At 39.4% G+C, this 258,132-nt stretch overlaps 2 protein-coding genes across 2 annotated transcripts; both read right to left on the bottom strand.

Moving 5' to 3' along the window:
* Positions 1-17,960: 17,960 nt before the first annotated feature.
* Positions 17,961-139,556, bottom strand: LOC127649150 (collagen alpha-1(XI) chain-like). The gene is made up of 67 exons (XM_052134117.1): positions 139,176-139,556; positions 126,397-126,561; positions 124,981-125,194; positions 122,726-122,888; positions 93,582-93,707; positions 89,310-89,408; positions 88,869-88,949; positions 86,216-86,521; positions 83,313-83,372; positions 82,753-82,794; positions 82,529-82,591; positions 80,842-80,916; positions 80,351-80,434; positions 77,038-77,094; positions 76,445-76,498; positions 75,178-75,231; positions 74,404-74,457; positions 74,080-74,133; positions 73,052-73,105; positions 72,881-72,925; positions 70,705-70,758; positions 70,571-70,615; positions 67,686-67,739; positions 66,984-67,028; positions 66,511-66,564; positions 63,756-63,800; positions 63,391-63,444; positions 63,253-63,297; positions 61,107-61,160; positions 60,810-60,917; positions 59,508-59,561; positions 57,759-57,812; positions 57,555-57,599; positions 57,392-57,445; positions 57,221-57,265; positions 57,067-57,120; positions 56,733-56,786; positions 55,957-56,010; positions 55,738-55,845; positions 55,471-55,560; positions 52,076-52,129; positions 48,240-48,347; positions 47,915-48,022; positions 46,436-46,489; positions 46,083-46,136; positions 40,559-40,666; positions 38,896-38,949; positions 38,066-38,119; positions 37,920-37,973; positions 37,701-37,754; positions 35,252-35,359; positions 35,093-35,146; positions 34,271-34,324; positions 34,132-34,185; positions 31,346-31,399; positions 29,894-30,001; positions 29,622-29,675; positions 28,834-28,887; positions 26,551-26,658; positions 26,161-26,214; positions 26,029-26,064; positions 23,594-23,647; positions 23,195-23,444; positions 22,844-22,956; positions 22,677-22,745; positions 21,656-21,889; positions 17,961-19,733 (listed from the first exon to the last, which is right to left on the bottom strand). The coding sequence occupies exons 1-67, from the start codon at positions 139,288-139,290 to the stop codon at positions 19,587-19,589; spliced, it is 5,442 nt and encodes a 1,813-aa protein (XP_051990077.1). The 5' UTR covers positions 139,291-139,556; the 3' UTR covers positions 17,961-19,586.
* Positions 139,557-171,194: 31,638 nt separating this feature from the next.
* LOC127649153 (alpha-amylase-like) lies at positions 171,195-174,052 on the bottom strand. Its single transcript, XM_052134122.1, has 10 exons — positions 173,847-174,052; positions 173,591-173,737; positions 173,282-173,479; positions 172,966-173,196; positions 172,733-172,866; positions 172,499-172,621; positions 172,283-172,382; positions 172,072-172,193; positions 171,829-171,954; positions 171,195-171,444 (listed from the first exon to the last, which is right to left on the bottom strand). Exons 1-10 carry the CDS (start codon positions 174,048-174,050, stop codon positions 171,255-171,257), a joined length of 1,575 nt encoding a protein of 524 aa, XP_051990082.1. The 5' UTR covers positions 174,051-174,052; the 3' UTR covers positions 171,195-171,254.
* Positions 174,053-258,132: the final 84,080 nt, after the last annotated feature.

Genomic DNA, 258,132 nt, shown 5'->3' with positions numbered 1-258,132 from the left:
GCCCAATTCACCTTCTATCAGCAGCTTTAAAGCAGAGTGAGAGGTGGGATACCAGAATTTCCTCACATTTCTCCCTGGAAACAGTCATCTCTTGTCAAGGTGGTTGCCATAAGAGTCACAGAGGATGACGATGTTGTGTTGTCTCTTCTCTTCACTGTTGCAGCTGATAGATGTTGTTGTGGTCTGTGGATATTTCTGTCTGGTGCCAATGTCTTTACTCTTGACATACTGTACTGATGCTTCAGAGACCTGAGAAGGTTGCATGGGGATGGCATGGTGTGTGTTTGTGTGTTGACATACTGATGGTGTTGTGTTGTGTTTGTGATGTGTCCAGGAGTAGAGGTGTTGAGTGTTTCTGTACTGGAACACTGTTGCTGTTGGTCTGTGGTTGTGTTGGGTTCAGTGCTTGTGTGTAACTGTTGTCTCATCTTCTCCAGGAGATTCTCCAACATATTGCTGTGTTGATCTCTCTTGATCAGCTCCTCTTTCACCCTCTTCAGATCCTCTTGCAGCTCCTGTTTGTTCTCCTCCAGCTGTTTGACAGCAAAGCTGTTGAAGTTGTTGTATTCTGAGGTGACTTGTCTGGTTTTGGAGCTGGTAGGGGTTGTTGGCAGTTTCCTCTTTAAACAGGATATAGTCCTGCTCCAGCTCAGCAATATTGTTTCTCAAGGCCTTGACCTTTGGAGATGCAGGATACACAGTGTTGGACCCATTTTAATGGTGACTATTGGGAGCGCTGTGGGTAGCCATGTAACCTATTTATGTGTATGAATAATTGCTACAGGTGTGGTGCACAGCAAGGTCTATTGTGTTTTGAGGGTAAAGGTGGTGTGTTTATTTTGAGGAGATAGCCTACTTTGTTAGTTATAATTTGAGTGACAGTTTGAAAATAAATGGATTGGCATATCCAATTTTAAGTTTTGGCCTTTGAAAAAAATGTGGCACTTCATCTAGACCGGAGCACAGGCGTACATTGCTGGCCCAAAAACATTTAGTCAAAAGTTCTAGAGGATGGATTGATAAGAGTAGGTGGAAGGCTATCTAGGACTGCAATGCCAGAAGAGAGCAAGCACCCAATCATCCTGTCAAAAGATCAGCACATCTCCATGTTAATTCTTAAACACGTTCATGAACAGATAACGCACGACGGGAGAAATTACATGGTCTCCAGGTTGAGAGAAAAGTATTGGATCACTTGCACCAATGCAGCTGCAATAAAAATCTTGACAAGTTGTGTTTTTTGCAAGCATCACAAAGGAAAAATGTGTCATCAAAAGATGGCAGACCTCCTCTAAGAAAGAACAACTCCAGACTTACCTCCATACACCAACGTGGGGGTGGATTACTTTGGGCCCATTGAGGCAAAGCAAGGATGTTCCTAAGTGAAACGTTATGGAATCATCTTTATGTGTATGGCAAGCAGAGCAGTGTATTTAGAAGTGGCACATTCACTGGACACTGACTTTTTCATCAGTGCCATTCATAGATTTGTGTGCCAGAGAGGACCCATTTCTCACTTCCGCTCAGATAATGGCACAAACATCACGGTAGCAGAAAAGGAGCTGAAAAGAGCAATTGCAGAATTGAACAATGGAACAATTGAGAAAGCTTTACTGCATGATGACATCAAGTGGAGTTTCAACCCACCAACAGCTTCACATCATGTCGATGGTTGGGAAAGCATGATCAGGCTTGTTAGAAAGGTGCTGATATCTGTTTCAAGAAACCTTAACTGATGAAGCCTTGGTCACTGTCTTATGTGAAGCTGATGCAATCTTGAATGACCAATGCTTTACCAAGGTCTCAGAGGACCCTAACGACCTGGAACCTCTGACGCCAAACCATCTTCTCACTTTTTGATCGAAAGGACCAGTATACAAGAAGAAGATGGAAACAGTCACAGAACATTTCAGATGGTCCAAATAATACCTTGCTGCATTACAGGAAAGGCAAAAGTGGAATGAAACAAAACGATATCTTGCAACAGGGGATATCGTTTTGATCGCAGATGCCACTGCCCCACGAAATTCCTGGTTGATCGTAAAAGTAATCAACTTTCCCTGACAAAGCAGGCATGGTCAGATCTGTTCAAATAAATAAACAAACACAAATATTATTGAAAGACTGGTGGCAAAACTTTGTCTATTGGTATTCTGCCTTTACTAGTGTGAGTAAACTAGCTTTACAGATAGCTAACAGTCTCCAATAAAGAACCAGAAAGCATCTTGCTCTTTTAGTGTGTTTTACTGGAAGTACTGTAAAACTTTAACATACAGAAACAAAGAGAAGCATATTACAATCTCAATATGGTGAATATACAATGCAAATATAAAATAAGTAGCTTAGAATTAACCAAAACCCTCAAAAAACGATCGCATAGCGAGCGAATAGCACAATGTTAATATACAACTCAAAACACAAATAACTCTTCTCACAAGGGGGCAGCACAATTGGTAGAAAATGGTTAACTGTCAGCATAACATTTTTTCAAATTTGTCATGTCAAGGTGGTTTATTTTTGTTATATGTTAATTACTTTTAGAAAATAATGTAATTTAGTTTATTCTGAATTTTAATGTATATGGCTCCATGTGTGAACATAATTGTAATTCTTATACAGCCAGACAGTGTGTTTGTGTGCTACAGGGGTGCTTGATCTGAGGTCAGTGTTTGTGACTGTTATGTTGTAGGACACTACACTGCTCTTCATCTCAGGATCTTTCTGAAACTTCTGAAAATGTATTTTAAAGTTCATGAAATTCTTCTGGAATTTATCAATGTTGGGTTCTGTCCCCTGGACCATGACTGTACCAATGTTATACAAGTTTACAGACAGCATTTTCTCTTTTTCTCCTTCTAGTGTGAGTTGTCTTCCTTTACTGATGCCACCTTTTCTGACACCGTTCATGGCAGTTTTGAGAGTGCTATGCCAGGCTGATGGCTGATCAGTGAAGAAGTGCAGGTTACACCAGACTCTGGTAGCTTCTGGTCCACTGTAGTCAGACAGCAGCATATCTGGGTTCTCTCTCAGGATCATCTCTTTCATCTTCTTCTTATCTATGTTTGATTTAACTTCTGCTGGATATATTATCTGCTACGGTCTCTCTCTCTCTCTCTCTCTCTCTCTCTCTCTCTCTCTCTCTCCTCTCTCGGCACCTGCAAACCTCATATATTAACTTACTGCATTTACTGTTTACAAATATGTGTTACTCCCACACAGTCTATAGAGCCTACAAACAACTTATCAAATTACAATAGAAAATGCTATGCTTGCTGCTTACTACTGTGGTAGTACAGTGGGCTTTTATATATAACATGTTATAACTTACTGTGGCAACAGATCAGCACATAATAAAGAACATGTTAAAGAACAGGTGGTTGTTATCAAGCAGCTGTTGTTATCGTTGACAAATCACACCTCTCCAGCTGTAGTCATGCCAGAGGGTATACATTTGCCACTGAGCAACTTGCAGGTCCTCAAAATGGTCGAAAAAAGGCTTAAGGAGGAGGCCTGTTACAGTGAAATGGTACATTTGGTTTCCTCAAATACCATATTCTATGATCGCAAGTTTATAACATTTTCCATTACAATTTGTTGCTGTCTTGTGAATACACTAATATACTGTATTACTACCTAAATTTAGGCAAAGGATCTGGCAAGATTTGGTGGTCACAACCCATCTGCCAACACAAGTTCATTATATTTTCCATTTACAGTTTGTTGCTGTCTTGTGAATACACTAATATATTACTACCTACATTTCGGCAAAGGATCTGGCAACAGCTGGGGGTCCCAACCCATCTGTCAACACAAGACACATCCTTGTCCAAATACAAACCATCCCACTGGCCCAGCAATTATGGTGGAGGGACTCTGGCCAGAAGTTGGCCTTTGGGGATATGCTGGTCGATTTTAACTTCTGTTCCCAGGCTAGTTTAAAGGCTCCACCTGTGGCTCAACAATTTTAGACCTTTTTTTACAGCTGACATTTTAGCTTGTCATATAGCACTTTTCCACCAATAAGTTCCAGGAAATATGGAACCAGATTAACTAATCTCAGGACATAAACTAGAAATTAAAAGTCCATTTTGCACATTTCTGTTTCCGTTTCCACAGCTTCTGAAGAAGTAGATAAGGCAAATTACAAAAAAAAAAAAAGTTGTAAACCCGTTTATCGGTCCAATGGCGCCCTCCAATAATACGGGTGAAGGTCTCTGCGCGTTACTGTCTTTCTTGTTACGCAACACAACAAGATTAAATGAAATACGTTTTCTCTTATGTATTACCTCATTATTTCATCTGACTCCATAAATGAAAAAGGTTTTAATGATATCTGAGTATCATTAAAAGTGAGCGACTGTTTGATTATTCTTTTTAACTCTTTAATTATATTTTACCCATTCAGATTAGGAAACTATGTCGCTTTAAGGTCCTTGCATGTTTTTCTCTTTTATGCAGGTCTCACAATCACACAGAGGTAATTGCTATATACCTAAGATCGGTCACATTCACGTTTACACAATCAAAGATACTCAAGTATAGCCCCATGGAATTGCATACACTTGAGTTTAACTTAACGTTTTCTTCAGTAGAGGTCACGGCCACTATTACAGATGTAAGTTGACCAACATAACTTTTCCTGTAATAGCTTTGGATTGGCCATGCGTGGTTTCCCACGTACACATATCTGGAGAAACATCAAATTAAAACAGAGGTAAGACACACACGAATTTAGATTGGTCAAGCAGCATTTGTTGTTCTAAACGGAAATTCCCTTTTTGTCTTTGCAAACCAAGTACACTTGAATTGATGCCAAATATTAGTCGTCACTAATCTGATGCAGACATGCGGTAACATACAAATCGTTTAATCTGCTTGGGAAAAACAATTTCCGAGTCAGTCAGAATAAAATCAAATGTTTACAATTTATTGACCATGTAATAGAACAATATTTTCAAAATCCAATTCATAGAGTAAAATCATTGATCAATCAAATATAATAACAACAATTTGGAAATCGAGGAATTTATAGAAATATTTACCTGGCAACGAAAACTACATACAGCGATCGTGTGGGAAGTCTACCTACAGACTCCTCTAACTTTTTGCCCATTTTCATTATAAACCCAGATAATTCAATATGCTCACCAAATGGTGGTGTCTGTCATTATAATTAGATTTTGGTCCCCTATTGAGGGGTTCAAAACTGTGGAATCAGAATTTGTAATTTAATGGGTTCTTGATTCCTGTAGATTTACATACAGGAGGTAGTTTGTATGGAGGATCTGGGGGAGGGCACACCTTTAAGGGGCACACCACATTTCTCATATTTTATAACTTCTTGTAGCATTTCATTATGGCTGGGAGAACGAGACCAGTTTACCAGGTGCACTGAGACACTTTAAATGATACCAAACATGTATAGTTACTTTTTTGTACATAGGTTTTTAGTGAGCTTTAAGTGAGGAGGACCAGGGGGAGATGGTGAGACTGTAGAAATGAGGTGTGAGCTGCACTGTGTGCTGCATCTCGAACGTTGCTGTTACATATGCAAGAGAGAGTTCAAATGTTAATTCTCATGAGAGCCTTTTGTTTTCTCGAGGAGTAGCCCAGACTCGCTGGCACCCGCCTTACAGTGTCATTATGTTGTTAGAATATACATATGAAAATGTTATATAGAAATTAATTCACTCATTCCTCACTGCGTTCTCTCAATGCTGCTCCCTTAATCTCACTCTCTAGCTCAATCAACCACAGCTCTCTCATTGTCTTTCAATCATGCTCTCAATTCTCTCTCTCTCTCTCTCTCTCTCTCTCTCTCTCTCTCACACCAACAACAAAGTCTAACTTTGTTTTTAACATTAATAAACAACAATTTGAACTAATTCCTCGAAAGATTTGGTGCCATAGAAAACTTCCTGTGGTGGATATGCCCTAACAGTGATAGGGAAAATGCAAGTGTATACTTTGCACTTGGGCAACCCTTGTTTTGTTTTTTTACATTTACATTTCAATTGTTGTTTTCTTTCTCACTTAGATGCTGAGACAAAAAGCAACAGGGCCACAGCATCTGAAGTGGAAGCTTCGATTAAAACATGGCTCCGAATTGCTAGAAACCGGGATGGGGGAAGGAGCAGAAGGACCAAAAGATAAATGGCAGAGATCCACTGGTGCCCCTGAGAGGATTGATTTATAATATACTTATTGTGTGATAATGTGGTTTTATGTAGTCATTGTTCTGTTTTATTAAATATATATTCGGTATTCAATCCACATGTTCAGTTTTGTACTCAATTTAAAAATATATTTTCTTAATTTTTCGTTTTAACCTGGCTGTGAATAAATGCAAGTATTCAAAACATATGACTCTAAGTTTATTTCTGCTACTTTCAACAAGTGCAAATATTCGCAAGATGCATTAATAGTAATGTTGTGGTATTCTGCAGGTATAATGTAGGTCCAAACAAATTGTATTATTTGTTAAGGACCCACAGAGCATGCCCACGGTTGTGCCCACAGTATGCCCATGGCTCATGGGCCCCAAATCTTAGGTGGCTGCCCACATGTGCCCCACATTTCACACTGGTAACGGGGCCCATATTGAGCTGCCTACTGCGGGCTCAATTTTCTGCCCGCAGTGGCCCGACATGGGCCCCAAAGTGGCATGTTTGGGGTACACTAGCTGCTATTTCTTCAAAGTCACTTCATTGTTTGTTTTGCCAAACTTGTTGCACTACATTTGTTTTGTTTCTGCATTGTACAGTGCAAACAATTGAATTAAAGACAGTGGGAAAAATACCTTATGTTATTTCTAATATGTGTGTACTGTATGCTTTTCCAGAAATGAAAACCCGACAGATACAAATAGAAAAAATATTTTATAATGCTTGCCAATTAAAATCAATCTCTAATGAGTTGGGCTAAGGTGCAATCAGTAAGGCAGAAAATCATATCTAGATCTGGTTTTGTGATGATAACGTGGGAAATTGCACTATAAAAGTAACTTAACTTACACTTACATTTACACCAGCATGTATAATCCTCATTAACTAGAACTGAAATTGGAGATGGCAGGTCCAAAGATGCTAAACTAACACTGTATCTTTTACCTTATATCCAGAATTTTGTTGTAGGCACATAATTAGTTTGACATATAGTTTGACAATATTATTAGCACAATTAGGTTAAAGAACACATATCACTATATCATACAGGCATAAACATTGAACTCAAGCGGTCACCGCTTGCTGTAGCTGGAGAATTATGCCTAAAAATGCTCCTATGTGCTTTCATTAACAAGTGCTTTTAAGGGGCCGTCTGAAAAGTCCACCCATAGAGCTAAAACTTCGGAGGTGTCCAAGTATTCATTCATTAATTAAATTAAAGTGTAAGTTATGCATACAATTTACAATCTTTAGAAAGTGTAAATGTCTTTTTAATATGTGTTTATGACAGAACATGTAAGGCATTTGCCTTACACTCTTGGCCACCAGTGAAGTAAGACTAAGACACCTTAGTGAATACCTAATTAATTTTTATTCACCTTGCTGTTCAGGGCTTCCAAAATTAATCTAACTTGTGTCAATGGAAAATTGTGATCTGTGACATTCTACGTTGTATATATATATATATATATATATATATATATAAAATATTTCTATTTGTTAATAGGGATGTGGACACACAGCAATGTTTTTTTGTTTTTTTCAATCAAAATGTATTTGAAGTATAAAGCTAAAGTTAGACCCTTGGAGTAAGATGCCCACCCTGAGAATAAGGGCAGAAGCTCCCCTAGTGACATGTTGTTTCTGGTGTTATTACTATTTAATGTAATAATTATTATAATTCATGGGGTTAATGTTGAATAATTCCATGCATTAGATGTACACTTCAGTCATTATAATTATTCATTATAACCCAATAAAGTGAAATTCAGTCTGAATTCACACTATTGCTGTTATAACATCCCTTCAATTGACAATATGGATGCCTAAAATCTATATGTTCATAGGCCTGCACAGTATGTAATTTTCTTTCCCCAGGTAGAGGGTAATTTTAACCTAGTATTGGTGAAAGATGGCCCCTTTTCATAATTTTTAATTTTGTGCTTTGACTAATAAATTAGCAAATGTTTCTGTTTATCTCCCATGATAATATACTGGATGATGCATAATCATCCTGTAAACATAAAATCTAAATATGTATGTTACAATTTAATAGTCAATGCACACTGTTTTTAAAGGGGGCATTTTTCACCATCTTCTCCTATATTTTAAGCAACTCAGTTATTTCACCTTTATTGATATTCCTATGAAAACTCTCTAAATGTTTGCACATTTGTAAATTATACTAACCATTTAAAGTACCTTGCACATTTTTTTAATCTGTGTGTTGTGTGTTTATAGTACATTATGCGTATATTGCAGATATATATATTTAATTCTTCATATACATGACTGCAGTGTGTGTGTGGACCACACCCAACATTTTAAATCATTACTACACTGGAGTGTATTTAGTGGAGTGACCATAATATGATTGGATTTGATGTAGCAGCTGAGTTGAGCACATATGACTCTATAGATGGATCACACAAGCTCAAGGACAAAAACTTTTACAGAGTGACTTTTTTTAGACTGACATTACTTTTAGAGTGCTCAAACAGCTCAAGTGTATGACAGGGGCTATTGGTTCATCATATGTAGTGCCATAGGATTTATTCTCTGAGTAATACCAGTTGCCTACTGATCAGTCCCAGATTTCTTTATTATTAGGAGCCAAATATTGTATAAGTTTATGTTATTATTATCATTCCTCTCCTATAGGCACACTGTATAAGGGTGGGCATGAATAGTCCCCATAGCAAATTTGAGACCTCTAGAACAAACTCTATTGCAAACATTAGCTTTTCTTTTGTGAGTATCTTCTGAATAGGCCTATAATGATACTCAAATTTCACGATACAATATGAAACAATACAATACAGGAACCACAAATGTTTTGCTCAAACTTATTAGAGTATTTTCCCTCTTCCCTGTTTCACTTTGCATGCAAACTTTACCGGCATTATTTTCCGGCTTATAACATGTACGCAAGTGTTGTTCTCAAAGCTGTTTACATTTCAAAGTCAAAAGCAGATAATTATAAGTCTCATGTAATCACGGGTTTCTTACGTTGTCAGTTTTTTTAATAAGATGTTTTATGATAGTTATGACTCATAACTTATGAGTATCTTGCTGTGCATGTCATGCTCAGTGTCAGCTGGGAGATGCGGCTGTTAAACGTACTGCTGCTGTTCCTGCCTCACAAATCCACCGATTTACGCTGTGATGTCGGTGTTAATAAAACGACATGTTTGATGTACTGTAGCACAAGGACATGACACCGTTGTTTGGCAAATTTGAAAAGCTGTACCGCTACAGTACAATCAACTTAGCCATAGATCTTCTTGTCTAAGTACTGTAAGTGTGTTGCTCTGTTTTCCTATCTGCGCTCAGTGCCGCCTCTTGGGAGAGGAGACTGTTCCGCAGCTCTCAACATTGCGCTACTTAGTTTTAATTACACCATAATGTGTTTGTTTATGTATAGTACGCACTGGTCTAGAATTGGCGGAGACGGGGGTACACGTCCCCCCAATGCTGTGAAGGGGTGATTTGTCCCCCCAATCATGCATCTGTCCTTGTTTTAATATTTTTATCAATGCTGAAAATTATTTCGTATGAGATACCTTGCAATTTTGTGGCTGTGATTCTGACATATTGAGACAAAAAAGCACCCCCCTCCATTGTACGAATTGGTATCACCCAACTAGATGGCGGTTTCACGTTGTACCTGTTCCAATGCATAAACTCACAGCACAGTCAAGATGCATTCTGGGTGAGTATTTTAAAAATGCTTTTAGAGATAATGCTGAGGTGGTTTTTCATTCACAGGTATGAATCCTTACAATTATCAGTTTTTATTAAAAATAACTATCCAGTGTATAATGTCTCCAAACGTATATAAATCGTTCTTAGATTTAAATGCAAATTAAAGGAGGATTTGGTTTTGAAGGGTCAAGACCGCCCCCTGCAGGAATAAAACACCCAAAATTGTAATTTTCTGAAAGGGTACATTTTTTATGAAACAATAACCCTAATGCTTTTTCTAAATGTTTGATATGATACAGTGTATAAATATTTAAGAGTATGCATTGAATTAGGAATGATGGGATTATACAGTTTTACTATTAACCGCAATTAAATATGTCACGGTTAATTTAACCGGTAGAATTTTTAATCCAGAGATAAAAACCATGAAATGCTTTATTTACACGCAGGGTTGGGAGTAACGGAATACATGTAATGAGATAACATATTTAAAATACAAAATATAAGTAACTGTATTCCACTACAGTTACAATTTAAATAATTGGTAAAAATCAAAAAAGTATTTTGATTACTGAAGACATTATTTAGCATTTTATTGTCATTTGTTTCATATTTTGTCCTTTCAGATGGAAAACATTTATACATATATATAATGCGATCCAAAGTGCATTTGAACAGCAGTGAAACACTTTCTTGTCATTTGTTACATTCATACGAGCAGAGAATTTAGTTTGAAGTTTGACAGGGTGTGATGCTGAGATTGTATTGCAACCTTATTAGTAAAAAATGTGGTGAAGATATCTCCTGTCAGTGATGTATCAGGTGGTGGAGGGGGAGAGCAGAGAAGTGTGTTTCTAATTCAAATGTATCTTGTTCTAAGGATTTTTAGATATTTTTACAGGAAAACAATTCAAAAAGAATTATGAAGAATACGATTTGTGCCCTAATATCAAATGTCTTACTAGAAAAAAAAGAAATTATGATCTAACGTGAATTTTCTAGATAGAAAAGTATACGTCACAAGGCATACTTTTTAAATGTATTCCACTACAGATTACAGAATACATGCTGTAAAATGTCATTTGTAACGTATTCCATTTTATTCCATAAAATATTATACTTTTGATTACTTCTTAAATACTAGTAGACTTTTTCACTTGTTTTGACTATAATAAATATGCCAGTACAGTATAAATAAACACATGTTAAAAATACATTATCTGAAAAACTAAATATCTTATACAGTGTTGGTTCTACATTTACATTTATTCATTTGGCTGACACTTTTATCCATAGCGACTTACAAAATTGGAAATCATCTTAAGGAGACGGTGGTATGAAAAGTGCCATACTAAAAAGTTTCACTAGCATCAGAATAGTATACAAAACAGATTAAAGTGCAACATGAATTTTATTTATATATTTATTTTTTAGTGACTGTTTAAGTGCTCATGTAAAAGATGTGTTTTAAGTCGTTTTTTGAAGCTAGAGGGTGAGTCAGCTTCACATATGGAGTTGGGATGGTCATTCCACAAATGCGGTATGATCAACTGAAAGTCCGGGAAAGTGTTTTGGGGCCTCTTTGTGTTGATTCAACAAGGCGACGTTCCTTAGCCTACCGCAGGGTTCTGGTGGGTGTGTAGCTCTGCAGAAATTATTTTAGGTATGCTGGAGCAGACTCAGTGACTGTTTTGTATGCCAGCATCAGAGCTTTGAATTTGATACATTCATCAACTGGCAGCCAGTGGAGAGAGACAAAGAGTGGTGTAACATGTGCTCTCTTTGGTTGATTAAAGACCAGACGTGCGGCTGCATTCTGGATCATTTGCAGATGTCTAATTACACATGCAGGGAGGCCTGCAATGAGAGAGTTACAGTAGTCTAGTCTATTTATGACAAGTGACTAAACAAGCTGTTGTGTGGCATGTTCAGAGAGGAAGGGTCTTATCTTCCTGATATTGTAGAATGTAAATCTACATGATTGTGCTGTCTTTGAGATGTGGTCTGTGAAATTTAGTTTGTTATCGATGGTAACCCCTAGATTTCTGACCGTTTTGGAAGGCGTTACTGTAGTTGCATACAGCTGCATGTTGATATTGTGTTCAACAGCAGGGTTGGCTGGAAAGACAAGAAGTTTGGTCTTGGCTGGGTTGAGTTGCAGGTGGTGTTCCTTCATCCAGGCTGAGATGTTTGCCAGGCAGGCAGTGATTCAAGTAGTCACTAGTGTCATTGGGCTGGAAACAGAAGAATAGTTGTGTGTTATCAGCATGGTGGTCAATGCATCAGGCAGGTGCAGGTGATCAGTACTCAAGGGGGAGGGATGGTAGGATCCATAGATTCCATAATTGCAGAAAACGTGATTAAAGAGAGTTTCAGCAGTTTCTAGGGCGGTGGGTAGTCCCTTGAGGGTAATCGACTTGCAAGCTTTGGAAAAGCGATCCACTGCTACCAAAATGCATGTACAACCTACGAAGATGGCAGATCCATGATAAAATGGACACCTAGGTGTGACCATGGTTGACAAGGAACGGGCAGAGGAAGGAGCTTGTCAGCCAGAAGTTGTCGTGAAGTTCGGAGACAGCGCATTCGAACAGCCTTAGACAAACCTTTGGATATCTGTCCACACGTGGCCACCAGAATGGTCCTGGATGAGTGACAGGATCCTATTGGTCCCAGGGTGACCAGTACCCTAGGAGGAGTGTAGAGAGTAAATGAGAGTTAGCTTATTGGCAGGCCAGCCTGAAGGAGCTGGTTAAGTGGCAGTGGCTTCCGCAATGTTATCGTCCAGGGACCATTGGATTGGGTTTACAATTATGTGAGGTGGAAGAATTGTTTCCGGATCCTCAAGGGTTTCCTCTGGAGTGTAGAGACGGGAAAGGGCATCTGCCTTGGTATTCTTGTCTCAGGAGGATAGGAGGTGGTGAAGTTGAAGCGTGTGAAGAAGAGAGCACATCCTGCCTGGCGGAGATTGAGACGACGAGCTTCCAGAAGATCCTCAAGATTTGTATTGAACGTTAGTACCAGAAAGGGATGTTAGGCCCCCTCCAGCCAATGCTGCCACTCTTCTAGAGCCAGTTTGATTGCCAAGAGCTCTCTGTTTCAGATATAGTAATTTTGCTCTGCCGGGGAGAGCTTTTTGGAAAAAAAGGCCCGTTTGGATCAGGGTGGATGAGAAGTGGAGCTGCAGGTGAAGGCATCCTTTAGATGTTGAAAGGTGTTTGAATGGTGGTTGGAGTGGGCCAGGCTCACACAGCTTGTACCTTCCCTTCATCCATCTGGATACCTACTGGACTGATGTTATATCCTAGTGTAGTGTATTTGGTATGATAAATTTAGATGGGTACCATTAAAGTGCTCGTCTTCTCACACCAATATATGTAAGGGAATTTAGGGTCTCGAAATATGTGAGCTATGAACTAAATTAAACTGTCCTTATTCTACATTATTATGTAATTAAATATATAATGGAATTAGTCGTGTTCGACAACCATTATAAATTAGATAAATGACAAATAACTAGATTATTTTTCTGAATAAACTTCTCCACCATTAAAATCCTAATACAACGCCTCGTTGTATCCTCTCACAATTTCTACCGTAATGAATTAGCTTTAATAAGGGAATTATGAATAGTTCACTTATTAGAGTAATATTATTCTAATGGTTTATTGAAAATAATATCACACGTGTTTAGATACAGCTTTGAAGCGAAATCTTTTAGAAACAGATATGAGATTATTTATCAAAATATACCACAGTCAAAACGTCTTTGAATACAGACGAACTTTACTGCTATTCTAAACATAAATCTAATCTAACACATATATACATGAGATAGGTTGGAGAAAAGAGTGACATAATGTGAAATAAATTATCAATACAGTGAGAATTAACTTTATGGATTCTGCTGACCATGTCTTAAGAACCATTTACCCTTCATCGATTTGCAATCGGATTACTCAAAGTATTTAACTAATACACCAGCATTTTGAGCAAAGTGTAGAGATGTACTTGCGTGTCTTTGTGTTTCCTTTGTGTCGAACGTTTGTTCCATCGATGTTTTGGACCTCTGTAAGATCAGATGTCTGAATGAATGATGAGGTTGACTTTGAAGCTAGGCCTTCTCATGGAGGATCCATGACTCCCTTTGTGTGTGTGAAGAGTGAGAGGCTTCCTTGGGACTTCGAGTCCCGAGCTTCCTTGGACCTCACATGGCATGGATCTGGTTTCCGAAGAGATCCAGAGAAGACCACTAGGGAAGAGTCAGAGCAGAGAGTGCAGTGGTCAGAAGAACATCAGAAGAAGCGTGTTCCTCCTGTTTGGAAATATTTGAACTGAAATTGGCCTCATCCCAAAGGTGTCCAGTGTTCAGAAGTGAATTTTCACATGGTCAAATTTTTTCTTTCACAGAGTCACATGGTCAAATTTTATGGTCCTTTGTTTCTGAGTTTTTCAAATCTCCCAATCAAAAATAGTGCATATTTAATCATGAACTTTTATATCTTGAAAATGGTACAGGAGACATGATTTTCGTTGTCATCAGCTTCCTCTATGTAACCAAGCAAGCCGTTGCATACCAAATTTGAAATTCTTTCATGAATATTATATGTGTAGGTCACAAAACATGAAAATCCCTGGTTGCAAATCATACTGGTTAATTCCTTGGTTATCCTACATGGATAAAACATTACACACATTTTAAAGAGGTACATCAGGCTATAATCATTCATTTGTCAGTTACACAAGTTACCACTGTTCAGAATTACCTAGCAAGACTAGGTGTTCTATAAATTGTGGATTTAAATGTGTTTTGTACATTTTAGAAAGTTAAATAGGTAAAGTACTGTGACTGTGTTTAAAATATTCCTGGATTAAGATTAAATGTTTTAATATTAGAGTCGTGCAAATCTGGTAGTCTTCTGGAAACCTTTCAAAGAAAAGTCTGCTTTAACTCTGTGTTCAGAAGGTCATGCTGAGGGGCCTTTTTGGTTTGAATTATGGTGTTTAGAATGTATTGACCATTTTATTGTTCAAAGCAGTCCTTCAGTAGGATTGTTGATGCTTGGTCCTTTCATTTATGATGTTGACGAATTCCAGGGTTAAAAAGTTTGGGTTTCTTCCTAGATTCAAATCATGTTGCTGTAATTCGTCTGCATATATACTGGAGGGATTTCTATTGAAATTAATATTTCTCTGCCTTGAGGTACAGGTGGTATTCCTCAACTTCTCCAACACAAGCTTGACATTCTGACGATGGTCGGTCTCGTTCCGGGAGTACACCAGAATGTTGTTGATATAGACGATGACGAATCGATAGAGGTACTCATGGAACACCTCATTCATTAAGCCCTGGAACACAGAGGGAGTGTTGACCAGGCCATATGGCATCACCCTGTTCTTGTAGTGGCCAGTAGGTGTTACAAAGGCAGTCTTCGAATGAGGTTTTAAGCGCTATGTAGGTCAAGCTTGGTGAAAATAGTAGCTCCTCTCAACAGTTCCAAGGCAGCTGGGACGAGGGGGAGTGGATACCGGAACTTAATGGTTATCTTGTTGAGGGAGAGGTAATCGATGCCGGGCCATAGGCCTCCATCCTTCTTTGCTACAGAGAAAAAGTTTGAAGCAGCAGGTGAGTGGAAGGCCGGATGTAGCCCTGGGAAAGCGCCTCCTCGATGTATTCCTCCATGACCTTTTGCTCTGGAATGGAGAGAGGGTATATTTTGCAACGGGGCACTGGCTCACCAGGGAGGTCTATTGCGCAGTCCCTTGGTCGGTGAGGAGGTAATTGTGAGGCATGTATGGGGCAAAAGACATCCTGGAAGTGGGAGTAACAGGAAGGGATTGACATGATTGATTGATTTTTTAAAGTAAATGTACTTCCACTTGAGGACAGTTTTTGGCTACTCTACCCCCCTCTGCTCACAAGTTTACATACGCTTTGTTAGCATTTGGTAGCATTGCTTTAAAATTGTTTCATTTGGGTCAAACATTTTTGATAGACTTCCACAAGATTCTCACAATAAGTTGCTGGAATTTTGGCCCATTCCTCCAGACAGAACTGGTGCAACTGAGTCAGCTTTGTAGGCCTCCTTGATCGCACACACTTTTTCAGTTATGCCCACACATTTTCAGATTATGATTCAGAGCTTTGTGATGGCCACTCCGATACCTTGACTTTGTGGTCCTTAAGCCATTTTGCCACATCTTTGGAGGTATGCTTGGGGTCATTGTCCAACTGGAAGACCCATTTGTGACCAAGCTTTAATTTCCAGGCTAATGTCTTGAAATATTGCATCCTTCGAAGGTCATTATGGCCAAACAGTTACATTTTGTTTCATCAGACCAGAGGGCATTTCTCCAAAAAGTAAGATATTTGTCCCCATGTGCTCTTGCCAACTGTAGTCTGGCTTTTTTTTTATATGGCAGTTTTGGAGCTAGTGGCTTCTTCCTTACAGAGCAGCCTTTCAGGTTATGTAGATATAGGACACATTTTACTGTGGATATAGATACTTATCTACCTGTTTCCTCCAGCATCTTCACAAGGTCCTTTGCTGTTGTTCTGAGATTGATTTGCACTTTTTGCACCAAACTATGTTCATCTCTAGGAGACAGAATGTGTCTCCTTCCAGAGTGTTATAATTTTTTGTACTATTGTTTGAACAGATGAATGTGGTACCTTCAGAAGTTTGGAAATTGCTCCCAAGGATTAACCAGACATGTGAAATCCCAGACATGTGAAATTGAGGTCTTGGCTGATTTCTTTAGATTTTTCCATAATGTCAAGCAAAGAGGCACTGAATTTGAAGGCAGGCCTTAAAAACAGGTACACCTCCAATCCACAAATTAACCTATCAGAAGCTAATTGCTTAAAGGTTGACATAATTTTCCTGAATTTTCCAAGCTGCTTAAAGGCACAGTTAACTTACTGTATGTAAACTTCTGACCCACTGGAATTATGGTTTAGTCAATTAAAAGTGAAACAATCTGCCTGTAAACAATTGTTGGGAAAATTTATTGTGTTGTGCACAAAGTAGATGTCCTAAAAGACATGCCAAAACTATAGTTTGCTAATATTAAATCTGTGAAATGGTTAAAAAAATAGTTGTAATGACTTCAACATATGTGTATGTAAACTTCTGACTTCAACAATATGATCTCATCTCAAAACATGAATGTATTAAGTTGATTTCAAGTGTACTGGTTTAGCATTTTCGATGGAGCTGCTTTCCCTTTGTTTAGTGCAGGTAAAAATTTTTTACCATGTTGGGTTATTACTTGATGTCCAATGTAAAATCTGGGTCCTAAAACAACATCAGTTCAGAATCACTGCCTTAGACTGACCTATTGACCTGTACTCACAGATCTTTTATTTTGCTCTTGAAATTTAATTTTCATTCATAACATTTATTTAAGATTTTCCTCTTTATTCCATTGTAATTGTGCTCTCTGTCTGAAAACACCAAAAAGATCACTCTCCTGAATTAAATGGATGAGTGGATGAGTCCTCATTGTCAAGTGTTTCATATCGCTTTACAAAAATCATTCAGTACTCTTTATACATTCTCTATGTTAAATGTTCTTTATACGTTGTGTGCAGTTTTACACTAATAGTTTTATCTTTAAGTAATTCACTATAGTCCCTTCCTCAGGCTTTTCTTCCATTAGTCCAGGGTCACTAGTTGTTTGTCTGTTAGCATGCTTTGAGAAAATGAATGAATGCGTTAACATCCAAAGCACAACCAGTGCAGGTGCTCTTAGACTTCAGTTGCACATCAGGTGAATTACAAGAATTTCTGCTCCAGGGGCTAAACAACAATTTCTGCATGCACTTATAGCACCATGGCAACATCAGCTATTAAACAAATAGCACAATCTCAGCTCTAGATTTCAGCTTAACATCAGCATTCTGTTAGCTTGAAGTGTGTCCTAACCTCATCGTTTTCCAAAGTATGCAGTACTAGAGAGTGGACATGGCATCATAAAATGGAATGTGCTTCTAGTGGAAGATATAGCAAATGTTTTTGTCAATAAAACATTCCCCATGATGGTTGATGGTTTGAGCAAAGATGGTTTGAGCAAAAGTGAAATGGAGTAGAATATTTACTTGAAATGTACCAATCATTTATTCCACGTTTTACATAAATTATATGTTACACAAATGTGTAAGTCTGCTGTCATATATTTGAAGGGTTTTCAGGGACAAAGACAGAACCGCAAACACAATGAAGGCAAATAAAAGATAAAGCAAACAAAAGAACAGTATTACAGAACCACACAAATATGAACACATTTTACCACAGAAATATTTAAATATGAAGTTCTAGAATGCGATAAGCTTTTGGACATACAGCACATTAAAAAGCATGACTGATTGAATCACAAAGGGATTATTCACATGATTCAAGAGTCAACAATTATCACTTTGAATACAATACTGTCCAGAATCCATATTCAATATTGTTGAACAGCTGAAAAGCACTTAAAAAAAATGTGTTTTCATTTTCTGACTAAAAGGGTTAATCAAAGCAACCACAAAATAACAAAAGTTTAACAAATAGCCTATTTTATTTAAAATTCCCTGTCTCAAATACATAAACTTGATTATCTAACCAAGGATCTTGTATGTACAGGGTTGAACGTCTTTAAATTTGACTCTTATTTTAAGAGATTGAGGTATACTGTGAAGAAATTAAATCTGACACTGAGTTACTTTTCATCAAGATATTGATTATCACAGCATCATTGCTACCACTTGTGAACATAAAAGCTAGTGGAAATCTTCCGATCTCAAAGTGACAGTGAAATAACTCACTTTCAGTCAATCCTTCACTCAACGTTAGACATTGGACATAAATGCCCATATATTCCTGGATAGAATGGATACTCATTGTAAACATAGTGCTTAAATTGCTCAATATTTACATAAGGGATACTTTATAATTACAAATATGGGTTGTTTGAAATGCTTGTTTTATTTTATAGTAGACAGGGACACTTGATTGATTGACATCTGGTAAAGAATGCTGATTCACTGGTGGTTTTAACAAAATGAAAAATGAAACAAAAACACCTAGAGAAAAGTCTGTTTATAGATACCAATATTTTATCAAATCACTTTTGTTACACATGCAAGATTTTAAAGGCAATTGAGAAAGAACAATATTGTACAAAACAATAATTACAGTTTTACCAAAAATGCACTTTCAATAGCACCTTAAATGTTTGTTTGGGTGTTTAGAACAACAGCACACCACTGTGGTTGTCTTTCTTGAGCAGCACCTGGAGGAGGATCCGTAAAGGATACAGGGATTAGGAGTAGGAATGGGATTGGGAACATATTCAGGATTGGGATTTGGGGAAGGATTGTGATAGAATGAAGGATTCCATTAAGGAATTGGGACTAAAATAAGAAGTTTGGAAACAGGACAAGGATCCTACAGGTTCTATGCTGGGTAGGGTGTTGAGAAAGTAAAGGAATGGGTCCTTCTTCTTCTCCTGAAAGTGTGCCACTGTCCACCAGGCAGTTCGCGTCCTCTCTCACAATTTTACTCCAAAAGCAGGTTTAAATCAGGTGATCGGGACCCACCAGGGTGATGAATTGTCCATGGAAGATTACACAGTGTGGGTGCTGGTGTGTGTTTGTGGAAAAGGAGAGTAATTAGGGGCGGGGGCTCTTGGCTGGCAACATTTCTTGACCTTTGCCAAAAAGTTAGTTGCCCTTTAGCCGAGAAAGCAGACAGGGCCAACCTCAAACCCAAACCTTTGATTAGTTTCCCCAAAGTCATTCAACATGACATCAATTATGGGCAACTGGTCGATGCGAGGAGTGTTAATTTCCATCACAGATTTGGAATATCCCTGCTTCAGCTGAAATAAAGAGAGAGATGAAGAGTTATATAGTGTGTTATATAGCATTAAAGGATTAGTTCACCCCAAAATGAAAATTCAGTCATTGTTTACTCACCTCTGCATTGTTACAACCCTATATTACTTCCTTTATTTTTCTTGACACAAAGGGTGAAATTGTAAAAATAAAAATGTGCTCAATGATGTCATACAATGGCAATTTATGGTGACTACCTCTTCAAGCTTCAAAAGAAAACAAAGGCATAATTCAGATGTCTAATAAATTATTCCATTAGACATATGATTGTTTTGAAAGCATACAATGAGGTTTGGTGAGAAACAATATGAAATTGAATGTATTATTTAGTGAAACTGTAGACTGACATTTGATCTCCTGTGCCCGTTCATGATAGGGCATGAGAGCAACAGTTCAAGCAGTCCCCTCGCGGCATGGGGTGTTCAAGCGAAAATTTATTTTGTTTATCTAAAAACAGGCCCACTATAGCAATAGTGACAACAAAATAAACAGAGCTGTACAAAAACCAGAGAAGAGAACTTACGAAGCATGTCTGAAGAGTTTGTAGTCTAAGAATTTATGCATTACCATGCCCAGCCTTGTTTTTTTGAAACAGAGTCCTCAATCAAACAGAAACATAGATGAGGCTACAGGCAGCCTCAGTTGCACCGTTTCAGATTAACATAACAAAGATACATTATAATGCATGTCGTTTGACATCAGGTTAGGACACAGTGTGACTGAGGCTGCCTGTGGCCTCATCTATGTTTCTGTTTGATTGAGGACTCTGTTAAAAAAAAAAAAGGCTGGGCATAGAAATGCTACAAACTACAAACTCTTCAAACATGTTAAGTTAGTTCTGTTTTCTGTTTTTTGTGCAGCTGTGTTGTGTTCTGTTGTCACTATCACTGTGGCGGACCTGTTTTTAGATAAACAAAATGAGTTTTCACTCGAATGCCACATGTCACGAGGGGGCTGCATGAACTTTTGCTCTCATGCTCTATTATGACACAGGAGATCAATGGTCAGTCCACAGTTTCACTAAATAATACACACATTTTCAGTTTGTTACTCACCAAACCTTATTGTATGCTTTCATAACAATCATGAGTCTCATAGAATAATTTATTAGACTTCTAAATTATACTTTTGTATTCTTTTGAAGTTTGAAGTGGTAGTTACCATAAACTGTCATTGTATGACATCACAGAGCACACTTCTTTATTTTTTTTAATTTTTTTTTTACACATTTTTAGTGTTAAGAAAAAGAAAGAAAGTCATATAGGGTTATAACAACACAGGAGTGAGTAAACAATGACTAAATTGTATTTTTTGGGTGTACTATCCCTTTAACATACATGACAGGGCCAAAAGTATGTGGACACCAAAACAGCACACCCATATATCGTTTAATTTCAAAACCATTAGTATTTATAGGGAGTGGGTACTCTCATTGCTGCTATAACAGTTTCCATGATTTTAGAAAGCCTTTTCACTAGATGTCAGAACATTGGTGCAAAACTTTTCTCCTATTCAGAAACTAGAGCATCAGTGAGGTCAGGCACTGATGTTGGCTTGCAGTCTCCATTTCAATTCCCCCTAAGGTGTTAATTTAAGTTCAGGTCTGAACTTTGTGCAGGCCAGTCAAGTTCATCCACACCAGACTCAGTAAACCATTTCTTTATGGACCTCGCTTTGTAGACAGGGGCATTGTCATGCTGGGACATTAAAGGTATGCCCCATTCTACAAGAACAGTTTCTTTGAAGAGATTGAATAGCTCTATGCTTGATTTATGAACCTTTTAGTAATGAGTGTAACTAAAATACCCAAAGCTGTTTATTAAAAAGGGAAGTTCACACACTTATACTTTATGTAGTGTATATAGAGATGACCAGCATGTAGATCAACACTGGCTCATTTCCTTACCGAGCAGCCATCTGAAAGAGCCTTGATGAAGAGGTTGTTATCATTGGACATTTCCTCATCATTAGAGCCCAGGAAGCGCAGCGCCTTGTCATAGTTGTCCGCTTTGGCATCATACCAAGCCACAGACTGATGACATATGTAAGTGAAGTTCTGCCTGGCAGAAGAGCTGAGCAACTTGAGGAACGTCATCTGGACTGTGTTTATGGCGCTATCCTCAACATCTACATAGGACAGCTGAGGCACAGACAAAAACAGGGATCAAACATCAGCCCTGCACTGTAAAAAAGTTTTCATCATTTTTGTTTGCAGTCATTTAACTTGTCACAAAAATTTTTGTACGTTGTAAATATACTTAATTTTCAGAGTCAGTATTTACACTAAATGAGCACTTTGTTAGGAACACTATGGTCCTAAAAAAAGTGCACGACGTGGGCTTCTGCTGTTGTAGACCATCCGCCTCAAGTTTCAACGTTTTGCGCATTCTGAGATGCTATTGTGCTCACTACAGTTTTACAGAGTGGGTTATGATTATCTGAGTTACCGTAGCATTTCTGTCACCTTGAAACAGTATGGCCATTCTCTGTTCACCTTTCACATCAACAAGATGTTTCAGTCCACAGAACTGCCACTCACTGGATGTTTTTTGTTTTTGGCACCATTCTGAGTAAACTCTAGGGTTGTGTGTGAAAATCCCAGGAGATCAGCAGTTACAGAAATACTCAGAACAGCCAATCCAGCACCAACAATCTTACCACAGTCGAATTCACTAAGATCCAATTTTTTCCAAATTCTGATGGTTGATGTGAAAATTAACTGAAGCTCCTGACCCGTATATGCATGATTTTATGCATTGCACTGCTGCCAAATGATTGGCTGATTAGATAACTGCATAAATAAGTAGGTGCACAGGTGTTCCTAATAAAGTGCTCAGTGAGTGTATTTTACAGTGTGGCTGAAGATATGCTTTCAATATTGGATCAACTCTTAAGAGCATCAGTATAATAAAACAGTGGGCACTTACGATTTTTCCACGCTTGAATTCACTGAACCAAGATCCTGGGGACTCCTTCGGCCAGTTTGATATTCTAACCTATGAACAAAAGGAAATATGATTAAACAATTCACTAAGACAAGCAAGCTCAACATTTTGATTTTATATAATCACCGATAATGACATTTAGCTCTCACCCCTGAGGATTTCTTATCAGGGTAGATGCAAGTTTCTCCTCCTGCTGTGAAGTTACAGTACACTTTGAAGGCGTCTCCAGTGCATCCCATATTAGGATCGATCCAGAATTCTCCTATAGTCAAAAATATGTAGGTTAAGACAAATTTGGCTACTCTGCTGCTGCAATTAAAGATAGAAGTCATAATGTATACTATATAGATTTACTGTACTTCCAAATCTAACCATTTATTGAACCATTAGGTTTTCAGTTCAGACTTAATGGATTATTGTGTACTTCATAAGCTTAAATAAATAGCTAATTATGCTTTGATATACTAAAGTAAACTCATAAGTTCGGAACTTTCTCCCACCATCAGGGAAGTCTGGTTGGCTGAGTTGCAGGTCTTTGCAGGTTCTGGCTGGGTTGTCTTGTGTTCCCAGTGGGAACTTCATGCGTTCAATGTCCTGCTTGAGGTTGTTGAGGGAGCCAAACACATCCTCTATTCCCTCCACACCATAGTCCATCATTCCTGCTGCCTCATCGTCCTGCGTGTCAGGTGACCTCTTTGATCTTTTATTCATCTGGATGGGGAGGGGCTGGATGAAGTCACCGGGTGAGCCCTGAGTGATAAACAATAAAAGAGAAATTATCAATAACATTTCCATTTGGTCAGCTCCATAGGAGACATAAGCACATAAGCTAATTAGATTTCCAGCAGAGCTCTCAATGCCGTTCGATTTATTTCCAGACAATATAATGTGTCTCTTACAGGAGGGCCTGGTGGTCCCATTAAGCCGGGATCTCCCTTCTGTCCAGCTGGACCCTGTGGAAACAAAACAGTGAATGTTAACTGAAATATTTTAACTACTCATTAACCATGTATTATGGAGAGATTCTGTACTCTAAATACTTTTGGGAACCTGACATTTCCTGCAGTGAGACATTCTATAATCCTTAAACTAGCTTAAAATATTTTAAATAGCATTTTGGTCCTTCTTTTATTATGATGCATGCCTTGTGCAAACACTAATGACCTTGTATGATTAAAATACATTTGTTACAATGTAGGACCATTTAAAATGAACTAGTGAAGGCAAAAAGGTAGTGGAAAACATAAAAGGAAATGTTGACCAGTCACAGCAGCTGAAAATATACAGTTTTCATTATATGCATTCATACACAGTTTACCCTAAATAATGGATGTTTACATATACAGCTCTGGAAAAAATTAAGAGACCACTGCAATATTAGAAGTTTCTCTGGTTTCACTATTTATAGGTATGTATTTGAGTAAAATTAACATTTTTGTTTTATTCTATAAAGTACTGACAACATTTCTCCCAAATTCCAAATAAAAATATTGGCATTTAGAGCATTTATTTGCAGATAATGACAACTGGTCAAAATAACAAGATGCGGTGTTTTCAGACCTTGAATAATGCAAAGAAAACAAGTTCATGTTAATTTTGAAACAATACAATACTAATGTTTTAACTTAGGAAGAGTTCAGACGGAGAACAGTGGTCCCACTAAAACAATTTCAGAGGATCCTGGGGCATTTGGCGTACTCAGCGACGATCTCGCCGCTCGCGTTGATGCATATGAGACCGCTTCAGCACTGGCTTCAAACTCAAGCCCCGAGATGGGCATAGCGCCACGGGGCACATCATGAGGTCATCATGCTGATCTGCTGCCACTTGTTTAGACCTTGCATTTCTGCTGGCAGGGGTCCAGGCGCATCGTGGTTACGACAGACACCTCTGAACATGGCTGGGGTGCCGTGTGCAACGGGCACGCAGTCGCTGGCTCCTGGACAGGGCCACGACTGCGATCGTTTATCAACTGCCTCGAGTTGCTGGCAGTGCTGCTCACCCTGTGGAGGCTTCGGCCGTTGATCCAGGGCAAGCATGTGTTGGTCCGGACGGACAACACGGCGGCAAAAGTGTACATCAACAGCCAAGGTGGCCTGCTCTCACATCACATGTTGCAACTCACCCGACTCAAGTCATTGTGAGCCACTCTCATCCCGGGCGACCTCAACAGTGTGGCGGATGTGCTGTCGTGGCAGGTCACACTCAGAGGAGAGTGGAGACTCCACCCCCCAAGTGATCCAGCTGCTTTGGAGTCAATTTGGTCAAGCGCAGGTAGACCTGTTTGCTTCCCGGGAATCCTCCAACTTCCTGCTCTGTTATGGATGCACTGGCACACAGCTGGCCCCGGGGGCTTTCCCCCAGTGAGCCTACTTGAACAGACTCTGTGCCAGGTCAGGGAGGACGAGGAAAAGGTTGTCCTAGTAGCACCCTACTGGCCCACCCAGACTTGGTTCTAGGTTCTACCCTCCCGCCGTTTTCACAAGATCGTTACTTTCGTAACCTCCGTTCCCTGATGGAGGGAAGGAGATTGTGTCCCTCCTGCCACAACACTGAACACTCAGCTGAAATGGCTGGGACACTGTCTCTGCTCCTCAGCACAAAACCTGAATAAGTGGTTGTGAGCCAGCTCCTTTTGTACCCGTATGTCCAGGGGAGTGGCATGCAAATTCTACACGCCAATTCTCATTGGCCTTTTCTCAAAGATCAGACGTGTTTGGGGCTTCCAAGCGTGACCCCAAATGTCACTACATTGTTACAACGTATCGTTCCCTCCATCAGGGAACAGAGGTTATGAAAGTAACCAGGACGTTTTCTTCCAAGATAACCTTGTAAGTGGCTTGATTCATGCGTCCTTTACAAAGACGAATCTTCTTAAGGAAGGCTGGAATCGGGCAGATTTTGAATTTTTGAGCCAGGAGTGGCATAAATCACCCAACAGCAATGTGAAAGATTGGTAAAGAGCATGCCAATAGGCATGAAAGCTGTGATTGGAAATCAGGGTTATTCCACCAAATATTGATTTCTGAAATCTTACGTTAAAACATTAGTATTGCGTTGTTTAAAAATGTATATAAACTTGTTTTCTTAGCATTATTCAAGGTCTGAAAACATGGTCTATTTTGTTATTGTGACCACTTGTCATTTTATGCAATAAATGCTCTAAATTACAATATTTTTATTTGGAATTTGGGAGAAAAGTTGTCAGTACTTTATAGAATAATAATAAAAAAGAAATAATCATTTTACTCAAACACATTTTTCCAGAGCTGTATATATACTATATAAATGTATAAATGTCCATGGGCATGTTATGTATCAACTACCAACTTACACTTGATCCTTTGGATCCCTTCTGTCCTTGTGTGCCCTGAAGATAGAGAAGCCAAAGAAAACAATTAAGCAAATGTTATGGTGGTCAAATGTATTAAATAATCACAGTACTATAGTAAAAAAAGCAGCTTACAGGAATTCCAGGAGGGCCAGGGGGACCAAGTGGACCAGAAGCACCAACAATACCCTGCAGTCAGTAGACAAAATAATGATGCAGTAGGTCATAATACTGAACTCAATGGCAAATCTATCCAGTCTATCATCTAAAAAGACAATACGACAAGATAAGTGCAGAAACATCAGAGATATTTGAGAGCAGTTATGGCCAATTATGACATGTTAAATAAATAATACAGCTTATCTTTTCAGAGCAAAATCAAAAGATCAGACAGTTTCGTTTAGGAATATGTAATCAATTGTATTTATTATAAAGATACTAAGAAGGCTAATTCTCATGTGTTTATCCAACAAAAAAGAAGAGACAGACACTGCCCTGAAATAAATCATAGTCTATGTCACTCACAGCATCACCCTTGCCTCCACCAAGTCCCTGAGGTCCCTGCAGTCCTCTGTCGCCCTTCTCGCCCGGCTCACCAGGAGGGCCAATTAGACCAATCAGACCTGGATGACCCTGGAAGGGAAAAGCGATATCTTAATTCTAAATCACTGTTTTTTTAGAAGCACATTGATTTATATAACTTTCAGATAAAATATTTATGAATTAGACAAATGTAATGAAATTTAATTTGTAAAAGCAATTTTCTAAAAGGAATATTCATAAATAAATAAATAAAGAATAAAAAATAAATAAATACATGTTGACAGAAAAGCTTAAACATTTACATAAATTTGCTTAGAATGTAAGTGATACTGTACAACTGTTCCCAAATAGACCTCCATTGTAAAAGGATACTTGTCAACACTTTTTTGTAAATATTCACAAACCGAGGGATGAAATTCTATTCTGTGTTAATCTACAGCTTTCCACTGATGCCGATGATAGAGATTAAGTTATGGGGTCATGGCGTGCCTTTTAATAATTTTAATATGTTCCTTGTGGTTCACTTATGAGTTTTTTGCACACAAAAACAAAAACAAACAAATACTAATATATTTGTAAAATGGTTATTTTCCAGCCTTATTTTGGCTCTGTTTTGGTGCTGATTCTCCATTAAGACTTGACAGTAAATGCCCACTGTTATGATTGGCTCTTTGCTCTTGACTGACATCTCTCCTTGCAATCTCACTGCTCACAGTTGCTGGGCAGGCTACAGATTTTTAGGTAAAATAGGCATTGATGTTGTTGTGGAGGCAAATATATACCATAGTGTGACATCACAATGTAGAGGAATTAGAGAAAAAATAATGTTGGCAGCTTACAAACAAATACTCTTTTTTTTTCCCAGTGAGGAGGAGGTTTTGAGTTCTGAAACTTACAGTATGTTTTTATAGGACAGTGAACTCTTATATGTAAAACAAAAATAAAAATCTAGGAAAATCTGATTCCTCATGTCATGACTGCTTTAAGTAATATTCCTTTTAAAACTAAAAATATTCCAAAAACTAAAATTTGACAAAATGAAACACAATTTAGCCCAAAGCCTATATTTCACACTAAATCAATTCAATGCATACATTAAGTCAATGGCTGCAATGGCAAACAACAATTTCACTGTGTGCAAAATACAGCACAACATTCTGTGTCTAAATATAAATCATATTTAAAGCTCAGAGAAACTGAGATTTGCTTAATTGCTAAAGTTTTCTTTCAACACCTGATATTTACAGTCAAGGCTTCTCCACAATATTAATACATAATACACTTTGGCATGTCATCAGGTTTCTTCTCATAAAACAGATTTACAAAGGTATACTGTATTGATTATGCATTGCATGAAGTGTAACCGTTTAATCATCATATGACACCACACTTAATCTACAGAACTAAGAGCTTGTTTATAGCTTGCCATTATGCAAAATAGAGATGCCAGTTTGGCCAGTTGCTCTCCTAAACTTAGAACTGAGCTCAGCATTATTGCAAATAAAAGTTTTGCAGTACCGTATGCATAGGATAATATTAGCAAAGGAAAATATGTTTACTGTAGAAAGCTGGAACTGTGATGCAGAGGTTTATGACTAAACTATGTCAGATTGATATTCTTGGCATAAGCTTATAGTAAACCTTCCATGATGTATATAACTTTTTATAATTGTAACTGTTAACACTTTGTGTTCAGATGTTATTTTACAAAGAGTTTTTTTTTTTTGGCACTTATTTAGAGTTTGCAGAGCCATTGTCATCATCTGTATGATTATGCAGAAAAGGAAAGAAAGTAACAAATCGTGTTCATGGTAAATAAAAGGTTATTTTTGAAGGTTGAGCCCTTCAATATGTCTCACCCCTACCTAATAAATATGGCAACACAGGAAGGAAAACAGCACACACCAAGACATTTCATAGTGCTTTATGGACCAGTCAAGACCAGAGAGCCGTATCTTTTATTTTCAGTTAATCACTTCATTTTCACCTCTGCAGAAACAATCAATCTACACCTGTAAATATTTTTTATGTCTTTAAATTTCCATTTGTTGCTTCTATGCACTTTGTACTGCTTTCTTATTTTTTGATAAATAAACTCAAGCTCAATAATAATTGTCTTCTTCATTCTTGACTTCTTGAAATAAGAACCTGAAGACTGCAAAAATCAAAATCGTACAACTTCACCACTAATACTTCTCATGGATCTTATAAACCTTGTAAAATGAAAAGAGAGGTTGCTATGAATACTAGTTAAACATACAGTACCTTCTCACCCTTAGTACCAGGGTCACCTTTCAAGCCAGGGAGACCAGGAGGACCCTAACATTAACAAAACACATGAAGGTTGTCACAGTTAAATACTAAATTATAATTATACAAATGAAATACAGTAACTCTGCTGGAAAAAAGCGAGCTTAAAGGTGCTGCAAATTATTATTTCTTTCATGGAAAGGTATGCACAATGTTTTCCTGCTCTCTAAAAGATATTAAGGAAATAAGTGTTGTAAGATATTATAGAGGTTTCTGTGACAGCTCTAGACTCTGTAAACAGCAAACAAAAATGTGACAGCAGGCCACGGTCTCTGGCGCTTTCTGCCTGTCAATCCTATTGCGCCTTGTCATAGTATTGTAGTTGCAGCGAATTATTGAGGTTTAATGCCATTCTTATGCCATGTTGCTCATAACAGTTGTCAGTTGAGGGCGCAATTTTGCTGCTGTTGTTTTTGTCAATCGCTCTGCTCGATGTCAGTCTCAATAAAGCTCATTTGGAACCTTTGGAATGCAGGTTTTGGAAAGAGGGGGCGTGGCTATTCCAACGGCTCAGCTTGTGGAAATTATAGAATGGTTAAAATCGCTTACAGTACCTTTAAACCAGCCTAAAGTTGACTTAACTGCAGCCTGGCCAAGCTGGTGTTTAGCTGGTCTCTCAGCCTGACCAGTGAACAAGTTCCAAAGGCCCTCCAAATCCATCAAAACATACCATCAAAACCAGCTGTTTAAGCTGTTTTGCCAGCAGGTGATCAACATAGTACTGTTTGAGCGTATATTCTTACCAATGGTCCAGGAGGACCGTCTTGGCCAGCAGCCCCAGGAAGTCCCTGCTCACCCTGAATGAACAGACAGTAAGAATTAGCACATTACAGTTATAGACACCAACATATGCAAAGATTATTACAAGGTACAAATACTAAAACATATAAAGTAAAAAGCGATTTCTCTAGACAAGCCTTATCATTAAAATTAAGATTTACCTCTGTACCGTTTTGATCACACAAAAGAATTACACTGACAATTTGGACAAAATCAGAGTTTCCAAAAGTCATACCACAGGACCAGGGATTCCACGTAAACCATCAGTTCCAGACTTTCCAGGAGGCCCTTGGGGGCCCACAGGCCCAGTCTTGCCCACCGGTCCCTCAGCACCAGCCTCTCCCTGTATGACAACAATATATGTAAGGGACAATGTACAGTCAGCCGATCATTATATGTTTGGCGGAACCCTAAGAGAAGCATTAGAGTTGGGGGCCCCAATTTAACCCATGTAGATAGGGATTTGCAAAATTACCAGCTTTCATAATCGACTAGTAGGTCGGTTGTTTGAAAGAATTGTCAGTAGATTAGAACTATAGAAAAACTAGTCGGTGATAATGATAATAATGCATAATAAGGCTTCGTTATGTTCAACATGGTAACAAACGGATATTCAACAAATAAATAGACTAAATAACTATAAAATTATATTGCACAAAACCATCAAAGTAAGAAAAGTAAGAAATAAGAAAGCCTCCAATACAAAGCAGCACGCAACTGCTTATGCATATCCTGAACGCAGAATGATGTGATGCAATGTAACGGAGTGCTTCAGGCGATACTTGCTGTACATTCAAAAGTGTAGAACTGCAATATTACTAATATTGCGGGTAAATATCTAGTTCACAACATGAAGTAGTTTAAACTACCCTTCTTCTTTAAAAAAAAGCAAAAAATCTGGGTTACTGTGGGGCACTTACAATGGAAGTGAATGGGGCCAATCCGTAAATGTTAAAATACTCACTGTTTCAAAAGTATAGCCCTAAGACGTAAACATTTTGCATTTTAACATGATTTAAGTGCGATAAAATCGCTTACTAACCTTGTAAAATTAAAGCTAATTGTACAAGTTGTCATGATGATGTAATGTAAAAAAAATGTAAAATGACTGTAATAATTATGATTTAAACAACTTTACAGTTCAAATTTTACATGAGTTTTAACAGAAGAATTACTCTAAGCGCTTTAATAAAAATAAAAAAGTGCCTTACTGTAACTTAGATTTTTGCTTTTTATATAGAAAAGGAGAGACAATAAAAATTATTTTTTTGTGGTTATAAAAATTATTCCACAATTGCTGTTGTTTGAGCTAAACTTAAAATATTCCTTTAATGAGATGACTAACAACGTTGGATCAACTAGTCATTCTGAAGAGCTCTTAGAGAGAGAAAGAAAAAAAAAAGGTTTCTTGTCACTTCTTGTGATTGAATCTGTAGTACAGGCAGGCTTAAATTGTCTTGGTATCCAATTAGGCTTTCTGGTGCTAAAATCTTTAAATAAGGATTTTAAAATAGCTTTTTATGTCTGGAACACTCAGTGTTGAGAGAGATTGGATTCATCAGACAAAAGCACACTCAGATAACTCATCAAGAGCTCAATGGGATAAAGGTTTTACTCAGCAGTATAAATGCCAGTCATGTCGTTTGCTTGTTCAGGTGGTATTTTAAATAATAGAAAACTGTCTCACCTTTGCACCCTTCTCTCCTTGCCTGCCTTCTGTTCCAGCTGGGCCGGCAGGACCCTTGAGGAAAGAAAAACAAAACTCAAACTCGGAACCTCAAAATAAGGATGATATGATTTATTTCATATTACAGCTTAAGTGAGTTATTGTTTTGATGTTAAAATACTTCCTATACCAGCTTAACATGTAGAGTCAACTTATTGTAAACAATTTCTGGGCTGATTTCCCTGAAAAAAAAGGTGTAAATCCTGTGTCAAAACATTGCTCTGTTTGTTTGAGCATCCCATTCCAGACCAGTCCAAAATAGCAACATTGGCTCAACCAATGGCATGAGATTGGAGTGGTATTATCTGTTTGTCCAATTAATGGGAAACTTGCTTGAAAGCAATCATTATTTTTCCTTTTCCATTCCGGTGACATAGCAGCCACAGAAATTACAGTTCCAGAATAACCCTCTTCTACGTATTAGTAATAGTAATGGCTACCCTGTTGAAAAGACTAACATTGCTGGTCACAGGAAATTCATGCTGGTCTTGCCTGGTCTTTCAAGCAGGATAATGGTGTTGGCAGGCATACAGACTCTAAGCATTACCATCCCCACATTTGTGAATGCTATCAATATGATTATTTAGATAAATCTGTGCTCAAATAGTGAAACACTTAATGCAGATTTAGTTTTTTTATTGCAGCGTGGGCACAAACACAGATCAGCCAAAACATTTTATAAAGCATGTAATCAATATGGGTGTGCACATTTAAATTCAGGACACAGAGAAAGCTTAGGTCTGGTGAATGAATCAGCTTCAAGTGCAGACCCATTTAAAGTTGCAAGCAAGGCGGATAAAAATGGAAAGCCCTGTAATGCATTTTTATTGCTATTAGCTCATTGCGCCGCTGATATGGGAGAATTCAATATTCAGACTTAACATGTATATACATTGTCCATACATCCCCACTTGTCTCAGTATACAGTATGGCAATAAACCTCACAACAGAACACCATTTAAACCAAATGTTTTTCTTCTGGTGCCATTGAACGGGATATTCCAAAAACTGTAAATAGTTACTGCAGTGCTTAAATGCAGTTTGCATTACAGCTAAGAGATGAATCTATTCTGAGCCAAGCCTTGAGGATGGCACCAGAGTTGACAATGACAACATCATTTCCTTTTGGCTATCACAGTGCTGTCATACAAGCAACTTTGGTCAATATTCTATTATAGAACTGTCTAAATGTCAGCTACAGCTGAACTACTCTTGAGCAATGCAAACAGATATGAGGAGACCATTTTCACAGGAATTCTTGGCAGTTCTTTACTCACTTACTACAGAGGTAAACTAAGACCCAATAAAAGACTACCCTGACTGTGCTCTGCTTTTAAAGATGTATTATTTGTGCGGCTCAAATGTGTTCAAATAGATTTGTTCCCCATAAAATGTACTTTTAACAAGGGAGACTCATAAAAGTATTGAAATGTTTTTCCAACAACAGCAATACAAACTAACAGAATTTTACAGTAACACTTTATAAAAAGGTTTTGTTTGTTTACATGAATAAATGCATTAGGTATCATGAACTAACAATGAACAATATTTTAACAGCATCAATTAATGTTATTAAATGTTAATTTTATGAACATGTTAGTTCTGGATGCAGCTACTGTTAACTTTACTGTTAAATTTACATAACTTTTAATTAAAAAAAAAGTTTATATTGATATTAAAATTAACCAAGATAAATAACTGCTGTAAAAGTATTATTCATTGATAGTTCATGTTAAATTACCAAAGTTCAGTCATGCAACTCTATGTGATTTACTCTAAATGATTTGACTTGTTATCTATTAGCCAATCGTCGTGTGAATGGCATAAGCTGATTGGTCCTTTAACATTTAATTGGTTAGCCAATCAACGTGTGTCACTCTCTTTGTCTAAAATTTAAATGGCTCAGTTTTGCAATTAAGCTGATTTTACTGCAGCGCACTGCAAGACTTTTTTCTCAGAAACCCACCTCCACCCCAGTTCCAAAGGTCTAGATCTGCTATAAGAGGGATAATTTGTTATGTCTATTTGTGCAGCACCATGTAACACATACCTGATGCAGCATGTCTTGTGATTTGTCTAATTGTGCAGATGCAGCATCATGTCCACTTGCTAACTCAGTATGTGTTAGTATGTTCTAGCAGTAGCAAGTCTCCGTACTTGCTCTGCAGCAGCAGTGTAGCAGATCTAGTCTGCCAGAACCAATATTCTAAGAGAGTTGTCATGACTGAGCTAATTTACTGTAGTTAATCAATGTTAACAAATATAATCTTATTGTAAAGTTTAACCATTTTAAAATTTGGTCATGCAAAAATTCACAATGCTAGGGTGTTGTGGGTGGTTGCCAGGGCATTGCTGCTAGGTTGTTAAGGTGTTCTAAATATTTTTATGCACATTGTTCTGTGGTTACTGGAGTATTCTGAGTGGTTGCTTACTCAACAGGGCCCACTCCAAGTCTCTATGATATTCTGGCCCCTAGATATGGCTCGGGTCACCCCTTCAATTTAAGTCTATAGTAATTATAGTGAAAATGTATATCAGACCTCTCCTCAACAAGCTGCATTATTTAAAGTATAATTTATGTCCATAGAACAAATGGGTAGTATAAGTTAATACTTGGGGTTGTACTTGGAGTGTTTGTTCAAATCCCATGACACTAAATATATGCAATGCTAAAAATGATGCTTGCCTCAGTAAACACCACTAATAAAACCAACTGAACACGCTGGTTCACAAGTTAAAATACTCACTCGCTTTCCAGGGGGTCCTGGAGGACCGGCTTCACCAGATGGACCAGATGGACCCTGTGATGTAAAAATTAAATAGCATGTTGAGAAAGTTTAATTATGCCTTGAACATAGCATATGATCCACAGTGATTATCACTCACAGGCTGACCGGCCTCGCCATCATCTCCCTTGTCTCCGGGAAGGCCATCCAGTCCCTGTGCGAAAGAGGATATTACATCAAAACTTTACACCTCTTTGTTCTCAATTTCACATAAATTCCAAATCATTTGTATGCACATACAAATTATTCAATCTCTGTACATTTTATACAGCATTATTACAAATATGTATAGGCTGACACTGATTATTGTTTAAATAATAAATAACATAAACATTTGCTTTTTAATTATACTGGACTCAAATATAGCCTGAAAAGGAGGGTTGAAACTAGCAACTATTTTGATAATCTATTAATCTGTCAATTATTTATTTGATTGATTAATGAGAAATTCCACATCCTACCCAATGCTCTCCTTCAAACAATGTAATATAAAATTGCAATATAAAAATTATATATAATTTATGCCATTCAATGTGTACGAAAATTGGATTTAGAACATCAAAGCACTTGATGTGGCAACCTGGCTACATGAAACTATATACCCTATGATGTCCCTCTTTGAAGTGTTTAACATAAAGTGCTTTTATCCACTGCAGGTTGCTTTGTTTTAGTTTTTTGGGGTTTTTTTATATGGTAAAATGTTGTGACTGATGATGGTAATATGTGTGCAGCGTAAAGACATGTATAATCAATAATCAATAATGAAAAGTCAACCACTATTAATTATTTCCAATTTAATCAATTTTCTGTTGCAGCCCCTACTGAAAATATTTTTTATTTCACACTTTTATATCACAGTGTATTGTTAGTTTTGAGTTAAAGAATAAACTCTTGTGTCTGAATATCTCAATATTTAACTTACACCAACACCTGGCTCACCAGGGGGACCTGGATCACCAGGAAAGCCAATAGGACCCTAAATGAGAAAAAATTAAAGAAAATAAAAAATTGGATCAATGCAGTATTATTGCAACTTTACATGCAGTTCATGAGCCATATGGGTCATCATAGTCTGACTCACTGGGTTTCCTTTGGGGCCGTCATCTCCAGGAGGTCCTCTTGCACCAGCAGGTCCTGCAGTTCCAGGAGGGCCAGCTTCTCCTTTCTCTCCAACCTCACCTTTGGGTCCCTGAAAAAGAATACAGCAAGTATTAACATCCTCCTTTCCATCCTCTATTATTATTAAGCTAAAAAATAACAGTGGAAGTCAAAGCTGATGCTCTGCTTTTATCAAGCCAATGTGGTAAATTAAATATAATGTGTTTGACAGGCAAAAAGAGAAAAGTGAAGGTTGTATCCTCTCAAAAGACAAACAATAGCTCTGAAATAAGTGAGCATGAAGCCTCACTGGCACGGTTTACAAGACATTGTCCTCTTTTGAATGTTAAAGGGTTAGTTCACCCAAAAGTTTAAATTCTCTCATCATTTACTCACCCTCATGCCATCTCAGATGAGTATGACTTTCTTTCTTCTTGTTTAACTACATTTTTATACATGAAAATATATATCTGCCTTTATATTTTAGGAAGAGGGTCTCTTACAAGGGAATGATTATATTTGGAGGTCCTTAGCATTAAAAAGATTGAAAAACCTTTGTGTTGAAAAGTAATGGAAAACCTCTCCACAACAAGGCACATCATTTGATGTATCATTTATGTCACCGGCACAAATGGTGTAGCACAAGTTATGTGCCTATTTTTTTTTTTGTTTTTATTCTCCCCCTTTTCTCCCCAATTTGGCATGCCCAATTCCAACTACTTACTAGGTCCTCATGGTGGCGCAGTTACTCACCTCAATTCGTGAGGCGGAGGACAAGTCTCAGTCGCCTCCGCTTCTGAGACCATCAATCTGCGCATCTTATCACGTGGCTCACTGTGCATGACACCACGGAGACTCGCAGCTTATGGAGACGCATGCTATTCTCCGCGATGCATGCACAACTTACCACAAGCCTCATTGAGAGAGAGAACAACTAATTGTGACCACAAGGAGGGTACCACATGTGACTCTACCCTCCCTAGCAACCGGGCCAATTTGGTTGCTTAGGAGACCTGGCTGGAGTCACTCATCACACCCTGTATTCAAACTTGTGACTCCAGGGGTGGTAAAGTTAGCATCAGTACCCGTTAAGCTACCCAGGCCCCGTGCCTATATTTAATATTTATAATTATTGTTTTATTCCTAAGCATGAGCAATAGTGATAGGACACAGCTAGTAGCTAGTTCATTCAAAAGTAACAGGAGTTATTTATAAGGCAAGTACCACTAATAGTAATTGTTTAACAAACACAGAGTGCTTCTTTGTGAAAATCCATCATTTAAGAAACTTACTGAAGCTTAATGCAAAAAAAGACCTGCTGCCAATGTTAAAAGAAAAATAAATGTAAGGAGTAAGTGTAATCAGAAAGCTACAGCATGATAGACTGTCCTCTTTAGTGTGAAAATGCATCAGACAAACATCAGCATTTTAGATGTTGATTTCACATAAACAAGTCTGTACAGCAGGCGGTAGGCAGAATAATGTCCCTGAGTGAAAAAGTATGATGATAACAGCAACCATCTGGAATATAAGTGATTTTCCCATCAGCATATTCTATAAGCTAAAGAAAAATATAAACATGTCCATGCAAAGCAGACTAGAATAAAAATTATTCACTACCAAGGACTGTAGCAACCTTAACCTGTCTGTGCTAATAATATCACAAGGTTCATTATGTGTGCTGAGTGAAAAACAGAAGTGTTCATGTTGTTATGTTCCCTGAATATCATTAGATTAGGCTCAGTTATTTGCCAGTCATATCCACTTAATGACCCTGTGTTATGAAGGGGTGCGGAAGCAGGACAAGACGGACAAGAGGTACGGATCCAAATGCGGTTTTTATTGACTTTAACACAGTCAATAAAAGGTAAACACAAAGGAAAGTCCACGATGGGAAAACTGGAAACTTAAAACACAATGAAACAGATTAAACACGATGAACCAAAACACAAAGAAAACTAAGAACTCAGGTAGGGAACACGGACCAGGCTTGGCAACATACAAGAAACGAACGACAATCGACAGAGACTAAACAAAGAACCAGGGTTTAAATACACAGACAAAGTGGAGACAGAACGAGACACAGGTGGAAACAATGATGAGTGCAGGCAGTGAGGGAGGCCGGGAATTGTGGGAAATGTAGTTTTAGACAAGGACAGTGAAACACGGGGCGGACAACAAAGAAAACGTGACATGGAGTGTGAACGGTGACGGGTGAAAAGGAAAACACGGAGCAGACAAGGAAACATGACAAGAATGTGAATAGAGAAACATAGAACACAAGACAACAGTGAACATGACAGAATAAAAGAAACTACAAAAAGACTACAAAACCAAAACCAAAACAGGAATTAAACTAAACTTCACGATGACAGTACAAAAACAAAAGACAACAGGGAACATAACACCCTGACACACAAACACATACTTACTCCTTGACCAGGCTCTCCTGGTGGTCCCGGGTTACCGGCCTCACCAGTTTCACCCTAGGGAATACATCAGATTAATGCTGTTACCATGGAGATAAGAAAATATGATTGTTCAGTTCTACTTGATCATCAGCACAATACTATTTATCTATATTGAAAATTTGAACTGAATTAAATTTGTGTTGATTTGTTGAGTTAAAATTGCCAGAAAAGACTTCTCACCTTTTCGCCATTTCCACCCATTGGACCGATACCACCGGGAGGGCCTGGAGCCCCCTGTCAATCAGATAACAACATTGCAGCTTCATATCTCTCTGATTTACTTGGAAAAGTTTCTACTTGGAGAAGTGTGTTACAATTAAACTCACATCTGCCCCGCTAGGACCTTGAGGACCTCTGGGACCAGGAGGACCAGGTGGACCCTATAGAGAAAAAGCAGAAATCATATTTTACCCGAGTTTGCAGTCTGAATTGAAGATGACAGAGAATCTGGGTCTCGCAAAATAATACAAAAACAAACACAACACGTCAAACATACAGCATGAACATTAGTGTTGGGTGTAATCCAATAACAAATAAATTAATTACTGTAATCTAATAACTTTAAAGTCAAAAAAGTAATGCAATGCATTACATTTTACATTTTTGTAATCAAATTACAGTTACTCACTTCAATTAATTTAATTATTTTTAAGTATTAAAATACATGAATTATGGTCCCTTAACAAGTCATTGTGAAAATAACGTAAAAGTAATTAGTTTTTTTAACTAATTAGTACTTTTCCAATGAAGTAATTAGTAAATTAATCTGAATACTATTAGATAAATAATAGGTAATTTGTAGTGGATTAATGTAGTAATTTACCCAACATGGATGACCAGTAAAGTATGATTCATGAACAATAAGTTACTCTTATTAGCCTGTACTTTAAATTAATGTGTCAAAGTATAGGGTAGTTGACATAAAATACTTTTTTTGACATGCCCTGTGGTTCATTAAGGGACCCCATGGAAAATGTGTACTTTCAAAAAAGCAATTCATTTTAGCATAAAATCTTAATGTTAATAAAAAACAGACCATGACACATTATGCTCCAACTAGCCAAATATGTATATGAAAAATATAGTATTATTTTGTTTAGTATGAAGTCAAGAACAATTAAGGGAAAACAGAATAACAACGAAACTATAAACTCACCATTGGGCCAACATCTCCATTTTCTCCCTTCTCACCTGGTGGCCCTGGCAAACCCTACAAGAAAGAAACATTACATATTAATCTGGCATAATAGTGTCCTCCCATAGAAAAAAAAGTCATTTTTGATAGCCACAAGACCGAATAAGTTTTCAGTTATGTTTGAAAACTTTGTCACAGACAAATTCCTTAGGAGAAATAAAAATAGAAATAAATGAGGCAATTGTTGATATATGGTAAAAGTGTGGAGCTATACAATTAATGTGGATTGCAAAACTCAGATTATTTGATCATGAAATAATTTGATGGAAAAATGTATGACTTTTGATTGCATACTTGATATATTTATAAATGTAATGACAGTCTGTGATACTGGTAAGATCTGAAAACTCTAGAAGAGATAAATCTGAGAAGCAGGAGGACTTGCTCTACTTGTAATCTCATTGATGTTAGGAGAAACCATTGAGACATTAAAAACAATATGTAAACATAAACAAACAACCTGTCTCACTGTGCCCAAAATGAATATTAAACATTTGTAGCTCTGAGCAGATGAGCAAACTCAATTTATCATAGCACATTTTGTTAATCAGCACTGGAAAGAACCTCATGGTAATTATCCCATTTGCCAGTGAATGTGAGCGTGACCCCAATGCTGCTTTGAAAACATGTAACACAAAAAGAGATAACACTTTGCAAACAGTTAATTTTGCCATGTAATTGTGTATGGATTAAGAGGTTTGAGCGTTGTTTGGATCATTATCGTAACCCAACAATCCTGGCAGATGAATCTCCATTGCTTATTGTCAACATCTTTTATTAGAACATCTCTAACTAGAAGGCTATTGTGGATCATTGTTTTGGCAGGCATGCTCTTTGGTACCAGATTATGCATAGTTTACCACTTAATTGTTGGATTGTTAATTATACATTTTGTTATTATTAAAGGACAGAACTTATATTTCAGTTAGTTTGAGGGGAAAAGGTTTCCTACTCTCTCCAAAGGTCACAAAGACAGCTAATAAGATTTATTTACAACTTGCTTTGAAGCAAGAATGGAATGTCTCTGTTCTAAAAAAGCTAAATCTCAACCCCTTAGCATGTTATTCAAAACTTGAGAGAAAACTAATTAAGATGGCTAATGTCTTTGCATCAAAAATCATTATCAAAGAGGATTGGTGAGAGGCACTAAGCCACTTAATAAAGAGACGCTGAGCAAAAACAATTAGCAGTTTGATGAATCATTGTTCCTAATACATTTGATTACTAGTCAGTTGATCTTTGTATGACTTTGTGATATTGCTGTGTTGAGTAACAGCCTTGGTCCTCATTGGAAATTCATTCCCTCATTATCCCCTTAAAACTTCAAGTAAACTAAAAGTGACGGAATCAAACAGCCAAATTTATTGCGACATAACTGAACACAGACTTTTATATGTTATTTAATATTGAATTGTATGAATTAAATAAAATGCATGCAACTGATCCATTATGTGGTCATGTGTGTTTTCGTTTACCTGAAAACGTGGTTTACTTCACAAAAAATTTTGGACCATATTTACACCTGTATTTGCCACTTTTACTTGTGATTGGCCACCCAAAATCGATGTTGTTAATACCAGGTGTAATTGAGATTGCTGTGGCTTTGTAGAGGTGATTAATGTACCTGCAGTCCGATGGGACCTGGAAGACCTGGAAAACCACGAGGCCCTTCATCTCCCTTCTGCCCAAACATACCCTGCTGACCTCTGGGTCCAGGCTCTCCATCACTCCCCTATCCAAGACAAAACAATAAGACAAAAATAACATAACCTCACACACTGACAGTCAACATCTAACACAAGCAGAGTGAGACAAGTTTGGACAAGATGTGAAGTACCTTACTCTGTGTACTGTATATTTAAAATCAGCTCGGTACCCAGGGATGCTGACCCCAGAATATCTCTCATACATTACTATACAGTGTATACAAGCACGAGAATGAGATCTGCCCCAATGAGACATCAAAAGCTGAGCAGAGTGCACAAGGGGTTGAGAACTTGAAAAGATGCGCCATTCAGTGGAAAGCCCAGAGGATTTCTGATGCTTTCTACTCTACAGGGTCAGTGGAAGGGTGTGTGCTGCTGGCAAACAGACATTTTTACAGTTTAAACAGTCACTAAATGAAGATACATTAGAGAGATGTAATGTAATAGCACTGACCGCAGGGATTGTATATCTTTAGATCATGTGACATCTGAATGGTAGGTCAGTACAGAACTTATGATTGGGCTGTTTGTATTAGAGATTTTGGTTGGTTTACGTTCCATATTGGAACAGAGTTTTCAAAATGGTGACTTCTATGAGAGGGCGACCTGACCCATGTAGAATAAAACAACTTTTTCTACGGTGCTGATATGACTAGGATTTTAGGGTGCTTTCACACTTGGTTCGATTGCTTGGACAGAACCCGAGTTCGTTTCCTCCCTCCTCCCCCTGCCCCCACTTTTCTCTGTTCACGTCATATTTTTTGTGTCCGAACCACGTTCCGATTACGTCATCAACGTGAGTACAAGCGGCAGCTGTTTACCACTGTATCTAGGTAACAACTGGAGAAGATGTCACTGTGTTAAGTGAAGTATTAAGGTTTGTCTCATTAGATTTACCACGAAAACTTGCTATGCATAGACCAACACTTGTGTTTGTCTCCCACGGATGCATTAAATGTGAAATGATGTGATGAATATTAACGTTTGTCTGCCGTGAGCCCACGGATGCGTTGGAAGAGATGTGAAGAATGTGAGCTGCTCTCTAAAGGCAGTGTATTTGGACATAGGTATGAGAAATACATTATACCATAATAATTGCAGGGAGCCTGCAAAGTCGCAAATTATACGCCATCACAAGTGGTTCACCGTGATTTTGTATGATTGTGTTCATATCAGCAGTGAACCACATTTGAGTTCACATGAACCGAACCCAAACCACCTTTTCAAGTGGAAAACAGCAGTCATATTATCAAAATGAAACAAACTTTGACGTCATTCAAGTCCGAATGAAAGCACCCTTAATCTCATTTAAGGGTATATTTAAGCATATCTGTCAAAAGTAAGTGTACAGTATTTACTTAGTGGGGAACATCATTTGAGCATAATAATCTTGTTTAGTCAAATATTCCAAACTTTTAAGTGATTTATGTAAACAAAACTAAAACTAAACAAAACCAAAATAATACTAAACAAAACTTAACCAAACAAATCCAAATGAAACTAAATGAAATGTAAATTAAACTAAAAATTAACTGAAACTTGACAAAACTAAACAGAACTAAACAAACATATGCAAAATTACTAACAAACTTGAGTCATCTCAGAGATGAAAGGAATATTCCGGCATCAATACAAGTTTAACTCAATGAAAAGCATTTGTGGCATAATGTTTACATTATGTTACAGTGAGACACTTACAATGGAAGTGAATGGGGCTAATTTTTGGAGGGTTTAAAGGCAGAAATGTGAAACTTATAATTTTATAAAAGCTGATACATTCATTCTTCTCTTAAAACTCATGTTTTATTTGAGCTGTAAAATTGTTAATATCATAATTTTTACAGTCATTTTAGGATTTGTTAACATTATATCATCATGGCAACAAAGTTGTAAAATTGGCTATAACTTTACATAGAAAAGTTATAGTGTAAGTGATTTTTTTACACTAAAATCATGTTTACATACATATTGCTTACACTTTAGAAACTTTAGAAGTATTTAAATGTTTACTGATTGGCCCCATTCACTACCATTGTAAGTGCCTCACTGTACCGCAGATTTTAACTTTTTTTTAAGAAAAGGAGGTGCAAGTCACACACACACATATATATGTATATATATACACTCACCTAAAGGATTATTAGGAACACCTGTTCAGTTTCTCATTAATGCAATTATCTAATCAACCAATCACATGGCAGTTGCTTCAATGCATTTAGGGGTGTGGTCCTGGTCAAGACAATCTCCTGAACTCCAAACTGAATGTCAGAATGGGAAAGAAAGGTGATTTAAGCAATTTTGAGCGTGGCATGGTTGTTGGTGCCAGACGGGCCGGTCTGAGTATTTCACAATCTGCTCAGTTACTGGGATTTTCACGCACAACCATTTCTAGGGTTTACAAAGAATGGTGTGAAAAGGGAAAAACATCCAGTATGCGGCAGTCCTGTGGGCGAAAATACCTTGTTGATACTAGAGGTCAGAGGAGAATGGGCCGACTGATTCAAGCTGATAGAGGAGCAACTTTGCCTGAAATAACCACTCGTTACAACCGAGGTATGCAGCAAAGCATTTGTGAAGCCACAACATGCACAACCTTGAGGCGGATGGGCTACAACAGCAGAAGACCCCACCGGGTACCACTCATCTCCACTACAAATAGGAAAAAGAGGCTACAATTTGCAAGAGCTCACCAAAATTGGACAGTTGAAGACTGGAAAAATGTTGCCTGGTCTGAAGAGTCTCGATTTCTGTTGAGACATTCAGATGGTAGAGTCAGAATTTGGCGTAAACAGAATGAGAACATGGATCCATCATGCCTTGTTACCACTGTGCAGGCTGGTGGTGGTGGTGTAATGGTGTGGAGGATGTTTTCTTGGCACACTTTAGGCCCCTTAGTGCCAATTGGGCATTGTTTAAATGCCACGGCCTACCTGAGCATTGTTTCTGACCATGTCCATCCCTCTATGGCCACCATGTACCCATCCTCTGATGGCTACTTCCAGCAGGATAATGCACCATGTCACAAAGCTCGAATCATTTCAAATTGGTTTCTTGAAAATGACAATGAGTTCACTGTACTAAAATGGCCCCCACAGTCACCAGATCTCAACCCAATAGAGCATCTTTGGGATGTGGTGGAACGGGAGCTTCGTGCCCTGGATGTGCATCCCACAAATCTCCATCAACTGCAAGATGCTATCCTATCAATATGGGCCAACATTTCTAAAGAATGCTTTCAGCACCTTGTTGAATCAATGCCATGTAGAATTAAGGCAGTTCTGAAGGCGAAAGGGGTCAAACACAGTATTAGTATGGTGTTCCTAATAATCCTTTAGGTGAGTGTATATATATATATATATATATATATATATATATATATATATATATATTGTAGCATTGTAATAATCAATATTATGCCACAAATGCTCTAGTTTGAGCTTAACTTGTACTGAACCTCAAATGCTCCCAAGGTTTTTGAGATTCAGTCCCTAAGTACAAAAGCTGAATAGTCTCCAAGAATGTTCTTCACATAGCTGCAAAGAATAGGTGTAATTATCAGCCTTTAGAGAGCTAATGAGGAAGATGCATCAAGAAAACAGAGGGGGCCAGCTGGGAGTGTTCAGCTTAAGTCATACACTTTAAATATTCAACTGTGTGCCACCTGGCTCAGACTATTTGCTCACACTGCTACTTTTTCAACACAGAAGGTGGCTTGACACTGACAAAAGTAAGTAGTCTTTTAACATAGTAATATAGATTTCCCTAACTACAATGGTGGGTACAACCTCAATAATCAACGCAATCAAGTACAACCCCCCAATATTTATACAATGATCAATGGATAGATGTACATGCAAATCTACGCCCTTGGGCTAGACCTCTGAAGCCTCTGAACCCTGGTGTTAAGTGTCTCTCATGCGGTGATGGTTCATGACACTCCTTGCAGTAGTCAAACCTACAGTCAATCCTTTTGGTTGTCAGTCCAGCTCCTTAACCATAGGTTGTATGAACATTACATTATATATAAAAATAGCAAACCAAGAGGCATCTGCAAATAAATGAGCTTACACCTTTTCACAGAACTACACTTTAAACCAGGGGTCTCAAAGTCAAATTACCCGAGGGTCACTAGCCAGGAGGTATATATATAGATATATATATATATATACATATTTTTTTTTTTTCATAGATTTTTTTTTATATAATAACAAAAAAACACTGTTGTGAATATGTAAATCTAACCACATTTAAGTCTCATTTACCTGTGCACAAAATAAAATTTAGTTTGATAGCCTCCAAAACTTTTTAATCCTCCTATTGTGCCCAGGTGAACTTCCCTAAAGATAAATTATTTTTTAAATGGCTGACGTGTTTTGTGCTTGTCAGATTATAGAATGGATAGTATAAGAATAGAGAAGAAGGATTTGTTTCTCCTCTCAAATGTTCTGATGTGTTCTTTTTCTTTATGTTTTCAGACTTTGTCATCGACATGCAAGTGCCAGCTTTACAAATATCTGACAGACTGAGTTGTAACATTTCAATCATGGTCTATTTTTATCCATCATTTTAGTTCAAATTTCCGTGATATGCAGTATATTTGATGTTGTCTCGATACAGTCAACATTTTCAGTAAAATATATCAATACGTAGTATGCATGAGTCTGAGTAAGCAGGTGTTCTATTTAATCATTCACACATAGAGTGAGAGAGAGAGAGAGAGAGAGAGAGAGAGAGAGAGAGAGAGAATACCAATGCCAGAATAAAAACGTAAGGACTTATAAACACGTGAAAAATGATGCGCAGTCCGAAATACACAGAATGTATAATATTCCCGGCCGGATGCTTTATTCAGGTCTGAAAAAGAAGACATTTGGTTTCACAACAATTACTTGGCACTGGCACTGTAGACTGAGCAGAAATGGTGCATGCCAGTGAATAGTGGTCAGTTAACAGTTTTAGTTATTGCTGCAGTTATAGCCTACAGTAATGAATCATGCATGGACAGACGTTTTCGGCATTGAGTGACTCATCTCTCCCTCATACATAGCAGACTGCTCTGTATGGTTAATGTCAGAGTAATGGCGCTTGATATTGTATTTTGTGAGAATGGAAGACCTATTGTATGTAGCAGTCCCGTTAAGAGATGAGAAACATAAAAATTTACTTTGAACTGGGGAAGTTATTTAAACATATAAGGACATAAATTGCATAGCAATCATTTAACAGTTATTTATCAATGAAATCATTTTAGTTCAGTTAGACAGGCAAAATAAGTGACTTGAGTAGCTGTAGTGTGGCCTAATTATACAAACACTTTTTGGGTCACTGTATCTGTATGACAGTGATGCCTCATAGGAAACTACAGAGGAACTGAGAAAAAAGAGGAACGTTTGGGTTTTCTTGTGTGATGCAGAAATAGAAGGTTAAAAATCCAGTACTCACAGCAGGACCTGGAGCTCCAACAACACCCTGTGGACCTCCTGGACCTGGGGGACCCTATAGCAACAGACAAAGAGGGCGACGTTAAGGATTGACTCTAAAGTAGATTAACTCCACACACAAAAGGTCACATGATAGTTTTTGGTGCCTAAGTTAGCATTTGGTAATGTACAACGTGTATGCTTTATAGGGTTACTTATTGCATCAAAGTATCTTACACAAGTCAAGTGCATTTTCCAACTTGGTTTAAATGGTGTAAATGCAACATATTTGTACAAATTTAAGGTGTATTGTTCAAGGTTTTGGTTTTAAGTCAATTTAATGTTTTGCATAAATTGTGCATAGAAGTAACTTACCTGTTCGCCCTTACCACCTTTGCCTCCCTTTTGACCGGGCTCACCAACCTCTCCCTTTAACAAATGAAAGATAATTGAAAGAACTGATTTTCAAAATCATGCTTGATCATCAAAAATATCTCACGTTCATTTTAGCCTCAACGGCACAGAAAACATCACTCCTGAGATATTTATTTAACAGTAAAACAAAGACCTTGGGGTGTGTTTGCAATTAATTGATCACTTGGCCCCTCCGACACCATTGGCACAACAACTAAAAAAAATAATGTGCCTTGGGACGTGATAAGGATCTAAAAGAGTACTGTTCTACATTACACAGGGAGCTAATACATTCTGGAATACATTAGTACATGTAGTTTTTTTGAACATATAGTTTATTTTGTCTCAAGCTTCCAAAGCATGTTTGTTTACTTGTATGTGCATGTGTGTGTGTATATATTCGCCTTGATTGTCAACATCTTGCTGTGGTAATGAATTTATGTGTTAAGTTTGGTGTTAGTTATGGATAAGGCAAAATTCTGTCCTCAGAATCACTATTGGTGTACAGAAATGTGATGGGAAGGAATGTTTAGACCTGACACATCATTTTCTTAATTAGCACTTCTGCTTTCCAGTACAAATATCTTAAATATTCTGAAAACAAGATATATTTACTTGACAAACAAAATGCCATAATATATTAAGTTCCCTTTGAATTAAGTTTACTTTTCTTACCCCATTGGTAAATACTTTTTTCTTCTTTTAAGCATAAACCTCACTACATTTAGTTAGATTTCTCTGAAAACAAGACAAACTATCTCATCTCATTTTGCTTGTCAAGTAAATTTATTTTGTTTTAAGAATATATATAAAAAAAAAATACTAATTAAGAACATAATTTTTTGAGTCCAATTCATAATGCTACACTAGTATACACTGCATTCTCAGCATTGCCACAAGGGGCACTTTACTGCCCTGCAATGGTAAAATGCAGTAACTACACATTAGAGTCATGACCAAATCGGATCTCTCCTGTTACAGTTGGATTGGGCTCAACTTTGCTCAGATTCAGATAAAACAGAGTGAGATCATTTTAGTTTTAGTGTTTAGCATAGTTACTGTATTTTTGGCATTGTATGGCATAATAACAGACATTAATGTAAACTTATTCTACGGGCAGGTTTCTCTTTCAAGTCAACTACTGTCAGGTGGGAGCAACAGTTTGAAGAGAATCTTGCTGAGCAAGTTAGACCTTGTAAACATGTTTATAGCTAGCTTCCTGAATAATAACACATCCAGTTTAATGGCACAGATATTTAAAGGTAACTCTATCTAGTTTGTTACCGCCACAGCCATGCAAGCACGCACTAAATTATGTACAAAGGGACAGAATGCTTGCAATTCATTGGCCAAGCATTCGCATCTGCATACTACTAAAAGTATGTTTCTGGCCTATGGGTCAAAAGGTGATTCTTTGAAGTTTGGAATTAATTGATATACCTTGTCACCATCCTCTCCAGGTGGACCCTGAGGTCCGGCTGGGCCCGGAAGACCAACTGGACCTTGGATGCCATCACGACCAGCAGGACCAGCAGGTCCTTTCTCACCCTGGACAAATTAATGGGAAAATATTGTACATTAATGGCATATAAAAGAAATTGCTGTTAATGAAACATCTCTGAATGTATATTGTATGGAAAATGCTTTAAAGGAATAGTTCATATTTTGGCAATCATCTCAGTCACAAAAACTTCTTTTTCATTTTTAGTCAATGGGATAACATTGCAAAAACCAGCATATTTGTCTTCAAACATTGCTCACTCACCGGACCACCCTTTTCTCCAGCAGGTCCTGGGGGTCCCTGAGGGCCATTGCGTCCCGTTACACCAATGGGTCCTCCTGGTCCAGCTCCTCCTCTCTCTCCTGGTGACCCCTGTGATCCACAAACCTCAAATCAAATCTAACTGAAACCCAATTAATTTATTATACTAATTAAGATTCAAAATAATTATTTGTAAAATTATATATATATATATATATATATATATATATATATATATATATATATATATATATATATTATGTGGCCTCAGACTACCTGGGGCCCCAAGATTGCCAAAGAAACCTAAACACCATGGCCCTTGGTGCATCTAGTGTGAGATGTCCACTAGGGTCACTGGGGCACTTGGCTCATAAGTTGAGTTAATCACTAAAGCCCCGAGCTTCTATTTTTAGTCATCTAAAGTTACCATAATAAAAACAAGCCAAACAGTCCTCAATGCTTATGGATATGTGCTCTGCCACAAGGAGTGGTGTTGGCGGGGAGGCCTCCAGACACGTGTGCCTTGGGGCCTCAGGGGACCATGATCCATCACTGTGTTGACATTTTTATTCGGTTTGTTTCGTGCTGAGAGACGTGCACCTGTACACATCTTTATGCCGCACTGAACAACATGAAAGCACATTAGCACAGTAAATATGTTTCTTTCTGGCAGGAAAGTATCAGCAGGTCATGATGACAAACAAAAGTTTCTCTTGATAATGTTTCTCTTGATAAATCGAGGATCAGCTCTCTGGTTCAGAACCATCATGGAGCATGTCTTTTTCAGAAACAGTCCATTAGTGCATCTATAAGCTCTCAGATAGAAACCTTTATTTACTGTTTACTTGAGGACACCCAGTTGGTTTCACATACATGCACACAAACACACAACCTCCTGGTGCATTAGCCATCAGTGATAATGCTTTCAAACATAGAGAACCAGACACTTTTTTCAGGTGGGTACCATCACTGAGTAAGTGAATTCATATTATAAAGCAATAAGTATCACTGTATCTACATGCACAAAATTAAAGAAGCCTAACATTTAAAACGTAAAGGTAATTTTTCTGCTTAAATACTTTCTCCTATCCCATCATAATATGCAGAGTCTACTATAAGTATGTACTACTAAATAAATAATTATGACAAAAATCATAATGGATGATTATTGAATGTTCATATTGTATTCTTAATTATACATTTTGAGTACATACAATTTCTAATAGTGTATTAAATATTGTGTAAATTATTTTTAAAACATGACCGTTTTCCACCCTCATTCTGACCCTCTGTCAAAAATGCATGGTTTTGGTGCTGCTTGTCCTTTAAGATTTGACAGTACACACTAGAGGTCTGCAACCCAACCCAGGCCTAACTGAACAAGAGTCGGGTCAGTTTTTCATGTAAGACTTCGGGTTCAGGTTTATAATTATGAAAAATAAACAGGGCTACCAAAATCATTTCACGCATGTGCTCTGTTTCTTCAGCATCTCACGTAGGACTGGCACATTTTAAACATCATGTTAAGTAAAAAAAAACAAAACATAGAATTGACAAAAACGCATGTTGAGACACCTGCGTACAGTTTCATATGTTGCGCTGCGTCAAGATTGTTTTGTTACAAAGATTAATTGTTCTAATCAAGGCTGCATAGAGGGGACTGTTGCATTGTTTCAAATTATTCCACATTGTTCTTCACCAAGCAAAGTTTCAGTGCTAGATAAACGGTAAGGCAGTACTGCTGTACCTAGGGGCTGCCATGCCTTGTTAAAACTGTATACGTTTTAATACTTTTACGGATGTTGGCTACAACGCTAACATAAAATACAGCCTATTGCAACAGTATTTGCTAAGAGAAGAGTAGAGAGAAGAATTATAGTGAGCGATCTGGGGTTCGGGTCGGGTTTGGGCTTAAAATTTGACGGTATCTTTCTGGCCGGGTAGAGTTTCATTTTAAGGCCCATGCAGGCCTCTAGTACACACCCACTGTTGATGATTGTCCCTCTGCTCTTGATTGACCTGCTCTCTCTCTACTTGCCATCTCACTGCTCACTGCTACTAGGCGGGCTATAGAAGTGATAGGGTAAAGTAGGCGTTGATGTGTTGTTGTGAATATGGTCAGATGCAAATGTCTACCACAGTGTGACATCACACTGTGGAGGAAGTAGAGAACAAGTCTTTTTGGCAGCTTGGTTTCAACAAATGTACCGTACAAATGTGAGTTGAATGCTTTATCATACCCCCACACAGTGTGGATATGTACACTATTTAAGAGAGAAGTATTGGACTGAGGTTAGCTAACATGCTAAACTAGTGGCAACACACTGCATGCATTTGAAATGTCACATTTAATGGCTGAAATATGGCGAATGCTTACTTGCAGTAAAAAAACAAAAAAACATTAGTTTTTCCAAAGTTCCACTTTGAAAATTCATACACTAGACAGTTCTTCATTTGGGACACAACAAATCATTATTTTTGCAATACTTTGATGCTAGCACAGATATAAGCACAGGCAATCTTGCTCCATCCATACTGACTATGCCAAAGAATGCATTCTAATATCAAACTGACACAACATACAGCTCTGACTCACTCCTCATCTGATCCACCACCCTATAAACAAATAGTAGACAAGTTTGAGTTTGTTAGAAACTTCTTAGTCACAATCTGCTTCCAGTGAGTCAATTTAGGCACATGGCAGGAGGTCTATTTATGCAGAGATAAGATCGCTGATTGGTGAGGGTGGGCCACTGACTCCAAATCCTTCTGATTTAAGAGATTTTTCTTGCCAGGCTATACAGATGCCTTTTATTCAAGAGAGACAATGAATCCCTGAACCAATCTTCCTCCAATTGAAAGGGGATTCACATAGCGCACAGCTGAAGCTTTGATGGTCTTAAGATGTACTGCTGTGCCTTCACTGCACTATAAGAACCGAGAGCATTTACTTTGAAGAAAGCATGTTATGAAGAATGTTGATGCTGCTCTTTCATCCAATTGAAGTGAAAGTTGACAGAGGCTGTCAGTCCCTAAAATTCTTCCTAACTTCGCTTTTTGTGCTCCACTGAAGGAACTCATACAGGTTTGAAACAACATGGGGGTAATTATGACAGAATTTTCAGTTTGGGGTAAACCATCCCTTTAAAACAAAGGGATATTATGGTGTTAAATAAAAACGAAATATTTAAGATTCTGGACTATTTTAGGTAACTAATCAAATAAGCAAATCGATGACAGTGAGCATGTTAACTCCTTTGTAAATATGCTTCTAATTGTATCACACAAGATGCTCTTTGGAACATTCTTGAATCATTGGTGGGATAACATGGTTCATAAGGTTTTGCAAAAACTTTCCATGTCAGCTCGAGTGCATGCTGTCATTAAAGCAAAAAAGGACCAACCAAATACAAAGAAAGGTTGATTTTTCAATTCAACTAATCACTTAAATTGTTATGCTGACAATATCATTTGTAATTATAATTTTTTTTAATTATTAAATTAGAAAAATGCAAAAATGAAGCATTTTACTAGAGGTCTAAGACCTTAGACTCTATATCTGAGTTTCAAAGCACATTACATGTATGATTAAAATGTAATAACTGACATGGTGATGGACACATTGATAAGGCCTGACTCATTCAGCATGATCAGATGGCATTGGATAAGATCACACACACTAAACTGGGCTCTCAGTGCCAATATTATGGTCATTAAATTCACCACCTGCTGACTGCGTCCAGTCGAGAATTAGCCTGATGTCACTTCAGTAATAGAGGCAAAGTCTGCCGATAGCCCATTTGCAGTAACAGAGTTTCCATGGTAACACAGGTACTTACACTGGGGCCTGGTGGACCCTGCGGACCCTCGCCTCCCTTCAGACCACCTGGACCCTGTGAGTGAGAGAGAGAGAGAGAGAGAGAGAGAGAGGGAGAGAGAAAGAGAGGTTTAAATGAGTAAGAATAAATCAATCCCATATTCCCTCATGAGAGCTGTGCTTCAAAATCTGTCAAAGTGGCATCTAAAACTGTGTGTGCCTGCAAGTGTTTGTGCCAGGATATGGCAGCTGTTTGTACTATAAGTCTACTGGAAATACAGCCCAGAGTGTTTATAAAACTGGCAATCTATCAGTTTCCTACATCAGAAAGCAAGCGCTGCCAGTACATTATCATATGATGCCAGGAACACCTCATTCTGCGTCATCAAATACATATGAACCATCTGAATGTAACCATCAAAACAATGAGTGACAGCATAGTCAACTGTTGTTTATTTAAATCAACATTCACAGACTGATTCACGACGGACTGTGTGGAGACTGAAATTCATTAAGAAGACAGACACAATTTTGTAAACCAGAAATTCCTGAACGAAATAGCAGTGTTAGCAAGACAGCATAAGAATAGTGTTTAGGCGAGTTTATGTTTTAGGCTTTGATTATTTTTAAATGAAATTCTGCATCGGCCGAATTGTCATGACACTCAGTGCACATCTTTTTTCTATTGGCTGTGCAAAAGAATCAACACAGTCACTGTGCATTTGAAAGGTGGCTATAATATGGAAGGAAAATCACTATTCATTATGCAAACAGATTAAAGAAAGAAGACAAATCAGAATTCAGTATGCAAATATGATGACATATACACTGCTTGTTACACTTTGAATGTTGAACTTTCTATAATTTCTAGAATATAATCAAAATATAAAAATCAATGGGAAATTTCAATATAATTAGGAATATTAATAGGAATTTAATGTTAAATTCCTTGAAAAAGAATCAAATTAACAACAATCAAAATAGATAGCACACCTCAGGCTGAAATAATGATAAAAAATAATAATAATAAACCTTTAAAGTTTACTTCAGTTTTGGTTGTGTTGATTATTATACAGTGTCTCTTAAATAAATATCAATTGAATTGCATAATGTGGGTCATGCTGTTATTTTTTTTTTATTAATATTTTCATAATGTACCAAGTTAGAATGTTCCCTGTATAATTTAAAGCATGAGATTTTCATAAGTACGCTAAATGGACATTCTAACTGAAATATACCCAAATGAATCAGAATCAAATAAAATCATATCAAAATCAGAATCAAATCAAGAGCTTGTGGATCAGAATCAATTTCGGATATCTTTACATATACACAGCCCTAAAATGTGCTTGAATGGAGTCTGCTTGTTAAGTGGTTTAAGCTGTATTAATACATGTTTAATAATTAAGGTTAGAGACTTAAAGGGATAGTTCACCCAAAAATGTAAATATTCTCATCATTTAATACCATCCCAGATGTGTATGACTTTCTTCTGCATAAGACTAAGTTTTTAAAAGAATATTTCAGCTCTGTAGGCCATTACAATGCAAGTGAATAGTGACCAGAACTCAAAAAGCTCCAAAAAGAAGATAAAGGCAGCATAAAAGTAATCCATAAGACTCCAGTGGCTTAATACATGTCTTCTGAAGTGATTCAGTCGGTTTTGGGAGAGAAAAGACCAAAAAATAAGTCATTAAAAGTAAAAAAGGAGTTACATTTGTGTCTGTTCTCACCTTAAACCGATTTGATCGCTTCAGAAGACATTGATAAACTGAGGTTGTCTGGACTACTTTTAGGCTCCTTTTTGGAGCTTTTGGAGTTCTGGTCACCATCATACACATCTGGGATGGCATGAGGATGAGTAAATGATTAGATAATTTACATTTTTGGGTGAACTATCCCTTTAAACAAACTGCTAAGCAGTATGTTTGAATAATTGTAATACATTACTGCCTTGCTAGAACTGAAACTAAAAACAACACAATATTTGACTTCAATCTGCACCACAGTATACATATTTTTAATAAAGAAAACCGAACAGAGACATTTACAAGTCTCTATGACTTATATATCCTTTGAGTTGCACAACTGTAGCTGTTTGTGATGCAGTACATAATTTACAGGCCCAGAGAGCACCAAATCAGAGCTGCAAGGGACAATAAATATGTCATAGTGAATCTCTGATCCAAAAGCAGGCTAGACGTATACTGCATTCCTCTGCAAAGCTCATACTCTGAGTTTACACTCTAGGTTATTTATCATCTCAGATATTTGAAACTCCTGAATTGTGTGTGCAGGTCAGTTCTGCCACACAGGCTGCTCTTGCAAACCTTACACAACTTATTTCAGGCACTGCTTTTGTGTTCATTAAAAAAAAAGAAACAAACAATCACCAAGGGAGGGCCAGTTTATGGGATATACTGTAGGTTACCATCATTCTATAGGACAGCACAATATATCACGTGAGCTCCATGTGCACTTATAGTGCTCTGAAATGAGGATGAGAAAAAAGGAGAAACAGCAAAATCTCACTAGATATGTTGAAACATAACGCTAATACCTTTCATTTTTACCCAAAAGGTTTGTGCAATAGGTTATGTAGCTTAAGAGTATTTATGTCCAAATAAGTTGGGGCTTTGTGCGTTTAAGTCAACATGAAATCAAAATTGACCCGTTGTCAACAAACACTCTTATTTTATAGTCCTTCCCCTCCAACCACCTGCCATATATAGATCACTTTCATGATCTAGTCAATTTCCAAAGTCTAAAGGATTATGGCCCCGACATACATTTTTTCACCATAAAAAAATATATATTCTTAATTATTATTTTTCTTCTTGTTTTCTTGGTAATGTTAAAATATTTTGACTTGTTTTAAGCATAAACAAGAAAAGAAATCTGCCAGACGCAAAACAAAAAATGCACTTATTTTCAAGACACATTCTCTGAAAACAAGCCATAATAATATCAGTTGTACTTATCATGTAAATGTATCTTGTTTAATGGATGTTAAAATATTTTTACTGGAAAACAATACTAAGATACTCTTTGGAGTGTTTCTCTTAGAAATATGTCAGATAATGGAAGTAAAATGGGTTTTTCTACAGTGAAAACCATATGATGTTGAATTTTAAATACAGGTCCTAATAGCTTTAAATGTTCAATGGATGAGATGAAAAATGGAATTGAAAATACATTGCAGCAGATTTTCTCTGAAGTGTTGAAGACTTCTGCTAAATGAATGTCTCTATGCATGTTTAACATTTCAGTTAATCTCTATGAGCCTTCAGTCTTAGAGTTACAATGGTGTCCTCTACTGAGGCATTCATACTGCATAAGCATTTACAGGAACAGCAGGCTGTTAGGCAGCTAATGGCCCTTTGGCTGGGCACATAACATTAAAATGCTTGCTCTTACCGCTGCGCCAGGAAGACCCCTTTGTCCTGGGAACCCTTTCAACCCAGAAGGACCAGGCTTGCCAGAACCCCCCTGAGGACCTGGATCACCCTTGAAGGAGAGAGAGACAATGAGATAAGATTTAGTCTTTTAACTTCAAACGACCAACCTCCACAGTTGTTTGTAGGCTTTACAAACATCCACATATTGTTATATTGTACCGTACATTATGCATTATGTAAATGCTACCTGAATATTACTCTTAGGTATCTGAAATGAACACTGTACCTTTCCACCTTCTTTGCCAGCAGCTCCAGGAAGACCTTGCTCTCCAGGGGGCCCTGGAGATCCAGGATGTCCTCTCTCTCCAACAGGCCCAGTTTCTCCTGTTGAGCCCTTTTAAATTCAAAATCAGCTGATAAGTAAACAACAACAACAACTTATGCTCTGTTTTCATTATAAGTTATTATTAAAGCAATGTGTTGGTCTGTTATTTTCTAAGCTTACCTGTGGGCCAACAACACCTCCAGGTCCAGGAGGTCCAGTCTTTCCTTGGAAACCCTGTGGAAAGGCATCAATTGCAATTTATTGTAGTTATCACATATTTGGAAGCAATCTGGGAGAAAAGGAACATCTGCCACATTGAAATTTTATGCAAATATTGAACAGTGTCATCGGTGGTTAGTTCACCCAATAATACAATTTCTGTCATAATTAAATAAAATTAACTAAAATTCTGCCAAACACATATGACTTTCTTTCATGTGTAGAACATGGAAAGAGATGTTAAGCAGAATGTTCTCTTCAGTCACCATTCACATCATATAGAAAAATTCAATGAAAGCAGATGATGACTGAGACTAGTCCCTAAGATTCTCCCTAACACCTCCTTTTGCGTTCCAAAAGTCAAAGTTATACAGATTTAGAGCAATATGAGAGTGAGTAAATGATGAGAGAATGTTCATTTTTCGGTGAAATATCGCTTTAGGAACCTTCATTCAGCCTTAAAAATATCTGCACATACTGTATAGCTTGTGACCTAAAAAAAAATGTTGCTGTATTTTTATCTTGAGAACCACAAAGGACAGATGTTTGACTTTTCACAATTTTTAGCACTTCTATTAGCATCTATTGAACAGTTTTGACTAGAAACAGACAAACAGACCGTGTGAGGCCTTGACACTGTCAGCAACTAAAAGGTACTATAATATAAACATATAAATGTTGCGGACATTGTTTATATGATTATTAGAAAATACTTGTAAGGACAAAAAGAAACTCACAGTCTCTCCTCTCTGTCCAGGGTGACCGGGCAATCCATCCTTTCCAGGAGGTCCCTGAGAGAGTTGCAAGACAGCTTATCAATTTCTCACCTGACACATAGTTTTTATAATAATTAAAAATACAGCATATTTTACTCTACGTCATCATTTTCTGCTAATGTGAAATCAGTTTTGTTGTTAAATGACTACAGTTAGGCCTCTATTTTGAGCAAAAGACAGTCTAATGTGAGTCAAAGAGTGAAATAACTTCAATTCACACTGTTAAAATTGTCACACACACACAAAAATAAGATAAATAAAAGTAAACCTTGAAGAAATTGAATAATTCACTTACATTTGGTCCTTTAGGGCCTGGTAATCCAACAGGGCCCTGAGGTCCTTGGGGTCCCTAAGCACACAAAAACATGATATTTTAGAGAGATATAATAGAACATTTCTGAGATCGATGAATGTAACTAAACTCAAGAAATGATTCAACCATCACTCACTCTTTCTCCTGGGCCACCAGGTGGTCCATCATTTCCTGATGTTCCCTAAAAACACAGAAACATCGTCAGTTACCGGTTAACTGCAGGAAAGCATTTCAAGATAGAGCTTACTCTAGTAAAGTAGCCTTCCATAAAATGAGATTGAGTTAGTCATGACTGATGAGGTCAGACCTTTGCTCCAGGTTTTCCTGTTGGACCTCTGGCACCTCTTCCACCACGAGGACCCTGAATGGCATGACATATTATGTGTTAAACCTTGTGTATTACCAGTGAATGTGGATTAAAAGCATTGTTTATCTCTACTTTAAAGAATTAAACATTCTTATTGTCATACCGTTGGACCTCGTTGTCCTCTTGGACCTGCTTTGCCAGCAATACCCTGAAAAAACACAACCAAACAGATGTCAGTATGCATATCTATGCAATTACAACCTCCCTAAATGTGGTTTGTAATCAAAACCACAGACCAATGATAGAAATGGCTCCTGCCAGGTTGTGATTTGTTAAAAATAAAATGTATAACATTTATCATACGTACCCTTCCTCCCTTCTCTCCATTGGATCCAGGGAAGCCAGCGAAACCATTAGAGCCCTGAGGATTGAAATGAATGATTAGACAGATTGAGGGGAACCGATTACATCTAAAAGGTACATATTTTGAAAGGGTACATATTTTGAAAGACATAACTGTCGATTACCACACACGATAATAATTTAGAAAATAATAATAAAAAAATATGCATTATTGACATAATACCTGTGGGTGGATTTTTCTTTATGTAGACAAAGAAGCTATTTTTCTTCAAGTTATTTTTCTGTGCATCATGCGAAAGTTATAGGATTTACATGACTGTAATCAAAAAATTAGATATAACTTTGTACAGACAAGCCCTTACAAAAATCTAAAGTTTATAGGTAACTTGCCGCAAATATGCCACTGATTATTTTAACCTGCAAAGGACTTTGCTGAAAAGGACTAAAAAAAAAATAATGAGTGGTAAGTTTGCAGCTAGTTTGACAGAACTCTAGATTTTTTGTAAGGTGGTTAGTAACCGAAAGTTGTATTGAACTCTGAAGATTCCTTCAATGTCAAGCAGAGTATCCAATATGTGTTCCCACATTTTAAATAAGGTAATATTTAAAAAAAGAAAGAAAAACTTTAGTCTTTGAGCAAAAGTAAAGTTATGCTGACAGACAGAGGGTGTCCTTGAAGAAGAATTCAACAGAATTACTGCTAATGCTAATGCTAATGCATGTGATACTCAGAGGGCATGCTTGTGGAGTAAGTAAACAGGATGGTTGGGTGCTTGTTAGCACAAGGACATGAGATGAAACTGAAGGTCAAATTAATTTGGCAGAGCAAAGAGGGGCAAGCAGCCCATGTACCCATGAGTCTTAACGATTGATACGCATCAGTAATTTACTCCATGGCCAGTCGCCTGCACATGGTAATGGCACAATTCAAACACACAACGGCAAATACACAACACAAAACTTTTACTCTGAGGGGTTGACAGACCCTGAACAAGCCTGAGAGGATGTAAAAACACCCACAATGATTAACTAAAAAAGAGGAAGAGAACCGGAACCTAGAGTCAAAGTAGCTGACAAAGTAGCTTTATTGTCCACGAAAAGATAATGTGACTTTGCACCACTTTCAATATGAAATAAAATGAACGTCCATTTTACCAAAAAATTATAAGAAACAAATCATCTGCAAAAAAATACAAGGAAATTCAAGATATTTGGGTGGACCACCCAAATTATTATTTTATTGCTGTCAGCAGGTTGGACAAACATCACAACAGAAAATGTGTCTGCATAGTCTAATGGATGTTCACAGTTGTTATTAGTTATGTAGTAATTGCATGCTGAGTGGTTGAGAGATACAGTGGCAGTTTGACACGCAGTGTAGAGATAAAGCAGTCAAGTGTCACAGACAATACGTTTATCCCATTAACGTATCAGTGAACACCAGGCCTTGCGTGTAAAATGCAGCACTTGACAAAGTATATGTATATTCTTTGACAGTTGTACTGTTTAAAAAAGAGATAACAATTGAACAGTTTCTCTTGAATGTTAACATATTTTTATTTTATTTTATTGTTTTTGTTTGTAATTAATACCCTCTTAAAGTAATGTTGGGAGATATATATCAGGTATTAGAGGCAGAAGGAAACTTGCTCCACTTAAAACATAAACATTAACTCATGAAATGGTGTTGTAAAACCACAACAGGAAAAAGGGAAAATAAATATAGACAGTAACAAATGTACTGCACTGTTACCTTAGGACCTTGTCTTCCTGGGTAGCCAGGTAATCCTGGAACACCAAGTTTTCCCTAAAAAAAGACACAAGTACAAACTCTATAAAGGTCTGCACAGTGTGATTTTGACTTCTTAAGTGCACAGTAAGCTCTATTAAACAGCAATACACCACTCTGATGATGAGTTATGATGAGTGGTTTATTAATTGTAATAATTCATAATAATTCATAATAATTATATATATATATATATATATATATATATATATATATATATATATATATATATATATATATATAGTGCTGCACAAAAGTTTTAGGCACTTGTGAAAAACTTTCAAAGTGAGGATTTCTTAAAACAATTATGACATAAATAGTTTTCATTAATCAATTAACATCAGACAAAGTCCAATAAACAGAAAAAGAGTTAATTAACACTTTTGCCTTTAAAACAGCACCAATTCTCCTAGGGACACCTGGACAAAGTTTTTCTTGGTTGTTGGCAGAGAGGATGTTCCAAGATTCTTGGAGAATTCACCACAGTTCTTTTATTTATTTAGGCTGTCTCAATTGCTTCTGTCTCTTCATGTAATCCCAGACTGACCTGATGTTCAGCGGGGGGGCTCTGTGAGGGCCATGACATCTGTTGCAGTGCTCCCTGTTCTTCTATTCTATTCTATTCAATTTTCAAAAGTAATGTTTGGGGGTATAAAATGTATATTTCCTATTGACAGACTAAAGTAGCAGATTAATCATTTATGACAGACAATATATGTACCTTATTCTTTGTTCTTTCCAGGGCTGATAATTTTAAAGGTGCCTTCAGTAATTGTTTTCTTTTTAAAAGAAAGTTTTACAAAAGAATTGTATAGTACTTAAAAAACTACGGAACTTAAATAAAATATGTTTAAAATGTGTCTTCATTCACATGAGATGACTACTACAGTCATATCAGTGGTCTAAAAAGCTGTTTTATTATGTTTATTTTATGTCTCATTGGGGCAGACATGTTGAGATCACATGACCAGCCAAATAATTGCTTTATCTTGGTAACCCTATTTGTTAACTATTTTATTGAACACTTTCACTTACAGAATAAATGAATCATGGCTGGCTGTGAATATGGAATTTCTACAATGCATCAGTAATTTAAACTTTTGCTTTCATGTGATTGCATTCATCCCAATAGGTCCAAGATGAATTAACAGAAACAAAAAATGCACTCTTGAGTACAATGCCATAATATTTAATTTGCATTTCCAAGAAATCACAAATGAACAATATAAAATGTATTGTGTTTAGTCAAGTTTTATGTGAACCTACCTTCTCTCCTGCCAAACCCATGGGACCAAGCTCTCCACTGGGTCCCGATTTACCTTTCGGCCCCTCCGGTCCGTCCTCTCCTCTGGGGCCCAAAACACCACCCTCTCCCTGAACACCAATGTACAAACATTAAATAATTTGCATACAATGTACAGACAGTATAATAGTCTTGTAGCCAAAATAGGTAAACCTCACCTTAAACAAATGATTAATAATCTTATTATGAAAATATAATGTGTTGAACAATACTTTGATTGAATTGAAAAGAATTAAGCAAGGCAAAATCTTGTTACTCACCTTGTCACCTTTAATGCCCATGTCACCCTTGAACCCAGGAAAACCATCCTCTCCCTAAAATCAATTGAATCAGATGATTTACTTTGGGAAAATGGAAAATCATGTAAGTTAATACAAGAGACAATGAATAACTGGTCAAGCATTTTATGGATCCAAAGGGAAACTTTTTTTCTCCTAGTACTCCCTAAGAGAATTTTAGGGCTACAGCAGTTGAATTATGTCATCTAGTGGTCATAGTGTAAACTGCTTATTCACATCACGTTAGTAAGGCTAAGAAATCAAATGTACAACTCTGATAATCAGAATGCTGATTTAAGAATTAATATAGTTGTTCTTGAATTTAAGATGATAGATTTGAAAGATAATGTTTTACATTAATGAGAGATCTCATTGATGAGATGAATCAAGAGACCTGGCCAAAAAAGAAAAAAGAAAAGAAAAAAAATCAAGTCTGTTCTTTGATTCTATTTGTGAATGAAACACTGACACTTGGTGAACACTGTGAAGAATGCAGCCTGAAGCATATCAAACACTCACAACATTTGAAGAAGTGTTCAATTTCTGGGCCACTAGCGCCACCAAAAGGAATTGCAAAAATGAACATTGTTTTCAAAAAGCTTTCTGAATACAATGTTGCCATGTCGGGCTGGATGAGATACAGATATAAACAGATCCATATTTTTTAGCACCACAGAGACTGAGTTTACTGTTTTCACAGCTGTTTTGAAATCAACCTGCGAATAGTGGTGGTGGTGTAGTGGTCTAAGCACATAACTGGTAATCAGAAGGACTCTGGTTCGATCCCCACAGCCACCACCATTGTGTCCTTGAGCAAGGCACTTAACTCCAGGTTGCTCCGGGGGGATTGTCCCTGTAATAAGGGCTCTGTCGCTTTGGATAAAAGCGTCTGCCAAATGCATAAACGTAAATGAATAGCTTCCCTATAATTGTCTCTGCATATTCAACTGGTATGGGTGAATCTTTGAAAGCTACACACCACCTTTTAAAGGGTAGTTCACCCAAAAATTCTCTCATAATTTTCTAACCCTAATGCCATCACAGATGAATATAACTTTTTTCTGCAGAACACAAAGATTTTTAGAAGAACATTTCAGCTCTGTAGGTCCATACAATGCAAGTGCATGGTTAACCAGCATTTTGAAGGTCCAGAAATCACATAAAGGCAGCATAAAATGAATCCATATGACTACAGTGGTTTAATATTTGTCTTCAGAAGTGATATGATAAGCATGGGCGAGAAACAAATCAATATTTAAATCCTTTTTTACTATAAATCTCCACTTTCACTTTCACATTCTGAAACCAATTTTTTTGTAAAAATATTGATCTGTTTCTCACCCAAAGCGATTGCATCACTTCAGAAGAGATGTTAAACAACTGCAGTTGTATGGATTAGTTTTATGCTGCTTTTATGTGATTTTGGAACTTTTACTTGAATTGTATGGACCTACAGAGCTGAAATAATCTTCTAAAATATTTGTTTGTGTTCTGCAGAAGAAAGAAAGTCATACATATCTTGAATGGCATGAGGGTGAGTAAATGATGAAAGAATTAACATTTTGGGGTGAACTATTCCTTTAATATAATGGTTAATACAAAACAAAATATATCAAGTGAAATTAGTCAAAGAGCTTCCAGCATGGGCATGAGATGTGATTGTGCACCAGACTGACATATGAACTAGATTAACCAGAAAACAAGCATTTATTTGGTCAACTACCATCACCAAAAAGAACATGCAGGTCTGCCAGCTAGACCAGCACCAAAACAGCACTGACCAATATTAAACAATATGGACCAGCATGGAAATTCATGCTAGTCTAAGCTGGTCTCTTCAGATAAGTACTGGAAAAAATTAGCCATGAAGGAGAGGTCATAACTGACTCCTGCAGCAATGGCATTGGGCCACCTTTCTGTTTAAAATTTCTTCAAATGACTCCACAGATTATTTAATGCCAGTAGATTGAAGTCATTTCAGTGCAACTTTTATTAAAATTACTTTCCTTTCTCAGAGCCGTTGGCATGTCACCTGTGTGCCTCATTCTTGGGACAGACCCAACAGCTTAGTAATGGAGATAGGGGCAAGAATTGAGGACTAAGACAGCAGACAGGGTTGTTCACTCACCTTCTCGCCTTTGTGTCCCTTCAAACCACGAACACCCTCGGCACCCTAAATGGAAATAAGAATGAATAGAGCCTCTTATGGACAGAATAAGAGCACAGAAGTAGAATAAGTGTGATGAAGGGAATACAGGATGTTTACCTTCACACCTCGAGGGCCGGGATAGCCAATGGACCCAATGGGACCTGATTGGCCCTATAGGCAGGGAATAAACATAATAACACTAAATCAATTAGGTTTATAACAAAACAAAATTGTAATTAAAACTACTAAAGAGTTTCTCTAAGTGTTGATTACAGCTCAATAGTTCTAATATTTCTACTGAAATGCTTTATTGTGGATCGGTCAGCCAACTGTTCTACTCTGTCAGCACATTTTCTCCTGAGCTTTCAGACAGCTGCAAAATAACACCTTACAGGAGTTTGGTGGCTTTGCGTTTGAAATGTGGTCAATAATTGGAACTCAAATTGACAATTCATTTAGAGGCAAACTAAAAACACACTCACAGCTGCTCCTTTCTCCCCAGGAGGACCCTCTTTCCCAGGATGACCCTGTGAAGGATTACAGACAAAAGCATTGTTTGTGTTCCATGCAAGAGAGAAAGTCATATGGTTCGGAACCACAACAGAGTGAGAAAAATGTTTACATTACACTTTTATTTAAATTTTCCTTTCTTGGTTAACTATCCCTTTAAGAATGCAAGTATATTTCTATTCCAACAGTAGGCAATCAGGACTCAGAATTGTTGTTTATATTGACATTTTTGGAAGTAGAATTTAAAGAAATATTCCGGGTTTAATACAAGTTAAGGTCAGTTGACAGTATTATTGGCATAACAGTGATTACTACAAAATTAATTTCGACTTGCCCCTCCTTTTCTTTAAAACAAGCATAAATCTGGGTTACAGTGAGGCACTTACAATAGAACTGAATGGTGCCAATTCGTAAACTGTTTCAAAAGTACGTCCACAAGACCAACAATATGTGTGTTAACATGATTTTAGTGTGATAAAATGCTTACTAACCTTTCTGTGTAAAATTGTAGTCAATTGTTAACCCTAAAACCCTAAAATGACTTTAAAAATTAGGATTCAAACAACTTTAAAGCTCAAATAATACACAAGTTTTAACAGAGGAATTAATGTAAACGCTTTTAGAAAATTATAATCTTCACGTTTCTGCCTTTAAACCGTCCAAAAACTGGCCCCATTTACTTCCATTGTAAGTGCATCACCATAACCTCAATTTCAGCTTTTTTTTTTTTAAGAAAAGGAGGGACAAGGGGGCCTGGGCAGCTCAGTGGTAAAAGGTGCTGGCTACCACCCTGGGGTTCACTAGTTCGAATCCCAGGGCATGCTGAGTGATTCCAGCCAGGTCTACTAAGCAACCAAATTGGCCTGGTTGCTAGGGAGGGTAGAGTCATGCTCAACAAGCCACGTGATAAGATGCACGGGTTGACGGTCTCAGACGCGGAGGCAACTGGGACTCGTCCTCCACCACCGGATTGAGGCGAGTCACTACATGACCATGAAAAAAAAGGCATATTGGGAATTGGGCATTCCAAATTGGGAGAAAAAAAAAAAGGAGGGACAAATTTTTATATTTTTTTGTGGTAATCAACATTATGTCACAAATGGCATCGATTTAGCTTAACTTGCATTCAAATCTGAATATTCCTTTAAGGTGAAAACAATTCAAAGAAATTCATCTAACTTTATATAATTGATATTATAGATATATCAAGGTCAGAATTTAACCAGGACTCAGGGTAAAAATGCCACTGAAAGTGACTAATGCTCCAGATATTAAAAATGTAGGGGCATTAAATATATGCAAAGTCCTAATCCACGACTACAGTGGATTGTATCCCGCACACTAGCAAAAGCAGCCTGCATTATTCCTGTCACGAATGCCTGCAGTGAGAAGCACCTCACTTCGCATTAATCCAGAATCACATTAAAACAGCCTCGTGTTGCCAACTTCTGGAGGAGAAGGACACCAGGCTGATGCGCATCTCAAGCTGTAGAGAAACACTGGAAACATTTGACTTCATGTTTGCAGCAAAATGCTTCTGTGCTATGAGGAAAATAGTTATAATTCAAGAAGAAATTCTCACTTCAGGTGACAAATTATATGACTTAATAACCCAACGATTTTTGTTATATTAATATTTCTTTGTGAACAAAAAGATGTGGCAAATTGAAGTTTAGCTTTTTCCTTTGCCCTCTGTTTTTGTTTTGAATTTTTTTAAATAATTCTGTTGCTGTTTTTTCATGGAAAACAGCAATAATGAATGTTTATTGTTCATTTGACTTTTATGTGTCATAATTATAATGCATATTACATACATAATTTAACTTTATAATAACTTTATAATTGCCACACATATTGGCCGCCACAAACATTTATTAGTGGAACCTCTGATAGAGAGGTATATTAGCCAGGTAAGGAATTGGCCAATATCTGGCAAGCATCAGCCAATAACAATGTCTGCTTTGGCACTCCTTGTGTCAGTTCCAAAGTAGGTAGACAGCCTTTTCAATAAATAATATACCATTTTTATTTTGAAATAAATATTGTGTAAAATTGTCATTTAATTTCAGTAATTAAGTGTAAAATTAATTTGCGAACTATATACATTGTATTGTACATTGGCCACCTGGCTCTTTTGATATTGGTATAAATATCAAAAGGTATTGAAGGTATTAAAAGCCATATGGGTGAACTGTTTCTTTCTAGTGATGGATTTAGTGCCTCTGCAGACACCATAGTGACTTGTATCATTCAGATACCTGTATTAGAAACAATATGCCCTCATTTATATATTAGTTTTTTATGGACCATGGAAAAACACATGATTTCCAAGAATGCTCTAAATAACTGAAAAGAGTAAAGCAGGCTTATAAGATAGGAAAAATTAAGCAGAACTCCAAAGAAGTTTTCCCATTTTGTTGTTGTGTTAGACTAATGAAAGACCTCTGTTGTGTGACTGTGTTGAATATCTTTGAATTTCAGTTCAGTAAATTCCCCTTTTTGTCATTCCAATTTAAATTCCAACTCATGAATTGAAAATAAGTCAATTTTTAAATTAAATGTCTTTTTCCTCTCTAACAAATGATATATTCCCCTCAAGCCAAAATCATCTTCAAGCTGACTCATGGCTTTTGATGTATGATGATACAACGCAAATTGTTTATAGTGTCACATAAAAATGGTGGTTAAGATAAAGGGGGAACATAAAAGTAGGTAAAATCCACTTACAGGAGGCCCATCAGCCCCAGCCAGCCCATGCAGCCCCTGTTTCCCACCGGGACCCTATGAGAGGGAGTGAGAAACAGTATTATTAAGAAAGAAAATGAGCAAGGAAAAACCCTCACAATTAAGGTGGCAATCTTTTTCCTCTCAGTACGGAAGAGATCTAATCATACGGTATGTCTGGAAACACTCCACAACTACTGGAGTCACATTTCATCCTCTCTCTGGCCTCCTTCCAGCAGCCCTGACAAAATTCTTGTCTGAGAGACTAACCAATGACAGTTATGTGTGTAAGCATATCTCCTGCTTGTTGAAGCATTAGCGAGTCTTTATGTGTGTATGTGTGGTTTCCCTCTAGTCAGCAGTGATCTGTTAGCAAGACAAGAAGTCTGTTGAATCATTTATAGGGTAAGAGCAGGAAAACGCTGTCTGTAATAACATAAAAGATGGCTGGTGGGACGGCCAGCTCACAAACTCACTTTTTCTCCAGGTGGACCAATCGGGCCTTGAGGACCAGGCAGACCCTACAAGACAAGATTTCAAAAGTCAGATACACTAACTAGAGCCCAACATGAAGTGCTCAGGGTTGAGGAAATCTAATAGTAAAGTTTATATTGAAAAAAGCTGTGTGAGAACCTTTCGGTCAAACTTGAGAATTAATGTCATTGCAGATACATTCTGCATGTGAGTGTGGGTGTGTGTGTGTGTGTGTGTGTGTGTGTGTGTGTGTGTGTGCGTACATACTTTGTTATGGTTTGGGGACAAATGTGTCCCAGATTTTAGCTTAATCTGACAAAAAAAAAAAAAAAACCCTTTGGGCACATTTTGGGATGTCCTCATTTAGAAAGGTAATCCATACAATCTAAAATGTTTTCTTTTAGGGGTTATTCTATAGTAATTATAATTAGCTTTATATAAAAACAATAGAAGTCTATGGTATGTCCTCATTTAGATAGCTAAGAAAATGTGTGTTCCTCTTTCTTTCACTCTCAGTCAAATCGCTGACATTTAAAATTAATCTAAGTAAAAATAAAGAAATAAGAAAAAGTGAATTCAGGAGAATAGAAGTGGGAAGGGAGATATTCTTGATTAGAAAAACACACATCAGGCAGTCTGAGAGAAAGAAAGAGAGAGAAGAAAAAGAGCAGGAAATATATAGATATAGATTGACCGATACATACATGTGGACCGGTGTTACCCTGTTGCCCAGGGGGTCCAGGTTCTCCTTGAGGACCCTGTTAGAACATTTAAAGGACATAGTTTACTATATAACACTATTATCATTAATGGACTTCACTGCTCAGTGAGCCTATGAAAATGTATATAGATGTAAAAAACAACCCCATCACAAAAATCTAATACATCAAACTCCTAAAATATTCAACATACTGAACAACAGACATGTGTGAATTGCATATCCATATTTTTTCCATTGGCCTACCTTGCTGAACAGTGGAGCCTAATGTAATAAAATCTATTATAGCAGCTCTAAACCACAGGAGAAGAGAAATACTTGACTTGGATATGGGTAGACTAAATCAACATTATCACATGAAAACCCATCTGGAATATGGTAAAGTCTCATTTGTTGATCTGAAGTGTTGGGGTGACAATCGGTACACTGGAAAAAGAATAATAACCTGCAATGGTTATCTTAAAGGGATAGTTAACCTACAAAGAAAATTCTCTCATCATTTACTCACCCTCATGCCATCCCAGATGTGTATGAGTTTCTGTCTTCAGCTGAACAAAAACAAAGAATTTTAGAAGAATATCTCAGCTCTGTAGATCCAAACATTGCAAGTGAATGGGTACAAACATTTTGAAGCTCCATAAAGCACATAAAGGCAGCATAAAAGTAATCCATAAGACTCCAATGGTTAAATTTATATCTTCAGAAGTGATATGATAGGTGTGTGTATATATATATATTTATACTACAGGGCTGTTGAATGCTTGATTCTGATTGGTTGAGAACGTTCTAAGGTGTGCAATTATTTTCAGGGAAACGCACGGCTAAAGTAGTTCCAGGCAGGTCTTGACCGTATTACAGTTCCATATCACTTCGCGTAGTCAACTGTAATAACGGAAAATAGGATACAATTCATAACAAGAAGTGACAGCGACAAATCCACTTCAACTTCAAGAGGAAAAAAAATGACAGACTATTTTGATTTTCCGGAAGTAAATTTTAATATTTATGGTGAACATAAACATTTTAACAACTGGGCGACCGCAGTATTGGATAGCAGATGAAAAAACAAATAAACGGAAGAGGACATCAAAGGCAGCCGGCAACAACAAAAGACATAAAACAATCAGCGAAGAACAGCTAGACCGACTCGAGGGCGAAAAACATGAAGAAAACACCAAAAAAACAACAGCTTGGGCTGTCAATGTGTTTAATGTGCAGTTTAATTTTAATAAATAAATTCGTTCGAATTAACGAATGAATTATAACGTATGAATTAATAAATAAATTAAATAATATGACGCACATGATTTTCTGTCTCATTATTGCAACCTCTGTCTCTCTAATAACTACACTAATAACTGCATTAGTCTGCTGTCAGTGGCTCAAACCTCCGTTACTAACTCTAAAATGACGTTTTGGAATTAGCAACAGAGGCATGGGATTAGATGCGTAAGAAATTAGTCCTACATACAAGAGCGTTTTAATGACAAAAACTTGACAAACGTCTAGAATCACATCATCTGAACAATGTTTCGAGGTGTGGTAACTGTAGTATAAGCGGAATAATTGACTCGGGCGTTGAATTATTAGAAAAATAATGCACACCGAGGTGTAACGGCCATTCAGCTCGCGTCGTGACCGCATTACCACCCGGTGTGCATTATTTTTCTAATAATTCAACGGCCCGTCGTCAATTATTCCTTACATATATATATATATATATATATATATATATATATAGAGAGAGAGAGAGAGAGAGAGAGAGAGAGAGAGAGAGAGAGAGAGAGAGAGAGAGAGAGAGAGAGAGAGAGAGTTCTCCTCCCAGCCCAGAAGGTGGCGATATGCACGAAGAATGCAAATCGCCAAAAACAAAAGAAGAAGAATGTAAAAGTGAAAAAAGAGATTGATAGTAAAATGGACCAAAATATTGGTCTGTATATCGCTTCTGAAGATATAGATTTACCCACTGGAGTCATATGGGTTATTTTTTGCTGCCTTTATGTGCTTTTCTGTTCTTCAAAGTTCTGATCACCATTTACTTGCATTGTATGGACTAACAGAGCTGAAATATTCTTCTAAAAATCTTCATTTGTGTTTAGCAGAAGAAATAAATGTATACACATCTGGGAAGGCATGAGTAAATGAAGAGACAATTTTCAGTTTTGAGAGAATTATTCATGTAAGAGTTATTTCTACCAGATCTAACCCTTAAAAATGTTTTTTCAGGTTGTAAACTAATGTAGTCAGGTTAATTCAGACATGTTAAATAATATTTTTACTTGAATCAAACCAGTTCATTTATAATTAACCACTGGAAGCACATTTAGGTTAACATTTTGAAAATTGAAAGTTCAAAACATGTGCTAGATTACCCCAATTCAAGCTAACAGGTCTAATAACAAACTAAGCAGAGTATGACAAACAGCTGTATTTGGAGGGTGACATTGTGTTAAAGTGTTATAGTCATTAAATGACTTCAATTAGCAGGTAAAAACACAGTTGTACACAATGAATCTGAGTCAGATTCACAAAGTAAATCTACGAGAAACGAAGAGAACCCTAGTAAAGCCTTTGTATCCCTAGATGAAATCTCTTCCTTCCTGTAATGTTTTAGAGGCAGATTTTATGTACCTTCTAAATTTTAGCACTTCCAGGTCAAAGATCACCCCCTGCTGCCCTAGCAACTCTTAAAATTTGATTCTCTTATTGAGACCTTTGCTCTGAACAACTCTTACATTTTAAAGAGGTCAGAAATTGTCAGCAAAAGAGTGTTAAATAGGAGACTAGTTTCATTGGGCCTCTGATAGAGGCTCTTTTCTGTCAAACAGTAATAGTACTCTTTATTAATAAAGGGGGGAGTGGAAATCTTACCATGTTTCCTTTAGGGCCAGATGGTCCATCCAATCCAGGAAGACCCTGCATGAGAGTAAAAAAGGTGTTTAGATTTGTCTTTCAAGTCATTTGGATGGAGATCATTAAGAAGGTTTTTTGTTTAGTGTACGTACACGCTGACCAGCAGTACCAGGAGCTCCTCTGGGGCCGAGCAGTCCTCTTGGACCCTGAATTTTAACACAAAAGGCATGTCATGATAATTCATTTCACTATTACATTTGATTAAATGAATGTGACCTACTATTAATCTATTATTGATATTACAGTATAAGACATACTCTAAAAGTAAAACGTTTGGACATACTTGACTGTTTCTTATGTTTCAAAAAAATCTTGATTTTGACCTTTAGAAGCGTATGTGTAAATGTTTGAATTATTTTTGTAGTCAAATACTGTCAAAATTCTGTCAATGTATGAATTTATATACAAAACTAACATTTAATTAAAAAAACATTTTGGAATGGATTAGCTGGATTGGATAGAGAAGGAAAAGCAGCCAACATACAGCCAAGTTTCCAGCATACATGGGAACTACTTTAAAACAGCTTAAAAAGCATCCCAGGTGGATACCTCATGAGGTTGTTTGAGAGAATGTCCAACCAAAGAACTTCATGAGGTGTGAAGAGTAATCTATGCAAAGAGAGGCTATTTTAAAGAATCTAAAACATAAGAGTTTTTGGTTTTGTGCTTTGGTTTAATACAAGGTTTGGATTTGATATACTTTTTTATGGTCACCACTAATTCACACATTTTTATTTGCCTTATTTAATATTTTGATGACTGTACTATTATTCTAAAATGTAATAATAATAAAGAATGAGTAGGTGTGTCCAAAATTGACTGGTATTGTAGTTTAGCTATATTTATGTCTCTTTAAGCATCCTTTCAGAGCTATTTTACTTTTTTAACCCAAATAAAACCATAATTTCCACTTCAGCTCCACTTCAAATGTCTATAAACAGTATTTGTAAAAAAAAAAAAATAAAAAAAAAAAAAAAAAAATATATATATATATATATATATATATATATATATATATATATATATATATATATGTGCAACAGAAACAACAGCTGAGGACCTTGAGGTGTACTACATCAGCTGTGGGACTTGTTGCTCCAGTAAGGCCGGATTTACACCTCGCATTAAAATATATTTCATAACCGGATAGTATCTGGGTATTCTTTAGCTGGACTGCATTTGAACCTTGCAGTCAAATGCATCTCCACTGTGATCAGATAGAGATTTGATCCGAGTTGCCAGTGCAAAATGGAAAACACTACTTACATATTACATCAGAGGCAGCAGTATCTGAAAATGCTCCATCTTTTAGTGAATTTTAAAAACATTGATGGTTAATTCAAATGCTTTACATCACTTTAACAGTCAGGGGTTTTCCTTCAATTATCTTTTTGACAGCTACCAAAGCTAAATTCTGTGTCGCCAAAGAAAATGTAATGATATTCATCTCTTGTTTTTAGCTTTGTAAGTGATAAAAATGATTCTCATTTGAAACCCTCTATTGAAGCCCGGTTTGAAATAAGTGTCACTCGAGCGACATACTGATTAGAAAACAGGAGAGAGATGCAACCGAGTGGGGATTTGAGGAGAGAGACAATATATTCCAAGTGTATACCAATGTAATCATTTATAGGATATTTTTATTTGTCTGAGTGACAAGATTGCAAGACAGAGAGTCTGTTGTGTCTTTCTCAATGCAATGGCAGAATAAACAGAAAAGGGCAAGAATACGCAACACAGTATTTTAACAACGGATGACTGTAGCATAACCTCATAAAATAATTAATAATTTACGTAGTTGTATCCATATAATGAAAATGCATTTGCATTTACATCTTCCTTGAATGTAGTCAGAATCAATCCTTGACCACCTTGAATGTGGTTTCAGTGATCCAATCACCGAAAATGTTAATGCAAGGTGTAAATGGGGCCTCAGATTCCATCTTCAGTAATAATGCAGCTAATAGATTTTTCCTACTGATGGAATATTTTGTAAAACTGCAAGTGTAGTGATAAAATTAGTGTGCCATGTGAAACAGAGAAACAAAGAGAAAATAGAATATTGCAGAGCTCTGTTCCTGAGCGTACAAGGCCATTAACTCTAAATGAGCAATAAGCAACAAATCCTGAGATTTGAAGTGTACGCTTGCAGAAAAGTGCAGGGTGGGGCACTCACTTGGAAGAGTGATAATAATAGGCAGTCATGTTATTTTAGACAGGCAGTGAGGTTATTAAAGTTCTACTCTAAATGAAGATGGAGAAGCTTACACCCTCTCCTGGCATTCCCCTCTGTCCAATCTCTCCATCCTCACCCTGCAGACAAGAGCACAAACACAATTGCCATGTAACTGCAGACCAATGTGTCTGTACAAACCCATACAAGTACGCCAAAGCAAAACAAGACAAATTTGTGTGTCAGTTGGACAAGGAATCACCCACCCTTGGTCCATCCTCGCCCGGAGGACCTGGCAGACCGATGGGACCATGCTCACCCTGGAGAATGAAAGAAAAACAAATGATAGAGGGAGAAAAAGAGAAAATGTATTATTATCCTCCCTGCCCTCTTTTGGCTCTGTGCATTGTTAGGGCCCGTGACCACTATTTATAAGACTGCATCCTTATAAGAAGAGGCTATAACATTCCAGGGCCTGTAATTATGCTGGGCAGGATTAGGAGGACAGCTCTTTGGCTAGAAATACACACAGCTCCCTATGATCTGTGGCCCTCATTTAGTGGGCTAGCCCAGGGCAGACAAGCCACACTATGCTATGCCTAGTGAGGGCAGCCTTCCTTTGCCAGTGGAGCACTAGAACGCTCCACTAGAATGAGGTCAACTTTTGCTGCCAATATGACTGTCAACACACAATGTACAGCAGCAGACATGTAATATTATAAAAAGGTACAAGCCCTTTCGGTCTTGGCAAGAGCTGAGAAGAGCTGAAGAAGTTGTTCAAATGGAATTTATGAAATACAGTATGGTTCGGTATGAAGGCCTCCTTTGAGGGATTAAATAAAAACAGACAAAAATTGTTCCCATAACCATAAAAACGCTACTTGGTTCAAGCTGAAATTTGATAATTGAGCATTAAAAAAAAAAATCTCATGGGTGGTTGTCAGGCCACTGTTCTGCTGTCTAGAACAATTCAATTCGATTTCATGTATTAAAACAACAATAATAAAACAAAAAATCAAATAAAAGGGGTTTCCACATGACTTTATGCCAAATATTAAAGTGTCAACTTTTAAGCCCCATGCCACATTGTGCTTCCGTCAAGCATTGTAATGTGGCAGTCAAAGTTCAAACTATTTCAACGTTTGACCCCTTTTAGGGAATCAGGTGCTAAAACAAAGCAGACATTATGTGCAAATAAACAAAAATGTCCTATTTATTCTTAGTGAATTTCACATAAGTTGTAACCCCAACACACACACACTGAAGGTTTTATTTAGAACATCTTACAACCTACCCTGTGTCCCTTCTCACCAGGTAGACCAGGAAGGCCATCAAATCCTCTGTCCCCCTATTAGACAGCACACACAACATTAAGAGAAAAAATAAACATTGTTTGGGGTCTTATTTATTGTAATAACAATGCAATAACTATGTAACTATTTAATTAAAGTTTCACAGAAAACCACAGATGTGCTTTTATTATAGAAATGTACTTAAACAGCTATTCTATTATGCCACAGACATAAAACCCAATTTTGAATATAGATACAAAATTACAGTTACAAAATCACAATCAGTGTTAATTGTGTGAAAGTGTTTAAATCTAAAATGATTTTACCTTAGCTCCAGATTCACCAGGAATTCCTCTGGCTCCATCAGCTCCATTTCGGCCCTGTAAAACCAAGTCGCATCATCAGCCTGATGCTATGAGCAGGTTAATGTGCTTAACATATGTTTTAAACAACTGCAGAATCTCTGAGAGAAAGGAGATGACATTAAGGAATTGAGTACACATAAAAACCCTCCAAATAAGGTTTGTTGAGGCTACAGCACGTTTGAGTTTTTAGTTATTGTGGCAAATTGAATCATTTATAAAGCAGCAGTGAATAAACTGTGTCAAAGGAGAATATGTGAAACATTTGGCACTTTTGTGTCCGAAGCTGGCAGATGTAGATGGGAATACAACATACATTTGACATTCTGTTTTGCTGAAACAGGTAAATTAAGGTGAAAGCTAAAAGACATACTGTTGAATGTACTGATGCATGGAAAATTTGGTGCAAGGTTGGAAAGTGAACTGCACTTGCTTAGTGCCTTTGAGTTTCCCTATGCCAGAGTGTGTCACCATCAGTACAACAGATGTATCATGTATATTTCACCTTTATATACATTTACATTTATGCATTTAGCAGACTTGAACTGCATTTGCAGTATACATTTCATTTGATTGTGTGCTCCTTGGGAATCTAACCCATCTTAGCCTTCAATTAGTTGAACTACAAGAACTCTAATGTCATGTCATAATCAAACTCTATAAGCCCCAATACATGGAGTTAGTTTGTGGCAGACAAGAGACTAAATTACACCATGAGTAGATTTTGCCCATTCTTACCCTCTTGCCTGCTTTGCCAGGTGATCCAGTAGGGCCTTGAAGTCCTCTTGGTCCCTTTAAAAGCATACATCATTCAGTAATCAAATCAGCTGCTGCTAAATGACAATTTACAAGTATTTACAACAGTACATACTATATAACACACTATGAAAATGTACCAAAATAGTAGGTAATACAAATGAGGATTTCATAGGAATTATCAGATAATCATCATTTGATAAACAGGGATGACAAGATTTAAATAAATTAAAACGTGTCTTCAAAGTCTAAGTAAGGCATTATGAACAGTCATTATCACAAATTATAAAATGATTCGTTTCTACTTCACTTTTACATTCAAAGCTATTTAAAATTACGATTAATCCACACCTGTGAGCACACATTCTAAATTAAATGAGTAGTTCACACAAAAAATGAAAATTATCTCATCATTTACTCACCGTCATGCCATCCCATATGTGTATGACTTTCTTCTGAAGAACATGAACAAAGATTTTTAGAAAAATATCTCAGCTCTGTTGGTCCATATAATGTAAGCAAATGGTGACCAGAACTTTAAAGCTCCAAAAATCAAATAAAGGCCACATAGGCCACATTAAATCAATTTCTTCAAAAGTAATATAATAGGTGTCTATCTACACCTATCATATCCCTTCTGAAGACACTGATTTAACCACTGGAGTCTTTATGCTGCCTTTATGTGACTTTTAGAGCTTCAAATGTCCAGTCACCATTCACTTGCATTATATGGACCAACAGAGATTATATATTTTTATAAAAATCATTGTTTGCATTATGCAGAAGAAAGAAAGTCATACACATTTGGAATGATATGAGGCTGAGTAAATGATGAGAGAATTTTAATTTTTGGGTGAAATATCTCTTTAATGCATCAAGTTGCTGTGTTGCTTGGCAACAGTAAATTCATACAGTTAGGATAATGTTTATTCCTTTATTTTTAATGTTACATTGAACTGATTATTTAACATTGAATGAGGGTTGTCCTGAAGTGAGTTATTTTGAGATAATGACCGACTAACTGTACATTATGCTGCATATTTCACGGCTACTTACCAAATAATTAATATGCAATATTAATTTGACATATAACAATTTTACTATTTTAGAAACAGAAATAAAAATAAAAAAGACTACACAGTTATACGAGAGACACAGAATAGTGTAGTGTGGTTTACCACAGATTGCTGTGATTTATCTAACAGAATCAAGTATTTCAGAGAGCTGTATAATAAAGAGAAATAGTCACCTGTGGGCCAGAATCTCCACTATCTCCCTTAGCACCAGGTGCACCAGGACTACCCTGAAACATGTACATACAGATGAGTTTTACTTATCACACCATTGACACCTTTCAAAACACCAATGTCATATCCGTAGAGCTGTGTTTGGGTAACAAACACTGGTTACTCAAACTCATTTCTCTGCCATTACTTTAAAATGCCATTTGATGTGGAGACAGCTGTGGAAAAAAATAGGAGAAATTCTAGGGACATTCTTAATATAATTTAACTTGTGTGGATGAAAGACAAAATAAATGAACGTGAAATCAAAGAGTATATTGTCTGAAAGCACATCAGCACAGAAGAACTGTTCATTCTCAGGTCATAAATCATTGATTGATAAGTGTAACACATGTTCCTATCAGTGTTTGCATGATGATGTAAATGCCCTGAAGGAAGCTGGGTTTAAAATCTGTTCAAATGCAGGATGTGGGAAAAGAAAAGAGGCATTCAAGGCGGTAAATCTTGGCATGCATGTGGCTTTTAGATTATATGTGTATGTAAGTAACAGGCGGCTCATCTGTGTTTCTCATCTATGGCAGTTAGAGAGAGGACTCACCATAGGGCCGGAGCGTCCTGTCAGTCCCATTGGACCAGGTGCCCCCCTCATGGTCAGCTACAGGGGCAAAACAAGCTGTGTTACAACACAGACCCTGACAGAAAACCAACAATTGCTCTGAAGAAAGACCTTGGTGGTACTACAGGGGTCTGCCAATTATGAATTGATCTTAAAAATGTTTTTAGCATTTTTACATTGTGTTAGTTCAGGCAGGTCCAACGTTGCAATCAGCTGACGCTCAGCTGATCATGATGTCTATCAATAAAATTCAGACACATATCAGAAGGGTCCTTTAGTCCTCCATTCATTCTTTCAGCTAACTTTCTATAACATGGATGTAATCTGCATTTAACACCCTCCTCCATCACAGAGCTCAACCTCTTGTTTTACAGCTCTTTGCCTTTAGTAGACTTAAAATCTGATAATATGTGCTCTTAGACTTATTGTCACTCTGGAATTCCTATTTTCAATGTTTTATTGCTCCTTGTTCTTGCAAAATATTTGAAGTTCTATAAAGTGTCAATTTAATCTATATTATGCTAGTGAACAAATGTACCATGTTGAAAAACTGCAATCATGCTGTATTGTAATTCTGCTGGATCTAGGCTGGGTTTCCCAAAGCAGTAAGTAGGACGTTAGTAGCACTTAAGTAGCACTTAATCTCTAAGGCACATTTCTTAAAAGCATCATTATCTAAGTAGTTTGTAAAACAATTAATAAATTAACAAGCAATTTGAACTGCTCTTAAATCCATTAAGTGCAATTTAAATGTATCTTTCTGGCATCTTTCACAGTTTATCAAAGACAATGGGACATTTAATACACTGTATTAATATATTTTGATCATTGGAAAGCCAATGTATACTATTTCAGAGGATAATAAAAAGTGTTTAAAAAATCACATTGAAATCAATAGGCAGTCTCCGCAGTCTGCGCATGCGACGTGATAGGTCTAAACTATAAGACATTATACAGTATAACTTATATTAGCCTGCTTTGACAAGCATAATTGTAAAGGCAATAGAAAGATGATATGTTCTTATTAAACAGCTTATTTAAGAAGACATGAGTAACATAATGTGACCATGCAGTTTAAAACTTAAATAAATATGCCTAATAAATTATAAAAATTTGATTAGAGGAGATTAGAGTAAGAGTGTGCAATGAGAGATTCCCTCCTTCTGTTCGTCCTCCTCTTCTTTCTTCCACCAATATCTGGTTCAAATTGGCTTGCCTATAATCTTTTTACAAGGCAGTGACAAATTACATGTATAATGGCAGTAAGGCCAGATTATATATTAAAATTTAGACAAGTCTCTGAGTAGTACAATACTGATGCCAATCATTTTAATCCTGTTCTCTTTAATCCTGTTCCCATTCACGTTACATGCATTTATTGTGTTACTTTCATTAATCTCTATGATTGAGCATCAGTATATCTGAAACTCTGTCTTCCTAACGCCATCTATTCTATAGCATTCTATAATTAAAATCTGTAATAGTTAATACATTTCGGCACCTCAACAAGGTTACAAACAATTTTCATTTTTGTCAGTATTTCCACATTATTTTCATGTTGAGAAGACAAACTCTTGACATATTTACCAAAGTGATCAGCACCTTTGGACTGGACAGCTCCAGTAACTAAGCACTTAAGTTCTACTTTATAATGAGCGATCCACGTGCTGGTCTGGGAAACAGGCATTACTCCATCGTAAAATAACAAGCGATGTTCGTTAAGATGATCGTAAATGCTTAAGTTGCAACATTATCTGGAAACCCAGACCTGTTCTGTTATCCCTGGGGGGTTTGATTTGCTGCACTTCCGGCTCTGTCTGTGCATGGCTGCATAGACGGGAGGTGAGTTTGTCCCGAACAGTACAATACCACCAAACAGATTGCATCATATTGTTAATTAAAGTCAATAAATTAGTCATTTGATGTAAATTGTCCTGACTGAAATGTGCATTAAACAAAATATACAATATTAAGTACAACCAAAGCAAAAGTTAAGAAGCAGAAGTTAAACTAAATGTCTCATTGATCCTCCCATGTATGGGATTGCTCACCCAAAATAACAATTCTGTCATTATTAACTCTCATGTTGTTTCAAGCTCAAACGACTTCCTTTCGTACTTGGAGCACAAAAATAAATGTTATTTTAGAATTTTAGCCTCCGTCACATTTCACTTTCATTGCATCTTTTTCCATTTAATTAATTAAAGTGAATGGTATCAGTAACATTGTTGCCTAACATCTCCTTTTTTCTTTACAGTTTTGGAACAACATGAGAATGAGTAAACATTGTCATGTCAAGTCATTTTTATTTAGCTTTTTACACATCTGGCAGACTTAGCTAATGCAGCATAACTGTGAGTTGAAGGATACATTAGGTGTATTCCTGGCTGAATATATGAGGCTTTAGTCTAAACTTAAACTGAGAGAGTGTGTCTGAGTTCCAAACAATGCTGGGAAGACTCTTTCATAGATCTCCCTCCTTTTATGTATTTTGATATTCTAGGATTTATTAACAGGCCAGAATTTTGCGACCGTAATAAATGTGATGGAATATAGCATGATAGAAGGTCACTTAAGTACTGTGGAGCTAGACCATTCAAAGCTTTATAAGTAATTAACAGAGTTGTAAAATTTATACGAAATAGGTAGCCATGGTATGATCCTATTTCTTGGTTCTAGTCAGCAATCTTGCTGCATTTTGAACCAATTGAAATTGGTTTATTGAATTTAGAGAAACTGCAAGCCATCATCCCAGTAATGCATTACAATAATCTTGAGGTTATGAATGCATGTATAAGGCAGACTTATTATTTTTGGGTGAACTATCCCTTTAAGATTAAAATTTAGTGTACAAGTATTACTGTATACATCAACAATGATTATTTTAATGGCTTTGTAATGTTTTCATAATTACAAAGTATGTACATTTATCTTGCACTATAAGTGTTTTATTATAGGCCAGGCCTACAATGAAACACTCAATTTTAGATAATATATAGCAGGGAATCAGTGCTCCCTCTCTCTATTTACCAAGAGGTTCTCTGCCTGTAAAAGTCTGAAAATCCTAGCTCTAAATTAAATCATCACATCATTAGAAGAGAAAAGTTTTTGCCTACTAGAGTAGAGTGCATAAGTTGCGTTACTGGCAACTCCATGTACCATACAGAGTTATGAGAGCTATAAACCTGTGTAGTGGATTTAACAGTCTCTTTAAAATTGTTCAAAAACACTCTATGCACCAAGAACCTTAATTTCAGCCAAAAAACACTAGAGTAAGCTGATCAAGTGTTCTCACCCGGGCCTGGGCGAGGATGGCTTGGGCCTGAGCTTCTTGTGCTGTCACCACTGGACCTTTTGAAGCATCTCCACCAGCCCGGAACTGTCAGAGTAACATCCACAAACACAGAAAATAGAGGTTTATTTCTGTACTTTTACTTCACTCATGAATTTAAAAGAGCCGTTAGAGTCACTACAACATGTAGCGGCCTCACCAGGCTTGTCATTATGGCTTTTCTTCTAGGCAGCAAAGTGACAGTTTATATAGAGTTGCTCTAGATAGTGTGTAGTGTGAGTACTGTGGAGTTATGGGGTGGGGTTAGGGTTCCATGCTGCTATAACACTTCATAACCCACTTAGACATTTAAAATGGCAGTAATTTGTAAGATGTTAGAGGAAGTCAATTTTGCAACTGATTGGAGATAAGTTTGGTGGTTTCTCCAACAGCGGTTTAGATTAGGAGCTGAAAAATCTCTAAGTATTGGAAATACAGGAGTTGGACAGGCTTACCGGTAACATGAGGATGGTGCCAGAGGGCCCCGGAGCTCCGTCTGCTCCTGGTAAACCAGGACGACCAGAAGGGCCCTATGAAAGAGAGAGGGAAAGGGAGGGAGAGTATAAATAAATGAGGCATAAAGTGGACTGGAAATGATGTGTTAATGGGTGGATAAAAAAGGAAACCCCAGGCATGGAATGGCACCAGAGATTGTTTATTTATCTCTTTGAAGTTTAAAAAAACTAATCCCCTCATAAGCACGTGAAAAAAAATTAAGATAATTATAAACTGTTGGCTAGAAAATTAAACCAAAATATACCAAAAATCCATAAACCTTTTAATCAAACAAAAGCTTGACTAAACAGTTTTGGAATATGTGAATATCCTGCAACCTTTTGCAAATTGCATCTAAACTGGAGAAGATTCACCCCAAATCAAAAAGAGCTAATCTGCTAAAGCCCTGTCAATATCCCATAATGAAACTTTCAGTTTTATTCACTTTATATTTTGAGATTCATGTATGTTTTGTGTTGTTTATAGTTCATTTCACTGCACTGTTTATTTGTGTGTGTGCTTGAATGAAACTGACACCCCACAAGAAAGGCAGTGAGGACTATAATGCATATACAATTTTCATGGAATGCTGCTAAAGTAGTTTAGTCAAGGGATCTCTTTAGCAGGCAGGTCATGCTCCTTTTTTAGACGGCTCACTTTAAATTGTTCCCATATGACTGTGTAATTGCGTGAGTGTGTGTGTGCATGCATGCAGCTACAGTTATTGAAGGCTAGGCATACATCCTTTTGACATAACTCTTACAAAGACACCTAGGGCACATGTGCTCCCTGATATTTAGTAGGGAGAATGTCTTGTGTATACAAGGTAAAGACTGTCAGGCAAAGGGAAGTGGCTATCATTATTAATTATTCATTTTCTGGGCACAGAGTCTGGAGTTTTGCTTCAAACTAATGGAGATCAAAAGGAGAGTAGGAAGTCATTTCCCTCTCTGACAAAAAGCCATTGTGCTGGGAGATGCAGGACAGTGGTGGTGGGAGTGCTGTCCCTTTCCCAGAATGTACTGAAAGGGTTAACACTGTGGGAGATGGAGAGAATGAGGCCAAACTCCATCACGGCGAAGTGAAAAAACAAGCCCAGCTTTTTGTTTATTTGGGGGTTAGCTATTTTCTTTCCAGCTATCAAGAGAGCACATATGCAATCCTGAAAAATCTCAGTAATAGATGCGCATTGGCAGAATGAGTATGTTTTAATGTGTAAGAGGGGTTATAAGGTTTCTTGCTCCTCTGGTAGTGTTAATAGAGAGAGGATTTATACAGTAGGCAGATATGGTTTTACTGTGGCCTCCCCGGTCTTTTGAATACGCTCATTCACATAGTTACGACATGCTACTAGTTATATAAGCTTTTTCTTCCAATGTTTTGGCTCAGTTTACTATGCTTTAAACAATGTACAATTTAATATTGAATTCAAATGGTCTGCTAAGTCATCTTAATAAAGTGATAAGGGTTGTGAAAAGTTCTGCCATGGCTACTGTTAGCTGTAATTGGACCCATTTCACTGCCTACATGAATGAGGTATCTCAACGGCACATTTGAGCATAGATACAGAGAGTGGATTTGCAAATAGCATTTAAAGATATGAGATAGTACATATAAGGGATGATTAATGGGGGAACGTCAACTTACTCTTTCACCTGGATCTCCATGGAGGCCTGGGGAGCCTTGTATACCTGGAGTGCCGGGAAGGCCCTGACAAAAAGACATGCAAACATCAAAGACAAAAGTAACAGAAAAACTCAGTCACACCAACTCAGATTTACTGGCTGTGGTAGGCATTTTCCATAAAGGTATTTTTTTTCCCATAGAGTTTCTCCATGTGTGAAAAGAATGTGGGAAAAGATGATACTCACGGTGGGCCCCGGTGGTCCTGGGGATCCCTCTATAAGCATCCCCTGAAAAGAGGGGAAGGAGAGAGAGGAAGAAAAACATGAGTATGGTAGCATGCTGGGCAGATTGTAAATCTTTGAGTAAGAGCAGTTCGGAAATAAAAAGAAAATGAGTGAAGAACGAAGGGGAATGTAAATCTGTGGCTTGAATAGTTCAACTGACCCAATTGCAAATTTCCCACTATTCATGAAAAGTGAACAAAATAATTGCTGTTCAAAATCAGATAATAAATTGACATTTGAAAGTTTTAATGTAAGTATCTTCTTTCTTGGACTTCTACCATTTTCCTATTCCTATTTGTTCAAATCACATCAATGTTACAGTGCGGATACAAAGATAATTGGCCGGGACGCACAACTACTTTCACATATTTCAAAAGCAGCTCCAAACTATTCACAACGTAATGGTAAGTAGCCTGCCATGTTCTGAGCTCACACTATACAGGTGATAAAAAACAAATGAATTATTAGTAGTTGCATTTAAATTGCTACTTTTAAAAGCTGCATACAGAGAGTTTACCTACTGGCTCAATGACTGCAGGTTCACCTTTTTGCCCCTTCTCACCACCATAGTCACCACCAACCTATAACAGAAGCAAAACAAACTGAGACTTTATGACAGAGGAAATACTACTCCTGCAGACCAAACAACTGTAAAACAGTACATTAAGCACTACAGCTAATAACCAAATGGACTGCATCACTCTATAAAGCTAGTGGTGAATAAGCGGTTTGCTCAGTGACTGCTCTAAAGCAGTGTTAGTCAAAATTTAGAATTGTCTCTAGGGATGTCGCAGTTATACGGTTTCACTTCAACCGCGATTAAGATTGTAACAGTTAATTTAACCGTAAGAATTTAGAATTTACGATTAAAAATTTTGAAATGTTTTACTCACATGTGGCAAAAATGTCATTATTTGTGCCTTTCCAAATAAGGTATTCGGCTTCGGGCAAATCCATAGTAGGAAAGTAGGTTGTGTTAATTTTGAAACAGTATTCACCTTAAAAATGTGTGTTTCCTAAAAGCATTGTTAGCCAACTATAGTTGCAAATTCTGCTGATACCAAAATAGTTCAACGATTAGTTTTTTTGCCCAAACGCCATAGTTCCAACAAACACTCGCAAACAACATCACATTAGAAGTTGTGTGGTTGGAACTACAGTTTTCTACCTGTGATTAGAAGCATAGTTTCTTGTTAGTTTGTGGTGTGGGTGTTATTTGACTCTCATTCCATTTCTATTTTTCACTATGTAAGACTTTAGACCATCTTTGCATGCACTTAAGGAAACTGCTTACACTGGGCTTTTTGCTGAAAGCAGCATTCCGTAACATCATTTAAGAGATTAAGAGAATGTGATTTAACACCTCTAGGATTCTGTCGGAGAACTCAGCTTATGCAGCCATGTTAAACGGAAAATTATTTTCATTTATTCAAGAATGCGCATGTGTGTATGTGCTTTAGTGTCCCGGGGGAACCCCAGAGTGACGTAAGAGTAGGGAAACACCACTATTGCAGCAACTATGGAAACAAACACAGCAGAAACTGTGGGACATCTAGAAAAAAAGCAAATAACAAGCTTGTCCTCAAGAAATACCATGATAAATTAAACTGCAGAGTAAGTAAGCGGCTTACTGACTGAATCGCATTTACAGTATAAGGGAGTAAAGATTACACCACTTTCACAGTGCATATACTCTTCTTATGTATCTTAAGCAGCTTTTTCACATTAAACTGCTTTCAGTTGTCCATGTTAATGTGCTATTTATTGTGCAAAGATTTAATAGAGATATTACTCAACCCTCAGTGTAGCTTCATTAACGACACCTCTTTATTGTTGAACCCACGTGGTTGAACGACGAATGAGCAACATAGTTACTACAGTTTCGGGAAACAGGCATGACTGTCTTGTTAATTTCTCTAACAATGCTTTGTACTAAGGTAGTTAAGCACTGAGTTATAACATTGTACAGGAAACACACCCATATTTGAGAGAACATTTAACTCGCTTTTAGCACCACTCAGTGGACATTTCACAGAGCCACTCAATATAATTTCACACAGTCAGTTTTTATTTATTTTTATGAGATCAGGCTGGAATTAGCAGTGCCTTGCAGTATGTTGAATTGGAATGACAGGATGACAAATTTACTGAATTGCAATTCACAGAAATTAAAGAGACACAAGAGAGGAATTTCAATATACTAATTTTGAATATGTATCCCTAATGAGTAGAATAAATGTTTTCTCAACTGATATACATAAGTTCAAAACCATCAAAACAATTATTACAGTAATCACATCAGAATTGAATTCTGCAATCTAAATGTATATAGGTGGCAGTTCAAATATTGATTGATAATAAAATTAATGTCCCTGGGAATACCCAAAATGTTTTGTGTATGATAGCATGCTTATGGGTAATTCATACTGAAAATGTTTATTTATAATTACAAATAAATACACAAGCAGATATACGAATTTCTTTAAATTCTATTCCATTTCAATTCAACTTCCTTAAATTCAAATTTGTTTTACAATTCTGTTTGCCAACTCAGACTTAATTCAGGAATTGAATTGGGCTTTAATTGGCATACTCATTTCAATTCAGAATGGTAGACAACCCTGCTCTGAATATGATTAGAAAGGATTAAGTATGCCCATAGAAAGATCAGCAGGGAAAGTGCTGTGTCATTTGAGAATATTTATACAGTTATTTTACATAAGCATCATCAAGAAATTTGGTCCTTTAGTGTTAGTAGACCATGATGATATATTTCTCCAAGAATTAATAACAGAGCACAAAGCCGGTCAGTTTGTGTGTGTGTGGGTGAGCGCGTATTTATCACTTTGTGGGGACAAAATTATTTTTGGCGTTGTGGGGGGACAATTTGTTGGTCCCATGAGGAAAACAGCTTATAAATCATAATAAATTATGTTTTTTGAAACTGTAAAAATGCAGAACGTTTTCTGTGAGGGTTAGGTTTAGGGGTAGTGGATCGAATATAAAGTTTGTACAGTATAAAAACCATTATGTCTATGGAAACCCAACATTTGTGTGTGTGTGTGTGTGTGTGTGTGTGTGTGTGTGTGTGTGTGTGTGTGTGTGTGTGTGTGTGTGTGTTGATGAGATTTTTTGTTGAGCTGTGTAAACACGGACTCAAGTTATAACAGATCAACACTGCAATCACACAGCTAACATTTAATTTCCTGTATCCCACACACCACAAGCAAAATGACTAAAAATGGAAGACATTGATATGCTGCTGTAAGTGGAAATACTGAAAATTATATCCAGTAATTAGGAGCATTAGTATTGCAATTTTATGGTAGCAATGAAAAAAAATGCTAGATCATTTACTACCACACAGTTTCAGAGAAACATTGACGTCATTGCAGCATTATGTGTGATTGTGAAGTCAACTTACATTACTCTCTGTGACCTGTGTTTCAGCAGGCCGGCCTGGTCCAAACTCATCCTCATAGACCGAATCGGTGGGTTTGGCTTCATTAGTGTTGTAGTCATAGAATGAATCATCATAATTGGTGGGGTCTATCTCTTTTGCATCATATTCATTAATGTCGTATTCCTTAAAGTCCTGATTGTCGGCGACATTAGTGCCTTTGGACTCAACAATATCCACATTCTCATTGGTGGCAACAGTGGGATCCACTCCAACTTCTTCCACTCCTGTAATGTAGTCATCTACTACTTCCTCCTTGTTCAATGCATTCTGCAGACCAGAGAGGTTAATAATAGCAGACATCAAATGAAACTGAACAGATGAATGATCTCCTTCCATTAAGCTCTATAGGGGTGTAATTAAGATTGCAATGGCAAAAAACAAACAAACATTAAACGATGTAATTTGGGTCTTGACATTGTGTAACTGATCAGTCAAAACAATTATATTCTAGTTTCTGTTAAATTCATAATGGCTCCACAAAGCATCTTGGTTATGTAACTCTGATTATAGTAACTATACAACTGATTCAATATTAAAGACTAAGCATGTGTTCTCTTTTGAACTTAAACCCACTGAATCCATTAACATAACTCAAAATGTATGTATTTTGAACATATACTGTACACTACCAGTCAAAGGTTTTGAAAGAGCTGACTTTGTTTCTCATGATTTTAAAAACTACCTACTAGCAAATATAACTATACAAAACTAGAGTCTTATTTAATTTTTAGATTGTCTGTCTGCTTTTAAGAATCGAAAACAAAAGAAGCGGCAAACAACTAACATTTGATTTATTTGTCTCTGCAGTAAATAGAAACTAAAGCTTCCAAGGCCTTCAAAGTCCTTGCTAAACATGATAAGGGAACTATCTTTTTACATGACGAATACATATGATTATACCATAATGTAATAATATGAATTAATCCTGAAATTTTAATATTTTAAAAAAATGACAAACTCTTGAATGTGATATCACTGCACTGAAGTCTATTCTCTCTTTTTACCTTCAGTGTATTGGAGTATGAATATGGAACTTTGATAGCTTTTTTAAGCTAACGTCTCTCTCTCTCTCTCTCTCTCTCTCTCTCTCTCTCTCTCTCTCTTTCTTTCTTTCTTATTTATTTATTAATTTTTTGAAGTTTGATAGGCTTTTTCCCCCCTGGGCCTTAATGCTGTGAAAAAAAGCACATAAAGTTTCTCTAGTTAATCCCAGACTATCTGTTGTAAACCAGAAGTGGTTTACAAAATCGCGTCGGCCCCTGCAGGTATTTCATTTGAAGCAGACATTTGGCCTTGCCTAAATACAAGACATAATGTTCCAGTTAAAGCTGGATGTTCTTCATTAAGACTTCATTTGTGTGATGCCTTAGAACAGATTGTGACGGAATCGTAGAAACTTTGAAAATAACATAAATAAATAAGGAAAGATGCATCGATTTCACTTTCATTTGGTCATAATCCGTTATATGGTACAGTGAATTTTATTTGATTATGTGCCTCCAAGTCAATTTGAGGTACAGCCATTCAGTAAAACAAAACAAATCAAAATCACAATTCAAATTCAGAGTTACACTATGATAGCAATACCTTTTCTCCTTTTCATTCATATCTTAAAATCCCATTAACCCCTGGGGTCCTTAATAGTAATATTTGTCCAAAAATAAAAGTTTTTCTAATTATTAATAATAATAAAAATAAAAAAAACTTTTATAAACTTAAGTGCCATGGCCTAGAAGTGCACATCACAATTAGCAAGTACATAAAAGCTGAAAACACAATGGAAATTAGCCACACAACTTAATAAAGCCACAATACAATGCAATAAAGACACAATACAATGATAACGTCACAGCACAATGGAAATGAGCCACAACACAATGAAATTAAGATAACTTCATTAACTGAAATGAATGACTCAAAGCATGAGAGTTCATGAGGCTGCTCGGAAGATGCAGAGAGCTGTTCATCCCACTGCAAGTCACTACAAGAGAGCTCAGGGAAACACTCAGTTACCCGGTCAACGTTCTCTTGTAACGCATTGACCGGGTAACTGAGCATTTCCTCTTAGTGCTTTGCCATCCAAGACGGGGCTATAGCATGTAACAGCCCTATTTCGCAGGAGCAGGACACCTTATAAGAGCTGCCGGTTCGCAACTGCAGGTATTGTGATGTCATTTTCACATCTTTACCAGGAATCGAGCAAATGTTGATTAAGTTATTTGCCTTAAGATTTTTGTTAGAAACCCAAACAGGTATTGGCCAGAGCCCTTAAGGACAAATAGGTACAGTGTTTTTATAAAAAGTATATAAAATTAAAAAGATAATTTTGTTGTATTGCATCATATCAATTTAGTTGTGTTGTAGCTTATTTCCGTAGTGCAGTGGTTTTTCCGTTGTGTTGTGTCTTAATTTCCTTGTGTTGTGGCTTATTTCTGTTGTCTTTTCAGATTTCATTTACTTTGATAATTTGGTTGTGTTGTGCACCCCTTGGCCACCGTATTTAAGAACTGTGCTTTTTTTTACCATCTTTGCCAAAAGAAGCATTTTTGAAAGGAATTCCATTTAAAAAAATCAATGGAAAATAAGATTTGATTGGCAGCAAGCAGATCTTTACCTCATTGGCTGGAAGAGAAACGGGAGGGGCCTCGGTGCCGTAGTCCTGCTCAACATAGTAGTCACCTTCAGCAGTGCTGGGCTATTTGAAAAACATGAAATAATAGGTTCATGTCAAACAGAAGTGAGACAAAATGTATCTTATCTTGAGACTGGATGTTAATTTATTGATCATTTTAAAACAACAGATAGTCATAACTGTTTCTATCTGTCTAATTTTGATTTAAGAGTAAAAGTGTAGTCATGAAAGTAAAGGCATGTGTATACAGAGAGAGGAAAAGTGATTGGAGGGTAGCAGAACAAAGGAAGAGCTTCTTGTTGGCAGAGTGAGATTCACAGGGTAATAAATCAGAGACCACACAGTGAGAAAGTGGGTGGGCTGAAGAAAATCCCACAATGATTGACATGCCCCTCGGCCATACAGATGAGCAAGAGTGTTTACCTTGTTATCAGTATGGACCTCCGTAGTGGGAATTTCAGTGGCAATCTGTTCTTCTGTGTAGTCATAGAACTCATTATAATCTGTGTATTCAGTAGTGTACTGAGAGAGAGAAACAGGATGTATGTTAGAGGGAAAGACATGAATGCATATCATTATACACACTAAAGAGAAGATGCATTGTAAAATGCATAAGAATAATTTAAAGGGACTTTTCACCTAAAAAAATTCACTTTCACTGTATGGAAAAAAGATGCAATGAAAGTGAATGGTGACCGAGACTAACAAGCATGTACTACATAATATATCCTTTTGTGTTACATGGAAGAAAATGAAGGTGAGTAAATGACAAAAAAATGTTTTTTTGGGTGAACTATCCCTTTTAATCATGTTACATTTTCTTGTGTGCTTTTCACATGATCCGTTATGGAAAAGTTGAACTGGCATTTCCTTAATCCACCTCTTTAAATAATGAAACCATCAAATCAATGCCTAATGAGATCCTAAAACAAATGCTAATTCAATAATGCCAAATGGCTTAAACTGATTTGATGTCATATGTAATCATTTCAATGAGCAAGTTGTTTAACTATTTAGCAGATGGTTTTCATCCAAAGCATTTGATAGTACACTAAATGCAGAGATTAAATGCTTTGAGCACAATGATTCAATGCTTAAAGTGTACAATGGTGTGACTCTGCAGTGTCATTCCTATTTGAGACTGACCATCTGGCCTTTGTGGGTTAACACTGTGCCCAAAGTAAACAAGTAGTAACTGCATTGTGTAATTAGAAAAAGAGACAAAAAATAAGTGAACAGTGCAGATTATGCTTGCCAACAGTAAAAAATCTCTCAAAATTGAAAGATTCAACAATTTAAAATGCTCTTCAAGGTCAGATTAACATGATTAACAATTATCATGCTACAAGAGTGAGAATATGATAATATTATGCAATTTGGTCACTAACATTTATTGTATCTTCCCAATTATCAGAACACATATAAACCAACTGATATTTTGCACACTCCCTTGATATTGAAGTGACTTAATGTGAAATAACGGACCTGCTTTTTTATGTTTTAAAGGTTAACAGAGTGTAAACTAAAACAACTATATTACATAGCATTACATTACATTATATGATTTTATATTACATTACATTATATGATATTATATTACATTACATTATATGATATTATATTATATTACATTATATTTAGGGCTGTCAATTTAACGCGTTAATTCAGTGCGATTAATTTTATTAAAAATAACGAGTTAAAAAATTAACGCAATTAATCGCAATGCCACCAGACTGTAATAAGGAAGATTCCTGAGAAATGCAAGCTTGTAGTACCACCTGTTTACTCCAGAGGGCAGTAATTGAAATTTCAGCTGTATTAGCAACGCGCAGTTTATACAGTTAAGAAAAACAATCATCCAGCAGACAGCACGATACAAACATACATTACGTTCTTGCGTTCAAAACACTTGATGGAGTGCAAATCCGAATTAAGGGATCTCAAGATGTGTTCTAAGTATTAAACTATATTTAACTTGACACAGTGACCTAAAAATGTATGTTTATGACGCAACACACCCGAGATGCTACTCAAGTATCTGTCTGACGCAGCTGTACATTGACGGGTCCTTAAACAAGCCCTCATAATAAATCTCAAAACGATTGACAAATTCTCTTGTGAAATAGATTGCTGTAAACTGTGTGCCAATGATTGTCTTATGATCAATAATATGGTAGTAAACAATACATTGTATTCTAGAGCCCTTTTTTGTATTGTCTTATCAATGATTAACTCTTCTGCCACAAGAACGTAATGCATTTTAATTATCTGAATATTTTTTATTTATATATATACATTTTTAAATATTTAATGATAACTGTATAATTATATCATCATTATATATTGAATTATTTTTATATGAGGGGCTTTCTCAGCAAATATTTGTATATGCGATAAAATGCGATTAATCGCGATTAATCGGGACACCATGTAATTTATTAGATTAAAAATATTTATCGATTGACAGCCCTAATTATATTATATTATATTATATTATATTATATTATATTATATTATATTATATTATATATTATATTATATTATATTAATATAAGAGCTATCATTATGTCCATCCAAATAATTAAACAGCATTCAGAAACAAGCAATAATAAACACAAGTTTTGAATTCTCCCCTTGTTTTCCACTCTGATTATAATAAGGAGCACGAGCCCAAGATGAGACACAGCAGATTGAGTTAACAGGCATTTTGTGATATTCCATTGTCTTTCAGAGAGGAATGAATTCAAGTCCTAGTGCAGCAGCTGAGCTAATAAAAATAATGGAAAAAAAGAGAACTGAGGCCTGGTGGACTGGGCCACGTTCCACTGGCTGCAGAAGAGAACCGAGAAGGAAGAAATATCCAGCTGTGAGTCAGTTTATGGTGTTAAAGGGTCTTGCCAAACTTGGAGGCTGCCATGGCCATGGCTTAAAGCATTTGGTACGGCACAGGGGAGCTCTTTGCAGGGGAAAAGAACAGGCTTTCTTCCAAAAGTCTCTGCTCTTCCTAATAAATATTAATATTAGATGAGTTAAATCTCATTAAAAAGCTATATTTCATCTGTTTTTAATAGGTAACTGCATAGTAGGGGTGTAACAGTTCAAGAAAACGAAAAATCACCATGGTTTTGATTCAGTAAGCATAGCTTCACCATGGTATATTTTTTTGTAAAACCACAGTAACCACAAAATCAACCATGGTTCATACAGTCATGATTATTATAATACTACTACAGTATTACTGTAGTAAAACCATGCTTAATTTTAGCAAAAAAAAATTTATAAAAATTATATAATTACTTAATATTTTAACTTAATACAGTACATGGATTATTATGCTACATGCATCAACATAAAGTGAATTTCAAAGTCAACTCAACTTATTTTTTAACACTAGAAAGCTGTATATCACTATAGAAGGATAAAACCTTGCTATTAAAATGGATAAGAGAAGGGATGTCATAATGTGGCTAAAATCTTCATCAACGAAGTAGACTAACATACCTTTGGCAATGAACAACCCAAATGCTTTAGTTATTGTTTTATGTCTGTCTGAATTAATACTGAGTGCCTGCCTGCTTAAAAATGGAAGGGAGTTTGTGCATTTTGGGTAGAGTGAAGTCCTCATAAATGGCAATCATATTCAGTGTTTTACCATGAGTTATCGACACTCACGTTGAGCAATATCTGTAAACAGTGACTGTTTTGTCAAAATGTTTTTGCTCCTTGACAGGAGATTAGAGTGACGCTGCAGGCTTCTCTATAAGCAGCTTTTCTTCTCTGCTTGCCATTTTCAAATACACACCAACGCATGCAGAACTGTGATGTCATCGATTGATATAATATACAACAGTTCATTGGATATCAAAGTTGACCCACGTGAGACACAGGCAGAGCGCATTCATCTTCAGAGCAATACGGGTGCAGAGGTTGCAACTGTGCCTCCCTAATTGATGCTGTGTTCTTCACCAAACCGTATGCATAGTTAAACCGCAGATGAACCGCAGTGCAAATGCTTACCGAACCATGGGTGGAGAACCATACGATTCGTTTTTTTACTGAGAACTATAACACCAACTGCATATTTATGCAATTGATTTTTTACCATTCTGTATTAATTAACTGATCTGTCAGTTGGTTTCGCATTGGCGGCTTCCATGATATGTGATGTAGCTACATATTCCATTCCCTGTTGTGAAATAGTTCTCAATACCCCAAGCAGTAGTTACTGTGATTTATCGCATGTTACAATCGGGAGTTCTTTAGCAGCTGAGAAACATAACTTCACTTTTCCAGGTATTCCAGAGCTAGCCAAGAAGGGAGGGGTCATTAAAGAAAAATATATTTCCACGCCACTCAAAAGTGGGCTAAGACAGTTTCCACCATGAGCTCACCAGTTATTCCATGATATAGTACATTATTGGAAAAAACTGACACACTGAAAAAGATGAAATATCGAAATTCAGACAAACAGCATTGTATTTCAATTTGAGATTAACAGAGAGTTTAATCCCTGCAGATTACATTTACAAATTTAATACAGACACAATATAACACTTACTACAAAATACTGATTAATAATTCAGATATTTGACAACATTGTTGGAACCTGAACTAGGAAGGTCCCAGAAAGAAGATGGGAGTGTAAAGCAGTGTATAATCCATCAATATATCATCACAACACACACACATACTGACCTCCTCCTCGGGTTCCTGGGCCTGTGGTATGTCCTGGTGGGGGGTTTCGCAGTCAGGGCTGTAGTGTTCACAGTAGTCGAAGGCTGCCCGAGGGTCCGCCACCAGAAGAAGCTGCTGGATATCACCCTGAATGAAATCCACAACATAACACAGGCATTTATCACAAATATTCCTGATACACATATTACTGTTTGTGCATCACTAGCAGCACGCAATGGAATTGCAACTGTTAAAGTGGCCTGACATAGCAACATTTGCTCAACCAGTGGCATAAGTTTTACCAAATACACCATTATATTTATACTTATACCACTGGTTGAGCTATAACAAGGGTGGGGAGTGAAGGGGATTGGAAGCTATCATTATTTTTGCAATTCTGCTTGATGTCCCTAGTCACCCTTTTAACATAGTCAAATATTAAATATAATTGATTTAAAGGTCAAACATTTCTTCTAAATAATGTTTCATCTATATGGGAGTCAATTTAGCACCTATTGTGCAAGTTAGAATTCTAATTTTGATATGTAAAAAGAACATTTATTATTTTGACAAACTGACTGTTATGTTTAATCCAAAAATATGATTTCTCAAGTAAAAAATTATGCTATAATGTCTGTGATGTGAAGTCCCCATTGAGCAGTTTAAATGGAAACCATGATTGAAAATCATGCTTTAAAAATTATTTGTCTTTTGGTCCCCAGTGAGCAAGCCAAAGGCGACTGTGGCAAAGAACCAAAAACTCCATAAAATATTGAATGGAGAAAAATGAAAAAATGCTTATTTGTAATACACAGAAAAAGGGTGAAGTCAGATAACTAAGGTACATTTTACATTTAATAATTTAGCTGGCACTTTTATCCAGAATGACTTACAAATGTGGAACATCGCAAGCAATTACAGTAGTCATAAAAGGTCAAATAATATTTGCAGTATCATAATTCCACGTTTTAAGACTAAGCTAGTGTAGTACTAGCTAGTGTTTTTTTTTTAGGTTTATGGTAACTGTTCTTGTTTATGGTTGTGTTAATTGGTAAAAGAAGGTAAAAACTTAAACGTAAACCTAAACTTAGCAGTGAAATAAATTAAACAAGCAATAGAAGAGACCACAGAGAAACCAACTCTTGATATTACACAAAATAAAATAACCTTGTGAACGTGTGCCATAGAGACCAGTGCATGAATGACATCAAAAGTAGCTGCAGGGAATTGAGTATGAACCCCTGTGCTGTTGTGATCTGCTTTCTCAGCCTCTAAAAACCTGCTCACAGACAGGAAGAAGGTAGACACGCTGCTCAGCTGAATAAACAAGGAAAGGCAATAGCTTTCAGTTCAGTGCTGCGAGTGCATATGTCTGAACGGGCGAAAATCTGTATTGCTTTCAAAAAGTGCTATTGTGCTCCACTGTGTGAGACACATTTTATAGAGCAGCCCTGCTCTAACAACTGAAGTATGGCAAGAAAAATAACCAGCACCCATGCTTTTGCAAAATTGCTGAGGTTGTCTGTTTTTCATAAAAATTTTGGGAAAGAAAATAAGATCCCTGCTCCCACCAGGACACAAAGTCCAAACAGCTCTAGAACCTAAGGAATTTATAAAGTGGTAACCTTATTACTCTGCAGAGAATGTAAACTACTGCTGAAAAAAAATGCAGAATACCTCAGCTGGCCTGCGTTTATGCATACCTGCATTGCCAAACTCAGACATGATGCATCACAAATAAATATGTTAGAGAAGAGCAGGGGTAAATAAACACAGATATATATATATATATATATATATATATATATATTTATATATATATATATATATATATATCTATTTTTATATTTATATATATATATATATATATATATATATATATATATATATATATATATATATATATATATATATATATATATATATTTTTTTTTTTTTTTTACTTTAAATTTGATCTGGGTGTTAAGGTCTTGTCAAGCAGGGTGGCCAGGGAAGAGAGCACTAGCATGCAGACTACATAATATTACATGGTCTGTCCTGTCAACTAGACAAAAACTGCAATGCTGTAATCTGCATATTTCATTATTCACCAGCCAGAAATATCTGGGTTATGTTTGATGATCAGTTGAACTTCACAGACCACACTGCAAGAACAGCCCATCATGCAGATTCGCACAGCATAACATTAGGAAGATCAGACCCTTTCCATCTGAGCATGCTACACAACTCCATGTCCAGGCTCTTGTCAAATCTAGACTGGACTACTGTAATGCTCTTCTGGCACGATTTCCTGCATGTACAGTCAAACCTATCAAACTGATCCAGAATGCAGCAGCTTGATTGGTCTATAACAAGCCAGAGAGAGTGCACTTCACACCTCTTTCATGAAACCTAACTTGTTGCCAATGGTTGCTCGCATCATATTTAAAGCAGAGATGCTTGCCTACAGAACAACCACTGGTTCCACATCCCCCTATATATACTAGCTACTTCAAGTCTACATGCCCTCCAGAAGCTGAAGATCAGGAATGAATTTCCAATCCCCACCAGAGCAGCTGATTCTCTAGCCACCTTCAAAAAACATCTAAGGACGCATCTCTTGACCCAGTCCTACTAATGCACAAACTGTCTTCTTTCTACTCTACTAAATAAAATCAAAACAATTCTAAATTCATTCTTGTTCACCACTGTTCACTCTTGAATGAGTCTGTGCACCAGATGTGCCACCCCAATCAAAAGAGCCTTGACACGCCACTGCTTACATATATGGTGAACTGAAAGTGAGGTTTGGCCAAAATAATGACATTTAACCCTGCTGAAAACACCATCTTAACCAGCATGAAATTCCCATGATAGTTTAGGCTGGTTTATGCTTGTCCTATTTGGGGTGCTCAAAACAGTTATGTCCATACGCAGTTTGGTTATGAAAGAGAGTAGTCCTAAATTACACACTATACAATGTTCAATTGCACTACACACTATGCGCTCAGCAATCTAGTGTATGAATTTTCAAAGTGTAGTATCATCTCAAATGGAACACTAAACTTTTTTTTTTTTTTACTAAATGGAAGCATTTGCCATTTAACAGCTGATTGACATTATGTTTCAAATGCATGCAATTTGTTGCCGCTAGGTATACATATTCACACAGTATAGGGTGATGGCAAAGCATTAAAAAAACTAATCACTCCACTTCGTTTTGTGCCCCCTTACCTGAGGTAAACTGTAACGCACAGCCACTACTGTTTATTGCTTTATAAATTGTTTGGGCGCAGGAGGGAAGGGTAAACAAGTGTATTGGATGGAACCAATGGAATTTTTGACCTGAGATGTAAGAGAATGAAAGCAGCAGGAATGTCCAAAAATGCTGAACAGTTTAAAAAATAATGCAAAATATATTGTCACTGCATGAAAAGAGTCAAATCTTAAAACATTTGGTAATAGTAAACTCCAACTTCAAGTTTGTCAGATGTATGCATGTAACCATTAACATCTAGAAAAAGCCACATACCTCAATTCAGCGGACATGTAAAGGGAACTGTGAAGTTTGATGGAAATTTACAGAGGAAATTTGGATGGTTGTGAAGACTGATGGCAGTCCTGCTGTGAGGGACTTTTATTTGTTAACGACTGGCAATTGTGAGTGAGAGGTGTTGGTGTTTCAAGCTTGCTGTGTTTTCAGAGACCAGGGGAAGGCAAATAACTGAAAGTTTGGCTTATTGCAGGCTACAGAGATTTAAATTACTGTACAGACAAACATGCTAAAATAAACACCCTGAAATAAAAATTGTTAACCAAACAGTTGTGATATTTAATTCAATAATAACTACATTTTATTTTAATTGACATTTTTGACAGACATTCCAGAAAAAAATTTGATTTTTAATTCAAATTGAATGTAATGAATAAAATAATAATAAAAAAAAATAAAAAAAGTAATAAAAGAAGAAGAAGAAAGTTAAACAAAAACAAATTCTGTTATTAAAAAAATATTCTGACGTGTCCATAAAAAACAACACTACGAAAACTTCTGGAATCATATAGGCCTAAATGTCAACCATTGTGCACAGTGGTATTACTACTAATACCTTCTCTTTTGTCTGGCTTAACTGCACAGATGAATTACAAAGTACACATCTGTATGTAATATGTTCCACAGGTAGAAACATTGCTGCAGATTCATTCTGTGGGCCTGCAAACTCCATACCTCCACATGGCTCCCACAAAATGTCTGCCTGGATGAGTGTGCAACCATGTTACCTTCACAATAACATGCTGTTAGGTCAATGTGTTCTGCAACGTGTATCTTTTTCCTGAGCAATAACATGGAGGTGTTCAACATCTTTTTTTGCAACCAACCCTGCTAAATAGTCCAGCTTAACCAGCATGCAATTCCCATGCTGGTCTAGTCTGGTTATGCTGGTCTAGCTGGTGGAACAGCAAAGACATGCTTTTCACCATCAAAAACTAGCTGGTAAAGCTGCCTGACCAGCATGGTCATTCTGATGAAGCTGATTAAGATAGTTTAAAAGACTGGAGCAGATAACAGCACACTAACATCCCATGCTGGCTGACCAGCACCCAAAACACAACATAAGCTGGTGACCAGCAATGCTGGTTATTTCAGCTGGGAAGGTTTTAAGATTCTTTACAGAAACTACATTAAAAAATAAACCTACTTTGAGAAATATTTACTGGAGAGTAAATATTCTAGCTGGGTCTCCCATTGTTGACTATTCATGATTGAGCCCCCACCCTCACATACAAATCTCCACCTCGCACCACACACCATCCTGCACAGACTATTGTTGTTGTGATCTCTGGTCAGACTTTAGACATTTCAAACACACAAGATGCTAGAGACAGAACTGCAACATTCTGAAGAAAAATCTTCATTAAAACAATCCACTAATCAGGTAAAACAGACGATTTGTCAATTGAAATTGTATTAAATACTAATACTGTATTTAACTTCATCTGATTTTAACTGCATCACAATCTCTCACATAATGGTTCTTTTTTTCCACAGAATAGTTTTCCCACACGACCAGACTCAACTCATCTTCTGAGATTATAAAAGGTAACATTCAAACTTTTGTTGCAGTCTTTTAATATCCATTTGTATGTTGATTTACCTATTCAGTCTTCTGTTACTAACAATATTTTATGTCTTTTAAGCATTCTACAAGACTTATAATTAGACTATGGATAATATTTTTTCCTGGCAGAGCTGAGAGACTCAATCAAGATTGTGGGAAAGAGAGAGAAATGTAAGTTTAAAATCTGTTATACATTTGATGTATCGTTTTTAATGCATATGTTGTTAGTAATTCTTTAAGTGGTTGTTTTAAGTGAATGGTTAAATGACTGTTGTGTTTTGCAGTTACTGGAGACCAGGTCAACAGAGACAGACAGCGGAGTGTTGTGTATTCCGTGGACATGATGTCTGACGATGAAGATGGTGTTGTCTATGGGAGTCCTGTGTGGGTTGTAAAACCATCAGCTTTGAGAGAATAGGTTCCAGGAGCTACAGAAGAGACATGATGCAGACCCACACTACTCGGAACTAATCACTGTCATGTGATGACAAGTTTTGGGCAGTGGTGGCTCAGTGGTTGAGGCTCTGTGTTACTGACCAGAAGGTCGGGGGTTCAAGCCCTAGCACCACCAAGATGCCACTGTTGGGCCCTTGAGCAAGACCCTTGAGCCTATCTGCTCCAGGAGTGCCATATTACGCATGACCCTGCACTCTGACCCCAGTTTAGCTGGGATATGTGAAAAAACAAACACATTTCACTGTATATATGCAAAAATGTATGTATAATGTGTGACCAAAATAAAGGCTTCTATAAGTGACAGATTTTTCCTTTTTAAATAAAGATCTTTTGACCCAATTATTATCTCAGCATCTATGTTGTGTCAATAAGCTAATTCATGCCAATGCATGAAGTGGCCAAATAGCTGTCAAGATTTTGTGAAGTGCTAAATAAATTGTAACTAATAAAATGAAAGCCAGTGTATGCAGTGACCCAATGGTTGTCAAGATTTAAGAGTAGGTAAAATTTAAAGGCAGCCAATACAGTTTGAGAAAAATGACCAATAGGGGAGACCATTTTATCAAGACAATTTAAGGGGATTACTTACCTTGGCATCAAATGGCCTTAACACCGAAGGAATCGTCAGTCACTATACATCCGATGTGGAATTTGAGGCTCCGGGCCAGTAGATTTCTGAATACGTCTGAAATTCAGCGGTTTATACAGGAGTCTACTGGTCCGGATACAGCTCTTTTCTTGCAGTGTGTCTTAATAAAGTTACATAAAGTTTGTCTGTCCATGCAAGCAATATTATACTCACTCCTCTCTCCTGTTGTGTGTACAGGACAAATTGAGAGTCACACCTACTGTAAATATGGTTGTCAATTCCTAACACTGACTGTGTGAACAACTCTAGTAACCCCATTCAAACAATGTTCAGACAAACCCATGTTAAAAAATGTGCTGGCCCGCTACTGGCATCCATCCCTGGTCAAACTTACCTGCCTTTTTTAAAGTTCTCATTCCTACCGAGTCCCATCCATTGACTTTCTATCAATGGATGGCAGTTATTGTTCTAAGCATTTAGAACATCTTCCTCTCCACTGAGAACCCAGATAATATACCATTGAACATCAGTGGAAACAGAGGGAGATACATCTACTTTGAACACTCTGGTATCCATTGGGATGCCCTATCTTACAAGGAATGCTCAGTACTAAAAGACATATTCATTTCAAGGAGGAAAACTACTTTTACAGCAGAGTGACCAAATTTCAGATTCTGGATAATTAATATTGAACAAGATTTTAAACCTTCTAGCAACAGATCAGTATCAAAACCCTAACCAGCTACTTGTTTTAATTTTATTTTCCATATCACTATTTGCCACAACACCTCTAAATGCATTATGTTCATGGTCTATAGGGTTTTTTAGGCTTAGTATATAAAGAACAATAAGAACTGGCAGGGATTGAAGAAAATCCAGGCTAAAACTGCCAAGCGTGTTTATAATACCCTTAAAAACTATGCACATTTTAGGAAGCTTTACCTATATATTGTTCATGTAATAATGATTGCAACCAATTGCATTTTTGTATCCTGCTGTGTTAATGATAACAATGAACTAACATGCCAAATGTGCTGCAGGCCTTTAAAGGGATAGTTCACCCAAAAATGAAAATTCTCTCATCTTTTACTCACCCTCATGCCATCCCAGATGCGTATGACTTTATTTTTCAACAAAGCATACCAACAAAGATTTTTAGAAGAATATTTCAGCTCTGAATGGTGGACAGAAATGTGAAGGTCCACAAAGCATATAAAAGCAGCATAAAAGTAATTTATAAAAATCCAGTGGTTAAGTCTATATCTTCTGAAGTGAAAGGATAGGTGTAAATGATGAGAGAATTTTTATTTTGGGGTGAATTTTCCCTTTAAGCATTTTTATCTAAAAACAATTCCAACTTAGGACAGATCACTTCAACATAATGACCAACACAAGACTTTATTTTTGAGTGTGACCTGACTGGACTAAAAACCGAGCTTATACAAAATGAAGGTCTTGAAAATTTAAACTGGAGCTAGATATGTTCTTTGAATTTCATCTGTTGTAATGCTTTCATCTCTGAGGTAAGATACTGATGTTTTCTGTACAGCGATATCAAAGATGTGAAAGGTGCTGCAGTATCAGAAAATGAGGACACAGTGGATGAAGAAAAGGAAAAGTCTTGCAAAACCAAGACTGAAGATCTTGTAATGTCAAGTACAGAACAGAGGGTAGAAACTGACCCTGGATCTGTTGATTCAGTAGCAGAGAAACAAAACAAACTACAAAAGGCTAATCTCATTAACTAGTTTAATTAAGAAATTAGCAGCAGGCTTAATACTGTATCAGGATGATGGAATTTCAGTGCGTTAACAAACATTTGATCATGACTGTATTCCAGCGGTTCTGAACTGCAACCCATATTTTATGCAGTCTGGTTTGTATTTTATTTTACTTTTGTAGTATTATTCATGGTTTTCCAGGACGAATTTGCTGCAAAATACCATAGTTTGAATAAACACATCCTTTGACATCAGCAAAAAGATATGGGAAGTGTTTTCCCCTAAGTTTTTACTTATTTATTTTACTATCCTTTTTTTTGGAAATTATGGATGGATCTACTAAAGATGGCAGGGTGTCTAATTTTTTGAAGGCAAAGTTATCAAGTTTTTAAAGTTTTTCCTTTTTAAAGAAAGGAAATATTGTGCACTAATAAAGCAAAACTTGAATGGAAAATTAAAAGAGTTACTACTGAATAAAATAAAAATCCACCCAAGTACTGTTCCATTAGTGTGTTCACAGAACAAGTCGTAAAAGTGAATTTTACTGCACAACAAAAACAGTATAGAGAAACATAGTTATACAGCCAGTATCATCGACTTTAGTGTTAATGCCCCATTCTGCTGTTTAGGGTGAGGCACTCTGTGCTGCAATAGTCAGAGGTCAACCCCAGAGAAGACATTTCAGATCATTATGTGTTCACTGAGACTGAACCAGACCAAAGGTCACCTCAGTGCATATGATTACATCTGTCAGCACTCTTTAATTATAACCTGAAGAACGGCAGGTATTCTTGGCAGCCGCCTAGACCTGCCATGTGACCTTTCTGCCAGAACAGGCAGTAGGTTAGATGAGGGAACTTTAGGGTTAATTGGGTTTTTTGACACTGAAAAGTGGATAATTCTATTAGTTTTAATAAAACTAGCAAGGTTTCCAACAAAATATTTTAATGCAAAATTTGGGTTTTCACATAAAAAAAGGCTGTATGGGAAACACCAGGATGCAAATAAAATCTTCAAAATGTGTATAAAACATATACGCTCACTTGAGGTGGATACGTCTTTTATTCGATAAGAAGTGATGCGCATAAACTAAGATGGAAATACATGTATGATTAAATATTCCTATAGAATTTATATAAGAATACACACATGGAACTCATTGGACCTCTATGGTCCAAATAAATTGCCTGATGTGGTCTTCTGCTGATGTAGACCATCAGCCCTCAATGTTCGACGTGTTGTGCATTCTGAGATGCTATTCTGCTCACTACAATTGTACAGTGCATTTATCTGAGTTACCATAGACTTTGTCAGCTCGAACAAGTCTGGCCATTCTCCGTTGACCTCGCTCATCAACAAGGTGTTTCTGTCGACAGAACTGCCACTCACTGGATCTTATTTGTTTTTGGCACTGTAAAGCAGTCAATGGAGAGGAGGCGAGAAGCAGCTTGACAATATAAATCATATTTTAATGATTAACTTAAACAAAAACAAAACACACACATGACGGACATGTCCGTAAATGATCTCTCTCTCTCCCGCACTATCCTGCTCAGTCGGCCTATATCCCTCTCGGAGGCTTAATTAGCCTGATAAGGGACCGGGTGTGTAGAATCACGACCCGGCCCCGCCCTCCACCCTGCCACAGGCACCATTCTAGACACTGTTGTGTGTGAAAATCCCAAGAGATCAGCAGTTACAGAAATACTCAAACCAGCCCGTCTGACACCAACAATCATGCCATGGTCGAAATAACTGTGATCACATTTTTCCCCATTTTGATGGTTGATGTGAAGATTAACTGAAGCTCCTGACCCATATCTGCATGATTTTATGCAATGCACTGCTGCTACACGATTGGCTGATTAGACAATTGCATGAATAAGTAGGTATACAAGTGTTCCTAATAAAGTGCTCTGTGGCACTGTGGATGTGCATCAAAAAAGTACATTTGTGACTTTGCCTCAACAAGCCTTGTGAATACAGTACATAATTTGCTCAGAGAATATCATCAATTTAATTACATAGCATCTGAAATGTTGCTTTGGCTATCCTGAAATGACAGGCACAAAGCATGTCATCAAAATGATTGGCAACTATTGCCTTCCAGAACTGTCTGACATGCTTTTGCCCAGACAAAAGGTAACTGCCACTTAACGCTAGCACACATGAGGTTCGTCAGTGTTTTGTCTTCACGCTCTAAACCCCAAACCCCTATATTCTGATGTTGCACAAAAAATACATTTGTAACTTGAACGTAAACATGACTACTGTCAAAATAAATGTGTACATTACCAGTCAAACCTTTTAAAGTGCTCTTATGGTTTTTAAACATGCCTAATTTTGTTTAAAGGTCTCATACAATAGACTTACATGCATCCAAGGTAAAAAAAACTTTAATTTGCTAATAATAATTTTTTTTCCCAGTGTCAAAAACGACTCGTTCAATGATCCGTTCTAAAGCATTCATTCTAAACTCCTCCTTTCAGAGAGCCTACACTGCTCTGATTGGTCAGATGTCCCAATCTGTTGTGATTGGTCTGCCGCTTACAGCGTGTGTCGGAAAGGAAATGCCCACTACCATATCTGAGTTTCAGCTCCGTCTAAAACATCATTTTGAGCCCGAGTCTGATAGTGAAGATCAACCCAAACCACCATCACAAGCACAACGAGAAAAGGACGTTTCTCAATGGTATGTTTATATGTAGTTTGACAATAACACGAGTTAGCCGGTTAGCAGAGGCTAACAGCTAACAGGCTAACAGAGTGCACTGGCTGTACACGTATACAGAACAGAGGTGGGTTTTTTGTTGCCAAATTACATAGGTTAGTACAGGAAGTAAGTCTGGAATTACTAACAACTCGTTTCAGGTCTCGGTTCTTCGGTTCTTTCTTTTGGGAGTCAATAACAATAACCACTGTTGTGCACTTTAATTTTTGAAACTTTGCAGACTTTTTACATCCACAAACAGCTATAACACACTCCATGAAAGGTAATATTTGAAAAAAACACAATAGGAGCTCTTTAACATAACTAGAAATATGTTTCTCATGATCTAAAGGCTTGAAATTAGTTTTGTAGACAAATATAAAATGTGCCTACATAGAATTACCTTATAAAACATCAAGAGCAAATTTATGTTTATTTTTTATTAAATGAATGAGTTGGAACAGAGAGTGAAGGAAAAAGCAGCACCTTATGAAGAAAAAGGGTGACTACTTTGAAGAAGACAAAATATAAGATAAGTTTTTATTTGTTTATCTTTTTGGGTGACTACTCAATACCCATCCTTACATTTGTTTAGTTTAAACAGTTTTGAGTTTATTCCAAAATGTGATATATAGGAATAAAGAATGAGTAGGTGTATCCAAATTTGTGTGTACAGGGGCTGAAATACACAGAATGATCTTGCAGTATGACTTGCTATACTCCATCTAAAGCTAATTAGAACAGCAAGTCAAGTTTTTCTTGACATTTTTATTTGTAAAGCGCTTTTCACAATACACATCGTTTCAAAGCAGCTTTTCAAAAATGTACGATGTAATGTCTTATGTGTCTTACAGTCCTCACTGAGCATTTTCATTGGAAAACCAAATTGACAAAAATGCCTTAAAGATTATTATATTTAGGGCCCCAGTGAGCAAGCCAAAGGCAACTATGGCAGGGAACCAAAATGAGAAGAAAAAAAAAGAAAAAAAAGAAAAAAAAAACATTGGAGAAACAAGGCTCAGCGAGGGAAACCAGTTCCCTCTCTCCCTTATCTGGCTATACGTCACAAATGGAATTAATATAATTTAGCTATGTGTAATACAAGTCATATAGGCTACTAATTGAGTAAACTAAGTTGATGTTTGTGGGCAATGTTTAAATCTAAAGGATTCTGATTGAACTGTCAGATTAATGATTAAGTGTCTTTTAAGTCCATCCCAAATTGACTGCGGAAGTGCATGAAGATAGAGTGTCCTTTGTTATTTTACTGAAAAAGGCTTTAGTTAGCAGTAATTTATTGTCTTCCATTTTACAAAAAGTTATGTAAGCAGTGGTCAGAGAAGTGTTACTCGCTGTTCAATTAGATTGCGGTTGATAGCAGTTTATTCGCTGTGTAGTCCATCCTAAGAGCAAGATGATGTAGGCAGTGATCAGTGCATAATTGAGAGAATATATTAAATATTTGTAAGGCTGTCAATCAATTACAATTTTTAATCAAATGATTACAATGTATGCTGATAAATTAATCAGATTAATCGGATGTATAAATATTTGCTCATATTTGCTAAATATTTGAAAAAGCCCCTCAAATAACAATAATTCAATATATAATGATAAAATAATAAAAAAAATGGTTACATTGAAATAATGAAAAATATGAATAATAATTTTTATTATATATATATATACAAAATAATAATTCAGATCATTAAATTGCATTACATTATTGTTGCAGACAGGTAAAGCATTGATAAGATGCTTTACATCAAAGTTTAGAAACCAATATATTGTTTATTTCCATATTACTGAACTTAATTTGAAACTTCTTTGCGCTCCATCAAGCTGTGTTTGAAAGCAAGAACGTAGTGTTCTCATCTTGTGCTGTCTGCTGTTGGTAGTTTGGTTTGTTCTTTGTATAAGCTGAGAGTTGCCTTTTACAGCTCGAGTTTCACTTATGGTCCCCTGGAGAAAACAGTTGGTACTTCATGCTTGAATTGCTCTGATGGAATATTTCTTATTATGGTCCAGGGACATGGTTAATTGTGTACATTTTATAGAATTAATTGCACTGAATTAACACATTAAATCAACACTCCTAAATATTTATATTTTAAAAGTTAGTTTACAAATGGTGTAAATATTACAAGAAATGGTGATTTATACATTCTTACTTACTCGACTCATCTGACTTATACATTCATATAAATGTTAACCTAAAATCTTGATATTGAAAAAGTTGCCTATGGATTTAATTTGTCAATTAAGAGGTTTTTTTGCATTCTTTTAAAAGTCACAAACACACGCACGCGCGCACGCACGCAAGCACACATACACACAATACCGTCCATCATATTTTCTAGGCCTTGAGTCAGTCGATATTCCCCTGACACTATAACCTAGATAAACATCAGGGGGTTTAGAAAGAGTTTCAGAGAGGAATAATAAAATGGAAAGTGCACATTCTTTGAAAATTACACAAACAGCAACTGTCTGTTAAAAGCAGAAAACATACAGTGTGTAATGCACTCCAGACCTTAATTCACATTTTCATCAAATGCAGGCTGTCTGTGGTCAGATCTGAGAAAAAGCTTATTTTTCAGCAAGGGTACACAGATTCCATGCACATTTTAAACCATGAAACGGAAGTTGAGACTGACTTTACTTCCGTGTTGTGACGTATTTCTGAGTGAAACAGCTTATCAAACAAGAAAATGTTTTGGGTTGTTGATTGGATTGTGAAAATATGGGCGTCGCATAGTGGAAGGAAGGCAGATGTGAATGCGAGTTTACAGCAGACACACACTTCCCTACCACTGCGCTTCTCATTTATGATCAAAATGACAACATAAACGCACATCGCGGTCTTTGCTTATGAAGAGTCAGTAGCCGTTGAAAAACGAGTGAGTAAAAGATAACCATATTTTAACGTTTTGAATCACAATACACTAAATATAAAGAAAAAAAAAACACTTACTGGTGCTGTGCATCCCAAGATAACTGCATTCAAAAATATACATAAACTCCAATGGCATCCAAAGTGTTGTATACATTAGTGATCACCTCAGCAATTCAGGCGTGACACATCTCGATCACAACCATGAAGTCATAATTATTCCTTTTCATAACCAAGGAAATTTGGGTTAAGGATCAACAGTTTTGAAGGAAAACTTCGTCATTTGTTCAGCTCTACACGTGGTTGTGGTATTTATAATAAAGGGGCAGGGTTTAAGCTGACTAAATAGTTGGCGAAGTCCTGCAGACTTTACCAGAGAGAAGTCTGTTGTTTCACTGGACGATCGAATTATGAAATTTTGATTAAAGATTACGAGGTCAAAAAATAGATAAAAATAAAATATACATGGATGAATCATTCACAGTATGATCAATAACATGCATTTAGAAAACAGATAGGGTGAATTTTTATTTTATGCCGACTTTAAATAATAATTCTTCTCCCCCTCTCACTTTCATTCACTGCACTAAGAAAACTTCAAATGATGGTTTAAGGTTTAGTATACCCCACCCCCCAACGTACTTGCCCCATTCCACAGCAATCTTCCAAACAGCAGTCGCTACAGAGGCCTGAAGCAGGCATCTAATGTTACCATATCACTCTACTAGGAGCTGTTAAACAGTCAAATATTTTTTCTCAGCAGTGAGACAGAAGTGGAGGCCAGCCAAGGGAAGAGGAGGATCCAGAGAGAGATAAAAGAAAACAAAGACATTAATGGCCAAGTGTGTTACAGTGTAACATTATATGAGAAACGATAGTCTATTGGATAAACAGTTGGTCTAGTGGGTCTACAAGATGTCTGCAATCAGCAAAACGAGGGGGATCTATCACCATTTTTGTCAGCTGAACCAATATGACCTAAAATGTTCCCTTGAAGTTTCAGTAATTTGAACCTTTAAAAATATAATCAATTTTTCAACATTTTTGCAGTTGAAAAGACTTGCTTGATCAACCAGCCTAATCAGAAATAAGTTTTTGCTGGTGAACACTATGGCTATGCTGATCCACCAGCTAGATTAGCACCAAACCAATATAAACCAGCTTAGACCGGCATGGAAATTCATACAGGTCTAATGTGGACTTTTCAGCAGGGTTAGAATCGGGAATAAAGAAAGCCAATAAAGTGAACTCCGACATAAAAACCAGAACATCTCTTCAGAAGACCTTACTAGCAAACTGCCACTGCATACGCACGCAACCAGACAGTGCTACTATGAATCAAACCATATGATCTTTCCAAGGCTAGACCTTCCTTATTTAAAGATAACTGAACATTTATTGAACAATGACAGGTAACACGTTCATGTTAAGTTCTTATAGCAAATGAGAGAGAAAGAGAGAGAAAGAAGTGTGAAAAAGATTATTTAAAGTTGCACTTTGTTAAAAAATATCTGCATCTGCAGAACTTCTGCCAAGATATAGCACACACTGATCATATTTTCCCCTCAGTCGCAAGTTCTATGTTCACACCTGCTAATGCTATCTGCAAAGGCAAGGAACACAGATGCTGAAACATTAGGTATGCAGCTCGGCACAGCAACACTGGCTCAACCAATGGTGTTAGTTTGGGGCAGGGCTATTTATTTAACTGACTAATTGCAGATGGTGTGAGTGTTTGGGAAACCAGTTTGAAAATATTAAAAAAAATTTCAAATTCGTTTGGTGTCACTAGTGACATCCAAATTGCACACTTCAGCTTGAAGCTATTCTCCCAATGTGATTTGCATTTACCAAATGAAAAAAAAAGTAAAAAAAAAAAAGAGCTCTAATGGTGTTGATGTTGTGTTGAAGCTGTTAAACAAACTAAAACAACAAGATAAACCACACCGACGCAGGATGTTTTCTTTCACCATTAAACAGCAGCTTTTTAAGCCAGCTCATTTCAACGGCTGTGCAAAAGTAGAACTTTAGTGTTTCAGGCTGTTTCTGACTTCTGATTTGATATTATGTAGGATGCCAAGGACTAATCATTGAATAAAAACTTCACCAACTGTTATACTGTGACATAAAAGACATTGATAATCAAATAGATGATCGCAATTTCAACAAATCTCAAAACAGAGTGAAAAACCCCATTCAGATCTGAACATCGTGTTCTGCACTTAATCTAACGAAAACGAAAATGCTATTCGATTTTTCAATCCACACAATGTCTAGAACATGTCCTCGAAGGAGCACTAATTTGGAATCATTATAACATGGTGGACTTCTCGCCAGTGATACCTTGATCTTGATCTGTTCCAGATCACTGTATCTCACAGTACAAATCAGATGAGCTGGCTAAACCTGACTACTTTCTTGGACAAGAGTGGAAGACATGCCTCCCACTTAAAGCTGAACTGTGTAATTTCTGCAACACTAGCATTGCCAAACAGCTTTGCCAAAATAATCACGGTTTTCAAACCATTTCCAGAAAACTACCCTCGCCTTCCATTTGTTGTAAAGACAGATAGTCCCCTCCCAAATTCAAACCATTGGTTGAGCCAGTGCTGCTGTGTCGGTCTGGATGGGCCGCTCAAAAAAAACTGAGCAATGTTTTGATAGTAGCAGAGAGCCACATTGTTACACTTTTAGGTGACATTAATGGCAAACTTTCTTACTTATAATCTACTCTGTACATTAAACGGACATTTCACCCAAAAATTAAACTTCTCATCATTTACTTACCCTCATGCCATACCAGATGTGTATGACTTCCTTTAGCAGAACCCAAAAAAATATTTTTAGAAAATATTTCAGTTCTGTAGATCTTTACAAAATGAAAAAGAGTGGCCAGACATTTGTAGCACCAAAAATCACATAAAGGAAAAATGAAAGTAATCCATATGACTTTAGTGGTTAAATCTATGTCTTCAGAAGGGATATGATAGTTGTGGGTGAGAAACAGATCAATATTTAAGTCCTTTTTTTACCCTAAATCTCCACTTTCACTTTTACATCTGCAAGTGAAAGTGGAGATATGGAGTATAAAAGGACTTAAATATTGTTCTGTTTCTCACCCACACCTATCATATTGCTTCTGAAGATATGGTTTTAAAGGGGTCATCACATGAGAAATCAAAGTTTCCTTGATCTTTTGACATAGTATAAGTGGTCATTGTACTATAAAAACATACTGTAAGTTTCAAAACCGAAAACGTCCCCCTTAATAGAAAAAGAGCATTTATTTAAATCAAGCTACAAATCGGCATATTTGGAATTTGTGGAATTGTGATGTCACAAGGACCAAATACATCTGCATATGACTGCCTTTTCAATATGACATCAATGCCTATTTTTCATCATCACACCTTTGTCGGCTCCTCGACATGGTGTTTCCTGCTCCCCTGCCACTAGGCGCCACCCCCAGGTATGTCAGAAGCGATTGTTCCCTTAGTGCCCCTCGCCCGGAGCTTAAACGTGTGGCTAACACTTTCCAGCCCATCGCGGTGGCTGGCCTGGACCAGCCGACTCGGCTACGTGATTCAGTTCGCCAGGCGCCAGACCCGGCACACATTTCGTGGCTATCACGCCGGTCTGCCGCCACTTGTTCAGCCCATGGACAGACCTTGCATTTCTGCGGGCAGGAGTCCCCCTACAGCAAGTGTCCAGGCATGTCATGGTCACGACAGATGCCTCCAAGTTAGGCTGGGGCGCAGTGTGCAATGGGCATGTAGCCGCTTGGAAAGGACCGCACATCAACTGCCTCGAGTTGCTGGCTGTACTGTTCGCCCTGCGGAGGCTATTGCCATTGATCCGGGGCAACCATGTCTTGGTCCACAGCGAAGATAGCGTATATAAATTGCCAATACGGCTTACGTTCTCGCAAGAGCGACCCCTAGTGTCACTACATCGTCACAACGTCTCGTTCCCTCCATCAGGGAACGGAGGTTACGACAGTACATCCCACAATATACTGTATGTTAGTTCTGCCTCTGTGCATTAACTTGTTTGTTGCCATTTTATTGTTTACTATCACGGAATGCCTTTACTATTAACATTCATAATTCATCTTTACAAACAATTAATCCCCATCCTGATTTTTTTTCATTTTTACATTTACATTTATGCATTTGGCAGACGCTTTTATCCAAAGCGACTTACAGTGCACTTATTACAGGGACAACCCCCCCGGAACAACCTGGAGTTAAGTGCCTTGCTCAAGGACACAATGGTGGTGGCCATGGGGTTAGAACCTGTGACCTTCTGATTACCAGCCCTGTGCTTTAGGCACTACGCCACCACCACTAATTTTTCATTAGTTAAAATTATAATTATATTCAACAGACGAGAGGCAATTAAAGCTGAGTAGGATCTCAATAGGAAATAGCTAAAGCACAATCATAACTTGAGTTACCACATGGAAATATAGTTAGCTAAAGGAAAGGCAAAATGATACTCAAAGACACGCTTTGTAAACTAAATTATTTCTTTTGGCAGTCTAGAAACAAAGAAAACTTATTTCATGATCCCTCTACTTTAGCATGATATAGAACATAAAAATGTTGTCCAGTAACCTGCCAGAAACAAACATAAACTTTCAAATCATCCTTGCCCATCAGTAAATCATCCAGAATAACAAAAAGCATTAGATGTTTATTTCACATCGCTAAAACCTATTACCAAAGCTTTTGACAGGCCAGCGCTTCATCATAATCATATAAAATATAAAAAAACAACTCTCTTAATTAAAACAGCTGTGTTTATCGATGAGCAACAATATTTTGAAAAGTGCCCAACATTGCAGGCAATCATGCAGAGGGTGGAAGAAGTGCTAAGTGAGTGCTGAAAATGAGCACATTAAGTATGGCAGTTCTCTTACGAGAGGTTCTCTCGTATTGCGTAAGCTAGCTTACGCTACGGGAAAGATTCATCTTTTCTGAGATAATGAAATACTCGTTCCCTCATCTAGAGAGAACCGAGGTTACGTTAGGTAACCGATACGATTTACCTCTCAGGCTATATATTCTGCAGGCTCATCACAACCTCCTCACTAACACTGGGACAAGCAAGGAATGGGAAGAAATGGGATGAAAATCTTAAAAGATTCCTGTGCTCTATGACATCTCTAACCTGGAGGCTAAACTTTAGCATACTGTTCTTATTAGACAACATTCCTCCAGCTAACATCAAAGAAAAACGGCAGATATTGTCTATAGTTGAGAATGCAACATTGCATGAGAATGCTGCCTTGCTAGGTGCCACAAAGATAAGCTTGTGAATGGAATACTTTAAGCTTTATTAGACTTTGCTTAGTATCTTAGGTCAGTGGCTCTCAACAGGTTTTGCTTCAGGACCCAGATTTTGTATTGGACATCAAGTGGAATATCGGCAAATATACACTACAAGAATTCATACACTGAAAAAATATTAACTGAAAAAAGTAATATTCCAGTTTAAGGTCAACAGCATTTGTGGCATAACACTGATTACCACAAAAATGTAATTTGTCTTGCCCCTCATTTGCCAGACACCAAAAAAAAGCACTTGCAACGGAAAAGAACGGGCGCCTCTCTGTAAATGTTAAAATACTCAATTTCAAAAGTGTAGACATGAAATGACATGATTTTAGTGTTATAAAATCACTTACTAACCTTTTCTGTGTAAAGTTATAGCCAATTTTACAACGTTGTTGCCTTGACGATGTAATGTCAACAAATCCTAAAATGACTGTAAAAATGATGACTTAACTTCACAGCTCAAATAATACATGAGTTTTAACAGAATTAATGTAAGTGCTTTTATCAAATTATGAGCTTCACATTTGTGCCTATAAACCCTACAAAAATTGGCCCCTTTCACCTCTGTTCTAAGCCTCACTGTAACCTTGATTTTTTTTCTTTTTGTCAAGTAAAGGAGGGACTAGTTGAAATTATTATTTGTGGTAATCAACATTATGCCACAAGTTCTGTCGATTGAGCTTAACTTGTACTGAATCGGATTATTTCTTTGAGCATGTCTTAATCAACCTGACAACATTAGGTTACACCAACAAATTTTGTAAGGTTTAGATCAGAAATAAACTTTTTACAATGCAGGCAGAACAGGGAAATTGACAATTTTGTAAATCCATAAGCCACAGAAAAAGTGTGAATTAAAAGCCAATATTGCAAATTGTAATTCGTAAAGTTCACACTAAGGGCTTAGTAACTACTGCTTAGCTTGTAACTAAGTCAGTGCTTAATTTGGTTGCACCATCTGTTCTTAAGGCAAGACTTAACTAGTAGGTTGTAAGCTCTCCGTCCAGTAATGCGTAGTCACATAATATGACGTTTACCTGTATTTATCCAATAAGCAGCCTTCAAATTTGTACACAGAAGTGTTAAAAAGCCTTAAGCTTCAATTTGATCTAGTTATGGTTGATGTTCAAACCTTGTTTGTGAACGTAACTGTTAGCTGTAATAAATCATATTCCCATTGAAATAGGATACAAAATAAAACAATATTTAATTAATGATATATTTAGCTTATGTAGGCTAAATAACAATATTCAATAAATGTATCTAAAATGAATAAGGGACAATACATAAATAAATACTAATACAACAGGCTGGAAAAATAGACATTAATTCATTTTAATATTTTATATATTTCATATATGTTGAAACTTGACACCAGGCGGAGTACACAGGAAATTGCACTGTTAGATTGGTTGAATCATGCTGAAGAGGTAAGCTTTTAGCATAATGTTTTCTCCCATAAATGTAAACGAGTGCAAATGCCAACATCATCAAATATGTTGAAAGGACTGAAGCTGTCAACCAAAACAAGAGCTCATTGACGTCATTAAGTGAATCCGCTTTTTTATTCCATCTGTTTCTCATGGTTGGAGGCTTCCATAAATATTTAGTTTATACGTAGTGTTACGTCCTATCTAAATGTAATGCCGCAACGCTGAAATAATTTGTAGTGCATATATTGTGAGTTATTGCCCATTTAACCCACAACTAAGCTATGTTGTAACTTACATATAGCTGGTGCAACCGGCCCCTGATGCCTATTAATCAATGAGGGAGACACAGGGATAAAGGCCAGCTAAAGAAACAGTTGGATGAGAAGTTGGCAGCAACTAAGAGGAAGCAGTTTTCATCCCGCTGGCGTTCGTCTCACTCAAAGACTCGGACGAGAAGCGAGTTTCACCTCTCCGCTAACGGCATCCTCTCATCATCACGCTGCACAAGGGAAGAAGGCGGTTGCACACTTCTCCTCTGCCACACTTCAACCAATAAAATATCCCTCTGGGGGTAAAAGTGAACCTTATCTGTGTCATGCCTCGTTTGTGCCTAACATTTCCTGCTACAACTGGGTTCAATACAAGTTAAGTTCAATCAATGACAGCATTTGTGGTTTAATGTTGATTACCCAAAAATTTATTTTGACTTGCCCCTACTTTTCTTAAAAAAATCCTCAAATCTGGGTTCCAGTGTGGCACTTACAATGGAAGTGAATGGGGCCAATCCATAAATGCCAAAATACAAAATTTCAAAAGTATAGACGCAAGACATAAACAATATGCGTGTTAACATGATTTTAGTGTGATAAAATCGCTTATTAAACTTTTCTGTGTAAAGTTATAGCCAATTTACAACTTTGTTGCCTTGATGTAATGTCAACAAACCCTAAAATGACAAGGGATGATTTAAACAACTTTACGGCTCAAATAATACACAAGTTGTACAGAATAATTAATGTAAGTGCTTTTATAAAATTATAAGTTTCAAATTTCTGTCTTTAAAACCTCCAAATATTTCCCCCATTAACCTCTTTTGTAAGTGTCAACCTCGATTTTTGGAGGGGCGAGTTGAAATAATTGTTTGTGGTAATCAACATTGTCACAAATGCTATCAATTGAGCTTAACTTTTGAATCCAGAATATTCCTTTGAGCATGTCTGAATCAACCTGACTACATTAAGGTAACAATTGCAGGTTACCACTTTTTACAGTGTAGGCTGAACAAGAAAACTGACAAAACAATTTATAAATAATTGTAAATCCGTAACCCACAGCAGAGGTGTGATATACCAGCTTAACATATGGAACAAATACTGGGCTAAATATTATTAGCATTATATATTAAATAAATCATTAGAATTAGCCATTTTACCAGGTGACAGCAAATTTATGGCAAAATACTGTAAAGTTTGATTGGACTTACAGTCTTTGATGTCAACAACAATGTATATTGGAACCATTTTCTGCTCCATTTTAAAACTGATAAGCCTTTTTACTCTGCAATAATATTCCTATGCATGTACAGTTCAATGATATGTTTGGTTGATTTAATTGTTCACATTTAGCATTGTTTATTCACATGCTGTCCACAACCCTATCAGAACAGACCTGCGACCCATCAGTTGAAAACCGCTGTGCTAGGATGCTGTACTGTAGTTCTCTTACGAGAGGTTCTCTCGTATTGCGTAAGCTAGCTATTGAAGCCAAAAAAATTATCCTTAATTTGTATCATTTGTCAACGCAGTGCAGCAACTGCAGACCTTGAGCGGGCTAGCTAGCGAGCTCATTGGTTGCTCTGCGGCAACTGCTGCAGCCTATAGACGAACTTGGGCGAACTCGCGTCCAATGAGAGGCGTCCGGCGCTACTGCATCAAAGCCCGCCAAAATGGGCGTGGCTAGAGTGCATATAAGCGTAGTTCGTAGGCTGGAACCCTGATTGTCATCTCTTCAGCGAAGCTCTTCGCATCTCTGAACTGGAAGCCGCGTCGCCGTTCGAGGGGCATCTAGCAAGCTTGGACAGCGATCGAAGAAGCCGGCCGTCTCCGCCACCTTCAGCCATCCTGCGAGCTACGCCATCCGGCGACGTATCCTGTTTTAGAGCAAGCTAGTTCTTAACGAACTTCACAAAAGAGTAACGAGCGTCTTTTTTAAGATGCCTCGCACCACTTGCGCTTCATGCCGCGCCCCTCTCAGCGCCGGAGACCGCCACATCATCTGCGCTCTCTGCCTGGGACTGGGGCATGCAGAGCTCGCCCTCGCTGAAGGCGGATGCAACCTCTGCGAGGAGCTTCGATGTCGACCCTGCGGGCTCGACTCAAGTGCTCAGAACCGAAGCCGCGCCGCCTTCCGCTCGCCAGCGCAGGAAAAGCGCCGCCCCAAAGGCTGCCAGAACCAGTGATAGAAGCGACTGCCTCGCCAGAGCCTCTCCTCGAGCATCGCTCTCACCCTCCCCGCCCCGGACGCCGCGCAGTTGCCGCCCAGCGGCCATCTCTGAGGACGAGGCGGAGGATAAGGGCTGTTCCATCATGGCTTCGGACAGCGAGGAGTGGTCAGGCTCCCACGCCTCCTCCTCGCCCAGGAATCCAGCAGGACCCGCGCCGAGTCGAAGGGGAACTAACACGCCTCCTCACACAGGCCGCCGACCGCCTCGGGCTCGAAGTGGTCACCGCCCCTGAGCAGGCTCCCAACAGACTCGACGGCTGCTTCCTTCAGAGCCGCCGCTGCGCAACACCCGCGGCCGGGCCGCCCCTTCCTGCCGGAACTCCACACTGAGCTTGCAAAGTCGTGGAACGCCTTTCTCGGCCAGGATCCGTTCCCACGTCTCCACCCCTCTCGCTCGGTGGATGGCGCCACCGAGAAGGGCTACTCCTCCATCCCCCGGTCGAGGATTTGGTAGCAGCACACCTTTGCCCGCCCTCCGCGAGATGGCGGTCTAAGCCAGTGCTCCCGTCTAAGGCCTGCAGAGCGACTTCCACCTATGTTGGCGCGCTTATTCCGCCGCCGGCCAAGCCGCATCTGCTCTGCACTCTATGGCCGTCTTACAGATCCTCCAAGCGGACCTTCTTCGGAGTGGGATGAGAAAGGCAGGCACCCAGAGGCTGTTACAGATCTAAGAAGCGCGACGGACCTGCGCCTTCAGCGACACCAAAGCTGCAGCCCAAGCTCTAGGGAAGTGCATGGCCTCGCTGACTGTGACCGAGAGACACCTGTGGCTAACGCTAGCTGACATGGGATAAGCAGAGCGCTCCACGTTCCTCAACGCACCGCTCTCTCCGACCGGTCTCTTCGGCTCCGCGGTGAGTGGCATTGTTGACCGCTTTTCAGAAGTCCAGAAAGCCACCCAAGCCATGAACCTCTTCCTGCCGCATCGCGCTAGCTCCTCTGCAGGCCGCCCACGTGACCAGCCTCCTGCACGAGCCTCTTCACAGCGCCCAGCTCAACAAAGTCAGACTTCTCAGCGTCGACAGGGCGGCCGCCCTCGATCACGCTCAGACAGCCACCGCAGAGTGCCGCCCCCCCGCGGGCCTCGGTCTAAGGTTGCGCTGAAACCTGAGCAACCGAAGTCCTCCTAGCCTTGTTGAAAAAATGACGGCTCAGTCCCGCTGCGGCCGGACCACCGTCAAAGCTTCGCCCCCTGTCAGTCCCCCTCTCTCAGGCTACTACAGTGGTGGATTCAGCAGCCAACAAGCCGGTGATACTGCCCGCTTGCCTGCACTCAAACGCCGTTTTCACGGCGACCCAAAGAAATCTTATAAAGAGCAAACATGCCTTATGTGTAGAAAATGTGCCCACAATCCAGTGTTCACCCCTACACACAAGCATTACACTTCCCGTGTTCCTATCAGAGCCCAGTCACATAAAGCGGACACAGCCCGCTCGAGTGTTAGAGTCAATAAACGCCCACCTAATCCGTCGCGACGCTCCTTCTCTGGCCGCTCTGTCACACGACCAGCCTTATGTGTAGAAAATGTGCCCACAATCCAGTGTTCACCTCTACACACAAGCATTACACTTCCCGTGTCCCGATCAGAGCCCACTCACATAAAGCGGACACAGCCCGCTCGAGTGTTAGAGTCAATAAACGCGCCACGTAATACGTCGCGCTCCATTCTCTGCCCGCTCTGTCACACGGCCAGCAAACACTTCTCTGTATGTAAGTCCCGTGCCCGTGACTATGCTCACGCGATCACTTAACAGATGTGACTCTTTCCCCATTCACCTCAATCGGGAAGTCACTCACAGAACAGCCTGTCCCTGCTGTCTGCGAAGCAGTCATGCATAAGCACAGTAAGCCGCCACACATTCTGTTCAGCTGCTGTGTGCAGCAATCAGGGTGATTTGGCCATTCACCCTCTAGCGTTACGCTTCAAAGCGTGAGAAGCTATCCCAGGGATATCCAAATGGGTGTTAAGCACAATAAAACAGGGCTATATGCTACAGTTCGATCGCCGCCCTCCCCGCTTCAGAGCGTGGCTCGAAACTATTGTGAACACGGAAGCAGCCTGCATGCTTCGTTCAGAAATAGCAAACCTTCTGTGCAAAAGGGTCATAGAGAAAGTGCCTCCTTCGCTGAGTGAGTCGGGGTTTTACAGCCGTTATTTTCTTGTTCCCAAGAAAGACGGCGACCTCAGACCAATATTAGATCTCAAGGGTTTGAACAAGGTGCTTGCAAAAAGACCGTTCAAAATGCTTACAATCAGGAAACTCCTCGCGATACGCACCAGGGGACTGGTTTATCTCTCTCGATCTGAAAGATGCCTACTTTCAGATTCAGATAAATCCCGCCACAGGCCATTCTTGAGATTCGCCGACGGCCAGGTTTATCAATACACCGTCCTTCCGCTCAGCCTGTCTTTAGCACCTCGTACTTTCACGAAGTGCATGGATGCGGTGCTCGCACTCCTCGCGGAGTCAGGGCATGCGAATTCTGAACTATTTGGACGACTGGCTGATTATGGCACAGTCACATACGGAGCTTCTGTCTCACAGAACAGTTCTCCTCAGCCATCTGAACAGTTTGGGTCTTGCAGTCAATTGGACCAAGAGCTCACTACAGCCCAGTCAGGCAATTTCCTTCCTTGGAATAGAACTAGACTCCGTGGCAATGACGGCTCGCTTATCTACACAGCGCGCGCGTGTTCAGCTGACTAGCCGCGTCCTTTCAGATGAACAGCCTCACGCCTCTGAAAAAATTTCAGAGAGTGCTAGGTTACATGGCCTCAGCCGCAGCAGTACTTCAGCTGGGTTTACTGCGCATGCGCCCGCTTCAGCATTGGCTAAACACCCGTGCGTCTCGCCGGGCTTGGGTCACAGGCCGCCAGCCGATCAAGGTGACTCAGACCTGTATTTCAGCTCTGCAGCCCTGGACAGTGGCCGAATGGTATCAGCGGGGAGTGACGATGGGAGCTGTATCTCGCCGAATAGTCATCTCGACAGACGCGTCCAACACGGGTTGGGGCGCGGTCTGCGAGGGCTCTCCGGTTTTTGGCCTATGGTTAGTTCAGGAAAAGCTCCTTCAAATAAATTGTCTGGAAATGATAGCGGTCGAGCACGCGCAGCGCTTTCTCCCGGTCATTCAGGGTCACCACGTCCTGGTCCGCTCGGACAACAGATCTGTGGTATCCTACCTAAACCGTCAGGGCAGTGTCAGATCCAGGAACCTCTTCCATCTGACCTAAACGCATACTGAGTTGGTCCCAGTGCCACCTGCGCCGCTGAGGGCGACGCGACGTGCCAGGCCACCTGAACGACGGCCCAGACAGACTGTCCAGAGACAATATTCCTCCAGGGAAATGGTCCCTGCACGCTCAAACAGTCCAGAAGTTATGGCGATATTCAGCAGAGCAGAGATAGACCTCTTTAGCGCCAGAAGAGAACTCTCACTGCCCAATATTTTTCTCGAAGCGAGGACGCCGCTGGCCCAGGACTGGCCCAACCGCCAGCTTTACGCCTTCCCTCCCGTCTCGCTATTGCCACAGGTAATGCAGAGGATCAGGGAAACGCGTCACTCGGTGCTCCTCATAGCCCCGCGTTGGGAGAATCAGACATGGTTCCCGGAGCTTACGCAGCTGTCACTGACAGCGCTGTGGCCCATCCCAGTGAGAGCAGATCTCCTCTCTCAAGCTCGCGGCACGATCTGGCATCCCCACCCAGAGTGCTGGGCGCTGCACGCATGGGTGATCAATGACTACCCATCGCTCTGCCAGAAGGGGTAATAAACACCATCATACACGCTAGAGCCCCTTCCACGAGAAGACTCTATGCGTCAAAACGGTCTGTGTTTTCAAAATGGTGCACCGACAGAGACCTGGACCCACGGACATGTGGGGTGTCGTCGCTTCTCGTGTTTTTACAAGAGCTGCTGGATAAGGGCAGATCCCTATCCACGCTCAAAGTGTATGTGGCGGCCGTCGTGGCGTTCGCCGAACCCCTGCACGGCCAGTCACTGGGAAAAAACAAGCTGGTCATCCGCTTCCTCAAGGGAGCTAGAAGGATGAACCCCCCGCGCCCCCCATCGGTTCCTATCTGGGATCTTTCTATAGTTCTCGAAACTATGAAAGCCCCCCCTTTCGAACCGCTTCAATCTGTGGATTTGGAATACCTTTCACTCAAAACCGTTTTTCTGACTGCCCTGTCATCAGTCAAACGTGTGGGAGACCTTCACGCGCTGTCTGTCAGCACTGCGTGTATGGAGTTTGGACCAAGTGACTCCAAGGTCATTTTAAAGCCTAGACACGGCTATGTTCCCAAGGTGATCGGTACTCCTTTCAGAGCACAGGTCATTTCCCTATCGGCGCTGCCAGCATCCGATAGCAAACGCAACGCCAATCTCCTTTGCCCAGTCAGAGCACTGAGATTGTATACTGCGCGCTCCGCCTCTTTCAGACGCTCTGAGCAGCTTTTTGTTTCGTTCGGAGGGCGCACCAAAGGTCTCGCCGCCTCGAAACAGACACTGTCTAGATGGACAGTGGACGCTATTGCTGCCGCATACGCGTCAAAAGACCTGCCATGCCCGTTGGGCATTAGGGCTCACTCCACAAGAGGCATGGCCTCATCGTGGGCATGGTCCGGCGGGATTTCCATTCACGACATATGTGTGGCAGCGGGCTGGGCTCCCCCCTCCACCTTTGTCAGATTTTACAATCTGGAAGTGCCCACCCTGCAGGCAAAACTACTAGCGGTTTAATACGCTACAGCTCCCCTGGTGAGCTGCACTGATGGGACTCATTCCACACAGACCGGCACCGCCGCTCTGTCGTTCCCTTCCCACTATGTGCTTATGTATTACACACACACTGGCCTGCACTCTTGCCGGCCAAATATTATTTCCCCACTCATAAGGGCTCCCCGGGTCCCCCACCCCGGGGCTCATGCAGTGGATGCTTGGCGCGCATGGCGTTGACAATGGGTTCCCGTGAGCGTAAGCTAGCTTACGTAATACGAGAGAACCTCGTGAAGAGAACGAATCGGTTACCTAACGTAACCTCGGTTCTCTCTAGATGAGGGAACGAGTATTGCGTAACCGGCCGTGCTTCAGCGCCTACGGCGACTTTCGCTTCATTCAATGAAAACCAGGGTTCCAGCCTCACGAACTACGCTTATATGCACTCTAGCCACGCCCATTTTGGCGGGCTTTGATGCAGTAGCGCAGAGACGCCTCTCATTGGACGCGAGTTCGCTTCAAGTTCGTCTATAGGCTGCAGCAGTTGCCGCGAGAGCAACCAATGAGCTCGCTAGCTAGCCCGCTCAAGGTCTGCAGTTGCTGCACTGCGTTGACAAATGATACAAAATTAAGGATAATTTTTTGGCTTCAATATCTCAGAAAAGATGAATCTTTCCCGTAGCGTAAGCTAGCTTACGCAATACTCGTTCCCTCATCTAGAGAGAACCGAGGTTACGTTAGGTAACCGATTCATTCCACTGAGTTGTATAATCATGTGGAAGTTTTCTCTATACTGTTTATTTAATGAAAAACAACCACAACCTGCAAAACCTATGTGCATAAGCCATTCACAATGGTCTCAACAGTTATCCTTAATACATTTTAGATACCAATCATAATGCATAATTTAAATCAGTGTGCATTCATTTTAAATATATTGGATGAAGTGATATTTTATTTGGAAAGGTTGACAAGTATTCAGCATCTATTAGTGATTTATGGGCCAATTACATCCACTGACATGGCCTATTATTTGTAAGGGCAACGAAAGGCTTCAGCTCTTGACAAACATCATCTGACTGGGCAGTAAATCAAATCAGTGTGCAATTTTCTGCATAGCTTCAGTCATACCGACTTGATGCACACTTGAACAGTGTAAGTATCCTTTAAGGCCAAATTACAGTGAGCACTAATAGCTGCAGAGTTCCTATCCTCGCTCTAATAGGCTGGTAAACGCTAGATTGCTCCACATTATATCCTGTCAGTGCTTGTCAATGATGCAGAGTAACTTTCAAAGAAACATGCAGCTTACAGCTGTTCATGAGAAAAGAATATCATGACTGGGATTGACTGCCCTGTTGCAAAGACCAGCATTGCATGTCACCAGCATGTGGCTTTGGCGCTGGTGTCTGGCATGAGATACTGGTGTGCTGGTGTCTCCACCAGGCCACTTTATAGCATAATTAGCAAGATTACCTTGGTCAGCTAGCTTCACCAGAAAGACCAAGGTGTCTGACCAGCATTTTCTGCCAGTTGAACAGCACAGCTATGCTGGTCCTCCAACTAGACCAGCACCAAACAGGCACTTACTAGCATAAACCATGAAAACACCAGCCTGGACCAGCATCAAAATTCATAATGGCCTAAAGTGGTCTTTTCAGCAGAGAGTATCTACAAGGTTATAGTAAAACAACTTTGCTTACCTCAAAAACTTCCTCGTCCAGGATTCTGGTTCCGAAAACAGCGATGCCATCAGTGTTAATGACCGCATGGTCACTTCTGCTGAGTGGTTTTGAGACCTTCTTCTTACAGTCCACAATCATTGTGACGGTCTTCTTTTCAATGCTAATAGCCACACGATGCCACCTGTTAGGTAGAGATGAGGAGTGAGTGTGATTAGCATGATATATTGTTTTTACCACACTATATGGCCAAAAGTAAATGGACACCCAAAAACTACACCCAGTATATAGTGTATGTGCTCAGTCAAGGAGCTCAATTTCAAGATGCTAACTGTCAAGACGGTTGTGTCTCAAATCCAACATCACAACTGGTTGGTCACGATCGATCTCATGGATGCATATTTCCATATAGAAATTCTGCCACAACACAGGAAGTTCCTGAGGTTCGCTTTCGGGGACGAAGCTTTCCAATATCGGGTTCTTCCATTCGGCCTAGCCTTATCCCCCCGTACAATCACAAAATGCATGGATGCAGCACTGGCTCCTTTGCGACTCCAGGGCATCCACATTCTGAATTATATAGACGACTGGCTGATACTAGCACAGTCACAAGAACTGGCATTACAGCACAGGGATATCATCTTAGCTCATCTGTTTTCTCTTGGTTTGAGACTCAACGTCAAGAAAAGCGTTCTCTCTCCCACTCAGAAAACTACGTATCTTGGGATCATATGGAATTCGATCATGATGCGGACACAATTGTCTCCCGTTCGAATTGAGACCATTCAGAACACCCTGAGCAAAGTCAGGCTAGGCCAAGTTTGCACTGTTCATCAGTACCAACGAATACTAGGTCTCATGGCAGCTGCATCCTTGGTGATTCCTTTGGGCCTTTTGCACATGAGACCATTTCATGACTCCTTCTGATAGCGCCGTGTTGGCCGAACAGGGTATGGTTCTCGGAGATAGTGTCTCTCCTCGAAGGCTAGCCTTGGGCGATTCCGGACAGGAGGAATCTTCTGTCTCAGGCGCAGGGGATGAGGGTCTGGTTGAGACCCCTTATGAACCTCTAGAGTCAGTGTCTGATAAACGTCTGACTCTCAAGATGGTTTTTCTTATGGCAATTACTTCTTTAAAAAGATTTGGGGATTTGCAGGCTCTGTCTGTCTTGCCATCCTGCTTAGATTTTGCCCCAGGAATGGCTAAAGCAATTTTGCACCCTCATCCTGACTACCTGCCTAAGGTTCCTTTCTGGCCATCCTGATGATGTCATCGGCAGAGGCTATAAATTCTAGTCAATTTCATTGATGTGTTGCACACATATTCACTCCTAAAGACGTTCCCAAAGCGCTAAATCAGCGCAGCATCTCGTTCCGCTTTTTCAGGGAACAGGGGTTAGAGTTAAGTAACCCGACATGTTTTTTGAAGGGGGCTGGCTCACTGTGTTCAATGGGGTTCATGTCTGGTATTTGTGCAGGCCAGTTTAGTTAATTTCTTTATGGACCTAGTTTTGTGCACATGGGCCCAAAAAAAAAAACTTTCAAAAAGTAAAGCAACCAGCTGCAAAGCATTTTTGAGTTTACTCAACTTCAAGCAAATTAGTTGTAATTGTAACTTAATTAAAGTTGTATTATAAATTCCATGAACTCCATGTAATTAGTTCGGGAAACTAAATATAATTGATAATCAAAAATATAATTGATTACTAATTTCACTAAACTTGCATTTTTAAGTACAGCTGTCCATCATTTTCAATATTGTTGAAAATAATATAAAAAGATATTCTTTATTAAACAGATCTAAATTTCTACATAAGATCGTGTGTCAGCTCCACCAAGATATCAAATAGTTGGTGTAAGTAACAAGTACTTCAAATTATTAGAAGTAAAGTCAACTTAATAATTGGCAAATGGTTAAAATATATAGTTGTGCCAATGTGCTTAAACCGTTTATGACCTTGCCCCGATAAAAGAAAGCCGTTTAAGGCATTCACATGACCACACATGTTATCGGCATAAATGGTGTATGATCGTGAATGTAAACACACTCAGTGAGTACCAAAAAAAAAAGAAAAGTGTGAAAGAACTAAACCAGACAATGAAATACAAATCCATGAGCAAACTGCAAAACCAATGCAACCACATTAAGAGCCATTTGATTGAAACTGTGCTACATCTTAAAAAAGGTGTTCTTGTTATCAAACAAACAAAAAACTTGTATGACAGACAACAAAAACTGTACATAGATTAAGAATATATGTATAAGAGTCAACTTGCTTTCCATCTGCAAGGTTGATGGCACGGAAAAGGGGGTAATCCTCAGGACCGGGCTTCCCATGCTGATCTTCATACAGGAAAATCGGAGAGCGGCCCACCTCCACACCCAGCTGCTGGATGCCCTGCTCGTTGTATACGGACAACAGGAAGGACTGTGTTCCCGCCTTGGGCTTGATAGTCATAAGGATGGAGAAATCCTGAGGGAATGCTCCTCCTGAACACACAGGAAAGGGATTGTGGGTTAAACATCAGCTGTTGTTGGTGATTCATAAACTTGTCTTTCTTTCCATGTGTGAAATAAGCTAAGACTACAGTATATCAACACATTGTATTGTGATTCAAATGTCCCTTGGAATATACAATTTCCCTATTACAACAATATCTCCCCAACATCCTTTGTAGGGCATGGTTTAAAACAGTTTGTCTTTTGTGTTAGCACATTAAGTTTACAAGGTGTCAGTTTAAATAACAGAATTAAAAATAAACAGGTTGCATAAGCCTGATCTTCAGAGTGACAAGCCAGTGAAAGGTTGTTCTCTTTGCCATCCTTAAAGGAGATTTCTTTCTGTAATCATTCTATTTAAATAAAATTTCCAGTCCTTAAACCATAATGTTTGGAGGCAATTTTATTTCAGCCAAATATCATAGAAAACAAATTGTTAATTTAATCTTCTGCTATTTTATGCCTCAGTAGGCTTAGCAGTCTGGCCAATTTGGAAGATACCCAACAATCACAGACTAGAAGGTCCAAGTTAGGACTCAACTTACTAAATGTGTATATCGTTATAGATTGAGCAACTAATTAAAGACTTCAACATCCTATTCCTTACATTTACTATGCATTGGAATAGTCTTAACAATGGACTATCATTGAGGTAAAACTTCACAAATTAATTTGACCCTTTGAATGTTTTTTACCTTCAATGCTTAGTGTTTCCATGTCAATATAGTCATACAAATACTGTATGTATAGATCTGCATCTTGTGTTATGCCACAGACAACATTCTTGACTACAAGGATAAGCCCTTCCAAACACTTAGCAGTAGTTTAATCTTTTTTCACTTATTATTTGCTTTACTATTCATGGATGAATCAGCAAGCATAACACTGCTCAAAACAGTAGCCAATGCAGGGAAAAAACTATCAAAGAGATTTCTGTTTCCCTTAATGAGCTCTTTCCTGAAACAATAAATATGGCTTTATTTCACTCATCAAGGTCTGGACATCAGACTTCTAGCACTGTAAACAGTCCAAACGCATGTAACTGAGGTAGCTACATTGTGCACTTCCTGTTAAATGAATTAAGAGAAGAAACAACTTAAAATTTCATTTTGTGAGAGAAAACTAATGCACAACATATAGAGTTAATTAATGGTCGGAGAGTACAAGGATTAGCACAATTCATGCAAACTCACCTGGGAAGAGCTGTTTGGTTGGGGAGCTGAGTTGAGCCCGTTTGTCCACTCTGTAGGCAACATCTGGTTTGGATCCTCTCCGGATGGTACAAAACCCTTGCGTTTTCTTCACTCCTTCAGGTGAACTTTTTAAGTCTAAGATCTTGAGCACATCCACTGGTTCAGCTGTGAGGTAGAATGTTGGATGCCATCATAATGGTGTTTGTCAATTAGCAAACTTTAATTTAATTTGTTAAAGCTGAAGTATGTAATTTCTGCAAAACTAGCGCCACCGAATAGAATTGCAAAAATAAAAAAAGATTTCCTAATATGCCCATCATCTGCTGCTCTTCGAACAGTCAGATAGCCCCGCCCCAACTCACGTCATTGGTTGAGTTATGTTGTGGGGCAGCTCTAAGCGGGTCACTCAAAACAATCAAAAGGGCTTTTTATATATATTCTATTAATGACTTACTTATTGTTGTCTCTGCATATTAAGCTGGGATAGGATAAATTATTTTAACAATGAAAAAGTGACATACTTCAGCTTTAACCCATGGTCATTCTTATCTCTGGGTAAATGAAATCCTGGGTTGTCTTCTTTCATGTTTCACACTGTTCAAACTGTACCTTGGTTAAAAATGAATCCTGGGTTTTCATGTTTCGATGTTTCACACAGTACATTTTAAACCCTGGGTTATCTAATTTGCATATTTGTGAGATTGATACAAATGATTGAACAAATACAGCTCCCAACAGGCATGCAATCTGTGTTAATAATTGCTTAATGGAACTGCTACTCTGTGTAAATATCGACAAGCAAATCCATCCTGTTTGTCTTTCGTCTTCTGAAACATACTGCACAGATGCACGCAAATGGCATACTGTTTCCTTATAATGCCAGTTATTTCGTTTGCTATCACTATTCGATATTGTAATGGTTTCCCTCAGAGAGAGAGCATAAAACAGCAAGTGAAAGACTGCAAACATAAAAAGAGCATGAAAATTAAATGAGGAACGCACTGAGACATTAAATGATTGGTTGTCTGTTGCTAAATATTTTTCCTTAACATTAAAACACTGCATCGTTTCACACTGTATACCTTCGGCACCGCAATGTGAGGCAAATCTGGAGCAGGGTTTCATAACAGAGGGTTAAAAGTGGTGCTAACCTCCCTTTTTTAAATTACAAGTGTGAAAAGTTGCTTTCTCCAGGATAAAAGCTGGGTTCAAATATATGATAACCCAGGGTAAAAGGAATTTTCCGGGTTCATAACAAGTTAAGTTCAATCGAAAGCATTTATGGCATAATGTTGATTACTAAAAAAAGGGTTTAAAGGCAGAAAAGTGAAACTTATAATTTTAAAAAAGCACGTACATTAAGTCTTTGTTAAAACTCATGTATTTTTTGGACTGTAAAGTTGTTTAAATCGATTTTAATCATTTTAGGAATTCAGGGTTTGTTGAAATTACATCGTCATGGCAATGAAGTTGATGAATGAAATCGGCTATAACTTTACACAAAAAAGGTTGGTACGTGATTTTATCACACTAAAATCATGTAAACATGCATATTGTTTATGTCTTATGGCTATACTGGTTTTCAGATTGGCCCCATTCACTTCCATTGTAAGTGTCTCACTGGAACCCAGATTGATTTTTTATTTATTTTTTTAAAGAAAAGGAGCGGCAAGTCAAAATATTTTTTTGGTGGTAATCAAAGTTATGCCACAAATGCTGTCGATTGAGCTGACTTAATTGAACATGAAATATTCCTTTTAAGCTCAGTTACATTGAACCAAAACAATATTTGTCCAATTATTTCCATTAGTTTATTTAGTTTATTCAACTGATGGCAATAATTTTGTAAGCAAATGGATAGATATAATGCTAAATGAGGACAAAGTCTAAAGCAATGAAAATACTACTGTATATTGAGGAAATTCTTGGATCTGATGTTGACTGATAAGATTGTGGTATAATACTGTGACATTTGCTTTTCAAAGTTGCCTCCAAGTACAATTGGGTTATAATGTAATTGTGTTGCAATATCAAGTTGAAAACTGTGAGACAGTATTGTTAACCTCAATTAGACTTCTCTCCCTCACAAAACAGAGCTTACTTGTTCTTACTCTGCCTAGAGTGATTACCTCAGTTAGTAACACTGTGTGGAGCCAGTATATCTACAGACTTAATTATCCACCAACAAGTGAGCACAAATTATTTGAACATGAACAATCAAAAACCCATAAACTTTCCCCTTGTTGTGTCATTTTCCAACAACACTAATGCTGACTGACGGTTTTATCGTTTCCAATTCCCTGCAACAGCACTTCTGTTGTAACTGTCAATGAAGCAATTGTAGTTTTATGAGAAACCTGAGCAGCACAGCAGTAAATATGTTAAGAAGTATCCAGTAGGGATAATTGGCCTACCTATGAGTGGACCCATCCAAAAAGCTAAACATTCCAGGTGTAAAAGTCACTGATGGTGGTCACCAATCCTCTACCGTTATGGCAGCTCAGCAAGACCCAGACTTTATAAGCAGCTCAACTCCATTGATCTACAGTTAGTTAATATGTCAGGAAGTATACAGTAATTGCACCATCTGAGGTTGTTACCCATCATACCAACCACCAGAGGGAGCACTCTCCTGAATACTGATCTTCACCCATTTCTTCACTGCTCATTTCCTGTTTACCACATGTATATATAGCCATGCAGTTCCAATGTTAATTGTGAAGTATTGCCAGTTTACCCTGCCTTACCAAGTGGTTTTCCATTGTTTCTTGATTCATTATATATAAACATTGCTTGATTTACTGCTTTTTGGATTACCCTTTGTTTTGTTTGCCTGGTTGGACTGTCTATTTGGTTTATTGGATTTATCTGCTTGCTTTATGACTACATCTCTATGCCTGCTATTTTGGATTGTTTGATTGTGTCTCTTTTAATAAACTTCCTGCACATGGATCCTAACGCCATCTCCATGGCCAATTCATTACATAATACTTCACCTACCATGGATACAGCGGCAGTATCACAGCTCCAGGCTGCATTTGCACACCAGTGTGAGGGTTTCAAAGGGTTATCAAGACCAGTTGAACAACCTACGAGTTGCCAACGAATGTATGACACACTACATTCACTCACTGCCAGCTCCACATGTTAAACCGGTTAGCTTTGCTTTTCCTGACAAATTTGATGGTTCAATGTCACTCTGAAAACCGTTTTCCATGAGGGGCTTCACCCCGCCAGAACTCAAGGCGGAACTGACATCCAAGGGTGAAGGTTCTACTCTGTCAGAATTCATTACCATGGCTATCAAGATGGATAACATGCTTCGTAATACTCCACGGCCCCAGTTTCACTCCACTTCTAAATGTACAGTCTCAGTACAGGTACAGGCATCCACCGAATCACCAAAACCTATACAAGTTGCTTATGCCTGTGTTTCTATGGAGGAACGGTAATGCCGACATAATGAAAAACTTTGCTAATACTGTGGTGAACCAGGTCATCTTAATGATGCATGCCCACACAAGATAACAAGTTACCATGAATCAAAGCTTAAAGTGAGTACCACAAACTTTGTATCACCTATACATCACAGTTTTTTGTTGCCTGTAGAGATCTCCATTGGTGATCATATACATTTTTTTACAGCTTTAGCAGATTCTGGGGCTGCTGTAAATCTCATAAATCAAGAGGTCGAATGCAACTCAATATACCCACCATTCAATGCATTCCAACAATTAATTTCCACAAACCCACCCAATCACGCTCTTATCCTGGGTCATCCTTGGCTGGCCATCCACAACACTTCTATATCCTGGAACTAGGGTCCGCTCACACAATGGTCAAGTTTCTGTCATTAACATTGTCTCCATGTTGCTGTCTACTTGCCTTGTCTTAACACCAGCATTGAAAGCCCTGGATTTCAAACAGCAACCATGATTCCTGAGGAGTATGCAGAATTAAATTAAGTTTTTAGTAAAGTCAAAGCTACTCAACTTCCCCCTCACCATCCATGGGACTGTGCCATTGAACTTCTGTCTAATACAGCTCCACCAAGAAGCAAGGCTTCTTGCCCCGAGACCCTAGCTATGGACACTTACAACGAGGAAGCCCTTGCTTCTGGTTACATCTGTCCCTCCACCTCTCCAGCAGCTACAGGTTTTTTTCTTCGTGGAGAAAAAGGATGGAGGTCTACGTCCATGTATCGACTATCAAGGCCTGAACTCTGTCACCTTGAAATACCGTTACCCACTGCAACTTATCACTTCAGTCCTTGAACAACTCTGTGAGGCTAAGATTTATTCTAAGCTCGATCTAAGAAGTGCTTATAACCTCTTCAGAATCAGAAGGAGAGGAGTGGAAAACTGTATTCATCACCACCAGGGGGCACTATGAATGTCATGCCGTATGGACTTGCTAATGCCCCCCTTTGTTTTCCAGTCTTTTGTCAATGAGATTTTCAGAGACCTACTGAATCAGTGTGTGGTGGCCTGCATTGTCAACATCCTCATCTACTCTCAAAACAAGGAACAACATATCCAGCATGTCAGGACATTCCTATCACATCTCCAGGAACACCAGCAATTTGTCAAGGCAGAAAAATGTGAGTTTCATATCTCCCATACCATGTTCCTAGGTTACAATATCAGCCACCAAGGTGTAGAAATGGATGTCTCTAAAATCACAGCAGTTACCGAATGGCCTCAACCTTCCACAATCAAAGAACTACAGCGGTTTCTGGGCTTTGCCAATTTCTACTGCTGCCTCAGCAGAAACTATAGTATCATTGCAGCAGCACTCATGTCATTGCTCAAGGGAAAAACCCAGCAAGTTAACATGGAACAACGCCGCATACCAAGCCTTCGTCTCCCTCAAGACAAGCTTCACGGCCGCTCCTATACTGAAACACCCCGACCCCAGTCTTCCTTTCTTCATTGAAGTAGATACCTCTGATTGTGGGATTGGAGCAGTCCCGTCACAATGTCACGGAACCCCAGGCAAGCTTTACCCTTGTACATTTTTCTCCAGAAAGTTAAATTCTGCTGAACGAAACTATGATGTGTGGAACGAGGATTTACTTTCCATGAAGCCAGCACTCAAAGAGTGGCGTCAATGGTTAGAGGGGGCAGTCCACCCATTCCAAGTCATCACTGATCACAAGAACCTTGAATACATACTGTAAAGGCAGCCAAGAGACTGAATCCACATCAAGCCCGATGGTCATTGTTCTTCACCAGGTTCAATTTTACAGTCACTTACCGCCCTGGCAGCAAGAATAGCTAAGCAGATGCACTTTCACCCAGGCATGATCCATCACATATCCAACCTCATCCTGGATCAGTCCTACCACCATCTGTCATCATTGCACCGATTAGTTGGGATATCATGGAAGAAATACAACGAGCACAACAGCATGAACCGTCACCACCTGACTGTCCCCCCAACCAAGCATTTTCTACCACAAGCTCTACGTCTGATAACTAATCCAATAGGTCCACACTTCATTGAGCACAGGACACTCTGGCATTCAAAGAACAATCACTCTGGTACGTAATTCCTTCTGGTGGACATCTGTAATTCGTAATGTTACTAACTGTGAAGTCTTGTCAAGTGTGTGCACAATCTCCCCCAGGGAACTGCCCCTGGCATTACTCCAATACCCCAAAAAACCTTGATTTCATCACCGGCATGCCAAACTTCACCACCATACTGGTAATTATCGACCGAATTATCGATCAAAATCTTGTAGACTTGTCCCTCTCAAGGATTTACCCATGGCTATGGAAACTGCTAATGCTTTATTCCACTAAGTATTCAGAGGCTATGGATTACAGGAACATATTGTGTCCAATCATGGTTTACAGTTCACGTCCTGAGTTTGGCAGACATTCTGTAAGCAATTCGACATCAATGTGATTCTCACCTCAGGCTATCAACCAAGCCAACGGACAGGCAGAACATTTAAACCAGGATATTGGCAGATATATTTGGAGCTACTGTAGCCGTCAACAGGAGAAGTGGAGCGACTTCTTGCCCTGGGCCGGATACACACTGAATTCTCACACTCATACCTCTACAGGGCTAACCCCCTTCCAATGCATGTTGGGCTACCAACCTCCTATGTTCCCTTGGTCAGAAGAACCATCTAAAGTGCCAGCTGTGGAAGATTGGATTAGGCAGTTCGAGAGTGTGTGGGAGAGTGTGTGGGACAGCGGGCATGTCTGGCTACAGCGAGCGGTCCGAGAGCAACACTTTCAGGCTGACCGGCGGAGGCGCCCTCACCCCAACTATCAGCCTGGACAGATGGTCTGGTTATCCACAAGGGATCTTAAGCTGCAGGTAGCTCAGTCCAAAGTATGTGGGTCCATTCAGAATTATCCTTCAAATAAACCCAGTTACTTACCGATTAGAGCTTCCTGCTAACTACTGCATATCTCCTTCCTTCCATGTGTCCTTGCTGAAACCAGTCCACCCGGCGTCTGGCCCTGGAATCATGAATCCCAAACATCCGCCTCCATTGGAGGTTGATGGAACCAGCTTATATGGTCAGAGATCATGGACTCAAGACGACGAGTAAGCCAGATGCAATACTTTGTGGACTGGGAAGGCTATGGACCGGAGAAAAGATTGTGGGTAGCCGCCAAGGACATACTGGACCTGACCATGATCCAAGAGTTCCACCAAGCTCATCCTCAAAGTCTCGCACCACGACCAAGTGGACATTCCAGTAGAAGAACACCAGGAGTTGTTCGTTAAGAGTGTTCTGTAACATCTGAGGTTGTTACCCATCTTACCAACCACCAGAGGTAGCCCTCTCCCGAATACTGATCTTCACCCATTTCTTCACTGCTCATTTCCTGTTTACCACATATGTGTGTGTGTGTGTGTGTGTGTGTGTGTGTGTGTGTGTGTGTGTGTGTGTGTGTGTATAGCCATGCAGTACCTTGTTCATTGCGAAGTATTGCCAGTTTACCCTGCCTTACCGAGCGTTTTTCCATTGCCATTGTTTCTTGATTCATGCTTTGACCATTGCCTGTTTTTCTGGATTTACTGCTTTTTGGATTACCCTTAGTTTTGTTTGCCTGGTTGGACTGTCTATTTGGTTTATTGATCTATATCTCTATATTTTTCAACCTATTGATGATATTTGATATATATCTTGATAATTATGTATTTGCTCTAAAAGGGAACCATCATTTCATACAAACAGCCATTGTAGCCAAGTAGATTCAATATTTTAAAGACATTCAATTAAAATATTATTCGATATTCATTAAAAATAAGGGAGAATGAAATTCAATCATTTTCATTGATATACTTTTTATATTTATATTTCATATACAGTGATAAATAGTAGCTTAATAAAAAGCATTATTTACCTTCAAATGTTTTTACTAATCCATTTTTGTGAATGAACAAGGTGTGCAAAGCTACTTCACTGACTTATTTTTGAAACCCCAGTTGAACATTTCATAATACAAATTATTTACTTTGGGACACATCAGGTTTATTATTATAATGTAATGCTGAATTATCATTATTATTCTGATTATAAGATTTGCATTATAAAAAGCAATATATTTCTGTCCTATTTACATTACCTTCACAAGGAGCTTTTATTTTGACACAGCAAGGCAATGTGTATTTGACCGTTTACAATGTTCTGCATTTGCTGAAACGATGTAATCTACTCCTTTTCTGATATATAGTGCTGCATTTGTAGATTTGTATAATATCTTGTAGCAGTTACTAATGTTTATATTTGTGCGAGTGCTTGAACCTGCATTCCTTTGATTTCACAATGCACATGAACTGATCCTGTGAGCGCCTCCATGCATGTGCACACCGATCAGCATGTCACCGATTTGTCCTGAATCACATGCAGGCTGTGTTTATTTGTCTTTAAATCACAGCCTTTTGTGGATTATTAATCACATATGACCAACTCACCATTCTGATGTTGTTTTGATTAATTGTGTAGCCCTGAAGGATCATGAAATTAGTCTACTGATGCAAATTTTATGTAACTTAATGGCCAAATGAAAGCACATTAAAATCATTGCAATATTCATGATATTGGTCAATTTTACATCGTCAGCAAAATTATCTTGATATATCGTTAATATTTGATATATCTCCCAGCCCTATTCCCAATATAATATAAGAAATGTTCTGGTTTCGCTCACCTAGCACCCCACAAATTACCCATTTCTAATGATCCTTAACAAGTGTATGCTAATGCTTAAACAGGCTGAGAGATTTACAATACAATTAATATGTGCGATTCAGAGGCCGGTCCTGTTGGACTCTGAGCAACACTGATTTCTTGCTCCATTTGAGCCTTGTGTGGTGTCTGTGATGCTGAGAAAAGGAAGAGTTCTTCCTCCACTCGAGACTAATAAATGGGCAGATACACAAGATCAGGGAGATAAGGCTCTTCAGTGTATCAGCTGGGTTACTTAACTTTTAAGGGAACAGGAACAGAGGCTGAATGGATGACTACCACATAAATACTCCTATTTTGACTCCCCCACCACCAGAGACTACATACACTATAGAGTCAGGTCAACTGTACATATTTGTCTGCTGGTCAGGCAGCAGACAGGAAGTATCTCTTTCAAAGCACTTAAAACAATAAACCATAAATCCAAGAATGACTTGATGCTAGGACTCATTACTCTTGAGCGTATTTCAACAGAGTTTTCAAACACATTTTTTTTGGGGGGGGGGTTTGACATCACAAAAGGGTTCATTTTCCACCCTGTCCCACTCAACTAAGCCTGGGAAAGCACTTTAGAAGAATTATACTGACGTCTTTTTTAAATTTGTGATAGATCAGACCTATAACCCGGTGCATTATGAGGCACAATAAAACCAGCTAAGCCTTTATAAATATGCAGGGTGAGGAGCTGCATTTGTTAAAAATAGACTCTGGGGAAAATACACAGACATTTGGTCATCACAGCCACATTTAATGGAAATTTTACTTTAAGGGCAGAATAAAAATTAACCCTATGATAAACGACATTTTAACCATTCAGGGTGCAATGTCACATCCAAATCACCATGAGTGATTCCCTTTGACCTTTGCTCTTAATTCTACATGACTGTCCTCTTTAAATGTTAATATGTGATTTTCATTTATGACGATGAGGTGACGTGGGCATGGCCGACATTTGCAGAGAGTGAGGCTGGGAGTGACAATACGGTGAGGAATGACACCTGTGGGAAATCACCTCTAACAGATGTTTTGTGTTTGCAGTGAGAGTGGAAAGGAATAAAAGGGCGAGAGAGAGGTGCACGCACGCACGCAGCAGTGTGAATGTGTGTGTTGTTTTATGCTGAAAAGCAAAGCTTTATGTTAACACTTAAAAATGTGAGAACAATAAACTCACGTTCGATTGTTTACCCGGTTCCCACTTCCTCCTTCACAAAGAGAACTAGTGATTTATCACAGACAACATAAATTTAACATAGCTGATGAAAAGAATGAAGCACCAAGTACCTCTGGAATATTTACTATTACATTCTAACGCTATGGAAAGATTTTTTTGGGGAGACTTGGAATGGTTATATTTTTGTTTTGAAGTAAAAACCATTCAGATATTTTCTCTTTAAAAAGATCTGAAAGTTCTTGCTGTTCCATATCCTGCAAATGTATGTTTAAAAAGGCAAATCTGCAAAAGTATGGGGGGTAACATGTGACAGCTCTTTTTGCCATTATTGGCTTTAACCATATGGCAGGAGAATGCAGGAAGTGCTGATCCAGTAGTTCCTGTTCCACATATGTGGCCAGGAGCTGAAGGGTGGTGCATTTTTAGGGATACTGAGCATGCTGAACACATTATGGTGTCAGCATGGCACCACTTGCAAAAAACTTCTCAATGTACCACCAAGCAACACCTAACTCATTGAAACAAGGCACAGTCATTATATTTACACTCAAATGATATATTAAGGATTCTATATGTTTTTTGTATTGGTGTATGTTTTAATGTAAAGATGTATCTGTATGTTTATAACAGAAAATCTGGAATATTTAGCTTAAACGGCTTAAAGGGTAAGTTTTTCCATGGGGAAAAAAGGAAATGTTAGGCAGAATGGTAGTAAGTGACAGCATCAATCACCATTCACTTTCATTGTGGGGGGAGATGGTGACTGAGGCTGTCAGTTTCTAAAATTCACGACAAAAACACAAGAGTGAGTAAATGCTGATGACAGAAATTTAATTTTTCGGGGGAATAAATACCCCTTTAATTTCCTTGATAACATTAAAACAGCTGCACACAATGAAGCTCAGTAAGTCTACATCCTTGAGCATGCTTGTGAGTTTAATGATGCGGTGAGGTCTTAATGTGCTTTGTCAAATCATTCAGTGGAGAGTTTCCATTCAGTGTATCCTCCACTGACAAAACAAAGAGCAGCTTTCTGCTTTATCATTCTGTATGAGATAAAGCAAAATGCCTGACTAATAGGCATCCATACCCTTAAAAGTAACTCTCATAGGTTTTTCGAAAATTCTATGGTACTGTTTTTCTATTCTAAACTCTAACTAAAAGTGTCTTTGTGCTCTTCAGAATGCCTCTCAGAATTACTGCATACCTAAAGGCCTCATATATTCCAGATGTGGAGAATTGGCAGCCACAGCCCCCCAACAGAAGCTCTTAAAAAAGTGCCATCCACAATGTGTTAAGGTAGCAAATAAGACACATTACTCCTAATGCACTTTCAAAATTGAGTGTTTGAATACAAATGTTTGATTATATTTTACCTTTATTCCTGTTATTCTCCCTGGGGAAAGCCAGTGTCATGGGTAAAGACAAGGCAGACTTCTGGTAGCAAAATCTTTTAACTTATGAGAAAAGTTTTAAAGAATGTATCCTATGTTTTCGGCAACATTCATCTGAGTAATTCCTCCTCTGAAATGGCTAAAAAGCTTGAAGAAATCTGCCGGAAAGGCCAGAATTGAAAATGCTATCAAATTCACATGAATTTCATAACATAATCATAACGATCAATAAAATCTCTCAGCAGCTGACAACAGTCCACACTAGGGCAAATTCCAATCGAAAGTGATGCACTACTCACTCCAAAGGACATATCTTTTGATGTGGGTACTCTGAAGGGAACATGGCATTATTGTATTATTGTACCCTTTGCTAACAGTCTTGTGGAAGGGCTCTTTGTGAATTTTCTTACTTTCATTTGGAATGACCCTCCGAGTACCGTTCTCGCAGTGCCCTTTAAGGGTGCAAAAATGCTATTTGGAAAACGCCTTATGTCACACACCACAAATGCAAAAAACTATCTTGTTCTAGCGTTGGTGCGACGTCAGGATCACGTGACCATGAACTTTCAGGCATCCTTACTGGTTCCATATCTGGATAACCTAGCAGGCGTGGCCAATCTCACTTGAACTTTTTGAACTAATGCAAAAGATATCCAATATGGCTACAAATTCAAATAAACAATCCAAAGAGCAAGGGCCAAAATGTAGCTTTCCTGCATTCCGTGTAGTTGTGGTAAAACATTTTTTATCATTAAACAAAAAATGTAAAAGCTTGCTTTCAAACCACCCCAGCTTCAAACTATGGCCTGCCAAAGAACAATGTGGTAAAGTCATTATCAGGCAGCCATTTTGAAAGATATGTTACATATCTGAAATGGCCATCAGCATTTAATGCATTTGGCATAACTTTACAAATGAATGTCCATTTCTGAATTAGCTTACAGTATAGACCAGCACTTTGTATGCTTACTAGAAAGACAAGCATGTATGAAAATAATTTTCCATTTGTGATCACCATTAAGGTGAGGCTGAGGCATATAATGGCTGTAATTTTTGCCTATTCCTTTAAGCAGATGATTTTGCAGATGACTAACCATAAAATGGATAAGAACTATATAATGTGGAGAAAGGTGTCTTTCAGATGAGCAATACAAATTCCTAATCTTACTCTGGACACACGAGTGCCTCACTGAGGTGCTAGTGCAGATTCCAAGATCAGCAGAATGGTGCCTCATCAGCAGGTCAAATGTAATGGTTTTCACTACAGTTCAGGAAGATTGTGAGACTGTAACTGCTGCAAACCATTTAAATATATATTTGTTAAATTACTGTAGCTTTTTCAAAATAAACTCATATTAGACATGATTCATCCAGTGATGTAGGTAAGGGGCATTTAGATAAACAGTTTGTAGATATTAAATAGCATATTAGTGTAACATCATAAAGTAACACACACACACACACACACACACACACACACACACACACTACAATAACAGTAAAACACAATACAAAACAGTTTTAGTTTTAGTAAAAAATACAAGTTTAGTTTTCTGAAATAGGCTATATAACACATAACTCTACCTGCAAATGCACACCTTTACTCACTTAAGGTTTTTTTTCTTTTGTCTTGGTACACGCTATACAACACACGACTGTCGGGACTCTTCCATCACTTTCCAGTTTCCAGTCCTTGTTAATAAACATTAAGTAATGTGTATTCATGCTGAATGAAGTGCACTGGCGGGATTTACTGATGCCAAAGTTATGAAATGTATTTCATTGCTGTGTCTCAAAACTGAGATGCCCATCATGATGCCCAAATTATATATATTTTTTTAAATTTAGTTCGGAACACGTCTATAATGCGTCAAATGCTCAAAAGTAGGATTTAAGACAGCCAATATACGCTAATCACATGATATTGAAGGTTGGTATCACTGGAAAGCTGGCGACGATGCTCTCCTGTCTCGGTTTAACACATTTTCCTTACCTGCTCTCACATCTGCTGCATGAAGGACAAAAGTTAAACTGATGAAAGCAGCTATAGCGGAGTTCCACTTTTTCGTTTTCCATCTTGTGGACCACCTTTCCTTATCCTTATCCATGACCGGCGCCCTCAGCTGTGTTTAAACCGGTCTTGTTTTCAAATTCGTTCCCTTCCACAGTCCAAATGATTGTTATTTATGTTTTCTGCACTGCCATGAGCTTACAAATCAATTGGTTTGGTCGTGAACAAACTCCTCACTACCTACGCCCAGTAGACTCAGACTGAAGGTAAACGGGCTCTCGTGAAAAAAAAGGAAACCCGTTAGTTCCCCGAAGAGCTAAAGTCTTTAGGAGGGTTGGACATGTGGACTAAACCTGATCCGTGAGGAAAAATAAATTAACACGGGAAAATCAGCAGTCTTGGAAAGGTCCGCCCATTATTTTGATGAGAGCTTCAAAAGTTTTACACTGCTCCCCGAAAATTCAGAGCATAGGTGTCCCCACTCTTATGAGGGATCATGCAACATGGAGATGATGATGATGGTACACCGGTTTAATGGAAGAGGGATTCACGTCAATCCCTGGATTATCATCCTGCATCCTGTTTTGACTATTGCAGTGCTAAGGACTACATTTTTCCACAGCATTACACTTTATTTTTGATCAAGCTGATGATGATGATAATGACAAAGAAGAAGATGATGATGATTATATAATATTAGGCTATTATTATTATTAATATTATCTTTTTGCTCTGAATTATTAGTGGACTTGTCTCTTATTAATTGTATTGATTTTCATTTGACAATATGGTATTATATTTATTGGTTAACATTTTTTTGTTTGTTTTCAAGTGTATTCTTTTTTCTGTCTGTATTATTTTCACCTTCAGACTTAATGAAACAGCATTTCATGTATATGTATATATGAGAGGAATGACACTATTTAAACTTCACTAGATGTGATAGCAATTAGTCTGTTAACTTAGGAAAATGTTCTTTTAAAGAGGCCAACTCTTTTTTGCCTATGTTGGCCTGAAGTAGCCCATTTAAAATTCCTCAAGAAGTAGTGAAAGCCAGAAAAGATAGCATCACTATGAATGAGAACTACAACTGAAACTCTATGGAATTTCTTCCAGATACTCAGAACAATTCTTTTAAGAGTTGTGCCGCAGATATCTGAAAATAATTACTCCTAAAAAGTCATTGGACTCTTCAATAGAAGGGCAGGTGGTAGCTATATATTCCTGCAGGCAGTCTCTTCCTCCACAGTATGATGTTGAGAGGAATAATTGACAGCATAATAGCAGTTATTTTCTCTGAAATTCCAAACACATTTGCCATCATTATGTGTTAGCCCACAATAAACTGGGCCAATGCAAATTCTTTTTGAGAATGCAGAGAATCAATAAAATTGACCAAAACAAAGAAATGGCTTCACACATTATATCTTTCTAACTGCTGTCAAAATTCAGCAAAAAGAGAAGCTATTCAATTACAGATGATACATCATGCAAGGGAGGGGAGAAAAGCATGACCAGGGTTCCAACAATTGTGGAAATTGTTGAGTGGGCAAAAAGCCATATAGTGAAAAGGAAAATAAAATGAGAATAAACAAATATGTATTAAGTTATATGTAAATGTTAAGTACAACATATTACATTCATCATGCTTAAATCTTTGCTATTTAAGTAATGAGAGGGAAGATGGAAAGAATCCCGTTTCATATTGATAACACTACCACATTCAGAAGCAGTAGGCTACTTTCCCACAGTACTACCAATGCCATACTGTTCGATCTTGTTTTCAAGTGCATAAAACATCTACAATGTACCCAAACTTTAACCTTCAAAGTTCGTAAATGCAAATTATCTAATATCTCATCCTACTGATTTCTGCTTTCCCTCCAATTTCTTGTTTCCTTCTATTTTCTTCAGTTCTACAGTTTACTTCTAGTTCTGTTTTATCTTTTTGCATACTCAGAAAGACCTGCAAAGTTTTGCCCACAAGTTAGCTCTCTTGCCAAAAATCTCATTCACTGAAAAAATGCAGCAGAACCAAAAGCATACACTGACACAATGCTGGGACAAACTGAAGACATCCAGAGTAAAAATAAAATATGGAGCTCTAAATATTTCTATGCTTTGTTTTTAATTTAGTTTTCAGCAGGATCTACATTTGTATCACTCTTTTCTATAAACCATGTGATTAAGCAATCAATGTGTATACATCCAAGTTATATCCTGCATTGTATACTGTAATTATTCTATTATAAGCATCTGAGCCATGGCAAGAGAGTGAACTTCACTTTTGTCGAACCTTTCAATTTGTTTGGCTTGTTACTGAAATCACAGTTCAGATTTAACCCAGAAGAAGTGCGCTCTCACTCCAGACATTTTAGACATTTGCTCTTCAAAAGCATTTGAAGTTAATTTATATGTTGACCCAGCAGAAGTTTTGAGACTTGAGTCAACTAAATATTTTGCCCTTGCCTCAGGACACACATTATACTTTGGGCTTGAACTGCTTTGCTGCTCCAGGCTTTATGCTTTTCGATTTTGGTCAGATCTTGACCTCAAAGTTTCTTGTTCTGAGTCATTGCTTACATTTTTGCTTTTGAGGTTTCATCTTGACTTCTATCATGGCGTGAGACTCAAAGGTTTGAGACAAGACCACAGTTTCATCTTGCTGCAGTATCATTGCTGTTTGAGAGAGATCAAAAGAGTTTATAGATTTACAGTTTTCTGAAATTAGCTTCAAATTGTTCAAGTGAGATATGCAGAAGTTACAGTAAAACACAATACTCTGGAATGTGCTTTAGTGTGAGTATGCATTTTATTGCTAAAAAGAAGCCAATGGCTTAATACAATTCCTTTATTTATTTAAAGTGGTCAAATCTACTGTATGTGGTTATCAAATGCTGTGACTTTAACACAGTCAATCTCTAAAGATGAATCTTCAAATGAAGGACAAAGCCACACTTTTATGGTGTGGTACAGTAATGACTGCACAGTATTTTACATTGAAATCTGATTGATCTCATTCTACACAGGCGCCTCTATTGAGCCTCCAATTGAAATGTTACTAAACTGAATCTTAAAATCATGACTGAATCACATCATTAATTGATTACAACGGTAATATCTGTGGCACTGCAACATTTTGAAAATGTAATTCTTTTAAATATGTAATACAGTACTTGGAGCAGGCATGATATCACAGAGTAGAAAAGACATTGACAAACATATCACACAGATATTATAGGAGCCAAGACCCTTGATTCCAAATTCCAGTTGTATCAGGCTTTCATTCAAAGCTTGTGCAAGAGATGTTTTATTTTATTTATTTTACTGTATGTCTCTTTGGTTTTACATTTTACCACTTAATGTGCTTCAATTACTAAATGTTGTCTCATGTTGTTTCTGCATGTGTTTTATTATTCACACTGATATTTGTAGAAAGCAATACTTAAAATCAATGAATCTATTAAGTGAGGTATAAAGAACATGTATTTATGTATGTTTCAGGCATAAGATACAGTATTTAATAGTATTACAATATAAAAGTTGAAAATGAAAAACAAAAAGCTATACAAATCTAATGGTGCTTCATCAAAAGTGTGTAGCTGTGGTTTGAGTGTCTCTGCATGTTCTTTATTAGCACAGTTTTCACTGAAGTTTTATTACGTGGTGTCCTCACGTAAATGCTCTAAGCCATTTGTTTTGAATATTTTGCCTTTGAAATACATACAATAGTGCTGCTGTCCTTATCATGATTTGTAGCTCAAAGAGACAGCACAGTGTACAAACAAATGTACTATAAATCTAACATGCTTAGCTGATGAAAAATGAAAAGCATGAAAAAATATTCAATGAGAAATGGCTTGCGATAAATCAGCGTGAATTGCATAATTATCGCCAGATTCTCTGCATGTGTTCACAGCAAGGCTCTGCATTAATTACAGCAGTGTGTTTCCCCAGTGCTATTAATTTTAATATGATCACACAACACGTTTAAACAACTTTGACTACAACAGAGTCAAACCACTGACATCAATGACTGTAACAGATTTTTAACTTTTTACATTTATTAGCATTGGCCAGCCTTATCTGTTTTCCTAGGTGCGGATATACAGCCAAAGCCACTGGGGAAGGTGAATCAAGGTTCACACTTGGGAAGTTCTTTATAAATGATTAATACCACCACAAGTATGTCTAGAGGTGAACCATCTGGAGGACTAAATCCTACTTTAGATTCCATACAATTTATAAAATCTTAATTTGCTTTATTTGTTTGTTTTTTTCCTGATAAATATGAAAGTGGGCTGCTCAAAATTACAATTAAAGAAATTGAAAATCTAAAAAAACAAAACAATGGACCAGGTACAAAAACATAATTGGATTTATACAAACTGGCTCTCAGACAGACTAGGTGCTCTGGAAAGCACATTATGCCATTCACTCGTTACCCCAGGGACCTCTATAGACTAAACAGGAAGTTCAAGAATGACCAGTAATACAGTGCTAACCAATCCTCGCCTCAAGATTTATAAAAAGGTCACAAATTCAAACATATCAAGAAGTTTTAAGATCTTTCAGATCTTACACCCTCCCCTTACACAGAGTAGGAGAGATTATTAAAACATTCTCCCCCTCAAATTTGTTTTTTAACATTATTTGTAACACCATGCAAAATGTATTATATTTTGTTTTCGAATTACCATTATTGTTAATTTTGCCAACATTCTTGCATTTCTATCTCACAAATGACTTTTGACATATGTTTTTATATACATGAAATGTAATAAAATGCAGAGGGGTTTGTCTGTGTCAGACAAAGTTAGAGAAACTGAAAGATGTCACTTTCTCTCTGCACCAGAGAACGTAAATTAAGAACATATTGGTTTGATTTTCTTTCCAATTATTGTTGTAAAACAAAATTGAAGACCAAAGAGGCAGCTCTGGCCAAGGGTTTGGAAAAACACATGCAATAGATTACCCACACCATAATCATATCACTTTCAGTGAAAGGCAAATGAAAGAAATGGTGACTGGTCATACTAAAGAGAAAAGAGCAAAAATTCAACAGTGGAATGTTGGATATTTGACATAGGAAAATGTCATAGTATTTAAGGTGTCATGAGACTGGAGTGAATTTTAATTACAGAAGATACTACAAGAAACGACAGAGATAGTAGATGATGCTGTGACTGTGAGGGTGTCAAACATGTTAGGGGATGATAAAAGAGAGATAAAATTTAACAAAAAGAGCATTGTTACAATTGAGATGATTTTATGGCACAATACCACAGCAACTCATGAGATGAGGATCTCTAAATAATGAGCTGGAGATCCACTGTGTTATGAAGTGTGGAAATAGGAGAAGGTAGACAAGTGCGGCTTTTATTTGAATTAGCACAAAAGAAACAAAACACTGGAACAAATAAAAATCCATGATGGGAGAAAGGCAAGGTAAGTACCGGAGAACAACAGGGTAACCTCGGACGGACAGACAGATAACAGGGTAACCTCGAGTGAGCAGACAGACTGGCAGGGATCACGAACAGAGAGAGTCAAACGAGACATACGCGGAGACATGGAACGTCAACGCACGACAAAGGGAAGGGAAAATAGTGGGGTTTAAATAAAGAGACACGGTAATGACAAAGTGACGGACAGGTGCGGACAATAACACAGTGACAGGGCCGGAAAAGACAGGGAAGAAGGGAAGTGTAGTTTTCACAGAGACAGTGAAACACGGGCGGACAACAAGGAAGACATGACAGGAAGCGTGAGCAGTAAAACTGAAAGCACGGGGTGGACAACAAGGGAGCGTGACATGGAAATGACTAGTGACGGGTGAAACAGAAAACACGGGGCAGACGACACGAAACACGGGGCAGACGACACGAAACACGGTGCAGACGACACGAAACACGGTGCAGGTGAGCGAGACCGTGACACACTGGGGTCCTTCCCAATTTATCAGCTGACATTTTTCTTGTCCTGAAGCATCTGCTTCCAAAAGCGTGATGGAACAGTCTGATTGGAAAGAAATCACACAGGTTTTCCATTATGGTTTTTTACCACCGTGGTCAAAGCTTGTTTCCATTTTGCATTCCATTCATCAACAGAGCTCCAATTGCATCAATAGTTTGGGACATTTTCACATATCTTTGTTACATTTTCCTATCTGGCCATCGATAAGACAACAATTTTCTTGACATGACATTTTCTGTATTTTAGGAAAAAATCCAGGTATTACCCTTAAGCATTTGGTCTTCATCTTTGTTTAATTCAGTGACCTGATTACAGAAGTGCTTGTCTGACTTTTTCCCTGAAGAACACAAAAGTTGTAATCAAAATAATAAATAATCAAAGCAGCTCCTTTTTAAACAACGTAAATGCATGGTGAAGGCTGACTGTCAAGTTCAGTTGAAAGTTTGATTGGTTCATTAAAAATAAAAAAAACAAGTATGAGCTTTAAACCTGGACCTGTTTGCACACAAAATGAAAACTTTACCACTAGACCAACACATCATAAACTTACATGTAGTATTTCGTTGTTAAAAAGTGTTTACATGGGTTTTAAAACTGGGGTGTTATGGGTCCACAGAAGAAAAAAGGTAATTTTTTATCATTTAAAGATTTTGACATTATTGAAGTTTCATTCTGAATTCATGAGATTAATTTAGCTTATTTTATTATATTAGAAAAAAATGGTAACTGCACACTGATTTAATTGCTCCAAAATGTTTAATCCTAAACAACTTTACAAGTCTTTTTACACCCATTAGATCGTCATCTGCCAATGTTTTTTTTTATTGTCAGACATTTATTTAAAGTAAAAAATGTACACAAATTGACACTTAGATTCATATCATGAAAAAAATATGATAGCTGTTCATCTCTCCTTCCTTGAAACATACATATTTTCAAGGGGGTCCCTCACAAAGGGAACACCATATTTGGGGTCCTTGGCATCAAAGTGTTTTAAAACCCTTGGCCTAGGGTACCAAGTGAGCCACTCAAAAAACAAACCTGCCTGATCACATTGAACAGTAAACAAAATTTCCTTCAAAAATAGCCAAGTTTACTCTTTAGAGTGTCCTATACAAGCTCCCAACAAAATATCAGAACAGCAGTTCTGAGGGATCAGAAAATAAGTGAATAACTGAAGTCATGACCAACCATATACACACATTTCCATGTGCACAACTGGTTTGCTGCCATGCCAACAATTTGCTGACACGCGTCAGATAAGATATGGATCTGATAAAACAAGTGTACTATGAATGTTATATATTTAAAAACTATGAGAGGGAAAAGAGGCTCATGTAGCATGTCTGGAAGTGGTTAAAAAGTGGGGGAGCACATTCCCTCATGCGGAATATTTTTTTCCCATAAGGAGTGTCACTGTTTCCATATACACCACCACCATTTTTTACCTTTAGGTGGGCTCACTTTTGGGACAAAGTATAATTGTGCAACCTCAAATGTACATTGATACGTTTCCTATCATTTTTGTTATTTACAGTATCCAAAAAACCCTGCCAAATGTTGAAAAGTTGTTTTAACATCCAGTTTACACCACATATTTTCACATTAGTCTTTGTACTACTATTTTCTCATATTGTCAGCCCACCTGCAGTAAGTTTACTCTTTTTGATTATGCAGAATATTTGACTGATATTATCATTAACAATTCACATGCACAATAATTCAATAAATATATTACACTGTACATCAGATAGTTCCATTCTTGTATCTGATCCAAAACAGTCGAAGTCGAAGTGAACAGTAATAATTATTCTAAGATATTTGTTAAAATACACTGATTTGTTCACACACCATAGACCAATAAGGAAAGCAGAAACTTGATTTTGCCCAAAGGAAGGGAAAGTATTCTGCATCTGTGTTCTCTCACTTCTGAATGGCTCGAGGTGGTGTTTCTCTCACCTGTTGAGGGGGTTATCTGAAAGTCATAGTAACTGCATTGTCTCTCATGGCGCAGGTTTCATGAAAGTCAGAACATCGTTGTAATAAGGGAGGTATGGTGGGCAAGGAGGAGGCAGGAACCAGCTAAACAGTCAAAATAAAGTTTAATGATAAAACTCAACATAAAACAAACATAAACAAACACATGCAATACAGACATATGCATCTTTCTCTCTCTCCCAAACTGGTGCCTCCGGCTAGTCGTTATTCCCCTCCCGGCTGATTAGCCCAATTCAGGACCGCCCATGTCCTCACGACCCAGCCCAGCCCCATCCTCCTCCTCATCACAATCGGCTTTAGCCACTTTCACAAAAGAAAACTGGTAATTGCAGTAAAATTGATGGATTGCTGTTATTGGTAAATGTACCACATCTGCTTTTCACACATGCACAGGCTGTCTTTTTTTTGCTACAATTCACACAGTAACACCAAAATTCCAATGAACTTTGAGATGAAGTTAGATATTTTATCAGTCCACCAATTGTGTATCCGCTTGGATGAAGAGAATCACTTTTAGGCTGAATTAAACTGCAGAACTTAAAATATGAACAGAATCTAAAAATACTAGGTATCACACACTTACTGAATATGTAAATCGCTGCAGACAAAAACTGGGCATCGCACACTAAACAACTGAGGATCATTCCTGTTGTCAGGATGATCCCACCACAAACTCATGGCTCTCCATGGAAAAGACATGGCCCTGTTCTAAGAGATGCATGACAGATGTAAACAAACATGGATTTACAGGAGTGCTGCCACGGATGTTGCTGCTTCTCTATTTTGTGTCTCAAACTTTGAGCACTTTGAGATTTCCTTTGTAGTCAGCTCTAAATCATCAAATATTTTTATATCCTCCAACTAAATGGAATAATGTGTCTAATTGAATAAATGCTCAAATCGTTAAATTCTGTATATTCACACATACTGTAGTATCAAAACTGAACTTTTCAGGTGAAGTTACAACTTCTTATTTAAGAAAATAGCCAGTGCTAAAATAAATGTACCAGTATTTTTGAATGGGTCATGTTCACACATGACCTTTAAACTGAAAATTGCAGTTACGGCTATATATGTAAAAGTGACAGTGTCTATCACTCCATGACTGCTCAGAGCGGGGTTTCTCTCAGCATGAGATAAAGCCAGCAGTGAGCTGGAAGTGGAAAACCCGGAGTGGAGCTTAAGCCGAGCAATTACAAAACGCTTTGAGTGAAGAAGACTGTGTCTAGAAGGTAACACCACCACAGCCTAGGTTTTGAGAGAGTCTAATTCACTGTTCCCTTTACAAAAAGCTTCACTTTGATGCTGCGCTTTTGCTAAGCGCTACGGGGAACAACTTTAGCTGTGAACCGAGCTGAATAATGTGTGAAACACGTCAATGAACACTGACCGGAATTTATAGCCTCGGCTGATGTAATCATTAGATGCACCTGAGGCCAGGCTATAAATGGATACGTCACCAGGTGTCGTCAGAAACTCTTTTTTCAGAGCAATTCTGTTTCTGTGTGTTTCACAAACCCTGTCAAAACTTTCTTTCCTCTGTTAGAAGTTAGAATCAGTTAGGCAGTGTGCAGTGAACGTTGTTCTCTTCTGTTTAGAAAAAGAGAGAATGACTGAAAGCCGCAAAAGGTGCGTGTTCCCCTCTTCTCGCTCTATAGCTGAAGAGGACACACATCAGTATTTGCTCTGTTTGTTTGGGGGTAAGAGCATGCTTCTCTCGTGTTGCAGCAGGGTGGGTGCGAGCACTGCGATTTGCTTTAACAGGCAGAGTGCGTTGTGCTCGCCTCGCTTGCTTCCGGGAGTCAGCACTCACGAAAAAAAAAAAAAGAAATCGTTCGTGGGGCTCTTGCATGGATTTGGCTAAGGAGCAAGAGACGGGTTGATCCCTTTCTCTCACTCTCTCCCCAAACCCAGCTGGTCCTTCACACATGATCTCGACGCTTCTTCGGATCATGAGGTGGATCGCGATTCTCTTCCTGCCTCCGAGCTTTCCGTCCGCGATAGAAAATCTACGGAGGAATTGCTCGATGTTGTTACTCGTGCGGTTGCCAGATTGGACTGGCCACGCGAAAAAGAGACCCCCAAATGCTCCAGACGCTCCAAATTAGGGGATATATTTTATCTTCCAGTCTAAGAAAGGGAACGCCTCATGGGTCCCTTCCCTTCTTTGATAACCTCCATGAAGAGCTTTTTCGCTCATGGAGAACCCCTAAAAAAAAAAAAAAAAAAAAGAATATTATATATATATATATACAGTATATATATTTTCTTCCCGTGTTCGCATACCCTCGACGTCATTATATTCGACTATCGTGGGTGTTGAGGCACGGCGGTATTCAGTGATGCCGCCGGTCGAAGAGACTCTTGCAGGCTATCTCTTGCCGGGCTCGGCATCGTCACTTAAGAAGCCCTCTCTCTCCTCAAAGCCTTGTAGGACAACCTTCACTTTAGTGGGAAGGGCTTATCAAGCAGCAGGTCAGGCTGGTGCTGCTCTGCACACTATGCTGTTTTACAGGCATACCAGGCTGACCCCCTGGACGACCTGAGTGTGGGTTCTGCGCTTGACGACCAAGCCGCAGACCCGCCTCGGTCCTGACTGAAGGGAGGCTCAAAAGCAAAGCGTGGCGAGTCGTGCTCCTCCTCTCAGGGATTGGGGACAGTCTCGCCGCCCTTGCCAGCCCCCGAAGCAAGACCCAAGAGAAAACCCTGATGGTCTTGCACCTAGATTAGGGTTAGCACCCCTCGGGACGGGGCGCGTGCTTCACTTCACCCCTCCCGGTACCCCCTCGAAGCCCCTCCATTCCCGCCACCTCTTGGTGTTTAGGGTTGCAGAGGCTTCCATCAAAATTGGGTGTTTTCGCTGTTCCTGCATTTTATTCACACCCGACAACCCCTCAACAGGAAGTGTTAAAATATAATACCCATCTCAGAGATCCTGGCAGCGTGGAAACTCCTGCCGGATATATTCTTTTCTTATAAGGGCGTCAGGATTTAATTCACTCGCCGCTTTTCCGTGTTTCAACGGCGTGTTCTCACTACCGTAAACCGGATTTCTTTTTTTGTAAAAACAAAATACTCAATCTCCTGGTTAAAGGGGCCATGGTATGTGTTCCCCTTCCAGAGAGAGAGTTAGGTTATTACACTAAATACTTCCCGTTACCCATGGAGGGTGAGGGGTGGCGTCTGGCTTAGATCTTAAAGCTTGAACTATCCATGGGTGTTCAAGTCCAAGATGATGCCTGTCAAGACGGTCATGTCTCAAGCCCTACAACTCGTTTGGCTGGTCACCATCGATCTTATGACGCACGTCTATACTTCATTTAGAAGTTCTGCCACAACATGGAAAGTTCCTGAGGTTCACTTCCAGGGGCGAAGCCTTCCAGGGTCAGGTTCTTTCACCCAGCCTAGCCCTTTTTACCCACACATTCACAATGCATGATGTAGCGCTGGCTCCTTGCGACTCCGGGGCATCTGCATTCTGAATTATGTAGACGACTGGCTGATCCTAGCGCAGTTCCAGGAACTGGCAGTTCAGCACAGGGACATCGTCTTAGCTCATCTGTTTCTCTGGGGTTGAGGCTCAACGCCAAGAAAAGCGTCCTCTCTCCCACTCAGAACACTGTCAATCGGGCATCGTATGGAGTTCAATCACAATGCGGGCACAACTGTCTCCCGCTAGTATTGAGTCCATTCAGATCACCCTGAGCAAAGTCAGGCTAGGTCAAGGTTGCACTGTTATCAGTATCAACGATTTCCAGGTCTCAGGGCGAATGCGTCCACGGTGATCCCTCTGGACCTTCTGCTCATGAGACCATTTTTGTTGTGGCCAAAAGCCAGGGGATTTCTTCCAAGGGCCAAAACCCCTAGGCTAAATAGGGTTACGCGCCTCAGGCTTCGTTCCCTTTCTATGTGGTTCAGACCCCGGTTTTCTGCCTTGGGTCCCACTCTAGGTGCGTCTTGTTGTCGCAGACTGCTAACGACAGACGCCGCCCGTCAGGGAGGCGTCCTTGTTGTGGCAGAAAGAGATGAGCTAGCGGCCTTAAGTGGTCGTCCAGCTTAAGGGGATAGGAGGGTCATCAGCTCGGTTGTCACAGTCACTGTCTCGGGTTGATGGCTGTATTTCTGGCCCTGAAATACCTCCTCCTGAGGCTGCCATGTCTTGGTGCGGGTGGACAATACAGCGGTAGCCTCTTACATAAATCATCAAGGAGACCCACGTTCTTGTCAGCTGTATTTCTGACACGTCGGATTCTCCTTAGGGCCCAGGGTAAGCTCCTGTCACTCAGGTCAGTTATATCCCTGGATGCCCGTGATACTGGGAGCAGATTTACGGTCCAGACAGAAAATACCAACGGGGAGTTAAGAACTCCACCCTAAGGTAGTAGTTGCCCAGAGTTCGCCAGCAAGGCTTTTTGCCTCTTACTGATAGCACTGCGCTGGCCGAACAGGGCTTGGTTCTCGGAGCTAATCTCTTCCCTCGACGGCTCGCCTTGTGCGATTCCGAACAGGAAGGATCTTCTATCTCAGGCACAGGGCAATATTTCATCCCTGCCCCGAATTGTGGAATCTTTCATGTTTGGCCCCTAAGGGTACCAACTGAGGGACACAGGGCTTTCTCCTGAGGTTATCGAGACCTTTTTTTAAATGCCGGGCTTTTTCCACTTGGAACAAGTTTGGGTGAGATCTTAGGGCAGAAGAGGACCTCTTCGCCTCTATGAATAGCACAATGTCTCCTCTACTTCTCCCTGAAATCACCCAGCCCCCTTGGGTCTGGACGTTAAGACACATACATGACCCAGAGTGCGTCTGTATGCATTTCTTTCCCCAGTTTCTCTGCTCCCAGGAGTCTTGGCCAATGTTCACCAGCAAGGGTCTTGCCTCCTACTTATGGCGCTGCGCTGGCCGAACAGGATATGGTTCTCTGAGTTATTATCTCTCCTCTACGGTTCGCCTTGGTCGATTCCGAACAGGGAGGACCTTCTTTCTCAGGCTCAGGGAACATATTCTTCCCCGGCCCGAATTGTGAAACCTTTCATGCTTGGCCCCTGTAGGGTACCAACTGAGGTTCGCAGGGCTTTCTCCTGAGGTTATCGAGACCATTTCAAGTGCTAGGGCTCCCTCCACTTGGAACTGATCTGGGTAGATTTTACAGGGCAGAAGAGGACCTCTTCGCCTATGCTGATAGCGCAATGTCTCCTCTACTTCTCCCTGAGTCAATAACCCCCCCCCCCGGGGGGCTGATCGTGGTGGCGCATAGATGGCACTAATGTGCCTGCATGCGTTTCCTTCTAATAAGTTCATATTACAGAACCAGCTAACTGCCAGTTTGCTTCAGTTTTGAAGTCTCTGTAGAAAGAACTGTCAGCGGGCACTTGCCTCACCACTGCCAGGTTCTATGTGGCCTCCACTTCGGTTTGCCATGCCTCGGTGGGCGGGTGTGGATCCTTGCTAGGACCTCTTCATAGGGTTTTTTAAAAACCTCTAGAGTCAGCGTTTGGTAGACTTCTGACTCTCAAGATGGTTTTTCATATGGCAATTACGTCTCTAAGGAGACTTGGGTACCTACAGGCTCTGTCTCTTTTGCCGGCCTGTTTTGAGTTGCCCCAGGTAGGACCAAAATCATTCTTTGCACCTTCACCCTGACTACCTGCCCAAGGTGCCTTTCTCGACCCTTGGCCAGTCATTCTCTAAGCCTTCTGCTCCCTGCCGTTTGTAATGCCGGAGCAGCTAAAGACTACTCAGACTTTGTCCAGTCTGTGCCCTTCAGAATTATGTCCACCGCATTTGCTAGTGGCGTAAAGTCAGGGCAGCAGTTCTTCACTTTGAAGCCGTGGACCGGTCGTCACTTTGGGTGAGGGACCTTACTGCCCAGGCCTCACGAGGCGCGGTCAAGCTTCAGCCAGTAGGTTTTAGGGCGCACTCTACCAGAGGGCTCTCCTCCTCTAAAGCCTTGGCTAGAGGACTCCCTCTGCAGCAAGTTTGTGGTGCGGCAGGTTGGTCCTCTCCATGCACATTCATTAAACTTTTATAGTTTGGATGTTCTTGCCACTCTGGGCTCTTACGCCCTTGAGTTGACACCGAACAAGTTTGTGGTGCGGCAGGTTGGTACTCTCCGCACACATTAATCAAATTTTATGGTTTAAATGCTTTGCTACTCCGGACTCTTATGTCCTTGAGTCGACATCTCAGCCCATGCCTAAACAAGTTTGTGATGCGGCAGGCTGGTCCTCTCCGCTCACATTCATCAGTTTTTATGACAAGTTTGTGTTGCGATAGGGTTCTCTTCGCACACATTCATCGAACTTTATGGGTTAGATGCTTTGCTACTCTGGGCTCTTATGCCCTTGAGTCGACATCTCAGCTCATGCCTGAACAAGTTTGTGATGCGGCAGGCTGGTCCTCTCCGCTCACATTCATCAGTTTTTATGACAAGTTTGTGTTGTGATAGGGTTCTCTTCGCACACATTCATCGAACTTTATGGGTTAAATGCTTTGCTACTCCGGGCTCTTATGCCCTTGAGTCGACATCTCAGCTCATGCCTGAACAAGTTTGTGATGTGGCAGGCTGGTCCTCTCCGCACACATTCATCAAATTGAATGGTTTAGATGTTTATGCTACTCCGGGCTCTTATGCCCTTGAGTCGACATCTCAAGCTCATGTCTGAGACCTCTCGTGTTTTTGTGAGTACACTGCACAACCGTAGGGGTCTGATGGTGCGAGCACTGAGATCTGTTTTCAGTCAAAATGCTTCGCACCTGTCTCGCTTACTTCCAAGAGCCAGTGCCCACTCATTCATTGTGGGGCTCTCACATGGATCTGGCTGAGGAGTGAGAGACGTGTCCGTCCCTATCGCTCGCTCTCTCCCCAGATCCAGCTGGTCCTTCTTGTGAGTCCCTTCCTTTCTTCGATGACCTCCATAACGAGCTTTCTCGTTCATGGAGGAATCCTTATTCTTCCTGTGTCTTTGTGCCCTCGACGTCAACATATTCGACTATCGTGGGTGCTGAGACACGGGGGTATTCCACGATGCCGCCGATAGAAGACACACTTGCAGGTTATCTCTTGCCTGGCTCGGCATCATCTCTTAAGAGACCCAATCTCCTCACAAAGCCATGCAGGACCACCTCCAAGCTTGTGGGAAAAGCTTATCAGGCAGCAGGTCAGGCTGGTGCTACCCTGCACACTACGGCAGTGTTGCATGCATACCAGGCTGACCTGCTGAAGGACTTGAGTTCGGGCAGTATGATCGACGAAGAGGCTTTCGCCGAGCTTCGGCATGCCACAGATCTGTATCTACGGGCGACAAAACGGTTTCACCTTCTGGCCTTTTTGGTGACGCCATGAACATGGTTATCACCAGGTTCCAGGAGGCGAAAAGCCATGAGGAAGCCTTCAGGCAATTTATCCCTCGCCGCACTTAGGGTGAGGAGCTGCCTCCGGCCACCCCGCCCCGGTCCTTCTAGGAGGCTCAAAAACAGAGTGTGGTTAATCACGTTCCCCCTCACAGATGTCATCTCTAAGAAGAGAAAGCCATGACGGTCTTGTGCCAGCAGTGGGGGTAGCCCCCCCCTTTGGGACGGGTCGTGTGAAACATCCACCTATACCCTCCCGATACCCCCACAACACCGCTCCATTTCTGCCACCTCTGGCGTTTCAGGAGTTAGCAGTTTCCAGCTAAATGTTGGGTGTTCTGTTGCTTCCTGTCGTAGCCCAGGACGTGGGACACTGGACATCCCCTCAACAGGAAGTGTCAGAATAAAAACAAAGGGCAAAAACCCAACTCAGAGAACCTGGCAGTGTGGAAAATACAGCCAGGTGTTTCTATGAGGGCCCTAAGAACAGTAGAAAAAGGCTACAAAATTCAATATGTTCGCCGTCCTCCGTGTTTCAACAGCGTGGTTCCTACTACCGTGAAACCGGAACAAGCATGTCTACTGTGGGAAGAACTGCAAATCTCTTGGTTAAAGGGGCCAAAGAACATGTACTCCTTCCAGAGTGAGAGTCAGATTACTACAGTGATACTTCCTGTTCCGCAAGAAGGATGGAGGGTTGTGTCCGATTTTAGACCTTTGAGGCTTGAATCGCACAAAGGGCGTTCAAGTTCAAGATGCTAACCGTCAAGACGGTTGTGTCTCAAATCCAACATCGCCATTGGTTGGTCATGATCGATCTCATGGACGTGCATGTTCATATAGAATGTCTGCCACAACACAGGAAGTTCCTGAGGTTCGCTTTCGGGGACAAAGCTTTCCAATATCAGGTTCTTCCATTCGGTCTAGCCTTCATGGAATGCATGGATACAGCGCTGTCTCCTTTGCGACTCCGGGGCATCCACATTCTGAATTACATAAATGACTGTCTGATACTAGCACAGTCAAAAGAACTGGCATTACAGCACATGGATATCGTCTTAGCTCATCTGGTTTCTCTGGGGTTGAGGCTTAACGCCAAGAAAAGCATCCTCTCTCCCACTCAGAAAACTACCTATCTGGGGATCATATGGAATTCGATCACAATGCGGGCACAATTGTCTCCCGCTCGAATCGAGTCCATTCAGAACACCCTGAGCAAAGTCAGGCTAGGCCAAGGTTGCACTGTTTGTCAGTATCAACGACTCCTAGGTCTCATGGCAACTGCATCCTCGGTGATCCCCTTGGGCCTTTTGCACATGTGACCATTTCAGTTGTGGCTCAAAGCCCGGGGATTTAATCCAAGGGCCAGTCCCCTAAGGCTGATAAGGGTTACGTGCCACGTGCTACCCCGGTTCCTCACTTTGGGTCCCACTCTAAGTGCATCTTTTCGTCGCAGATTGCTAACAACAGACGCCTCCCTGACGTCTGCGGAGCGGTCTTAAGTGGTTGTCCAGCTCAAGGGGAATGGGAAGGTCATCAGCTCGATTGTTACATTAACTGTCTCGAGTTGATGGCTGTATTTCTGGCCCTGAAATACTTCCTCCAGAGGCTGCCATGTCTTGGTGCGGGTGGACAACTCAGCGGTATTGTCTTACATAAACCATCAAGGAGGTCTACATTCATGCCAGCTGAACAGACTGGGACGGCAGATTCTCCTTTGGGCCCAGGGCAAGCTCCTGTTAATCAGAGCAGCTTATATCCCTGGATGCCTGAATAGGGAGCAGATTTACAGTCCAGACGGGAAATACCGATGGGGGAGTGGAAACTCCACCCCGAGGTAGCAAAGCAATATGGTTGAGATTACAGAGCGGAAGTGGACCTCTTCACCTCCCAACAGACAGCGCAATGTCCCCTCTTCTTCTCTCTAAGTAGAGGGGACATCTTTGGGATACGATTGTTAATCGTGTTTAAAAATAAGTAATTCAATAATAATTGTATTAATAACCCCAGTGAGCAAGCTGAAGGCGACTGTGGCAAGGTTATGCCAATAGTTATGCCAATAAATGGGGTGGCTTTGAAGGATGGTGCAGTGCACATAATGCAGACTCAGTTAACTGCCAGATTGCTTCAGTTCTGACTTTATGCAGGGAAAAGTATCAGCAGGCACATGTACCGCCACTCTCAGCTATTACGTGTCCGCTCTATCGGTTGCTACGCCTTGATTGACGGGATGCCGTTGGGGAAACATCCTCTACTCGCTCGCTTCGGCTGTGGAGCTATGTGATTGAGACTTCCTGCTAGGACCAGGATACCTTCATGGGACTTAGCAATAGTCCCTAGGGTCTGGTTGAGACCCCCCCTCCCCCCTTTTCTTGAACCTCTAAGGTCAGTGTCTGAGAAACTTCTGATTCTCAAGATGGTTTTTCTTATGGCAATTACTTCTATAAAGAATTGGGGGTCTGCAGGAATTGTCTGTCTTGCCAGCCTGATTAGATTTTGCCCAATGGCTGAAGCAATATTGCACCCTCATCCTGAGTACCTGCTTAAGGTTCCTCCTCGACCATACATCTGGTCACTCTCGAAGCCTTCTGCTCCCTGCCGTTTACAACGCCGGAGCAGGACAGACTTCACAAACTGTATCCAGTCCGTGCCCTTCAGGCTTATGTCCACCGCACTAGCCAGTGGCATAAGTCAGGGCAACTATCCATTTGCCATGGGGGCCGCAACAAGGAGGCGGCCGCCAATGTCACTTTGGGTGAGGGATGCTATTGCCCTGGCCTATGAAGCGCATGGTTAAGCTTCGCCAGTAGGGATCAGGGCTCACTCTACCAGAGGGGTCGCCTGCTCTAAAGCCTTGGCTAGAGGTTCCCTCTGCAGCATGTTTGTGGTGCGGCAGGCTGGTCCTCCCCGCACATATTCATAATATTTTTGGATGTTCATGCCACTCCGGGCTCTTACGTCCTTGAGTCAACATCACAAGCTCATTTCTGAGACCTCTCGCACTCTTGTGAGCACAACTACACGACCATAAGGGGTCCGGACACCCATTCCCATATATAGCATTTGGGTAAAGGTAATATTGGTGGTTGTCAATGAGATGTATCTTATGGTCTTAATCTGTCTTGATATTTATTTATAATTTGTTTTTAGGTTTGTAATCCTGTGTGAAATATTTTGTATTGTGTGATCATGCCTTTTTATGTGTTTTTTTTTTTTTTTTTTTGTATTTTTTTTTTTTTTAATTTTTTTTTTTTTTTTTTAATTTTGCTTATGTAAAGCGCTCTGAGAATTAACTTTTAAAAGCGCTATACAAAATAAAGTTATTATTTATTATTATTATTATTATAGTACGGTATACTCGTTCCCAAAGCACTAAATCAGTGCAACATCAAAGTGTAGCTTTTGATAGGGAAATTCTCGGGTTACTTAGCTGTAACCCCTGTTCCCTCTGTTCCCTGAAAAAGCAGAACGAGATGCTGCGCTACATTGCTGCACTGAGGATGCCCCAGGACTGCTCTTCAGACAAAATACCTGATGATACTAGAATTTATAGCCTCTGCTGGTGACATCATCAGGATACACCTGTAGCAGGGCTATAAATAGATGGGTCACAGGTGCATCCTGATGATGTCACCAGCAGAGGCTATAAATTCTAGTCAATTTCATTGACGTGTTGCACACATAGTCACAGCTGGTCACTCCTAAAGCCCAAAGAGCTAAATCAGCGCAGCGTCTCGTTCCGCATTTTCAGGGAACAGGGGTTACAACTAAGTAACCCGAGACATTATCAATATTATTTACTTGAGCTGTTGTATCCAACTTTTTTTTTCTGAACTCAAAAGTGTTCCACGATAAAAATGGAAGCTTGTTGTAGTTTTTACGATCTCCAGTGTTTTAATTCATATTGTAAAATCAAATAAATATACTGTATATGTAACAACATTAACCTCTTCAACTCTAAAGAATTATTGACCTGCCGCCAGCAATTTTTCACACTCAAATTTTAAATTACACATAATGTGGACTAACTGCCAAAATATGGTCTCATTTTTCATAGAATATCTTGGCCTCTGAGTGAACTATAATCTCAATCTAGGTGTCATGAGAAAACTGAGATCCTCCGCTTTGTGATGCTGTTTAACATTTTATCATTGATTGTCAATAACATACTCAGAAGCAGAGGCAACTGAGATTCGTCTTCCACCACCCGGATTGAGGAGAGTCACTTCGCCACCACGAGGACTTAGAGCGCATTGGGAATTGGGCATTCCAAATTGGGGAGAAAAAGGTAGAAATTAACAAAAACAAAACTGTGGTATTACTGCAACAAAACATCTGTACAGTCACATTCCTGAGAATGAGAGCATTTGAAATATGATATGTCTTTTTAAGTGCTATTTTAAAGACTTTTATATTCATATTTCAACCAAATAATCACTATGTGGTGCTTATTTGCGACACGGATGATTTAAGGCCTTATTTTTTATTTTAAGTAAATGCATAAATGCAGAAAGTGATGATAATCTGTGAAAAGTTACGATTCTAAGCTTTCATATGATACCACATATGCCTGACTTATGTATACAGGGACTTGAGAATTTTAAACACAGATTTGAACTAACACCTCAGACATTATGATTCAGCAGCTCTACTAACTACTATATTAAAAAAAGATATGCATTTACATTTAAGTTAGCGATATACTTATCAATGAAACTATGATACAAAACAGAGATTAAAACATACATTTAATTAAACACATAAAGGAATGCTGCATGCGTTTGTCAGGTCTCTCTATCCTTTCTCACAAATAGAGCATTGCAGTGTTTGACGCGTGTGAGCACTGGTGCTGACACACTTTTATCAGTCTCCTTCATCCTGTGATATGCAGTTCAAACTGATCTTAAACCACACATGCTTAAACGTCTGCTATAGCCCTACTAGCCATCTAGCTAACTTTTATTCAGTGTCAATTTTACAATATAATTTTTTATATAATTCCCGGAATAAGTAAAAAAAAAAAAAAGGTTATCACAGCTGCGATGACATTTATAACCTTTTCATGAGTAGTTCCCCTGAATGCCCCCCATAGTGAATTATTTCGGCATGCAAAATATCAAAAGAATGCAAGGAATGCAAAATCACTCATGTGACACTCTGCGGCTATCATCTCAAAACCTTAATAGATACAAAAAAAAACTTAAATACTGTAAACAATAATAAACTGCTATCATTTATCTTCTGTATTCCAAAATCGAAAATGTGAAAAGGGGTCCATGAGAAACCTCTTGACAGCACCCAGTTGTTAGTCAAGAAAAATGTGTAATATCTTAGACAGTCTCGATGATAGTGCGCCTCACAGGCAATCACGCATAGTCGGTGCTGAAAGGCCTGAAGTAATTCAGGCGGAGAACAGCGGTTCCACTGAAATACTTTCAGAGTCTCCTGGAGCATATGACGCACAGGGTAGAGTGTAAACTCCACCCCCAGGTGGTCCAGCTGATTTGGAGTCGATTCAGCAAAGCACAAGTAGACCTGTTTGCTTCCTGAGAATCCTCCCACTGCCCGCTCTGGTATTCCCTGATGGGAGCCCCCCTCGAGACAGACACACTGGCACACAGCTGGCCCCTGGAGCTGCGCAAATATGCTTTCCCCCCTGTGGGCTTACTTGCACAGACCCTATGCAAGGTCAGAGAGGAAGAAGAACAAGTCACCCACCTGGCGCCGTACTGGCCCACCCATACTTGGTTCTCGGACCTCATGCTCCTCACGACAGCACCTCCATCACTTCCATCAAGAGGGTCGGGGACCTGCAGGCGTTCTCTTTCAGCGATACTTGGCTGGAGTTTTGTCCGGAAGACTCTCACGTAATCCTGAGACCCCGACTGGGCTATGTGCCCAAGGATCAGGTGGTGAGCCTGCAAGTGCTGTCCCAGCCTTGTCATTGCTGTGCGTGCTTTGCGCATCTACTTGGACCGCACACAGAGATTAAGGTGCTCTGGGCAGCTCTTTGTCTGCTTTGGGAAGGGAATGCTGTCTCCAAACAGAGGCTTGCCCACTGGATTGTGGATGCCATCACTTTGCAATACCAGGCCCAGTCCTAGACTGCCCTTTTGAGAATACGAGCACACTCTACAAGGTGTGTGGCATCCTCATGGGCACTGGCCAATGGCACCTCTCTAGCAGACATCTGCAGAGCACCGGGCTGGGCAACACCCAATAAATTTGAAAGATTTTACAATCTCAGGGTTGAGCCGATTTCATCCCATGTTTTTTCATGTACGAACAGGTAAGTTTGGGAATATGGGACAGCTGGCCGTGTGTATCGCTTGCGTATAGCGCCTTTCCCCTCCATGACATGATGACGTACGCTTCTTCTCCCATGCAAGTTCATGAACCTGTGAACCCTGGATACCCTTGCTCCCTAGCCCTGTGGCTTGCAAATTCAGTGGAGGATTTGCAGCTGGACCCAGTACATGTGCTTATATGCCCTGTACTGGGGTAGGTGCTCCACAGTTGCCGGTTACTCTGGTAACCCCCTGTGATGTATTTTCTGTGGTACGGTCTCCCTATTGGCAGACCTGCCGGTCGCTGTGTTTGTATAGTCCCTCAGGGATGTGGGGAACTATACAATGTTTTTTGGGGCATTGGGGGAGGCTATGTGCAGTCCAAGTGCACTTGCATCGGCAGATCAAGTAACACTGTCCAGCTAGATGTGGCATTTTGTATAGGGGCCCCTAGTGTCACTACATCGGCACAACATTGAGTGAGTGACACATAGGGAACTGCTGAAACCTCCCTTCCCTGAATGAGGGAAGGAGACATTGTGTCCCCCTTGCCACAACGCTGTACTACTCGTTGAAATGTGCGGGACCCTGTCTCGGCTCCTCAGCACAAAACCTGAATGAGTGGTTGCGCGCCAGCTCCTTTTATACCCGTATGTCCGGTGGAGTGGCATACAAATTCCACTCACCAATTCTCATTGGCCTTTTCTCAAAGATCTGAGGTTTTTGGGGCTCCCAAGGGCGACCCCTAGTGTCACTACATCGACACAATGACTTGTTCCCTCCATGAGGGGCATGGAGGTTACAACAGTAACCAAGACGATATGTGATATGGTCATTATTCACTGCAAATAAAACATTTCAAAAGCACTTTAGGGACAGAGGGCTTTTCAGAAAAAGCTTTCAAGTTCTGATAAATGTTCGGCTTTTCCTGCTGAACATGCTTTTTCTACAGCCTGCAATCAAACCACTGTAATTGGTGGCATGATGTCACAGAGTAGCCAAGCTTCATTCAGTAGTATATGAAACCACACAACCATATTCCAGTCTACTGTGGCTTTGTCAAGCTTGCTTCAAATATGCACAACACTTGCTTAATGATGGTATTGGAGGAAAGGCTGTGCTTATTCAGATTTAAAATCACAGATATGGACTACTAAGAAATGCCAGTGAGTCAATGAATGCCATGACAAAGACGGAATACATGTGGTCGGGTTAGTTTTGAAGTCTTGGGAACATGCCTAGGAACCCTGCAGTCATGAAAAAAAGGCATAATGTCAGGGCGAGCAGTGGTTCAGTGTGTCAACAAAGATGCAAAATTGTCTGGCCAATCTAAGTAAGGGTTAGAGACCAGCCCTCTGGTGCCAAGCAAAATATTGCTTGGCACACACTAGAAAACACCTCCCAAGAGTCTGGCAAGTCCTAAAGTTTGTTGAGTTAACAAACTTAGTGACCATTTCCAGATGAGTCAGTGCGAACGTGGATTTGGAGTACAAACTGAGTAATTTTTTTTTTTATGTTTGGGAGAGCGATAGCAGAATCTTTCATTGCTTGATTTAAATGTTGACAAAAGCAGCCCACTGAATTACAGTGTGTTTGATTGTGTGGAGTGTCCCCTAGTGGAAATAGTTGAGACAGAAGTGACTCAGTTGCCCATGAGGTTTGAAACAGCATTTCAGCCATGTTTTCTTCAACAGACTCTTTATATTATTAATGTATTTTTTCCTAGATCCCTTTTTCTTCAGTAATATCGTAAATACTGTAGAGAGGACAGTTGGAGTTTTATTTATTTTTTAAAATGTGGCTTTGAATCACAGTCTGACCACAGAGGCTCGGCATGCCCTGTATCCAACTATACCTCTTTCTAACATCTCTGTGTCTCCTAATTCAACACTGCAAGAGCCTCCATCAAAATGTTATGTGGCCTCATGCCAAAGTTAACTTTCTGGATCTTCAAGGGCCCCATCTCTTTCTCTCACACACATGCTGATAAACGTTATATGCTAGATTTAAAGAAAAACAAAAGGCTGATGAGTTGCTGTAATTGCTTGCTTGAGAGATTAAAGACAAATTAGGTTTAGCAGAAAAGAATAAGTTCAGTTTGTCACAAGTGTCACATAAAGTGAAAACAGAATTTGGTAGGTATGCACATGGGTTATAGCTGTAAAATACATGTTCAAGTTATCTAAGATGACCATATGGTGGCAGTACCATCATGCCTTTAGCTGACCCTGACCTCAAACAGACCCTAACATTAATTCCTGTTCCATTATGCAAGGCCAATATGTCTCCCCTGATTAGAGGTCATTCATTTAGTTCAGTCGTGCTGTGTTCTTGATTGCTACCAAACAAGACATAGAATGATAAAAAGGTTCAGTTTAGAGAGGGACTGTTTTCTCTCTTTTAAAATACTTTTCCAGCTTACGCATAGTCAGCTATTATTAGGTTGATTTCTCCAAAGAGTGTCAACACTGTAAACCTGTAGTACTTTCAGTCCATAACTCATTTACTTTGAACATCCTGACAAACTCGACACAGCAACATTGGCAAAATGAATTGCGTGAGAAAGATTTAAGAGGACGTAAAGCTAAGTAGTCACACTAAGCAATTCCTTGGTACCAGAATGGAGCAGACTGAGCACTGGTGCCAGTGTTTCTGAGAGAAACCTCTTTTGGCTACCGTTATGAAAGTAAGTTTAAGGGGAATGAGACCAGCTGAAGACAGAAAGTTGGATCAAAAGAAGGCAAAACCATTGAACATATTGTGAAATGTATCCATGATAAAAAACAAATAAATTATACAGCCTCTGTATCATCTGCTTAGCTTCTGTTCGCTCAAGACATCCTTTCCACTTGAGACCAAACAGGACACATATTCTGTCAAAATATGAATCTGCTAGGTTTATATATTTTGAAAGCTCACCTTAGATGTCAGTTGAAAGTGTTGCAATTTCCTGGTGAACAATTCTGTGGTAACTGTAACGGTTACCCTGTCTTGTCTCACTGTTGCCCTTTGTTTGTAATTTTGTCACTTTTGTTATTCCTTAGTTTTCACTTTTGTCACCCTTGTACCTCCATAGTCTTCCTGTCAGCCCTCGTGTTCACTGTTCATTGTTTTCACCTGCCCTCGTTAAGTTTGCCATTTGCTTCCTTCATTATCTTGTTTGGTGTTCTGTTTGTTCATTGGCCCCTTAGTTCTATGTTCATGTATATACAGTGAGGAAAATAAGTATTTGAACACCCTGCTATTTTGCAAGTTCTCCCACTTGGAAATCATGGAGGGGTCTGAAATTGTCATCGTAGGTGCATGTCCACTGTGAGAGACATAATCTAAAAAAAAAAATCCAGAAATCACAATGTATGATTTTTTAACTATTTATTTGTATGATACAGCTGCAAATAAGTATTTGAACACCTGTCTATCAGCTAGAATTCTGACCCTCAAAGACCTGTTAGTCTGCCTTTAAAATGTCCACCTCCACTCCATTTATTATCCTAAATTAGATGCACCTGTTTGAGGTCATTAGCGGCATAAAGACACCTGTCCACCCCATACAATCAGTAAGAATCCAACTACTAACATGGTCAAGACCAAAGAGCTGTCCAAAGACACTAGAGACAAAATTGTACACCTCCACAAGGCTGGAAAGGGCTACCGGGAAATTGCCAAGCAGCTTGGTGAAAAAAGGTCCACTGTTGGAGCAATCATTAGAAAATGGAAGAAGCTAAACATGACTGTCAATCTCCCTCGGACTGGGTCTCCTTGCAAGATCTCACCTCGTAGGGTCTCAATGATCCTAAGAAAGGTGAGAAATCAGCCCAGAACTACACGGGAGGAGCTGGTCAATGACCTGAAAAGAGCTGGGACCACCGTTTCCAAGGTTACTGTTGGTAATACACTAAGACGCCATGGTTTGAAATCATGCATGGCACGGAAGGTTCCCCTGCTTAAACCAGCACATGTCAAGGCCCGCCTTAAGTTTGCCAGTGACCATTTGGATGATCCAGAGGAGTCATGGGAGAAAGTCATGTGGTCAGATGAGACCAAAATAGAACTTTTTGGTCATAATTCCACTAACCGTGTTTGGAGGAAGAAGAATGATGAGTACCATCCCAAGAACACCATCCCTACTGTGAAGCATGGGGGTGGTAGCATCATGCTTTGGGGTGTTTTTCTGCACATGGGACAGGGCGACTGCACTGTATTAAGGAGAGGATGACCGGGGCCATGTATTGCGAGATTTTGGGGAACAACCTCCTTCCCTCAGTAAGAGCATTGAAGATGGGTCGAGGCTGGGTCTTCCAGCGTGACAATAACCCGAAGCACACAGCCAGGATAACCAAGGAGTGGCTCTGTAAGAAGCATATCAAGGTTCTGGCGTGGCCTAGCCAGTCTCCAGACCTAAACCCAATAGAGAATCTTTGGAGGGAGCTCAAACTCTGTGTTTCTCAGCGACAGCCCAGAAATCTGACTGCTCTAGAGAAGATCTGTGTGGAGGAGTGGGCCAAAATCCCTCCTGCAGTGTGTGCAAACCTGGTGAAAAACTACAGGAAACGTTTGACCTCTGTAATTGCAAACAAAGGCTACTGTATCAAATATTAACATTGATTTTCTCAAGTGTTCAAATACTTATTTGCAGCTGTATCATACAAATAAATAGTTAAAAAAATCATACATTGTGATTTCTGGATTTTTTTTTTAGATTATGTCTCTCACAGTGGACATGCACCTACGATGACAATTTCAGACCCCTCCATGATTTCTAAGTGGGAGAACTTGCAAAATAGCAGGGTGTTCAAATACTTATTTTCCTCACTGTATATATATCCTGGTTTTTGGTTTAGTCCCTGTCTTTCGTTGATTGTTTGTGAACGTGGTTGTATGTAGGTGATGTTCGTTCCCATGCCTGTGTTCCCAGTTCCAGTGTTTTCGTGTTTTGTTGCCTGTGTTCCCAGTTCCAGTGTTTTCGTGTTTTGTTTTCATTTTTGCCCATCGTGGTAGTTTTGTTTGTTCATCTCTTGTTTGTTTCCATTCGTTTTAATAAAGTTAACTGCACTTGGATCCTCAACCTTTGTCAGCCTCAGCCCTCAATCCTTACAGAACGAAAGAACTCACCATGGATCCAGCAGTATTACGCGCCAGATACCACCTGCTCTGCCTGAGGCAAGAGGACCGTCCTATTGAGGCCCACGTCCACGACTTCCTTAAACTGGCGGCTGTTGCGGACTTCTCAGACTCCTCCCTGGTGGTCTTCTTCAGGGAAAACCTGAGTGGCTGGCTGAAGGAGCGGCTGCCGCCGGCATCACGCAGCTCGACTCTCCGCGACTTCCTGGAGTTAACCTTGCTGTTGTGCGGCTCCCCGTTCACGCCTGCCCCGGTCTGCGAGCCAGAGCCTACGCCTGCCCCGGCCAGCGAGCCTGAAGTCACGCCGACCAGGAACAGCGTTCCAGCGTCGCCAGTCGCCTTCCATGAGCCAGCGCGGCCCACTTCGTCTGCCCGGAGGAGGGAGAGAAGACGGGCTTCCGCCTCCCGGTCCACGCCTGCCCCGGTCTGCGAGCTAGAGCCCACGCATGTCACGGTGAGCGAGCTAGAGCCCACGCATGTCACTGTGAGCGAGCCTGAGTCCTCGTCAGCCACGGTGAGCGAACCTGAGCCCTCGACCGTCCCCGAGCCAGCGCCAGTAGCCTCAGACGTCAGTGAGCCAGCGCCTGTAGCCTCGACCGTCCCTGAGCCAGCGCCTGTAGCCTCGACCGTCCCTGAGCCAGCGCCTGTAGCCTCGACCGTCCCTGAGCCAGCGCCTGTAGCCTCGACCGTCCCTGAGCCAGCGCCTGTAGCCTCGACCATCCCTGAGCCAGCGCCTGTAGCCTCGACCGTCCCTGAGCCAGCGCCTGTAGCCTCGACCATCCCTGAGCCAGCGCCTGTAGCCTCGACCGTCCCTGAGCCAGCGCCAGTAGCCTCGACCGTCCAAGAGCCAGCGCCGGTAGCCGTGACGAGCCAACGCCAATGGCCGTGACCGTCCCAGAGCCAGCGCCAGTAGCCAGGACTGTCCCAGAGCCAGCGCCAGTGGTCAAGCCCGTCCTAGAGCCAGCGCCTCTCAAGTCTCGAGTCTTCCAGGGCTCCTCCTCCCGAGCTTTCCAGAGCTCCGCCTTCCGAGTTTCCTGAGCTTTCCAGAGCTCCGCCTTCCGGGCTTTCCAGAGCCCCGCCTTCCGAGCTTCCTGAGCTTTCCAGAGCTCTGCCTTCCGAGCTTTCCAGAGCTCTGCCTTCTGGGCTTTCCGGAGCCCCGCCTTCCAAGCTTCTTGAGCTTTCCAGAGCTCCGCCTTCCGGGCTTTCCAGAGCTCCGCCTTCCGGGCTTTCCAGAGCCCCGCATTCCGAGCTTCCTGAGCCTTCCAGAGCTCCGCCCTCCGAGCTTTCCAGAGCTCCGCCCTCCGAGCTTCCCAGAGCTCCGTCTCTCAAGCCTCTCGAGCCTACCAGGGCTCCGCCCCTCAAGCCTCTCGAGCCTTCCAGGGCTTCGCCTCTCGAGCCTCCCAGGGCTCCGCCCCTCAAGCCTCTCGAGCCTCCCAGGGCTCCACCCCTCAAGTCTCTCGAACCATCCATGGCTCTGCCTTCCGAGCCTCCTCCAGAGCCTCCTACAGCTCTGCCTTCCGAGCCTCCAGCGGCTCTGCCTTCCGAGCCTCCAGCGGCTCTGCCTTCCGAGCCTCCAGCGGCTCCGCCTCCCGAGCCTCCTACTGCTGAGCCTCCAGAGCCCCCCTCAGCTCCGCCTCCTGAGCCTCCAGAGCCCCCCTCAGCTCCGTCTCCAGAGCCCCTCTCAGCTCCGCCTCCGGGACCTGTCCCTGTCCTGAGGCTGCCTCCCAGGCCTCCTAGACCTGTCCCTGTCCTGTGGCCACCTCCCAGGTTCCCTGAACCGGCCCTTGCCTTATGGCCAGCTCCCGGGCCACTCAAACCTGTCCCCTTAGTGTGGCCTTCTCCCAGGGCCCCTGACCCGGTCCCAGTACTGTGGCCTCTTCCCAGGCCCCCTGACCCGGTCCCTGTCCTTGCCAAGTGGCCAGCTCCCGGGCCATCTAAACCGGCCTCTGTCCTGTGGCCACCTCCCAGGTGCCCTGAACCGGCCCCTGCTCTGCGGCCATCTCTCAGTCCACCTCAACCCGCCCCTACCCGGTGGAAGCTCCCCAGGCCACCTGACCTGGTTCCCAGCACACACCCCCAGAGACTGCTTATCTGCCCTCTCGCCCTCCTTGGTCTGTCTCCGTGTCCCTCGTGCCCCCCGTGGACTGCCTGTCTGCCCCTCGTTGCCCCCCGGACTGCCTGTCTGCCCCTCGTTGCCCCCTGGACTGCCTGTCTGCCCCTCATTGCCCCCCGGACTGTCTGTCTGCCCTTTGTGCCCCCAGTCATTGGTCATTTGTTCTTCCCATTTTTGTTTTTGTTGATCGTCTGGTATCCGATCCTTGAGGGGGGGCTATGTAACGGTTACCCTGTCTTGTCTCACTGTTGCCCTTTGTTTGTAATTTTGTCACTTTTGTTATTCCTTAGTTTTCACTTTTGTCACCCTTGTACCTCCATAGTCTTCCTGTCAGCCCTCGTGTTCACTGTTCATTGTTTTCACCTGCCCTCGTTAAGTTTGCCATTTGCTTCCCTCGTTATCTTGTTTGGTGTTCTGTTTGTTCATTGGCCCCTTAGTTCTATGTTTATATATATATATATATATATCCTGGTTTTTGGTTTAGTCCCTGTCTTTCGTTGATTGTTTGTGAACGTGGTTGTATGTAGGTGATGTTCGTTCCCATGCCTGTGTTCCCAGTTCCAGTGTTTTGTTGCCTGTGTTCCCAGTTCCAGTGTTTTCGTGTTTTGTTTTCATTTTTGCCCATCGTGGTAGTTTTGTTTGTTCATCTCTGTTTGTTTCCATTCATTTTTAATAAAGTTAACTGCACTTGGATCCTCAACCTTTGTCAGCCTCAGTCCTCAATCCTTACAGTAACAGCTCTCATATGGTGAATTCAGGTCAAATTGACCAGTTTTGATTCTACTTACAGTATATTTGAGAAGCAGAAACCTTATTGCACTTTCAAAATGTTTAAGAAAAAATCAGGGCACTGGGAGAATAAGAGGTTACAGTATTTAAGAATTCATGACAACATTTAGCCTTTTTTTGGCCAGTAAGTTGTCTGAGAAAAATGCACAACTGGTCTGGGAATACACTAGTCAACTGAAAGAATATGAGTTGTTTGTATGTCAGTTCGCCATTTTTCTTTAAAAATTTTAACCATATGTAGATAAATCACAATTTGTGCTGGTTTCATCAACCTCCAATACATAAAGATTTGCATTCTTCAGTTGTTTCTTAGGTGATATGTTAATAGACTTTTATTTTGTTAATAACTTTCAATGTGTAATGACACTGGATGAATGAAATAGAAGCAGCAAGCACATTAGCATAGGTTTTGAGGAAGAATCGCTGGAGTCAAGGTTCAGTGTATATTGTGAATATTCTGTAAAGTACAGAATAAAAAACAAAAAGGAGAGTTTGTGCTTTTTTATTTTTGATTAAATAATTTCTCTTAAGGTGTAGCCATATTTACCTTTGCACGGCGAAATACAGTGGGCAAATTCTAGTCTTCTCAATGGCAATCCGTCCGATCAGGAATTTCACCTGATGGACTTCCGGTGATAAAGAATTTCTCTATGTTCATTTTGTATGGAGGTTAAATTTGGTGAACTTTGGCACACAAGGTTGCAAAATCATCCCTTACACCTGTCCATGCTTGACAAATTGCTGGTTTCACACTTTTCTTTTCTGCCTAACGTGGCTGCGTTTTGTGCTCCGTTCTGCATAACGCGGCGGCTAATTTTTGCTTGTCGCGGCCCATTCAGAATGTTTCGCGCCAGACCCACCTGCCCGCTCGTTTCTCACGCTGGCCAGTCCGTCCCTGATCAGCCCCAAAGTGCGTCGGCCCACCGGGAAAATTCCCGGTGTTTCAGATTGCCAGTCCAGCCCTGGATGGGAGGAAAAGAGAGAGAAATAGAAAGAAAATGACAGTCAGACTGAAAGAAAGAGAAGAATGTTCTCCATGGTAACATGTCTTTCTGCTTGTGGCCATGAAAGCAAAGCTTGTTCCAGATGACTGCTGTGAAACGGGATCATTAAATTGATTCCATCTGTACTTTCATGGATAACTTTCCATCCACCCGCACGTGCCTCAGTCCATATTATATCTTCCCCTGTTTTACAAAGATCTACCATGACATGTGTCTATATCAACAGCCCTGTATCCTTTTTATGTAAAATTAACACTGTAGTGCATATGTGATATTTTATATTCATATTCACTAAATCAATATTATAGATCTATTGATCAGTATTACACATTTATAAATTATGTTTAATCTGTCCTCTGTTGGTGAAGGGAACACAGAGATTTTCAATTGTTAATAATTCCTTTCATTTATATAGCATTTTAAAGGCACTCAAAGCGCTTTACATAGTATGGGGGATTCTCTTCAACCACCACCAGTGGTTCCATGTATTTATCAAGCATTTTTGGGACAACATGAGAGAAGATTTCGCTGACAGTCCTGTACTCATTTTGTAAAGATTAATGACATGTCAATGTAAATACCACCATCTCACAACAAATGCTTTACTGATGGATGTTTTTACTGTGTGTCCAAAAACACACCCAGATGTCAAACTAATGAGTGTTTACAAAGTTTGTAGGCATTGTCCTTATCCAAATGCAATTAAATCCAGTCACTGTTCATTAACTTGCACATTGCAGACATGCATTAGTTTGATTAGCTATATCCAAACTGAATTAACAGTTCAAAGTTGTCCAATCAGATGACAATGCATTTCAGTGATAGTATTCTTGTCATAAACTGTATGTACTCAAAATAACTAGAAGTCTTCTCAAGATAACTACAATGTGTTACACAGCCTGTAACATTGTCCTGTCTCATGGTGGTGCTGGTGCACTTCCTCACAATAACAGAATTCAATTTTAAATGTAAATGATACATTGCAAAATTAACAATGTGGTTTAAATACACTGGAATATTGTCCAAATTACTTTTTGTAATTATGATTATATATGGATTCCAATGAATAAGGGCCGCCTCGTCTTTATTCATGTTTTGAGATATTATTTGCTTATATCTGTCATTTAAAAAAAAAATTTAACATTTAATTTTTTATTGTCAAATAAACAGTTGTTGTTGATACTCCTGTTTTTTTTTTGTTAAGAATAAAAATTATAAAAATAATGTTTATCATATAAAATAAATTATTATCATTCCCCACTGATCACCTCTGAAAATAATACCAGACACGTTTAAGCAAGATTTAAGTTTCCAGTGGCTGGTTTTCACCAATGTTTATACTCAATAACTATGGAAAACCTTTGGTCATTTCTGCATATGTATTATATTTCATATATTTAATGTTTATACTGTTGAACTTTCACAATTTTGAGTCAGCATGGATGGCAATAAATGGGTCTTCTTCCATGTTGCTGATTTTGAAGTAAGCACGTCCATCTCCTCCAACCTGCACCTCTTTCCCAGTGCATCTGCCTCCTTCTTTCTGTCCAGAGATAACATCACAGTAGGTGCCTCCTGGCATGCCAGTGTTTAGGGTCACATCCAGAGTACTAGAGAACAAAGTTAATATTATAGATTATAAGTTGTTGTTAACTGTGACTATGCAAATATATATTTTAATAAATATGTCTTGGACTCTCAATAAAAGTAAAGGGTAACACTTTGCAATAAGGTTTAATTGGTTAACATTAGCTAACATGAGTATATCATGTTGTATATGGTAAAGTTAGTTAATGCACTAAGAACTAACATGAAATAGCAATGATCAATTGTATTTTTATTAGCTAACATTAACAAAGATAAATAATGTAAACAATATAATGTTATTTGTTTGACCATGATACCTAATGGATTCACTTATGTTAACAAATGAAACCTTATCATAAAGTGTTACCAAATAAAGTTCTACCTGTCTTTAAAAAATAAATTCTTACCTGTCATCATTGTTGATGACAATGAACCCACGATTGCCACGGCTGAAAGCAATCTGGTTGTTCTGGTTGTCCCACCAGTTAGCCAATGACTGTCCATTAACAACGTTACGGAAGATCACCATGTTTCTGTGAAGGAAAGTTGGGTTTTGATTATAATCTCTCAATTTTCTTTATAATTCGAGCTGATTATGAAGTTTGTCAGCATGTATAACATATCTTTGCAATTAAACTGTTGGAACTCACTTGATCTGACGCCATCTGTGCTCACAAACCCAGCCATCTCCGCAGGTAGAATCAGGATTGATGGGCACGGGCTTAGTGGATCCATCACTGTTGCTGGGAGGTCCAATCCAGTCATTTTGGTCCTGGGCAATGAGAAAGTAAACAATTATAAGGACAGAAATTCTTTGGCATGAATCTGTTTCCTCTAACTGAGCATGATCATCTACAGTACCTGTCCATTCACAATGTTACGATCCCAGCGGTAGCTAGACATTACTCTGGTAAATCCATACGGGTGGGCCAACATCAGAGCTACAGCAATTTTGTAAAGTCTTGACAAAATGAATACAGGGTGTTCAGGTTAGAACAACAATTCAGTTTTCATGTGACTAGCATATGTTGCATTGGTCATTTTAGATTTTACATAATAAATAAGAAAAAGTTTTACTTAGAATCCCAGAATGTGACAATAGAAGCTCCTCCAGCACCATGTCCTCTCTGGTTATCGTGGTTGTCAATAAACACCAGGGCTTTGTCAGTGGGCATCATTCCCCATCCCTCACCCCAGTTCCTGACACAATATGTAGTTCACTTGTCAATTGAACAATTAACAATTTCAAATCACTTAATATACTGTATGTCTCTGATTTCATTTTATAATGGAAATCCACTGCTTTCATACTTGAGGAAGGACAGTTTTTCTCCGTTCCATTTGCGGATGACATTGCCCAGCTTGGCGCCATACTTGAACTCAGTAACCCTTCCAAGTCCAAAGTACTCATTTGATGTGATGGGCTCCCCACCTAGATCAATAACCTAATAACATAATCAATAACAGTGTGACTTTCTGTTAAAGTCTTTGCCACTTTTATACCAATGTTTTTCCATTAGTTGAATAGAAATTATTGAAAATACCTCCTGAAAGATGAAAGGCCTGGAGCCAGAGGGAAACCAGTTGGTGTTGAGATTATTGAGACTGCCATAAACAGCAGAAAGATCACCAGGCCACATATGCTTGCAGGCATCCACTCTAAATCCAGCAACACCCATATCTATCAGCTTGTTCATGAAGCCAGCCACCTTACCTCGCACATAGTCCTTCTCCAAAGCCAGGTCCAGAAGACCAACCAGACGACAGTTTCTCACCTGTCAATGATACAGATATCAGATATGCATACATTAGAGGTTCAAAATTATAGATTGAGAAGACAACAAATTAAATTTCTCATACTTGATTGACATCACCGTAGTTCTCAATGTTTCCACTGCCAGTGTTGCATTTGCCATCATTGAAGTCCAAATTTGAGTAGGGAACTGTGGGAAAATCCTTTTTGTTGGCATCAAAATATGATCCACAGCTTGAGTGTGTACCTGCTCCACCACCTGCTCCACACATATGGTTGATGACTGCATCCGCATAGATGTTCACCTACAAGAACAAACATTAGACAGTACATTGCCACAATTGTGGAAAAGAAAGAACATTTACATGTTCGGAAAACAATTTTCTTGACATGTTGTTATATATTGTTGCACGTACCCCAACATTGTTGCACCTAGTGATCATGTCTCTCAGTTCATTTTCATTTCCTGATCTGGAACACAAATTGTAGCCAATTGGTTGATATCTCTGCCACCAAGGATGCCAGGGGCTTGTGACAACAATGCTCTCACTTGGAGGGGAGATCTGAAATGGGAAATTTCATTGAAGAAAATACGAGTTGACCTGTGGTTTCATTAAACATTTAATGATACTTGAAATCATTTATTATTCTCATTTTGATAAAATTGCTTACCTGAACTCCACCGAAGCCGTTTGGTCCAAGATATCGCTCACACTCTGCAGCAATATCAGCCCAGCGCCACTCAAACAGGTGGACAATGGAAGTTCTTCCATTTTTTGTGTTAGGGTTGAACTGAGCAAAGCTCAGCCCAAAAAGCACTGCCAAGATTAGAAGCTTCATCCTCCCTGGTTCAGAAAAAAACAGGTAAGTGAACATGGGTACATGTACAATATATACAGAGAGGAACTATTTTTTTGTCCAATCAGCAACCTCAACAGTTTTGTGATTCAGCTGTTATCAGCACATGGCCTGAGAAGTGAACATGTGACATTTACTATGTCCTTCTCACAGACCTTACATAAATCTCTGAACCACCACACTAATAAACACTGCACGACCCTCACTACGTAAGCACAATTTGTTATGGGACAGATATGGGTATTACTATACCAGAAGGTTACATCAATAATGTGAGTTAATGCATGAATTTTCACAAGTTAATGCCAAGCTTGCATTCAATTCATGCGCTGTTATTGAGAATGAGAAGCAGCATTTTTCAGCAACTTTTATTAGAATGATCAGAGAGATGCAAATAGAAGTACACACTGTTCACAATATCACAAAGATATTTGTGCTGATGTGTGGAGTGGAACAACTATGTTAATATTGACTTCAATATATGGATTATAAAACAACTGCTTAATTTTTACTATTATTTTTACAAGTAGTTCATTTTCAGATCTCTTAATAATTTCATCAAAAATGATTTTTGAAATGTTCATTTTATTTCGTATTATATTAAAACAATTGGTTACATACATAACACTGTATGTGGCCATTTGCAAACTGTCCATATTGAGCTGGAGACTGCAAGACAGAAGAACCGTGAATGGTCAAAGAAGTGGGCATGGGCCCAGTCTAAGAAGTGGACATCAGAGCGAGGTAGAGGACAGTAAACTGTTCTGTCTAAAAAGTCATAATTGTTAACCAAGTGGCAAACAGAGTTCTTACTATGCTAGGGACTGCTAAATTCTTCAATTGTCAAATCAATCATACCATTTTGACATCAAAACCAGAAAGTCTTTTGGAAAAACATTGTACTTTTTTGTACTCTGAATACTTTAGTACTTTTTGGGATGTTCTCAGAATAGGGGTTCATAAATACATTCCCCTTTTCCATTCCATTATTGCAATCAGTTTCAACAAAAACTGTTCCCGAAAATCCTTATTAGTGGATTCATGAAGTCAGTTGCCCTCAAGTTCACACAGATGTTATATCAGAGTAACCACAGGTGTAGTTTATCACACTACCTTCAAATGACTAAAAGCATATAATTTATATTGAAACTTTACCGTTTTCTCTTACTTGAATTAGGCTCTCCACCAAGATCAATAACCTACTTTAGATCAACTCCAGAGGAGCAGAACATTGGAAAGTTGTATTGCAATATGATATTATACAGTATACAGTACATATTCAGGATACATACCATTTGTATTCCAGTTTGATCTTTTTACAATACTTCACTTGACTTCACATCTTCACAAGTCTCTAACATACAGTCAAGTCTTAATTGTTTGAGGTGGAGTCCAAGTTCATTCTCAAGTATTTTCTCACAAATCCTAGACAACTCTCTTTAATAAACTTTAATAAACCTTGTCAATTAGCTATATACATTGTGTGTATGCCTTGCTTCTTAACCACAGTGCAGATGTATTTGATGGGGTCAAATGTTGAGGTATTTCAACACGTTCTGCATGTTTAAACACATTCCTAAAACCTATAAATAAAACTTCTCTGATTGTTGCATAACTGTGTTTTATAACTTAATATGTAAATGCTGATAAGATTCTTTATATAAGTTTGTATTTTTAGTTCATTTTGTGGGAAATTGACTATGTTTTGCATCTGTTCAAAGTGGTTATGCAGAACTTCTAAAATGGAGCACTTACACGGTACATGATTGGTCAGGGGAAAATGTTTACTTTCTATTTATTTAGTTTTAGATTTCTTTCTGAACAACAGAAGGATGAAGCATCTAATCTTGGCGGTGTTATTCTGGCTGAGCTTTGCTCAGTTCCACCCTAACAATAAGTTAACCTTTCATCTATCAAGAGGTATTTCCATTAATTTCCATTCAACTAACATAAGAACATCGGTATTATGTGGCAAAGACTTTAATAGTTAGTCACAATGTTATTGGGTATGTTATGGCTGTAGGTCTGATATTGGCCCACCCCTACGGAGTTAACAGTTTAATGTCCAGCTACTGTTGGGACTGCAACATTGTGAATGGACAGGTAGATAATCACGCTCACTCTACAGAGAAAACAAAATCAAATCAAAAAGTTTTCTCTCCTCATCCATTTCCGATCTCCCCTCCAAGTGAAAGCATTGTTGTCACAAACTCCTGGCATCCTTGGTGGCAGATATATCAACCAATTGGCAACAATTTTTTGTTCCAGATCAGGAAATGAAGATGAGCTGAGAGACATGATCACTAGGTGCAACAATGTTGGAGTACATGCAACTATACTGTAAATTACAACATATAAATAACACAGATTTCAGAACATGCAAATTTGAATGTTCTTGCTTTCCCACATTTGTGGTAATGCACTGTCTAATGTTTGTTCTTGTAGGTGAATCTACATCTATGTGGATGCAGTTGTCAACAATTTGTACACACTCAAGCTCTGGATCGTATTTCAATGTCGACAACAACGATTTCCCCACAGTTCCATACTCAGATTTTGACTTCAATGATGGCAATTGCAACACTGGCAGTGGAAACATTGAGAACTAACATGATGTTTACCAAATATGATAAATTTGCTTTGTTGTCTTATCAAACTGTATGTTATCTTCAACTTCAGATGTATATAAATCTGATTGTCGTAATGTTGACAGGTGAGAAAATGTAGTCTGGTTGGTCTTCTAAACATGTCTTTGGAGGAGGATATGTGCAAGGTAATGTGGTTGGCTTCATGAATAAGCTGATTGATATCGGTGAGGCTGGATTCAGACTGGATGCCTGCAAGATGTGACCTGGTGATCTTTCTGCTATTTTTGTCATTCTCAATAATCTCAACACCTAATGGTTTCCCTCTGGCTCCAGGCCTTTCATCTATCAAGACGTATTTCCATTCATTTCTATTCAACTAATGTAAGAACATCGGTATAATGTGGCAAAGACTTTAATAGTTAGTCACAATGTTATTGGGTATGTTATGGCTGTAGGTCTGATGTTGGCCCACCCCTACGGAGTTACCAGTGTAATGTCCAGCTACTGTTGGGACTGCAACATTGTGAATGGACAGGTAGATAATCATGCTCAGTCTACAGAGAAAACAAAATTAAATCAAAAAAGTTTTCTCTCCTCATCTTTGTTCACTTTCTAATTTTCAGGGCCAAAATGACTGGATTTGACCTCCCAGCTACAGTAATGGATCCACTAAGCCCGTCCCCATCAACTCTGACTCTACCTGTCAAGATGGCAGGGTTTATACTTAACATTGCAAAGATATGTTATACATGCTAACTTAATAATGAGATCAAATTGTAAAAAGAGTTCAGAGTTTATAATCAAAACTCAACTTTTCTTCACAGAAACATGTTGATGTCATCTCTTGACAGAAGGAAGAGGAAGATGCACTGGGAAAGAGGTGCATGTAGGAGGAGATGGGCATGCCCATTTCAGAATCAGCAACATGGAAGAAGACCCATTTATTGGCGTTCATGCTGACTCAAAACTGTAAATATGGTTATTTATTAATAAACGTGCAGAATTTGAAATATAATTGTTGTAATTTTTATGCTACTTTATTCTGTCCATAAACTTTTACCAAAGGATCATCTTCCTGATGCAAAATAAAAAGTATTATAAATTTGTGCGAGGAAATGTGGTTGGATTCATGAACAAGCATGATTATCTACCTGCCCGTTCACAAAGTTGCAGTCCAAATAGTAGCAGGACGTTACTCTGGTAACTCCATAGGGGTAGGCCAACATCAGACTTATAGCCATAACATACCCATTAACATTTTCAATTTATGGGGATTGGCAGTGTCTTTATACAGTATAATATAAATAGTGTGTCGGTTGCCCTTAAAGACCCCATGAAATCACTTGACAAGTTACATTTTCTTTCCTGTATTGACGCGTTTCCTGTGAAGTGTTTGTTCTTTTTTGCAATATTTTGGAGTAATGACCATAAATTGATTTGTAAATTCAAATCAAACCAGTTTACAAAAGAAATACAAAACATGTGCATCAATTTTCTCATCATAAGAAGCACAATGATACAAAAAACATGAAATAAATTAAAACTGGTGAAGCACACAAAGTGATTTGCTAAAATAATTATACTGATATATAATATCTTAAATAAAGCAACATAACTAACAATGTAAGCTGCAGTGTCCAGTAATGGGCTGTAGTTCCACTCCACACATCAGCACAAATATCTTTGTGATATTGTGAACAGTGTGTACTTCTATTTGCATCTCTCTGATCATTCTAATAAAAGTCGCTGAAAAATGCTGCTTCTCTTTCTCAATAACAGCGCATGAATTGAATGCAAGCTTGGTCCTTGCAGTCCGTCACTCTGCATGATGGCCAATAATGATCTGTCAGAGATGCAGGACACACATTGAAGAACATAACCCAGCAGGTCTACAGGGGCCTCCTGCATTAACGAATGCTGAGACGGACTAGTACTCCCAAAGGGCCTGAAATAATGCATAATCTATTACCCGCCTCACATCAAACATGACACAAAGGCATTCCTTTAAACAATAGCCTTTAACAGAGCAGAGACCAGCTTTTGAGTCCTTACCGTGTTTAAATGCCAAGAAAACAGGGAGGTCTAATTCATGTGATTAAATTGAAAGGAAAACTCAGAAAGAATTAAAATAATGAATCCTTGGAATTTCAAGTAAGTGGCATCAGGTTGTTCCCTCAAAATATTGATCAAAGAATGTGATTTATGCTACTGGAGCTCTGTCAAGTGAGCCATAACAATACCTCCACAACTCCCTGAAGTACAGACACTAATGAGCTTTTTACATAATAAACCTTGGGTTAACAGAATCCTGGGTATTTACATTTTGAGATTTCACACGCACATATGTAAACCTTAGATTTATATTCTTATTTGCAGATATCTGTTCAGTTTTTGAATGGCAGTCTGTTGCTAAATAACTGTGGGGCTTACCCTGCCCTGGACCCAGGGTTAAAAGGAGTGTTTTTATAATCCAGGGTGTTGAAACCCCATTACAAAATTACAAGTGTGAAAACTTGCGCTGTACGCACGTTCTGCGCATGTGTCAATCATGGGAAAGTGTAAACGAGGTTTTCTCATGAACATGCCAAGGTAATTGTGAATGTAAAGATTTATAGTGAATAATGACTTAGATGAATATTTCGGGTTCAATACAAGTTAAGATCAATCAACAGAATTTGTGGCATGATAATGATTATCACAAAAATAAATTCTGATTTGCATCTCGTTTTCTTAAAAAAAAAAAAAGCTAAAATCTGGGTTACAATCTGGGTCAATGGAGCCAATTCGTAAATGTTAAAATATGTCCTATTTCAAAAGTATATCCACAAGGCATTAACAATAAGTGTGTTAACATTATTTTAATGATATTAAATCACTTACTAACCTTTTCTGTGTAAAGTTATATCACCTGTGTTGCCATGACAATGTAATGTCAACAAACCCTAAAACCCCAAATCAACTGTAAAATTACAATTGAATAAACTTTACAGCTCAAATAATACACAGGTTTTAACAGAAGAATTAATGTAAGTACTTTTATCATTTTTAAAGCTCTTTCCAAAAATTGTCCCCATTCACTTCACTTCTATTGTAAGTGCCTCACTGTAACCTCAATATTTAATTTTTTTAATTTTTATTTTTTAAAGAAAAGCATGGACGAGTCCAAATAATTTTTTGTGGTAATTTATTATGCCACAAATGCTGTCGATTAAGCTTAACTTGTATTGGAACTGGAATATTTATTTTAATATTGGTCTGCTTTTCACCCAAAACTGATGGTGTCACTGCAGAAGACATGGATTAAAGCATTTGAGTCGTATGGATTACCTATGCTGCTTTAATGTCATTTTGGAGTTTGAATGTGTTGGATCCCATTTACTTACATTTTATGGACAAAAACACATTAAATATCCTTAAAAATATATTTGTGTACAAGTTTGAGCTGGCACATGGGTTAAATGGTGAGAGATTTCTAATATTTTGAGTGAATTGTCACTGAGGAGGCGAGAACCGGCTTGACGATATAAATAATATTTTAATGATTAACTTAAACAAAACAAACACACACACATGACGGACATGTCCGTAAATGATCTCTCTCTCCCGCACTATCCTCCGCAGTCTGCCTTTATCCCTCTCTGAGGCTTAATTAGCTTGATAAGGGACCGGGTGTGTAGAATCACGACCTGGCCCTGCCCTCCGCCCTGCCACACCCAGAGTTAAAAGTGGCTTTAAATTTCTTGGTTACTGTTGTAACCTCCATTCCCTGATGGAGGGAACGAGAAGTTGTGTTGATGAAGTGACAAAGGGGTTGATCTTGAGAGCCGAAACACCTTCAGATTTTGAGAAAAGGCCAATGAAAATTGGTGAGTTGTATTTGCATGCCATTCCCCCAACATACGGGTATAAAAGGGAAGCCAGCAGGCAAGTTCATTCAGGTTTTGCACTGTGGAGGCGAGACAAGGTCCCAGCCGTTACTGCTGTAAAGTTCTGTCTGTGGCAAGAGGGACACAACGTCTCATTCCCTCCATCAGGGAACGGAGGTTACGATAGTACCCAAGATGTTCCCCTTCTGTCACTAACTCAACGTTGTGTCGATGAAGTGACACTAGGGGTTCCATTTACGAAACGACACAATGACTAAACGGAAGTCACGGAAGTCTTGCCCTTTGTAGGGGGGGAAGATTCTACAAACACAGCAGACAAAGAGCTTCTCAGAGCGTCTAAAGCTCTGCGTGCAATCCAAATAGATGCACAAAGGATGCACCGGACACAGCAATGATAAGGCTGGGTCTGCCTCCTCTGGAAGGGGAAGTAGAGCTGCCTTGTAGAGGGGGCTCTGGCCTGAGTGATCGTGTTAACCACAGCAGGCGGTAGACCAGTTAGTTCTGCCGCGTCGAGTCCAGGGACCAGGCATGGTGATTCCAGAGGTCTGGGTGTGAGTGCCAGAGTGTGCACTGTCCCTAAGAAAGAAGGTCCTTCCTCAGGGGATTTCGCTAGGGAGGAGCTGTCACAAGGAGTGTGAGGTCCGGGAACCAGGTCTGAGTGGGCCACAAGGGTGACCTGCTCCTTGTCCTCCCTGACCTTGCACAGAACCTGTGCAAGAAGGCTCACTAGGGGGGACATATTTGCGCAGCACTCGGGGCCAGCCGTGTGCCAGCGCATCTGTGCCGAGGGGATCTCCCGTCAAGCCATACCAGAGCAGGCAGTGAGAGGATTCCTAGGAGGCGAACAGGTCTACCTGTGCCTTGCCGAATAGACTCCAAATCAGCTGGACCGCCTGAGCGCGAAGTCTCCACTCTCCCCTGAGCGTTACCTGCCGTGACAGTGCATCTGTTGTGACATTGATGTTGCCCGGAAAGTGAGCGGCACGCAACAGCCTCAGCCGCTGCTGACTCCAGAGGAGGAGACGACGGGTGAGTTGTGACATGAGACGGGAGCATTAAGCGCTTGGCATTAGGCCACCGTCGAGGTGTTGGTCATTGGAGGCTCGAGCTGAGGCTGAGTCAATTGCACTTGGGATGCCGCAGGGAAACACCCATGGCAAACAGACGGGGTGCTCACTCTTGAGCCGTGCTGGGGCAAGATGTGCTGTATGACCTTTGTCTGTTGCTTCACCGCAGAGAACTGCTGGGTGAAGTGAAACACAGAGACTGAATGGCATCTTTAAAAAGACGCGTTTACAAAGACGTTCCACTTCACTGTTTCAAAGCGCTGTCGAAGAGCCCAGGGGTGTAGTCTGCAGCGGAGTGCAGAGTGGAGAGAGACCGCTGGAAAGTACCATAGATCCAACAGCAATGCTCTGGTGTATGAATGATCAGACGACTTCAGCTTGCTGCAGTGCTACCGCTCAGCTCTGAAGAAAAAATCAGAATGAACTTGCCTGCTGGCTTCCCTTTTATACCCAAATGTTGGGGGGAGTGGCATGTAAATTCAACAAGATCTGAAGGTGTTTTGGGCTCTCAAGATCGACCCCTAGTGTCACTTCATCGACACAACGTTGAGTGAGTGACAGAAGGGGAACCATTGTTTCACGCAGTGTAAAACAAGGATTTTGTGAAAACCATTCTAAAACATTCTGTATTAAAGTCAATGCACCAGGTTGTAACCTAAATAGAGATCTGGTTATTTTTACTTCAGTAGCAAACTAGACACAAGAAAAGCTGTTTGGTAAACAAGAAAATTATTTGAGTCTTTGATCATTGTGGGGCAATTTCTTTCTGTTTTTTAGAGCATTCATGCTGCTGCCACCACGTCGGTTTCACCTGAGTGCAGCTGTGGCAGGGCCGTCAGGGCAGCAGGGGCCCAGGGGGCCATCCTCCGCGCCCCGTCACACACACACATAGACCTGAGCTCCAGACATGAGTGCTTAGACAGCAAAGGTGACATTCACCACACCATCCCACTTTGTCGTCATGGCAACTTTGGTCCGATGACAATCTGGAAAACAATAACTTTTTTATTTACAAAAATATGAAGTAATTAATGTCTGTTTATGTACTGTATAAATGTATAAATGTATGCATTTACGTGTATATATGCATGTATGTATGTATGTATACAGTATATGTATGTACATTATGTAGTAAAAATATACATGTATATCAATATATACAACTGATTTACAAATATGTTTAAGCCATTTTATGGCTGGTTTCTACTAGTGATTTGCAGCAAAGCCATTATCTGTATTTGTATCTGTATCTGTTCATATGCCAAAATTATCTGTATTTGTATAGAAACAGGTGTGGGCGAGGCTTAAACCGGAAGTGTGTCCTAACTAAATGACATGGCCATTTTTAAATATTACTCTTACATTTATAGTTTCTAATAAAAAAATATGCCTTGTATATACATTTTCATAATACTAGCCTAATTATAATAACAATTATTATTATTATTATTTTCTATTTATGTACTGTATATGTATGCATATATGTGTATATATGCGTGTATGTGTGTGTACAGTATATGTATTTACAGTATGTAGTAAAAATATACATGTATATCAATATATACAACTGATATACAATTATGTTTAAGCCATTATAATAATAATAATTATTATTATTATTATTACACAACTATTATTTGAAAAATATTATTTTATTCTTTTTTCTTACCAGATGAAGCTGAATTTGTAAGCTACCTGTGGAATATGTTGTTAACTGTGGTTCCCTACTGCGTGGCACCTGTATGTCTTGCAGTGGCATCTGTTTGCTAAGTGGTGTAATTCCCCACACAAAGACCCCCAGAGATGTGCAGTCGAGTCTGTGTTTTCCTTACTGTAGGAGGGGATGGAGGAACGGCTGCCACCATGGCCACTATGGCGGCACATCACAGTGCAGTTTACGGTTGGTCTCTCGGGAAGCACGACCTGATCATCAGGTTGCTTAGAGGTGTGAGGAGGTTGAACCCTCCCAAACTACTCCTTGTTCCCTCGTGGGATCTCTCCGTGGTCCTGCGGGGCCTGCAGGGAGCCCCGTTTGAGCCCTGGAGTCAGTTGAGTTAAAGGCAGTCTCTTGAAGACTGCCCTCCTGACTGAGCACACGTCCATCAAGAGGGTAGGGGACCTGCTGGCATTCTCTGTCAGCGACACATGCCTGGATTTTGGTCCGGAATACTCTCACGTGGTCCTGAGGCCCCGACCGAGCTATATGCCCAAGATACCCACGACCCCAATCAGGTGGTGAACATGCAAGCAAAGCTGCCCCAGGAGGAGGCAGACTCAACCTTTTTGTTCCTGTGTCCGGTGCATGCTTTGCACATCTACTTGTGTCGCACGCAGAGCTTTAGATGATCTTAGCAGCCCTTTGTCTGCTTCAGAGGACAGCGGAATGGGAACGCTTTCTCCAAGCAGAGGATCGCCCTCTGGGTCATTGATGCCATCGCTTTGGCATGCCGCTCCACTTGGGGCTTCGAGCACACTCCACTATAAGTGTGGCAGCCTCCTGGGCCCTGACTAATGGTGCCTCTTTAGCAGACATAGGTAGAGCAGCTGGCTGGACAACACCCAATACCTTTGCGAGGTTCCATAATTTTCGGGTTGGGCTGGTTCATCCCATGTGTTTTCAGGTATTAACAGGTAAGTTTGTGGGACATCTGGCCAGGTTTACAAATTGTGTATAGTGCCTTTCCCCTCCTGAATGGGGAGACGTGCGCTTTTTCCCCCAGCAGTGTTTTTCGAGACTTCAGGCCATGGATGACCTTCCTACTTAGCCCTGTGGCAGGTGGATTCGATGAGAAATTTGATGCCACCTAGTACATGTGCTAATAGGCCTTGTACTGGGGTAGGTGCTCCACATGCACTGGTTGCCTCTATGTAACCCTGTGTGATGTATCTTCCGCGAGGCAGATTCCCCATTGGTAAACTCGCTTCTTCCTTGGGCAGAGCCCCCTCTCTCTGGGTAGGACCTACCATGATGACTTCTCCACATGCAACGCTGCCAACAAGACTCAGTAAGACCTTGTGATGTATTTCCACACAATTGCCTTCCCTTTGGGCAGTGTGTGGTCCCCGTGGTGACTTCCTCTTGAGAAAGGACACCCCCCCCTGACACGGACACTTGTGGCCCCCAGCTGAATGATTTCCACTCTTTTTTGGGGGAGAAAAAAGGGGAAGAGGCAACGGCTGGGGCGGCCTGTCCCCATTTTTTGCAGTCGACTTGTCCCTGACGTGTGGGGGACCGTACATTGCTCGTAGGAGCATTGGAGGAGGTTATTTGACAGCCAGGTGCGCTGGCTACGAGGCACGCAATGGTTTGCCCATCTCGCACCGCCACTCCATATAACACAGTTCAGCTAGTTGTGGCATTTCGTATAGTGACCCCTAGTGTCAATAAATCGACACAATATCGAGTGAGTGTCAGATAGGTAAAGTTCTGGTTACTTTCAGAACCTCTGTTCGCTGATGGAGGGAACGAGACATTTTTTCACTCCTGCCACAACACTGAACTACCCACTGAAATGGCTGGGACCCTGTCTCAGCTCTTCAGCACAAAACCTGAATCAGTGGTTGCTAGCCAGCTCCTTTTATACCTGTATGTCTGGGGGAGTGGTATGCAAATCCACTCACCAATTCCCATTGGCCTTTTCTCAAAGATCAGAGATATTTGGAGGACCAAAGGGCGACCACTAGTAACACAACATCGACACTACGTTTCATTCCCTCCATCAGGGAATGGAGGTTACGAAAGTAACCAGGATGTTTCTCCTGTTATTTTTGATATAAATATCTGCATGAAACAGAATTTTCATTTGTTTGTGCATGTATAATAACATTATTCTGGAGGCAAGCGGTGTCAAGCAAAATGTGAAATGTAAAGCACACTGTGACAGGGCGTAGGGCAGGGCCGGATCGTGATGATACACACCCAGCCCCTAATCAGGCAATTCAAGCCTCAGAAAGGGATAAAGGCTAACTGGAGACTGCAGAGGGACAGAGAGAGAGATTTACGGGCAGCTGTCTGACACCTTTGTGTGTTTGTCTTTTTGTCTCAGTTCTTCATTAAAATATTATTTATATCGTCAAAAAAAAAAAAAAGATTAACTCACAAAGGTGTCGGATAGCTGCCCGTAAATCTCTCTCTCTGTCCCACTGCAGCCTCACTGATTAGCCTGATTGGGGCCGGGTATGTAGCATCACGACCCTGCCCTGCCCTCCTCCCTGTCACACACACATTTTGCGGAGAATAATCAATACAAATACAAATATTAAAGGGGACCTATTATGAAAAAATCACTTTTACATGGTGTTTGCACATAAATGTGAGACAGCAGTGTGTGTACACAACCACCCTACAATGTTAAAGGTTAAAAGTTAACGTGACATTTTTAAATTTTTTTATATAATCCCATATTCTATTCAATAAATAATTGAATTGTCCTGCATCTCTCTGAGCTGGACATTGGGGAAAGCTGTACTTTCCAATTACAGGCTAAAGTGTCACTGTTGCAGATCAGAAGCGTGGACTTGTCATTTTCACTTATGCTTTTTGATGTTGCCGTCAACACCGTCTCTTACCCACACCCGTCCCTTGTTCTATACTTTATTATACTCAGAGTGATCTTGACTGTCAATGCACATTTGGTTGACTGCCTGATCAAAATCTTTTTATTATAATTAGTATTATTGATGTCTGCAGGATAAACAACATTTTTGCAAAATTGTTTCCAGAAATTCCCAAAATTAGAAATTAAGAATAATTTGTTATCATTTAGCTGGATGAATTTAAATCTGGGCTATGGTGATGGGTAATGTTTTATCTAAATATAGATAAAAAAAGATATTGGTCTATTTGTATTTTTACAGTTCCTCTCTCCCTCTCGCTGAGAATGGTGAGTAATAGTTGAGATTATCTCACAAAGAACAGTGCTGTGACACCATACCATCATCCTGTATGACTGCTGTGATGCTTCCAAATATGTGTGTGGGGGGCTGTTCAGGTGTCTTCTATATATAGCCTTCCAGTGGCTCTGGTTTAATCATTTTACTTGCTCGATTTACTCATTCTTCACAGACACCATAGGGGTCAACGGTTGAGGTGGTGTGAAGCTGATCAGTGGACAAAGCCAAAGAGAAACATTTTACAATAAGGCTGTATACCTCAACAATATTCAATGCAATAGTAATCTATTTAATCTAAGTTAATGTTAATTTCTACATATACTAATGCATTTTTGACATTAAAAGGTAAAATGCATGTTAATGCATTCTGAACTAACATGAATTAACAATTAACTGAAGGCTATTTATAAATTAACATTAAACAAGATTAAGAAATGCTGAAAAAATATTATTAATCGTTAGTGAATGATTCCTAATGCATTGATAACATATAGTGCCTAATTGTAACGTGTTACCAGGGAAACTAGAAAAAAAACATTAGTATTAAGTAAATAAATATTTATATCATTATAATTGATTATATTTATTGTTCATTTTTTATATTTAAATGACAAAGCATTAATTTATTTTATTATAAATAATTCCCCACATTTTAGATCATTTTAGAGTTAATTTTTTTAACTTATTTTAAGTATACTGTATGTATGTTATTATTTAACTACTGTGAACATTATTAAGTCCAAGATGCATCTCTCAGGAAACTTTGGAAATCAATGTAAGAACACCAAACACCAAAAATTGTACTTTAGGTTTTAATATAAATTAACTGGTGTGATTCAAGAAAAAAATATAATTTAATGTCTGAATCAAACTGACTATATCAGGTTACACCAACAAAACTACTTTTAAGGGTTAGATCAGGTAGAAATAGCTCCTAAAGGTAACAATTGTAGTTTATCTCTTTTTACACTGTACAAATGGAATTTCAACTATTCTGGCAAGCAATATCCTCATATATTGTGTTCAGTGCCACATTATCATGTCATTGAAGGTCTTTGCCTTCATAACACTCCCATCCAGGAAAAAAACATTTCCATTTACCCTGCCAATCCTATTTAAACATTTACCCAACATGTGGCTAAAATATTGCTTGGAACTATTTTTACGGTCTAGTCATGCATCTCTCCTCTCCATTATTTGAACAGCCATTTTCATGGGCTGTTTGTTGACAGCCAACAGCAGCTGATATGACAACACCACAGTGTCCAAATACAGGCATTCATTTAAATGTGTTTATGCAGTAATTGCTAGAGATGTTGGATGCAAACACTGGGCCCTATTCCAAATGCTCCCAGGGTCCACTGAGCCATCCGTAGAGTGAGCTACGATAAGAAGGAGCAGATGGAAGCATGAGTACTGCAGTGTGCGCCCACCCCCGACTACCTCTCCCACATCACAGCCTCTGGACTCATTACTCTTGTGCTTCAAACCCCATCACTCACTTCTGTGAGATATTCCCTCAGGTTAGAATCACATGCATGCACCTATTGTGAGATGATCTATTCCTTTTTTTAGTTCATGTACACTGTGTGTAAATTCTTAACAAACTCTATAGCAGGGGTGTTCAACTTCACCAACAAGATTGTGAGCCAAATGGAAAAATCCTTTGGGGCCGAGCCAGAATAATAGCAGTTGTATGATAGAGTTCAAATATTTCTGTATAGATTAATAAATGCGACATCATCCTGTTCTTAGATTAGTGGTATGTTTTGAAAATGATAAAGAATGAACATTAATGGCAGTGTCTATATTAGAAAAGTATCAGGATGAACCCACCATGACTGTGACAATATGTGGAGATATGCTGTCTGCAATAACACATTTCACATCTCAGCTCTCACTGTGGTATGAATAAAAGTCCATTTAAGGCGTCAATATTAATGATTATTAGTGGGCATAACTGGAGCCCATGCAAAAATAGATCAAGTCTGTGCAGTCACTATCTGTGACACTATGAATAAAGCTAGCTCAACTATTTTGCGACTTGTCAAATGAATTATTTTGACACCACTTTTGCCAAGGAATAAAGGGTTAAATATTTATGAAAGTGTATAATCAAAGAAAGCATATCGGCAGGTGGAAAGATTAAAACAAGGTCTCGTAGTTCAGGAATAGCTTTAGGGGAAAACTTTATTTATTTGTTGTCACCAGGATGTGATTACAAACTTGGCATGCAATCCTGTAACTGCAACCTGCCATTGGCATTGAACCCCTATGCAATCACTGAGTTTTACATACAAATAATAATCACAAAGTACAAATTAATTACATTACACATACTTAGCATACCATACTTATAATGTGAACAGTATAAAAAACACATGACATGAGAAGTCTTCCAAAGTTACTTCAATTATTGTGTCTGCCTGCATTAACTATTTAGTAAACAATATTAAACTCTAAAAGTAATCTACTCATAATGAAGTAACTCTGCACTGCTTTAGCAGCTTCAAAATGGTATCTCCAACCAATCTTTGTCAAATTTGCCATTTTCAACATGAGGGAAACCCACAGAAATATTTCAATAATATATGAATCCCTAAGGCAACACAATGCATTAAAGTTGCATGGCTGGTTCCACTAGCTTTAGAATATGTCAAAACCTGTTTGTGACCCATCTATCCAGAATACCGCACTGCATACTGGAGTTTAGATTGCACAGACGTGAGCTATGGCACATACTTGCCACATGATTTCACCATCAATCCAAACCTACAGTATATGGTCAATCAATCTCAACCCCTGTAAACTGAACTGTTGCTGATGGTTTGATCATTTTGGTGCACGCTCACCCCAATAAATACAAAAGCTGTCCAACTTTTCCCTTTCCCTTTGAGAAAAATAACAGCAGATTAAAATCAGCAAATCAAATCTGATTTTAACATACATTGATCTGTAGGTTTGGCCATAAAGTATAACTGTACAACTCAAAACAAAGGCTCTTTTATTTTTCGAATCAGTTTTTCATCAGTCAACCATTTTTGAGGTATACTATATAAAAGAGCAATATCTACCTGATCTAACCCTTAATATTTGTTTTGTTGGTGTAATCTAATGAATTAAGGTTGATTCAGTGATGTTAAATAATATTTTTGACTTTTTATTTTTACGTCAGACAGCACATTGTTAAGGTTAGCATTTTTTCAGTGTACTGTATATATTACGCTCCAGGCATCAATGCATTATTTAAAAATGAGAAAATACATTTGTGGAATAGCTAGGTTATATGTGCCAGATAAGGTGAACTATTCACCAAGTAATCCTTAATATCTATTAAATTCTTCTGATGTCTATCACAATCAACTATGTCTCAAATTCACATCTTTCCATATTGATCTTTCTAATTTCTCAAGCTATAATGGCACATCCTTTGCTGACTTGTAAATGCACTGGCCTGTCCTACTCTTTCTGCTGAGAGCTGCTATCTAGTGTCAATGCCGGCAACTTGATTGATCAGGACTAAGAGGATTGGTACCTCAATGACAGGTGCCTGCATAGGAGGGGTTTCAGGGCAACATATCATGGCAGGTCGCTGATGACCCTATTTGCTTCTGAGATAATGGCAATCTTTAGCAACTACTAAACACAATATAGGACAGGCAACTTTTGGCAAATGTCAAATGTGAGATTGTTTTTCCTTGTTTGAAATACCTCCACCAAATAGGGAACAAAATGATTGATACTCTATTTTACATCTATAGTGATACATTACTTTGTCCGTACATCCACATGGAAGTCTAACGTTTCTTAGTGAAAGGATACAGAGAGAAAAAACATTTATAAATCAGATTTTGGGAAATTTCTGTTACAGGTAAAAATAATATTTAGGACATTTCCAAAATTTTTAAAACTTTAAATAAAAATTAGTGCCCACAATGTTGCTAACCACATGAGAACATGTGAGCCCCAGTTTCTGGGTGAAATATCCACAAAGTGGCACCAAAAGCATATTCTATTTTTAGTTGTAAATTATGTTATATGGAAAACAGGAATGCATATTTTATTTACCAAATGCCCAAACCGATAGATTCGATAGATTGAAGGATCGTTTCACTTCCGCACCAATCCTGCACCATCCAGACCCCAATGCTCCCTTCGTCGTTGAGGTCGATGCATCCAACACGGGCATCGGCGCCATCCTCTCCCAGCACCAGAGAAATCCCCCCAAGCTGTTCCCATGCGCCTTCTACTCGCGCAAACTCTCGCCGGCCGAACGGAACTACGACGTGGGCAACCGCGAACTACTGGCCATGAAAGCAGCCTTCGAGGAGTGGCGTCACTGGTTGGCGGGAGCAAGACACCCCTTCCTCGTCCTCACGGACCACCGTAACCTGGAATACCTGCGCTCGGCTAAGAGACTCAACCCTAGACAAGCCAGGTGGGCACTGTTCTTTACACGATTCAATTTCACCATTTCATACCTTCCTGGATCAAAGAAAGTCAAGGCCGACTCGCTCTCCCGACAGCACGACTCCACTCCTCAGAGCCCCATCTCCGAGCCCATCATCTCGCCCACGCTGCTCCTTGCCCCGGTCCAGTGGGACATTATGATGGAGATCTCCCAAGCCCATGCGACTAATCCACCTCCACCCGGCTGTCCGCCCAATCGGACATTTGTGCCCCCGGGCCTGCGGGAGAGGGTATTTCGTTGGGTGCACTCCTCCACGAGCTCGGGCCATCCAGGTATCTCCTCCACAGTGCGCTTGCTGCAAAACCGGTTCTGGTGGGAAACCCTGCAGATTGACACGGCCTCTTTCGTGAACAGTTGTCAAACCTGCAACATGGCCAAGACCCCGAAGCAACCCCCAGCCAGCCTGCTTCAGCCTCTGCCCATACCTCAGCAGCCCTGGTCCCACATCGCCATTGACTTCGTGACTGATCTACCGCCCTCTCAGGGGTACACCACCATTCTCACCGTCACTGACCGGTTCTCAAAGGGGTGCCGCCTGATCCCATTAGCAAAACTCCCGTCAGTCCTCGAAACCACGGAACACCTCTTCCACTACGTCTTCCACTACTACGGGCTCCCTGAGGACATCGTCTCGGACAGAGGACCCCAATTCACCTCCAGGGTTTGGGTAGCCTTCTTCCGCCTGCTAAACGTCAGCGTCAGCCTCTCCTCTGGATATCATCCCCAGTCGAATGGCCAGACGGAGCGTCTGAACCAGGAAATCATCAAATTCCTACGCATTTACTGCCAAGCAAACCAAGCCGACTGGAGCCGTTTCCTTCCCTGGGCCGAGTACGAACAGACTCTATCCGCAAGCCCTCCACTAACCTAACCCCCTTCCAGTGCGTACTAGGGTTCCAACCTCCTCTGTTCCCCTGGTCAGGCGAACCCTCGGAAGCTCCCGCGGTGAACAGCTGGCTGTTGAACAGTGAGGCAGTATGGAACCAGGCCCACGTCCACCTCCAATGGGCCGTAAGAAGATCGAGGGAACAAGCAGACCGGCACCGTCGTCCCTGTCCCAACTACGCCCCAGGACAGTGGGTGTGGCTATCGACGCGTGACCTCCACCTCCGATTGCCCTGCAAAAAACTCAGCCCCAGGTATGTGGGTCTTAAGATTAATGCTGTGTGTCCCTGCTGAAACCGGCCGGTGGTCCGCGGTCTGAGGAGGAGGGAATCAACCCCGGCCCCCCTCCCATGCTCGTGGACGGAGAAGAAGCATTCTTGGTGCGGGGTCTGCTGGACTCCAGACGTCAGCGAGGTCGAATTCAATACCTAGTGGACTGGGAGGGGTACGGCCCGGAAGAGAGATCCTGGGTCGGAGCAAACTATATCCTTGACCCCAACCTCATCACAGAGTTCCACAGGACCAACCCGGAGAAACCGGGGCCCCGACCCCGAGGTAGACCCCGACGTCGATCGCACCCTCGCTTCAGGAGCCGGTCACAGGAGGGGGGCTCTGTCACGAACGCCGTTGAAGGCGCCTCCTCAACCGGCCACCTGAGATTTAACTCACCCAAGTTTTAACCTTGAATCTCACTTGCCATAAACCCACTTACCTGGCCCGATTGCCCACAGCTGTTCCCCATTACCTCCACGCTATTTAAATCACGCGTGTCTGTGCCATCATTGCGAAGGCTTGTTTGTCCCGGCTGCATTACTGAGCGTTTTGATATCAACCTTCTACTAGATCTCCTGTGTATCTACCTAGCCCGTCTTCGGCCACGATTACCTGCTGCCTGCGCTTGTTACCTTTACGCCTGTCTACCTGTCTCGATCCTTTGCCTGTCTGACCACGAACTCGATCACCTTCTACATTCCTGCCTGCCTTGAAACTGAACCTTGCCTGTTTTTGTCTTGTACCCTGTCTCTTAATAAAGACTGCTTATGGATCCCAACCAGCCTGAGTCTGTGTTACACCCTCTTACAATACTTCCTTACAATAACATTTGCACCCCAATTTAAGAACAATTTATCTTTGAATCACACTCAGATTTGTTTATACACATTTGACAACTTCCTAGTTCCCATGGGACCAGAGCTCTTGTCTATGAGGTTTCTGGTGCAATAAGCTATCAATAGTGCTAGAGGGAAATGTGACCAAAGTTGACCACAAAACATACAAAAATGTCTAAGTATGGCAGGTTGCAGTAATTCGTCAGTATTAGGTTGATTTTAGGGTACCATAACTTACGGAAGCAGATTGTCAATTTTTCTTGTGATCATGTTGAAATTAATGGCGTGCAAAGATATTAAAGATCCCATGATATGGTTTGACAAACCAGTACTCTGTCCTATATTTCTGTCAAGGAAGTGTGGACAGGGCATACTGAAGAGCTCATCCCTTAAAAAAAATAGCCAATAGGCTTTAATTATGTTGCACAGATTCTGTATTTGAAAATAATAATAATAATATTAATAATTGTATATTCTGTAAATATATCATTCAAATCTTGATTTTTACTAAATCTGTGTAGTGCAAGATAAGTCATCAATATGTTTTGTACGTTTTACCTGAAAATAATTACTGTAAATTTAAAAGCTAAAAGTGAGTTTTGTCAACATTTAGGAGTACACTAGATTATAAATAGTTTCAAAGCTAATTGAAATTTACTTAAACCACAAAAATCAATTTTGATTTCACATGGTCTTTAAGTGCAATGCATGAAAAGACAATAACACTACCTTAATTGATTAAAATGAACAAGGAAATTTCAATGGAATATATGCATTTTTTTTATTGTATTGTAATTATTCTCTTTCTGGTACAGATTAAATGTTCTGTTTTGCAGAGGAAAGAAATTTTGACTGTCTGTCTGTCAGTCAGTCAGGTATCTTCCAGTGTGCACATATTACTGAGAGCTGATTATGAGTATGCTGGAGCAAATAAATAAAACAAGCTCACTCTGTCTCTTTCCTGAAAGTTAATTCACGTTCAGTATAATGGGTCTCGGTATGGGGTCCATATGGTTACAGCACGGCAAGCAGGAGAGGAAAGGGGGCTGAGTGTGAGATGACACACATTTTAATGAAAACTCACAATGGCTTATGCACACCTGTGCTAATTCTCCACAACTAAGCCAAATGGGCTTTTCTCAAAAACTCACTTTAGAAAAGGTCATTATAACAATATATTCAAATATAGATTAAATGTGGGCTGTACATTTGGATTTTATATTTATACACTGAAAAAAAAATCACTGTTTGGATTTAAATAAGCAGATACTTAAGAGCCTATGCTTGGATCATTAAATAAAAACATGGCATAGTAAGTTCCTCTTTGTTTCTTTTCACCCAGTGGCTGTGTGGAGCAATGGTTAGAGCCATGAAATTTCAAACAGAAGGTTCCCGGTTCAATCAGCAAATCATGCATTAGAAATGTGTGTAGTTCTGGAGTTTTTTTTATTGTGTTTACTGAATGGAGATGGGGCTTTTCCCAATCAGATGTTGATTTGCATCTTTGCTGAAAAGTTACATGAATATAAATTTGATCATGGTAACAGCTGTGCTCCGCTGTAATTTATCTAAGCTTGGTATGTCCCTTTGTTGACTGCAGTGTTGTGATGCAGTGGATAGCACACAGAACTGTTGAATAGAAAGTTGCGGGTTCAATTCCAACCAGGGACAATGTGATCTGTGCTTGCTCTGTGAGATCTTTGGGTTGTGCAGTGGTTGTCATGCTGGTGCATGGCCCTGAAATTGCTGCTTTCAGCTGTATTTAAAACCTGGAAGGATAGCGGTGAACTGTAAGAACTCTAGAAGAATGTAATTGGGGAAAAAATCAAGAATGATTGTGAAATCACATTGTAAAAAATCGACTGTAGAACTCATGGCTATGTTTAAATGGGAAAGTAAGAGCATTTCCACTTAGACAATACAACGAGAACTATATTCTTAGTATAAGCTCACTTAATCAAAGCACGTTAACTTACTTTGATAATATCAGCTCGTAGCTTTAGATCGCACATTAAAGAGGCTTTGCTTTATGACCAACAAACACAGACAATCAAGTGTATAATTGGGTTTAATACAAGGAAATAGGATATATCACAAACTTAACAAACGTAGAACACATTTAACCAAAAACATTTAACATAGAACAAACAAAGTAAAACAGCAAGGAAAATAAAGAGATTACAGGGATAGCAAACTTGTTACAACAGTTAAACCTTAAGAGCCAGCAAGGGAATTACACACTGTAACGCATTTGAATTTAGATGGAATAATACTTGCAAAATGGACCTTTGTGTCGCTGAACAAGACTGCGTGTGTGCGTGAATGTCCTCGTTGCGTCCGTGAGATGGAGGATTTCTCTTGGTGCTTCTCGAGCGTGGATCGCTTGCGGGAAGTTCAAAGCATCTTAGGAGTAATGGTTGAAACTGAGAGAGAGTCCTTTCACCCGGAGGATATCGGACTGCTCCAAAAACGTAGAGTGTTGAGCTTTGTCCGAAGACAAGAAAAAGACTGAGATAAACGCCAAATAAAACAAAAGACATGTCTGACGAGAGTTTGAAGAGAAGTTGAAGAAAACTTGATGAGGTTCAGAAGAGAAAGTAAGAGAGAGATGTAAGGACAAAGGACAAGAGAAAGAGGACAAGAGAGAGCGATTCCACACCAGATCCTGACTTTTAAGGTAGGAGGTCACGCCTCCTTTGGGAGGAATGACCCAATGAGGCTCCACAGTTTTGGCGCGAGATGGTTCCCTTTGTCTTGTCAAGGCTCGACATTTGCCTAATTTACAACAGGGTCCGGATGTGGTTTGAATCACTCAAAAGATGGTAAAACATAGCAGAATACATTTTAATGTAACCTTATATATATATTCAGCTAGGGCGAGTCGTAAGGTTTAATTTGATACCAAGAAACTTGTATTTGGTACACTTAAAAGTGAATATATACCCTTAGACTCTTTATATAAGCCCTCAGAGTTTAACTACACAACTAAACAATCTTAACTAGTTTGATATAACAGCAGAAATACCAAAGCATACAGGAATAAAACATATTTCCTTAAAAATAAGCCATTTCTGGGTTTTAAATGGTAGGAACGTGTGTGTCTAAGATTTTCAGTGTGTAGATGGCGATATCACGAGTGTCTCTGGAGAGGCTCTTTGGGTGTAAAAACGTCAAGAAAGCATTCTAACTCCCAGACTCGCTGGCGCTACCCGGTGATTTAGATGGGGAGGATCAGAGTGTGGGTTTAGTAAAAATGTGTGCATTGCATTCAGAATTAATGAGTTCATGATTTTCCGTTCATACTCTACAGTACTGAATGACCAGGTTATCTCATCAATGGATTGTTTCTTCCCTGATGGCACAGGCATATTCTAGGATGACAATGCCAAGATTTATCTGGCTCAAATTGTGAAAGAGTGGTTCAGGGAACATGAGGAATCATTTTCACACATTAATTGAACACCACAGAGTCCTGACCTTAACCCCATTGAAAGTTTTTGGGATGTGCTAAAGAAAACTTTACGGAGTGGTTCAACTCTCCCGTCATCAATACAAGAAGGCAATTCTGGACAGAATTAAATGTTGTGGCATTGCATCAGGTTTTTGAAACAATGCAATGACGAATGCGTGCCAAAATCAAAGCTAAAGGTGGTCCAACAAAATATTAGATTATTCAACTTTTTTTGGGCCAGGCTGTGTTTATTTGTGTATTTTACTGCCTGTGTCACTAGTTCAATGAATGGCATGTCATTGTTGTGTTTGATCATAATAAGTGTTTCTCCATTATACAGTGGAAGAAATTATTCAGAATCATTTCTGTAGCTGAGCAATTGGACTAGAAATGTAACAGATATGACAGATATAGTTCGTAATAAGATACTTTTGAAAATCTTATGAAGAGAAAAACATTTCCATTCTGAAGTGTTGACAGATTGACAGAATTACACAATAATTTATGAGTTGTTGTCAGGGAGACTGCCCACCCCCAAAGAAAGACAAAATATTTTGAACAAATATTCTACCTACATTATTTATCATCTTTTCTTTGATGAAGTATTACAATTGATTCATTTGTTTGTTTTTCCATTATTACATACATTACTTCATTTAGTAATTCCTTTTTTTTACAGGGAATTAAAAAAAATACAATAATGGAATTTGAATTTGAAATGGAATTAAAATAACTTGTATCATTGTCTTCCTAAAAATAAAAAGTACATCTTTAGACCAAATCCACAGTATAATTTTGTACACCTATTTGCAAAGACACTGCAAGAAATAAACACTAAACAGTTAGCAAACACAACTAGCATTGACATGCTCTATTAGATATTAACTGCCATTCATGCAATGGGCCAATTTTGGTTTTGGAAGTAAGTAAAGGAGAACAATTGAGACCAAACTTGATGAGTACCCGGGCTCTGGGGGTGTTTAGTTCTTCAGTGATATGTATGCCTGCTTGATGCTATTGTGTGCATTAAAATCAAACAGCACAATATGAACTTGTGGAATACACCAAAATAAAAAATAAATATTAGACAACAAAACAGTCTGGACTGCAGTCCCCACAACACTTCAAATATTTATTACAGGTTTATCCTGAGATAAAAACGTTATCCAACTGGACTGAATCACTGCGATTTGACTGGTTATGCCTGAGCGCCCAAGGTCAAGTTTTGAAACAACATTTTATCAGAGCAGGGAAAGGTAAACAGAGCAAATCTTCTCTGCGAGGTAAAGCCACTAGGGGCCCATTACAGGCATCAGACTGGAGTGGCTTGTCATGCATTCAGTCTATTTATTCTCCTCAGCTATCTTTTAAATAATGTACATTAGTGTCAGGTGAGTCCTGGCAAAGTAAGTCACAATGCAAAATGACTGTGGAAATGATTTTTGATTTTCTGAAACTTTGCAAAGAATCATGGAACCATTTGAAGAAGAAAAAAAGGAGTCCTCTTAATAAGCAGCTTTTTATATAATAGTAGATCTTCACAGTACAAAATGTTAATGTTTCGACATTCTCACTTCTCATTATCTTATTTATTATTTATTTCAACTGTAATTGACAAATTAAGAATGTCCTATTGATTTTGTCCACTAGATAGAGCAGCAAGTTAAGAAATTCAATTAAATCCTCTGAGTTACGACTTTGAGTGTGTAGTGTGACTACTATAGTGGTAGATTGTGAGCTAAATAACTGGGCTTCCTTATGACTGTCAGTTGTGAAAAGGCTTACTTCTACAGGAACAAGAAACACAATTCCATGGCATGACAAGAATGCGTTCTTCATGGAAGAAAACAAAGAATAGGAGAGACTGAGAAATGTTGTAACATCAATTTAACCAATTAGAAATTATCAACAAGGGTGACATAACTATAATGCATGTACACCACCCATCTGTGGTGACAGTAGATGTTCAAACACTCTGTAAATTCAGCATTAAATGCAATAATTCAGTACAAATAAATATATATAAAAATAATTGATTCCAAATATGTACGCAATTAATAGTGACCTGAACCATAATAAGGAATACTCCTACAATTGGAGCAATACAAGGAGAAAGAATACAGCTGCAGGCAAACTGCCATATATTGTTGAACTTTTTATGACAAATTGCTTGCTATGTTCCTCATTTGTAAATCGCTTTGGATAAAAGCATCTGCCAATGTAAATATAAATTACAGATATAGGCAGCCCCTTACCTTACCATTTCCCTAAAATTAACTGTGAGTGGAAGTGACACATCCTTTTGGATTTGGCGCAACCTCCTTTTGGTTTAACCACACTCCCTTCTGGAGTGACCCCACACACTTTTTGAGATTCCGCCCCCATTTGGAGGTGTCCGTCCTGCAGCGAAACCTATTTGAATTCAAGCCTAAAGTACCACCTTCATGTTTTGCGCAGGAGGCAGTAAGTGCAAATCCAGCTGCACAGACAACAAACCACACTGATAGCAGACAGCACAAGATCAGGACATATTCCTGCTGGAACCGAGTAACTTCAAATGCAGAGATCTCGAGACATGTTTTACTAAGTAAATAATTATTTATCAGCAGTTACAGAAATACTCAAACCAGCCCGTCTGGCACCAACAATCATGCCATGATCGAAATCGCTGAGATCACACTTTTTCCCTATTCTGATGGTTGATGTGAACATTAACTGAAGCCCCTTACCCTTATGTTTTATATATATGCATTGTGCTGCTGCCACACGGTTGGCTGATTAGATCATAGCATGAAAAAGCAGGTGTGCAGTGCTCAGTGAGCGTATATAACAATATTTTGCCTTTTAAAGCCGCTGGTGTTTGCATTTTTGCCCAAAAATTACATTTTTAATCCACTGATGGTTAAGTTTAGGGTTGGGGTTTGGGGGTAGAGTTAGTAAAACATTCATTCCTTTTGACTGTATTACATCATTTACAAATAAAAATACTACTCGCTTTTAGCAATTTCACCCAAGAACTTTTGACCTACTGTCGGTAAATTACATATCAGCTATAGTAATCTAACATCAGTCTTATTTATTAACATTACAAAACTGAAACAATATTTTAAATTATATGTCATGCAAATGTTTTCAAAACACAAATACACATAACTTTTGTACATACCATTGTGATTAAAAATATATGGAGCCCCTATGGATAAGGGCTGGAAACACCAATCCATTGAACTTTCAAACATTTGAGCTATATCCAGACCTTTAAATGTGCTGATCCTGCAACTTCCTCTGTAGAATTCACAACAAAACTCCAAATATAAAAACTCATCCTCACAGAAAGGTGGCAAAAGCACACAAAGAGAATCTATAATTATGTTTCTCATTACCCTCGCTGAGCCTCAGAATCAGTGGCTTCCTGGGCAGCAGATGAGCGGAGGTTCCATCTGCAGGCCATCTTTGGGATCTGCTTGATGTTCTTGCCACCTGGGTGAGGAGATGATTCAGCATTAGCACTGCAGAGGCCAAACTCTGATCTCATCCCACAAAGATGACAAAGCTCTGTTCCCCGATGAGACGAACACACACTCTGGCCTTGGGATGAGGAATCACTGGGTTACATGAAAAAATTATTCACAGAATTAAAAAAAAAGAGGACATATTTTCAATCTAGAAGGATTCTATTTTAAGGTACCAATACAAAAACGATTCACCTTCTTACACATTCACAAATGTTTTATTGTCCCTTATTAAAATTAAAATGTGATGTACAAGTATATGACTCTGTACATCAATAATTATTATTTTAAAGGTTTTGCTATGTAAACATTAAAAATGATGTAAGTTTATGTGAAGGTATTCAATGGAAAGGAGGAGGCGAGAACCAGCTTTTTAATATAAATAATAGTTTAATGATGAACTTAAAAGACAACATAAACACACACATGACGGACATGTCCGTAAACGATCTCTCTCTCCCACACGATCCCCAGCAGTCGACCTTTATCCCTCACGGAGGCATAATTAGCCTAATACGGGACCGGGTGTATAGGATCACGACACGGCCCCGCCCTCCGCCCTGCCACAGTGTATTAACATGGTACTATATGCATGATATTATAGACTAGGCTTGCAACAAAAATGAAAATGCAATGTTTTATTTTATACAAGGTGTAACAAGGGGTTCCTGCTTCATCCGCCTGTCCACAAAGAGGTCCTCGGTCTGAAAAAGATTGAAGACCACAAGGCCAATGGTACACACACACACACACACACACACACACACACACACACACACACTTGTTTGGTTTCCATGTTTTATGGGGACTTTCCATAGACATAATGGTTTTTATACTGTACAAACTTTATATTCTATCCCCTAAACCTAACCCTACCCCTAAACCTAACCCTCACAGAAAACTTTCTGCATTTTTACCTTTTCAAAAAACATCATTTAGTATGATTTATAAGCTGTTTTCCTCATGGGGACCGACAAAATGTCCCCACAAGGTCAAAAATTTCGGGTTTTACTGTCCTTATGGGGACATTTGGTCCCCACAAAGTAATAAATACATGCTCACACACACACACACACACACACACACACACACACACACACACACACACACACACACACACACACACACAAATATGCGATTAACTGTAAAATCCTCCAAAATCAGTATATAGCCATATAAATGTAACGTAACAATGTAAAAATTAGCTTTTTACAATGTTGAAAATCATTGTGCATCATCTATTTATTGAATCATCATATTATTTTAAACAGGGTAATTTGTCCCAGCTGAAAGATAAAACAATAATAGTGCCACTCAAGAACATTCAAAGAATTGTCCCTAAGCCACTCTTGCATTGCCTTGTCTGTGTGCCTAGGGTCATTGTCCTGTTGGAAGGTGAACTTCTGGCCCAGTCTGAGGTCCTGAGCATTCTGGACAAGGTTTTCATTAAGGATATCTCTGTATATCAGATTTCCTTCAACCCTGGCCAGTCCCCCAGTCCCTGCTGCTGAAAAACACCCCACAGCATGATGCTACCACCACCACGCTTCACCGTTGGGATGGTATTGTGCAGGTGATGAGCAGTGCCTGGTTTCCTCCAGACATGAAGCTTGGAATTGAAACCAAACAGTTCAATATTCATTTCATCAGACCAGAGAATCCTGTTCCTCACAGTCTGATAATTTTTATGTGGCCTGCACTGAGAAGAGGCTTCCGTCTGGCCACGCTACCATAAAGCCCAGATCAGTGGAGTGCTGGAGTGATGGCTGTCCTTCTGCAAGATTCTTTCATCTCCACACATGATCTCTGGAGCTCAACCTGAGTGACCATTGGGTTCTTGGTCACCTCTCTTGCCAAGGAACATCTTCCCAATTGCTCAGTTTGGCCTAGCAGCCAGCTCTAGGAAGAGTCCTGGTTGTTCCAAACTTCTTCCATTTTAGAATTATAGAGGCCAATGTGCTCTTGGGAACCTTCAGTGCAACTAAATGTTTTTTGTAGCCTTCCCCATATCTATGCCTCGACACAATCCTGTCTCTGAGCTCTGCAGACAGTTCCTTTGACCTCATGGCTTGGTTATTGGCTCTGATTTGCATTTTCAGATGTGAGACCATATACAGACAGGTGTGTGCCTTTCTAAATCATGTCCAATCAATTGAGTTAGCCAGGTGGGCTCCAATCAAAGTGTAGAAACATCTCAAAGGTTATCCAGAGAAATTGGAACTACATTTCAATTCTGAATACTTACGTCTATGTGATATTTCAGATTTTTCATTTTAATACATTTGTAAAGTTATCAAAAATAAGTTTTTGATTCATCATTATGGGGTATGGAGTATAGATTGATGAGAATGTTTAATTTTTTTATTTAGCATAAATGTGCTATATAATATTATATAATATATATTAAAATAACAAAATGTGAAAAAATTAAGTATACTTTTAGTATACTGTATACTTTCTGAAAGCAGTATAGAATATAAAATACATTTTCCATTTAAGCTGCTCTGAATGTGTTTTTAAAGATTCCCCGTTTCAGTGGCATACCCAGAATGGTGTATAACTTGACAAATTTAATTTTGTGTTGATTCAACAAAGCAATCAAAATTTATAGCATTACAGAAATAATGTGTCAAAAATGTCTCAAAGTGTCCAAACACCTCTCCAAACAAATAAAACATAATAATTGTACATAAGAACTAATTACACAAGCAAACACAACAATTACTAAAGGTTTGCATAGCACGCATGCATGATTTTCATAATAGATTTCACAGAATAAGTGCCATAACAGTCGTCATTGTGTATGTGTCATGTAGTTGCTGCATCTCCTGGTGGCCATATTTAACAGTCATCAATCACATGTCTACCTGCCCAAATATGGATGACTTTTCCACCAAACTGAACCCAGTCTGACTGGTTTTAGCATACCAAGATGCTACATAATTTCCATTGACGTCATCTGATCCAGGAAAGCCAACATGTTTTCAACAAGATGCCAGATACCTTGTGTGTGGGCTCGTTTGAAAGATAATCACATCCCCTAAGTAATGGTATGTGATATTTTATTTTCTGTTTATTAAACGTGGCATATGAGCAACACCAGTTCAAATGAAACAAATGTAAAAGACATATAATATTTTTTTTCTGTGAGTAAAACAAATAGGCAGACTGTATTTTTGTCTTTGTGAGCTTTCCAACATCATATGACACATGGCTATTCAATGATATTTATTGATTATAATAATATGTACAATACAAACATTTTCATACATTATCAAAATGGAATACTTCTGATTTGTCTGCAAATTTCAAAGTACTTGTTCAGTTTTGGTCATAATGCCTGCATTAGCCATGCCCATCTCGGGACTCAAGTCTGAAGCCAGTGCTGAAGCGGTCTCATTTGCATCAACCCGAGCGGCGAGACTGCCGCCGAGGAACCCATATGCCACAGGAGCCTCTGAAAGTGTTTCAGTGGAACCACTGTCCTCCACCTGAATGACTTCAGGCAGTTTAGCACTGACTGTGCACGCTCGCTTGAGAGGCGCGCTTTCATTGAAACCGAGCCTAACTCCCTGTGCACGCACAGCAACTCTTGAGAGTGTGCTAGAATCAGCCAGTCATCGAGGTAGTTCCGGCCCACTTCCCTTCACAGGGCAAGAGCTGCCTCTGCGACTTTTGTGAAGATGCGAGGGGACAGGGACAGGCCGAAGGGGAGGACCATGTACTGTTATGCTTGGCCGGTGAAAGCAAAACGTAAGAAGGGTCTGTGTCGCGGTACAACCGAGATGTGAAAGTATGCGTCCTTAAGGTCTACCGCCGCGAACCAATCTAGATGTCGGACGCATGTCAAAATGTGTTTCTGCATCAGCATCTTGAACGGGAGTCTTTATAAGGCCTAGTTCAGAACTCGCAGGTTCAAGATTGACCACAACCCACCACCTTTCTTTGGCATGATGATTTAAGGTCTGTAGAACCCTTTCCCCATCTTGGCTGAAGGGACAGACTCTATCGTGCCTTCGAAAAGAAGGGTCATGTTCTTTGCACGCAGGGTGGTGCCGTTCTCGCCCTGCACCGAAGTGAAGCGGACGTCGCTGAACTGGGGCGGGCACCTGGCGAACTGAATCGCGTAGCTGAGTCAGATGGTTAGCCACATGTCCAAGCTTCTGGTGAGGGGCACTAAGGGGACGATCTTGTCTGACGTACCTGGAGGTTGGGACTTGCGGCAGGGGGGAGCAGGCGATGCCATGTCGGGGGCATTGCCTCGTCCGAAGGTGGCTGCGCTGAGGGAAACCTTAAAGCACTTACCTTGTTCTGCATACCCGGCATAGGGTGTGTTAGTGACTGAGGAGGAGGACCTCTTGGGTCGGCCCAGAGACTCGTCAGAATAGGCTGGCCGTAGGTATGGTGCAGCCGGTCACGCAAAGGCGGGGGTGCCATGACAATGGCGGTCGTGAACACCGATTATGTGACTCAAGGAGTGAGTACAATGTGGGTACCACAGCCCGTTCGGGATGTGTCAAACAATAGAGAAAAGGAAACAAAGGATTTACATCCCGGGCCTCCAGCAGGAGATGGAGTGGTCTGGATACCAGCTCCCTAGCGGACGTCTTGCTCCCAGGGTCGTCCGTCTCAGGGGCGTCAGCTTCCTACGGGAGGCTCTACACTTTCCCAGTTTAGTGGAACTGGGCACGGTAGTCCTACAGGCTCTGGAGGGGAGTGTCGGTCGATCACTCAGGTGGCTGTGTTTTGCGGGCACAGGTGCATTGCAACCAACTTATCGACCTAAGGGACCTCCATGTGCCCGTGGACCACCCCGCCGTCGAGGGTAGTGAAAGCAGACGAACCCAGAAGTCTGTTTCGGGCAGCAAAAGGTGCCGTCCACAACCTTGGCAGTTTTTCGTGGACCTCCGGGAAGAAAGGGCGTGGACGTGAGCGCCACCCCTAACCCAGGACCCAAGCATCAAGCCACGAGTGCTCAGGGGAGGGTGGAGGGTTCTAGTCCAACCTGATGCTCGCGGCGGCCCAGGCAAGCATGGTAGTCAGCTCTGCCTCAGCCTCAAACTGGGTGGGCAGACCCGAAGGTGGCATCCCAGTGGAGTCATCGGCGTCCGACCTCACCAGTGCACTCTCTGATGCAGTGATCGAAGACTCATCCTGCTCACAGGCCCCGAAAGAGATGTCATTCTGGCCGTGAGGCTGGCTGGTCTCATTTCGGAACTGGACAGGAGCAAACGAGCATGCTGGGTAATGGGAGGTCCGCGGGGTATTACCTGGCAAGACCACACCCATTGAACTCCCCAAATCGCCTCCAGCACCAGTTGAGCCGGCCTCATACCCGTGGGTAGAAGACGTAGCATGGGGGAAGCTAGAGCGGCTTTCCCCCAGAAGAAGGAAATCCACGACCGCAACGTTGCCATGATCATATCTCGCAATGAGAACATGAACCATCCACAAACGCTGCCTCAGTGTGATCACTGCCCAGACACGTGAGGCAGCGCCCATGGCCGTCGGAATGGGAGAGATAACGACCGCATCCAGGAAAAACACAAAGACGGAAAGACATCTGTAGGGTTTCTTGGTTCAGGTTTGGGGAATGTACAATTAATATTAATGATTGTAATCAATGATTAATCATATGGTTTGAACTAGATAACAATATGGGAGCCATGCCGTGGTTGGTGACCAGGATTTTGTGGGTGGGCTCCCGGGCTCCCACCCTTTTGTTGCTGACGGGGGTTCTTGGAGGCTGGCTGGTGACATTTTGAACAGTGGGCTTTCACCCCCCTTTTCAGCTCTGAGCTCTTGGCTGAAAAACTTGGGCTTACTGGTCAGGGGAAACTCTGTGGTGTGCATTTCCCCTTTCTGTTCACTTTGCAGTCTATAAGAATGTTTCAGTTCTCTGTGAACAGTGTCAAGTTCGTATTTGAGATGGTCTCTGTGCTGAATAAGTTCATGGATTTCAGCTCGGGCCGTGTTCAGGTGCTTTTCACAGGCTTTTGCTTTAGCATCTCTTTCTTTTAGTTCAATCTCTGCTCTTGCAAGGAGAGACTCGCCTTGTTGCAGCTTTTCGTCGAGTTCCTCTCTGGCTTTTCTCTCCGACTGTTCTCTTTGGTCTGTGTCTAGGAGAAGATTTTCCAGGGCATTTTGAAGTCTCTCTACTTCCTTTTGTAGCTCTGGATCTGTTTCATCCCCTTCCTCGTGCTGTTCCTCGGTCTCGAGGCGTAGCTGATTTAGGCGACTCTGGGTTTTGGCTTGGTTACTACGGGCCTCCTCAGCTTGGAGTTTTAGCGCTGTGGCCTCCTGCTCCAGGTCGAGGTTGCTTTTCTCACTTATCCGTGCCGGGGTGACGAGATTGTGGGCAAGACTTCCGATGATCTTGGTCCATTCTTTGTGGTTGTAGCTCTGTGTTGGATCGTGGGCCATCAGGCTGTCCAAGTCGGCGTCCAGCTGCTGTAGGTCCCTGGCATCCTTGGGTAGGACGGTGTCCGTCATTGCGCTCAGCCAGGTCTCGAGGTGATCCCAGTGAACTGCGGGACTGGACGAATGGGACATACTGGCTCACTGTAGGCGAGAGAAAGACAGCACACACAAAGCGGCCAATGCAAGTACGTGTAGGGTTAGCGAGCTACAATGATGTGGCTTATTATAAGCCATAATTTTGACTAACTGGTGCAGACAGTTAGACGGGCTGGTGCAGGTCTAAATAAAGAATTTGACAAGGCGGCAGCCCAAAAGGGTCATTGATGATGCGGGCTGCTTGTTTGTCCCTTTATTCAGTTTTCCTTGATGGCTCTTGTAGGCTCTGTCTTAATGTGAACTAGAAGTACACAACACGACAGAACAGAACAGCAGAATAGAGCAGAACACAATTAAACCGCGAGAAGAGGCGGCATGGAATAAAATTGAACAAAATAATGTTAGGAATAAAAAGGGCCTAAGTCTACTACCACTGCTAGGGCTTATGATAGGACCAACAGGGTGGGGCGCTATCGATGTATAAACCCTAGGAAGATGGTGTGGCTTAGGGGAAAGAAAGAAAAGAAATGGGCCAAACACTTAAATGACCGGGGGAATAATTAATAATATGTGGCCTATACTGGGGGATGGATTTTACCTTATTTTAGTTTGCCTGGGGTGAATTGAGGTCACTCTGCTGGGGACCAGCGTGCAGTAAATCTTTCCAACGGTCCCAAACACTTGACCGCAGTGTCCCCGGGCCCTCTGCTACTATCACGGTGCGCCCTCTCAAACAACTTGACTTTAAACACAAAGGTGTCAACTGCCAGACGGCACAACAAGATTGGATTTTCTCTAGAACCCTCAAAAGAGTGGCCCCTCTTCAGGCCTTGGTTTAGGTAATTATTCCAAACTTGCCCTGTGTGTCAACTGTCAGGGTTGACTTTCCTTTGGAGTGCCCAATTGCTGATGTCGTTGCGTGCCGCACCAATGAAAAGAGACAGAAGAGTCCGAGACTTACATACGGCCAGCGTCGGTAACGCCAGTCGGATAACCCAGCTCGCTGGGAACCAACCAGAGATGACAGTCAAATCACCACAGCACACTAGGGAATTCTACATACAAATACAGAACAAGATTTAGCAAGTGAAACTTTAAGTGAATTAAGGCTTTCTTGTTTAAACCAAATTGAGTAATTATGTGTGTAGAGATTACAGGCAAAAGGCTTTACCAAATAATGATAAATAACAAGGAATTTTGACAAGGATGTTAATTATCAAAACAACCTAACCACAAGAAAAGACAGAATTAAACAAGGCAGGATGAACAGACACTCTTAATTTAAATAAAAATTTAAACTTGTTAAACTCGATTTAAATAAGCGTGTAAAGGGACGTTGAGTAACAGAATAATAACTGATAGTAGTAAAAGCAAAGGATAATAACAAGTATTACCAAAAGGGGAAGATAACCAAAAAGGGAAGATAATTAAAAAGGAAAGAACAAATAGGAATAGATGGGGAACAATTCCAAAATGAAATAAAAGGAGGAAAAGAGAGATAAGCCGACTTAGCAGGGAATGCCACAAAGGGCGTGCTCCCTCTAAGTGGGATATCAGCAGCTGTACTGAGACACTTAATTCAATTTTAAGTTCAGAAATGAATATTTTTTTTTTTCCAACTAAAATTCAACCAAGTGTATACAGTCAGAGAGGCGGGGAAGTTTTGCTAAACCCAAATACTTGTAGTAACAAATTCAACAAATGAAAATGTTTATAACAGTAAACAAAACAAAACAAAAAAAACATAGCCAAAGAAGGAAATGAAAAGGGCTGTTCAGATAACTAGCAAAGGAAAATAAATGGAAGGGAGTAGACCTATTTCGAGAATGTCCACACGATGGCGGTATGTATTGCAGGATTTTTCTTCGCTGTCAACACACAATAAATATATACACAACAGGGTTTCTTCGCTGCTGTTTTATCACTTGATCAAGGTTGCAAAGACTCCCGTATACGATTCCCAATCAGATACTGGCTTGCCGCGTTTTCTGAGTTTGCATCAGTTAGCTAGGCTGACTTTAACTTTTAGGGAGTGGTCATTGTAGTCGATTATTAGGCTACCGGAATAACCACGTTCAATCTTAACGACACAAATAAGGCCTTTACCTGTTTGGGGAAACTCGCCCACAACAGTTTTATATCACGCTGAAAGAAGAGACTCGTTCTAGACAGGTGATTTCGATAATACTAAAATAAAATGTCCCACAGCAAAGAGATTTCATCGTCTTTACCGGAACAATTTAGTATTATGGACTGCAGTTTATTGTGGCAATCAACAGTGGCAAAAATAAATGTTAGACATATATTTAGCCGCTGTTAAATGCTGAACTGAGAATCGGCTTTGTGCCTTTCAGTTCGGCACGCTTGCGTACAGTATTAACAACAAAAATACACAAAATTGACAATGCATTTGTTCACAAAACAAAGCTTAAAATGTTGCCCGCATTCTCCACCATTATGTAGGGTTTCTTGGTTCAGGTTTGGGGAATGTACAATTAATATTAATGATTGTAATCAATGATTAATCATACGGTTTGAACTAGATAATAATACATTCTAAATTGCCCCAAAACAGGGGTTATATAGCCCAAAAGTCTGCTTCAGATATATATAGATAATTAAACACAACAAATTATAATTAATTAGGAATCTACATCATATGCAGACAGGCTGTATTCATTTTCAGAACACCTTAATGGAAATAAACCGTACCGCAACAAACCAGTTCGTCCAGCAAACCACTTTGCTCGATACTCTTGATCAATTCTCCAGAAGGTTTATTCTTAGTATAAGCTCACTTAATCAAAGCACGTTAACTTACTTTGAGATCGCACATTAAAGAGGCTTTGCTTTATGACCAACAAACACAGACAATCAAGCGTATAATTGGGTTTAATACAAGGAACTAGGATATATCACAAACTTAACAAACGTAGAACACATTTAACAACAAACATTTAACATAGAACAAACAAAGTAAAACAGTAAGGAAAATAAAGAGAATACAGGGATAGCACACTTGTTACAACAGTTAAACCTTAAGAGCCAGCAAGGGAATTACACACTTTAACGCATTTGAATTTAGATGGAATAATACTTGCAAAATGGACCTTTGTGTCGCTGAACAAGACTGCGTGTGTGCGTGAATGTCCTCGTTGCGTCCGTGAGCCGGAGGATTTCTGTTGGTGCTTCCGGAGCGTGGATCACTCGCGGGAAGTTCAAAGCATCTTAGGAGTAACGGTTGAAACTGAGAGAGAGTCCTTTCACCCGGAGGATATCGGACTGCTCCAAAAACGTAGAGTGTTGAGCTTTGCCCGAAGACAAGGAAAAGACTGAGATAAACGCCAAATAAAACAAAAGACATGTCTGACAAGAGTTTGAAGAGAAGTTGAAGAAAACTTGAAGAGGTTCAGAAGAGAAAGCAAGAGAGAAGTGTAAGAGAGAGATGTAAGGACAAGAGACAAGAGAGCGATTCAACACCAGATCCTGACTTTTAAGGTAGGGAGGTCACACCTCCTTTGGGAGGAATGACCCAATGAGGCTCCTCAGAGATGGTTCCCTTTGTCTTGTCAAGGCTTGTCATTTGCCTAATTTACAACAGGGTCCAGATGTGGTTTGAATCACTCAAAAGATGGTAAAACATAGCAGAATACATTTTAATGTAACCTTATATATATATTCAGCTAAGGCGAGTCGTAAGGTTTAATTTGATACCAAGAAACTTGTATTTGGTACACTTAAAAGTGAATATATACTCTTAGACTCTTTATATAAGCCCTCAGAGTTTAACTACACAACTAAACAATCTTAACTAGTTTGATATAACAGCAGAAATACCCAAGCATACGGGAATAAAACATATTTCCTTAAAAATAAGCCATTTCTGGGTTTTAAATGGTAGGAACTTGTGTGTCTTTCAACCTCTCACATTCCTTTCTCATCTAAGGAGGGGGGTGTGGGGAGAGTAACAGTGTGTGGGGGTTTTAGGACCCTTCGCAAGAATGTGTGCATTGCATTCAGAATTAATGAGTTCATGATTTTCTGTTCATACTCTACACATCTTTAATGAGACATTCAACGTCAATGTGTGTGCTCAAACAGAGAAAATATACTCTTTAGCAGGAATATACACTCTTTTAGCGCCGTCGATGCGCCCAGGGGCGAAATATGCACTCGTCGTGCAGAAGGAAAGAAAGCACCTGGAAATGCCCCGTACATCCAACAGCATATGCTTCTTAAGAGGTAAATGGAACATCAGTAGTATTCAGCTCGCTGATAGTACAACCGCTCGCCTCCGAAGAATAATCTGAATGAAGTGGGCATTCCAGCTCCTTTTATACCCTTATGTCCGGGGAAGTGGCATGCAAATTCCACTCGCCAATTCTCATGGGCCAATTCTCAAAGAATGTGAGGTGTTAGGGGCTCTCAAGAGCGACCCCTAGTGTCACTACATTGACACAATGTCGAGTGAGTGACAGAAGCTTTATTTACACATGGCAAAAATATTAGATATAATAAACAAATATATACTATAAAAGATTTTATCGTAAGATTTTGTAAGCCTACATGTGAAAACTCTTGTGCCCAACTTAAATCGTCTGTTTGGCAGCATTTAAATGACTGACTCAAGACGATGATGCAAACAAGCAGACAGAAGTCCTAGAAAGAAACACATCTTTGGGACAGGATGCTCCATTAATCTTCCAACAACAAACTAGTAAGTTTAATATTTTTAGCTGAGGTGATTTTAAAGTGATAAATTAAAGATGCCACTTTTTGTAATGTTCAAGTTTGCATTTGCATGTAGTTACTATTAGCAAGTGAACTTTCCTCATATCTTAATTATTTAAAGCATTGCTTCTGTACAAATTCACCGCATTCAACAATAAATGTAAATTTTAGACATGATCGTACTTTAAATTGCCCACTGTAAACAATGTCGTTACTATGCATAGTCCACAGGTTTATTTGTAAGGTGGCTGATTCTTTATATTGGGGTGTCTGACAGACAATGGTGCATTAAAAAACTGATGCAGAAGAAAAAACTGTTTAATGCCATGAACTACATGTTGCACACTCACAATAATTGTACATTATGCACTTCTGAAGCACTCTGGTTACACTTAAGCACATCACTGATTTCGGGATGCGAATAAGTGGTGTTGTGCCCTAGATTAGAGTGTCTCTTATTACCTCTTATTTCTTTTGTGTGTGCTTACCAGTTTTCTTATTATAAGGCTTCCTTTAGCATCCACATAACGCCCAGAAATATGTTCACCTAGACGTTTAGACAATTGTTATATGATATGCATACAGTATACATAGTATTGTGTAGAAATAATACAAGTAGTGCGCTAGTGTTCTATTTTAATTATAATCATCATTATGCAGAGCTTAGTATGGATTTTAGTAAAAGTGAGATATGTGCACCATATATAAGACACTTCTGTCTAAACCGTTTTTAATTAACACAAAAAAATCACACATTAATTGCAATAAAATGCTACTAATATGGTATGGTGTGCAATGCCTAATAACATATCCTATCCAAAGCTCACAAAACTAAACCACCTGACTGCCCACCTACAACAATCTCTGCTTTACCGTGTTTGTGTTGGTGGTTTGTTTTGCTCTGTTCTCTTGTGTATTTCAGTGAGAGTTTGACCAGCTGTGTATCAGGTTTGTTTACTTTTCTTTGACAGACCTGGCTAACAGAGGCAGAATTTTACTGAATTGGAGCTGTTTGATGAGCATTTGAAACACAGGAATGCTATTCTGTAGGTACAACCACGTCATCTTGATTTTGTTCCCATTAAATGAGCCAATATTTTGAAGAAGATTAGCTTCCTTTACTTACACAGCCATATAACAAAGAACCTAAAACACATTGAATTATGTACAACAACCACTTTGTTCTTCTATGACATTACTCTTTGAAAACATTGGTCTGTTTTGTCACTTTTTTAGTAAGCAAGACAAGATTATTCCTGTCATTTTTTCTGCAAAACTTCTTATGCATGCCAGTGAGTTTTGCCAATATTGCTGCAATTAATCAGCAGCATTTAATTACACCCTATCTGCACCAGTCAAAAATGGATATGTAAATGCACTCGATATTTTTCTCTATAAATGTGTTCTGTCATATTTTATGCCTCTATTTTGCCTCAGCTCGCTGTAAAAATAATCTGTCAGGTAACATCAAAAATCGGCTTCATGTGGAAACATCTAAATTATCTGGTCTTATTGACGCCAAATATTATATATATTGAAACTGTGAATTGAAATGGATAAATCAGAAACTAGGAATACATGGTTTCATTTGTGTAACCCAATAACTTACCAAAGTAAGTCTTTTTTTTATTATTTAAGATCAGATAGATTACCTCATTAAGGAACTGCATGCATCCACTTTTTACAGTGCTATGGCCTTGACATCCTTTCCTCTACCCTTTGTCTAAACTTTGGTCCTGTAATCCACACTTGGTGTTTCATGAGGCAGTCTGCAGGTGAGGAGGATTAATTCCTGCTGCCAATCCAGAACACAGAGGGAGGCTAGACCTTCACATCCTCCCCCTCACCTGAAGCTGGATATCATTATTATCCAGGATCAAGCCCAAGCATTAACCACCAGAAGGCATTTCTTGATTGAGTATTGACAAATCACAGCTGCCTCGAACTTTTTTGGATTGACTTGTTGTTCTGTGATGCCTGTCAAGGGATCAATTGAGCTGATGACAGGTGGGTATCTCTTTTTTCCCACATACTTTTTCAGAGGTCATATAATTCCATAGTCACAAAGTCTAAACAATATTGTTTAATTGATGCACTTGTGTGTAATTGCTGGTGTAAATAAGGCTTTGTGTAGTGTTAAACCTGTAACATATACTGTAGGTTTGTAAGAGTATATAGTTTTGGAGTGAATGGTTACTCCAAAAATTTAATTTCTGTAATTATTTGCCTATTATTCACCCTCATGTTATTGCCAACCCGATCTCACGAGAATTCATCACAATAGCACGAGAGGGAGAATTCATACCAATTCGTACGAGTTAATTCGTATGAAAGAGTAAGAGTCCTCGTGTCCTTGTAGCTCCCGATGTTATTTTAATCTCTAACCAATACCCCATCCTAACCATAAATAGTAAAACTTTACCGTAGACAGAGCATAAATATAACAATGATATTAATGTTAAAAGGCCTTATGAGTATTACGGAAGAAAGCGACACTTCCGGGTTACAAACACATATTTTGTGAAGCATATGTGATTAGTTGATGTACAAGTGGTACGTTTTTGTACGAACAACATAGTCTCATTCAAACTTTCACAATAAAATTCACCATCTCATATTATTGTGAAAGTTTGAATGAGACTATGTTGTTATTGGCAGTATGCTTTTATTTTTCCCATGGAACACAAAAGAAAAATCTTTAAGAGTCTTCATGCAACTCTTGTCCCAATAAGGGCATATATGTTTTCCTTGTTAGTTAGTATTATAAGCTGGGGGCATAAACTTCTGTGTTATGAGATCCTAATGAGCTGAAGGACATCTGAGGGCAAATGCATTCAGCCTGTCAGCTCCCCCTCCCTGGCTCCATTACATGGCTTATTTTGATGCGCCTATAACATCTAGTGAATTACAATTGGTGTTCTGATGATTACATTGTTGGATAGAGATATGCTCATGGCCTGGTGATCCCAGCAGTAATCAATATCCTTATACAGCCCCTCTCTGACTCCTGCATGTAAAACATTCCCAGCACACATATCTCCCATTCAGCCTTACACTCATTCCCTCAAAGGCATCATGGCCCTGCAGCATCATCAGAGTGGCCTATATCTGTCTTGTTTAACTGCACAAACATTTGTGGTACACTTCACATAACTATATCCATGTTACACATGTAAATAATAGTAAAAATATTACTAACAAAGGGTATTCAGGTAGTATCTTGGGATGTTGACAAATCCTGTGGTGTGGCATGCTGTTCTCTATCTAAAACAATTGTAAATAATATTTTGTGGATACTTTTATAATTATAGCTTTTATGAGCTTATTTGGGAAGATGTCATTTCTTGCTTAGGACACCAGAATCACTACTAGATTTTAGCGTACCCAAAAAAATCCTTTGATATAATTATTGAACACAGAGAAAAACACAATATTATAGACAGTATACACAGGCCTAAACAACATGATCATGCAGGAAATCGAACTGTTGATTCCAAAAGTTCATATACAATCACTCAGCACTTTAGTTGGAACACCTGTACACCTACTTATTCATGCAATTATCTAATCAGCCAATCATGTGGCAGCAGTGCAGTGCTTAAAATCATGCAGATACAGGTCAGGAGCTTGATTTAATCTCAGTTTTTCCCCAGTGATTTCAACCTTGACATGAATCATGGTGCCAGAAGAGCTGGTTTGAGTATTTCTTTAATTGTTGATCTCCTTGGATTTTCATGCAAAACAGTCCCTAGAGTTTCCTCAGAATGGTGCCAAAAACAAAAAACACTTTGTTGATGAGATGGGTCAACAGAGAATGGCCAGACTAGTTCGAGTACACAGAAAGGCTACGATAACTCAGAACCACTCTGTAAAATTGTAGTGAGCTTAAAATAGCATTTCAGAATGTACAACACGTCGAATCTTGTGGTGGATGAGCTACAACAGCAAATCTGGCTTTTTATTAGGACCATAGTGTTCATTATAAATTGCTCAGAAGTGTATATACAGTAGGCCTACTGTCTAGGAGGCTTTTGTTTTGGTTGAGTGAACATAATCAGAGTGTACAGCTTCTTTAGCGCATCCCATGTACTTTGATTACAATTAAATATTTATTTGTTGATGTTTTTGATCAACTGTAAAGAACGGAAAGGATCCAAAAAGAGACATTATTCAAAGACGCATGGATCTCGTCTTTGGACATGCAATACACGGAACAGTGTACTCCTCAACCTTAACCTCAGTGCTTAACTTTTTCTCCACTCTACTATTCAATCACTGGTGAATGAAATCTGAACATTTATCAGATAGCGTAGCGTAGAATTTGGTTGCTTATGCAAGTGATTAACTTACATTGTAGAGGGTTGTGCAAAAAGTAATAGAGAAGAATCAATATCAGATAATAATTGTGATTGTTCAAATGAATATTGTTCCTAATTGATATGCACTTTTGTATTATTCCTTACTTATTTATTAATATTCGTATTCCATTTACAACGATACATAGCTTAATCAAAAGCATTATTTACCGTACTATATTTTTACTAAAACATTTTTGTGAATGAACAAGGTGTTCAAAAGGTAATTGAATCACTTATTTTTTGGAATCCATTTAAATATTGAATAATACTGAACTATGATTACTGTGGGTCAACTTTATTATTATAATATAATACTGAATTATCATTATTATTTTGAGGATTAAATTTGTTTAATACAAATGAAATATATTTCTGTCCAATTTACTTAAGTTAATTCACTTAACGTGGAGCTTTTATTTTGACACTGAAAGTGCTGTGTATATTTTGACAGTTTACAATGTTCCTCAACTGGTGAAACGCTGTCATCTCCTCCTTTTTTTTCATACTATGTAGTGGTGGGAAGTTCGGATCATTTTACTGACTCGGATCTTTGAGTCTCGTTCAGCAAAATGAACGAATCTTTTTTCGAGTCATTTTGTTCATTTCGTTCATTTCAGCAGAATATAATTAAATGTCATGTTAAATAGCCCAAAACATCAAGTAGTCTACTTACGAAAATGTTGATTCAATTTGAAATAAATAAATAAAAATAAACTATAGGGTAATGCAGCCAAAGCCAATTTATAAGAAACCGAAATGTTAATTTATTAATTGGGTCTTAAGTTTAAGCTATTGCAGTTAGTTCACCTCACCTCCTTTTTCTCCGCCTCTTGTGTCATCGGGTTCGAACTTCAAAACGTTAAAAATACTTAGTTGTCGATGTCGACTCGTCAGTGTCTGTGTGTGGGCCGTGTGGTGTGACACAGCAGCCAATGCACTCACTGACTGCATGCACATGCAGCATACCGGTCCGGATCCGGAAAGATAAATGATTAGTTCAAGTCTCGACTCTCGAGTCTTCGGGTTTGGGTTCGGCCGGGTCCGAGTCTTTCGTTCTTCCTGTCAGTCCCATAGAGACTATGCTGTCAGTACCGGAAAGAGAAATGATTAGTTCGTCTCTTTGGTTCGAGTCGTTCGTTCTTCAAGTCAGACTCACAAACCCATAGCACAGCACTATGCAGAGACAGAAATGATTAGTTCATCTTTCGAGTCTGAGTCCTTCGTTCTTTTGTCACGTGACAGCCCTATTAAATACTTAACCTAGTTCATAATTCACATCATTCTTACAAACATGTTGTAGTTAGTTTTTTATTTGATTTTTACTTTTACAGTTACATGTTACGTTTCTGGTCTCAAATTGTATCTTTTTTCATATGTATTTGTGAATTTCTGTCATGAAGATTCTTTTCTATAACATTGAATGTAGTAATGTAGAATGTAGTATTCATGCATTTTTCCATTCACTATGTTTTTTAGTCCATAAAAAATCACCTAAAAAGTCTACGAGTTGTTTTGTGAAAAGTCACAGTATATAACTTAAATATGCAGTTATTTAATAAACCTATGAAACCTACACCTTTGTAACATAGCTTATTACAACACTGTACACACTATATTGACTGGATGTTTATTGTTTGTTTATTTTTTGCCAACAATGCTTTAAAAAAATTGGATAACTATCCAAAAAGGAATTAAATAAAAATAAATACAAAATAAATAAGAATGAAAAGGACACTATAAAGCCACAGAGTAACCATATAACTTAAATCACAATATGCAAAATGCATAGTGCTATGGGTTTGTGAGTCTGACTTGAAGAACGAACGACTCGAAACCGAAGAGATGAACTAATCATTTCTCTTTCCGGTACTGACAGCATAGTCTCTATGGGACTGACAGGAAGAACGAAAGACTCGGACCCGGCCGAACCCGAAGACTTGCGAAAGATGAACTAATCATTTATGACTTCATGTACCTTATGCGATGTTGCGCGCATGCGCGGTCAACACAAAATGAACGAATCACTCTCTGAGACAACTCGGTAGTCCCGAGTCATATTAAAGATTCGTTCAAAATGAACGAATCGTTCATGAACGACACATCACTAATACTATGTAACATTTGTAGATTTGTATAATACTTTGAACTAATACAATGTTTGGAATTGTGCGAATGCTTAAACCTGCAGTACTTTGACTTTACAATACACATAAACAGCTTTGAGAATGCAAAAGATGTCATTAGCCCTGAGTCAATTATGAAATTCAGAATTTTGCACAACCTTGCTGTTACCCGTGTAATATAATTTAAGCATAAAAAAATGTATCTCGCTTTTGGTGCCACCCTGTAGACATTTCATTCAGAAACTGGAGCTCACACTAAAGTTTTTCTTGCAAGTCAGTCTGGCACACATCTTTGGAATGCTCTCGGAAAGCTTTATTCAGTCAAGTGCAGCTCATATCTACTTTAATGGGGGAACACTGAAATCTCACAAACGGTTGGTCAAGATTATGATAAAAGAACAAATTTCAAATCAGCAGTAAAATTTGACAACACTTGAATCATAAATTGTGCTTCTTTACCTCAGATTATGATAAAAAAGGCAGTTTTCCTGGATTGTCTAGCTAATGCACATGCGCGCTCTTGAGTTGATTGACAGGTGATGTCTGTATCTAAAAGGTGATTAGCACTTTTAACTGTAATACGGGACTTCCTTTCTATATCCATTGACCATTGGGCATTCCAATTTCTCCCATTCATTTTAATAGAAGTGGACCATCTCTCTGCTCACACTTGCCCATACGTTCAACAACACTTCCAGCTTCGGCCACTGGGGTCACTGTTTCAGATTTAAACCCTATCTTAACTACTTGGCTTAAGTTTTTGAGTGAGCTATTGACCCTTTGCTAAGCTCCGCCCCCCTTGGTTACCTTTGCTTGCTCTGACAAGCTTTGCTACGCTATGTCAATACCTCGGAGCTGTCAGGAAACGTTATTCCAGGCGGCTCATTATAATCCGATGGCAGGTCACTTAAGGCAGGAAAAGACACAAAATTGTCTAATGGCCCATTTCTACTGGCTGTGCATTCTTAGGGCTCTCCTTAGGTCATTGAGATGAGCAGGACTCATGGCAAACCCAATGAAGTGGGTTTGCCATTGAGCGGGTGGAAGTACTGTATATGTAAATTGATAAAACCGCAGCTATTGTAGCCTGCCGATACCTAAGATCTAAAAGGAGGTGATACAGCTCCTTGGGCTGGCTGGCTATTATTGTATGTTTGTGCCTAATTATTCCCGCTAGTGATCAGATCAGTATCTAACTATAAAGGGGGCACCAGATTCAGCCCAGTGGATGGAGGCATGTCAGCAGGCCTAAGTCGGTCGATGGGGGTATGTGGTTATGCTGGCATGGCCGAGCAACATCTGTGGAGAGTGAGGCAAGGAGAGAAATAATGGTAAGTATTGACACCTGTGGGAAATTACCTCTAACAGCTGTTTTGTGTTGCAGAGAGAGCTGGAGAGGGATAAAAGGGCAATCCAAACCAAACACGCGCGCGTGCGTGCGTGCGTGCGTGCGTGCTGAAAAGCCACATTGTTTATTGTAAATAAATGGCTTCGTTGAGAAAACAAATATGCTGAGTCCCGCTTCCTCCTTCTGACAGATCCAGTGACTTGTTACAGATGGCTAACATGGTTTAATCCATAGCATGCTCTTTTCAAGATTTATTTAAAGATGAAAAAAGAAAGAAAAAAACACCATTTCCCATACGAAAAAATCTAAACTAGCCTAAATTAGCTTATAATTCACCACAAATATTTGGCTGAAGTTTGCAGCTCTTCACCGGTAGAGGTGAACCTCCTGTAAACCTTTGGCAACAATGGACAATTTGCAGTAAGTTTTCCGCAATGCTCAATTGGACATAAACATTATCAGTGGCGAATTTGCTGGAAGTTTGAAAAACGGCAGACGGCAACAATTTATTGGATTTGTCAGAAACAGTTTTGAGGTGGGCCTTAGCAAATTGTCAGTTCATAGTGAAATAAGTCTGGCCTAAACGAGGTACATGCTGATTATGAATCATCTCCACATTGCATGTGGCACAACACATAATCTCTGCTAACTGATGATGCTTTTTGAAGGGTTAGTTGGAGAGCATGACCAAAATTTGCGAATTAGAATACTAACATAGCCATTGAATTCTGTTGATTAAGCAATCATGCACAAATAAAAACAGTGCCTTTAGTGCAAAGTGCCCATAGCAGTGTGCTAGATTAATCAGGAAATCAATAGAGCGGTCGATCTGCTGCTTTCAAACTGCAGTTGAAGACCTCAGTGGCACTAGACCAGAAAACTACTATCTTGATGGTAGAGCTATCTGACATGGTATTCAGCCTTTTAAATTTTCATTTATCTGTGATATTGATTCAACTTTGTTCCACTTAATTTTCAGTTAGCCCTATGATTCATTTTATTAGGTTTGTCTATAGAATGGCAATTCTGAATCTGCATTGCAAAGTCAAAAATAGAACTCTCTCCTGAAAATAAAAAAGCTGTTGTGTCATGTGCTTTTTATATGATAAGCACAAAATAAGCACCGATACCATTTTTCTTCTCCCAAAGCCAACATTAAAATATTGACTAATCAGTATGGGAATCAATATAAATGCTGATTTCTCCATAGCATAATCATGGTTAAAGTAATCAGTAATAAATAGACAGTTCACACAAAAATGAAAATTTAGTCATAATTTACTCACCTCCATATATTTCCAAACTTGTGTGACTTTCTTTCGTCTGTGGAACACCAGAGTAGATGTTTCACAGAATGTCCAGATTGATCATTATTCGGTAGCAGTAGGTTATGTTTTGCTTCGGTCTGTAGTTACTAAAATTCAAATTCACAATCCAATCCAATAAAAGTAAATGGGGACCAGGCTATCAAGCTCCAAAAAGTGCTCACTTTCATTGAATGGAAGAGAGCAGATTGGACATTCTACTAAAAATAAATCATTTTGTGTTCCACAAAAACAGAAAGACCACAATTTCTTGGTGAACAATCCCTTTAATATTCTCTCTGATGTACTTAGAAAATGAGGAATTCCTATATAGAACAGCTACCACAGATATCTGTAAAGGAAAACCTGCTTTTCTGAAAGGAGCGCAGTGTAGCTTTTATCCACCTGGGTCCACCTCATTGGTGTTGCTCTCCCATGTGTACTTCAAACACTTCACCCATCATATTCTGAGCTTGATCTGTCTTTTTGAAGATCCTCTTTATGGTGAAAGTTCTGTGTGTCCTTTGTTATTGTCAGTCAGCTGTATCTCAGCTGCATTAGCTGTGGCTAAAACAGAGGGAGAAAACAAACTAAAACAACCCAGCAGACTGGATGCAGTATATGCAGGTTCCAAAATTAACACTCTACAAGTGCCAAATGTAAATAGAAATTGGCCATCATTGGTAAATAAAACAGAGTTACTTGCGAGCTGGCCAGTAACGAGGAATTATACATGGCTTATATAAATATATGTTTTAAAGTATTAATTCATCCAAAAATGAAAATGTAGTCTTTAGTAAATTTTATTTAAGTCATTTTCCTTTAAATAGGACCTGAGTGTATATTAGTTTAAAAATTAGCTGTGTTTATAACACCTCTAGGCTATATGAAACTAGGGTAGGGATGCACCGATGTGGAACTTTTGGGCTGATACTGATAACTTATAATTCACTTCTTACAGACCTCTTACAGCTCCTTGTGGCCAATACAATATCTGTTTTTTTAACAAAAATATGTTTTCATTTTTAATCCTTTACCTGGAAATGCTAGCTAATTCATAAAAAGCTTCTCATTTGAAAAATATGTGTCATTTAAAAGCTTGGAATTTAGACTTGCTGCTATTTAAGGTTTGGCAGATGTAACATGAACCAGAAATGTGCCTATATTACAGATGTATGCTGATTTGAATGATAAATAAATGAAAATACACTTGCATAAATTGTGTTGTTTAACGAACATTAAACAACAAAACACACAATGCAAACACCAATATCTCTATACATGGTGTAATATTTATGCTAGCAGCCTGACTGCGAGTACACTGGGGGTTTGTTTGCTTATGCATGTCTCGGCATTTTCAGACCTGTAGTCTGTAGTCCAAAATGGGTACTAAATTGTTACAATGTTGCATTTTCTTCTTGGTGCGGCTCGCTTTCACAAGGCAACATTTCAAAACAACCAAAATATGTCAATAACAGTCACATGTGAGCAAGTTGTCCCCTTAGTGGTCATTATATTTGTTAACTGTTCCAGGATTCAGCTCATCTATTGATATACACATTTTTGAGAATTTTTTAGTGTCATCAGTTAGATTTTTTGCTCCAAATACAAATTATCCATCACTCGGATGGATATGAGTTTTAAAGTTTCCGTCATGGTTATTTTTATCCATCATTAGTTGCTTTTGCATTATTTGTCCATTGAAAAGTGTCTGTTCTCACAGATCTCTCTCTCCCACTCTTGCACGTACACACTCGCACACACGCAATCAGCAGAGTAAAGCCACGTAAATAATTTGTCAAAAAGTTGCAAACGCCATCCTACCTGTGTTCTGCCGCTATCTAAAAGAGAGAAAAGGGGATGGATGGCAACCCTACGCTCAGGCAATGTCAATGGTATGACCCATTTGGGGTGGCTGAAATTACAACAGAGTGATAGAAATGTATCTTCATATTTAGAATAAAATATTCCTTGTACAAATACTGTACTTCTAACATCTTGTTTAGACATCTCTCAGGGGGATCAAGCCCAAAGCACCCACCCCCTCCCAAATTCACACCCTTACCTTCAGGTTAGCATTGACAAGATTTTTGATGGAGGCAGTTACCAGAGATTCAAATACATACAGGTACTTAAGAAAACATACAACATATATGCAAAAGCTGGTTGATTACATCGAACCCATTAAAATGCTCATCAAAGTCTCCCTGCTGTGAACAGCTGCATAATTATCAAGAAGAATCTTGTTGTGGATGCAAATGTGGCACCTTTTGATCCAAGCATCTTGTTCACTGTCAATCACAAAACTGCTAAGCTCCTAAAAGTCTTGGCAGGTCTTGTGACAAAATCTGCTGTTAAAGTAACAGTTTAATTGATATGTCCAATACACAACTAGTTATGTATTATGTCTTGGTAAGAGTGCTAATGTGTGATCATCTCCACCTTATAATATATATCATGCCATTAAGATGATATGAGAAGCTTTGGTAGTCATAGTCTCAAGGGGTTTAGGGCATTAGCACTCAATATGAGGAAAATATGAAATTCAATGTGATGCTACATCCTCCTGTCTTTCCGAGTTATTTTTTTAAGGTAGCTAGGCAAGACTGGTCTTCACGAAAACACAAGTCCATTTTTGTCATTCTGAGCATTGGGAAACAGACAAAAATGTTCTTATGTTCAACAATCGTGTTGTAAATCGTGTTTTGAGTAAATAAGTAATTCTGAAAAAATAAAAGTTCTGTAAGTGCACATTAGTAACAAGTGTACTGAAGTGCTCCCTTAAATGCAATTTTTCATTTATTAAAAAAAACTTAAGTGGGAGTCACCTGTAGCATACTAAATACAAATTTCACTAACTGACAAAAAGTTGAGTTCCCTGTCAAATGCTACACTTAATGCTGCACTTGATTCAGCACTTTGGGAATGTCTTTAGGAGTGACCAGCTGTAAATATGTGTGCAACATGTCAATGAAATTGACTAGAACCTTTATAGCCTCTGTTGGTGACATCATCAGAATGCACCAGTACCAGGAGCTATAAACTGATGTGTCACAGGTGCATCATCAGGTCTTTTGTCTTCAGACCATTCTGTGTTGTTTTTGTGCTTCTCAAGCTCTCAACTTTTTGTCAGTTAAATTTGTCAGGCAGTGTGCAGAAAACTTGTCTTTTTCTGTCATTCATGTAAAAAAAATTTTTTATTACAAATAATGAGAGATCAACAAAGCAAACGGTGTGTGTTTCCATGCTTACGTAATATTGCTGAATCGGACACACACCAGTTTTGCTTTGTTTGTTTTGTGGAAGAGCACCCTGCTCTTGTGTTGTAGCGAGGTGAGTGTGAGCATTGTGAGCTGTTCATAGTGAAGACTCTGCGCTCTCGTCTCGCTTACTTCCAAGAGCCAGTACCCACCATTCCATCATGGGGCTCGCGTATGGATTGGGTCCGTCGCTATGACTCATCAGCACGCCCCGGCGCCTCTTCGGTTCATGAGGGGGACGGGGTGCGCAAAACATCTACCTGCTCCTTCCCGACACCCCCACGAAACCTCTCCATCCCCACCGCCTCTGGTGTTTCGGGGGTCAGTGGTTTCAAGCGAAATATCACATTGGGTGAGGGATGCTATTGCCCTTGCCTATGAGGTGCGTGGTCAAGCTTCGCCAGTAGGCACCAGGGCTCATTCTACCAGGGGGTCGTTTCTTCTAAAGCTTTGGTGGGGGTGCCCCTCTGCAGCATGTTTGTAATGCGGTCCTCTTGTAATGTGGTCCTCTCCGCAGACATTCATAAGATTTTATAGTTTGGATGTTCATGCCACTCCGGGCTCTCATGCCCTTGAGTCAACATCACAAGCTCATGTCTGAGACCTTTCGCATTCTTGGGAGCACACACTACACAACCGTAAGGGGTCCAGACACCCACAGTGCTGCGGCGTAGGTATTCTTGTTCCCAAATTATATTATACAACATTATAGTGAAAGTGACAAGCCTTGTTGAACGAGGACTAATTATTCTGTAATACAAATATCCATTTAAATATTTCATAAAGAATATGCTGTAAAAAAAAACATTAAAATGTTAAAGCATAAGATAAACCTTAAAACTGGTAAGAACTAGCTGACATAGAGCCTTGTAAATAAATGGAATGGTGATCAGAATAACAGTAGCTATAGGTTTAAAACACATTCACTAAAGGTTGGTGCCCAACTGTGCCCCGGCAATTGCGACTCATAGGATGAATGGGATGATTAAAGCACTCAGTGGAAAGCTTTAAACAAAACATATTAGGAACAATATGGCAGCATAAATAGATAAATTAATTATCTTATCCTACAGCATCTAAAACTGGAGACAGTTCTGCTCATGTCTTTGTTTGTGACCACTATTGACATTTTTACCAGAACTGTGTAAATATTTGCCCCAGGAAAGCTTCATAAATACTCTTAAAGGGGTGAAATGGGGAAAGTGTTAACCAGCGACAGATGATGCTGAGCCTGTAGAGTAGAGAACAGTGCATGTCATCCAAGTTTGGGGAATGAGGAAAAAAAAAATCCATATTCATGGAGGTTTTTAGAAGCACAAGGTCAGGCAGTTGTCAGTTTAGAGTGGACTGTAGAACACATTAGTTATGCAGTATAGATGGAACTGGGTTCTGTCCTTTTCGGCACAACAATGTTAATATGTCCCAGCAGCTACTGTCACATTCTTGCTGCCAGCTGTGCTCTATCATGAAACACTATCCATCCATCCAATAAACCTTGTATAAATTCTCAGCTTTTTGCTTAGCTAAAATGCTAAGTCTAGCCATTTTACATACAAGTTACCAGGCACGATACTTTTTTTTTTAATCAAGAAAATTCATGTTGGATCATAAAGACCAGATTCTAAAGCTGATTTTTGTATTGCCTTATCAATGATTAACTCTTCTGCAGAATGTATGTAATGCATTATAATTATCTGAATATTTTTATTATATATATATATATTTAATGATAACTATGTATAATCATTTCATCATTATAAATTGAATTTTTGTTATTTGAGGGGCTCTCTCAACAAATATTTATATATGCAATTAATTGCGACACCATGAAATTAATTTGATAAAATGTTTTATAGATAGATAGATGGATGGATGGATGGATGGATGGATGGATGGATGGATGGATGGATGCATGTATCATCTAATATGGAGACCCATAAGAGACTGCAATAATAAAGCATGTCAGTGACATGTCAATGTAGCTATTTGCTTAGGGAAATTAGTGATTCCCAGTTCTTCAATTCATAAAAAACACAGAAATCAAGGTGAAGAGTCTTGTCATAGTACAGAGATGCTATATGAAATGTTAAAGGTCTAAACTGATGATGACAATGGGACACGAAGTATAGCATAATGTCACATGTTCTCTTTCCTCTATGTCAAATCATGAAATATTTGAAGTCTATACTGTCTGTATTTGTTTATGTAAATCTTGTGTGTATTTTCTTTCTAAACCTTCTAAGTAATGTTATTTAAGCTCAGGTAAAGAAATGTGAATCACTCTAAAATATAACAAATGTTTTTCTACATCAGTTATGGGCCAGCTGTAATAATACTGTAATTCACTACAACCTTTAATTCACTGTAAATAGAAAGAAAAAATTGTGGACAGCTATAAATGTAATATGCAATGCTACAGCAACTGCCACAATTAACATTGTTATATTATCACCTGGCCTTGAAGCATCCTTTAGAATACAATAGCAACAAACAGCTCGAGAAAATTCACAATAATGAGTGCTTACCAGGATAAAGGAAACCGGCGTTGATCACGGCAGACTTCAATAATTTCAATAAAAATATTGTTTGGAAATAGATGGTTAGCCTTGATTCAGGCTTTATTAGACAGAAGAGTAATCATTGTTGGTTTATGCAAGCTTTACTCCATAATTAGTTTATTAATATAATCAGCTGCCAGCATTTCAAGCAGCTTCTTGCAGTTTAGATTAGAGATTGTTTAAGGAAAAACAAAGAAGAAAACTTTATTATATTAATTAATATTCCTCACATATATTTTGAATGAGAAAGTAAGCCAAAATAAATTAACAGACTAGACACAAGCAAAGCAAAATATTTAGTCTGAGAGAATGCTCCAAGAAACTCTATTTTATAAATGTTTTATGAGCTGTTTTGATTAATGGTACTTTTGCACATTATCAATATGAATGAGCTGATCTTTAATTAACTCAAAAGGGGTTTGGGGGGGCCGGGGGACTTTCTTCTTTTTCTGTAAATTGCCCAAAAGGGGTACTCTGTGGCTCTATTCTGCTCACGTATGCTGTTCTGAGACCTGCTTTTAGTCTGTGCGTTGCTTGGTGACACCTAAAGCTTGATGCTTTTGCTTCTTTTATTTTCATTGGCAGAGAAGGAAAACACAAGCGTACTGACAAATATTTGTCTGAAACGTGAATTACTCAATGTACCTGTTTGTAGAACAGACACTCAGACTCACAATCACACTCACAATCGTGCTGTTTCAGAACAACAGTGAGGTGGCCTCAACAGTCAGGGGTGTAGCCAGAACTTTTTTGAGGGGTGGCCAGTTCAGAACCCAGCTTGATCTGCTTTTCCATGTTGCTGAATGTGCCGTTATGTCCTACACTGGCATCGTTGGCATGGCTACATGTAATTTATTTTTCCACGATACTTCAACAAAATCAGAAACAAGTGACCAAGCGTTCCCTCATCAATAAATAATGCAATAACGTTGGCTTGACGTTGGACATTCTTGATTCACAATAGAATTTAGGGACGTCTCTAAATATTCAGCAACATTGGAGCATAAAAATCCAAAAAATTTACAAACTTTTCCATAACACAGACTATACAACTTCAGTAACATTTGAAGCAAATGATTTAGAGGCATACAACCAACTCCAAAGTGTGCATGTAGGTGTCAGCAATAATGCACACCTTTAAGATTTTTTATATAATAATAATACAAAACAAATTAGAACTCCAGTTGTATGTAAGCATTTCTATATCCATCAGTATTGTAATAGGTCTTGGTGTCGGGATCTGGATTTTATTTAGTGGAAAAGCGGATCAAGTTGGGTTCTGAACTCACGACTACATTGGCACAGCTAGAAGAAACATGCATAAAAAATCCACACCAACCCAGTGTGTCTAGTTTTTTTGTTTTTGATTTTTTTAGATATGCAGCCAATAACCTACACACAAGGGAGTCTTAAATAATGTCTAAACTAAAGACTCTGCTAACTAAATTAATCTGACAATACATGTGTTAATGGACTATAATGGCCTACTCGGACAACTGGCAGAAAATACTCAAAACAGGCACAAGCAGCATAACTATCCACCACAAATAATATAATATTGAGCAGCAGTCGTCGGAATCGTATTGGACTGACGTCACCTCCCCTCTTCGAATGATTGGCTAGAGGAGGAGCTGTCGATCAAGAACTAGTGGACCAATGGGGACGCAAAACACCCCCTGATTTACATGAAACTCCACTCACGAGTTTTGGAAAATCAAGTTCAGAACATGGAAACAAAAGCAAAGAAAAATACAGTGTAAGTGTACAAATAATTTTAAATATTAGCAAAATTGTCAGAGAGCACATAAAACAGTAATATAACCAAGGAAAACATGATTTGGTTTGCAATTCTGATGACTTTGCTTTAATTTGCAGCATATTGTAAATGTGTTTATATATTTTTGATTCATGTTTGTTATTTTTTGATCTGCGCTTTTTATTTATTTTTGCGCATATTATTTTTTTAATCTGCGCTTATTTATTTTTTATTCACGCTTATTATTTGATTCACTCTTATTATTTTTGGATCCGTGAACGCAATGCATAAACAGAATTTATGCCGTGTTTGCAGTTCGCAGTTGTTCAGCCTGAATAGCGCATACTGTTTGTGTCATAGAGTGTAGAAAAAAGTCACATGTCTGTTAGTGTTGTCAAAAGTGCTTTGCACAACAGGGGTGGCCAAAGGGATGGCCAAGCTTCAATCATAGGTGACACTGGCTACCCATGGCCACCAAGTAACTATGCCACTTGGTACAACAGTTGCTCATGTGATATTGCATTATTATAATCAGGGTAAATGCATTTATCATTCTGAATCCAGATTGAAAATTAACAAAACAGGAAAAAAACAGGAACAAAATAGCAAAACCAATGTACAGTACATGTAACATATGATTTAAAATCATTGTCAATTTGGCATAGGGAGCACTAGCTCCATTCAATCATGGACAAAACTACAATGAGAATCAAGGCACGTTCGGCAGATCACAGGAGTAAGTGGAATCAAAGAAGTGAAAAATGGGAATCATTTAAGTCTGTGATGGTGAGGGCAGATAAAAGTCACTTTCTTCAGTGCCAATTAAAAAAAAAAAAAAAAAAAGAGGGACTCTTTTTTAATGGGCTATCTTCATATTTTCTTTATGTTTCCATGCTTTTAAAGGCTTTGTTTCTTGGCACCATCTCAGAATTCTATCAGCCAATCAACAGGGAAAAACAAGCAAAAAACAAACAAAAAAAAAACATCCCAAACCACAACGAAAATTTCTACCCCATCTCTTTACATTCCAAAATAATTTTCTCAATCAGCTTTTATGCATTGTTTTCTCAGTAAAAATATCTAGGCATCCCCAAAACAACATAATTGAACAAAATATTTTGTTCAAATTTATGCTTAAAAGAAGAAAATTTAATTCAAGATATATCCACTGAAAGCAAGTTTTATTATCCTACATGGTTTTGCTTCTCAAGCAAATGTATAACATTTTTAGGATGTTTAGTTAAAGGAATATTCCAGGACCAATACAAGTTAAGCTCAATCGACAGCATTTGTGGTATAATGGTGATTCCAAAAAAAAAACATTCCCTTCCCTTGTCCCTCCTAATCTTATTAAAAAAAAGCAAGAATTTAGTTAAAGTGAGGTACTTACAATGGAAGTGAAAGGAAGCAAAACCATAATTTTTACAGGCATTTTAGGGTTTGTTGAAATTATGTTGTCATGGCAACGAAGTTGTAAAATTAGCTAAAACTTTACACAGAAAAGGTTAGTAAGCAATTTTATCACAATAAAATTATGTTAACATGCATAAACACGTCTTGTGGGTATACTTTTTAAAATAGCGAGTATTTTGACATTTACGGATTGGCCCCATTCACTTCCATTGTAAGAGCCTCGCAGAACTCTTACAATGGAAGACATTTTTTTTTTTGGTAACCAATATTATGTCACAAATGCTGTCGACTGAGCTCAACTAGTATTGAGCCTGGAATATTCTTTTAAGATACTGTTCGAACAAATTATTTTTTGCAGTGTAAGTGATGACTTCAGTAGACCTGTCAGAGCTTATTATGCTTAGCACACAAAGGTTTATTGGACGTTGATTTTCCATTATCTCTGTGTATCCTGTGTGAGTGGAGCTATAAAGGACTTCTCCACACATGATTGATTGGAATAAGGTGGTGAGTGAGTGCAGAGAAAGATGCAGTGGAGGTGGGAGTGAATAGGTATGCGTGGCAACTCTCAGGCAGCAGGAGAAGCTGCACTTCCACATGGTGGGATGAGCCTCGGGCACCCCTCTCTCTCTCTCTCTCTCTCTCTCTCTCTCTCTCTCTGCTATTCCCCTGAGACTTCCTCCTCCAACCTCACTCATGCTCAGTCTGCCTAATCCAACCCTGGCTAATCCAACCCAAGCCAACACACACTCACTCACCTGCATATACAGTGGCTCCAAAGTATTTAGACGCTTAAGTAACACTTAGAAATGTAAGAATGGCATTGCATTTGTCATTAAAATATAGAACCAAACGGTACTTATTTTAAAGAAAGATGGCACAAGCACACTCTTCAAATAAATGTTTCACAGGAATACGTTTTTGATACACTGTTCTAAATACTTCATCAAGTATTTGAACACTTTCTGGTTGTGGTAGTACGTCCATAGATAATGTGATGAATTGCACCTCTGGTTACTCTCCTAGGACACCTGTGTGAACTTGAGGGGAAACAACATGATCAAATGGGAAGCTACCAAATGTTCTGCTTCCCTGACAACACCGCCATTCTTCTGAGCTACAGACAAGTGCAATCTCCCATCATTTTTGCATTCATTCAAATGTGCCTACATTTACCTATGGCCTGACTAAGACATGGATTCTGGTCCCGTGTAAACCAGGAGGTAATCGCATTCACCTAATCAATGATAAACACGATTCAGAGGTTGCATTTTCTCTCCAAGGTTTCATTTTTATTTCACTAATGCTAAGGTTTTGGGTTGGGGTTGGGGTTTGGGTTAAGGCCAGTACCGCCACTCCCTATAAGCAGACTACTCAGTCTGCATAGGGCACCAACTCCCTAGGGAGGCACCATCTTAACCTAGGAGTGTAGCAGAAAGTCCACAGGTTGCCCTTACACGTTATATGTTATTCAAGGACCTGAAAGCAGTTGCAGTCAGACAATCGCTTCACGCTCATATCACAAGAACCCCCCCACCACGTCCACCTGGAACTCTGCGTAGGGCATCAATTTGCCTAGCAGAGGCGTAAAAATATGCAATCCTCTTCACTTTATCACATTATTACAACTAAAAACAACTTGCTTTACAACTCACTTTTGGCGCAACGTTAAACCTGGAAACTGGAGCTCACATGTGCCCTTACGTTCAAAAACATTTCCAGCTGTGGCCATTGGGGCAGAAGTTTGAATTTCGGTTAGCACAGATCAGTCTGGGGGAAATGACTTCATAAATCCTCTAAAAAGGACCTTGGGACTCCTTTTTTTTTTACATATTTAAAAAGATTAACTAAGAAAAGAGAAATAAGTTATAAGAAAAAGACAGATATCAACTTTTTGTTCACTGTAACAAAAAGTTGCAGTTGCTACTTACAAGAGCTATTTCTACCTGATCTAAGCCTTAAAAGTGATTTTTGTTGGGTCAACCTACTGTAATAAAGTCAATTTAATCTAGTGAAAATAAATAATATTTTTGACTTAAAACCAGTTAATATGGCCACAATATGTAACAATATGAAGGTTTCCTGTCCATGTTTTTATAGTGCATGTAATTGCATTCATACATTTTAAGTGTGGCATAAATGTCTAAATACTTTTTCGGCCATTGTATGCTTTTAAAATAGACACACACATGCCTGTCTCCAATTAAGAAAATTTAAATAAACTTTTTGGCTTACACATTGTGCTGTACACAGTGTGGCACACTATATGCAAATCACAGTGATAGTTTAGAATTGGACAGAGAGAGCAATGTAGCTAGTTAATATAGTTATAGTTAATATATATTACTAATTATTTACACTTACAGTTCTATAGCCAGACATTGCTGTGTATGTCCGTTATCACTCTCTTGTGGATGCAAATAATACAACACGTAAAAGTCTTTCAATTATACCAAATGCTACTTGTGTCTTCTATTGCCTTCTGTTGTATTCCACATGTGATGCTACTAGTGTCGTGCCACATTTAAATTTGTCTCCATTTTCAAGGTCAGAAACTACAAGAAAAGCTGTCCAAGCAAGATCAAGTCAGGACAAAGGAAGTGAATCACTGACCCCTTGTCTCAATGAATAAGAGATGACAAAAGCATTCATTATTCACTGTGTGCTGTGTTGAGATTAGGGTCTGACACACTCCCAATATGTGGATATGTATAACTTCTAATGAATTTACCACACAAGACTTGCTAATTTCTTCATGTATGAAAGCTCATGTATCTGCTTTCTGAAACTCAACCTGTAAGACTTGCATAATACCCAAAAATCTAACTTTACAGAAGTAAGCCATTCACATTTCATGTGTTCTCACTAGAACATTTAATCAGTTAAAATTTGTAAATTAATTAATTACTTGATATAGTATGGTCACTAATCAATCAAATGTAATGCACATATCAACATTTGCTTTGAAAACCCCCTAAATTTAGATAGTTCAAGACATTATTATGGCAGATGAGTAAAGTATTGAATAAGCATTACAAAAGGTTCTGTAGAAGTCAATATAATTTTTGTTTTATTTCCATATCATTGTGTATAAGACTATCACTTCCTACATTACACATGCAGACAGACGTCTCTGGACGTTGCAATGCTCAGTGATTCCACGAGGTGCGTTGCCTTTAGCAGCCGCTGGGTCTGGGCTGACTGAATATATGCTTTGCATTTAGGTGCTGAAAATCTTAGATTATTATTATTAATTTGAGAAAATCAAATATGAATAGTCTCTCTGTGTGTTATTTAAATGTCACTAGGTCAGCAGTGTAGACCAGTAATCAATTTAATATAGTATGATTTTCATATACATCCCACTTAATAGTTGTTCTATTAAACTATTAAGAAGAAAGCAACACTGTTGGGAGATAAAATCCCTCTACTTTTCAGTCATGTGATCCATTCAGTTAAGTTTTTTTAAAACACTAATTATTTAGTTATTGAAAGCACAGAAGGTCTAAAGAATGGCGATGTAATGGTGAGCTGAATAAAAAATGATTCCTTCTGCTAATGTCCTCAATGTTCAACAGGCCTTTTCTCAGTGACCTGACCCTGACCATACAAAGTCTTGACCAATCTGAAAAAGATATGTACACTGGGACACCGGAGGCATGAGGAAATGACAGCACTCTAATCATTAACTAAATTAATCAAACAGTTGTAAGTATGGTGGATGTTTACTCCATGTGTTCAGTACTGACAGAATGGCTGGCAGGTTATTGATCCAATAGATCCAGACAACAAAACAACCACTCATAGGAAAGGAAACTCACAAAGATCTCTTTAATATATCAATTGTTTCTCATAGACAGCTATGTTAAATGGAAATGGATAGTTTAGGATGAATTGTTAGTTGTTGAAAAATATATATACATAATGATAAGGATGATTAAGTGTAAGTGTTCAACTTTGCCAGTTTATTTACCTGTATTCTATCCCTAACAAGATACACTGGCAGCCAAAAGTTTGGAATAATGTACAGATTTTGCTCTTATGGAAAGAAATTGGTACTTTTATTCACCAAAGTGGCATTCAACTGATCACAATATATAGTCAGGAATTAATAATGAAAAACTAATTCAAAGAGTTCTCATCAAAAAACCTCCACATGCAGCAATGACAGCTTTGCAGATCCTTAGTATTCTAGCTGTCAGTTTGTCCAGATACTCAGGTGACATTTCAACCCACGCTTCTGTGGCACTTGCCATAGATGTGGCTGTCTTGGCGGGCACTTCTCACACACCTTACAGTCTAGCTGATCCCACAAAAGCTCAATGGGGTTAAGATCCATAACACTCTTTTCCAATTATCTGTTGCCCAATGTCTGTGTTTCTTTGCCCACTCTAACCATTTCTTTTTGGTTTTCTGTTTCAAAAGTGGATTTTTCTTTGCAATTCTTCCCATAAGACCCTTAGCCCTGAGTCTTCTCTTTACTGTTGTACATGAATCTGGTGTTGAGCGGGTAGAATTCAATGAAGCTGTCAGCTGAGGACATGTGAGGCGTCTATTTCTCAAACTAGAGACTATGATGTATTATTCTCTTGTTTGTTTGTACATCTGACCTTCCACATCTCTTTCTGTCCTTATTAGAGCCAGTTGTCTTTTGTCTTTGAAGACTGTAGTGTACACCTTTTGTATGAAATCCTCAGTTTTTTGGTAATTCCAAGCGTAGCCTTCATTCCTCAAAACAATGATTGACTGACAAGTTTCTAGAGAAAGCAGTTTTCTTTTTTGCCATTTGTGACCTATTATTGACCTTAAGACATGCCAGTCTATTGCATACTGTGGCAACTCAAAAACAAACACCAAGAACCAAATAGCTTCCAACTGTGTTTGATATAATGGCAAGTGATTTTCTAGTACCAAATTAGCAATTTAGCATGATTACTGAAGCACAAGGAGATGGAGTGATGCCTGCTAGAATTGGGGCCTGTCTAGATTTGATCAAAAATGACTTTTTTCAAATAATGATGGAGCTGTTTTTTACATCAGTAATGTCCTGACTAAACTTTGTGATCAGTTGAATGCCACTTTGGTGAATTAAAGTACCAATTTCCTTTCCGAAACGGCAAAATCTGTACATTATTCCAAACTTATGGTCGCCAGTGTACATGTGACATTACATATAGTTTGTTCATCTCAGCAGATTTTGGTAGGAAAATTAGCTTTGATCATGATTTTTTAAAGACAGCTCAAAGCATCTTATGAGGAACTGTTTTTTGAGCATATTAAAATTAAAATATTTACTGTGTTGACTGCTGTGATAAATCCTATATGATGTTGGATTTTCAATGTAAAACTGATAAAAGTGTTTGGCTGCTTTTGTTTGGCAGGAAGGACTCATTGGTAACAAACATCAAAAAGCTATTTGATGTAAGAATTGAATAAAGAAGAAAAACAAGATCATCTCCCCTAAGGTCAAAAAAGTACTTTAAGGTCATTTTTCCTATTGTCAACATAGTAACAGCAGCATACTGTTTCAAGGTTACAGCCCTAGCATTTTCCAATTATTCATTATGACATCTCTTTTTTGTTTAGCATGTGTTTCATATTGCTCAGTTCTCTGACTTGAAAGAGAATATGATGCTATTTTAATTTCACATCTGATTTCGGAGCTCAAACTTATCTTATCTTTATACCAAACACTAAAATCCATTACCCCACCATACTATGTGAGGTAAAAAAATCTTATAGAGGCATGATTGCTGTTAAAGGAACAGTTTACAAAAATAATAAATCTCTCATCATTTAGGCTACTCAGCCTTATACCATCTCAAACTCGTATGACTCTTTCTTCTGTGCAACACTATTGAAGGTATTTTGATGGAGATATGAAAAAAGGACCAAAAAGGATACAAAAAGGACATAAAGACAGCATGGAGTGTCGCTATCGCAAATGTTGTCTGGTGGGTGGGGGGGTGATGTAGCTTTTCTACATATCATGGCCCCCTTAGGCATATCGCAGCGCCGTTTTGCAGCCTTCTTCAGCCAGTGGCAGCCCGTTTCAGTTTTTCATCAACTGTTCGGCCCCGTTTTGCAGCCAACCCACCAAGAAAAGTTCTCCCTATGGCCAGTCCGCCCCTGCTTCTGAAGCAATACAATCGGTTTTGGGTGTACGCATGCTCTGTGAATGCATACAGTGCAATTTAGTGCTTCAAATAATTTTTGTGCCAAGACTACTGCAGATCTCAAGATTTATAGTGAAAAGGAGTTATATTTTGGTCACCCAAAACCAATCGTTTCGCTTCAGGAGACATAGATTAAACCACTCGAGTTTTATGAATTACCTAATTTATGCATTCATATTTGGAGCTTGAAAGTGTTGGACCCTATTGACTTGCATTGTATGGACAAAAACATCTCAGTTACTTTCGTAACCTCGTTCCCTGTGTCGATGTAGTGAAACTAGGGGTCGATCTTGAAAGCCCCAGACACCTTCAGATCTTTGAGGAAAGGCCAATGAGAATTGGCGAGTAGAATTTGCATGCCACTCCCCACAACATACGGGTATAAAAGGGAGCTGGAATGCAGATTCATTCAGGTTTTGCACCGAAGACCTGAGACAAGGTCCCGGCCATTACAGTGGTATAGTACAGCATGTGGCAAGAGGGACACAAAGTCTCATTCCCTCCATCAGGGAACGGAGGTTACGACAGTAACCGAGATGTTCCCCTTCTGTCACTCACTCGACGTTGTGTCGATGTAGTGACACTAGGGGTCCCTATATGAAACGCCACATGGCTGAACTGTGTTATGTGAACTGCCGATGCAGGTGTAGGCAAGTAGACATCACCAAGGCTCTCTCTGATGCAGCGATTGACATCTCATCTGGCTCGTGAGCTCCGAAAGAGACATTAGGCTGCCTGTCTCATCCCAGAACTGCCAGAAATGACAGCTGAAGTAAAGAAGGAAAGCCGTGACTGCAACGTTGCCATGGTCATGTTCTCGAAATGAGAACATGAACCATCCACAAACGCTTCCTCAATGTGATTTTGGCTAATTAACATGATTTTGGCTAATGATAATTAATTTAATAAATAAATAAATAAATAATATTTGTATTTAGACCCCCAGTAAGTAAGCTAAAGGCGGGAAGGAACAAAAAAACTCCATAAGATGTTGGTTAATGGAGAAAAATAACCTTGGGGGAAACCCAGCTCTCTGTGGGAGCCAGTTCCCCTCTGGCTAAACAACATGAATATAATGCCAATATTAGTTATTTGTGTGTAGTACAAGTCATGGTTTAATGTTAGTGAACTAAGTAAGTGTTAGGGAGCAATATTTAAACAAAAATATATTGTAATAACTGTAAGATTAATGAATAAAGTCTTAGAATTGACATTCTTGATGAACTGCGGTGTCTGAGTCCGAATCATCTTCTGAAGAATATTCCATAGTTTAAGAGCCAAATAGGAAAACCAGCTACCTTCCTTTTGTAGATTTGGATATTCTTGGTATTATAAACAGTCAGAATTTCACGATCTTAGTGAACATGATGGAATATAGAGTGACAGCAAGTCACATAAGTACTGTGGAGCTAGACCATTCAATGCTTTGCAAGTAGTTAGAAGTATTTTATAATGAATACAAAATTTAACAGGTAGCCAATGTAGCGACACTAACTTCTCCATAGATAATACTATGTTTCTGTCACGTTTAAAGTAATGAGCTTGGATTGACATATGACGGAGCTTGTCATGACATGGGTGTGGCATTAGTATTATGATTGCTTACAGGTTTCAAAGAGACCTCCCTGAAGTACTCAAGTTTTTCTAAAATGTTCAGTGCTGGTCTAAATCCATTTCACAAATATTATATAACATTCTCTATACACAAAACCATTTAAAAGTCAAATTATTTATTGATCACATTTCTTCTCTCATAAAATCTCTCTCAGAAAAGTAATTTTGTAGTGGTGATGCCGAGTCAAGGACTCAGGACTCAGAAGGCTTGATTAGATCTGCTCTCAACTGTGTAATGTCAATTCAAAGAATATTTCTGAAAATACATCTGTGTGGCTACTGAAATGTTCATTTACATGAACTAAAAGAGGGTATAGCCTGTAGTCAGACTCAATTCATCAACAGCCTATGAAAATGCAACAGGAAAATGGTCAACCCTTATGAAAAATTAGCTTGTCCTTGCAATCTTCAGTCACCATATAATAGGCCTAAAAGATTCACAATACTGCATTATACATTTTCAAATGTTTTTCAAAGTTTTTCAAATTGTTGTTATTAAGATGTATGGACCTACCATCCTTCTGCACATCACAATATACACTGGTTTAGTTGTTATCCATGTAAGGAGGATGATATGATTAATACAATATCAAGAATAATTCTAATTTAACCAATACACACACAATATTGTAAAAAGCAAACAAAATGTATTTGATGAATTGAAAGGGCATTTCACCTTTAAACCAAAAATAATTCTATGCATTTAATTTCCTTTTACTTTGACACCTGCAAGTTATATTTAATAAAATAAAATAAGTTATAAATTAAAAAAAGGAGTTATATGGTGGGCTATAATTACATTATCAACAGTGCTATATAGAGAAGAGAACCAGAATTCAAGATATGTTATTTAAGAAGGTAGATGCTAACAAACATTCAAAGTCTTCACACTTTCTGCTAAAGCTGTGTTTATATACATACATAACTGCCCCAGAGGAGCTGCAGCTTATTTAGACGCTCTTTCCAGACAACAGGAGGTGGAAGACTGAGTGCTGAGGTATCTCCAACACACTTGTTTCCACAGATGCTCTTTCTGCCCGCTGTCAGGGAGAGACTGTCAGTGGAAATACACACTCCCTCAGGAGCTAGTTACAGAACAAACAATAAAAGCCCAGATACCTTAAAATAGCATAAAAAGACATCTCCTTGAGCCTCTCATGTACAATAGCTAGGCTTTCAGTAAGCACATTTAGAAGAGTGTGAGAAAATACAACATGCTCTTACACTAATGAGGTTTTCATAAGAATCAACAAGTCAAATTCCCCAGTGTACTCTATTTACTCTAGTCATGGACAGTCATGGAAGAACTCTCATAGAGCAAAGTGCAACAATAAATAACATTTAGCAGTACATTCAATACTATATACTATAGGCTAGGTGTTTAAACAGATATCTGGATTTGATCTGATTCCAATTTCACTAGAGATTCATTTGGGTATATTTCAGTCATAATGCATATTTTGCGTACATGTGAAAAAAAAAAACATTCTCTCTCAGCTAAAGCTTTAAATTATACACTCTACTATAACATTCTAACTTGGTACATTACGAAAATGTGAATTAAAAAATGTACAATAGTAACTAAACTATGCAGTTGCTATTTATTTAACAGACATAATAATCAACACAACCAGAACTAAAGTAAACTTTGAAGTAAATATCATTCTTGGTATTTTTAGAATCAATATCAGGATTGTTAAAATTAAGATTGTGATTTTTACCCCACCCTACTATGTATTATACTATATTATTATAGTATAGACCTATACATTAAGGTTATTCTCATAGGAATTGTCAAATAAAGACCATTTGCAGCAGAACATATTTTTATCCAGAATATTGTATACAGAACAGCTGATGTAAATTCTTCATGTATTCGGTTCTTCAGTCAATGAGACAGGAAAGAGCCAGACATCTAGTAACATCACAACAGGCTCTTGATGGCATTATCTAATATTTTCAAGAGATTCTTGATTGCTGTATCACAGAAAATGAAAAAGATGACTCACATAATTACTGTGTGAAATTTGAAATGTGCTGCATTGGGTGCTAACAAACAATTTCCATGCTCTGTCATGAACGCATTATAAAAATATTATAATAATAAAATAAATATTAAAACTGGCAATATAACCACAAATGTTCCATTGTAACCATTGTTACTTTAACAATACAGACTTTGGCCTGAACATTCTGAACATACTTCCCCTTGCACTCAGCCTGGCTGGAGAGTTCAAATCAACACTTAGCTAAAGTGAAATCTCAGTGTGAGAGAGCTCTCCCAGGTGAATGTGCAGCATCACTAATGGCCTTGTTCGGGGTCCGGCCAGCACAACCTGTCGATACAATTCCCTTCCGCCTTTTCCGGCTGCCAGGTCCCATCTGGAGCCAATTCATGATTTCAGGCAGTGTGCACCTTTCACCAGCCACTAGCTCTTGCTCGACGGTAACATGCACTCTCCATCCGGCGAGTCCTCTGTCCCCCACACCTTCTCCCTCCCGTTAAGTCCCATGTTCACCGTGACAGCCCCTGGAATGTGTCCCCATAAGTCAACCTGAACTTTAATGGTTCAGGTAAAGCAAAAGCACTGCTGTCACTCAAGACAGAGCCCTGCAGCATAAACATCCTTTATGACTTTACCCACTGAAAGTATATTTACTATTCTGTGCTTATTCAGGAAGGAACTGAATATAGACACATAAAGAGCTGACATACAAAAAGCAGATTCTGCTATCAAAAATTCATTTTACCAAGATGTCATGCTATTTTGAATTTAACATGCTGTATAAAACTTAAATGAAATGTGTTTTTTATTATTATTATTCAAAGGTTAATTGCATTGAAAATAGCACTTTTTTTTCTTATTTAATCCGAAGAATGTGTTCCATTGCCATGACCAATGAAATATCACCCATCTCATTTCTTTAGTTTCATCAGGATGTGAAAGTCAGGTGCTGCAGTCATCCTGCTGTTGCCTGGACATGCATGATTCATTCGTTTTAGACAGAGATGACCTTGATCTCTCTCTCTATCTCTTTTCCTCACAGCATTGCTGCTCCTCTACAGATATACTTTGGATGAATCACAATTTCAAAAGTTTTAAGAGGAAGTCAGGAGAGCTGTTTTCCTACCATTTAGGAGCAATGAGAAACCTTGCACTTGCTCAGTGACAAAGAATAACCAAGAAATTGTCTAATACAGTTTCCACACTGCAAAAGAGGAATTTGAACAAATAATTTATTATGATTGTTTGATAATCTGCCATTTATTAATGCCAAGGAGATGCCATCTAAAGATATCTTTCCACTAAATTTACAGAATATTTTTTTATGAGGAACAAATGGTGCATAAAATTATTAATTGCTTTTGACTCATATTTTGCTATTTAATGGGTAAGGATTTCCAACTGTCCATAAGATTTTTGATATATTTTAAGCTGAAGGGTGTCATTTCTGTGCCGCTGTAGCGTTACTGAACAGAATTTCAAAAATCAAAATGTTTAAACAGCTATCTGAATACACCCTTGTCTATTTTTCATTGAACAAACAGATAGCCCTGCCCCTAACTCCATGCCATTAGTTAAGTCTATGTTGTTGGGGCTGGACAGGCCACTCAAAACCAAACAGAGGAATTAATATAGTGCCACAGAGACACAGTGTTTAAATTTTTCAAGAAAATGAAACTACGAATGGTCTACTTATAGTTGTCTCTCATACTAAGCTAGAAAAGAAGAAATTATTTTTGCACAGAAAAAGTTATAAACTTTAGCTTTAATAGTTTTTAATATGATATAAAACCCAGAAAGGTCGACAGAGATATGCAATATTTGTGATATTAGATATACATTTCAAACGATTAGAGCAGTCTAATTAAAATTTGAATATTCATATTTGTTTTTTAAATATGCACATTTGAACGCTAAAACTGCACATTTGAATTTTGGATGTGTGCCAAGCACTGGCGATGACTTCAGACCAGTCGCATTCTTGCGCTAAAAAGGCTAGATGAAGTGAAACAAAATACAGTTTAACAAAAACCAGGTGTCTCGAGATGCATTTTAAAGTTCTTTTTAACTTTACACTGCATTTAAAAAACAGTGCTCCTGCACAAGACGCTGAATAAACAAAAACAATGCGAAAAAGGGCATTTACATAAAAAAACTAATGGTAAACTGGATGGTTTCAAAAGCATTCGGTGTGAACAGTGCTTTATAGTAGGTGGAGGTCTTTCCGTCGTTGCGTCTTGTACTCTTATCAGCATTTCTCAGATTAAACAATGGGTTTGTCTGTAATGGAGTTCAAGTTGGAAATTAATGTCTTGAGATCCTTGTGTTCTGTTCCTTTCTGTTGTGTTCCGTCTGTTTGAACAGCCCCTGACCAGGGATCATGAGCCGATTTACCACCAAGTTCAGCCAAATACCACTGCTATCTGGGAATAATTCTAACCTACATACAGCTGTAATGAAAACCACTGTGGTATATCGCTGTTATTATGAAGTTTGAGTTTGTGGTAGTATATGCTGTGGTACCAGTGCAAGTATAACATCATGTTAACACAGAACTTCCTATTGAAGCATTCCCCCTCGTTTCACATATCACTTAAAATTTTAGAATATGAACAGACTAAAACAATATATTTTTATTTTATGCACTTTAGTTTAAAATGTAATGTTTTTTTTAACTGCCAGGAATGTTCTTTGCAATAATATAACACAATGCTATATGGTTATATGTATTCAATGTGCTCGCTTGTGGACTAAGGAAATAGCGTCACTTTAAATAGTCAGCTGACTTTAAAATTTGAATTTTTACATTTTTTAAGGTAACAATTTGAGTTGGCTGCCCAATTGACAGCTCTACTAACAATCTTGAGTCATGGTATTTAGGGTAATGCTCTCAACTAAAAACTGTCTTAAAACAACCTACTCTGTTTAATGTACTTTGCATTACAATTACAGGGAGAGTTCTCTGCCATGTTACACGTGAGTGGACAGGAGGCTATAGATAATTAACAGTAGGAACAATTTGATTTGACAAACTTAAAGCTGAACTACATAACTTTGTGCTCTGTAGCGACATCTGTAGTTGAAACTTAAAATTGCAAGCAATTTATGGAAGAAATCTAAACACAAGTCGTGTTTCGGCACAGCTCTTCAGGCAGATGAATCTCATGATTTGAGTTTACCTGGACATCGTCTGTTTGTGATCATGTCAGGAAATATTCAGAGCCGGAGTCATAACATGCTATGTTTATGTTGATATAATGTTATACGATTAAATATTAAAAACTGAAATATTACTTTTCTGAAGATAAACAATACTCATATTCACATATGTTGAATTAATGAATTTTATACTTATAATACTTTTCAGACACTACACTAAAAGCGCTTTTACATAAAGCAATTGATAAATGACATTGATAATGCAAGTGAATATTAATACTAAAATAATATGTCAATGCAATGCTCACAATAACACAGTAAACTAAAAACATAAAACAAGGATTCAATTATGATGGAAATAAAATATACTTTATTAAACATGACAAAAATGTGCTTAAATAAGCAATGTAACAAGAAGTCAATTTCAGAAGTCATAAATATTAATAAACATATCACACAGGGGCGGAGCTATGGGGTGGCTGTGGGCAACATGGACGGACACCTGGACACCACAGTTGCAATTGCCATTTCTGTCATTTTTTGTCTTGGGCAAAACTTTGTCTTTCTACAACAACAACCATTTTTGCATACTTTTCCATTAAAAAAAATCACTTACAGCACCTTCAAAGCAGGTAAACAACTTCGTCAAATGGATAACAGATAAACATCCATCCAGATTGTTGTGATGCTGTCTGGACTGAACTGTATTTTCTTTCTATTTTTTAATGGCAACTCTCAAACTAAAACCGTAAATTACCGCCATCTACTGTTTACATGGGAACGAGACAGCCAGTTCTTCTTTCCAATGTTCACAGACATGAGGTAATGACGCAAGGATATGAAGATATTTTTGGAGCAAAACAACTGAGTGCCTGTGACAGTGGAATTTGTAGTTGTAGAAATTAGCCACACATGTGTATCAGTAAATTTGAAGTCACAGAGAAAAATGTTTTAAGAGTTGCAAACTTGTAGATTTTGTTTCTCTCCCACAAACATAACACAACAGTTACACCTTCTCAAATTCTTCATTACTGGTGCACAAATCCTGTTCTACGAATCACAAACTACTCATACGCTCACATTTTTGCTACAGTTGCTGCAGTGAATATGCTGCAAAACACATTCACACATCAAAAAATGTCACAGACAAATTTTACTCATCCGCAAATCAGTATGTGAATTCATCCAATGAGAGTTGCACAGTTGTAGAATATTTTCTCACAAATATTTTTTTTTCTAGCACAAACACAAGCACATAATTACAACTGCTTGAGTCTATTCGTTGGCGGAAATTTCACGAGCATCTTCCCGAACTGGCAGTGGCAAATACCAATAAAGGAATGTTTTTTCTTTCTTTTTTCTGAAATCGCTCACCGTTATACTTGTTTATAGTTTAAATATGTGCATTGGTCAGCTACGGTTGGTAATCAGTGATTCTTAGTTAGGTTAGCCTTTCATGTTTTGCTATTCAGTCGTCTCATATTAAATGATATATTCCTTATATTCTCTTCTGCTTTACCTTCTAAATAAATGACTAAATATCATAAGTATGCACCTAATGTAAGATTACGCTTATGAGAATTTACCATGGGTACCATGTTTTAATTTTTTTGGTGGATAGTAATTTTTATATGAATACCATAGTAAAGTAAAGGGATGTCAGAGTTTGCACTATAGAAGGCAATTTTCCCAGTAATTATTACGCGTGCGGGCAGTGAAAGGTGCCTGCCACGAGCGTGTGAGCTCGTGAGCGTGGCCTCCTTTTATACCCGTATGTCCGGGCGAGTGGCATGCAAATTCCACACGCCATTTTCCATTGGCCTTTTCTCAAGATCAGAGTTGTGTGGGCTCCACAGGAGCGACCCCTAGTGTCAACTCATCGACACAACGTCGAGTGAGTGACAGATAGGGAACTACAAGTTTGCAACCCTTAAAACATTTTTCTCTGTGACTTCAAATTAACTGATACGCATGTGTGGCTAATCTCTACAAATACAAATTCCACTGTCACAGGCACTCAGTTGTTTTGCTCCAAAAATACCTTCATACAAGGATGCTTGAGTGGTGGTGGTGTAGTGGGCTAAAGCACGTGACTGTTAATCAGAAGGTCGCCGGTTCGATCCCCACAGCCACCACCATTGTGTCCTTGAGCAAGGCACTTAACTCCAGTTTGCTCCAAGGGGATTGTCCCTGTAATAATTGCACTGTAAGTTGCTTTGGATAAAAGCGTCTGCCAAATGCATAAATGTAAAAATTCAACTAATTTTATAGGCTTACCGCAGTGAATCAGGGTAAGGTAAGAACATTGTTTTGAACACTGCTTGTTTATGTACTCAATGAATAATAGCAATTTGTAAAAATATTTACCAAAGAATCTTACATAGTGCAGCTTTAAATGTGAAGATTTTATGGTCTGGCTTTTTGTCAAAAAATCTATTTTGAAAATATAAAAAAATAAAAATTATCTTAAAACATAGAAAAATAAAACCTCTCCTCAAAAAGCTGAGAAGTATCATTCATGTCTGAGACACAAACAGTGCGGGATAAATTTTATACTTAGGGTTAGGATTACCTAACCAAACTGATCTCACGTTGAATTTGGTAACAGCAGGTTGAAAGTTCTTCTGCTGAAATCAGTCTGAACTTTCCGAAATTCGAATTATCACTGCCCCCGGTGGCCAAAGCTGGAAGTGTAGTTGAAATTATGGGCAAATTTGAGCTCCAGTTTCCAGGTGAAATGTTCACAGAGTGGCACCAAACGTGAGTTGCAAGGTAAGTTGTTTTTAGTTGTAAATGATGTAAATCAGTCAACAGGAATCCATATTTTACTAACCATACTTTACACCCTAAACCAAACCACAACCCTAAACCTAACTATCAGTGGGGTAAAAATTGGATTTTAGAGGGAAAATGGAACCTTCAAATCACGCTTATCATGGATTATGTGATAGCATTTTCTTGGTTTCCGTTGGACCAGAACCCATGTTCTGAGGCTGCTCAGTAGCACCACAGAAAAAGTTTAAAGATGTCTGATGGGAGATGTTGATGTTCGATATTGTCGATGTCAGGGTATTGGAACATATGGTAGCAACATATCAGTAACCGTGTGATCATGTTAAACCATAAGTATGATCAATAGTAACAGTAATGCTTGCCTTAGCAATGGACAAATGGCAAATAGAAAAACTGACATAATTACAATTTCTAAACAGTACTTGCTTTATCCAAGGACACACTAAAGATATTGGTACCTTTATAACATTCTGAAAGTATTCTAATCTAAAGCTCATACATCATAAGAATATGACATAATCAAAGTATTAAATCGACATGATGATAGGTAAAACTATAGCTCATACCACTCTGATAAATGGAAATGAGACACATTTATCTCTGTCTATCAAGCACATCGATAGCTCTGGTGAAAATTTGAAATCTAGTCTTAGAAGGAATGAAAAAGAAAGCAGACCACAGGGCCAGCATAATCCCTCTGGAAAACTTGTCAATCCATCAGAGAAAACTGGATCTGAGTCAGACTTTTTTCCCCCATTGGACCTATAAAGAGTTTTATTACATAGCTGGTTTAATATCTCTGGACTTGTCTGGTAGGAATGGGAGGACCTTTAATAGATCCATTGATGTGAGAAACTATGGCTTACATTTAGTATGGATGAAAATAAGATCCACTAGACGAGGATTACAGCTGATTTCAGGAATGTATGAATGTATTGATTATAAACACATCTTAAACCTGTTCACAGATTGTAAGCACCAGGAGAAACATCAAGCACTGGAAAAAGAACACTAATCCATCATCTCAAAATTCATACGCAGTGATTCACAGCTTTTATCATTAATCATGTGACTGATTAGCCTATGCCTGGCAAACCGTAACAACTTTTATATTACAGAAGCAGCAAGCTGGTCAAATTATTATTTCTTCTCCACTCGTGTGACCAAATGGAACCTCAAAAATGATTCCTATATTCAAAAAGGTTTCCTGAACATTCTCCACTTGGCAATGGCTGGGCATACAGATATTCCCACCCTAAACATACAGCATTGACTGGCCAATGTTGCCATGTTGGGCTGGTTGAAGGCTTGTGATCAATGCCTTTTTCAGGTATCAATAATCTGAAGATTTTCCAGATGATTATCAATATATATGGATTTTTTTTTTTTTTCATATTTTTTTTTTCCAGATATAAATAGGGCTGCTCATTGCACAATAGTATTTGTCTTTATTTCTCTCAAATTTCTCAACACAACTGTGCATGAACAGACAAGGTGAGTTCTAAAATTATTTTCTATTAAGGTACATGCGCACACACCACAGGCTCACTGATTCTGGAGACTGTTAAAAGTCCTGCAGCACCATGGAGCTCAACTCGCATAGTTTTCTAATAAATTCGCCCTAAATAATTATCAAAGGACATAGATTATTTACTCAAGTCATTACTGGATGGTAAATTGTGTATAAGTATCTTTCATAGAGTTTGCACGATGCATTTTCAGACCTTTTTATTGCTACATAGAGTGAAATTGGCAAATTAATGTAACCATTTCAAATAGTTTAGTTTGTACAGTTACACCAGTTCCCTGTCTGTCGCTCACTCGACGTTGTGTCGAATGAAGCGTCATATGGGGACTTTCTTGAAGGCCTCGGTTACCTCTGAACTTGAGAAAAGGCCAATGAGAATTTGGCAGACAGAATTTGTATGTACCTCCCCCAGACATACAGGTATAAAAGGAGGGAATCGTGCATCTGTTCATTCAGATTTCTTCTTTGGAGCTGAGCGGTTGTGCGATCAGCGAGATCACTGAGATCACTTCTGTTCCACTCACCTCTGTAGAGCACCTCTGTCGCGACAGGGCACACCCAGGCAGGCGGTCCATCTGATTTGGGAGTGGTTTGACAAAGCACAGGTAGACCTGTTTGATTCCTAAGAGACCTCCCACTGCCCGCTCTGGTACTCCCTAGTGGAGGCTCCCCTTGGGATAGACGCGCTTGGCTGCGCAAGTACGCATTTCCCCCAGTGAGCCTACTTTGACGGGTGCTGTGCAAGGTCAGGTAGGATGAGGAACAATCACGTCCACATCTGGCCCCTGGACGGGATGTGGAAGATCTAAGTGGCCTTCCACCTGCTGTCATAGACACAATCAACCAATCCAGAGCTCCATCTGCCAGACAACTTTACGCCCTGAAGTGGCGCTTGTTCGTGAATTGGTGTTCTTCCCGATCTGAAGACCTGCAGAGATGCACAGTCAGGTCAGTGCTCTCATTTCTGCAGGAGAGGCTGGAGGGGAGGCTGTCCCCCTCCACCTTGAAGGTTTATGTAGCTGCTATACCGGCTCACCACGGCGCAGTGGACGGTAAGTCCCTAGGGAAGCATGATCTGATCATCAGGTTCCTTAGAGGTGCCCGGAGGCTGAACCCTCCCAGGCCATGCCTGTTCCCCTCATGGGATCTCTCCGTGGTCCTTTCAGACCTTCAGAGACCCCCCTTTGAGCCACAAGAATCAGTTGAGCTCAGAGCCCTCTCCTTGAAGACGGCCCTCCTGATCGCGCTCGCCTCCATCAAGAGGGGTGGGGACCTACAAGCTTGCCTGGAGTTCGGTCCGGCAGACACCCATGTCGACCCACCCATCCTAAGACCGCGACAGGGCTACGTGCCAAAGGTTCCTACAACCCCCTTCAGGGACCAGGTAGTGAACCTGAAAGCACTGCCCCGGGAGGAGGCAGAACCAGCATTTTTGTTGCCGTGTCCGGTGCATGCTTTTTGCACATATGTGGATCGCACGCAGAGCTTTAGTTGCCCTGAGCAGCACTTTGTCTGCTTTGGTGGACAGCAGAAAGGGAACACTGTCTCCAAACAAAGGCTATAACACTGGGTTGTTGATGCCATCGCTTTGGCCTATCACACCCAGGCTTTGCCCGCCCCCTTGCGAGTTCGAGCACACTCGACAAGAAGTGTGGCATCCTTGTGGGCACTGGACAACGGCACCTCCTTAGCAGACATCTGCAGAGCAGCGGGCTGGGAAACACCCAGTACCTTAATGAGATTTTACAATCTCACGGTTGAGTTGGTCTCGTCCCGTTTTCTCTCAGGTCTGAGCACGTAGAACTCGGGAATACGGAACGTCTGATCGGGTGTTCCACTTTCACATAGCGCCTTTCCCCTCCACTGAACGTGATCACGTGCACTCTTTCGCCCAGGAGAGGCTACTAAACTCGTGCTCCCTGGATTTCTTTCCTCCCTAGCACTCTGGTCCAAATATTCAGCGGAGGAATTCCCCGACCAGACCCACTACGGGTACTAATTCATCTGTACTGGAATGGGTGCTCCACAGGATGGGCCTTCATGGATTAATCCCCCTGTGAGTATTTTCCATGGTACAATCCCCCTACTGGCTGACCCGTGTCTCCCTTGGGCAGTCCCCGCTGCTCCCACCGGTCACTGTGTTTGTAGCAACTACCACCGTGCCATTTCCACATGTTGCCTGAAAACCTATGACGTATTTTGCCACAATTTTTCTCCCCCCAGCCTGGGCAGGCAGTGGTCTCTGCAGGGTCTTTTCCCCCTGAAAGAATAGGAGTTGGAAAAGAACAATTGCCCAAGCCGATTTAACTCAATGTGAGAAACATAGAGAGAGAAAAGGAACCTAAAAGGGACCACTGTAATGACCGAACCTTATTCTCGGCTCCTCAGTGCAAACCTGAATGAACAGATGCACGATTCCCTCCTTTTATACCCATATGTCCAGGTGAGGGACATGCAAATTCTGTAGGCAAAATTCTCATTGGCCTTTTCTCAAGTTCAGAGGTAACCGAGGCCTTCAAGAAATTCCCCTAGTGTCGCTTCATTCAACACAACGTCTCGTTCCCTCCTTCAGGGAACGGAGGTTACAATAGTAACCTAAACGTTTCATACACTAGCCTGCAAACTCATCAACATCACTTTAATTCTTGAACAAGTACAAAAACCTTTGAAACTTTGGACTGTCTTCAGATCGTAATGTGTGCATAATGCCTTGTCTATGCAGCAACTGTCTTCAGTAAATGTTATGTCCCCCTTGTGGTCTCCCAAAGCTCTTACATCAGACTAGATTGAATGGAATGCAACTGGCAGTGAATTAAAAGCACACAAATTAGGCTTCTAAATTAAATGTCATCTGATGTTAATATATTTATGACTCAATGTATCGATAAATTTACTTACAGATCAATAATCCATGTATTGATATTTTATGACATGCCTTGCTGGTTGGGATGCTTTTTTGAAAGTGCCACAGAGCCACGGTCTGGCTACAGATGCTACAGTACGAATGGCTTTCCATGTATTAAGCGGAGATATTATAAAGTATTCAAACATCGCACACATACACACACACACATACACACACACACTTCACCTTTGAAAGCATAACCTAAGGTTCAGATACTACTGTAGAATGAGATTCTATGATAAACATCACCATCTTGCCATCTTAATAGAGCCTAAATACAGACAGTGGATCTTTTGAAAGCAAAGCTCCCAGTGAGCTAGACAGCACAAGCTTGTTTGGCTTATCTTTTTTCTTTGAAGGGCAAACAAAAAGGGCAACAGAGACCGGCATGTAATTTGAGGTAAGTGAGTGCATCAAAGACCAGAGTTTAATCCCTGATTCATTCTAAATTGGAACATGGAGGGTTGTCAAAGCAGCTCATTTGAGAATGAATTTGGGGACATCATCTTTTCCCCTGGATTAAGCGTATCTTAGTTTAGACGAAAGGCAGACATCAACAATTTAATATGAGCAGAGAAAATCTATACTTAGGCTTTTTCATAATTTCTTAATGACAGACTTTTGATCTCTCTTTTCTAGTGTTTTTCCCATAGTGTCACAGGATCCGCTGTTTTAATATGTCTTCTCCATTTGGCCTGATACTTTGCATCTTCTGGGGTGAGGTCCATGGCCCACATTTCTTTGCAATGCTGTCCAGTCACCGCTTCTTTGGTCTTCCACGTGGAGGGCAGACTACTGGGTAAAAATGGAGGGCCTTTTCTTTCCTCATAGTTCTCATCAATGCAAATAATTTGACCATACTAGCGGAGGCTTGCTTATATATAGGTTTGGGGAGTAAAGGAATACATGTAATGGGATTACGTATTTAAAATACAAAATATAAGTAACTGTATTCCACTACAGTTACAAATTAAATCACTGATCTTTCCTCATAGTTCTCATCAATGCAAATAATGTGACCATACTAGAGAAGGAGTGGTTCCCTCATCCTTTCCGCAATCAGGGCAACTCCAAGTCTTTGTCGGATGTCCTCATTCTTTTCATGGTCAAGGTGGGTCAACCTGAGTGTCTACCAGAGCATCTTCATCTCCATGGTGTGGAGGACTTGCTCCTGCTTCTTTGTCATGTCCATCACTCTGCCTGGTAGAGGGCTACAGGACACACTATGGTCTTACAAATTTTTGCCTTGAGGTATTCGGGCATCTTCTTATCGCAGAGGACTCCGGTGACCTGTGTCCACTTGGACCATGCCATTTTGATTCCTGCCTGAGAGTCAAGAATGGTGTTGCTATCTGATCTGACCAGGGACCCGAGATATTTGAACTATGTGGTCTTCTTCAAAACCTTCAATGCTGATGATACCATTGGTTTGGGGGCCACACTCCAAGTACTCTGTCTTTTTATATCCATTCTCACGAAGCCGATCTTTCCAATTCTGCTCATGGTGTTGAAGCGCAAGGCGGGTCTCTTGTGAAAATGCCACATCATCTGCATACAGGAGTGTCCAGGGGAGCAGCGATTGCAAGTCAGCCATCACCGTCTCCATGCAGAGGACACTCTGCACCAGATAACTTCCAATGCTCATGTCAAAAGCTTGACATACATATGATAAAAGCTTTTCATTGGCTCAGGGGTAAAGGCAAACAAGCCCCTCAGTCCATTGTTAAATGCTCGTTGCACATGCACATGACATTTTCCAGATCTCCATTGATTTACAGTGAGGATGAAGGGCTAGCCCCACGCATAGCAAATGAGAAAGATTAAACGGCTTTTACGCAACATACCTTCATAATAACACAATTTCTCAAAAGCATATATACTTTTTTACTTGTATAATGGACATAAAACACATTTAAGTTGTGGAAATTATATTATTTCTCAAAATACATTTATGATGATGCCATACAATTTACACAACAGTGCCACCTCTGGCAGGGCTTAGCCACACATGCCCCTAATGTAGAGACGCTGCTGCTAATGAGGTCATTAGTAACTAATGTATTCATAGTGTAATCATACAGCTAGCTTAAAGAGAGGAAAAACTACAGGTTCAGTTCTAGTGACTACTGTATATCAGCTTTTTCCTCAACTAGACAAATACAATTCTTTTATAGGTTATGAATAGGACAGATTTTTGAAGTTTTTGCTAAATTCACTCTCATGTTGCTCTCTGTAATGTATTATAATCTACTTCTATAGTAAAATAATTTAAATTACATTATAAGAGAAAATAGTCATATTTGTAACTAATTAAATAGTTTATAGGCTAATTCTCTGATCATTCACTCACCCTTATGCTGTCTGAAACTAGCATGACTTTCTTTCTTCTGCGGAATACAAAAAGAACACATAAATGAGAGAAGCTCGATTACACTTCCTCACACTTGACTCATTCCCCGAATGCTATACACAAGCTTCCCTCATAATCACATCAAAGAACCTGCAGATGTCAACATTTATCTTGAAAAAGGAGTTACATTTTGGTATTTATCTTATTCAAAACAAATCGTTTTGCTTAAGTAGACATAGATTAAACCACTGAAGTCGTATAAAATTAACTTTGAGTTGAGTAAATGATGAGAGAATTTAAATTTGGCATGAAATATTTCTTTACATCTAGTGATATACATGATGTAACATGAAAAGTGATGTTTTTCCCTTACTTGCTTCTAAACTAACCAAAGGTATCTATATTTATATATAGGTTTGGGGAGTAAAGGTATACATGTAATGGGATTACGTATTTAAAATACAAAATATAAGTAACTGTATTCCACTACAGTTACAATTTAAATAATTGGTAATTAGAATACAGTTACATTCAAAAAGTATTTTGATTAATGAAGAGATTACTTTGCATTTCAATGTCATTTGTTTTATTTAATATTTTGTCCTTTCAGATGAAAAACATTTATATAAATAATGCAATTCAAAGTGCATTAGAACAATGGTGAAACACTTTCTTATGATGTGTTACATTCATACGAGCACACAGAGAAGTAAGTTTGAAGTAAATTTGTAGCAAAAGAAATATTGTCAGCTTTACGCTAAGCTAAAATGCTAATTCTAGCTATTTTACATGCACGTTACCAGGCACAATCTATTTATTTTTATCAAGAAAATTCACGTTGGATCATAATTTTTTTTCTAGTAAAACCTTATCTTGATAAAAAAAAACGTTTTTACTGAAAAAGTGTTTTCCTGTAAAAATATCAAAAAATCATTAAATCACGGTCAGTTTGATTTATCTTGTTTTAGAAACAATACTGCATTAGATATTTAGGTTTTTCAGTGAATGTATTTTTAACATTGTATTTTGTAAATGTTTTTGTCTTACTGTGCTGGCAGAGTTTTTATAGTCAAAACAAGTAATGAAGAAGTAATCAAAAGTATTAAGTGTCACGGTATTTAATCCTATGTCTCTTCCTTGTCTCGTGCCTTGTTCTTAGTGTGTGTTGTGTGGGTGCGTGAATGTGTGGGCGTGTTGTTTGTACTATGATTAGCGCTCTGCCGCAATCACTCCTCTCACCAGCTGTTACTCATTCCCATTCCCTTTAAATTCTCACCACTCTCTCATCTCCTTGTCAGATCGTTGTTTGTGATGTCCGGTGTTGTTCGCTCTTCAGAGTTCCAGTCCAGTTCTCTCGTTGTCCCTGTTTCGGGTCCTGTTTGCTGTTACCCGGATTCGCCGTGTCTGTTCAACACTTCTCTTCACTCTTCTCACCACGATCATCTGACCATTGGAGACTCTGCTGCCACTAGACCATCACCCCGACTTTTCCCCTATCTTCTCAATTTGACTGTCAATAAACTAATTGTCAACTTGCAACTTGCTTCCTAGCTTCATTACGCCACAGAACGATCTGACCACAAGATGGAAGCAGCGAGTAACAATTCAGACAGCCTAGAAGAATTCGTGATGAACAGCAGACTTCGTGATGGAGAACCAGGAGAAGAATCTCAATGACACGGCTCAGGCTGTCCAGGCTCTAGTGGCGCAGGTGTCCGGACTCACCCAGCAAATTCAACTTCTGCGAGCTCCCACTGCGCCACCCGCACCGCTGATTCCTCAACCACCACCAGCTCCTCCCAGTCGGAGCCCCGCCTACCGGTTCCAGAGCTATATTCAGGTGAACCTAATTTTTGCCGAGCTTTTCTAACACGATGCTCAATGCATTTTTCTTTACAACCCAGAACATTCTGTGATGAAAGAACCAAGGTCGCTTTTGTCCTGACGCTACTTTCTGGGAGAGCTGCCCTTTGGGGAACGGGCGGTGTGGGAGAATCAAGATGAATGCTGCACCTCTTTTCAAGCACTCTCCGCGGAGATGAAGCGAAGCTTTCGACCGTGCTGTCTCCGGTAGAGAGGCAGCCAGAGTGCTGGTCGACTTAGCGCCAGGGGAGAGATCTGTATCAGACTTTTCTATCGAAGTTCGGACGCTAGCGGCGGAGAGCCAATGGAACGAGGAGGCGAGTGGGACATGTTCCTGCATGGGCTGGCTGATCGCGGCCCAAAAGGAGATATACGCCATGGATCTCCCCACCAAGCTAAACGATTTGATCGCTTTGGCGCTTAGAGTGGACGCAAGGTTATCCAGAATGGAACAGCTGAGTACAAACCAACCGCCCCTTGAGAGGATTAGGCGGTCAATGTTCTGGAGGCGGGACGCTGCTCAGCCCCGCTCTGTGATCCCGAGCCCATGCAGGTGGGTCGAGCCCGGCTTTCCGGAGGAGAAGGAAAGGCGGAGATCCCAGGGACTGTGTTTGTACTGTGGTGGTGCTGGACATTTTGCCTACAACTGTCCTTTAAAAGGATCCGCCCGATAGCAAGTATGAGGCTACTATCGGGTGGGATCTCCGCCGAGAAGACCTCATCCACATCTACCCTCCTTCCGTAAGTCTTCAATGGTCTAATCACCGCCACGACTGTCGAAAGCACTTCTGGATTCTGGGGTCGAAGGAAATTTCATGGACTACACTTTTGCACTCAACCACCAAGTCCCCTCAAGTCTCTCACTCACCGGATCGCTGTTCACGCCTCAATGGCCAGAAACTTCCCACCATTTCCCTAGCCACTGAAGACATCACTCGCCACGCCAGGCAATCACACCGAGACCATCTCCTTCTACATACTGGACACTCCTCTTGCCCCCATCGCCCTTGGTCATCCCTGGCTCACCCATCACAACCCTAAAGTGGACTGGCAGTCTAAGTCTGTGTCAGCGTGGAGCACTCAATGTCATAAGTCTTGTCTTGTTTCTGCCTGTTCGCCTGTTTTTGTCCCTGTTTTTCAGGAAGAGGCGGTGGATTTATCTAACGTGCCCGCGGAGTACCTGGACCTGAAGGAGGTGTTCAGTAAGTCTCGGGCGCTTCTCTCCTCCACATCGCCCCTATGACTGTGCCATAGAGTTATTGCCAGGTACATCTCCGCCTAAGGGCAAGTTATATTCACTCTCGATTCCAGAGAGGGAGGCTATGGAGAAATATATTTCTGATTCTCTAGCTAATGGATTCATCCGCCCTTCCTCTTCAGCCGGGGCGGGATTCTTTTGTGGGGAAGAAGGATGGATCTCTGCGACCTTGCATTGATTACCGGGTTGAACAACATCACGGTAAAGAATACTTATCCTCTACCGCTGATGTCTTCAGCTTTTGAGAGGTTGCAGGAGCATCTATCTTCACGTAAATTGGATTTACGTAATGCTTATCATTTGGTCCGCGATCAGGGAGGGGGATGAATGGAAAACCGCTTTTAACACCCCCAGGGGCACTTTGAATACTTGGTCATGCCGCTCGGCTTGTCCAACTCCCCAGCGGTCTTCCAGGCACTCGCCAATGACGTGCTGCGAGACATGGTTGATCAGTTCATATATGTTTACCTGGATGACATATTGATTTTTTCTCCTTCTCTCCAGGAACATGTGCAGCACGTCCGCTAGTGCTTCAGAGATTGCTAGAGAATGGGCTTTTGTCAAGGCGGAGAAATGCGCTTTTCATGCACAGTCTGTTCCTTTCTTAGGGTACATCGTGTCGGTTGAGGGAATGCGATGGATCCTGAGAAGATCAAGGCTGTGGTAGATTGGCCAAGTCCAGAGTCTCGTAAGGCCCTACTGAGATTCCTGGGGTTCGCCAATTTCTACCGGCGCTTCATTCGCAATTTCAGTCAACTAGCCACACCTCTGACCGCCTTGACCTCCCCAGAACAACGCTCAGGTGGTCAGACGCAGCTGAGGCTGCGCTTGCCAAACTGAAAGGTTGCTTTGTTTCAGCCCCCATCCTGATAACCCCTGATCCATCACGCCAGTTCGTGGTGGAGGTCGATGCATCAGAGGTGGGGGTAGGCGTAGTGCTATCCCAGCTGCTCTCCTTCAGACGACAAGATACACCCTTGCGCTGCTTTTTTCTCATCGCTTGTCCTCGGCCTAACGTAATTATGACATTGGTAACAGAGAGTTGTTGGCAGTCAAGTTAGCTTTGGAGGAATGGCTCACTGGTTGGAGGGTTCGGGGTACCTTTTATCGCCTGGACCGATCACAAGAATTTGGAATATATTCAGCACAGCTAAAAGATTAAACTCCAGGCAGGCTCGGTGGGCTCTTTTTTCGGTCGCTTTGATTTTACTCTCGCATCGCCCGGTTCCAAGAACATCAAACCCGATTCTTTATCACGTATTTTTGATCACTCCAACGCTCGCCTACTCCTCGAAAGTGCATTTTACCAGAGACTCTATTCATCTCTACACTCACATGGGAGATCGAATCAAGGTCAAGACGGCCTTAGAAGGGGTAACGCCCGGCTCGGTGCCCACCGAACCGCTTGTTTGTGCCGGAGGGGTTACGGTCCAGCGCTATTCAGTGGGGACATTGTTCTAATGTGGCTTGTCATCCAGGAGTTAATCGAACTAAGTTTTTAGTCAAGCAACGCATTCTGGTGGCCTTTGATGGCTCGTGGACGCTCACAGTTTTGTTTTGGCTTGCTCAGTCTGCGCCACTGGTAAGAGTTCCAATCGACCCCAGACGGGTTACTTCAACCGCTGCCGGTGCCATCGAGACCCTGGTCCCATATCGCTCTAGATTTTATCACCGCCTCCCACCCTCACAGGGACACACGGTAGTTTTAACCGTGGTGGACCGGTTCTCGGCTACGCCCACTTCATTCCCTTGCCCAAATTACCCTCTGCCAAGGAGACAGCGGTGATTGTCATTGACCACGCTCTTTCGCTACATGGCCTCCCGACAGATGTGGTCTCTGACAGAGGACCCCAATTTGTGTCCAAATTTTGGCGAGAATTTTGTAAATTACTGGGAGCCACTGTTAGTCTGTCCTCAGGGTTTCATCCCCAGAGCAATGGTCAATCTGAGCGAGCCAACCAGGATCTGGAGAGAACGCTACGATGTTTGGTATCCAAGAATCCTTCCTCATGGAGTCAGCAACTGTCTTTTGTTGAGTACGCCCACAACACGCTACCAGTATCATCCACGGGCCTATCTCCGCTTGAGTGTAGTGTAGGTTACCAGCCACCTATTTTTCCTAGTCTGGAATCTGAGTCGCGGTCCCTCCGGCCACGCTTCGGTCCAGAGGTGTCACCGCGACTTGGACTAGGGCCCGGAGACTCTACTCCAAGTGGGGTCACGCACCAAGGCCAAAGCTGATCGCCACCGGTCTAGGCCTCCCGTGATACGCCGTTGGTCAAAAGTGTGGCTTTCTACTAAGAACATTCCTCTACGCTCCGTATCTAATAAACTTGCACCTAAATTTATTGGCCCGCTCGCTGTCACCAAGATCGTTAGTCCGGTGGCAGTCCGCCTCAACCTTCCTCCAGCTGCACAGGAGAATTCACCCGTATTTCATGTATCCAAAATAAAACCCGCCTTTTATTCCCGCGATTAACTCGCCGGTTCCGTTCCCCCGCCGACTCGTAGACGGGAACCTACTTATTCGGGTCAACCGTGATTCTGGACTCAAGACGGAGGGGACGCTGATTTCAGTACCTGGTGGACTGGGAAGGTTACGGTCCGGAGGAGAGAGGTTGGGTACCGCCAGAGACATTCTGGATCACTCCCTTATCGATGACTACAATCGGCAGGTAGGGAGCCTGGGAACGCCAGGAGGCGCTCCTAGGGGAGGGGTACTGTCACGGTATTTAATCCTATGTCTCTTCCTTGTCTCGTGCCTTGTTCTTAGTGTGTGTTGTGTGGGTGCGTGAATGTGTGGGCGTGTTGTTTGTACTATGATTAGCGCTCTGCCGCAATCACTCCTCTCACCAGCTGTTACTCATTCCCATTCCCTTTAAATTCTCACCACTCTCTCATCTCCTTGTCAGATCGTTGTTTGTGATGTCCGGTGTTGTTCGCTCTTCAGAGTTCCAGTCCAGTTCTCTCGTTGTCCCTGTTTCGTGTCCTGTTTGCTGTTACCCGGATTCAGCGTGTCTGTTCAACACTTCTCTTCACTCTTCTCACCACGCATCATCTGACCATTGGAGACTCTATGCCACTAGACCATCACCCGGACTTTTCCCCTATCTTCTCAATTTGACTGTCAATAAACTAATTGTCAACTTGCAACTTGCTTCCTAGCTTCATTACGTCACATTAAGAATACATTACTGGCCTTGAGTTAGTAACAGAAT

Source organism: Xyrauchen texanus, chromosome 9, assembly GCF_025860055.1.
Source record: "Xyrauchen texanus isolate HMW12.3.18 chromosome 9, RBS_HiC_50CHRs, whole genome shotgun sequence".
Taxonomy (NCBI): domain Eukaryota; kingdom Metazoa; phylum Chordata; class Actinopteri; order Cypriniformes; family Catostomidae; genus Xyrauchen; species Xyrauchen texanus.
This window is presented reverse-complemented; position numbering and strand designations above follow the sequence as displayed.

Bases quoted from the DNA above. Each gene is read 5' to 3' on its own strand.
- LOC127649153 (XM_052134122.1), bottom strand. From the start codon at position 174,050: ATGTTCACTTACCTGTTTTTTTCTGAACCAGGGAGGATGAAGCTTCTA. The intron at 171,955-172,071 runs GTGAGTTCCAAC...TTTCCTTCACAG, and splicing joins CACAGATGGCGTCAGATCAA to AAACATGGTGATCTTCCGTA. The intron at 171,445-171,828 runs GTAAGAATTTAT...TTTGTTCTCTAG, and splicing joins GTCATCAACAATGATGACAG to TACTCTGGATGTGACCCTAA.
- LOC127649150 (XM_052134117.1), bottom strand. From the start codon at position 139,290: ATGGATAAGGATAAGGAAAGGTGGTCCACAAGATGGAAAACGAAAAAG. The intron at 63,801-66,510 runs GTAAGTGGATTT...AATCCTTCACAG, and splicing joins CTGGGGCTGATGGGCCTCCT to GGTCATCCTGGGAAAGAGGG. The intron at 63,298-63,390 runs GTAAACATCCTG...ATTTCCATTTAG, and splicing joins CCGGCCCTCGAGGTGTGAAG to GGTGCCGAGGGTGTTCGTGG.